Below are 288,358 nucleotides of genomic sequence, written 5' to 3' on the forward strand. Positions count from 1 at the left end.
AAAAACTCACTCCCATAGGTGATCTAACACTAACCTTGGCTCAAGTTGAGCTGCTCTCTGTTGCCTCTGCACAGTCACTGTGTCAGCCTACGCAGTACTACGTCCCACAACTCGAAACTGCTGCCCTCTCGCTATCTAATCAGCTGTTGTATGGAAGATGGATCCTCCTGGCCTCCGGACTCTCTCTCCGGCTTCTGGCACTGAATCACTGCTTCTCCCGAGCAAAATATGGAATCCCCTCTGAAGCACTACACTACCTTTGCGTGGCACTGCACTACCTTTGCGTGGCTCTGCACTGCCTCTTTGTGGTACTCACTGCCTCTCTACAATGCACTCATCAGAACTGGAAAATCTATCTCCATCCTTACTGTCCCTACCCCTCTCTCACTGCTTCGAGCTCACTAGCTCTCTATTCGACAACTCAGCGTTGCTACTCAGGAAATCGATCTGCGAGTGAAATCGAACTATTGGTGTGTGTGTTCTCCAAACCCCATCGAGTTTCTTCTTATAATCTCTCCTTGAGACATCAAAAACCACGATTAAAACTTAATCGATGGCTAAGATTAACTAAAACTCGATCAAAGTCTTCTTCTAGAAGATTCTCACCGTGACTTAATTAATACCCTTTAAGTAATCATATTTCCTAAGTTTAGGCTTAGGAAACATTAAAAAATGATTAATTATTTTAATTAAGTCATCTCTAGGTGGAATTTCCAGATACAATTTATGGGTTTTGGAGATCTCATGTATTCTAGCCTCTCCACAAAATTTCAAGGCTAGAACACATCCAAAGCTACAAAAACTAACACTACCTCTTAGCGAGGAATGTGTTCTAATGCTGCAACCCACTGAAGCAATGCCCTGTCTCTGCACCATCTCTTGTCACGCTGCTGATGTCTGGCTACTCTACCCACCAACTACTGCACAACTCTGATATGCGCCGCATTTGTGTTGTTGCTAACCCTACTGAATTGTTGCCAACTAATGCAACTCCCTCTCATCTACTGCGGATGCAACTACAACATCTGCAGCTAAGAAATATCCAACACACTGAACCAACTGTGGTCAGTGTGATGCATCTATCACCCGAGTCGTTACTGTTGCTAGACTTTTTGCACTGCTGTTGACTTTGCATTATGCCAACTGCACTGCTACCAACTCTGCTCTACGCTGCTCAATCTTAGTCCGCTTCTAGCTATTACATCTGTCACTATGGCACCTAACTGCACCAACTACCACTAGTCCATCCTGCTACTGCGTACTATGGGATCTCGTAGCAAGGTATTGATTCATGAGGTGGACCTCCTCAAGAATCATGCCCATCTTGTAGCTCTTTGAGGCTACAAAACAAATAAACACAACTCACTCCTGGAGGTATATCGGTGATCATGGAAAACTCTTCCTCCAATCTGGAGGACAGACTGTCGATCTCCACGGATGTAGCCTACTGATCCTGCTTCTCCTCTTTGTCCTTCTTTCTGAGAGGACATTGAGCATTGTAGTGACCAAGTTCACCACATCTGAAGCATTTGACCTTGGAAAGGTCCTTCTTCTTGTGTTTCTCCTCCTGCCCCTTTGATGCGAGGGCCACATTTTCTTCTTCCTTCACATGCTTCGTCCCACTGCCGTTGTTGCTGCCACAATGGTGTTCTTCACCAAATCTTACCTCATCTCCTCCTGCTATATATCATCCCACTCTGCAAACTTGTCTCTGCCCAGAATATTTTGGACGAAAACTTGCCAGTCTTCGGAAACGCTATTCAAAGCTAATCGCACCAATTCTATAGGTTGGGGCGTTGACCCTACTGCGGACAGTTGGTCTCAAACATCCTGAAGCCTAGTGAGGAAGGGGTCTATGCGCTTCCCTTTCTGCATATTGGTACATCTCAACTTCTCCTCAAGATACATCTTTCGCTACTCGGAAGATCCCTGGTATAGCATAGCAAGAGTTTCCCACATCTCCTTGGCAGTATCTTTGCCAGCTATGTGAGACACCACGTGATCTCCAACCCCATCGAGAATCAGCCTCTTCGCTTTCGCCATCTCCTTCTTGTAGGTCTTCTGCTAATCGAGATCCTAGGGAATAGCAACCACATTATTAATGTAGGCCTTGAGATCGTATTCATCTAGAAGACAAGAAATTCTTGCCTTCTAGATCACGTAGTTGGAGGCTCCGTCCAACTAATCCTAATTTCTTAGCCTTGTTGATGCCATCTCTACAAAAAGTCAAATTCCTTCTCTTCTTCTCTGCGCAACTGTTGACTGGCTCTACGCACTCCCTATTGGAGTGGGCAAATCTGCTCACAACTACTGCTGCTTTGCAGTGAGAAATTGTACTTCTAGACTAAAAGTTCCCCGAGGAAAGAATTCCCTTAGTGTGTGCTCTTCCTTCCTCTTGACGCTATTTTGCACCAGCAAACCGCTGCAAAATAACTGCATCCGAGCTTAAGCTCTTCTTTGCAAGGAAAATACTGCTTCCCCCTCTGCCTATGGTAATCTTTGATCTGGAAAATTTATTCTCTGTCGACTCTCTCAGAAAAATAAACTTTTCCTCAAAAACTAACCCTTCTGGCCAAGGGACTGCGGTGCCTCTGAGGGTTTCGAACCGCTGCCTATGCAGAGCTTCGAAATTCATCTTCCCTTCTACAACTGAACTCTCTGGCTTCTACTTTCCCTCTGATACCATGTGAAAATTTGGCTAACCCCGAATCCTACTACAGCAACTGATTTAGTTTCTTCTATTTGTTAAATGAATTGAACAAATTATTTATTGTGTTCTACTGTAAATATCGAAACTAATGCCTTCACAAATAAAACACTGTGGAAAAAAAATAACGCCGGAAGAATAGATTCACACTCACACAAATACACAGATATTTTTGGACTAAGTCCCTGGAAAAACCCAATGCGGGAAACCGATGCAGCAACTGAGGGTTTTAATATTATGCAGTAGTAAATTTGAGTACAAGACTATGGATGCTCAAATCTAGCAATCCATACAGAGAAATGATTTATAATAAATATGGTGAGAAAAATCTCACTTCCACAAGCGATCCGACACTGACCTTGGCTCAAGTTGAGTTGCTCTCTGTTGCCTCTGCGCAGTGACTATGTCCCACAACTCGGAATTGCTTCCCTCTCGCTATCTGATCAGTTGTTGTTTAGAAGATGGATCCTCTTGGCCTCTGGACTCTCTCTCCAGCTTCTGGCACTAAATCACTGCTTCTCCCCAGCAAAATATGGAATCCCCACTGAAGCATTGTGTTGCCTCTCTGTGGCACTCACTGCCTCACTGCAATGCACTCACCAGAACTGGAAAATCTCCCTCTGGCCTTACTATCCCTGCCCCTCTCTGACTGCTTCAAGCTCACTAGCTCTCTCTCCGCCAACTCAGCGCTGCTACTCAGGAAATTGATCTGCCAGTGAAATCGAACCGTTGGTGTGTGTGTTCTCCAAGCCCCAACAAGTTTCTTCTTCTAATCTCTCATTGAGACATCAACGACCATGATTAAAACTTAATCGATGGCTAAGATTAACTAGAACTCGATCCAAGTCTTCTTCTAGAAGATTCTCACCATGAATTAATTAATCGTATTTCCTAAGTTTAGACTTAGGAAACATTAAAAAAATGATTAATTATTTTCATTAAGTTGTCTCTAGGTGGAATTTCCAAAAGCGATTTCTGGGTTTCGAAGATTCTCATGTATTCTAGCCTCTCCACAAAATGTCAAGGCTAGAACACATCTGATGCTACAAAAACTAACACATGCATGGAACTCTTAGCATGTGGCCCCTCTTGATATCTATTTCCCATATTTGTTGGTTATGAATTGGAACAAAGGGGATACATCACCTTTGTTGTTAGTTCTTGTTTTTGGTGGGTTTTCACTGCATAAAGGAGGGCACATTCCATGAAACCCTCAAATCTATTCATGCACCTACTTATCAGCAGTTATGGGTATAATTTTCAGAATTCAAAAGGGCACACTACTTTGCACAAGAAGACGTATTGGAATACTTCATGAGAGAATGAGGACGCATTTAGCTGTCAATGATTTCTTATTTGTTGTTTTTATCACATTGAAGTATGTGTTGTTACCCTATTGTTAGTCCCATTCATGTGTTGAGTTTACATCCTGTGTGAAGGCAAGTCAACTAGGGAGGTTGATCGTCATTTTAGCACCTAAAGGGAGGCACACTTTAGGCCTACAATCAAATTCATGTATACCCCTACTTTTCAGTAGTTGCATAAACATTTTCAATAGCTAGTAAGGATGCAACCATTGGAATAGTGGCACATCTATACTGGATGGCATGCATGGTACACTCACTTTTAGACCTAATCGCATGAGGGCACATCCTTCAAAAAGATCTATGATCTATTGTAATATCCCTTCCAATAAAAATCTACTAAGTGTCTTTCTCAATTTTTGCAAATTTTGGATGGAGAAAATTTTGGCTACAAACTTAGGAAAATTGGGTGAAAAATAATTAATTTAAATTTGTGTGGTAAGGGAGGCCCCAAGCATTAAACAAAGGGAAGATTAATCACATAGTGGGATGTGGGGACCACCTCATGAAAAAATACACACTCCTTGAGGAAATCGAATTGGAGAGAAGAGGGAATGGCTTAGGAGGGAGTTCGATTTACTTGGTGCAAGGGCCCACATGAAGTGAGAAAGCAACAACTATAAATTTGAGGAAGATAGCAGCATTTCAAGCTTTTGATCATTTGACGATCTCATTGTTGCTAGAGTTGCTTAGCTGAGTTACAAAGTGTCGTTGAGCACCAAAGTTTCCTAAGGAGAAAACTCACCCTTTCTTCGATGGACTTCGAGTGCCACCCTAGGAAGTCATTTTCTTTGTCTTGTGGAGGTTGGGAGAGGAGTAGCAGCAAGTGCGATGAATTCCCTTGATAAGCTTGGACGCAGAACAAGGATCCACATAGTCCCTTGGAGAGTGGGTTTCGGGAATTAGAAGCCTTACACATTGTTGGGCATTCCTTGTCTAATTTACAAGTGGATAGAAGGGAAATTTCAGGAGGAAAGGAAGTCTACATCAACAAATCAAATTTCTCTTGTAGGGCCTGCGCTGTATGATCACAGGACTGTGCATTCTTGGGTGTTGTAAGTGGGGGTGTCTTGAGCGGAGGATTTTGGAGTTGGGGTTGATTGGGATCTGATAGGAGGAGACTTAAGGAGAATTTCAGCATTTGGGGGGAGTTGCACACACTGTATTTCCTCAGAAGTTATCATTTCTGGTAGTGGAGGAGTGTGGGGGAAAATAGGGGTCATATTTGACCGTCAAAACTAGGGCAAACCTTTTTTGGGTTTTTCTAGGTTTTCCTGGGTTTTTTGGGGTTTTTGGCAAGGAGTTCAGAAATAATTTGGCAGAATTTTCTAGGCGGATTTGAGAGCTCAAACAAGAATTCCATTCAGCCAACAATGCACTTCTTCTAGGATCAACGCAGCCTTTTGGAGGGAAGACATTCTACATCACTTGAGCAGTTGATATTCATTCACTTAAGGATTGTATTCTTGCTTAAGCAAGCCCAAGTGCATTCCTTCCATTTCATATTGTACTCCTTTGTTATATAATGAAAATTGGCCCGTTTTGGCGTGTTTCTGGAGCATTTTTGGTTATCTGATTTTGTATGAAATTTATTATGTTGAATTTGCTGCATGTGCTTGTTTATCACTGATAATTTTCCACTATGAATATTACAGTGGTATCAGAGCATGATCTTGGCCAGTTGTGGGGAGGGGCTAGCAAGATCATGGAGGAGTTGATGAGGCAGAGCGCACAATTAGTGAGGCAGAACCAACGAATTCTAGAGGGGATGCAACGAATGATACATAACCAACACAGAAGCCAAGCACATACACGCACATCCTAGTAGTACAACACCCACACGTATGGTCAGTCTAACCGTCCTACCATTCCTCATTCCTTGGATGAACAAGAGAAGGAGAAATATATTTCAGGGGTCGGGTCATGTAGAGGTGGCAGTTAGAGGATGAGACCAAGAGGCATTTCTATTGATGGATACTAGGCTTTAGATGTCAGAAGCGCAAGGAGGTTGAGCAGGAGGACACACAGGATGGTGAGGGGCACATCAATATACCCAGTGTGGCACAGGAGTCACCATTGTTGGAGACCTCTTTGATAGCACCAGTTGACACCTTGATGGAAAGAGTGGAGCATACATCCATAGATCCATCTGATGATGTGGCGTCCATCATTGATTAAGTGTCGTTTGTTGTTGAGGTATCCATTGATGAGGTGTCCAAGATCGTGTCCGAATTTTCAAGCAATGGCAACCCACATCATATTAGGGAGGTTCCAGGAGACACATCCATTAGTGAGGTGTTGATGGGCAAAGAGACACCCAGAGTCGTGACGGATTTCTCAAACGACAGCTACCTACAACAGCATGGAGAGAACCTTGACGAGTGTGACCTACATGAGGATGTTATGCTTGAGGAGTTATATGTGGTGGGGAAGCTCAAGAATCTTGTTGAGATCATGATGGAGGAGGATGGGAAGTCATCTTTTGGGCCTACCATCGACGGGGAGCAGATAGATACGCAAACATCTAACAGAGTTGCAGTACTTCCATTTAGTAACTCTCTTCAGGATTACATAGAGGGGACCTGCAGTATTGTTAGGTTACCTCTGCACATTGGAGGGAGAGTGGCTGAGTTACCTAGACAGATCATATATGTTGACCAAGACAGTGAGACGAGGAAACATGAGTTGCACAGGGCACAATGCTTGCAGGGTGGAGTTGTTACGTATATTGGTGCTCTTGCATTTGATCCCTCTCATGGGGTTGGATGGTGAGAGGTATGGAGTTGGTACCCGACGGGTCGGGTTAGGTGTCGGAATGTATCCCTGGCAGGGGTCGTGGGTTACCAGAGGGGCTCGAGGGCTAAGCGTTTTTGGAATCCATGTGGGATTCCTCATCACATCATGGAGTCAATCGGCGATGGTAGTAGTTGTGCACTGGATCCGGGGATTGAGGGCACACACACCCACAATTTTCTATCAGAGTTTCGAGCAACACTAGTGGCTAGCTGGATCGATGAAAAAGTAGGTGGACTCTGTGAGTTGTCCTGGCATGTGGATCAGGCGTGGAGTCGCAGGATGATCAACATACTCTTGCAGGGGCTTATCGGAGGAGGTGGCATCGGCAGGCCACCAGACAGAGCATTGTACAGGGATGAGGCTTTCCTACGGATATGTGGGGTGCAGAGGACACCAGGCAACAACACCTTAGTGACACCGCCACTAGCACATAGGGAGGTTTTCCTGTTAGATCTCTCTGAGAGGATCAGGAGGGGAGGTCCACCCATTCGAGGTCATGGAGGTGTGGTAGTAGAGATTGCAACCCTGACAGGATGCAAGTTGTTGCACACTGACTCAGCCTCTGGACGTGGCATTATGTGGTGTATAGAGATCTGCAGCGATGAGCACCTCTTGACTATATCCGTAGGCACTTGCATACAGTCACAGGGGCGCTAGTGGTTGTCCCTTAATTCCCTCATCACGAGAGGTAGAGCGCAAGAGACTCGCCTGAGGCAGATGGATGTGACCCAAAGTATCATGGATAGAAGAGGAGTTTTCCTGTTGGGGCAGGCAGACTATGTGTGTGTTGGCACGTGGACGCGTAGGGATGACATGGTATCTTGTAGAGGTAGCATATGCTTGTAGAAATTTCTCATTTCCCACCCCGGTTTTCAAATTCTCCTTATTTCTCCCATATAGTTAAATGCCCTTTCCCATAACCATACATTTAACAAGCTGGAAAAAATAAATTTGCTGAAAACACAAATTCTGGAAATTTTACAGAATGCTGGAAATTTCAGAAATAAAAATCAACAGTAATAAACAGCCATTAAAACACATTTAAACACTGAGATTTTTGGTCAATGTGACCCTGGAAAAACCCCCTACAACTCTTGGGGAAAACCAGTTTGAGAGCTCTTCTTTATTTCTGGAAAATGCCTTTTTACAGTAAGAGAAATATTTAGCAAAAATCAGCAAGCAAGCTTTTACAACTTATCTCAGCCTTGCTGAAACTCAGCCTTGCTGAAACTCCGCCTTGCTGAAACTCCGCCCTGCTGAAACTCAGCCTTGCTAAAACTCCGCCCTGCTGAAACTCCGCTGTACAGACTTACTGAAACTCGGCCTTGCTGAAACTCCGCCCTGCTGAAACTCCGCGCTGCTGAAACTCCGTTGTTGAAACTCCGCTATGCTGAAACTCCGCTGCTGAAACTCCGCAGCTCACTGTCCAGAAATCTCCCTTGCTCTCTTGCTCTCCTTCTCTCAATCTGCTTATGAAAGAATTAATGACATTTTCCTCCTTTTCTCCCTTTTCTAATCCAAGTGACTTTTGGGTGATCCCTAAATCCAATCGCTGAAATAGATTGAGATCTAAGGCTAAGATTAAATGCTCATTTAAATTTCACTTTTTATTTTTTAATTCACCCCACTTTAATAAAGACCCACTTAGTCATTTATTTCCAAAGTCACTTTTCCTTTCTAATTTTTCATTGACTTTATAAAAGTCACTTTAAAATTAGACTTAGTAACTTTATCACTTAAAGTCACTTTTAAATTAGATTTAACTTTATAAAATTATAAAGTCACTTTAGGAGAAAAAATAAATTCTTTTGGACACTTTTCCCTAGGCCAAAGATAAAAACCTAAGGGAACCACCTGTCCTCCGGTACCAAATTTCAACACTCCCTCTTACCGAGGAAGGTGTTCCTCACCACACCCATCTTGTCTCTGAAGTACACATGCTTGCCCCGTGGTAAGGCTTTGGTAAGAATATCTGCAACCTACTCATCAGTGGAAATATACTCAAGCTTCACAGCTCCTTTCTGAACATAGTCTCTGATGAAATGATATCTGATCCCGATATTCTTTGACCTGTCATGAAATACTGGATTCTCCGTGAGTTTAATGCAACTCTGATTATCACAATAAATCACTGAAGGTCTCAACGGCTGACCAAATAAGCCAAACAACATCTTGCGAAGCCAGATAGCCTCACAACTAGCAAGATTGGCTGCCATATACTCTACTTCCGCTGAACTCAGTGCTACTGACTACTGCTTCCGGCTGAACCATGACACTACTGCTAAACCCAACCCAAAACAGCACCCTGAAGTGCTCTTCCTATCAGAAGCACAACCTGCCCAATCAGAATCAGTGTATCCTGCCAATCTCACTCCATCTCCCTGCCTGTAGTCTAGACCATAATCCACTGTCCCCTGCAAGTACCGCAAAATGTGTTTTGCAGCCACCCAGTGAACCTTCTTAGGCTCACACATAAACTGACTCATCGTGTTGACTGCAAAACAGATATTTGGTCTAGTGTTGACCAAATACATCAAGGAACCAATCAGCTGCCTGTACAATGTGGGATCCACTAACTCGGAATCCGAAGCATGAAGCTTCTTCCAGTTGGTGATCATCGGTGTCGACATGGGTCTACAATCCTCCATGTGGAATCTGCTAAGGATGTCCACAATATACTTCCCCTGCCCCAGGAAGAAATGCCCCTCCTCCTGCCACACCTCCAAGCCCAAAAAGTAATGCATCAAGCCGATGTCCTTCATCTCAAACTCCGTCGCAAGATCTCTCTTGCAGTGCTCTATGAGTCTCTCTGCACCTGTAATGACCAAGTCATCCACATACAGCACCAGAATGAGAGGCTCCTCACCAATCACAATAAAGTAAAGGTTCGGATCTGCCTCACTCTTTGTGAAACCCATCCCCTGCAAATATGTATCTATCCTGGAGTACCAAGCTCTGGGAGCTTGCTTCAGGCCATAAAGGGCCTTCTTCAGTCTGCACACATGGGACTCCTTCCCATGCACCTCAAAGCCCTGTGGCTGCTCAATGTACACCTCCTCCTGTATGAAGCCATTGAGAAATGCAGTCTTCACATCCATCTGGTGGATCTTCCAACCCATCTCTGCTGCTATCGATATAATGGAGCGGATCGAAGTATATCGAGCCACGGGAGAGAAGGTCTCCTCATAATCAACTCCCTCTACCTGGGAGAACCCTCTAGCCATAAACCTTTCTTTGAATTTCTCAATGCTGCCATCTGCAGCATGCTTTACCTTGTAAAGCCATCTGGAAGTAACCACGGATTTGCCCTCAGGCCTCGGCACCACCTCCCAAACATCATTCTTCATGATAGAAGAATACTCCTCTTGCATGGCCTCTCTCCAGACCTGCTGGCTAGCTGCCTCCTCATAGTTAGAAGGTTCAGAGTCAAGGATGCTGGTAACCATCGCCATATAGCTACAAAACCTCTCAGGTGGTCTACTCTCTCTGACCAGCCTCTTCGGCTCAGCAACAGATGAGGCATCTCTCAAGGTGTCCTGAAGCCACTTGGGCTTCCTCTTCCCTGAGCGCACTCCTCCCACCGGAGAATGAAACTCCTCCTCCTCATCATCATCAAGAGCCTGAACTCCTGACTGTTTGTCTGCTGTCCTCCTGCCTGCACCTGAACCTGTAGAAGCTGAGGTACCGTGTGAACTGTCCATCAATGGACTCCCTAGTGAACTGCTCTGTGAACTGCTTTGCATGCTGCTTGGAGCACCACCCCTCTGGCTCGATGAGCCACTGCTCACTGACGGACCTGACATCCTCATAGATGTACCTCGTGATCCTCTTGATCCTTGCCCACTGGACCCCTGCGACTGACTCAACTGCTGCTGAGGGTCTGGCTGATCCAGATACTCTAACTCTCGTGACCTCCTAAAGGCCCTGTCCTCCTCGAACTTCACATCCCGTTTGACAACAACTCTCCTCTGTGCAGGAATGTAAATCCGAAAGGCCTTTGAGGTCTCACTGTAGCCCACAAAGATACCCTTCTCTGCGGTGGGCTCTAGTTTGGTCCTCTTCTCCTTGGGTATATCGGAGTATGTAATGCATCCAAAGATATGAAGATGACCAATATCAGGCTTCTTCCTAGAGAAAGCCTCCTCCGGAGTCATGTGCCCCAAGGCACGATGCGGACTCCTGTTCTGCAAGTAAACAGCTATGTTGCAGGCCTCTTCCCACAAGAACAATGGCAACCCCTGATCATGTAACATGGCTTTGGCAGCCCCTATGATGGATCTGTTCTTCCTCTCTGCAACCCCGTTCTGCTGGGGGTTGTAAGGAACAGTGAACTCCCTCCTAATGTTTGCCTCCGCACAATAGTCAACAAACTCTCCAAGGGTGTACTCTCCTCCATTGTCCAACCTCAAGGACTTGATCTTTCGACCTGTCTGTGTCTCCACAAGAGCTCTGAACTCCTGAAACCGCTTGAAGACCTCACTCTTGTTCTTCAAAAAATAAATCCAGGTCCTCCTGGAGTGATCATCAATGAATAAAACATAGTACTCATATCCACTCAAGGAAACATGAGACATCCGACCGCTCACATCGGAATGAATCAAATCAAGTATCCCAGTCGCTCTGTTGTCACTGCTGGGAAAAGGGGATTTGGCAAACTTGCCCATCGCACAACCTCTGCAAGTATCAAAGTGATCAGTACTGAAATCAGGCACACCTGTAGTGATCTCCCGCGATGTCCTCAAGGCTCCATGATACATATGTCCCATCCTGCGATGCCAAATCTCACACAGCTCAGAACTGCTAGCTCTGCTGTCGGTACTACTGCTCAATGCCAAAAGGGGCTGGAATGCAAACTTGTACACCTTTGCATGGCGTACAGCTATCACTCTAGCTGAATCAGTTGGAGTGCCCCTGGGATACATCAACACCTGTCCTCCCCTTAACAGTAACTCATATCCTCTGTCCTCCAAAGCTGAGATGGATATGAGGTTCTTCCTCATCCCTGGCACATAAAGAACATCTGACACTTTCAAGGGAGGTTTGGACTCCCTCTGAAATGTCAGTGTCCCCACCCCGACTGCTCTAACAACTCTGTCATCACCGAGTAGTACCTCTATATCAGTGCCACTCTCTGAAAGCTCTGAGAAGTACTCACGGACTCCTGTCATGTGACGTGAAGCCCCACTGTCCACATACCAGATACCCGAAGATGCTCCGCTAATCGAGGGAAAAGCATGCTCCCTCTGAACCTGTGTGGAAGGTGATCCTGCACTAGAGGACTCACACGTAGTGAACGCAAACTCCCAGTCAAAACGACCTGCAAAGTCCTCAATTTCTGCTGAAGCTGTCACGTCCTGGTTCTTCCCCTTCTTCTTCTTCTTCTCCGGACACACAACTGCATAATGTCCCATCTTTTGACATTTCCAACACTTCACCTTGGAATAGTCCTTCTGTGTGTTCCCCTGTTTACCTTTACCTTTGCCTTTGCCCCCACCACTGCTTGTGGAAGCCTACTTCTTCCCTTTGCCTTTCATGCCTCCTGCCACCAGTGCTACATCCTCATCTTGCTCAACTGGCTTGGCTACCCCAAGCTAACCTTTCCTGATCTCTGTCTGAATGCAATCATCCCAAAACCTCTCCCATGTGGGAAGGGTCTCACGTGCACAAACCCCATCAGCAAAGTTCAACCATGAACGGGGGAGGCCATTCACTGCAATCCGCACCAACTCAGTGGGTGGAATGGCCTCTCCAATCGCTGCCAACTCATCTCTCACATTAGTAATCTTTGTGAGATATCCAGTTGCACTATCATTACCCATCTTAATGTTCTTCAGCTTCTCCTTCAGGACCATCTTCCGGTTCTCATTGGTACTCTGGTAGAGATTGGACAATGCTGTCCACATCTCATGGGCATTGCTCTTTCCTCTCACATGAGGAATGCAATGGTCTTTGATTCCGTCTAGAGTCAGCCTCTTACCTTTGTTGTTCTTTTTATTATAAGCTGTCAACTTAGTAGCATCAGTAAGCACAACAACAGGGTTCTGTGTGGTATGCACCATGATATCCCAGACTTCTGCCTCCTCAAAGATACTTTGCATTCTCTCCTTCCAAACGCTGTAATTTGTATGCCCATCCAGCCTATCCTCCACCCTCAATCCCAATGACATCCTGTTGTCCTAAAACTGAAAAATAGCATTATTGTAGTAAAGATAAAACTGTTGTTTATGAAAAAATCAGCTTGCTGGAATTTTCTAAGTGAAAAACAGCAGCTGTAAATTTTCCTTTTGCTGTCCCAAACTGTCCTTCAGCACTCAAGCTTTGATACCATGTAGAAATTTCTCATTTCCCACCCCGGTTTTCAGTTTCTCCTTATTTCTCCCATATAGTTAAATGCCCTTTCCCATAACCATACATTTAACAAGCTGGAAAAAATAAATTTGCTGAAAACACAAATTCTGGAAATTTTACAGAATGCTGGAAATTGCAGAAATAAAAATCAATAGTAATAAACAGTCATTAAAACACATTTAAACATTGAGATTTTTGGTCAATGTGACCCTGGAAAAACCCCCTACAACTCTTGGGGAAACCCAGTTTGAGAGTTCTTCTTTATTTCTAGAAAATGCTTTTTTACAGTAAGAAATATTCAGCAAAAATCAGCAAGCAAACTTTTACAACTTATCTCAGTCTTGCTGAAACTCCGCCTTGCTGAAACTCCACCCTGCTGAAACTCCGCTGTACAGACTTGCTGAAACTCCGCCCTGCTGAAACTCCGTTGTACAGACTTGTTGAAACTCAGCCTTGCTGAAACTCCGCGCTGCTGAAACTCCACTGTTGAAACTCCGCTCTGCTAAAACTCCGCTGCTGAAACTCCACTTCGCTGAAACTCCGCTGCTGAAACTCCGCAACTCACTGTCCAGAAATCTCCCTTGCTCTCTTGCTCTCCTTCTCTCAATCTGCTCATGAAAGAATTAATGACCTTTTCTTCATTTTCCTCCTTTAATCTAACCCCAAGTGACTTTTGGGTGATCCCTAAATCCAATGGCTGAAATAGATTGAGATCTAAGGCTGAGATTAAATGCTCATTTAAATCTCACTTTTTATTTTTTAATTCACCCCACTTTAATAAAGACCCACTTAGTCATTTATTTCCAAAGTCACTTTTCCTTTCTATTTTTTCATTGACTTTATAAAAGTCACTTTAAAATTAGACTTAGTAACTTTATCACTTAAAGTCACTTTTAAATTAGATTTAACTTTATAAAATTATAAAGTCACTTTAGGAGAAAAATTAAATTCTTTTGGACACTTTTCCCTAGGCCAAAGATCAAAGCCTAAGGGAACCACCTGTCCTCCGGTACCAAATTTCAACAATGCTTTGCCCCCGAGTCCCCGATTGAGGGTATGGTAATGGGGGATCTGTATGACACGCCTTCGGCAGGGCATTCTGAAGCATTGCAGGGGCATGTGGCACAGGGGATGATAGACCTATTCTATAGAAGGGCATGTAGGCTTTTGGCAATTTTTGGGTACACCATTTAGACACGAGATGCTAGAGTTCGTCATGTGACCAGGCAAGAGCAGGACCATGGGGTATACACCAGATTGTCCCTTGATATATGGAGTCTATACCCGCAGGGATCATAGGTAACGCGCGGATGGATCACAATAGTTGTAAGAATTAAGTCACCGCAAACTTGGGAGTCAAGCTTTCAGATGACGAGTGGATCACTCCACTTTGAGATGAGCAAGACCCTGACAAAGAGAAATCTAGCTCATTCTTGGGTCAACACATGAGAGATCACTGAGGTTTTCTCCACATGGCAAGGCAGGTATTCCCTATTGTTTCTTAGGATCAAGGCTAGCCATGAGGTGGGAGAATCGGGCATTGTTGAGTTGTCCCCGCATGTTGGGCATAGCTTTGGTCATTACCTATATGGTGGCCAAGAGATATAGGAGAGGAGGACCCAATATGAGGACAATCAGTTATGACTAGAGAGTCACAACATCAGAATGGCATTTTCCTTTTGCGATCAACACGAGATCTCGACTTCTCAAGGCTTGGAAGTTCAGCCACATTCAGGGATGTGCTAGTTTCTACAGGGGAAGATCATACAGGTCTTCCATTGGGTTTCAGTTGCACGGAGAGTAGTTCGCCCCCTAGAGATTCGCTGATGACTTGGGGCACTACGCTAGTATGGCAAGATGATTGGCACGTGTGGTCCTTGGCGATCATTCGCACTACTTAATGGCAAGCAGTAGGAATTGGGAGGGATGGGCCTCTAATCTGGTTGTGGGATCCAAGGATCCATTGGGTTAGCAGACTACCTTGTTTTGCGAGGATCATGGGGATGGTAGAGACAAGGTTGCATCCTCCTTCGGATGACAAGTCAGAGACCATCAGGATGATCACTACAGGTTGAGGAAGGCCCTTCTCTCTATTGTTTCGACAGGATATTGGGCGTGGATCGCTAGATGGTAAGCTTGGCAAGGTTCCTTGGCAGGATAGACTTGTGTGTAGTGGCATTGCCCCTTATTTGATTTGGTACCGAAGGTTTACCGGAGTGGATGACTTTGTAGGAGCACAGGACGATCGCAGTTATGACCAGACCGAGGCAACATCCACTTGGTGGACTCACTTTGAGATTAGTTTGGGACCCGGAAGCTACAGGTCTGAGTAGTTGGGTTACAGATTGGGGAGAGTGGGTTCTCACAGGGGAAGGTCACCCAACTCTACCATTGCAACTACGTTCAATAACAGGGAATTCACTTCCCAAAGACCAGTTTAGACATGATAGTGCCTCACTTGGGTGGCTATATGATTGGCAGGAGGTGGTCGTGATTGGCATGCCAAGATAAGGGATTTTTGTTTTATGGGACTTGGGTTGTATCTTCAGGAGTTCACTCTTCAAGTACCCGGCATCGATTTTCTGGCAGGACAACTTTCCATGGAGTTGACAAGGGTTTGGCAGCATCGAGGTGCTATGCTTACCGAAAGGAGTTGAGAGGACTCTCACACCCCTACACCTTGGGTCTACGCATGGAGCGAGGGGTGCTTCACATTAAGAAGGGTGACTTGGGTCCCTAGTATATGGGGACTCCTTTATGACAGGTTAGCGCATGGATTGAGAGTGGATCAGTGGCACAATTTGGACCCTGATATTACTTGCAATGGTAGTTGGGTCAGGAGGGAGAGAGCGCTTGTTCAAGAATTTCTTGAGGATAAGAAATTTTTGGCGGGGACGACTGTAATATCCCTTCCAATAGAAATTTTCCAAGTGCCTTTCTCAATTTTTGCAAATTTTGGATGGAGAAAATTTTGGGTGCAAACTTAGAAAAAGTGGGTGAAAATTAATTATTTTAATTTTGTGTGGTAGGGGAGGCCCCAAACATTAGACAAAGGGAAGATTAATCACATAGTGGGATTTGGGGACCACCCTATGAAGAAATATGCACTCATTCAGGAAATCGAATTAGAGGGAAGAGAGAATGGCTTAGGAGGGATTCAATTTACTTGATGAAGGGGTCCACATGAAGTGAGAAAGCAACAGTTATAAATATGAGGAAGATAGCAGCATTTGAGGCTTTTGGTCATTTGACTATCTCCTTGTTGCTCGAGCTGCTTAACTGAGTTACAAAGTGTTATTGAGTACCAGAGTTTCCCAAGGAAACTCACCCTTTATTCAGTGGACTTCAAGTGCCACCCTAGGAAGTCATTTTCATTGTCTTGTGGAGGCTAGGAGAGGAGTAGCAGCAGGTGCCACGAATTCCCTTGATCAGCTTGGACGCAGAACCAAGAGCTACGCAGTCCCTTGGAGAGTGGGTGTTGGGAATTAGAGGCCTTACACATTGTTGGGCATTCCTTGTCTAATTTACAGGTGGATAGAAGGGAAATTTCAAGAGGAAAGGAAGTCTACATCAACAGATCGAAATTCTCTTGCAAGGCCTAAGCTGTATGATCACAGACTACGCAATCTTGGGTGGAGCTGTAAGTGGCAGTGTCTTGAGCGAAGGCTTTTGGAGTTGGGGTTGATTGGGGTCTGACAGGAGGAGACTTAAGGAGAGTTCCAACATTTGGGGGGAGTTTCACACACTGTATTTCCTCACAAGTTATCATGTCTAGTAATGGAGGAGTGTGGGGGGAAATAGGGGTCATTTTGAAGCATCCAAACTAGGGAAAACCCTTTCTAGATTTTTCTGGGTTTTTGGCAAGGAGTTTATAAATAATTTGGCAAAATTTTCTGGCCGGGTTTGAGGGCTCAAACAAGGATTCCATTCAGCCAGTAATGCACTTCTTCTAGGGCCAATGCGCACTTTTGGAGGGAAGACATTCTACAGCACTTGGGCAATTGATATTCATTCACCTAGGGCTTTTATGTTTTCTTAAGCAAGCCCAGGTGCATTCCTTCCATTTCATATTGTACTCCTTTGTTATATAATGGAAATTGGCCCATTTTGGCGTGTTTCTAGAGCATTTCTGCTTATCTGATTTTGTGTGAAATTTATTGCGTTGAATTTGCTTCATGTGCTTGTTTATCACTGATAATTTTCCACTAGGAGTATTACATCTATTAAATGATGTAGAACTAACTATAATAGGGTTTGATAATATTCAATGAATTTTAATCTTTGCTTTTTACTTGTAATTGCCTATTGAGGCCTTGACAATGAATGATAATTGAATACTTTCTATTGGTTGATATTTTTGTGTTGATAATACAACACTCTCACTCAATCAAAGCAAATGACTTCAATGGGTTTTACTTCCTCAGATTAATGATGGTTTTGTGAACCAAAATGGTTTCTTTCAACCCCAAAGTTTCAGAGGGTAAGAAATTATTTCCCTTGGATTGATTAAGATATCAAGTCACAGAGATAGGTCCATGAGCAAATTTTTTTTTTGCTAGTATAGGAATTCTTTTAGCCCAATATCGACATAGGGATTAGGTCATTTTGCAACAATGAGATTCCTTCATAGCAAATACCTCACTTGATGTTTCCATCACCAAATGGATAATTGTTAAGTTTTCATTTGACTCCATAATCCAAATGGAAAACATTGGCTTTTCAAATCCATACTAACCTAGTAACAATGTGAAATTTGTCTGCTTATTGATCTAACTTACTTTGCTTGACCTAATCAATAGACGAGTGGTAGGATATAGGAATACCCTCCTAGTGTTGGCAGGAACTGACCAAAAGTGAGAAGAGATCATTACAAAGCATTTTTTCTTGAACAACTCAAACAAGGCTCAGTTTGGGTGGTAACAAGGCCATACTAAATCCATAAAACAAAAAGGATGAGTGAGGCCTCTATGTTGAGATGGAAAACTACATGAGAGGAATAAAGATAGAAGACAAAATCAAAGAAGAGTGCCCATAATGAAGAGAACGAGCTACCAAGATTAATTGAATGCTCAAAAGAAAGGAAAGGGAAACCTAAGCTAAAAGAAGCATGTAAATTTCATATAAAAAAAGCCAAGTAAATAATGTCAATGGACATAGTTGTGAGATTTGATGAAAAATGTTGTATTTCATCATATGTGACAACTAATGGGAAACAATCACAATTAACTGACTACCTTGTGTGGATCTAGCAATATTTTCTAGGAAAATGGAAGAAAATCTTACAAATCGGAAAAATAGTGCATAATAATTTGTGGGTTTGCAAACCAAAAAAAGAACGGTTGGAATTCCCAAATCAAGAAGGGCAAGCCAAGGGGAAAAGGATGAGGATTTGATCCCCAATATAACAAAATGGCATGTGTGCCCCAACAAGGAATAGGTTTGCTAACAAAGACCTTGGATAAGAAAGGGAAGGGACCCTTCACTAGACTAATTAGATTAGATGAATGTGGCCTCCATGTTAAGCTTGGTGGTCATTGTCAAACACCTATATTGGCCTTTCCTAGTGCAATCTAATGAAGGTCTCATGCGACAACATTAACAAATTGAACACTAGATTAGCATTATAAGTCAAAGTTGTTAAGGGACAACTATAAAAGTGGATCCCAATTAACTAGATTAAGTTGAGTATAGAAATGGAGATGGAAAAGAAAGGATGAATTACTACGGAAGGTTGGAGAACCTTTAAAAGGTCATCTCAGGGCTAAGTAACATTAAAGCATTTCGTGCTATATTTTTCCCTCATCACATGAACAATGGGGAGGAAGATATCTGAAGAGGAGTTTAAGCCTTGAAGTGAGGAAAATGAATCCTAAACTAAAATAAGTGCACAAAAATTAGAAATAAAGTGTACAAACTAGTGATTTGATGTGATTTAGAAGATAAAAACTTTATTATGTGGGTAACATGACAAGTACAACGTGAAGCGATCCCAACCAATTATATGTTCTACATGAACCTACCAAAACGTTGCAGAAAAATGAAAAGAAAACTCATGAATGGGGAAGATCACACATAAGAGTCCATAGGCTTGCAAAGATGAAAGTACACAAAAAGTGGGAATTTCCAATTTATAAAGGCTAGGGTATAAGTAAAAGGACAAGGGTTTGACTCCCAAAAGAAGGAAAAGGCACACAAGCCGAACTGAGAGGATTCATAGACAAAAATAAAAGCAAGAAAAATGCAAGGAGGCCAAGTGGCTAAAAGAGGAGGTCAATAGGTCAAAAAAGGGGGGAAGAAACCAAAAAGAGATTTCATGAGGTCAAAAAAATGCATTAGTGAGGTTTAAAGGGAGGCCAAGATACCACAATGGGAAGAGGCCAAAAGAAGAGGTGAGAGATTTAAATGGAGGTTGGGAGCTCAAATGAACGAGCAGGAGCACCAAGGCCCCAAGTTTTTCCAAGAAAACATTTTAGAAAAGAACCGATGGATTTGTTACTCAAAAAATCGAAAAGGAACAAACAACTTTTCCCCTAAGCATTGGAGGTACCTAAAAAAGTGTGAGAATAACTCAAGGCAATGGAGCTAAAGTAGGAAGGCTTACACTCAAGGCTTGGAGGGAAGAAGTGTCAAGAGAAACACATAAAAAAAAGAACAAAGGACTAATGTAATGTTTGGCACACATCGACCACAAACACACTTTTGACAATAAAGGAAAATCAATTACAAACAAGGCAAAGGCATCAAGCTATGATGGGAAATGCCACAAGTGCAATGGTTCACACTAAAAATGACATAAAAGCATGTCATTAGCAAGGCACACAATGGATTCAAGTCAAACGTTGGTTAGGTTGGGGAACACCATTTGGGATGTGCAAGTGGACAAGTTATCGCAAGAAAAGGAAAACCAAAGAGGGGAGAATGAGTGGATAGAGGAAGCTTGGAAAAGAAAGTTATACCACCTCCTAGGCTATTAATAATGACAAAATGATATATATCCTCCTATATAACCTTCATGAACAATCAATGGATCAATGGAAGCAATTTAGCAAATTAAATTTGTACAAAATTCCATGCTATTGACAATGATAGGAGGATGTATCTTTCTTATACAAAGAGAACTACTAAACTAACCCTTTTCCTAAAATACATGTAGAATAAGATAAAAATAAAAAGGGAGAAAAACAATGTAGTAGGGGGTTCCCTTACAAAAGTTGAAAACATACGAAGAGAGCAAAACAAGGAGAAAGAAAGAAAAATTAGATAAGTGAGATGAAGTGAGTATCAAAGATTGTGTGTTTTCGATTTGCATGGTAATGTTTGTGAATGTTCATTAGAAGGATTTTTGTAGAGAGACATCGAGCCCTCAAGCGATAATGGCGGGAGCAACCTAGGGTTTGCAGCTGCAACCTGTAACCTCAGCAACAGTTCTGGCAGCACAAAGGGACAGATTAGCAGATTTACTCCCCAGAGGTCGAGGACTGACCCGAAAAATGGTAAACGAGGGGTCCACTGGGACCCCAACCTTCAAGCAGGTCATCATGCAAAAGAAGAAAACGTTAGAAGGGTTTAAAATCAATGGCTCTGGAGACCGTAAGGATGGAAGCGGCAGCAGAGGAGAAAGGACACAGCTGCTGCAGAAAGAGACAAGAAAAAACCCCCCGATGAAGGGCAAAGCCAATAATGAACAGGAGACAGAGGGTAAAAGACCGGAAGCAGAACAAAGGAACACAGTACCAATAACAGCCCACAATGAAGGCGGGAAAGAAAATGGTAAAGAGCCACAAACACAAGCGGAAGAGGAGCAAGCAAAGACAGACAACCTCGGCTCCAAATAGCCAACTCAAGGGGCTTGCAAACCAAAGAAAAAGGAAACCCTTCGAGTAGTCTTCTCAGATCCAGATATTCAGGCCTATAGAGACCACATGATGGAGCACGCAGTTATCTGCAAATTTATGGGACTATGGCCAACAGAACGCGCTCTCTGCCAATGGATAAAACAGCACTGGAAGCCAAAAGGGGACGTTAAACTCCACCTTGGAGCCAAAGGCTTCTTCACGGTTGTCTTCACAAACCTAGAAGACAAGGACAGAATCTTCGACGACGGCCCTTACTTCTTTGCCTCCGCTGGACTCTATATGAGGCCATGGAAGGCAAACTTTGTACCTGAACAAGAGACATTCACACAAGTTCCAGTGTGGATCAGGGTATTTTCACTACCCATAGGCTATTGGGGACTGGCAACGCTCAAGCAGATTGGAGACCAGCTCGGAACCTTCATCAAGGCTTCTGAAGCCACAGTGCAACGAAGATATACCTCCTGTGCGCGCATTTGTGTTGAGATGGACGTCTCGGGGGCCCTGCATGAAGGTCTGTGGCTGGAATTCAGAGATGAAGACTACTATCAGGCCATCGACTACGAACAGATCCCCTTCCGTTGCAGAAAGTGCCATGAGCACGGACACCTAGTCAGAGAGTGCCCTCTCAACAAAACAGGGGAAGAACACAAACAAGAACAAGCAACAAAGAATAAAGAGGCTTTCACAAGGCCAAAACTACGACAGAGAGCCAACAGGAAACGAACACACAGAGCAGAGACAGGACATGGTATCATCACTAACACCTTCAGCATCCTGGAAACGGACACAGACTCAGAAGGCACTAACAGAGACACAAAACGCATTGAAGCACCAGACAACAAGATAGAACATACTATTCAGGATGGGGAGGAAAATACACTCAGAACAGAAGTGCAAATGCAAGAGCACGAAGAGGTACATGATGAAGACACTGATATGTTAACCAGCGATGGGGGAAGCGAGGATCTAGAGCTCAATGCAATCCTAGAAAAAGGAGTCAACCTACCAGCTCTGGAAAAAAGCTGGAAAACCCAAGGGCTAGACAACATACCTGAAGAAGAAATCAGGAAAATCAGTGATCTCTTCATAGAAAGACAAAAAGTGGAAATCGAAAGGCAAAACAGAAGATTAGGCATCACAAAAGGTACAAGTAAGCAATCAAAACTCATAGCTCTCAACCCTACAGGCCGAAAGCCAAATAAAAGAAGAGGCAGAAGAACCAGCGGAGAGGTATTGCATGACCTAGGGGTTCTAATGATTAATTCTGGGAAAATGAAGGCTCTTCATGCCTTCCAGACCTAACAATGAGTCTTTTAGTTACCAATGAAGGTCATCTCATGAATGCAAGAGGGCTAAACAGCCAAGCTAAGCAGAGACTACTCAAGAGAAAGTTCCAACAGGAAAAGCCAGATATCATGTTCATCCAGGAGACCAAATGCGCCACCAACCAAATAGAGATCATCAACAAGAGACTTGGTAAACCAACCAAATATATAGAGGTAGCCAGTCACGGATGGGAAGGAGGCATAGCTACATTTTGGGACACCCGAGCAATAAACATCATCTCAATGGAGGCTGCACGCTCGTTTATTGCCACTGAAGTTCAAATAACAGGTAACTCTGATACCTACCTATGCATTAATGTCTATGGCCCGCAAAGACTAGAGGACAAATTTTCTTTTCTTAATTCTCTTATGAATTTAAAGTTAAGATACCCCACCTCTAAGATCATCATGGGGGGAGACTTTAACATGATAACATCCCTGCTGGAGAAGAAGGGAGGTCTCAGAAAGCTCAACAAAGATTCAGAGCTATTTGTTGATTTTATAGAAGCTCCAAAGCTCGTAGACATCCTCCCCAAAAATGGTTCCTACACATGGAACAATAGAAGAGGAGGAGACAATAGGATCGCCTCCCGGCTGGATCGATTTCTGATTTCGGAAAGTATCCTACTCGGAGGAGCCACTGTGGATTCTGATATCCTCCCCAGTGGAGGATCGGATCACTGGCCCATAGCTTTGGAAGCAACCATCCTAGGCACCCCAGAAACAAGCCATTCCGATTTGAAAAGTTTTGGTTAACTCATCTCGACTTCCCAAATTTGCTGAAGGAATGGTGGCACGAACCATTGGATCTAACAGGTACCAAAATGTTCAAGTTTCAAAACAAGCTAAAACACATCAAACACAGAATCAAAGAATGGAACACTGAAAAGTTTGGAAACATCTTCCAGGAAAAGAACATTATTGAAGGAAAGTTAAATCAAATTCACACAGAATGGGCTTCCGGGACCTACAAAGAAGACTCAAAAGAATAGGAGAAGGTTTTGATGCAGCAATGGCAACTTCGCTGCCAACAGGAAGAAACTTTGTGGAAACAAAAATCAAGGATCCATTGGCTGAAGGAGGGAGAGCAAAATACAAAATTCTTCCACAGATCAACTATGGACTACAAGGGAGCAAACAAAATCCTTAGGCTCAAAAATGAAACAGGGGAAATCCTTCAAAACCACAAGGACATATCAACGCTGCTCACCAGGCACTTTCAGCACATAGCTAAGGAAACGCAAGAAGATAGATCCGAGGCCATAGAGGAACTAACTAAAGCAATACCACGCACCATAACCTCAGAGCAAAACTCTGCACTGCTCAGAAAAGTTTCAATGGAGGAAGTGGAGGAAGCGGTCAAAAGCATGCCAATGGATAAAGCACCGGGACCGGATGGCTTTACAATCAACTTCTACAAAGCTTGCTGGTCAACCATCAAAACAGAGGTTTGGGAAATTGTCGAAGACACGCTCAGGTTCTATACTCAAATCCCTGAACGCCACTTTCATAGCGCTTATCCCCAAGGAAGAAGAAGCCAATTCCCCTAACAAGTTTCGGCCTATAGCCCTCTGCAATGTGATATACAAAATCATTTCTAAAGTCATTGCAAATAGACTTAAGCCTGTTCTTCCTAACCTTATCTCAGAAGAACAATCAGGGTATGTGGAAGGCAGGCAGATTCTAGACAATATCCTCTTAGCTCAGGAGATGATTCATACCCTGCAGACAAGGAAACTTCCAGGTATGCTAATGCAACTATACCTCTCAAAAGCATTTGACAAAGTAAACTGGAATTACTTGGAGGCCATTCTAAAGGCCTTCGGCTTTCACTCGCAATGGATCAAATGGATCCTCGCTCTAATCAAGTCTTCCAACTTTTCCATCCTAGTAAACGGATCCCCCTCTGCTCCATTCTCCCCCTCCCGTGGTATTCGTCAAGGAGACCCTCTCTCCCCCTTCCTTTTTGTAATCCTCATGGAAGGGCTCAGTAGGCTCATTCACAAAGAAAGAAAGGAGAGAAAGCTTTCTGGCCTACGCCCTTTCCCCTCCATTCCTGCCACTACGCACCAGCAATTTGTTGACGACACAATGTTACATGGCTCTCCTACTGTCAAAGAGGCTACGACCTTCAAAAGTATCTTCCATCTCTTTAGTAAAGCTTCAGGTATGGAGATAAACCAGGCCAAATCGACTATATTCTTCTTCAACACTCATCCTACCATCCAGATCCATCTTTCCAATATCCTGGGGTTTCGAAAAATCTCTCTCCCTTCTAAGTATCTAGGAGCCCCTCTCACCACCAAGCCTTGGCAAAAAATTCACTGGGAAAACATCTTAGCAAAACTGGAGAAAAAATGCAAGCATTGGACTCACAGGGCTCTTAACCTAGCAGGGAGACTTGTCCTAACCAAAGCTGTTTTGCAGGCCATTCCATAGTATTTGCTTTCCATCATGCCGGCCCCCAGCGGCATCATGCAGAAGATTAGAAACATCCAACGATCCTTTCTATGGAGTGGTAATGCGGAAAAAAGAAAATGGGCACTAGTGGCCTAGAGCAAGCTCTGCACCTCGAAAGCAGCTAAAGGTTTAAACTTAATTGACCCCCATATCGTCAACAAGACATGTGGAGCCAAGTTATGGTGGCGTTGGCTGAAGGAAATCAACCTACCGTGGGACAGACACTGGAAGGAGAAATACACTCCCCACTACAACAATCAGGACCTAATCAGGATACAAGAAACTCCGGAGGGCTCTCCAATATGGAACTTAGCCAGAAGAAACCGCAACTTAATTCAGGACCATAGCTTTTAGGAGATCCGCAACGGAGAAACTGCCCTCTTTTGGGAAGATGCTTGGCAGCAGCTTCCAAAACTGGAACAACCAGAGCTAGAAGAGTTCAAAACAGATTGCCAGAACAGGGGAAAATTCACAGTCCACCACTACTGGAACCCTAACAGTTGCGACCAGGAATGGAGGGAATGGGCTGTCCAGGATGAGGAGAACCCAATTGAAGAAAATAACAGCACAAAAAACCTCCTGAAAGGCCTAAATAACCGCACTATCAGGAAGACCACAGAAAACGACATCCTGAGATGGGGTATGAAAGGCAGCGGGAACTTCACTCTCAAAGAAGCCAGAGAGCAACTTGAACTCTCGGAGCAACTGGAGGCGACTCAGTGGAGCAGCAAGGTTTGGGACGCCACATTTTGGCCTAAAATAAAAACCTTCTTATGGCTCCTCATGAGCAGGAAAACCCTCACGTGGGAGAACTTGCGCAGAAAAGGTTTCGAAGGCCCCTCCATTTGCCCCATGTGCAAACAGGCAGAAGAAACCATGAACCACCTTTTCAACTCCTGCAACTGGGCCGATCAATTATGGCAAAGAATGGAAACTACATTGAAGCAAACAAACAGAGACAGGGAATCCATACACAATACCATCATGCACTGGCCTACCAATTACTCCAACAACACAAGAATCAACAACATATGGAAAATTCTACCAGGCTTCATCACTTGGACCCTCTGGAAAGAAAGAAATCGCAGAATTTTTCAGGATGAGCATAGAAGCATAGAATACCTGCATAGCATCTTAATCCAAAACATGTGCCAACTAATCCTAGTGAAATGCAAGGCAGATCCTGACAATCATCCTTCGGCCGAGGACCAACGAATACTGGAAGCCTTTAACCTGCTCAATGCTCCTCAACCGGGTTCATCCGGACAACAGCAACACTTCAACACAGAACCAAAGAGCTGGAGGCCACCACCGGAAGGGTTTTTAAAACTAAACTTTGACGGTGCCTCGAGAGGCAATCCCGGCCAAGCAGGGATTGGAGGAGTCATCAGAAATCATGAAGGAGACATACTCTACATTTACAGCAAAGCTCTGGGGGAAGGCACCAATAATGAAATGGAGTTTGCAGCGCTGGAAAAAGGGTTGAGGATCCTCCAAACTAATCAAACAGGCAAGGCAGTAATTGAAGGAGACTCAGAGGTGGCCATTAATGTAGCCAGGAGAATCCAGGGAGGAACGCCGGCTAGCAAAGTAACCAAACATTGGCGACTGTCCAAAGTCACAGACAACATTGCCAAAATGATCGGGGCAATGAAAGGACTCATCTTTCATGCAGTAAGGCGTAATGCCAATGCGGTCGCTGACCACTTGGCTAATCATGGGATTGAACACCCCAACGAAATATGGGACAGCTGTTGGCAGCAGGTCGACAACCCGCAGTTAAAGAGCAAGTGCATCCAACTCTCACAATTGGATATGGTGACGACAGTGGAGCCCGTCCGGAGGGTCGAACAGACCTTCTCCATAATGGCATGAACAGGCTGACTAGGCGTATACCATTTATTCCACGCAGCATGCGAAGGACATACAGGATGAGGGCAACCATGAAAGCAGCAGGTGACAAAGATTTGGGCAGGGCCATAATCTGGGGTGATATGAGCCGCCAAATCATTACAACGAACAGGGACACATGGCACATTTTGGGGCATGCAGGGCGCAGCGACCGTAGGAGGGCTCAATTATCCCAAATCCCAAACAAAAATCTTTCACATCGCAATAATGGTGATCAGACGTGCAAGTTGCACAAATTTATCCGATCACTCGCCGGAAACCTCCCCGATTTTGATTATATAAGCACTCTCAATTACCCAACGACAGACATTGTTTCTGTGGATAGCATTCTCGTCCCTCCTCTTTCTACAATTAACGATCGAGATTCTGCTAGGCAAGAAAGCAGCACTATGGCTGGGGAGACTAGCCGCAATCAATCTGCCAACAAAGATTTGCAGCAGGCCAGAGAGATGTTCGAGAGGCGAACCTCGCAGCGAAACAAGCGCAGAATTATTGATTTAGAGGCCACGGTCAAGGATGAGGAAATCAAACTCTCTGATCAGCAAATCGAAAACGAGGTCGACTGGATCCAGCACCCGGGAACTCCCAGCACCCGGGCCACTCAGTTCGTAAGAACTCAGGCAGAAGCTTGGCGAATGAAGACCCTCCTTGCCAAAGCCATGGACGTCCAGGGGGAGCACGCGGATCAGCTGCGTAAACTCAAGCAGTTTGCTGAAACTATTGCGCATGATCACATGGCAGTGGTGGAAAGCAGCGAGTTCGAACTGAGTGCAATCCAACAACAAGTCGACACCATGACAAAGAAACTCACTGTGCTGATCAAGATTCTGCAACAATTCATTGGGAAAGACAACAAGCCAGCCGACGAGCAGAAGACTGAACCTTCAGGTGACCAGCAGGGTGCCTCTTCTAGGCCTGGGCAAAGCTACATGGCAAAACCCAACCCGGCTCTGGAAATGTTCAAACGCTTCTGATTCGGCAGTCCTTCTGGCCTCCCCTGGTCTTCTCTTCTCGGCGGGTTCTATGTCTTCGTTCCAGGTTTCTTTTGTTTTTGTCTACTGTCCACTCGTGCTTACTGCCGCCCTGCGTGGTGTACATGCTCTCAATCTTCAGTTATATAGTTTTTTCCAGTCCTCTGTCATTCTAGACTCTTCTGATATCATGGGGCAAGGCCTGCAGTTCAGCGGCCAGTAATCTGCTTCTGCAGAATTTTGTACTATATTTTTGTTAATATAAAGCTTACTTACACAAAAAAAGAGTATCAAAGATTGTAGAAAAAATTGTCTAATAAATCAAGAGAAAGGAAAAGAGACCCCACCAAGATGGTCGGGACTAGGCATGCCAATTGCTTAGGTAACAACAATGCTAATGAAAAGAGAGGAAAGGCATAAGAAATAGGATGCACCTCAGGGTGGTGGAGAGAAAGAAGGTCGCCAATTGAGAAGGAACAAGAAGGCCTCTTACTCAAGAGAATCCAATGTGGACCTGAGACAGGAACCACTTAAATAAGGAACTGTCTCAAGATTTTAATGTGGGGTGACAGTGGAGTAACAAAAAATGTAACAAATAGTTCAATGCTCAAAATATTTGTCATAGTATAAAAGAAGGGAATGGCTCGAGAAATAGCTTGAGCTAGGTAAGGTCTAGGGATAATATTGGGAAGAGGCAATGATAAACCAAAAAAGGAAGATTTTAATAATCTAGGTTGTACTTGTTTCAATGTATTTCACAACATGCTTTACATGTTTTGCATATGTCTTAGTAAATTAAAATAAATGCTTCAATTATCTCACTCCTTTCACGTTTGCCTATTTAGTATGTTTAGGCTAGATAGCAAAAGTACAAAAGCAACAAAACAAAATTTAATTATTTCCTTATGCTAGTATCTTTGGGTACTGCATATGGCATCTAGTTCTCCTTTGTGCACCAAATAACCCAAACTCTCACACAAAGTAGCACTAACTAATATCATCCCAATCATGACCGCAAACCCACACTATTTTGTGACCTAAGGAGGGAATACAGGCTGCTAAGGAATCAAGGACATCCAGAAGTCTTTGTGGGAAGCATCCCAAAAATGAAGGAACAAAATGAAATTTTACATGCACAGAAATGACATCAATACACTCATATAGTTGGCCAATAATCATATAACTTCCACATAACCTTACTTGTAGTGTCATCTAGTTCTTTTAATGAAATTTTGGTGAACAGATTTCTAGTTAATAATTTTCAACACCAGATAAATTAAAAAACTGGCAAAAAGGAGAATAACCATATAACTCATGGCATTAGTTATATAACAACTGAAAAAATGTGTATCTACCTGATTTAGACTTGTATTCTGGTGGCATTCTTCATCATCATCGCACCTTCCTGGACGTGTGATCTCATCTCTACAATGACTGCCAACAAATATTGAAAAGGAATTAGTTTATGGAGCAATTCTGATTATATATAAATGATATAATCAACTCAAACAAACAAATCAGGCGCCTCTTAGTTTGAAACGAAAACATCCACCCCAAATGGCCAACTCTTGTAACCTATTGCAAAATCAGAGCTCAATTCAAACCATCAATCAAGCCAAAACATATAACCAAACACTCTCAAAGAAATTAAAAGCAAACAAGTGTCATTCTAAAATCAAAATAATTAATAAAAGTTTAACGTATCACTTAAATAATCAATAAAAACAATTAAGCAACACTTACAAGACTCTTACGGCTCTCCCAACAGGCCGCTTCACCTTTTCCTTCCGTCCGCTTTATCACCCATCCTGACCGCATTCATATTCTGTCCGTATCGTATCACATCGATTACTGATCTACTTACGTTATACTGATAGATATTCCTGGTAAAGGATGGTATAGGCAAGAGGCGGTATAATAGTCAGGATTATGTCACTGTGCTCCAGCAGCTCCTCCACTCCAATGGGTCTCTTCTTTACCCATTTTTCTTTTATTCTACTCATAAAATCTCCAAAGCAACAAATGCAAACACACAAGTAACAGAATTAAACTGATGATCTATAGGACTGGGGACTAACCTTATTTAAGAATCATCTTTATGAAAGTTGGCAAAACAGATTTCTATATGGTTATTTCACTACTGTTTAGCAAGACTTTCTCATTGGGTTAACCCCATCTTGGCCAGGGTTAGCAGCTGACATAAATAGAAAGTAAGAAAAAGGCTATAATAGCGACCATTCAGTGATATGGCACATACCTATGCCAACTTCACACAAAAAGAGCAGGAAACCTCATGGAGACCACCAAAATGCTGTGATTTCATTCCCACCCCTCAATTTCATGGACAAAATAAGTACTAAAGGCCCTCGTGCCTCTTTTTCTTCCAAGCAACCAAAGTAAGTATTCTCCGCCCTTTCTCCTGCAACCTAGCAAGCATTTTTCGTCCTTTTTCCTGCAATTCAAGCGCAAATGATTTTGCGAGAGAGAGACAAATATACAATCATGGCTCAAATAAACTAAAACAAACCTAAACTCTGTCATGTTCAATTCCTTGTAGCGAGCCCCACTCTTCACTGCTTTATCTGTTACAAATAATTAAGCAATAAGCAAACAACTGCCAAAATATATAAAAAGCTGCAGATAATCTATATCAATAAGTCGGAAATCCCTTAAGAGTGTGAAATAATAAATTAAAACAGTTAACCTCTAATACCGTATCAAGAATACAATTAAACAACTAATCTGGTTTCATACAACATCGTCCAGGTGGTCATATGTTTACATGTGGCATCCTTATCAATTATAGGTTCATCAGATAACTCAATTGTAAGTAAACAGATAAATGATCGAATGCTTGCCTGCAGACTGACCGAATTTGTACCTGCAGAGAGAATGGCCAAATGATTTTTGAGAAAGAATCGGTACTTACCTAGCTTAATAGAATGACCAAGGCAAAAAGGTGTCTGAACGTCCTTTGGCACGCTCGAATTCTTGTCTTGCGTGTCGTCGCCCCAAATTCACTGCAAAACTTTTAAGCACTGCTTTCGAAATATTTAAAAGTATTGAGACGGATAAACAGATATAAAAAATATAAAACAAATTCAGAAACCGTATCTTCTCGTCTCATATTCTCCCTCCATGGGGAACCTATCTTCCCCTTTACAAAATTATTATGCGGGTCAAAACCATTAAGCAAGAACTGACAAATAACCTGAAAGTACAATCATTACAGTGAAAGCCCTTGAGATTTGCCCAGGCTTCACTGTGAAATGGAAATAATGAATAAAAGTTGTTAAACAGTTGCGCTTCTATACATAGCGATTATCTCCCAGGAGGCTTTTCACTGTACAAACTAATTAGTGAAAACTATATGTATATATTTAAAACAAACGCATACTTGCTCCTCCACTTCAATGGATAACAAGGGTTTCATCTCTGGCGATTCTTCTCCTCTACATAAAAACAACAGAATAACACCAATTACAATCAAACCAACGAAAAATAAAACATTGTAAAACCAAAAACGCATAGCCATGCAATGGAAGAAACAAACATAAACAGAAAAGTTAAAAACAAGACAAACCAGTGCAATGCAGAGTAAAAAAAAAAAAAAAAAGGAGATGAGACGAGAACGTTGCTCCTCTTTGTTAGAGATTGTCCTCTATTCTCACTTTCAAGCGGTCACAATCACTCTGAACTGACTGCTTTTTAGGACGGGAGCGGACACGCCATCAACGTCCCTGTTTCCATGCAAAATTTGAATTCTCTGCTTCTGTATATACTTAGTAAAGATTGTTTTTATTTCTTTCAACCTTCCTCAGACATTCTTTTAATTTGAACATATTTTTCAAGATTAGAAACCCATTCTATAAATAGAAAAAAGAAAAAACATTTTATAAATAGAAGCTGAAAAACATTTATAAATAGAAGCTGAAACAAAAAAGTAAAAAAACAAAAACATTCTTAGACGCTGAAGAAGTAAAAAAGCAAAAACATGCCATAAATAGAGGCTTAAAAAAAAAAAAGCAAAAACATGCTATTTTATGGGCCGAAAAAGAAAAGAGTAAAAACATGATATAAATAGACGTTAATGGTGGAATATTTCACCCGTGACTCAGCCGGGAATGGAGCTTTGCAAAAACACTCTATAAATAGAGGCTGAAAAATCAAAGAGTAAAAATATGCTATAAATAGAGGCTAAGGGTGGAAGTTAATGAAGGGAATAGAGCTATACTCGATTTGCAGGTGGTTGGTTATGTTTTTGGTGTTATAGTGGCAGCTATGAGGTTTGATCCTAGGTCTCCCCTAGACTAGGCCTGGCAGTTACCGATTCACCATGTGGTTAAAAATAAAAAAAATGAAGGGAATAGAGCTTTGTTTATGTTGCCTTTTTTTTGGTTTTTTATTTAATTGCCAAATTTAATATCCGTAATTATTGATTAAGGTATTTTAATGGGTAAATTGAGTTTTAAATTTTTTATGTTATATATTTTAAATATAAATTAAAAAATTATTATTATTATTGTTTTTTTTTTAATAGAAACGGATAGAGAGATGTATTACTTTCTGGCCAAAATGCCATAATTCTGATTACAATATGCAGAGCAAAGTCCAGAAAGCTCTTTGTCCAGGACCGAGGTCTCTTTTTCTATGCTACACCAGAGATTTTTACAAGTTATTTTCCGGGCAACCGCCTCTATTTTTCCCAAATTAAAAATGCAAACGAACTGCTTCAATAAAAGACAATAAAACATAATCACCAGGAGGTTAAGGAATGGGATCCCAACCTTCTTCTCCATCTCTGAGAATGACTCCGAGGGGGAGAAGAGCTGCTTTATTAGCTTCAGCGTCAGCCTCTTTGTTGTTATCTCTCTTGACATGATAGAATTTCAAACTCTGAAAGGAGTTTGATAGGATTCTTGTTCTGGTAATCAATCTGGACAGTCTTAGATCTGTTGGGGCAGAGTTGTCTATGAAAGTTTTTATGATAGTCTGAGAGTCTCCCATCACTATTGCATCATTAATTCCGAGGGATTTAAGTTGTTTCAGTCCTTGGAAAAGGGCCAGAGCTTCAGCTTGCATACTGGTGTTGAAGCCCACTCCCCAGGCAAATCTAAGAGCAGTTCTGCCATCCGCTCTCTTAACAACTCCACCAGCACCGGATCTGCCCGGGTTGCCTTTGGCAGCCCCATCGAAGAAGAGGATAATATGATCCTGCTTTGAACAAAGAGCCAAGAAATCTGAGGCGTTAAGGCGAATTTGCCAGTCTTTAGGGAGAACGGGAGGCCTGACAATTTCATTGAAGCGGAGGTCCAGGGAGTCACTCCAAGCTGCATCGAGGTCACTCAGTCCTGCCCCATCAAGTTGTTCACCGACACATTCCTTTAGCTGAGTTTTTATTTTAACCCAGACAATATTATGATCTCTCTTCTTATCTCTGAAAATCCTCTGATTTCTTTCCAGCCAGGTGAACCAACAGATTAATTTGGGAAGAATACACCAGGCGGCTTTGAGGTGAACATTTTGGGGAGAGCCTCCAGGATACGACGTCTTCCAGTTCGAGAACAGCTCTGGAATATTATTGGGGAGGATGATATCCGCCCTCCAAGAGCCTAAGGCCGCATTCCAGAGATTGGCCACGAAATTACAGTTCAGCATCAGATGCGCAGCAGTTTCTGAATGTTCACCGCACAAGGAACAGCGAGAGGGGCCATGGTAACCTCTTTTGTGAAGTCTATCATCCGTCAAAATACGCTGGTGACAGAGAAGCCAACAAAAATAGTCGATTTTTGGAAGCGAACTTTGGAACCAGACTCCTTTCCATGGTTTCGGGTCTGAGGGAACATGAGGATGCGCTAAGAGCTGCCTGTATCCCTGAGAGACGGAGTAGCGCCCAGGCGACGAGCCCCAACCACGAGTGTCTGGCTTTCTGCTGCTCAAAGGAGCCTTACCATTTAGGAAGTCTGAGAAGATTGCCAGTTCTTTGGATAGGGACTGGGGAACCTCAAAATTTATCCAGCTGAGCCAGTGTCCATTCTCCCATTTAGATATATCCCACAGTGTAATGAACCCCGATCTATGCATCCAATCTTTCAGCGCTGACAGGGATCTATCATCAGACAGAGGGTCGCAACCCATTATACGATCCTCCCAAATTCTGATTTGCTTGCCATTACCAGGGATCCAATGAGCGTGATCGTTGATTAGGGAGGAGGATTTTGCACAGAGCTTTTGAATAGGCGAGCCAGTGTTTGCTCTGGGATGATCAAGACACCTTTTCCTCTGCCCACGAAAGAACTTTTTCCACAAGGCGATCTGAGCCCACCCCAGCTTTGGGGCAATAATCCTCCAGATCAGTTTTGCACCCAACGCCATGTTTTGCATGCAGATGTTCTTAAAGTTCAGTCCGCCTTCCAATCTGGGCATGGAGATTTTAGTCCAGCTTAATAGAGGAATTTTCTTTTCGTTGGCTTTCCCGCCTTTCCAAAAGAATTTTCTGATATGGTCCTCCATTTTCTTCATAATTCCAACAGGGGCCAGCATCACTGCAAATTGATATATGGGGAGGCTGTTAAGGACAGCTTTTATTAGAACTGACTTACCTGCCAGATTAAGCCAGTTAAAACCCCAGGAATGGATCTTAGACTCGAACTTTTCCAGCAGGGGCAACCAATCTCTGTTGACAGCGCGGTGTAAAAAGATAGGGAGACCCAGATACTTGAAGGAGGACCAAGACGAGGAAGCCGCGAAACCGAAGCAACTGGAGATGGCCTGCAATGTGGAGGCAGGGGTATTCCAGCAGTAGATATGGCATTTGCCTTTATTCAGCTTACTTCCTGAGTCTTCATAGTATTCTTCAACCACTTCTTTGAAACTTTTAGCTGAGGACACAGAGGCAGCGCCCAGCAAGAGGGAATCATCCGCAAATAACGCGTGGTTTATGTTGTTAACACCTCTCGCAATGTTCAGACCCATTAGTTCTTGATCCTGTTGCTTTTTGTTCAAAAGGAAGCTGAGGACGGAAGCTTGAAGGACAAAGAGCAAGGGGGATAAAGGACACCCTTGCCTCAAACCACGAGAGGCTTTGAAGAAGTCTGAGGCCCTCCCATTCACCAGAGGGGCTATCCAAGGCTCGCTGATACAGGCCTTAATCCAGTTGACAAATTTGGATCCAAACCCGAATTTGCGCAGGACCTCGAATAGAAAGTTGTGTCTCACTCTGTCAAAGGCGCTTTCAAGATCTAGCTTGACAGCCATACCTTTCTCTTTGCAGACCAAACTAGAGTGGATCGCCTCTTGGACCAGGACAAAGTTGTCCACGATCTGTCTTCCCTGAATAAATCCTCCCTGGTTCGCAGGGATGATGTTCGGAAGGATGGTTTTTAATCTGTTGGCAATAACTTTCGTGATCAGCTTATAACCTATATTACATAGAGATATAGGGCGAAACCGACTGAAGGAATTGGCTCCTTTCTCCTTGGGAATGAGGGCCAGGAAGGCCGAATTGGTGCTTCCCCCAATTTTCTGGCACTCTTTGGATTTCCTTATCATTCTGCATAGGTCTTTCTCCACTATCTGCCAACAGGTCTGAATGAATCCGACAGTGAAACCGTCAGGGCCCGGGGCCTTGTCCGGTTCCATAGCGAAGAGAGAGGCTTTTATTTCATGATTAGTGATCTCAGCATCCAGGAATTGATTATTTCTTTCGGTTATCAGGAAGGGCACCTCATTCACGATGGAAGAAGCATGATCGGTGGCCTCTTCTTCACTGTAGAGATTTTTGAAGTGAGTGAAGGCAGCGTTCTTTATGCATCTGATATCTCTATGAATGGTGGTCTCAACTTTAATTTCAGAGATGGAGTTGAAACATTTTCGGGCCTGAGCTTGCTTATGGAAGAAAGAAGAGTTTCTATCTCCCACCTTGAGCCAAAGACTGCGGGATTTTTGTCTCCAATACTCTTCCTCTGCCAAGCTAGCCTTAAGGAGCATGCGCTGAAGGTTAGCCTCCTTGTCAAGTAGTTCTTTAGTGATCTCAGCGTTTTCTGAAGCCAAGTGATGCGATTCAAGACGCTCCTGGATCATTTTCCTTTCCACAACAGGATTTGGTAAGGATTTTACCCAGGACTTTAGAGCAACTTTGACTCTCCTAAGTTTCTCCTCCCAAACAAAGAATGTAGAGCCTTTGACAGGGAGCTTCCAGGTTTCTTTTATCAGAGGCAAGAAGGACGGCTCCTTGGCCCAGTGAGAGTTGAATTTGAAAGGAATGGGACCTTGATCCGAATGAGCCAGCAGCTCGAGTTTAATGGGGCGATGATCGGAAACACTGCAAGGAAGGATATGCATTCTAGATTCTAGACCAAGAAGAAGAAAAGAGCTTTGGACGAGAAATCTATCTAACCTTGCAGCGATGTGGCCAGGACCGATTCTTTTGTTAGTCCATGTGTACTTCCCAGTCGAAGGCTTGATGTCGATCATATCCCAGTCGAGAAGCAAGTCCTCAACCCATTCCCGCGCCGGGTCCCTGACGATGCTTCCTCCGCGTTTTTCAGACACTGATAATGTTAGGTTAAGATCCCCTGCTATGATAATATTAGCTAAGTCTTCAGTATCTGCCAGATTCCTAATGGAATCCCAACAATGCTTTTTCTCTGCTGAGCTGACGGGAGCATACACATTGAAGAGGGAGAGTGTCGTATCTGTTTCTATGTGATGGATTTTTGAGAACAGCCAATGGGTGTTTTTAACTTCTCTGATCTTTATAAATTTGTTTGCATTCCAGATAGAACCCAGTCCACCGGAAGCACCTCGAGCTGAGACTGCTTGTCCTTCGCTTTGCTTCCACAACTTCTTGCCGATCTGGAGGAAGGCATAGTCCTCCATTTTAGTCTCCTGGATGAGGAGTAGATCGGGAGATTCTGTTCTTATCAGGCTTCTTATAGCTTCTTCTTTTATTCTGCTCCCCATACCCCTGCAGTTCTAGGAGACGATCTTCATCACTTGCATTTTGAGGGATGAGCTCCCCTAGAGCTCTGGGGCTGATTTCTGTTCTTCTTCGGAGTATTTGCCAAAAGCTTCTCAAGGGTTGGTTGACTTCCCTGGAGCTTGTCTTTGTAGGTCTCTTGTTCTCTTTTTTCCCGCGCAGATTTTCGACCTCTCAGTGATCTTCTGGCCGAGGTTTGCGAAGCTCCTATTTCACCTTCTTCTTCTGATTCCTCCGAACTTTGCACCTCCTCTGTCTCTACAATGGGAGTCTCTTTTGGTCTGTCTTCATTACTTTCCACCTGTATTGGTTCCATGGGGGACTCTTTGGGGATCGATCCTTCTTTCTGCATCTCTGGTTCTAGGGAACCTTCCGTAGCTAGGCTTAACAGAATATATTTGTTTCCTTGTTCTTCCATGGCAGGGGTTTGGTTACTAGGGGCAACCTGTGAACCATTGCCTTTTGTATTGCCTGGTCGATTGGCTTTGTGGGCATTTTTGGATCTTTTAACCTGGGTCCAGCCTTCATCCTTGCCTTTCTCCATTTCAATATTCTTTGGACAGTTCCGAGCGAAGTGACCATAAACCTGGCATTTCCTACACTTGAACGGGAGCTGCTCATAGTCCAGCTTCTGGACATGAGACCAGCTTCCAACCCTGATCTTTACTGCCTTGGGCAAACCAACTTCCAGATCAACTTCAATGCAGATTCTTGCACAGTCGAATTGATCTTTGTTATTTGCTCGATCGATGAATTTGCCCAAGGTGTTACCAATGTGCTTTAGGGATTCCCAGTTCCAACAATGCACAGGCAGATTGGGCAGCCTAACCCACACAGGAACGGTTGTGGGAACGTCAACTGAATGGTCAAAATCAGGCGTCCACTTATTGAGGTATAATCCTTGAGGGCCCATGAAATAGGGGCCATTCCGGAATATCAGATCCTTATTTTCTCTATCAGTAAATTCAAACATGAAGAATCCCTTCCCTAGAAAATGCGAGGTGACACCATTCTTAATCAAAGGAGCCCAGTTTCTGGCAATCCAATTCTTCGTGGATTTGGGAGAGGGCTAGAGGCCCATGAACTGACCTACCAGAGCTCTCTCAGCCAACGAAAGGGCGACCTTAATCAGACCCTCAGGGGGAAGCGAGATCTCTAGAATGTCATCCAAACGTTTAACGAACTTCGCAGCCTCTGAAGCTTTCTTCTTCGGCAGGGATTCCAGGAGCTTAAGAAAGGCTTCAGCATCGGAAGGGGGAGGCAGAGGGGGCGGATCCATTGAAGCAGCAACCACAATAGCGGCCTTGATCAAACCCCACAAGCCATCTCAGGAACAACGATCAAGCTCCAGCAAAACTACAGTGCGCAAGGAGTCCACCGCGTAGGGGAGCGCCTCGCAGGGGGAAACCAAGCAGCCCGAGGGCCGAGCCAAAGGCGAGGGCGCAGAAGAGCGGCGACTAGGTCTCGACCGGGATCTCAGCGAGCTTAGTCCCAAGGATATGTGCTTATTATTATTGTTATTATGTTTAAAATATAAATTTTTTAATAATTAACAAGTTTGATAATTTATATTTTTTTATTATCATAACGATGAATATAAATTTAGAAATTTAAATTAATTATACCAAAATCTTATATTTAAAAGAATGCTCTTGCCCAAAATGTTGTACCTGCACTGCTTGTTCTACGTTTTTTCGTGTGGACGCACGGCTCACGCCAAACTGTTTACAGTTATGTGTAACTACTCTTTGCCTGACGCGGTGCCACTCAAGGGGTTTTGCTTGCGTTGTGAAAGAAATAGCCGGCTGAGGGTGTTTCACTTATTTGGTTTGAAAACAATACTAATCAATTATAGTTTAGTCTGATAATTAAATTGCTTGTTGCAACAAGAGTTTTCTTACGCTGCAGTTATGACATTCCATGAATATATGATGATTAGTCTTATGTGCTTCACGGCATGGCGTCTGACAGAGTAAGTGAAGTGAGGCTAGTCTCCTTTGGTGTTATTTACAATTATGAAGCTTAGGTAAAGTTTAACATCAAGAATTTATTTAATTTTTTTTTTTGTTATTTTTTTTTATATAAAAAAATTATGCAATAGAGATGATTTTTATATGTAATTATGTGTAAATTTTTAGTTAAATGAGTGGATTTTACTTGGAGATAATGGGTTCATGTTGAGTTTAGAAGCAACTTGGGATTTTGTTGAGAAAATATCTCAATCTCCATACTCATATTTTGAATTGGTTAGATTTAAGATTAGCTATATAATTGTGATGTAATTGAATTGTGTAATCAAGAATATTTTTTGTGTCTATTTCTGAGTACTATGTCTTCAATGCCAATTTCTTTATTGGTATCAGACCCTATATGGGCTTGACTCCCTCCAGGGAAACCCCAGGGAGATGGAAGAAATCAAAGAATTAAATCTCTATTTTGTATATAGGTTAGTTAGTGTGTAAGAGTTGATTTTTGTTTTGAATTTTTCTTCCCCTATGTAGATATGTTTTCTTGTGTGCATGCAACAAATAGCAAGCGTCCATGCTTGTTTGAATTTTCTTTGGAGTTGTCAGATCTTGTATTTTGAGGCAAATAATGGGGGCAGTTCTTGCTTTGACCTGCGACCAAGTGATCCTTATGGAGAGGTTTGTGTAAAGTGAAAACCTTATTTGATGGTGGTTTCAAGCTAGTAAGGCATCCAAACAAAAGTGATAGTAATATGCAAATGTAATTCCCTACATAGATGCAAAAAATTCAAGATTTGACAAAATCATGATGAAGGTATTTGTTGTTCGAGTGATCCTACTGCAATGTGCTTGTGTTCACAACAAACAGAGATCTAATTCACAGGAGGCTATGCTCATTCGATGCTAAACCGTTATCTCAGGTCAGATTGTCATGCCCCCAAGCTGGCGGTAGTCTTTCAGCCACTCTTAGTGAGGTGCGGCACCACCGAACACTTTCTTTTCACCAATACTTATGTTTGTGGACTACGCCTAATCACTTACTCCTACTTAGTTTGTGTTTCGCAACCAAGTACTATTATGTTTCCTTTATACCAATGAACACCCATACACATTCATTATCAACAATAATTATAAATGAGAACACAATTGCACAGTATAAAGGGAGGGGCAACTCCCTGAACAATGAGTCTGCCCGATAATATATTATACAATCTTTTACAAGTTACAAGCTTTACAAGTATACTTGGAAAACCCAAGTTTCATACTTAGCCAAATTTACAATCTTCTACAAACTTGGTTTCCTAGCTCGTCGGTGCCTCCGCACGGTCGCCTCACGACTCACCAACTCTTCGTTCACCTCGTCGCACGATCGTGTTGTTTGCCCAACTTGGGCGTGCCTCCAAGTCGCCACACACGGACGCCTCTCCCTAAGACACACCTCCTTTCACAATCTCAACACTTCACCAAGTCACCGTGCACACTTTCACGATGGGCGGGCGCTCACCCGAGTCGCCAAGACACCTGTGCCAAGTCGTCGCACAAACCGGGCACTCCTCCGTTTCACCGTTGGGCACCTTCGTACAAATTGGGCGCCACACACCCATGCACACCCTCAACCAACCGCCAGGCGCTCCTACTCGCACCCTTCACCCACAACCGAGTTAAGCGTTCCTTCACCGTGCAACCAAGCCCAAGAATGGGCGCATCCAAATCTGCACCTTCCTCTCCTTAGTTCTACGCACTAGAACTGCACCTTAACTCCTTGAGCGAAGATGTTGAGCGAGTGATCGATGTCCAAATGAGAGCCAACGCTCTTCCATATATACGCGTTGTAGGGGGAGGTCGTGGCTTGCCCAGCCGACCTCTCCACGCCTTCACTTCATCGCAAAACTCCTTAACTTCAAGTCGGCCCCTTCATTCATGTTGGTCGGCCTCCATATGTTTACCACCATGCCACTACGCATATATACACTCGCTCGCCCTCCACATATGCGCATAACACCATCGCATACTCAAGAGAGAGCTCGCACTTCGTCCAACCGCAGCTCGTTCAAGCCTCAACCGCGCTCATTCAAGCCTCACCCGCGGTCGCACTTCAACCGGTAGAACGCAGGTCGTTACATCCTCCTCCACCTGAAATCGTTGTCGTCCTCAACAACATACCATCCTGGTAGCCATCCACCAAGATCATCATCAATGTCTGTCTCATCCTCGGTCCATGATGTCAACTCCTCCACATACTGCAAACATCCCTGCAACATATGTAGAACTCCCATCTCCATCATGTGTCGTCCTCATCCTGTGAACTGTCATCCTTCCTGCCTGATTCCAACATCTCTCTGTGCACTTCCGGACCCCATGTCTGAACTAGTTGGGTAGCTAATCCAACTGTCACGCTCAAGCCATGAGAGTGAACATCCTTATGCCTTCACCAGTCTATCTCGGATTCTGCCACATCTCGGACTCACCAAGAATCTCACCCATGCTCAGGTCCATGGAAACTCCATCCCATCTGCAACATGTCATGATGCTTGATGCCAAGTCATCCCTGCGCCATCTACCATACCTGCTCAACCTGTTTTAAATGACTCACTGCCATGAGCAGCGAACAATGAGCCCCATCTTCTTGTCATCTAAGAAGATGTGGAGGGGGTAGAGCGTGAAGGCTCGCGCTCACTAATCATCTCAATCCATCTGTTAGGATTTTCTATCTCCATCCTCTATATATAAGTGACCCGATCCTCCTCCCAGACATTCAGCCTCACATATGCCTCATCATCATCATCATCATCCTCAACCACTTCTAGCCTTCTTGACAAATCCAAGATACTATCTGAAAGTGTCCTGATGACCAATGACTGCTCGGTAAGCTTTGTCTCAACCATGGACAACCGCTTACTCATGTCTTCCATCCGCTTCTCGTCCTCCATTTGCATCATTGCCAACTTACAATCAAGCCTTGTCACTCCAATGGTTGGTACACCAATGGGTACATCTTCCCTTCCATCGTAAATGTACAGCTTCCTCAAATGTGGAACAATCATAGCATCGAATTGTTTCATGAATTCCATTCCCAGCACAGCTTCATAGTCATCAATCCGCACTATAGTGAAGTCGACCTTCCCTGTCCACTCACCAAGTGTCGTGTCCACCTTTTCAGCTACACCAAGAACATTATCAGGAGGAGAATTGATTGTCTTCATCTGTGCCTTCACCGGTACAAATTTCAGCCCAATTCTTCTCACAGTATCTTCACCCATGAAGTTGTGAGAGGCCCCACTATCCACCATAGTGAGTATATCAGCACCTCCAACCTTCATCCGAACATACTCCAACTTGTTCCTCTTAGGATCCCTCTGAGAGACCACCTCTGTAGTAGCAGCAGCACCAAGTATCTGCATCATCCCCACAGAAGCTTCTTCATTCTTCGCATTAGATTGTGCAATCGCAGCCACTTTCAGTCTAGAAGGACAATTCTTCACCGTATGTGGTCCAGCACATATCCAACACTTCAAGGCTTTCTTCGTCTTCGAATTATCATCCGATTTCGAAGCATCATCCTTCTTCTTATCTTTCGGCTTATCGGACTTCTTCTTCCTATCATCAGAAGTCTCATCATAATGCTCCACCAACTTGTCCACAGCAGAAAAAGCTTCCTCAAGTGTTCTAATCCTCTGCCTCTTCACTTCATTGTGTGCCCAAGGCTTCAATCCAATAATGAAATTGAACACCTTGTCCCTCTCCACCATGTCAGGAAGTTCCAGAACCGCACTTGCAAACTCCCGCTGATATGTCTGAAGGTTCCCGGTCTGCTTTATGAACTTAATTTTCATCCTTGCTTCCCACGTTTCATCCTGAGGATTGAAATGGGTCTTCAAAGCTTTCTTCATGTCATCCCACGAAGTAATGTCACTAGCACTGCCATTGGCAATCTGATCCATTCTCCTTCGCCACCACATCTTAACATCCTTTGTCAAGAACTGAGCAGCTACCTTGACCTTCGTCTCATCATCAGATAGACCCAATCGTTCCAAGTACTGCTCCATGTCCCATAGAAAGTTGCCAAGAGTCTTTGCACTCCTTGTACCATCATAAGATTCTGGTTCCTTAACTTTCACATGAGGCACTCCTCCACCTGAGTTATGCCTCACGGCCTTCTTCAACACCGCGATCTCATCTTTGGCTTCGTCAAGAGATTTTCGCAAGCCCACAATCTCTACAAGACCTTGGTCTCTTGCCTCTTCAACCTCCTTGACCCTTACTTCAAATTGTGTACACATAAGATCAGTGTACTCGTGTTGAGTTCGGAGTTCATCGAGCTCTTCCCTCATCTTCGAATTGGCCTCTTGATCCCTATCGATCAAGTCCATCTTCTTAGTCCAGAAAGCTTCCAAGTCCTCCATCCTTTCCAACACTTTTTCCATAAGTGCCATAGTAGCATCCTGCACACCGTGACTAGACCCAGCCTGAGATTCAGCTGCCATTGCTAACAACTTCCTTCTTCTTTGCGATCTAGTTTTGACCATCCAACAGCTTCACCAAGATGCCTGCAACCTGAACCAGCTCTTGTTCCACTTGTATGTGAAACAACTTCCTTCACCTGCAAGTACCTGCTTCACTGTCACCAATTGTCAAGCTTCTTCAACCCTGAATCAGCTTCAATCACCAGCTCCAACCGAGCTCTGATACCAACTGTCACGATAGTGCAGTGGGATCAGCACTTCATCGTCAACTCGGTCATCAGCCAGCTCTGATACCACCTGTCACGCCCCCAAGCCGACGATAGTCTTTCAACCGCTCTTAGCGAGGTGCGGCACCACCGAGCACTTTCTTTTCACCAATACTTATGTTCATGGACTACGCCTAACCACTTACTCCTACTTAGTTTGTGTTTCGCAACCAAGTACTATTATGTTTCCTTTATACCAATGAACACCCATACACATTCATTATCAACAGCGATTATAAACGAGAACACAATTGCACAGTATAAAGGGAGGGGCAACTCCCTAAACAATGAGTCTGCCCGATAATATATTATACAATCTTTTACAAGTTACAAGCTTTACAAGTATACTTGGAAAACCCAAGTTTCATACTTAGCCAAATTTACAATCTTCGGCAAACTCGGTTGCCCAGCTCGTTGGCGCCTCTGCACGGTCGTCGCACGACTCACCAACCCTTTGTTCACCTCGTCACACGATCGTGTTATTTGCCCAACTTGGGCGCGCCTCCAAGTCGCCACACATGGCCACCTCTCCCCGAGACACACCTCCGTTCACAATCTCAACACTTCACCAAGTCACCATGCACACTTGCACGACCGGCGGGCGCTCACCCGAGTCGCCAAGACACCCGTGCCAAGTCGTCGCACAAACCGGGCGCTCCTCCGTTTCACCGTTGGGCACCTTCGTACAAATCGGGCGCCACACACCCGTGCACGCCCTCAACCAACTGCCGAGTGCTCCTGCTCGCACCCTTCACCCACAACCAAGTTAAGCGTTCCTTCACCGTGCAACCAAGCCCAAGAATGGGCACATCCAAATCTACGCCTTCCTCTCCTTAGTTATGCGCACTAGAACTACGCCTTAACTCCTTGAGCGAAGATGTTGAGCGAGTGATCGATGTCCAAATGAAAGCCAACGCTCTTCCATATATACGCATTGTAGGGGGAGGTCGTGGCTTGCCCAGCCAACCTCTCCACGCCTTCACTTCATCGCAAAACTCTTTAACTTCAAGTCGGCCCCTTCATTCATGTAGGTCGGCCTCCATACGTTTACCGCCATGCCACTACGCATATATACACTCGCTCGCCCTCCACATATGCGCATAACACCATCGCATACTCAAGAGAGAGCTCGCACTTCGTCCAACCGCAGCTCGTTCAAGCCTCAACCGCACTCGTTCAAGCCTCACCCACGGTCGCACTTCAACCGATAGAACGCAGGTCGTTACATAGATGCTTGAGATGTTGAAAGTGAGACCTGGTGGTATAAGCATGATTCCTATGAGCATCGTAATATGTGATCCCCTGTTTCATTTTGATGGAAGTTAAGAGATCTGTTTGATGATCGATAATGAAGAAAAGGTTTTACACATTGCCTTTCTATCAAGCCCACATGGATATCTATCAAATTGTTGTCATGGCAGTGTAAGATTGTTGTTGCTCGCAGGTGCACTTTGTGGATACATTGTCGCCAATGAAACTTTCATAACTGATTTGATTTGGATCTACACAAATCGATTAGAGGGCACTGATTGTGATATAATAGAATACATCAATCCAAATTTGATTACAGAGCTCAGATTTGTTTCTTTTCCAATACAATAAGTTTAGTTGCACCAGGAAATTAGAAAGTCGATGTTTCTCATTTTAAATATGAATTCATAAAATTATGTGGTTCTCTCCTACTTCAAATTCACCCTCTCTCCTAGTTATCATATTTCTTAATTCAATGGTGGCTCCTCTTTGAATGAGTTCACTTCTCCAAAATAAATTGGGATGAAAAATCTATGATATGACAGCTTCAAATGACAATGTATGGAAATAATGATTGTTTCTATTACAAGCCATGGATTACAGTGACATGGTTGTTCTACTAAGTTTGGTGGGTTTTTAGCATTATGGATGCAAACCATGATGTTTTGCAACATTTCATTGTTGATATTATATGCAGTTTATTGTATGGTGTGTATGTGGTGAAAGGAGCGATAACCAATTATTAGTAATTAGTTGTATATGATTTATTTTTTTTAACTCAAACGGGTATGATTTTATTTATTTGGTGAGAAACTTGGAATTACACCATGGCAGCCAATACTGCAATTCTTCTGTTTCTGGTTCTAACACTTTCTTTTGAGCTATTACAAAATACCATTTCCTCAAGGATTGCAGGGATGAAATGAGCTTTCATCGTTTGTGAGAAGTTGGCCTTTCCCGAGGGTACACCCTTTATTCGCCATCAGATCTGCTTCTTTGTTTAGATTTCTGAGAAGAAAATTTTGGTCGAGTTGTGAATCGAACCGACGACCTCTGCTCTAACAACCAAGTGTTTTAACCAATGGACCATACGACAGTTCGTATGCAATAAGTGAACAGAATAGTTGTATATGATTTTGATTCACTGCAAATATGTTATATTTATTGTAAATTTTATAATGAAGAACCAATCATTTAATAGAATAACATAGTTTAAATTAGTGGTTCTTAATGTTCTTTAGTGTCGAGAGAACATATCGCTAATTTGATTATGCGAGTCTGTTATATGCCGATGGGTCTTGTTGTTCTTCAGTTCTTCAAGAGCATCAATTACAGATTATTTTTGTGAGTATGTAAGGAAGAAAGGTCAGTTACATAATCGGTTGTTGAATAAACTCAGTACCAAGACTACTTACCTATATAACTGTCAGAATTGTGGTTCACTGCATTTTCATAGATGGTAGTTAGTCCATAGAATGGTTCAATATTGAGGTTGTCCTTCAAGAGGTCAAGAAGAGTCAATTCTACAAAGTTTGTCAACGATGGTCAAAGACAATTATGTTTTAAATGGATGTCAAGTGGCAGCTCAAAGTTGTCGTGGTAAAGAAAGAGCAGTGTCTACAATGTATAATGAAAATTAATTTTTGTGTGCATTTTTTAGTATTATGTCTTCAATGTCAATTTCTTTGTACTATCCTTTTTCAATTTGGTTTAAAATATTTCTATATATTAATATGAGATTCTTGGATGTAATTGAGGGTATCGTATATATATGGTGTGTATGTATACTTAATTGTAATTGTATAACCGACGATTTTCCAAAAAATGGCAGTGGGTTTCGATGTTGGATCCAGGGTTTCTTAATGATTATTTAACAGATCAGTGTCCAAGCAAGGGGTCTCCATGGGGAGAATCCCATAGCTTCAGTGCTCACATGGGGTCTCATGAGGGAGATGAGAGGAGTTTTATAGTTTGACCCTGAATTTAGCCTGGCGGTTGTTCTTCCCTTTTCGGGTTTTGGCTTTGGTTGGGGTTGGTGCGACCCTCATAAACTTTCTTGGGGTCTCTGTGGTTTCCATGCCAGTTTTGGTCGGTTTACCAGAGGCGGCGCAGTTTTTTTTCTCAAGTTTCATGAGGGTTTAGTTTTGGATAGAGTTTGACCCGGATTTTTTGGAACCTCCAAAGGCACTAAACGTCGTTTACTATTTAGTTTGCTTTGTTTATGGAGGAGGAATTAATTGATTATTCCTTGGATAGCTTGAACACTTCGGACATCTGGATGGAAGATAGACCCATGTCGAGTGTTGGGCACAAACTGGAGGCACCTCCTTTACCGGAAGCATAGATTGATGTTCTTGAGTCAGTAATGGATGACATGGAGGTGACTTTGCAGGGTCTAGGTCTTTCTCAACCGACTGAGGTGGTGTCATAGGGGTTGTTACACCTGGGAGAGGGCTCGAGCTCATCGTTCCTTTCTATTTTGTTGCCTTCATACTTTCAAACTTGGAAAAACCACCATCAGAGCGCAGAGGAGTTATTGGGAAGTACATGGGTTTTGATTGAAGGGTCAATTGGAATGGTTCAGGGCCTAAAAGACTAAGTGAACATTCCCTTTAGAGGTCCAGAGGCTTACCCAGAAAGTTTCCCAAACTTGGTTTCAGCAGGAAATCCTAATCCCTTGGGGTTTTTCGATGGCATTGCAAGTAGGGAGTCAGAGCTGGAAGAGATAAGGGTGTTTGTCTCAAGCGAGAACCCACTGGGGGAAGGTCCATAGCAAAGTGCAGCGCAAAATTCTGGCCATAGGGTGCGCAAGAAGTCAAAAAATTCGAAGACAATGGAACGTGGTAGACTGTTGGTTTTTGGGGCAAGGATAGGTATGGAGCAAGCTGCCCTGACAGAGAGTATGGTGTTGGTGGGCAAGGTCCGTGGTAGGAACTACTCCCCATGGCGGTTGAAAAAATGGACAATGGAGGTTTGGGGTAATGTAATGGAGCAACTTCCAGTTGTTTTAACCATGTTTAGGGGTTGTTCTCCCTTATTTTTCCTGTGTCGAAGCTGGTGGACTAGGTGTTAACGCAATATTTTCATATAGGAATGACTTACGCTCTTCTAAAGCGTTGGTTGCCTCTTTTTTATCCGGAAAAGGAAAATTTTAGGGCTAGGACGATTTGGGTTTGCCTCCATGGGCTTCCGCTTCAGTTCTGGGTAGAGGACATATTCAGACGCATTGGGGACGACTTGGGAGTTTACCTGGACCATGATAGATTGTACCACGATGCCCACTGCCTGGCAATGGCCAAAATTCTTGTCCATTTGGATACCCATGAAGGATTAGTGGAGAGCTACCATTTTCAAATGGGTGAGATTATCAGATGGCAAGAGTTGGACTATGAAGGTATCCCCTTCAGATGTAGGTATTCTCATGAGGTTGGCCACCTGTACAAAACTTGCCCATTGATAATTGATCGGCAGCCGAGTCCCCCGAAATCCTTTGCTTCGGCGGGCACCCAAACTGTAGAGATGGAGGCTTCCTTACAAGCAGCCCTTCCAACTGTGGTTGTTCAGGAACAGGGTGTTGCTAGGGAGGCGCTGCCTGGGATGGACTCCTGGACCTCTGCAGCACCGGTCACCAAAGCTCGCTCCAGAGAATCGACCTTGTTTTCGAGTACTATTCCCCCCCCCTACTTTTGTGTGTTTGTCGGGTCTGTGTTCTAAGGTTGGCAAGTTGAGTCCCTTAATCTATCATGTGGCTTATGTCCTTCTCCCTCCATATGTACCCCTATAGCATGTGATCAGGATGTTCACTCTTTGGACTCCAAGGATAGCTCGGCCTCTAGTGCTTCTCGCCAGTATAACTTGCATTCTTTACCCCCCTCCTTGCACTCTTCTTTCGGTCTGGATGAGGACCCTCATCCATACTTACCCCCGAAGCCCCCCAGGGGTAGACAATCTCGTCTATCAAAAGCTATAAAGAGGGCTAGCACTGAAGTAGCTTTGGGTATTTAGACTCCCATCGATCAGGTCCTTAGAGCAATGGGGAAAACTGCGAAGGTTGCCCCATGAAGTGCCTATCTTTTAACTATAGGGGTCTGGGCAGACCAGATAAAAAATTGGCGCTTCAGAGATTGTGCATGTCAGAGAGATTGGATGTTCTATTTTTGCAAGAAACCCTAGGTGATGGGAACCTTATTAATCAATTCTTCAAGGATATTCTTCTAGATTGCGATTTCTTTTTTCTGGATGTGAGAGAGAGATTGAGTGGTTGTGAAATGGGTTTTAACAAGAGATCGATATGAGTGGAAAATGCTTGGGGTGGCGAAGGTTTTTTGGGGGTGGATATTTCCTCTTCTGTCATTGACATCCCTTTGCACATCATAAATATCTATGGGCCCTGCCATAACAGGAATTTTATTGGGAAACTCTACTCTAAGCCAATTTTATGCAAGTTGAGAATCTAATTATTGGAGGAGATCTTAATTTCTCTCTTGGGCTAGCAGAATCTTGGGGTCACAAAGCCCAAACAGACAGTTTAACGAGTTTCTTTCAAGGATTTTTGTACGATCATAACATGCTTAACATTGGCATGGCACGAATCATGCCAACATGGAGGAAGCACAGGATGGGGGTGGATGATTTGGCTAGAAGGTTGGATCTCTTCCTAATCAGAGCTCCCCTGCTGACCCAGTTGGACCGCATTCGGCAATGGGTGGGATCGGGGGGTTATTCTGATCATTCCCCAATTTTCTTGGAGATTGAGGATTCTAATGTCAAACCCCACTCGCCCTTAAAATTCAATGCGACATGGCTGGAGGAGGTCGACTTCCATGATATTGTCAAGGAAAATTGGAATCACTATAGCCTGGACCTTGATCCCTCGCCGGTTGTGGTTATAGCAAATAACCTAGTCCGTTTAAAGTCAAAAACAATCAGTTGGGCTAAGATAGAACAGAAAAAAAGATGGGGAGGAGTTAAAAAGGATTGAAGGGGTTCTCAAACAGTTAGAAGATTCCAGATTGTCTAGTTGGGCATCTTTGGATGTAAAGGACCAATTAATTCAATTGGAAAGAGAAAAGATCAGGTTGTTGCGATAGAAAGAGGAGACATGGCGTATGAAAAGTAAAGCGACTTTGTTAAAGGCGGGAGAGGAGAACACAAAAATTTTCCAGCAATATGCCAGAGGAAGGAAAACTATTAATACCATCTGGGAGCTGAGGGATCATACGAGCAGGGAGGCTAGCTCTTTCAATCAGCTTGTTGACATGGGTATGCGACATTTCTCAAACATTCACAAGGATCCGAGGGGGACCTCCATCACTAAGATTCTCCGTATAGCTGAGGTCATTCCTAGATTTGTTGCGGAGGATGAAGTGGAGGTTTTAAACATTATGGTTTCAATGGGGGAATTGGAAGTAGTTCTGAAATGTTTCAACAAGGATAAGAGACCAGGGCCGGATGGTTGGCCCATGGAATTCTACATTTTCTTTTTTGACCTCATAGGGCAGGATCTTTTGTTGGCCATTGAGGAATGCAGAATTTCTGGCAGGATGTTTGAAGGTTTCAACTCAACTTTCCTGGCCCTCATCCTGAAGGTTGGCAAGCCTCTCCCCTTTGATAATTTTTGGCCCATCTCCCTCTGCAATTGAATTTACAAGATCATTTCAAAAATTATAGCTCTTATTATTAAGCCTATCCTATCCAAGATTATTTCTAAGGAGCAGTTTGCCTTCCTCCGTCACCGTCAGATCCATGAAGCCATTGGAATAGCTCAAAAAGGCCTTCACTCGATCAAATCTCTTTCCAAAAAGGCTATTATCCTCAAGATTGACCTGTCCAAAGCATATGACCGTGCGAGTTAGTCCTACCTTCAGCTTATTCTTACTCATATTGGTTTCCCCCATTCTTTCATCAACAGGATAATGTGTTGTTTCACCTAAACTTCTTTTAGTGTTCTCATAAATGGGGTTGCATTTGGTTTCTTCCATGCAGAACATGGGCTAAGACAGGGTTGCCCTCTTCCCCCTTTGTTTTTTCTTTTGATCATGGAAGGCTTAAGTAGGTTGTTAAAAAACACTCGCTCATCTGGAGATCTGGGAGGGGTCTCGATTTTAGACAGAAATGCCCTCTCACATATTTTGTTTGTAGATGATGTTCTTATTTTTTTAAATGGCTCATACCGTGATTCCTCTTGTTTCAAGATCATTCTATCATTGTTTTGTAAAGAAACATGTATGGATTCGAACTATGATAAATCTACCATCATATTCAATTCATGTTTGCAAAATGAGCAAATATTTGCTTCTCAACATTTCACTTTTGTCAGGCATGAACTGGATTCTGGACTCAAATATTTAGGATTTAGGCTGAAGCCGAATGGTTACCATATTGCAGACTGGTTGTGGCTATTAGAAAAAATTGAAAGTTGCATTAACATTTGGCAAAAAACATGGCTCTCTAGAGTGGGTAGGATCACTCTGATTAAATCAGTGCTGGAGGTCATTCTAGTATATTGGATGTCCCTTGCCTAGATCCCAAAAGGAATACTTTGTAGGATTCAATAGATTTTTTGTCACTTCCTTTGGTAGGGTCAAAACACAGGGCATACCTTTGCTTGGGTCTACTGGGACTAGATTGCAAAACCAAAAAAGTGGGGTGGGTGGGGGCTAAAGGAACCCCATGTATTTACTAAATCCTTAGGGGATAAGATAGGTTGGAAAATTATCATCTATGACTGTCTCTGGAAGGAGGTGATTTATAATAAGTACATCTACCCCCTATCTGTTATAGATTGGATCAGAAGCCCCTGTCAAAATATTTCGGGTGCTTCGATCATATGGAAAGCCATCGCTCATTCCCTTAGCATTATCAAGGATGGTTTGGCCTGGGGGATTAGAGATGGGGAGAAGGTTAGAATTGGCACGGATGTTGGGCTGGAAGTGGAAATGCGCATATTCTACCACAAGAAATGTGTCTTTTCTTGTCGGCGGCTGGTTTCACTCAGTTAGCACACATTTCGATAATGGGGCGCCCTGGCTGGCCGAGGCTACAATGGTTGGATTTCGAGAACTTGGGTTCAGAGGAAAGATGGCACAGGGTCTGGTATAGGTTTGTGGGGGCCTTGGAGGAAGCCAACATCAGAATATCTAATAGGGAAAATGATCTCAAAGGGGAAAAGGCCCCAACAGGCAGGTATACCCCAAAAGAAGGATTTGCAACGATCATGGAGGCTCGGGCTTTGGGGGTGTTGGAGAGGTAAATCCCCTTTGCGGACAAAGGCGATCCCACTAGCCCAAAATGGGTCTAGCAAAAATCAAACAATGCTATCACGCAAGTTCCTAATTGCAAATTAAAAGTGGATTATGAGAACCTACTTGGATTCCAACGCTAGTGTTGTAGAAGAGTTGACACTCCCGTTCCTTTGCTCCGGCCGGTCACGATCCTCACGATCTCCGTGAATGGACACCTGCACATGCAAAGAACGACACGAATACAAGCATAAAATCTAGCAGATGCAATTATATATCGGTCAAAAAAGATATAATCCAAACATTATCATAATGAACAGCAAGAATGGAACCATAATGATAGTCATCTATTATTGATAATCAACAAAGGAGTATACAACCATAGTTCTGACGTCAAATCCTTTTTTGGCTGGGTGATCAGCTACATATGTCTTGCAAAGCTTGCCGGGATTGGTAACAAGCCTCTCTCTCTTTGATTATGAATACAAAGAAGACTCTTACAGCAATCTCTCAGACTTCTGACAGTATAATTCTTCCTATGCTAAAAAACTAGCTTGTCAAATGCACCAGAACAAGCTTTTATAGATGGAGGAGGAGCAAGAGATACAATGAATCCAGACATCCATGGGATAAGCATTATCCTCGAAAAGCTATTATGGATAGAGATACGATGAATCTCGACATCCATGAGATTGGCATTATCCTTGAAAAGCCTCTTGAGTCGAAAGGAAAAAACTTTCGGGCGTGCGTTTGTTAAAAAACTTTTCCAAACTTGGTTGGCGCGGGTAAGATTCTGAGACAGAGCGCCAACGGGCGCGCCCTCTTTGGAGAATTTCCCCCATTGGCGCGGGTGATACACTGTGGATCCGCGCTAATGGAAAAAGGGGACTTTTTAAGGATAATCTGCAGGAGATGTCTTCAAGGCATATGAAGTCCATACTTAGGGGAACATAATGCAAGTGTTTTCAAGTTATGTCACTTCTCACAGGTCCTGGAATGAGTCCTCCAAAGTGCGGGAAAGGGGTAATAGGGACGGTGACCAATGGTGACAAATTACTGTGTAACAAGGGGAGGGATGTTGGTGGTGGCGTCATTTATGGAAATTAAAATCCCCACACAAGTACTGGATCTTCGTGTTATACATCCTCTCAAATAAAGTCCCTAGAGAAGCAAATTTAAGTGAGTGTATGGTGCAGGGTCCCTCCAGATTTTGTCTTTGTAAAGCGGAAGCAGAAGATACAAACCACCTATTTCTTCATTGCCTGGTTTCGGCCGATGTTTGGTCTTTCATTACAACAGCTCTCAACTTAGATAAAAAATGGGAAGACCAAAACATTGGTGATGCCTGGCATCGTTGGTGGACAACTGCTGCCTCCCAGAAAGTCAGAAATCTAACTCTAATTATTTGTTGGGGTATATGGTTGTTTAGGAACCACCTGATTTTTCTTCAGACTTCGATTCACTGTGTTGTCACTTGTAACCACATGCTGGCTATTTACAACCTGATTCTTGAGGATTTGGTTCGACACACTATTAAGGTCATTAGTTCTAAAGTTATAGGCAAAATTTTCCCTGAGCTTATTTTGATGGCTCGGCGCAAGCGAAAGGCTGTGGGGGAGGGACAATTTTTCATGTTAATGATTCTGTTTGTTTCAAAACTAAAGTGGGTTTAGGGAGAGGCACAAACAATTTTGCGAAGTTAAACAACCTAAGACACCTCCTCCTTTTTGCTCTGGAACAAAATTGCCACAGGATTCAGATTTTTGGGGACTCACAGCTTATCATAAATTGGATGAATGGTGTTTATCACTGTCACTTGCACACACTCAGGGACTTACTGGAGGATGCCTTATCTTTAAAATCATAGTTTGATTTTATTGTCTGCTCTCATATATACAGGGAAATGAATGAAGTCGTTGATTTTATATCCAAAGAGGTCATGCAATTGAACATAGGTCATTAGTTGATTCAGGAATTTAGGGATGGGGCTTTCTCCGAGTTCTTTCATTGCCCTTTCATTGAAGGGGAGGAAAACCTCTCGGAATGATCTTGAGGATCATACTTTTTTTTTCTTTTTGCAGTTTTTAGTTTATGATATGGACTCGTAATGAGCTATATGGTTTTTACAGTTTAAGGTTGGTATCTGTAAATAGTGTATACGAACGTGGAATGTTCTGTTTGTAAGTGAATGCATCTCATACATGTCAGATATTAAACATGTAATTTTCTTAATTTATTTAATAAAAATTACGCTTTTTTCTTCGAAATAAATAAATAAATAAATAAAATAAAAATTGTAATTATATAAGATTTTTATAGGCCATGGAGTGTATTGTATGTATAATTTTTATATTTAATTGAAATTACATTTTTATTTAATGTTGATGTGGATCTATTTTTAAATATTTTAATGTATGAATTTTTTTTTAACATTAAAAAGAATTATTAATTTTAATTAATGTTTTTTTATTTTTTCCAATATTAATTTCGTTGAAAAATCTATTATATTGGATAATTTTAGAGTTTTATATTATTTAAATAATTTTGGTGAAAATTCTTATGTTGGATAATTTTAGAGTTTTATGTTTTATATATATAAAACATAAAACTCTAAAATTATCCAACATAATAGACTTAGTAAGTATATATATGAATGAAAAGGTTATAATTAATTATAAATTATTATTATTATTATTATTTTTTAAATTTTGGGTGAGATTTTGATTTTTTATTATTTAAAATGTATTTTAATGTATAAATGGATTATGTGCTTTAAATATTTCTAGGGAAATCAAATTCTATAGAATACGTAACTCAAACAATTTAAGTTTTAAAAAATATGTAGGATAGAAACTCTCGTCTCATAAAAAAAATTGATCGGAAAAGTTCAAGACAAGAAAGAAAAAAAAAAGTCTAGTAATTAAATTAAAATATCTCAAAATTATTAATATTCCATTTTGTTAGTTAAATTTAAAATATTTTTTTTTTTTTCATATAATAATAGTGGAAAATATTTCCCCTATGGGATGACTCTCGAGACTCTAGGTGGTGGCGTTATCGCCATCCCACCTGTATGATCAATCGGGGGATGTAACAACACGACCTCAAGAAGTTTAATGCACCTTAAGGTCTGGAAGACCAAACCATTAATTTGAAATAATATGACAATGTTGGTTACAAGTGAGAGGAGGTGGTGGTTGCATCGTGCAATTTTCGAGTATGATACGCGTGTGACAGGAGTTATCAAGGCCTTCTTCATGGTGCATCCCTTGAACAACATTCATGCATTTGGCTTGACGGTAATATGCCTGCAAAGCCTAGTGAGGAAAACAAACGAAGGTACAATTATGATATGGTGGTATTGCGATTTTGCTTGTGTTGGGTCTGTGTTCAATGAGGAAGCACCAGTCCAATCGGTTTTTAATAGGGCTTGACTGTTGTTTCCTTCCATTCTTTGCAAAAGCATTGGACTTTGCAAAATATACTTACGCTTCCCATACTAGCTTTTGGTATTTTATATTTCTTTACCTACAAGTTCATCAATGTTGGTAGTGTTTTAGGGAGGAAAACTATGTTGTTTCTTAGCTTCGTCCAGGGTGGGTGGGGAACTAATATCTTGCCATCCATCATGTGTTTAACAATGGAAGTTCAGGCCCCCGATGTCAATGGTATAATTGTGACCGTTACCCTCAATTGTATCCTATATGTGTTATTTTAAATCTCTTGCTTGTCACCTTGGTAGCACACTTTCTATTCTCTCCAAGGAGTTATAGGTTCACCTCATGCACGTTAATTATTTAAGGCCCTAACCTCCTAGGGATTTAGGTATGGCTAAAGTGGACTAAGTAATTAGGGAAAACCTTTCGAATCGACTTTACCAGACCAAAGAAAACATAAAATAAGTTTTCTAGTTTTATTAAGAATTACCTTCAAAACCAATGCAATGGATATCCAATATATGAGAACACTTTCCAACACTGCTTTAACTAGCACCAGATGTCCTCTCCTAGAGAGAAGGAAGTTGTGTTAATTTCCCATTCTTTGTTGTTGTTACAATTACTTTATCCCAATTCTTAACTTCAATTAACAATCAAATCAATCACCCAATAGTAAATAACAATTGTAGACAGAACAATAAATGCAATATACAGTAAAAGACGATCAAGAACAATAACAAGAGACACAAGGATTTGGTCAAAGACCAGGGAAAAACCTCGACAAGGGGGAAAACCCTTTCAAATTAATATTCTTATTAGATTGTCATGAAGTGCTCACTAAAGAGAGTACAATGATCCAATTCACCAATCAAGAGTCAAGGTCAATCCTTTGACTATCCAACAAAACCAATCAAACAATATCCAAGAGATGAGCCCAAAACACAAATCAGATCAAAGTCGAAGTCTCCAAAACTGATTCAAGTTTGTAGTCAATGGTCAAATTTTGTGTTCAATGGTCAACAATACTTTAGGTCATAGCTGCAGGGACCCAGTGGCCATTAGTGTGATTGTAGCCCTCCAGCGATAGGGAGAACCCTATCAAGAGAACATTTGTAGCTGATATTTCCTCATTCCAACCTTGCAGCTCCAAAACAAATTCTTCTTTTCACACGCATGAGCTCGAAACCTGCAATTTCAGACCTATACGAACCAATTTCATACTTGTAAAAACCAAACTAAAGAATATGCTTGATTATCATGTCCAAATGAGGTTGACTTAACTTGTATTTATATGCTTCCAAGGGGTGCCCAATTTCTCTTTAAAGTCGACCTGAACTTTTGTGCACATGTGGGTTTTCACATTAAAAATACATTTTTCCTTAACCAAATTAAATTATTCCAAGGGCTAGGAGGGGTATTTCTTGATGAGGAAGGTTGTCCAAAGGAGGGAATTTTTCCCTGAGCTTCCAAATTAACACTCCCTCTTAGCTAAGGATAAATTACTGACTAAAACATATGATCCATCTCAAATATCTCGTCATTGTCAAGTCAAATGTTGTCTTTTCTCATGTCTACTCATATGTTGAACACTCTCGAATCTAAAAGAAGAAGAATTTGACATCATAGGGGAGCTAAATCTACCACCTTCTATCCAATGATCATCACAAGGGAGTTCCAACTCAAACCACATCATAGGGGATCCCAACACAACCCTCTATCAATAGGCAAGATTGACTTACCACAAGGGCAAGGATCACACTCTATCCTATTGACCTGGGACAATGGGCGAGATCTACTCTAAGACCACACTATGTCATATTTTCTACTGACAAGAGGCGAGATCGACTTGAGGATCACACTTTGTCCTATTGTTTGTTGATCCTCCATTGAGACCCTTGAGATTCAAGTGGTAGAAAACCTACATCCAAGACTTGAGTGATATCAACTTACCACATGGGTAAGGATACACATCCTATTTCGAGTCACCTCAACTCATTATCCAAATAGGGAGGTCCAATCCCAAAAATTCCAGCTTGTGGGTAGGATTCCAACTGGGGAATACTCTATCAAAGCAACAATAGGTGAGATCAACATACCACAGGGGTAAGGGTACACACCCTATCCTATTGTCCAAAGGTCCCTTTACCCTAGGAACCCTTACTACTGCATTCCCACCTTGAGATCTCAACAATGGGGAAGAGCACGCTCAGTGTTCTCGATCAGTCAGGACCCTTACCCAGGTTGGTCACATCCATCAATCCAAGTTTCTCTCTAAAGACCAAGAACTTCCATTTTGGTAAAGCCTTGGTGAGAGTATTCATTATCTGCTCATTAATCGAAATATGATGGAGCCTCATTGCTCCTCTTTGCACCATGTCTCATATATAATGATATTTTATCTCAATATGCTTGGACATATCATGAAATACAAGATTATTTTCCAATTGGATCCCACTCTTGTTGTCGCAATATATGACTATTGTATCTAGATCCTGCTCAAATAGATATCCAAAGAGTTTTCTCAACCAAATTGCCTCACAGCTAGCCATGCTAGCAACAATGTACTCTTCCTCAGATGTGGTTAAAGCTACAAGCTTTTGTTTCTTTCTCATCCAAGATATCATCACAGATCCCAAGCTAAAGCATCACCCTAATGTGCTCTTCTTGTCAATAACATTTCTAGCCCAATCAACATCAATGTAACCATGAAATCATACATCTTCGACAATATATCTTATACCAAGGTTAATCATTCCATGCAAATATCTCAATACGTGCTTGGCAGTGACCCAATGTGTATGAAATGGCTTAGTCATGAATTAACTCATAGTGTTTACTGAAAAGCTTATGTCTGAATAGGTGTTCACAAGGAACATCAATGCCCCAATCATTTGTCGATACTCAAAAGGATTTTCCAAATCAAGTCTAGCAACATCTTTGCATAACTTTTTGAAGTTCATCTCCATCGGTGTGGCTAGGAACTTGCATTCTACCATTCCAAGTCTTTCTAATAGCTTCACAACATATTTTCTTTGAGAAATGAAAATATCTCAGAGTATTTTCCACACCTCTAGTCCCAGAAAGCAATACATTATACTAAGATCCTTCATTTCGAATTTAGAGGCCAACTCCCTCTTACACTCGAGCATTAGGGGCTCACAAATTGTCAATAATATATCGTCAACATATAAAACCAAAATTAAAGGCATAACTTATTCCACTTTGAAGTAAAAGTTTGGATTGACACTTCTTCTTGTGAATCCAAGCTTCACCAAGTTACTGTCAATACATGCATACCAGGCTCTGGGAGCTTGCTTCAAACCATATAATGCTTTCTTCAACCTATAAACGTATGTCTTCCCACCCTTCACTTCAAAACACTGAGACTGCTCAACATATACTTCTTCATGTAATATGCCATGAAGAAATTTTGTTTTTACATCCATCTCGTGAAGATTCCAGCCATAACTAATAGCAAGGGAAACAATTGATCTAATGGTAGTGTAGTGAGAAATGGGAACAAATATATCATCATGTTCTTATCCCTCTTTCTGGGAGAAACCTCAGGCCACAAAACTTGCTTATACTTCTTAGTGCTACCATCAGTTCCATGCTTGATCTTGTATAACCATTTTGAATTTATGATAGAATTTCTGTTAGGTATCAAAACAACATCACATACATCATTATTCATAGTTGATTCATACTCTTCAACCATGGCACCCTTCCAAACCATCTCTTTCACTGCTTCTTCAAAAGAAGGAGGTTTAACCTATATGATGGGACTCATTGCTACAATGTATCCATGGTACTCACATGGATTCTTTCTTTCTCTGAAGAACCTTTTTGCATAAACATATCTTTCAACATCATGTAATATATCATGAAGCCATAATGGTCTCTTCCTGGTACGGGGATCACTTGGAGGAGGATCTAAGGGGTCCATAGGCTCCATAGGATCATCATCAACCTTGTTTTTAGCTCGTGCATAGAGGGACCTTCTAGTAGGTCCATATCATTATATTTCTTCTCAAGAGGAGATGAAGGAATCTCTCTAGATTTTCCAAGGGCAACATCTTCATCAAAAGTTACATCCTTGCTAAACTTGATCTTCCTTTGGCAAGATATACATATTCTAAATGCTTTAGAGTTTTCACAATATCCAATAAATGTACCTTTCTTTACGGTGTCTTCTAGATTGTTCCTCTTTTCCTTCGACACAGGGAAATATACTAGGCAACCAAATATCCTAAGATGTCCAAATTCGGGCTTCACTCCTGTGAAAACTTCTTCAAGAGTCTTGTTATCCAAAGCTTGATGAGGAACCCTGTTTTGTGCATAGACCATTGTATTTGTAGCTTCTCCCCAAAGGAACTTCGACAACTTTTGATCATATAACATAGCTTAGGCAACTTCCATGATTTACCTATTATTTGTTTTAGCCACTCTATTCTGCTTGAGGTTGTAAGGTATGATAGTTTCCTTCTTGATTCTCTCCTGGTTGCAAAAGTCAACGAACTCATTTGACGTATACTCTCTACCATTTTCAGACCTGGAGACCTTGATCTTCTACCCAATTTGATTCTTTATTAGTGACTTGAAGTCCTTGAACATTTCGAAAGCCTCATCCTTATGCTTAAAGTAGTATATCTGTGTCTTCCTAGAGAAGTCACCAATAAATATTATGTAGTAGATATGTCCACCATTAGAGTGCATTGGCATAGGTACGCATAGGTCAGAGTGGATGAGTTGAGGAATACCATCATTCTTGTTCTTGCTAGAGGGGAATGGTCCCCTTATCTTCTTTTCACTGGCAAGTCCCAAACATAATCCATCATGTATAGCTTGAACATCAGGCATCCTCGAGACTAACTTCTTAAATTTCAATAAGGCTTCATAATATAGATGTGCGAACCTTCAATGCCATATCTCACTTTGATTATTGGTGTTGTGGACCATTCCCAGCAAATCTCTTCCATTGACTTTATAGAGTCCTTCAATTCTAGATCCCAAGATAATTGTAGAATTATGATGTAGATTTGCAACTGCTCATGAAAGTTTAATCAAAATCACAAGACATAAACCTACTTTACTGCTCTGCAGAATTCAATTCACAATTTAGAACATCAATCACAAACATGCAATGAGAAATAACACACATGCACAATATTTTTCCAGAGGAAAGAAATATGCTAAAAACCCCTTACGCCTGCCTGGATTAACCTAATGAATAGAGATGTATTACAATTTCTAGCTCAATATGAGCTCAACCTGTAAGTGAATAACCTATCTCTCTACTCACTGAGAAGCTTTGACCCATACTTAGTCAAATTATGCCTCTTCTTGAGCCCCTATTTCCTTGCACAATTCTTGAGAAATTAGGCCCCTATTATTTAGGAAATTCCTCCAAAATGATTGCACAATTCCCAAGGTTGATCATATGACTACATGCAACACCTATACACTTAAGATTAGTCTACAACTGATGTTACATTGCCTTGGAATCTCCACCACAACTAGGGAACTCAAATTATCTACATGCACTAGCTATTTTGGGTTGATTGATCAATTAACTAGATGATCACTGAGATAAACAACTGCTCAACCTGTAAGTGAATAACCTATCTCTCTACTCACTGAGAATCTTTGACCCATACTTAGTCAAATTGTGCCTCTTCTTGAGCCCCTATTTCCTTGCACAATTCTTGAGAAATTATGCCCTTATTATTTAGGAAATTACTCCAAAATGATTGCACAATTCCCAAGGTTGATGATATGACTACATGCAACACCTATACACTTAAGACTAGTCTACAACTGATGTTACATTGCCTTGGAATCTCCACCACAACTAGGGAACTCAAATTATCTACATGCATTAGCTATTTTGGGTTGATTGATCAATTAACTAGATGATCACTAAGATAAACAATTGTCCCACTGCACAACTGACCTTCCACTAGTTCTTACAACAGTTATAACTAGTTTAACAGAAAACAACTTATAATTACTGAGCTTGATTGCTACAAATTAGAAATCACACATGCTTAACTGAAATCTAACTCCTCTAACTTGAATTTACTGAGCTAAATGGGTGACAAGAGCCATGCCACACAAGTTAATTGCATCCAAGTTGTCTCCTGATGTGGAAATTTGAATTTTCTTAATTTGACCAAGGCAAAATCAAATTAAGACTTTCTTGCTGCATTTTTCAACACTCTCTCTGAGAAAGAAAGGGATTATCAACCACCCCTATCCTGCACTTTTGGAACTCGAACTTCCCTCTTAACAAAGCCTTTGTCAAAATGTCAACATATTTTTCGTCTACCGGAATGTATTGTAGTAACATTATCTGCCTCTGCGCACAATCCTGTAAATGGTGATACTAGATATCTATATGCTTGGATCGATCGTGAAAAACCAAATTCTTAGAGAGCTTGATGCAACTCTGATTATCACAATTGGATCCATCATCTGACCAAACAATCCCACAAGTATCTTTCTCATCCAGATCGCCTCACATGTTGCTTGACTTGCAGCCATGTATTCTGCTTTTGTCGGGTTCGGCGTCATAGATATTTTCTTCCTATTGTACCAGGAAACAACTGTGTGCCAAACACTAAAATTTCCACTTGATATACTCTTTCGATTAGATGGACCCACTGCTCAATTTGCATCTGTGAAGCCATACAACTTCACTCCCTTTGTCTGTCTGTACCATAATCCAAACTAGGTAGTGTGTTTGAGGTACTGTAAGACATGCTTAGCTGCCTTCTAATACAATGGTCAACCTAACCATAGCTTGGCTCAAACTGTTTGACTACATAGAACATATTTGGTCGTGAGTTCACAAGATAAATTAGTGAACCCACTAGCTACTGGTAAATGGTGGGATCCACCTCTTCATCTAAAGTGGAAATATCATTCCTATAGTTGGTCGCTAGAAGTGTCTCCATGGGTTTACAATTATCCATGCAGAATTTGTGTAGTATCTCGTTTGGATACTTGCCTTGAGACACAAACAATTCCCCTTCGCCTTGCCATACTTCCAACCCAAGGAAGTAGTGCATGAAACCTATGCCCTTCATTTCAAATCCCCTTGCAAGGTCCTCTTTACAAGATTTTATCAGATTCTCATCACCAGTTAAAATTAAATCATCAACATATAAGACAATAATAAATTATTTACCTTCTACCAAGATATGATAAAGGTTTGCATCCGCTTCACTTTTGGTGAAGCCCAAACCAGTGAGATAGTTTTCGATCCTGGTGTACCAAGCACGGGGTGCTTGTTTGAGATCGTACAATGCTAGCTTAAGTCTGCACACCTGAGACTCTCAATCAAATGTCCAAAATCCTTATGGTAAAAATAAGTTTGAGTAATTAAAATTCAAAAATAAAATAAAACTAAGATGTAGAAAAATAAAAATTATAGAAAATATTATTATGGATTACTTAATGTTCATGGGGACAATTTAATTGACCATTGTCATGCTATAAAGTAATGTAAACCATGAGATTATATATATATATATATATATATATATATATATATATATATAAGCCCCAAGGGTTAGCTCAACCGGTCAAATCAGTGCCTCGCCGATCGGGAGGTCACAGGGTCAATTCTCCCTGAAGCCCTTGGGGTTAGGCCTAGCTATTGGCCGCGGGGCTTGATTCCCTTCGGGGTTGATCAACCCAGATATTTCCATGGATGTAACGGCCACCCAGTGACCGTGGGTGTCCGTGAACCACACTGAATATATATATATATATATATATATATATATATATATATATATATATATATATATATATATATATATAGTCAAACCATCCAATATATATAGAGGTGTCTATAAATGAATGTAAACATTTAGATGTTGGTTCAATTAATAATAAAAAAAATTTAGCCATACATATTTATGACCATTTTACCATGTATATTATTAACTTGTAAATATGCTTTGTTACAATACCATGAGCTAATATCGCATGGCCAAAAAACATAACTCATTTCACACTCAAAATATTTTATACATGTTTTATTTTAATTTGATTTAATAACATTTTTTAAATTAAATCTAAAAGCAAAAAATTATAATTACCTTTAACATATATTTTTTTATTTATATATTTATTTTTAATTGTAATAGATGCCACATAAAATATATATACTTTTTATTTATGTTAATAAAGACGACATTAAAAATGTTGCCAAACTTAGATTACATTACACAAATTAACCATTTCATTTTAAAAATAAAAATTTAATTATTTCTACTTTAAGTTCTCATCTACCTAGTGTATTTTTCAAAATTGTTTCTCAATCTTTGAACGTGGGATCGAAACCCTCCGGAAAAGACATCAAAGGAATGTCAACCTCCAACACATAACTGCATTAAATTACAAACATATAACGGATTGCAAGGGTGTTAATGACATTCTATAAACCTTATAACCAACCCTAAATACATTTTTTAAGCATAGATACCAAGAAAGTGACATCGAAAATTTGGTCATATGGTCATTAACATATGAATCATATTAAATAAAGAAATAATATTTCAATCAAAGAAAATCCATTTATAAATATAATTCATTAAATTGATAAACTGGAGAATGAATACTTAAATCCACGTCTTTTTTTCTAGAGAAGAGATTCATATTTTTCATTAAGAAAGAGAAGTACAATTACAAATATATATAATCTAAAATACATCATAAACATAAACAACACTATTAACTAAAGCAACCATCACAAAATTGTGTGGCAGAAACAAAAAAATGAGCATGACAGATATAGTTATATGTTAAAAATAACATAATCAATATTACTACAAAAAGTATACATAACCAAAGAGATTGAACCACTAATCTCTTGATGAAAAATTAACCAATTTATAGTCAATTAAATTTATTCATGAGCTTACTCAAAAGAACAGAATATTTTGACATATCAAAAGTTTGGAGCCAACTGAAGGTCACTCGAGAGTTGAATTGATCCCCTCCTCAATAATTGTAGGCCCCTTTGTTCTTCAAAGAAGATGAGCCCTTTCTCCACCTATAGAGATTTCTTAGACAGTTAATCAACTTATTGGTTCTAATCCCTTAATATGTGTTGAAAGGATAGATTGTGGAAGAGATCCTTAAGAAATTGAATTCAATTAATCCAGTGATGGAGGGAAAGAACCTTTAGATGCCCTCTCCCCACAAGCCAGTCAAACACACACTTTGAATCTCCATAAATCTGAAGAGAGACAATGTTCATGGAGGCAACAATATATAAGAGGTTCCAACCAGTTGTAACCTTTGCTTTGGTGTTTGACCTTGAACCGTAATTAAGCCAAATTTGAAAGGACACATTATTAGGGTGAAAAATGATGGCACCCCTCCACAAATGTCATCCTGATATGCACCATCGAAGAAGCCTGCATTAACAGATAGTGTGCTAGGAGGAAAGCATAAAGAACTACTCCAAAAACGCTTCAAAGGCCTGATATAATCAGTGAAGAAACCCATAATATGAGATAGGATACCTGAAATCTCAATGCGTCGACCTTCAAAAATATGTTTATTCCATACTTTCCAAATGCCCCATGCAATGAAGATGGGCAGAGCTTTAAAGATGCCCATATTATGCTACCACCAAAGAAGACATTGATCAAGAGGAGACATAAGACCAAGGTCCAAAATATTAAATAAACTGAGGGTTGCATCCCATAGAGCCCTAGAAAAATCACAAAGAAAAAATAAGTGATTGACATATTCAAAGTCCTTTAAGCAAAGGATACATATATTTGGCCTAGAAAATCCTTTGTGCAAAAAAGGTCCCATGTGTGTGTCCACTTCTCTAAAGCCATCCAAATAAAATATTTTATTTTTGGGGCAATGGGCCAACACTAGATCTTCTTATACCACCAATTTGCCCTGAGCTAGGAAGAACAGGTTGTTATGACATTATAGGGTTGGCTACCAGTAATTTGACTAGATGAGGTGTTCCAAACCTAGGTGATTGAATCTTCCTCAACTTGTAATATTAGACCATTAAGAATTATATTATTGAAAAAAATGTCCCATTCATTTACTAGAGGACCTTGAATGCCCAATTTAGGAGTAGATTTCAACCTACCAATGAAATAATGTTACAAGGATGGAAAAAAAACATGGCAGAGTCTGGAAACACCCCAAACATTGAACAATGAGATGATATTTGGAGATATTAATAGATAGAAGGCAGATCCCCCAATAAAAGGGCCAATCCCCATCTTGACCTTCTTCCCATTACCGACCATCCACATAAACCACTTGGTGATCCAAGGAATAGTGACCACCAGACCCCTCCAAATATTCGAACCACCGATGTATTTGAAAGGTTTCAAAAATACCAAAGACATTTTGAAACAAGTTTTTTATGTAGATATTTATCCAAAATAATGTTGCTCCAAATATTATTCCCGGTGATGGACCATCAGATACTTTTGATGGCCAATGCAAGTCCAAACCATTGGAGATTCTTGAACCCCTGGCCACCCTGACATTTGGGTTGGGCTAGGATATCCCACTTGACCAAGTGATGATATGTGCAAGTGCTTTTACCATTCCAAAGTAAATTACTCAAAGAGTCATTTCTTGTGGAGGGTATATTTGGAAATATTTGTGAGGGAGAGCAAATACACAAGGATACATTCTAATACCGACTTGATCAAAATCATTCTACCACCAATAAAAAGAATCCTATAGCAATGATTATTTATCCTTCCCTCAACCCACTTAAGTAACTAGTTCCATTCCTCCACATAATAATAATTTAGATTTAGGTAATAACCCAAATAGAAAATCCCTTGATCCAAAGAGGTTTTGGAAGAAAAGATTCAATATATGAAATAATTTTCTGCGGAACATTGTTATGGAAAAAAGTAGACTTTTGTTGACTAATCAACATTCCAAAGGTAGAACAAAATATAGAAAAAAATATTTCTATAAGTGTTCCATTCAGATTCGTAACCATCACCCTGGATAAGGGCATTATCAATGAACAAGAGAAGTCTGATATAAATATATTTTGTCACCATAACACCTTTTAAGTGTTGTTCTCTCTTAGCCGTGATAATCATCCTACTCAATCCTTCAATGACTAATAGGAATAAAAGGGTGACATGAGACATCCTTGTTTTAATCCCTTGGATGCCGAGAAAAAAAACAGAAGGAGAACCATTCATGAGCACAACAAAATTGGTAGATATAATGCACCCCATAATCCATTTTGTTGATAATGGGTTTAGACGAATATGGACAAGAAGTAAATGAAGGAAACTCCAATTCACCAAATTGTATGCCTTAACAAGATCCATCTTGAGGATGAGAGCACAATGTTTCCTAGTTTTGATTGAGTGAATAGCCTCTTGGTTTGAGCCAATGGCATCATGTATTAATCGTCCTAAGAGGAAGCCAAATTTCTCCTTGGTTAAAGTTGAAGAAATAACATCTTTAATCTTGGAGGAAAGCACCTTTGCAATCACCTTGTAAATAAGATTATAGAGAGATATGGGTCAATAATCATTGAAAGATTTAGGCTTGGAGGATTTATGAATCAAATCTAAGAAAGTATAATTGATAACCCTAGGCACCTTCCTAGTCACTCTCACCTCCTCCACCACACACATGATGTCACCCCAACCAATTCAAAGAAATCTAGATAAAAATTTGCAATTTAGCCATCAGGCCTAAGACTTTTATCCTTTGAAAATGAGTCCAAAACATCCTTTATCTCTTTCAATGTGATAGACCAACCTAGTCTAGTAATGTCCTCCTTAGAAAAGATCCTAGGAAAATGTTGAATAACATGTAGTTGATTCTATATAAGGAAGTCACTAGGATCTCTGAAAAGATAAAAAAAGTGCTCCCTAGAAAACTTCTCTAGATCATGTTGAGAACAAAAGGACTTAACCTCTTCATCCAAAATGTCCAAAATATAATTTTTATTCTTCCTATAAGAGGAAAACTTGTGGAAGAATTTAGTATTAATGTTGCCCTCCTTAATCCAAATCGCCTTGATCTTACATCTCCAACGTTCCTCCTCTACTCTAAGCATGCATGATTTCCTCTTATCTAAGGAGCATATCTTGCTTTCAAGAGCTTCTAGAAACCCTGTATATTTGAAAGCATTTTAACATGAATTAATTTTAGATTCAATGGCTTCTAGCTCACAATGTTGTTCATGGATAAGGTTCTGAGCCCATGATTTTACATGGACTTTTAAATTTTCATTTTGATAACCCATGAATCCATAGTCAATAAGGAGGGATCAACCTAACAAGTCTTCTAGCAATCACGAACTAGGGAAATATTAAATGGCTCATATTTAAGCCAAGATCTATTGAGTTTAAAAGGGAAGTTTGAATGAGCCACATTAAACTTAGCTACAGGAAAATCGAAAATAGTCTGATATGACCTCTTGAAAAATCCAGGAATTATATTTTCCAAATTTATAAAGAAAAGGGTTTGCAATAAGGAATCTATCTAGCCATTTTTCCACCGCATCAATCCCTAATCTTCCATTTTTCCACATGGGACCAATAGGAGTTGGGAAAATATCAATAAGGTTTGACTCATAGATAATCTGAGAAATAACCTAAGAAAAAGAATCGAGACAAGAACTCTTCCCCTAGATCTCACTAACATAATAAGTAAAATTCAAGTCACCAACAAGGATAAAAGAGTGTTCTAGGAGTAAACCACTATTGAACATATGATTCCAAAAAGATTCCCTTTCCAGATAGGGACCATAAAAATTAACAAGTATTATTGGTTCATCCAGGCCCTTGAGACGACCTTCTAGAATGATGTTAGCTAAGGAAGAGTAAGGTTTGAGAGTAACATCCCTTGGGTTCCAAAGGACAACAAGGTCCCAGATCGACCCTCTGCATCCATCAAACATATGCACCAATCTGGACGAATTTGGTGGAGGACTTCCCTAGATTTTTCAGCAGAGACCATGGTTTCTTGAAAGAAGATGATCGAGGGATGATGGAGAGACACTAATCTACGGAGGGCATATATTTTGGGAGGACCCCCAACTCCCCTAATATTTAGGGACATGATTTTCATTGAGAAGTATAGGAGGAGGGCTGCATCACTCCAAAGGCCCTAGTAGAATAAAATATATTCCAAGACTCCACAAAATGATCACCATAAGTAACAGATTCACCAGAAACATCATTTTTGTTAGGCTTCTTCTTCCGAACATTGACATTATTGAAGGAGGATAACGTGTTATCTTTCAATGGTATGTTATATAGTGGGAAAGGGTAGGATGGAATGGTAGAAGGGTTTAATAATGAAAAATAAGAAGGTTTGAGAGGCAATTAGTTGCATGTGAAACCCCCTCCTCTATAGCAGTTGGATTCTTCATGGGAGGAGGCCAAGCATTAACATGAGGGCCTGTGATTAATACCTGACTATTTCAAAGGTCGGATGCAAAGAGAGAGGATTTGGGGATACCAAACAGTATAGAATGGGATGTGTATAGAAAGAGGGTGGTGGTTTGGAGATAGGGATGGTGAGAATGACAAGAGGAGGGGGAATGTTACCGAAAGAATCTAGAGAAGGTAAACTAAAAGAGGCCAGTACATAAATATCAAAGGGACTTGAAGAAAAAATTGCAAGATTATCCAACAATAAAATATCATTTTTCAAGAGAGTTTAAGAATCTTACCTGAGATAACGTCCAATAGAGTCGGTGAAACCCCAATTATGGAAAGAGGAAATCCAAAGCCTCCACTTGGACTTGAGGAGGAACCTCTACCAACTAAAAACTCGTTCTCTTTAGTCGTTGATACAAGATGATATGGGACAACTTCCACCACACCAAAAAATTCCATAGAAGGAGAAACCTCGTTGAAAGGCCCATTTCCAAGAGATTCTAGAAAAGACCCAACAACGTCCTGAGGCAAATCTGACACCCTTGATTTTGGACAAGAGGGATTCCAACCAAAAAATGACTACTTCAAAGGACCCTTACCACCACCTTGAAGGTATTCCTAAGAAACACCAAGGTTATTATAGGTTGTGCAAGAAACCCTAAGACCATGGCTAGGGTTTTGAGAACCCTTTGACCCCAGAAAAATGCACACTGCCTTCAGGTGGCCCATTTGATGGAAGACCAAGCACCGAAATGGGACTTTCTAGTAGTCCAAATGTTGAATGAACGATATATCACCTAAAATAATCTCCATTTCCTATGGTAAACCCTTTTCAAGGTTTATATCCACCAACACCCATAATATTCGCTTATCAAATGTGATGAGGGACATATCCTCAAAAAATATAAACTTTTGGGTACTAATTACCACCTTTATGAATACTTGCCTCATTAATAGCTCTAAAGGAAACCCTACCAACTTAAAACACAAGTAGTGTGGCTTAGGTTTTGCGGTGAGTGCGTTAAACCCTATATGCGATCATTGTAGCCATAAATGTTGGAAATATGTTTTCATTGATGACAAAGCATGGGAAAGGTTAGTCACAAGAAGATAACACATGGTAGCAGTAATAGTGCAGACACTTTGTAGTCTGGGGTCCTGGTGTAAGATGCTTGTGTTTGTTGAATATTTACATGTTTAACTGTAGGTTAACATGTGTATGGAGTGATAACTTTTGTAGGAAGTTGTTTCTTTGAAGGAGAAACTAGCCATTCCATTTCAGCAGCTTATGTACTCTTATTTTCTTGATATTGATCATAATGAGAAGGGGTCATGCCTTTAGAGCTAATCCAAAGAGATGTAGCCCAAGAGGGGGGAACTCCTTTATCAATGGTTGGTGTATTACTATTTGATGCATGCTTCCATTCAGTATTTTGGTTTCATCTTTTAAGTTTTCTTCATGAAACTAACTTAAGTAAAAACACATAAAATTCATGCTTTTACTTGCTATTTTGGAGTCAAACCTTAAGAACATTTTTATATTATGATGAGGGGAATTAGCACAACATTACTAATATGTCCCAATTTAGATTAGTGAGAAGTTGCAGTGAGCAATATTTATTTGATCGTGACATAAGTGGCGTATTGTTTCTAGTTTGGAAGTGGATGAAAGATGGATCAAAAAGATTGGCGAGTGGTACCTTGCAGATAAGGGGTAGTAGATCCTTCTAGTGGGTGCTAGTAAATGTTCAGGGGTAGCAGTCCCTTTCAGTAGAGCCTCATAAACAAGCTTGGGCAACATTCCCTTTCAGTAGAGACTGATAAACGAGCAGGGGCAGCAATCCCTTTGTGTGGTAGCTTATAAACTAGTAGGTATAGAAGTTCCTTTAAGTAGCAGCTGATAAACCTACAAGTAGTAGCTTGTGGGGCGATGATGTAATCAATTTGAAGCTTGTAATGAAAAGAAGATTGGTGTCTTGTGTATATATTGCTCATGTGCTTGATGTTTATGATGTTATGTTTTACATGATTGTGTTGTGTTGTTGATCCACGAATAATTGTTGTAGTGACTTAAAAGTGTAATTTTTGAAGAATTGTATAATTTGGCCACACTACTTATTCACCCCCCCATCTCAATAGTGTCCTAGTTTCCATTGTTTCTAACAATAAAAACCCTCGACCTATGACCCAAGAACAATGTAGAATAGTGAGTAGGTTGCCTTTGTAAAAAATGAAAGTGAATCAAATTTTTCATCAGAACACTAAAAGAAGGACAATAACCTGGCATCAGCTTCAAGAGGATGGAGACACATGTTGGAATCTAAGCCTTCAAGGGAGAAATATAAGGGAATTTCCCCATCAAGGCGTAAGTATAGAGACTCAAAAGCTGGCTAATTTGATATCACTACTAAGAGAAATTAGGGGCTTCTTAGAACCTGGAGATAGAGCCTTTTAGGAACGTGAAAGAGTGTGACGGGAAACCCCATCACGATAAAAATGAGTAGGAGGAGATCTTGAGACCAGGTCACCCACAGACCCAACTATCAACTCGATACCACCATCTGGCCCATCCAAAATAACATCTGAAGAAACCAGTGGCAAGCTATGAGGAAATGACAAATTGAAAGAATAATCCTAGAGTTAGAAAGAATAGAAACCAATAAAATATCACTAGACATGCAGGGGGAAAGAGAGGCGTAAAAACCCCTAAAAAACTTGACCGCACTGACCCTTGGTCACTTTCTAATGAGTAATGAAACATCTGGTCAAGAACATCTCTATCCAACATAAACCCATGGCGACGTTAGCAGGAGTGAAGTCCGTGGAGAGTGGGAAAAGACTCCACAGGGAATTCAAAAGCGGCCACCAGCACGTAAACCCACATCTATTAAAAAGAACATAGAACATAGCCAAATTTTGCATAGCTCTGAACTTAGATCATACCCATATTACATAACTCTTTTAATATGAAAGACATATCAAAGTGCCTCTTAAAAAATTTAGGGCAAGTATTTGGAAGGACTAAATCCCAATGCAAGAAACCAAAGCCAAAGTCCAATACCCACGTGCTATGATTAAGGATTAGGGTTACTTAAAAGACGACTTGTGTCAACAAAATGAGAAAAGGTTAGTGTTAAACTCAAATAATGATGTCATGATGTAGAGAAAATGTGATAAAAGGTTAGTGTTATACTTAAATAATGATGCCATGATGTAGATATTATGTAATTTTGTGTGGTAAGAATACAAAATAAAAATGTTATGAAGTTGGAATAAGTTGGAATTATTAATTATGTTTATAGTTGTGTCTTTTTGAATAAGGTTTCAAAAATTTTAATTTAATTATCAATAATTATTAAGTGGATGGTAGGCCTTTTTTTTCTTAAGCTTGGTAGGCCCTTCCTTTTTCATTAATATATAAAATTCAAGTTACATCCACATACAGATCGTTAGGTGGCCTCAAATTTCCCATAGGGAAACCAAGTCTATCAGCCACCTAACAGCGTGATATGCCATCCAATAACAAAAAATAACAAGTCTTTCTAACCAAGATAAATAAGTTTGATTGTCTTTGCAATGCCCGAATTATATATACCTAAAAACGTAACAATCAACATACTTTGTCTTTGAGGTTTCTGCGAGTTTCTTGATGCTTCCCACATACAGAAAAGAAAAGAAAAGAAAAATGAGAGACCAACTATCAAACTACTCTGCACCATCAACAGACGCAGACTCCACCAAGGTCGGGTCCTTAGCATTGGATCCCGGGAGCTTTGTCTGTGGGAGAATACAAGGAAGATGTTCTTTAATACACCGAAGTCGATCATCCTACTTTTGCATATGAAACTGGAGCTTCTGAAATTCTTGTTTGTAGTTAGGAAAACCCTATACTGCTGTTGCCATACCCACAAAAATCTATTCCAAATCTTTTGTCAGGATACTCTTCATAGACCAATACAAGAACAAAGTTTGTTTAAATTGAGTGACGCGACCTCGGGTGTGCCTTGGGTCTGACACCATAGCTCGCCAGTCTTCCAGATCTATTTCCATCATTTCTGTGTGCTTGTTCAGATCTGCTTCCCATTCTTCCATTAACTCCCGAATTTCTTCTAGCGTGCCTTCATGATAGGTTGTAGCCGCATCATTTATGATGTTGGAGACTGGCTTTTGGCCCCATGTTCTGCCCCCATAGGGGATGGGATGCCTTGCAGCCAAGGCCCCCTGGTTCTTCTACCGCGACCCCTCAAGGATGGGCTTATTTCCTTTGTTGTTGCCAACCAAACCATTGCCTTACACATACACTTTGATGTGGAGGTCGTGACTAGTCTAGTTACTTGCATAGGTGGTAGCTTGAGCCTAAAATCTCCCTACTTTCAGGAGACACTACCGCCTCGCACACCTGCCATAGAATAAACATGAACCAATAATTTATAGTATAGAACCCGAGGAATTGCCCGCTTCCTCTTCCATTGCAGACATCCCTTACTAATCGACCCAAATAGAGATGCGACCCCCATTTCCAAGAGATAGCTAACATAATAATCGAAAATTGGTATGGAGAAACACATAAGCTTAATCCACAGAAACAAACCTTGTTCCCAAACCAGAGATGAGGCACAAACATACGCCAGAGACAGCGCCCACAGGGGCAGAGACCATAGAGCCCACAAAGACGAAACCCACAGAGATTAACTCTGCTCCAGTACATCCAGAGGAAAATCCTCGATCTTACACAAGGAAATTCTAAAGACATAACCCAGAAACGAAGCTGAGACCTACCATTCCCCAAGCCCTTTTGATGTTGGGTCGAGACAGGAGGTAATCCTAGAGACGAACCCCAAAGACAAGCTCCCAATATAACCCCATCCTGGACAAAAAAATCCCAAAAACAATAGACACAAAAACAATACCAGGCGATTGGACCTACTTCAGATGCCATACAAATGCATGTAGATGCATGGAGCCCCTCTTCCTTTGAAACCCTGACAGTTCAAAACCATACAATCCCAATTCCATCAAACAGTTCAACCGATGCATGGAGGAGAGAAAAATATGGCAGACCACATACTCGTTAACCAACGCGGGGAGAAGCCAAGACTGCCACCTCGCCTGCTCCTGTGTCGATCCACAGAGCCCAGCACCACCACCCTTCAACAATCCTTTACCATACACTACACGATTACCGACTTCCCTCACAGAGCAACTTACCAATTGCCAAAATGCAATGGTGTTGTCACCTTCAACGAGAACCTTAATACCTCGCATGCTTGTAGCCACCACACCATATGCCTCGAGCATGTGAAGGGTGGTGGGTTTGTACCTCGAGGAGACCCTCATTAATTCACCATGATGGCATTTCCCTCCAACTCGCACCTCGATAGGGGAGAATGGTAGGCATTTAATCTCCACATAATATTTTAAATATTTATAGTAGTATTCACAAATGAAAGGTTGAGATTTATCTCAAATTTAGTTATGCCATTTTACCTTTTTAACTAAATTAATTAATTAAAAAAATGTTATATGAACAAGCCTCATATGAAGTGACTTATGATTTTTTGGGCATATGGTATTGACAAGCCATGGTATTCTAACAAAGCCTACTCACAAATTAAAAGTATCCATAGTAATATTGGGGGTAAATCTCCATAACTAATATTCTTGTTCCACATTTTATTAAAGGTATGCATGTTTGATCTATATATTATTTATTTATGATTTATTATTATAATAATAATTTAAAATAAAGCTATAATTTAGTTTGTTTTTATGATTTTTTTAACTTTAACAATGTGATGTGTATATAGAATAAATGTTTTGATGTTTTTTATGGATCGATGGTTATCTATGTCATTTTATTTATATAATTGTGCTAGCTATATTTTGAAAGAAAGAAAAAACAATATTATATATATATATATATATATGGGGTTAATTTATATTTTTTTTTGCAATTAATCATATACAAATAAATTATAAAGTAATATATATTTTCTATAATAAGTATTTCAAAATTAAATTTATAGTTGTTTTAAAATCATTTTTAACTAATATAAATTAAATTCATTTTGACTAATAAGGATTAGGGTTTATTAAAAGGCAACTAGATTTAGATAGATGAGATGAGCAAAATGAAACTAGGTTGATGTTAAACTCTAATAATGGTGCCATAATGTAGATATAATGAAATCTTATGAAGTAGGAATACAAAACTAGAACATTAATAAGTTGAAAGCATTAATTATATTTTGAAAGAGTGAATTGAACATTGTGAAGTAGGAATGCAAAAGAAGAACATTAAAAAATTAAAAGCATTAATTATATTTTGAGAAAGAGAAAAAAATATGGTAAGTTGTATATTTTTAAAATCAATTATATATAATTGAAACAGTATATAATATTTACAATAATATATAAGTTTAATTAAGTATATATAATATATAGTTGGAAAGTTTATTTTAAGAAATAAAATCATTTTCTCAATGTATCAAAAGTTTTAAAGGTAATGGATCTATTAGCGTGAAAAGGTTGAGAATATTTTGGCCAATATAGTATTCTTATGAACTCCTAAAATAATATGATTAAAAGAGGGGGGTGATGTTGAGTATATGTTTATGTATATATGATGTTATGTACTTTGTGTTTATGTGCGTATTTGTAAAAGTAGTGATTTAGATAGAAGAAGAGGGTCTTCCTTTCCATGATTGATAACATGAATTGACATGAAAAAAAGACCTCCCCATAATTATTAATACATATGCATCCTAAAGTATTGTGATGCAAATCCTCGTCTACTATCAAAACTCCAAATGATTGATTCATTTTTTTGCAAGCGTTGTTTTTAGTTTAAAAAATTAGTAGCGATTTTTTTTCAAAAAATACGTGATAAAAATAGTCATAAAAACACAATGAAAGTGCTTGAAACAAATTAAACTCTTCTCTAGAAATTCGAGGCTCCTCTTCCTTGTCACTATCCTCATCGTCAACCCTTCAAGATGTTTCAAGGTCTACAATAGGTTTAGCATTAGAGAAGAATCATAAAAATTATTGAAATTGATACTTTTCATTCATGACAAGAGGGTGCTTTATCTTATTTGATGCTTTGAAATATGCTTTCTTCTATGACATACTTTCTTTTCTATCCACTCGACTAAGGATGTCTCCAAATGGTGCATTGAACTCGACAATGCATCCTATCATGATTATGTTTCCTTGGTACGATCTTGCATGAATGAGAGTTTTTTTACTCCAAAAAACAACATTTAACACCTCAAAATGATGGACACGAAATTAAAAAAATCTACAACATCCCATTCACAAATATATGAAGTAAATAAATGCTATATCATTAAAATCAAACTTAAATACCTAAACTATACTTCCTATCCAAACATTATTAAAATTTTCTCAACCATTCCATTGCATTTTTAAAGCACTTTAATATATATTTTATATGCACTTTATTTATATACCATAAATATTTCAAAATTAAATTTAAAATTATTTTTAAATCGTTTTCAACTCTTATAAATTAAATTTGTTTTGATTAATATACCAGTTAGATATATGATTATAAGAATTTATATATTTTCACAGTGACAAAGAATAATAACTCATAAAAATATACATATTCTATTATTAATTTAAATATGAGAAATTTTGATTTGATTAATATATAATATATAAATTAGATATATTTTGATTATAAAAAATTATATATTTTCACAATGACAAATAATAATAACTCATAAAAATATATGTATTTTATTATTAATTTAAATATGAGAAGTTTAAAATTAAATTTTATTCGCAAGATATTTTCAATATAATACTAAGATGAGATGATAGGGGTGAGAAATGTAAGGGGATTTCATTAATAGCAAAGTAAAATTTGAAATGTTTTACGCATGGGAATAAGGAATGCTATTCAATAATTAAGCATAATGTCTTATGTTTAGAAATAGAGAATGTTAAGCATAATGTTTTATGTTTAGAAATAGAGAATATTATTCAATAATTATGCTAGTTAGATATAAGATTAAAAGAAAAATCAACATATAATTATATAGAGGGCTCTAATATTGTTATTTAGTTGATACACAAAAAAATATGTCAAATTGATGACAAATTTACCTCTAGTTCAAATAAACTCATTTTTCCCTGTCTTAAACAATCATATTTAAGACATAATTATTGAGTTGATTCCCTAGCTAACAAAGCGTCAAAACTTAAAATTTGTGAGATCTAGATTAATGGAAAATTTACCATACTAATTTGAATCTCTATTTAAATTTAGTGTTGAATTCACATTAATGGTTGATCCCTTCTCTACTCTATATGTCTTCTTTTTTTTTTTTTTTGGGTTAAATTGGACTACCTTTAAATTTAATATTGACTTTCAAATTTGGTTTTATCGCCACTTTATATACTCTTTTTTTGCTAAGTTTAGATAGTAAAGCACTAGTCTTTCTTCTTTAGTTGTGGGCAACATTATGGCTATTATCTATTTTTTTATTTGATGGATTCAATAATTTTTTTTATAGGTGGTGGGCATTAATACAATACATATTTTATGTTATTGGGAATGTGAATTTGTTTTTGAGTATTTGTGAGTAGGGGTAAGGAGCGTAATAATTATTTTTTATTCTACTTGTATCATCATGATTTACAATATTTCATTACAACAATATATTTAATTTTAGCATTATTTGGATCCATAAATGTATTATTAAGGCACTTCTTGTGTCACCTCTTCAAATCACTTAACTAACCTTACAAAAATAATTATAAACTTAATGTATTACTTGTAAAAATTGTATTTAAATAAAAAACTAAACCAATCAACATAATTCCAATTGAATATTAATATTATTATGTAAAAAAAAATTATAAAATATTTAATGACAATAAATTATAAATGGAAAAATTAACAGATAATACATTCAAAATAACTTACATCAAAAGCAATTAAAAATACAAAATATTCAACAAAAGGAATTACAATATATAGTCATAGATATAATATTTTTTTAAGGGATAATTCGATAGATAAAACTAGCTTTTAAAATTAAATCAAATAAATTATTAATATAAAAAAATAGTATACAAATAAATTATAAAATATTATAATAATTGAAATAGATTTAATTAAATTTATATAAAAATATTAATAAAATTTTAAAGGTTGATAGGTTTTAATTTTAGATGGGTCTCAATTATGTTTTAAAATTGCTTTTGTTTGGCTAAGAGCTCATTTTTCTTGGATGTAAGGAAATAGGTTAACAACTCAAGATCCAAAGGCATCTAGGAAGAGTGAAAGTTACCCCCCTTACAAGCCACTAGTAAGTAATTCTATGTGGCATGGTTTTCCTAAAGCTTGCCCTCTTACAGGCCACCAATGGGTAATTCTAGGTGGCATGGCTTTCCTTAAATAACAATGATGAGTCAACCTGCATTTGCGAATAACAACCAACAGTGGTTGTCCCATCGCTAGTTTGACAATTAATTTATGATAGATTTTCTCATTATTCAAATAAATAAATAAAAGTTTTGATCTTAGAGGTATCGACTTTTTATCGACTAGAGAATTCATTGGAGTATATTTATGGACTCAAGGGTTGAGAATATCTCTTAACTATATGAAGTATTGGAAAATCTAGTTTGATAATTAATTTGATAATTGATTTATGATAGATTTTTCTATTTTATTTATTTTTAAATTGACCTTAGAGGTATCAACTCTTTATCGACCAAAGAATTCATTGGAGTATATTTATGGTCTTAAAGATTGAGAATATTTGTTGACTATATGAAGTATTGAAAAATCATTTTTATAATTTTAATGTAAATATGGGTAATAGGTGTAATAGTTATGTTGAATCAGTGATTATTTAATATTTATTATTATTAGATTTTGGTTCAACATATGTAAATATTAGACATAATTAAATGGATAGATTATGAATAACTAATATGTATTATGACTTTTTGGGATTTATTTTTATAGTCATAAAGAGATTTTCTACATGCAACATCATCATAATGTATCTCGAGCATCTGCAAGTGTAAGTAGAAATTTTCAAAATGGTCTTCTGCTTTAACTGCTTTGTCAGGGTTGTACTTCATTAACATCTTTTCCAAGTGCTTCGACGTCTTGTGTAAAACACCCAATAGAGCAAGTGGGTCCTATTGTAATTTGGTACCTTTATTGATTTCTTTCAGTTGTACCCAATCAAAAGGCCCTTGATCGAGGTAATGTCCTATTGTTTTGTATTTGTTTTACTTAAATTAGTTGGCAATTTTGATTTGGGTTTTATATTGTAGCATTTAGATCATCTTATTGTAGCACTTGATTTTATATTGTAGTTATATAGTTAGGTAAATTAAAGCATTGTTTTTTCTTTCATATATTTAACCATTTATTTATAGTCTTCATGTTGGTTTTTTTTTTTAAGCTGTGGTTCACGGTCACTGAGTGGCCGCTACATCCACGGTAAATATCGGGGCAGTTCCACCCGAAGGGATCTGCCCGTCAGCCAATCTTAATAGGCCTAACCCCGAGGGCGTCGAGGAGATTTGACCCCGTGACCTCCCAACTGGGAAAGTGCTTAGCAACGGGAACTCGACCATTTGAGCTATCCCTTGGGGCTAGTCTTCATGTTGGTTTGATATGTTGTCTCTTGCATTTTATTTTGTGCTACTATAATTTAATGCAGTTCAGAATTATTACAATCATCTTTTAAGAAATGAATAAATCACTTTCTACATGTACAAGAAAAATCAAGGTGAAATAATGTACTTCAAATCCCTTTGTGAGGTTAGGTCCAAAGACATTGGCAATCGATTTTATTATGGCCTTTATACTTTGCGTACATGATACCTTATTTCACATTTCAGTCATATGTTGTTGGTTCCCTATAATACTAGTGATTACCCCGTTACTATTGTAGTTGTATCCCTTATTAATATTGTTGTGCCCCTATTGTCCCCATATTGTTATTATTGTGCCCCATAGAATCCCTCTATTGTTATTTTTGTGGCTTTATATTATTATTGTTAGGTCGGCTGGGTTATATTGTGACTCCTTAGACTCCTACATATAGAAAGGAGGTTTTGTCATTTGAATCATCCAATAATTGTTCATTTATGTAATGTAAAGGAGGTTGCCCCCTCGAAGAGGCTGAATTCTAAGGCGTTGATCTATCTTTTCTATCTTTTTGTGAGCTGGTTTCATAACATTTGGTATCAGAGCTTTGGATTCTAGGGTTTCGCTGCTCCAAATAGGTCATTGTGGCATTTTCACTATAACTTTTTTCTGTGACCTTTCACAAGCTAAAAAAAAACCCATTTGAGACGAAATCGCACTAAACCTCAGGTCTGAATTTCAGAGCTTTTCGCACTATATTTGCAGAGATATGATCTGAGGAAGTTGGTCTTTTTTGCAGACTTCTGAATTACATTCCAAACAGGTGACCTGGGGAAAATCATCATAACTTTCTCTCTGAGCATCGGATTGAAATTTCGTAAGAAGGTACAGAAAGAGGATGGACTATAGTTTCTTGTATATATTTTTCAGAGCCAAAGGTCGAAACAGTGACTCGTGGCACTTCGTACAAGTTTGCTGTACTGAACTAGTCTATAATCAAGTCAGTGTGGAAGATTTGGCATAACTCTTCTCTGGAGTCAATTAGGATCAGACTGTTGGCATTTGGAAAGAGGATGCAGAGGGCTACTGCAGGTCACAATTTCAGAACTAGATGATCCGAAATTACAGAGATACATCAGATTCAATATCAAGCTCCTACAAAGTGAAAAAAGGTGTGTAGTTTTTTTAAATTTTTGCATAAGCTTGGTTTGAAAAATTAGTTTGAAGGGATTCAAAGGGCATAATAAAGCATTATTATCAGTAATTGATGCCCCGAGGAAAGAAAATGCAAACACCTAGTAAGAAACCTGAAAGCTCTAGCATGACTCATGAAGAAGAGGAAGAAATGCAACATGATATATCAAAATTACGAGACCAAGTGCAACAAGTGTCACTTGCACAAAAAGTAACAGACTCTAAGATGGATGGTTTGAAGAAAGATGTAGAAGCTAAGATGGATGGTTTAAAGAAAGGCATATAAGCTAAGATGGATTGTTTAAAGAAAGGTGTAGAAGCTAAGATGAATGACGTGGAAGCTAAGATGGACGATTTGAAGACATGCATGGAAGATCTGAAGACAGGTTTGAAGACAGATTTGACAAAGTTTCTACAAGAAATTCTTACTAACGGTGAAAGGGTAGTAAAGGAAACTCATGATGAGAACAAAAGAAATGTTAATCATGATTTCATAGTTTTTAATGTTGGATCGAATACCCACCATATTCCAAAAATCGATATGAGGAAGTTTGATGGCAAGGATTCCGCAACATGGATATTACAGATGGATCAATTTTTTGATCTCAATAATGTGCAAAACACACAAAAAGTATGAATTGCAACTTTATATTTGGAACTAAATCAGTTTGTATGGTATCAATGACTTTTCTCTCGTAAAAAAATTATCACTTGGGCAATTTTTACGGAAGAATTGACATCACATTATGAGGATACAAAAAGCAACACTTTTTTTAGCCAATTGATAAGTCTCAAACAAAAGGGTTCAATAATGGAGCACATTGAGGAGTTCCAAAAATTGAACATAAGGGTAAAAAATATTCCAAAGGAGCCTAGGATTGATGTGTTCATAGGGACCTTAAAGGATAATATCCAACATGATGTTCGCCTTTGGGAACCTGATTCATTAGAGAAGGCATTCAGGTTAGCAAGAAAAATGGAAAGCAAAATTATGGCAACTAGGAAGCATACCACTCACAACTATAAAGATGGAAGTGTTGTTGCCCCTAGTCTTCCACAACCTATAAGGTTGACACCACAACAATTGGAAGAAAAAAGAGAAAAAGGGCTTTGTTATAGTTGTGATAACAAATGCACTAAAGGTCATAAGTGTGCTGAGAAAAAATTATTCTACATAGATTGTGAAGAGGAAGAAAAGGAGCAAGGAAGGTCAAAAGAAGAGGATATACTCTAGGAACAAAGCCTAAATAAAGAATAAATGAATCCGACCATATCTTCTAATGCATTGGCTGGAATTACCACTCCTCAAACCATCAAGATAGAAGGACAAATCAAGAAGAAAAAGGTAATAGTGTTGATTGATTCAGGAAGTACCCACGATTTTATTCATTGTAAGATAGCAAAAGAATTGAATTGCTTCCTATATCCAGCACCAGAGTCTCAAGTGATGGTTGCAAATGGATGAACGATAAATTGCTCTGGAAAGTGCCATAATATCAAGCTATCCATGGGATAATATGTATTGACTAGCCCAATGCTTTCCATTCCAATGGGAGGTGCTGATGTTGTACTAGGAGTCCAATGGCTACAATCCTTGGGTACAATAGCTTTTAATTTTTAAGAACTTTTCATGAAATTTTCTGCGGAAGGAAAGGAAGTTGAATTAAGGGGTATTACAGGGAAACCGAGAAAGATAATAAGCTCTAATGGTATGACAAAGCTTCTAAAAAGGGAACAAAGTGGTGTAATTGCACAATTATGTTCGCTAGATGTTTCCACATCGAAATCATCTATTTCTCCAGACCTCCAAAAAGTCTTGGACAATCATTCCAAGGTATTTGAGACTCCCAAAGGTCTCCCATCTATTCGTGATTATAATCATGTTATTCATCTAATTCCAGGAAGTGTTCCTCCAAACATCAGGTCGTACAGATATCCCATCACATCATATTTAAGAGAAAATTCTAAGGTTCAAGTAGTGGAACATCACATCGAACATCAACAACAAGTCCTACAACTCTTAAAGGATAACCTCGTGTTGGCACAGAATAGAATGAAACAACAGGTAGATCAACATTGCAACGAAAGAAGTTTTGATGTAGGTGATTGGGTATTCCTACGGCTACAACCATATAAACAGATGTCCCTCAAGCAAGCTAAGAAGGATAATAAATTATCACCAAAGTATTATGGTCCGTACAAGGTGTTGCAAAAGATTGGTACTATGGCATACAAATTGGAGCTTCCTGCAGCTTCTCGAGTGCCCCTAGTTTTCCATGTTTCATGTTTAAAGAAGGTTATAGGTGACAAGCTTCTAGTTCAAACAATATTGCCAGAACTTGACGAGGAAGGAAAAATTATATTGGAACCAGAAGCAGCCACAGAAACAAGAACTCTACAGCTACGAAATCGATCAATTTCTGAGTATCTCATCAAGTGGAAGAAGTTATCCGCTGAAGATTCCACATGGGAGGATGATAATTTTATACAGAAGCATCCAGAACTACTCAAGCGTTGAGGACAACACTTTTTTGAAGGAGAGGGGCATATTAGGTCCCTATAATACTAGTGATTACCCCATTACTATTGTAGTTGTATCCCTTATTAATATTGTTGGGCCCCTATTGTCCCCATATTGTTATTATTGTGCCCCATAGAATCCCTCTATTGTTATTTTTGTGGCTTTATATTATTATTGTTAGGTTGACTGGGTTATATTGTGACTCCTTAGACTCCTATATATAGAAAGGAGGTTTTGTCATTTGAATCATCCAAGAATTGTTCATTTATGTAATGTAAAGGACGTTGCCCCCTCGAAGAGGCAGACTTCTAAGGCGTTGATCTATCTTTTTTATCTTTTGGTGAGTTGGTTTCATAACATTTGGTATCAGAGCTTTGGATTCTAGGGTTTTGCTGCTCCAAATAGGTCATCATGGAATTTTCACTATAACTTTTTTTCTGTGACGTTTCAGAAGCTAAAAAAAAACCCATTTGAGACGAAATTGCACTAAACCTCGGGTCTGAATTTCAGAGCTTTTCACACCATATTTGTAGAGATATGATCTGAGGAAGTTTGTCTTTTTGCAGACTGCTGAATACATTCCAAACAAGTGACCTGGGGAAATCGTCATAACTCTCTCTGAGCATCGGATTGAAATTTCGTAAGAAGGTATAGAAAGAGGACGGACTGTAGTTTCTTGTATATATTTTTCAGAGCCAAAGGTCGAAACAATGACTCGTGGCATGCCGTACAAGTTCGCTCTACTAAACTAGTCTATAATCAGGTCACTGTGGGAGATTTGGCATAACTCTTCCCTGGAGAATCCAATTTGGAGCAAATTGGTGGCATTGGAAAGAGGACGCAGAGGGCTACTGCAGGCCGCAATTTGTTAAGTAGAAATTTTCAAAATGGTCTTCCACTTTAACTGCTTTGTCTGGGTTGTACTTCATTAACATCTTTTCCAAGTGCCTCAGCGCCTTCTGTAAATCACCCAATAGAGCAAGTGGGTCCTATTGTAATTTGGTACCTTTAATGATTTCTTTCAGTTGTACCAATCAAAAGGCCCCTCGATCGAGGTAATGTCCTATTGTTTTGTATTTTTTTACTTAAATTAGTTTCCAATTTTGATTTGGGTTTTATATTGTAGCATTTAGATCATCTTATTGTAGCACTTGATTTTATCTTTGTAGCTATACAGTTAGGTAAATTAAAGCATTTTATTTTTCCTTTCTTTTTCATATATTTAACCATTTATTTATAGTCTTCATGTTGGTTTGATATGTTGTCTCTTGCATTTTCTTTTGTGCTACTATAATTTAATGCAATTCAAAATTATTATAATCATATTTTGATAAATGAATAATCACTTTCTACATGTACAAGAAAAATCAAGGTGAAAAATTGTACTTCAAATCCCTTTGGGAGGTTAGGTGTAAAGAAATTAGCAATCAATTTTATTACGGCCTTTATACTTTTCCTAAACGATACCTTATTTCACATTTCAGTGATATGTTTCAGTTGATTGTGAACAATAGCTATAATTATCTAATGCTCAAATCTAACCTCATTTTTATAGCAAGAACACTTAAGCTGTTAAGTGAAAGACTACTTCCTATGCCTCATAAGGAGGTCTAGAACAAAGAACTAGTCACCGACTTTTGAATCTAGTTTGTTCATCAAAGATTTAATTTCCTTTGGACACAAATGGTTTATAAATTCACTAAATGGCATAGAACACAAGATCATACTATAGTCATATTCATGCATATATAAGCAATCTAGACATGATATTTAGAGCAATTGAATTCTGGTCACACTTAGTATCAGTTATGTGAACAAAATGAGATTGTCTGAGGTTTCCTTCATGAATCGGTTTCTTGATATTTGATTATATTACAGAATGATTCCTTTGCTTTACAAGTAGAATGATTCATGAGCTTTGATTCTGCACAAACTGTGCATGCATCTTCCAAGCTTACGAGCCCCGGGTTGGCATTTAAATGCAATGGGAATCTATGGTAGTGAGATTGTTTTTTAAATAGAGTATTCCATGCAAGAAAGCTTGTTTTACTATCTTCTATAAATAGTCTTTCAACGCTTAATTGAGTGGTTAGACTTAGTGAGGTCCTGAGAGATGAGCTTGATGAATTTCTAGATAGTGTGTCCCTCTAAAATCTACTATGTGTATATTTCTTATGAGCAATAGAAAATAATTCATTCTTTGCAACTTGGAGTTCCCCTATGAATGTGACTGAAACTTTTGTTTATGTTTGGTGTAATTATTCAAGAACCACTAATGATAAAATTCAGCTCTGTTAAAAGGGACTGAAAGAAAAGTTTGGAGCAATGAATTAAGGTATTTTCTTTTCGAATGGTCTTATCTCCTATCCATTGGACGTAACTCTTAATTTTAAGTTAGTCTCTACATTCTATTTATTGAGGGCAGACATATAACTAAGGTACGAAATAAATATGAGTTGTGCGTGAAGCAGAGCGAAGCAAAGGCAAGGTCAGAGAAAAGAGAATGACCTAATTTGCTTGTGCCTGGAGCAATTTATTTTCATATCTCATTATTGTCCGAACACTTAGTTTACATAAATTCTTATGTTTCACTTCTGCGTTGAATGATCATCTTTTCGTACCCTTGTTGGCCAAACTTGGTTTAAGACAACTTTGTGGTTTCTTCTTTTAAGGTGTTGAGTTCGATAATAAGGAAATCTACCGTGAAGTAGACCCAAGAAGATGTTTTATATTTCCATATTGATCACCAAGCAATGGAAACACTCTCGCGAGAATAATACCAAATTGTAATTGGAAGATTGATTTGGAGTTTCGTGAAAATGAGTTTGGAAATTGATGATTGATGGGAAACCCATTCTGATGAAGATTGTTTAATTTGGTAGGCCAATATTCAAAGGTCGGTTCTGACCCCATTTTAGTCCACAAGATCTAAGAGTGAGACCCAGACTTCGATCTCGAGTGTAGATTCCACCAGTGGTGACAATCAGGTGGTTGGCGTATTTGCTGGCAAGTAAAGGTGTAACCAAATCCCGAACTATAGTCGGGAGTAGCGTCATATCAGAGTCTAGCACAAGCCAATCTTGAGTTGCAAGGAAGGTCCCAAGTAGTTCCAATGAGTGGCCCACAATACACTGTGGTAGAAATTAGTACAATGATTTATAAATAGTTTTATGATTTACAAGTAGTTTTATTTTACACATTGGGTCTTTGTAGGTGAAATAGGAAGTGATCCCTTGTATATTATTTGAGTGGGTTTTGGATTTTGAATCAAGGAAGTTTATACAAAAAGAATGCTGAGGCCAATGTGGGGTTCTATTAAGGGAATTCTAAGTTTCCTTGAAGTTGTGTATGACATAGGAATCCACTTGAATTAAGTGTGGAGAGTTGTTATTCACCATAAGGGATGGCATTTGATGGGAAAAAACCCAGTCATAGGTATTTTCATTACCATAGGCCTTTATTACTTGGTAAGTCAATCTAATGTAACAAAGCTTATTTATGTTTTTTGGCATGTGGTATTAGCAAGTCAATCTAATGTAACAAAGCTTATTTACATGCTAAGAATCTCTATAGTAAAGTGAGGGTACATCTCCATACACACACAACTTAACTATTAGACAAAATTTCCCTTTTTAGAGCATTCTTCTAGATAATTTTGTTCAAAATATGGTACATGTTTTTAAAATTCATAAATTCAAGTTATTTAATTTACAAAGATATATTGTGTTGTGGTTTTTCACAGTGTTGAAACCATTTATGCATTCAAAAATTTATTTAAAAAAATCATTTCATTTATTGGTTAAACTGCTTATATATATATATATATATATATATATATATATATAACACTCATATTGATTATTATTTTTATAATATTAAAGAGACTAAAGTTAAAATTTAATTAATTTTTATAATTTTTTTCTCGGCCAATGTGACATGCATCATAAAATAAATAAATATACTATTCATTTAATTTACATGGTTGCCCTAATATTTATGATTTTGACAATATATTAGCTAGTCTAGCTAAATGTGGATAGGCACACCGTCCTCTTTCTTTGGTCAAGTCTGATCTCCAAGGCTGACATCCTCCCTCATTTCTCTCATGACTCCCCCCTTCCCCATCCAATTTGTCAATCCCTCTCTTCCCTCTCCCCTATTTATTCTCTCTCCTCCTCGACTCTTCCCTCAGTCTTCTCGATAACTATCCTTCTTCTTGCATCGTAGCATCTATGTTTTATCACTTGGCTCTCTTCGACCGAGACTCCTATGGCATCAATCTATCTGTCTTCCTTTGTTTGACTCCCCATGCCTCGATTTCCTGTGGTCTCCCCCCTGATTGATCCACATTAAAGCTCGCTCCCCTGTTGCTTCTATGTTGTCCCTCTCTGTCTTCTCCTTTCTCACATCGTAGCTCCTTATCTGTAATCGTTGTTGCCCTCTCCCATCCTTGTTTCTCAACTCCTCTACATATCCATCATATTTCGCTACCTCCCTCGTTAAGGAGCTATTTTCCTATGAGCACATAGGACATCTTTAACAACCGAGGCCACTTTCAACAACAAAGGCCATCCTTAGCAACAAAAGCCATCTTCAACAACAAAGTGACTATGTATCCTCTGGAAACAACCTCTAAGAATGACAAGTGCGTCTACTACATAGCAAATAAGTTCATGATTGACTAGCTTTGAGAAACTATCAAAGACATCTGGTTCCAGGGAAAGAAAAAATATTTCCTCGTGAACAAACTCGCCAACCATAATTCAAAAATCGAAGCACTCAAAAATCGATGCATTCACATGGAGGAATCGATTGACTACCTGAAAGGAATTCTCCTCAATCAGACTGGAGAGAACTCTGGGCATCAAAGCAGTAGAAACAAGCCAAAGCATGAACCTTCTTTTAATAAAAAATAGGGACTTTCAATAGTTCTATTTACGATTTGCCTTGCATCAATAGTTTTTATGAATGGTAAATGTCAAGTTTTCTTGTTTCAGTATGTAAGAATTTACAAACAATTTATAGTTGGCAAATTAGGAACATATGAACTCACTCAAATTAAGAACATATGAACTCACTCTCCATGTAGATTGGGATTGCGCTCTCCTAGCCTTCCCTCTTAACTTAGCTAGTTGCAAAATCTATTTGAAGAGACCGAAATAAGTTTGTAATTTGTAAATTACTTTTAATAAATATTAATGTTTAAAAAAAATAATTATAAATTATAAGTTTGTAATTTTTAAATTACTTTATTTATGCTTTACATGTCATTTATTTAAAACTTAAAACATAATAGGTAAAAAAGACAGTAAATAAACCATTTAACATAACTTATTAAATATTTATATAATATCAAATCAAATAAAATATATTTATATAATAGTGATTAATAAAACATTAAATTAATATAATTTATTTATTTATTTTTCATAGTAAAAGACTAATTTTTTGTTTTCCTAGTAAAAGCCTTACCCTGGTATAAATACATAAATCAAAGGAACTAACCTTACATCGTAATATAAAATGATAATGGTTTTGTGTTAATTGAACGTTGTAGGTTTTCATGAACTTGGAATCAAGAGCACATCTTTAACATCTCATGGATGTACTTTACATTAACTTAATATTAACAACACATTGATTCCGTATGTTTTATGTTACGTTCTATGTTTTTTCAATGGTCATGCATCAATGTTTAGCTTCGTTTGTTTTCTATTTTGCAGCGTAGGCGTGAGTACTCCCGTTAGATTTTATTAAAAATCAAAGAGAAACGCCCGAGTATTGCGATTCGTTTTTTTGGCGTCGAGAAACAATCCCAGTTCGATACATGTCGGTGGAACTTTGAAAAAAAAGCAATCCGAGCCGTTGATATATGTCGGTGAGGCTAAAAAGCAAGCTAGAGTAGAGCTTTCATTTTAAAGAACAGACTGAGCATTTAATGATTTCGTCTCCTCATGCGTGCGACGGAGCAGTGGTCGATGCATTTTCCATAGAGGCGTGGGGCGTGGCGTGTTAAAAGCATCATCGCTCGTCTGATATAACCTGTGAGTTGTACACTTGGCCGCGGCTTCATTTCGATTTTTGTGGCCTGTGGACCTTTGTTTCTGTCCTCACGAGGACGCTCAAATCCGGGTGTTGCGTCGTCCGGAAGGTGCCCAGTGATAAAGATGAAGAATAATTGTGCAGTGTTGTGATCAACGGGCGAGCCATGGTGCCTTTTGTTTGTATATTTTGTAAATTAAATGCTCTTTGTGCATCAAAGAGGAAAATATCCATTCCAGAATATCTTGTAGATTAAACGCTCTTTGTGCATTAAAGGGGAAAAGATCCATTCCAGAATCCAAGAGCGAGCTGAGCTCGTCAGCTCTTGCGTGTGGAGGACGAGCAGAGACAAGAGACTGCAAGACAGAGCAGAGTTCCCGTCCTCAAGCCATCAGCTCTAGGCAAACAGGTACACGTTATTCCATTTTCTTAGCTTTTAAGAGTTAAAAGCAACATTAGTGTTGAATAAAGACAAATTAACTGAATTCCTTAGCTCCATGGACATTGGCTAATGGGAAAATGGATATGCTTCATTCCCTTCTCTCATCTTTCAACGGTCTAAAAAATATTAATACTATAGAAATTGTTTTATAATAAATCTTTCTGAGGAAGTATTGGCATGGTTTGGTTTGCAGTTTATTGAAACAATATTGAGTAGATTTGAGGCGATTTTGGGTTGATTTGATTATGCTTTAATAGAAACTAAGAAACTCACCTGACAACCATTAATATCATAATGATATTACAGCATGATAGTACAACTTAGGAGTACCTAATTTTAATATTACAATGGCCGAGGATGCTTTTACATTAACTTATACCTAGGTTTGAACTTGGAATTTGTTTGCCAGTATGCGAGTATGATCATGCTTCCAATATTGCACGCTCCAAATTGAACATTATCCACTCCAAGAGCGAGCTGAGTCGGTCAGCCTAGTACTGAACAAAGACACACTGAGTTCCTTTCCATAACCAGTGGCTATGGGAAAACAGATGCGCATTATTCCTTTCTCTAAACTTTCAAGGGTTTAAACATTATTAATACTAAAGAAATTGTTTCATATTAAATCGTTCCGAGTTGGCTTGGTTTGTTTTGCAGTTTACCGAGGCAATGTAGGGTAGCTTTGACGCTATGTTGTTTTGCTAATTTCAATCTCCAAAGGAATCATTAATGTCACAATTATATTACATCATGATACTTTTTAGGTTTTGTAATTAGGAGCACAAATGAAGAGCTTAGGGATGTTTTCTACGTTACTTAATATTAATATTATAATAGCCGAGGATGCTTTTACGTTAACCTGGAATGATGGTTTTAAACTTCGAATTTGTTTGCGAGTATCAGAGTATGATGCTGCTTCCGACGGTTTTAAAGCTATTCAGGATTTCTATCTGTTTAAATTTGTTCGTGCTTTCTCTATGGAGGGTTGATGTTCCCATTTTGATTTTATAAATAAAAATGCCATTGAGAGCCGTTTGGTATATGTCGGTGGGGTAAAGAATCAAGATGGATCTAAGGCGGACACAGCTTTTCTTCCCAAGGGTATGTAGAGTATTTAAATGTCTATTCTTTGGACGCGTGACATTTTGTTTTACACGAAGCCGTCTAATCTGACTTGTTCATTGCACTTTTGGTTGCGGCTTCATTTTAGCTTTTGTGGCAGATCCTTCAATTGTTTCTCATTATTAATTTCTGACCTATGATTTCCATTCCACAAGGACACCCGAATACAGGCGTTGTTTTGTCTAGTGAGTTGAGAAGTGCCCAGTCTCTACTAATGACCATGGAAAATAATTACAAGTGCTATGTTCACTGGGCAAACACTAATGCCCTTATATATAAGGGCCAGGTGAGGGGCATTCTTTCAAGGTGCAACACTGAAAATAGTTTTCCATGGAGCTTTTGGGTGGCCTCCCTACTTCCGTTTTTGTATCATGCTTATTCATTACAGATGAAGCCCAATCATACTATATCACAAGACTAGTGGCATTATATTTGAAAAAAAGCTGTGATTCCATCAGGGTTTTTTTTGTTGTATGGTATCATGGCTGATAATTTGTCTGTTGAATTTTATGATCATCCTCAAATTTTATATTTCTCACAATATTTATATTGATATATGATATTCCTTTTAATTTTGACTTCTTTATCTTAGGGGCTAGATAAGGTATTTTTCTCCATCCATAGGGTCAAGATCACTTCAATACCAATACAATTGCTCCTTCTGCTAGTGGTGCTACCTTTGTTATTGTTGTGTCTTTTGGATCCTCAACCTCCATTAGTCTCCACCCATTCCTATGCTGATGACAGTGCATATATTACAACTGGAGGATCTGGAAGTGTAGGGTATGCCGCGGGTTTGAAAGCCTTGTTGATAGCTTCAGGCCACTTTTCCTTCATGGATGTGGTCATTGCAAATGTTCTTTTCAACTAATTTTATTAATGGCTTGATATGAATTGTTTAGGTGGTCTGTCCATGCAAAATATCTGATGGAGCTGCATTGGGGTGGGATGGGAAGTGTAGGGTATGCCGCGGGGTCGAAAACCTTGCTGATAGCTTCGGGAGACTTTTCCTTAATGGATGTGGTCACTGCAAATGTTCTTTTCGCCTAATTTTATTTATGGCTTGATATGAATTGTTTAGGTGGTTTGTTCATGCAAAATATATGATGCAGTTGCATTGGGATGGGATGGGATAAATTGAAGCTATTAGAAACTTTTGGGGGTAAATACTGTATATGGGATGGGAGAAATTGAATCTATTAGAAACTTTTGGGGTAAATATTGTATATCTCGTAGAAATTGTTGAAGGTATTATAAATTTCAGTGGAGAGAGGGGTAGTTCTCTTTGATAATGAAAGGAGGAAGAGATTTGAGAGAGAAAGAAGACGAAAAGGGAACTATCTTGTGAGATGCTAAAACAAGTGGACGTTGGATAATACATATATAGAAAGAAGTATGTACAATTTGTTTTTCTCCATTTGTAAATATAATTATGTTGTAGTGTAAAAAAAACCATTTTCCAAATTGTCAAATTTTATTCAAATTTCATTTCTATCTTTTATCGTTTCTTCAAAAATTAGTAACTGAGAGAATGTTGGGTCGCTGGGCAACCAACCACCCACAATTATAAATGTATGGGGGTCTGTTTGGGATACTGGGAAAATGTTAGCCAACGGTAGAGAAAGTACCCAACTTGATTTCCAAGATTGATCTATGAATTTCCTTGCCACAAGCAAGAAAATCCTAAACCTTCTTGGGGAAGAGGAGGGGATGCACCTCAGGGTCAAGGGGATCATTTTTCCATGTGTGGGGAGTGTGTAGAACCTATAGGAGGGTAATTGTTAGGAATAAAAATAAAACGAGACAAAAATCATTAACCAATAACATGAAAACAACCACAGAGATGAGTTGTGGCTTATGTCAACTTTATTGCGATATCATTGTCCACTTCATTTGAGCTCGACCATTTGAGGCAACTTATAATAGAGTTAGGAAGCCTTTATATAGGCTTCATTATAACAAATACTATTCTTTACTTAAACCATGGTTTCATAGCAAAATGTCGTAGCCTATTTTTTGGTAGTTCTTTTTCTTGAATCTCACACAGATTTGTTGGACTCACAAATTTGAGTTATGAACTCTACACAATCTGAGGTGCTCTTCCAATCTAGATCATTGCTTTCCCCGTCTGAATCCGAGTACCCTTGCATTCTCAATTTGAGTACCCTACAACCTCACACAATCTCCACCAAGATATTGCAATACATATCCTAATGTTCCTTGAAAATATCTGAGCACATGCTTTGCTGCAATCCAATGAACCTCCCTTGGTTCCACTATGAACTGGCTCAGGGTGTTAACAACAAAGTTGATGTCTGGTCGAGTGTTGACTAGATACATCAATGAGCAAGTCAACTTCTTGTACTATCTAGAGCTAGCCAACTCTAAAATTGAAGAATCAATATTCTTCAGATTGGTCACCATTAGAGTGGCCATTGGTATGCTATCCTCCATCTTGAATCTCTTTAGCATCTCTAGAGTGTACTTCCCTTGTCCAAGGAGGATCTCGCTTGGTTGCTACCAAACCTCAAGTCCTAGAAAGTAATGCATCGACCCAATATCCTTCATCTCAAATTCTGATGCTAGATCTGACTTGCAACCTGCATTAGTCTCTCTACACCTCTTAGAATGAGATCATCCACATACAACACCAAAATGAGGGTCTCAGATCCAACCAATAAGAAGTATAGGTTGGGATTTGCCTCACTCTTGGTCAAGCCTTTTCCCTACAAATAGCTGTCAATCCTAGCATACTAGGCCCGGAGCACTTGTTTGAGTCCATACAGGGCTTTACAACAGACTAGGATGATGATTGACTTGGTAGAGAGGGTTTTGAGCCTTGCTAAGAGACCTCAGATGGTTGATGCTAAGACATCATCACCTAAATTTGATGAGTTTGTTGACATTTATGATGAGGAGGGAGATTTGATTGAGGATTACCTTGATGATGATGGAGCCAGGAGGATTTCATCTGCAGTATGGGATGAGGTTCAAAATGATGAGCCTTGGTATAGATGAGCCAATAGGGAGATTGAGGAGTCTAGGGAGACAATAGAGTTAGTTCTATGGCTTGAGGATCCAGAGTTGGAGAGATTAATTAAGGACAACAAGGGTAGGATAGGTTCCTATCCCCCATTATTGAGATACATTGCAAACAAATATGGAGGGGTCATTCCAAGAGCTAGAGGATTGTTTCTAGCATTAGATAGAGCATATTCAAGAGAGTAGGGTACATCTTTAGGAGGTGGAGTTGGATATGGAGTGTGGAGAGGTAGTCCTCAAGACTACCCGACTTCATCTTCTTTGTGAGCTCTTGGAGATGGGCTCATCATCAATTGCTCAGGGTGGCGAGTATAGAGATATGTGGAGTGCCTAGCAGAGGTACTTCTTGATGAGAAGATTTGAGATGATGGATTTTATGTGTAGAGATGTTTGGGATGACATTGGGATGTGACGTGTTTGCACTTGTTTGGATGGCATGAGTTCTTGTGGAGTTGGCGCTATGATCAGATTAGCTACCTGATTAGCTAATGACACAAGGGGATCCAACACATGGCATTCTTATGAGAGCATTCGCAAGTTCACATGATTGATGCAGTGTTAGGAAATGATCATTCATCACATGATTCATGTAGTTTGATAGGAGGTTGTTTGATGGCATGAGATGTTAGTTTGATGGACAGTCTTCTTGAGGATGCAACACCTTGGTGATGGATGGATTGCCAGGGGTGTTCATTGTTGAGGACGACAACATCTTTGAATTGGGGTAGGATGTTAGGCCCTTAGGGTTGAGCACCCACAAGCACCATAAGTATGGCTAGTCGAGTTGCAAGACAAGATAGGCATCACATGATTTGCAATGATTGTGTGACATTTTGGGGTTTCTTAATCAAGTGAGTTGAGACGAGTGTGCCCATGATCAAGTGAGACAATTGAGACGAGTGCGCCCGAGTGCAATGAGTTGAGTGGGGATGAGTTGGCTCAAGTGTTGAGCGCTCGCCCAAATTTGAGGTTTCTTGTATGATGGACTGAGTTGGCCAAGTCATGCCAACCGAGCCCACACATCGCCACATTAGAGATTTCACCATGCATGGGTCAGCTTCATGAGAAAGGAAGTCAGCATGAATATTTGTAGTGTTGGCTAGTGAGATGTGAAGGGTCAGCTAACCGAAGAGACGCGTCGATTGGGTGAGACACTTCACATGCCCATATGACGCATATATATTGAGAGTCGTGTAACTGAGTTGGAAGGCAAGAAGCAAGACTTGGGAGGCAAGTTCGCAGGGCAAGGCAAGACGAACAATACACAACTCAGAACTGTGTCACAAGTCCAAGCCATGAAGGAGAGCATAATCGAATTTGAGGTTCGCTCTACCCTCACGGATAAAGAAGAGAACCAAACCGAATCGACAAAAGTTGGAGAGGAGGTTTTGTGCATGAGTTGGACGAGAATAGTAGTTGAGGGATTGGAATTGTGATTGTAGTAGTAGACCTAGATGTTTAGTCCTCAATATTCTTTAGATTGGTCAGCATTAGAGTGGCCATCGTTCTTCTATGCTCCATCCTGAATCACTTTAGGATATCTATAGTGGACTTCCCTCCTCCTCCGAGGATCTCACTTGGTTGTTGCTAAACCTCAAGTCCCAGAAAGTAATGCGTCGACCCAATATCCTTCATCTCAAATTCTGACACTAGATTTGAATTCCAACCTGCATTAGTCTCTCTACACTTGTCAGAATGAGATTGTCCACATACAACACCAAAATGAGGGTCTCAAATCCAACCAAGGAGAAGTATAGGTTGGGATCTACCTCACTCTTGGTGAAGCTTATACCTTGCAAATAGTTGTCAATCCTAGCATACTAGGCCCTGGGTGCCTATTTGAGTCCATATAGGGCTTTCTTAAGCTTGCATACATGTGTCTCTCTGTCATGGACCTCAAACCCCTGTGGTTGCTCGATGTAGAATTCTTCCTCAATGATGTGATTAAGGAAGGCAATCTTCACATCCATTTGATGGATGCTCCATCCCATCTTAGAAGCTATTGAAAGAACTACTTGAATAGAGTAGTATCTAGCTTCAGGAGCAAGCATCTCCTCGTAGTCTACTCCCTTTTTGTGAGAGAACCCAAGAGCCACAAATCTGGCCTTATATTTCTCCACATTGCCATTTGCTGCATGCTTTACCTTGTAAAGCCACTTGGAAGTCACAATTGTCTTCTCCTTTGGTCTTGGCACAATCTCCTAGACATCATTCTTCATGATGGAGTTGTGCTCCTCCACCATGGCATCTCTCCACACCTGCTAGTTGGCTACTTCCGCAAAGATGGAAGGCTTTGAGTCTATGATGTTGGTTACCAAAGCCATGTACATTAGAAACTTTTGCAAAGGTTTTCTTTCCTTGAAAGTGGTCTTGGGAGGCTCAACATGCTAGTTATCTTTGCTATTGGAAGTCCTTGGCTCCTCCTTTGGTTCCTCCTCTTGAGGCCCCTCTGCAACTATTGGTAGGTCTTGAGATTTCCTAGATGCCAAGTTCTCCTCGAACTTGACACCTTTGCTCAACATTGTCTTTCGTCGATCTATCAAGAAGATTCTATAAGCCTTCGAATCCTTGTAGTATCCCACCATGATGCCCCTCTCACCTGAGGGTTGCAACTTTGTCCTCTTTTCTAGAGGTATGTGGATATAGATTGGAAAACCAAATATCTAAAGATGTCCTATCTTAGGCTTCTTGCCTGTGAATGCTTCCTCCAGTGTCTTATCCTCTAGAATCCGATGTGGGCTCCTATTGTGAAAATACACAACTTTGTTGCATGCCTCTATGCTCAAAAACATCAACTTTTTTTTATCGTGGATCATGGTCTTCACCACACTAATGATACACTGGTTGTTCCTCTCTGCAACCCCATTCTGTTGCAGGTTGTAGGCCACTGTATTCTCCCTCTTGATCCCTACCTCCTTGCAAAAATCAGTGAACTCATTAAAGGTGTATTCACCTTTGTTGTTTGTCCTCAACAACTTCATTGTGGTCAAATTTTCCCAGAATCTCGTAGGGATTTGTTGGAATCATAAATTCCACCTCCTGTACTCCAAAGAAACATTTTTTCTCCTCCAATACTTTGAGCACCCTGTCAACATGTTGAACATGATCCTTCCAAGACTTGCGATAGATTAGTATATCATCAAAAAAATACCAACACAAATTTTCTAAGGAAGGGTTTGAAAATGGAATTCATCAACCCTTGAAATGTGGAAGGTGCATTAGTAAGGCCAAAAGACATGACCAAAAATTCATAATGACCCTCATGATTTCTAAATTTTGTTATTAGAATGTCTTCAGTCTTCATTCTAATTTGAACTCCTGAATGTTGTTTTCGAAATGTCTTTAATTTTCCCTCTAATTTGATAATATCCTGAACGAAGATCCAACTCAGTGAACTAAATTTCTCTATCCAACAATTCATCAATGACATGAATGGGAAATTTGTCTTTAATAATGAGCTTGTTGAGCTCCCTATAATCTCGACAGATACGCCATGATCCATCCTTCTTGTGCACCAATACTACTGGAGCAGAGAAAGAAATTTGACTAGGTTGAATTATGCCAGCCTCTATCATTTCTGCAACCATATGTTTATTTCACTCTTTTGGGCATAAGGATATTTGTAAGGCCTAATATTTGGAGGAACACTTCCTGGAATCAAGTGAATCACATGATCATGATCACGAATAGGTGGGAGGCTTGTGGGAGTCTCAAACACCTTGGAATGATTGTCCAAGACAGTTTGGAGATATGGAGAAACAAATGATTTTGATGTTTGAACCTGTAGCGAGTATTATTGTGCAATGACACCCTGTTTTTATTTCTTTAAAAGCTTTTTAATGCCATTAGAGCTGATTATATTTCCCGGTTTCCCTACGATACCCCTTAATTCAACTTCCTTTGCTTCCCAAAAAAATTTCAAGAAATGTTCTTGAAAATTGAAAGGTATCATCCCCAAAGATCGTAACCATTGGACTCCTAGTGCAACATCAACACCACCCATAGGAATGGAAAACATTGGACTGTTCAATACATATTCCGCCATGGTTAGCTTGATATTATGGCGCTTTCCATAGGAATTTATAGTTCCTCTATTTGCAACCATAACTTGACACTTTAGTGTTGGATATATGAAGCAATTCAATTCCTTGGCTATCTTACAATGAATAAAATTGTGGGTACTGACTGAATCAATCAACACTATTACCTTTTTCTTCTTGATATATCCTTCTATATTTAGAGTTTGAGGAGCGTTAATTCCAGCCAATGCATTACAAGATATGGTTGATTCATTTCTTCTTTCTCTGGGGTTGGTTCCTGGTGTATATCCTCCTCTTTTGATGTTTCAAGTTCCTTTTCTTCCTTCTCTTTCCAATCTATGTAGAATAATTTCTTTTCTGCACACTTATGAAGTTTAGTGTATTTGCTATCACAACTGTAATAAATTCCTTTTTCTCTTTTTTCCTCAAATTGTTGTGGTGTCAACCTTGTAGGTTGTGGAAGACTAACACTTCCATCTTTATAGTTGTGAGTGGTAAACTTCCTTATTGGCATAATTTCGCTTTCGACTTTTCTTTCCACCTTGAATGCCTTCTCCAATGAATTAGGTTCCCAAAGGCAAACCTCGTGTTGGATGTTATCTTTTAAAGCCCCTATGAAGATATCAATCCTATGCTCCTTTGGAATATCGATTACCCTAATATTCAATTTTTGGAAGTCTTCAATGTGCTCTGCCATTGAACCCTTTTGTTTGAGATTTATTAATTGGCTAAAGAAGGTGTCACTCTTTGTATCTTCATAATGTGCTATCACTTCCTCCGTAAAAATTGACTAGGGGACAAGTGGTTTACGATAACAAAGCCATATGTACCATACAAATTGATTAGGTTCTAAATATCAAGATGCAATACGTACCTTTTGTGAGGGTTGCACATCCTGCAGATCAAAATATTGCTCCATCAGTGGTATCCATGTTACTGGATCTTTTCCATCAAACTTTCTCGTATCTATCTTTGGAATGTGGTGGTTCTTAAACCCCACATTGGAGTTTCTAAATTTGTAATTCATATTCCTTTTGCCCTAATCATTATTTTCATGGATTACCTTGTCACCACTGGGAAGCCTTTCTTGCAACAACTTCGTCAAACCTTCTTTTAAAAGCATTCATGTCACCTTTTAAACCATCCATGTCACCTTTTATTTCACCTTTCATTGCTCTTTGTGAGAGTGAAATTTGTTGCCCTAGGTCCCGTAATTTTGATATATCATGTTGCAATTCTTCCTCTTCATGCGTCATACTAGAGCTTTCTGAGGGCTTAATGGGTGTAGAATTATTTTTCTTAGGAGGCATTTTAGAACCCAATACCGATGTCTATGCTTCAATATGCCCTTGAAATCGCTTCAAACTGATTTCTCGAACCAAAGCTATGCATTTTTTTTTAAAACAATTCACCTTTTTCTTGCTTTTAGGAGCTCAATCTTGAAACGATTGTATCTCTATAATTTCGGATCTCCAAGTTCTAAAATTGCTTTTTGTGGTAGCTCTTTGACTCTTCTTTCGAATCCCACAAGTTAAATCATGATTGGATTCTTCAAGAAAGAGTTATGCCAAATCTCCCACGATGACCTGTTTATGGATTGGTTCAGTAGAATGAAGTTGTACGAGATGCCATGTGTCACTGTTTCAACCTTCGGCCCTGACATTGATACACGAAAAGCTACACTCCATGCAATTTTAGCCATGTTATACAAAATTCAAATGCGATTCCTGAAATGAAGGTTATGATGATTTTCTTAAGGTCACCTGTTTGAGACCGAATTCTGGAGACTGCAAAAACCCTAACTTCCTTCCATCATATCTCTTAATCTATAATGAAACAAGATCGTAAATTTTTACACAAAGTTCACCAAAATTTTGGCTCCATGTGGTAAATGTTTTAGCTTCTGAAGCCTCGTAGAAAAAAAGTTATTGCGAAAATGCCAAGATGACCTCTTTGAAGAAGCGAAATGCTAGAATCCAAAGCTTTGATACCAAATGTTATGCAACCAACTCACAAAAGATAGATCAACTTAAAAATTATCCTCTTCGAGGGGGAATCCTCCTTTACATTACATAAATGAACGATTCTTGGATGATACAAATGGAAAAACCTTCTTTATATATATAGGAGTCTAAGAGGTCACAATAGAATCAGAGCCTACATAACAATAATAATGTAAGGGCACAAAAATAACGATAAGAGGGATATTATAGGGACCTAACAAAAGACAAGCTTTTACAGCACCTTCATGATCTCAGCAACACCTGCAAAACACAATAGTTGCAACTTTCTTCTAAGATCTGGACAATCTGCAACCAACAACAATATATTCCTCCTACACAAAAATAGTAGACAAAAAAATTCTCCATCTTACAACTTTCACAATCTCTCTCTCAAAGCAACCTGTGCTTTGACATTGGTTGTTAGGAATAAAAATGATGTGAAATGGAAATAAGTAACCAATAACCAAAAAACAACTACATGGATGAGATAATAATAATTTCATAAGCACATTTGAAATTATGAAAGAAATAAAGGGTGAAGAAGAGAAAGGCTTCCTGTGCAGACAAGTAAAGCAAGAATTTCGTTTGGGTACTGAGCAGGCTCATTTGTAGAGAACAATGCTTGTGTTCCTGTAGTGACTCTGTCAGGGTACTGAACATGCCTGTTGGCAGCGAAGCAACACCGAAGATGAAAATTAAGACTTTGATTATCTTTAACCCACCATTACTATGTTACTCTCTCTTGGATCGAACCAATTATGATCTGGAAAGTTTCGTAATGTGTTTAACCGAGTAAGGGAATAGAGTAAACTACATCTTAATAAGGTTGAATGGGAGAGTCAAGACACCTCTGAGTGAATCAATACTTCTTGAAGGAATGAGACTACATGTGTAAAGGTAAGACCTAAACATAGAAGCTGGAGTTCTTCCAATGTGTCTCCAAGTGTTGTTGTTGCGACAAGGACCCTCCAAAAAAATTTCCTTAGTCAATTTTGGAGCCTACATGAACTGTCATTTCAAGATATATTGTGTCGTCTTGTTCTTTGTTCATGTTTTTCTAAGTGTTGACCATCCTTGCAACATTCCTAAGTGTTGCTTTTCCTCCTAGGTCAAAGTTTACTAAGTGTCATCTTCTTATCTTTGGAAGTACTTGTGTCATCTTTCTTAAGATAGGAAAAGCACTAAATTTATTTGACTTAGTGATTAGATTTCTTCACTTGACATGCATATCACAAAAGCATGAAAGTGCATCTTTTCTACTAGAGAAAGCACACTTTATAAACTTAGTGTTTACACAAGCCCTGTTGGAGGAAACTGCGCCCTCCTAAGCATGAGTGCACTTCTAACTCTCAGTGGAGTGCATTTCTTGTCCACAAGGAGAGCACACTCCTTGTGAACAATAATTGTGCCCTCTTTGTCTTTAACTCCAGCACACTCCTTGTCCTCAGAGAATGTGCCATCCTGTCTTCCACACACGTGCTCTTCCTTATTTGCATGTTGAGCGCACTCCTAGAAAATAAGAGGCCGCTTCACTTGGTTTAACTAACTCTCTCATCAGTCGATAAGTGGCGAGCATGCATGAACTTGATTTGCATGTGAATTATTTTATAAGTTTCCCAACTCATTATTCATTCTCATTATCACTATTCACTCTAGGCTGAGCGCATTTTCTCACCATAAGGAGATTTTTCTTCAATCTTGATCACCAGTGCATGGATTCTCGGTAAGTTTTTCAACGTGTTGCTTTTTCTTGTTTTTTCGTTTTTAGTGGCGCTTTTGTTTTCCTTAGTGGTGTTTCAATCTATTTTCACATATGAAGTGTCATTTTCATTCATACTTCCTCTTACAGATATCATCCTTCTGTCACAAGTGGCATTTCTAATGACTCTTCGCATTCCATGACCTTTCACCTTTCGGCATGATTACGACGAAACCCATAAACACTTGCAACCCTTATCTTTCATTGTTAATGTGTTCTTGACATGAAGCTAACCTTCACTTAACATTCTTGAGCTTGATTTTAGCTAGAGCACACTCCTATAAATGATACACCTTTCCTTCACCAAAACTACGCCCAACAAAAAGTAGCCCCTTCAAGAATGCACAATGCACTTTCAAGCAACAGTTGAGCATCCTTATCGATTGTCACTGTGCCTTATGGCCTTGAGGCTCACTGGCTCTCCTTGGAAAACTACACACTCTAAAGCATTAGTGTGCCCCTCCTTGTTCATTGTGACTGCACCCTACGTCCAAGAAATCTCCCTCTCTCTCTCTTCAAGAGCGCATAGTGCATCTTTAAGTCTCAGCCAAGTCTTGTCTTTCCATTATTTTCATAACATGCACCCTCTTCCTTGTCTTGGCGCAATGCTCACTCCTAATGGGCAGACAATCCATCCTGGCTTGCTTTGGATAGGCTTGTGCTTCCAGCTTGCCCAGTTATTCCCTTAATCATTGTCTTTAAATAGTTTTCATGTGATAGTTAGGGGATTTATTGAAACTAATTGTTGTTTTCCATGAGTGAATTTCTACTTGCAAGTGCTATAGATACAAAATACATCACTCTCTCATCATCTTCTGAGACAATTCCTCCTACCACTTGTCAAGCCACTTGAAAGGAAATTTTAGAAGCTAGTACATAGGAGGAAGTGGAAATTACTAAGCCAACTATCCCTATTCTTTCAGACACACAGTGCTTCATTGATAAATCTTTGAAGGTCTCATGGAAGGACATCAAATATGATTTCATGCAAAATAAATTCCCAGAAAACTTGGAAGACAGGGAAGTGTACATAAATATCAAGAGGTTTAGGATACATAGAGTTGCATGCAGATTCCCAGTGATGCCTTATGCAGAAGCTATTGAATGGATCTTGTTACACATGGATAGAAATAATATGGTACTTAACAGTGAAAGCGAGAATGAGATTTCCACTTACCATCCACATGAAATACATTCTTACTACAACATGGTAACTCCCAAGTAGTATGCTAACACACAATTTTATATAACTTGAGAACATATCAATATCAAGGAAGTTATCAAATCTTGGTGCTAAGAGCCTACAAAATTCTTCCAGAGACCAAGTTCAGTTTACCAAACCAAATCTTTGAGAAAGGTTTACCAAAATCTCATGGAGGTGTGTTGTAGATTACATGGATGGAAGAATGCATAATACTTTGAGGAAAATTGGATTTACTTGCTCAACCTGGTTCTCTTAGGAGGAAAAGTCTTCAACTGGGATGATATCCTCTCCCACGAGTTGTAGCTTCACATACAATAGGCCAAGACAACATTACAAGCCAAACAAGCACTAGAGTTCTACATGTCTGCCTATTTGGTGGATAGTATTTGTGCTCGTTATGAGTTCGCTAGTATGAAATGGATTTGGACCCCTTAGGAGGAGTTACCTGTCTACTTTCATTACATACAGTTATCAAAAGCTATTTTTCGAGGAGTTTATGATAAGTTGGCTGAGTATTTCTTAGCAGTTGTATACAAGATTATCTTTGAGATAAAACCTCCCTACATGACAAATTAGGTGAAGGAAGCACTTTATGAGATTGCAAGTTGGTTTTCTTCACCACATGGCACATACATCAAATGTTTTGAGTTTCAGACAACCCCTCACTTTATGCCTAGGTATGTGACCAATAAGGTGGTCTTGCAGGAGGTAACCTATCAATTGAACAATGGATTGTATACAGGAATCCAAAGGAGGAAGAAGGCTCCTTGGCCCTCTTTTCCTTTATGGGTTGGACTTTATGAGCTCAAGATCCTCAAGGAGGATGATGGTGAAATTGAAGAGCTTAACCACCTGTTGTGGCCACCAACAACCCCCCTCTTTATTTAGTATTAGCAATAACACTAGGTAAGTGGGGACCCTTAGTTAAAAAATTCAAAAAAATCAATTAGTGCTCATACATGTTACTCCTTAAGAAACATCACATCGCGCAAAGAATGATAGGGTATTTTTTTATGAGTCAAAATGGTAAAATGTGAGATCGCAACGCGAACTCCATCGCATCGCATGCATTAAGAAAAGCTCACATTGGAAAACCTTAAAAAATCACCGATATGCGATATCGCATATCGCATATCGCAAAATTGCATGAAAAACACATAATGATTTAACGATTACAACGATCTGCGATTTTGCGATACTGCATTCCGCGATCTTGCGATACTGCGATCTGCGATCTTGCGATATTGCGATAGCACAACACGACGAAATTGTGATAATGCGACCCTGCGAAATGCGATACTGCGATGCAAATTGCAGAAACATTCCATTGCAGATTTTCCTGGCTCAATTTTCAAGAAATGTTTTCCATAAACCAAGAACTGGATACGCGCTTTAATGATAAAATGAATTATATGCCAGTTGTTAATAAAATATGGTTTTGTGTTTTTCGAAGAGCCAGTTTACGTCAGGTGGCATGTTTTTTGCATATCCGTAGCATTTAAAGCTTTCCTGTCGATTTTTATTATCATTACTCTCTCCTCACTTGTGAACTGCAGGAACGAAAAACAAAAGTTACACAAAGCAATGTGCAGGAAGCTATGAGGAAAAAGGGTAAAATTCCAATGTTCAAAGTCAGAGAAAAGACGCCCGCATACAACAGAGCCGCAGATTCACAGAACGTTGTTGAGCCATCCATTACAGATATTTCATTTACAACCATGGTTGAATGAGTATTGAATGATGTTGATATCAATAGGTAGTTTAATGCTCAAGGTCAAGAGCTCACGAAAGCATTATTTTTACAAATTTTGAAGCTTTATATCCGGTGAAGAAAAAGGCACAAAAGGAGAAAAACGCATCAGAGAAGCGCGGATCAAAGAACGGAGGCAATTTTTGATGCGCGATTAGCGCTAGGCGCTAATCGCGCATCGCTGAGAAAATTGCTCAAAAAGCAAAGCCTCTAACTGCTCAGTCACCTGTAAGCCCGAAAAATGCAAGAAAGCAATGGTAAAGAACAAACTGGAAAAAGAAAGCTAAAGAAAAGTTAGAAGCGATTCAAGGGTTAACCAAGTTGAACTTGGATTATTACTGGGCATATGCGGTGAAGCCATATAGTCAGGAGATGACTCTCAAGTATATCATCGATTTTGCTGAAAATATGGTGCCAGCTCTTACCATTTCTGTTTGCTTAGCTCAATCAAAAGCGGAAGACAGTTAGCCGACTCTACCCAGGCAAATACTGAATGCTTGCAACATTAAGGAGCAAATGTAGAAATAGTTAGATATTAGATTTAATTTTTAGAAATAGTTTTGTTTTATTTTTGCTTAGAAAAAGGGCGGTCATTTAAAACGTATCCTGAATCTGTGTAATTAAGTTATTTAGTTAGTAGTATTTAAACCCTTCTCATGCATTTAGAGAAGGGTCCAGAAATTTATCAAAAACTTGTCCTCAGAACATGCACTTTTGCACCCTCAGAGGAGGTTTTAGTGAATGAATGGATCAAGATTTGTTGATGTTTGCATTCGATATCTGCTACTAATGTTTCACTTCTGTACTCTTAGTGGATGTTAAAGCAAGGAGAGATAAATCATTGTCGCTTGAAGCTTATGAGTAGGACTAGTCATAAATGGTACTTTTATCTCTTGACCATTTCTGCTTATATGTTAAAGTGATATATAGTTTTTAGTTGTTTATGTATTATTTCATGAATTCCCGAGTTATCATTTGGCACTTTTGTACAGTGATAGCTATTTATTTATGCTTAATGTATGAATAGCTCATTATGCAATATGTTTTGCACAACTATTTCATCTAAATTTTTATGCGAAGTGGTTCATCTTTATTGATTTCCTTTCTTATAATCGTTGAATGATCTTTATTACCAATTGTTATTTGAAATATCTTTAGATCGCATAATAGAAGAATTACATCCCAGGTTAGTATAGACTTAGATGTGCTGTTTATTGGAATACAATAGCATAGAATTAGATTAAAGTTAGAATTAGAATATCTTAAATAGGAACTGTTAGATCAGCAACATCAAATTCTACACACACACACTCATAGATTGGGAAAGTGGTCCCATTATCCCCAGTCAGACCCGCTATACCAAACGGATAAGGAGCTACCAACCAAGGTCCGGACCGGGCAGGTATCCCCCTTGTTGTCGACCCGATTTTCGGGGCCTCAACATATTTGGCGCTAAAAGGAGGGCCTGAACTATGAATGGCAAGTAAATCTAAATCTGAATACCATTCTGAGAGTAAATCGCCCTCACCATCTCCCCCGACTTCCCCATTACACTTAAATCCAGAGTTAGAAGTCGTATGAGTATCAACCGCTGCTACAAACCTTGACATTTCAGAACAATCTACAGTTGAACTTCCTGAAGTCGAATCTCTAATTCACAAACTTCAGCGATATTCCATTTCTCCTCAAAGGTCTGATAAATCTCAAGGCAGCGTGACTTCGCAATATAACCCTACTCATCCCCTGACCAGGCTAAAGAGTGAAAAGTTTGGCGTTCAGCCAACCGAATTACCTTTTCCCACCAGGAAAAGAGCAAGGAAATCACGTAAAGAGTCTGACAGTGAGACTCTTTCGTCAACATCATCCATCTCAACTTCTTCACCGCAAAGTCAACCATCCACTTCGCCACTTCAGATCATCATCCATTCATCCACTGGAAACCCCACAACTCCTCTTCAATCATCTACAATCATAGTATCCTCATCTTCCCAGCCACAGGGATCATCTTCTGCACTTTCCACTGTTAGTAGCACAGCAATGGCCCAGTCTCCATGGAATAACCCTGGGGCAATCTTAATTCCTGCACCCTTGAGTCAAATACCGGCCCATCCTGAGAAATGGTTGCCTAAATTTAATCCCGAGGCAGGCATGCTAGCAGAAGAGCACATAAACAACTTCATGCTATCCATCAATCTCAATGGGGTTACTAATGAAAATGCTGTTGTTCGGCTTTTTCCTTATACTTTGCAAGGAACAGCCGGATCATGGTATTTTTCATTACCCTCCGGATCCATCACTAGTTGGGACATCTTCCAGGAGCAATACCTGACCAATTTTGGTGATGACAGGTCCACGGCAACGTTAATCAACAACCTATCCAACCTTAGGGCCGAATCTAGAGAGCCTATCAAAAATTTCAATGTACGTTTCAATAAAATCTTCAACAAAATTCCTACTGCTTCCCAGCCTAGTGAAGAAGTACGATGTGAGTGGTATATCACCGCTCTTCCATCAAACATAACAATCTTCGTGGATAGGGCCAATAAAACAACCTTAGCCAATAACATGAAAGAAGCAATAGCAGTAGAGAAACGAATAATAGCCCTGGAAAAGAAATCTGTGATAGAGGAATGTAAATCCAAGAAAGTCACCTTCAAGGAAGACTCCAAGAAGAAATAAGCAAAAGATCCATTGGATTTGGAAGGATTGCAGAAATTTCTAAAGACCATGTCCAATGAAATGGTCGACATCAAAAAGAAAGTAGCAAAAACTTTATCAAAAAAGCCCTACAGAGCTTTTAAAAGAGGCCCTTCAATGGATTCAAAGCCACCCAATGCTATTTCAAATGCTGAATCCGAAGAAGAGGAAGAGGAAATTGCCACTGAAGGGCAGACTGATGAAGAAGAAGTTGTGGAATTACAAGGAATGTGGGATTTCATCCTCCCATAAGAAGAAGATCAAGAAGTATTCCGAGTTAGCACACGAAGCAAAAATCAGCTTGATCCTCCCCAAACTATCCCTAAGCTAAAGAGCGCAAGCTCTGCAATAAAGGATAAAGTCGCAACAAAGAAAACGACATCTAAAGCGACTCAAACCAGCCCAGTCCAAACATATGAAACAACTCCATCTAAAACACTGATCATGTCGGATGAAATGGAGTACAATATTATAGAAGACATGAAAAAGACTAGGGCCAACATCACTCTTTATGAACTGAGCAAGTTAAAGCATCAACAGAAGATAATGATGAAAGAATTACATGCCGTGCCAGTTGCACCTTTGCTTGCCACTGTACTTTCTTAAGCTTCCCATAACATGGGAAGACCTCCAACTAACGTGATCAATAAGATTGATCCAAATGACATCGCTCTAATTGGAGGAAGATCAAGATCTCATACTCCCCCGTTTCTCCTTACTTATGAAATCTTCAATAAAAATGTGCACAATTGTTTGGTAGATTCTGGTGCTTCATCCAATATTTTACCAAAATCCATATGTGCCAAGTTAAACGTTCAGCCACAAAAATCCGCTGTGCGCATAGTTCAGCTAGATCAATCTCAAGTCGAAGTGATTGGCGAACTAAATCAAGTAACCATAAGGCTGTCATCCAACCCAAAGGTATGTCAAGTTATTGACATTCTAGTTGCTGATATTCCAGAATTCTATGGCTTAATTCTTAGCAGGGATTGGTCAGAAAAACTTCATGGATACTTCGCAACCGACTGGTCGCACATGTGGCTACCCTACAACGGTAAACTGAATCAAATAAAAGTTGAACGAGAGCTACATCAGAAGTACATAGTAACAGAGCTAGAGGGGGAACATGAACCAGTAGCGTATAACAACAACATTATTGGCAATTACTCGGTAGATTCTTTCCTCGGAAATTTCAATGCTCATGCGTCACCCTATTTAGAACACTTTGTTTTGTCCCAAGTCGAGAATTTTTCTCGAACTGATAGTTCGAAATGTATCAATTTTTTAGATAAACCTGTAAATAAATCTTTGTTTTGGAAATTATTTTTTGATGGTTCTAGATCTAACGAAGGAGCAGGAACAGGATGCATTTTGATTAGTCCAGAAGGAGATAAAATCATGCTCACATGCATACTCGAATTCGATTGCACCATTAATACAACAGAATATGAGGCTTTGGTCCAAGGGTTGTATAAAGCAATCGGGTTAGACGTCAAGTATCTTCAAGTTTTCGAAGACTCTGAGATTGTGGTTAAACAGGTACATAACACTATACATTGCTTATCAGGTCATTTAAAACATTATCAATCCTTAGTTCAAGATCTGACCAAGCATTTTATAGCATTTAATATTTCTTCAATCCCAAGACTCCAAAACGCAAGTGCAGACCTTTTGGCTAACGTAGCTTCTAAGCTTATTCCTTTAGAAGATTTTAGTCCAGATAGATTCTCAATAGAATTAATCTTTAGACCATCCATCCCTGATAACATCACAAATTGGAGAGTATTCAATAACGATCCTGATATTGTAAATTTCCTCACATCTGAAGGATCCTACTCCAATCAAATAATTGACGAAGACCAACATGATCGACAATTGCAACAAGATAGCACTAATAATGCTATACCTAAGTCGGTAGTCAAGTTATAAGACTTGTACGATTTGAAAGATCGGTTTAAAAGGTCTACCAATTCGAAACTCCAAAGTTCAACCTTGAACTACGAATTAGTAAACCTAGGAACCGATGCTAAACCACAAAACATTAATCTAGGTCTCGGCCTAGCCCTTGAAGAAAAACTAGCATATATTCGTCTTTTGAGACAATATAAAAATGTTTTTGCCTGGAATTATGATGAAATGAAAACATACGACACTTCCATCATCCAACATACTATTCCCATGATCGATAATGAAAAACCTGTCCAACAAAAGCTGAGAAAGATCCATCCCAAATTAGAAAATCAGATAAAAACTGAACTCAATAAGTTACTGAAAGCCAGAATAATATTTCCCGTTAGACATTCCAAATGGGTCTCCAATATGGTACCTGTTAGAAAGAAAAACTGAGATATTAGGATCTGCATTGACTTTCGAAACCTTAACAAGGCCTGTCAAAAAGATAATTTTCCTTTACCACCTATGGAACAGATATTGCAGGTAGTGGCGGGCTCAGAATTAATGTCTTTCTTGGACGGATTTTCAGGATACAATCAAGTGTTGGTACATCCTGATGATCAATTGAAAACCACGTTCAGAACTAAATGGGGCACATACGCATATCGAAAGATGCCATTTAGTTTGATTAATGCTGGTGTCACATTTCAGAGAGCCATGGACATCGCATTTAAAGGTTTAGTCAATAAATCTGTAGTAATTTATTTGGATGATATAACAGTGTATTCGAAGAAGTGAAGTGACAATCTTAAAGACTTGAAACAAATCTTTCAACGGTGTTTAAGGTAGGGAATTTCACTTAACCCAAAGAAATCTTTTTTCGCACTAAGTGAAGGGAAACTTCTAGGATTCATAGTGTCAAAATCCGGTATTCACATTGATCCCGACAGAATCAAAGAAATTTATGAAATATCCTTACCTCATAACAAAAAAGCCATGCAATCTTTTCTTGGTCAGATCAACTTTGTAAAGAGATTCGTTCCAGATTTTTCACGAATCGTATCTCCTTTGCAAACCATGATTAAAAAGAACTCAAATTTTAAATGGGGCCAAGATGAACATGAAGCATTCAACCTGATCAAACAAGTTATTATTAATGCTCCATCTTTAGCAACTCCGAATTTTTTAGCGCCTTTTATTTTATACACATTTGCCTCAGATAGGTCATATGCTACGATACTCACTAAAGCAAATTAAGAAAAAGTGGAAGCCCCAATTGTGTTTTTCAGTTCAAATTTACAGGGTGCTGAATTAAATTATTCAGACGTGGAGAAACAGGCTGATGCTGTTTTCAAAGCGGTCAAATACTTCAGACCTTTCTTACTCAAAACCCATACTAAGAGTATAGTACCGTTTCCAGCGGTAAGGAATCTTCTAGTACAAAAGGATGTGGGTGAGAAAAGGGCCAATTGGGTGACTGCCTTACAGGAATATGACATTGAAATTAAACCAGCAAACATTGTAAGAGGTCAAGGCTTCTGCAAAATGCTGGTTGGAGCATCGCAAATTTCTGAAATTCCATCTGCAGAGGTACAAATGTGCTAGGTAAGCCTAAACGAAGCAGAGTCATTATACGCTGATATCATTTATTATCTTAAGAACGGGTATGCTCCTTCACACCTCGATCATACTAAGAAAAGAGCTCTAAGGTTGAAATCCAAACAATATCAGCTCATAAATGATATTCTTTTTAGAATAAATTATGATTCTGTTCTTCTTAGGTGTCTTGAGAAATCTAAAGCTGAAAAAGTTTTGCAGGAACTCCACGATGGGCCGGCAGGCGGACACTATGCTGGAGATGCTACTGCACATAAAATCTTGCGCGTAGGATATTGCTGGCCCACGTTATTTAAAGACTCGCACAGTTATGTTAGGAAATGTCAAGTCTGCCAAACTACTGCTGGAAGACAAAAGAAGCCATCCCTGCCACTACAGCCGATAAACATTGAGCAACCTTTCAGTCAGTGGGGATTGGACATAATAGGTGAGATCATTCCTCACTCTTCTAAGCAACATAGATACATCCTCACAGCAACAGATTATTTTACTAAGTGGGTAGAAGCAGTTCCACTCAAGACGGCTAATGCTGAAAATATCATTGAGTTCATAGATCAATTTATAATCACCAGGTTTGTATTGCCTTCCACTTTAATGTTTGATAATGCATCATACTTTTCTGGAAATGCAATGACTGAATTTGCACTTAAAAGAGGATTCAAACTTAAATATTCGGCCAATTATTACCCACAAGGCAATGGGTTAGCTGAGTCCACAAATAAAAACCTCATTAGGATTATCAAAAGAACAATTGACCAAAATCATAAAAATTGGCATAAGGCTTTGATATATGCTTTATGGGCAGACCGAATAATGCAAAAAGCTTCTATCGACACTTCTCCCTTTAATTTAGTTTATGGGAAAGAAGTGGTTCTTCCAACTCATTTATCAATTCCCTCTTTGTCTCTAGTTCAATACATTGATGAAGTACCCACTTCCTCCTTACAGCTAAGACAAATGGAAATAATCAAATTAGAAGAACAACGAGAACAGGCTAGGAAAACGCATGCTCATCATCAAGCACTAGTAAAATCCTCTTTTGATTCAAACATAATGACCAGAAAAGATTTTCAGATGGGAGATTTAGTTTTAAAGTGGGACAAGGCTCATGAAGAGAAAGGCAAACATACAAAATTTCAAAGAATGTGGCTTGGTCCTTTTCAAATTGTAGAAGTCATAGGTCCATCAACGTTTGTGTTACAGGATTTAGCAGGTAAGAGGGATCCTTTGCCTGTTAATGGACAAATTCAAATTTTTTTCATAGAAGATTATTCTTCTATTTTTGTAGAATAGTTGTTTTTATTTTTCATAATAAAACCAGTTGTGAGTGGTTACATTAGGCATTTATGAAAAAGACACCTATTCTTTTTCAGATTTTGAACTTTTCGCTTGTATAAATAGCAAATCTTTTGGAAAATTGATCTTTATTATTGATAGATACAGTTAAAAACTCTAGCCTAGATACGATACTAGTTTCAACTTTATAAAGTTCGATGAAAACAACCTTTAGTGAAGAAATTGTTTTATCTCAGTACAATGAAAGGCATCAATAACAAAATAAAGATTCTCTGTAGAACAGTTGTTTCCAAAAACTCTATTATTGTTGTCCAGAGCAATCTTAAGGAAACAATGACTTCCTCCCTGCTAAGGAAATCACAACTTTCAGAGAAACAACCCAAGGATACACTTTATCTTGAAGAATAAGAGGTCTCATCACGAGCCGGCTTATCATAATCACATATATTATAACTTGCTGACTTTGCCAATACTATACACCACAACAGGGCAATGACTCAAGATTGTTGCAATCAAAAAACAAGGGGTCTCATCACGAGCCAGCTTGTTCAACAAAGTTATAAATCAAGTGAATGACTGTGTCATAATTTGGCTACCAAACCAAGACATTGTTCTTTAAGAATAAAAAAGAAAATCAAAGCAATAATTGTGGATATGGATTTTTCTTTGAAAGTTGTAGGCTGCCTTAAGTAGGATATAGGATCATTGTTGGGTAACAGGTAACCCTGTCGAGGCTATAAACATCTGCTGGCAGCAGAGGCTCTACCTACGACAAATGAGCATATTTAAAACTGGTTTACAGAGGAGACTTTGTTTATCTTTACAAGACCAAGTAATGATTGATGTAAATACAAGGACTAGCCTGAGGAAGCAAATAATCAAAGTGGAAAATGGTTGAAACAAAACATCATTGACAGTTTAGAGCATAATGTACTTTATCTTTCCATAATAAAGTTTAATTTTCTGAAAAATTTTCTGTTTTGGAAGCTTAGAAAATTCAAATAGAATAACAGAGATCACTGGTTCTTCCAAGTGAATCACCAATTGTTGTGGCCACCAACAACCCCCCTCTTTATTTAGTATTAGCAATAACACTAGGTAAGTGGGGACCCTTAGTTAAAAAATTCAAAAAAATCAATTAGTTCTCATACATGTTACTCCTTAAGGAACATCACATCGCGCAAAGAATGATAGGGTATTTTCTTATGAGTCAAAATGGTAAAATGCAAGATCGCGATGTGAACTCCATCGCATCACATGCATTAAGAAAAGCTCACATTGGAAAACCTTAAAAAATCGCCGATATGCGATATCGCATATCGCATATCGCAAAATTACATGAAAAACACATAACGATTTAACGATTACAGCGATCTGCGATTTTGCGATACTGTGATACTGCGTTCCGCGATCTTGCGATACTGCGATCCGCGATCTTGCGATAGCGCGATCAAGCAATCTTGCGATAGCACAGCACGACGAAATTGTGATAATGCGACCCTGCGAAATGCGATACTGCGATGCAAATCGCAGAAACATTCCATCGCAGATTTTCCTGGCTCAATATTCAAGAAAAGTTTTCCATAAACCAAGAACTGGATACGCGCTTTAATGATAATTAATGAATTATATGCCAGTTGTTAATAAAATATGGTTTTGTGTTGTTCGAAGAGCCAGTTTACGTCAGGTGGCATGTTTTTGCATATCCGTAGCATTTAAAGCTTTCTTGTCGATTTTTATTATCATTACTCTCTCCTCACTTGTGAACTGCAGGAACGAAAAACAAAAGTTACACAAAGCAATGTGCAGGAAGCTATGAGGAAAAAGGGTAAAACTCCAATGTTCAAAGACAGAGAAAAGACGCCCGCATGCAACAGAGCTGCAGATTCACAGAATGTTGCTGAGCCATCCATTACAGATCTTTCATTTACAGCCATGGTTGAATGAGTATTGAACGATGCTGATATCAATAGGCAGTTTAATGCTCAAGGTCAAGAGCTCACAAAAGCATTATTTTTACAAATTTTGAAGCTTTATACCCGGTGAAGAAAAAGGTGCAAATGGAGAAAAACGCATCAGAGAAGCCTAGATCAAAATCACGCATCGCTGAGAAAATTGCTCAAAAAGCAAAGCCTCTAACTGCTCAGTCACCTGTAAGCCCGAAAAATGCAAGAAAGCAATGGTAAAGAACAAACTGGAAACAGAAAGCTAAAGAAAAGGCTTAAGCGATTCAAGGGTTAACCAAGTAGAACTTGGATTATTACTGGGCATACGCGGTGAAGCCACATAGTCAGAAGATGACTCTCAAGTATATCATCGATTTTGCTGAAAATATGGTGCCAGCTCTTACCATTTCTGTTTGCTTAGCTCAATCAAAAGCGGAAGACAGTCAGCTGACTCTACCCAGGCAAATACTGAATGCTTGCAACATTAAGGAGCAAATGCAGAAATAGTTAGATATTAGATTTAATTTTTAGAAATAGTTTTGTTTTATTTTTGCTTAGAAAAAGGGCGGTCATTTAAACCGTATCCTGAATCTGTGTAATTAAGTTATTTAGTTAGTAGTATTTAAACCCTTCTCATGCATTTAGAGAAGGGTTCAGAAATTTATCAAAAAATTATCCTCAGAACATGCACTTTTGCACCCTCAGAGGAGGTTTTGGTGAATGAATGGATCAAGATTTGTTGATGTTTGCATTCGATATCTGCTACTGATGTTGCACTTCTGTACTCTTAGTGGATGTTAAAGCAAGGAGAGATAAATCATTGTCGCTTGAAGCTTATGAGTAGGACTAGTCATAAATGGTACTTTTATCTCTTGACCATTTCTGCTTATATGTTAAAGTGATATACAATTTTTAGTTGTTTATGTATTATTGCATGAATGCCTGAGTTATCATTTGTCACTTTTGTATGGTGATAGCTATTTATTTATGCTTAATGTATGAATAGCTCATTATGCGATATGTTTTTCACAACTGTTTCCTCTAACTTTTTATGTGAAGTGGTTCATCTTTATTGATTTCCTTTCTTATAACCGTTGAATGATCTTTATTATCAGTTGTTATTTGAAATCTCTTTAGATTGCATAATAGAAGAATTACATCCCGGGTTAGTATAGACTTAAATGTGCTGTTTATTAGAATACAATAGCATAGAATTAGATTAAAGTTAGAATTAGAATATCTTAAATAGACAATGTTAGATCAGTAACATCAAATTCTACACACACACACTCATAGATTGGGAAACTGGTCCCATTATCCCCAGTCGGACCCGCTATACCAAACGGATAAGGAGCTTCCAACCAAGGTCCGGACTAGGCGGGTATCCCCCTTGTTGTCGACCCGATTTTGGAGGCCTCAACACCACCTTCATTTTGGAATAATGATTTTTCGTAGATATGATCCTAGAAAAACTTGTTGATAACATTGTGACAAAATACAATACAACTGGTCGTATGGAACTATAATCATTCCAGAAGATGAGAAAATTAAGAATTGGTACAATGCATTGAGAAATAATTGACCAAGAGACGAGGCAGGTCCATCCCAGGTTCGATAGCTACCAAATATACAGATGGAGGATGTTTGACAGAAAGAAACTGCCCAAGAGGACACTACAACACCTAGAAAGAGACTAAAGAATAATCTAATGGCAAAGAGCAGTAGAAAGTTCAAATTTGATAAGATGTGCAAAGGTGAAATTGAGGTAGAGCAGTCAAGGAAACAAAAGGAGGAGGAGAAGAGAAAGTTAAAAATATAAAAGTGGCTAGAAGAGCACAAAAGAGAGGAGGAGTGCTTACAAAAAGAGGAAGAAGAAAAGAAGCAACAAGATGAATTGTTTTAGCAGAAACAAAAAGAGGAGGAGAAGAGAAATTTAAAAATAGAAAAGTAGCTAGAAGAGAACTAAAGAGAGGATGAGTGCTTACAGAAAGAAGAGGAATAAAATAAGAAGCAAGATTACTTGTTACAAGATAAAGCATAAGGGGAAAGGAAAATAATGGAGGAAGAGGAGAAACAGAAGTAGTTACAGGTAAAATAAATGAGGAAAAAAAAGGAGGAAGAAGTCACACAGATAATGGAGGAAGAAAAAATGGCCCATGAAATGGAAGCAAAGTTGGAGGAGGACAATGCCATTGAACCAATTGCATATGAACCCAGCCCTCAGTGAAAAATTCCTCCATCGGTAGCTACCTCCCATTCAATGAAATAGGAATTGTTCCTCCACCTGATGATAGGGTTATGGATGTGTCCAATTTTACCTTCCACTAGTTAAAGAACAAGTTTTTACAAGAAAGGCGAAGGTACTTTCCAAATGATTTTTTTCATATAGTCTCCATATCCATAGAGAAGGTGATAACATCTAATACCAAGAGAAATCACAGAGTAGTCATGGTGACGAATGTGGTTTTTGCAACAACAACACAAGATAATACAAAGTACCTTATGAGTGATAATGCATGATTTCAAAAAGAGATAATTGCCACAAAACAACAAGTTGATCATCTTTTTGCAGAATCAATGGTTTTATTCTACTAGTATCAGCACAATGGAGCTATGGTCAACCATATTGAAGAACTGAAATTGATGGAAGACACCATGAAGCAACTATACAATGAGATGATTCTCTTGCATGAGGTGGTGGCACCCCTGGTCCAAATTTAGAAGAAATCTCAAGAGATCCTGAAGCTTCTAAAGGTTACAAGTAGAGTTGTAGATTTGATACAGGATTGGGGCATCAAGTATCCTAATGTTCCTGAGCAGGTGGTCAGGAAAGACAAGATAGCAGTCAAGGTGGACATAGCACAATTAATACTTCATACTCAAAACTACACCCATCTTGGTGAATAGGCGACCAACACCATAACTGCTTATGTTTGATTGCATAGTGGTTTAGAGTCCCTCAAACATAAACATAAATTACCTTCTATGGGTTCACTTGGAGAAATAAAAGGCAAGGTTGTCATAGTGCAGGAGATAAAAGATTTCATTGAGAAAATCAAGCAAGAAACATATCAATAAGGCTTGGATATCACCATGAACGCTATTTTACAATATGAAATTGGGCCAACTAAAGTTCACATGAAATTATCTTGGCTGTGGAATAACATACAGTCAAGATCCAAATCTATATTATCAGATGCTTTGGAGGCGATTATGTGATATGTTACAAAGATCCCAGTTATAGTTAAAGTTTTCACAACAAAGTTCTGAGCATGGCATTCCTACATCACAAATGAACTCCATGCTCAAGCTACTAATTTTTCAGTTTCTCCTACATGAGAATTTTTTTTTCTTATTATAGTTTTTTCTTATATAGCCACCATTTTGATGTAATTGGTCTCTTATGAATAATAATTCCAATGTAAAATAAATCCAAGAGACATGTGTGTAATGTGAAGAGTCATATAGAAGTCCATAAGTTGTGGAAATCAAAGAGTCACGAGGAAGCTCGAAGGTCATTAACATATGTTATAAATAATCACTCATAACTTAAGAAAAGGGCTTGGACTTTAAGAGATCTAGCCTTGGCTTCTTTTGCGGTGCATTAGGGAGAATATCATTCTTTTGGAGAAGCAAGTTGTAGCTTCATGTTCCATTACTGGAGCTAGTGTCCCATCAAAAGTAACAATGTACTTGGATCTTTCATTAACTATCTAAAGCTCTTAGAGCTGACACTCTTTCATGCATCTAGCGTAAATGTTGTAAGACTATTCTTTAGATGTTTGTGGTATATGTTTATGTTTTCCATACTAAAGATAATGAACTATTTTGTTTCTTTAGCTATGAATCTTGTTAAATGAGTGTTGTTATGTGTTTATATGATCATTGTTATCTTGTGAACTAATTTGCAGGTTAATCAACGAACATTCTCAATTGCTCTCATGTTTCTCTCCTAGGATAATACTAATACTTTTCTACTAGAGGCTCGTCTCTTATCTCTCTTGAGTGGAAGCACCTTTTACACCTTACACTTGATGCCTCACAAAGCTTACACACTTTCTACTCCAAACTTATGTGCATGATCTCTTGTGCATGTTTTGCAGCCAAGGATTTCTTTTAAAATCACTTGCAATGGTGGCCAAACCTTATATCCAGATGGGGCTCCTACACCAAATGGTGTGAGGTCTAGTTGGGACTTCACATCAAGGATACCCCATGTATGTTGGCAGAATCCAACACCATCAACACAACCTTAAGTTACAACTACTATTCCCTTACTCAAATAAAAGAATTCTCATATTAAGGTTATTGTCGTGTATCTATGCATCAACTTCAATATTAACAAGGACTTGTCAAGTATAATGATATCTTAATATATATATAATCCTTTTTATTCTAAGTCACATATGTTGCATCCCCAAGTCACAACTCCTGCAACCTCAAGCCACAATTATTGCAACTTTAATGCACAATTATTGTAACTAGATACAAGCAACTATTTTATGGAACTACTATTGCAACCTTAGGTTACAACTGTTGTTCCATTACTTAAATAAAATAATTCTCATATAAAGGTTTTTATTGTGTATCTATGCCTCAACTTCAATATTGACAAGGACTTGTTAGGTATAATGATCTCTTAATTCCCCATTATTTTCAAAGTGACTATGATTGATTGTAAAGCCCACCCTTTTCCTCTCACCATACATTCCACTATCTTAAAAATTAGTTTGGGAGAGGGGATTATGTCACTCTTTGAATTTCCAACTTTTATGGGGTAAATTTTTCGATCATAAATCATCTCGTTCTAGTTACTCCCTTAAAATACCTTTTTCAAGCAATCTATGTAAGTCCTTCTAAAAAAAGAATTAGTGACATAAATTTTTTGTGGAGGACTATCCTTATAAGTATTTTTGTAATGTTTCAAACTTAAATAAACCATTATATGCAAAAGGAAAAATGATTTATACACAGAAAAAATTAAACAATCAGCAAATGCTTAATACACTCTAGAAATGAGAACTAGCTAAGCCATTTTATTAATGAAATGGAGCAAGTACAATAGTATGGATAAATGCACCTGGGCTTGCCTCAAGGGAAATCTTGACAGAACCCAGGTGATAAACAATAATCTCAAAGCAAGAAAACAATTTCTCCTCTAATGCTATGTGTTGTCCCCTAGAAACTACATTGCTTGTTGAAAGGAACTGCAAGAAACCTCGTCTATGGTGCTCAGAAAATGCTGAAACTTTATATCTAGGATCCTTGTCAAAAACTAGTAAAACCCATAAATGGTTTGGCCAGATTTTGACCTCCCAAATTCGGCCTCGAATAGGCCCTACGCCCTCCAAACTACTCAAGGAATACAACTTGCAAGGAACACTAAAGAAATCCTCCTCCAAGCTCCAAAAATACAAAAATAACCTCTCCAAATATTTCCCTTAACCTCCAAGGTAAAGTTCATCCTCAAAGACTGATACTCTACCTTCCATGTGAGCAGCCAGTGCTACCTTTGCGCTGGCCCAAGAAGTACGAAAGTCACCCTGCAAGGTAGCACACTCCTCCAGCTCAAAAACTCCCAAATGCAAATAATCCTCCTATTCCCCCTCTCTGGAAAATCTCTCACCCACTCTCCATTGCAAGGCACCACAAGCAAACCCAACCTCCTCTTCACTACATCCTCCAGTAATACGCACCACCTAGAGATGAATGAAATCGCTGGAAATCACAATGAGATCGTCATCCTGAAGAAATGAAGAAAAACCTTCCTAGGGTGGCACACGAAGTCCCCCAAAGAAAGGGTGAGCTCTTTGCTTGAAGAACTCGTATTGAACAGCGAGTGACTCGGCTAAGAAAATTGAGCAACCAAAGAAAAATTGATATGACAGGAAGATGAATGAGATGAGGAGAGCTACCTTGCTTAGATATATTTTTTGGAGAACTTTTCCCTCCAATTATTCCTCCATCGTGGGCGCTCACTCAACCATCTCCATGCAAAACTTAACCACAACCAAAATAACTTTTCCTAAGTCTAATATCCTAATAAAATAGGATGGGACCCACTGACTCCAAAATTGGCCCCATAATATAAAAAATAATCTTGTTCCAAAACAATTTATGAAGGGACATGACAGTCCTCCCCTCCCAAATTTTGCTTGTCTCCAAGCAACTTCAATGTTGGATGCTCAAGTATGTGTTCCCCTTCCCAAGTGGCATCCTCATCTGTTAAATTCTTCAAACACACCAAATACTCTGTGATGACCCTAGTTCTGAGCTTCCTCTCCTTCTTCTCCAAGATAGCTTCTGGTTCTAAGATCAGATTCCCCTCATCATCAAGTGGAGGCAACTCCGCCACTGCTGTAACTTTCTGCCCCAACACCCTCTTGAGGCATGACACATGAAAAATATTATGGATCCTTCTCCCTGGTGGTAGATCCAACTCGTCAGCCACCTCTCCAACCCTCCTGCTCACTCTGTAAGGCCCAAAGAATCTCTACTGCATCTTTTTGGCCCCCTTCTACTTCAGTGTGGACTAACGGTAAGGATGAAATCGAAGGTAGACCGAGTACCCCTCCTCAAAATGCCTCTCTACTCGATGTCAATCAACATACATCTTCTATTGGTTATGTGTTGTCTGTAAGTTATAATTAAGAGCCTTGAGGATATATTGGCTCTCTAGGATCCAATCCTAGACCTTTGGGGCCCTGCTGTCTCCAAAAACAATGTTAGCAGAAGACAAAGCAACATAGCCATATAAAGCAGGAAAATGAGTCATACCAATGGACATGTGATGGGTGGTGTTGTAACAAAACTCTCCCAGATGCAACCATCGAATTTGAGTCCTCTGTTGCCATGTCACATAGTTCTTTAGATAACCCTCTAACCATTGTTTCACCCTCTTTGTCTGGCCATCAGTCTATGGATGATAGCTGGTGCTCGGGGTGAGATTGGTGTTGACTAGCCTAAAGAGCTCCTGCCAAAATCCTCCCATGAATCGGCTATCTCGGTCACTGACTATAGTCTTAGGGAGTATGTGTAGACGAAAGACCTTCCTGAAGAGCAAATTTGCTACCTGTGATTTTGAATATCATGTTGGTATGGAAAATAAGTGTGAAAAACTGGTTAGTCAATCGACCACCACAAAAATACAATCCTTCCCTTGCACTAAGGGAAGTCTGGTGATGAAATCCATAGAGATGCTCTCCCATTTCCCCTCAGGGATGGGAAGAGGTTGCAAAAATCCTGCTCGATGGGTCAACTCTCCTTTGTTCCTTTGGCATGCTTCACACTCCTGCGCATGCCTCAATACATCTCCTTTGAGGCCCTTCCAAGTGAATCACTCTCTCACTGCCATATAAGTCTTCCTAAACCCCTGGTGCCCAGACAAAGGAGAATCATGAGCTGCTCGAAAGATTCACTCTCTCAACTGGGATTCCAGAACCAAAAATATGCATCCCTTATAACAAATAACCTCATCCATCACCCTATAGTGCTCATCTGTGTATCTTCCCTTCAAGATCTCACATGCCCGATGATCCTTGCAGTACTCCACCAATAACTGAGCCTTCCAATCATGACAAATTCTCATGAGTGAAAGCCCGACTGGTCTCCTGGACAGTGCATTTGCCACCATGTTTTGATTCCCCCGCACATACTCAATATCAAAATCGTACGCCTGCACCTTGCTGACCCACCTCTATTGTTTGTCATTGAGGCCTTACTGCCCCATGAAACGGTGAAGACTATCGTGATCTGTCTTCACCCGAAATCGGTTCCCCACTAAGTATTGTCTAAACTTGGCCAAGACATGCATTATGGCCAACATCTCCTTATCATAAATGGAATATGACATCTCACGAGGTAGAAGCTTTTGGCTCTCGAACGCAGTGGGGTTCCCTCCTTGGGACAAGACTACCCAGATCCCCACACTTGACGCATCACACTCCAAAGTGAATTGCTAAGAAAAATAAGGAAGTGCCAACACCACGAAACAACTCATCACCTCCTTGAGGTGATCCAAGGATGCCTAAGCTCCCTCTGTCCACAAAAAATCCCCCCTCTTAGTCAGATCAGTAAGGGGTGCCCCCAAATGTGAGAATCCCTTCATGAACTTCTGGTAATAGGTACAGATGCCCAAAAATCCTCTCAACGTTTTCACATCTCGAGGCTCTGTCCAATCTTGAATGGCCCAAATCTTCTCGTCATGCACCTTGACCCCATCTGCGTTAATGATATGTCCCAAGTAAAGAATCTATGTTAGCCCAAACTCGCACTTGGACGTCTTGGCATAGAACTGTTTCTCCTCCAATATACACAAGACTATCTCTAAGTGCTGCAGGTGCTCCTCCCATATCCTGCTATAGATCAATATGTCATCATAGAATACTAGTAAAAACCTCCTCAGCTAGCTTTCTAAACACATGGTTCATGCATGACTGAAAAATAGTCAGTCCATTGGTCGACCCAAAAGGCATGACCAGGAACTCAAAATGCCCATAATGACATCTGAAAGTTGCATTTGGGATGTCTTGCTCTCTCACCCGAATCAAATGATACCTTGATCGCAAATCTATCTTATAGAAGTACTTGGCTCCTATAATCTCATCCATAAACTCATCAATGCGCAGAATGGGATACATGTTCTTCAACATCTTCTTGTTGAGGGCCTTCTAGTTAAGACACATGCTGAGACTCCCATCCTTCTTCTTCACTGGCAAAATCGAAGAAGAAAATGGACTGGAACTTGGTCTGATGTGACCTAATGCCAATAACTCCATGTTGGCCCTCTCGATCCCGTCCTTATAGGTCTTGGAATGCCTATAGGGTGTAGTAATTATTGTCTGCACACCCATCTCCAACTCTATAGTGTGCTTGAACCCCTTGTCAGGTGGTTGTCCCGATGGTATATCTCCAAAGATTACTAGATACCTATCCAGTACTGCCTGTATGTCTAGATGTGGTGGCATGGAATTCCCCCCAACCTCTGAAATCCTTAGCTCTTCTGCCCATGCTATGTCTCCATGCCTCAAATCGGCCTCCATCATGTGGGGTGAAACTATCTGAGGGGGGTACGAGTGCATGCCACGAATAACCACCAGCTTGCCATCTGATCCAAAAAACTCCATCACAAGATGCTTCCAATCGGTGGTAACCCAACCAAGGGAATACAACCATGGGACACCCAACACCAAATTGGTGTCTGATACATCCACCACAAAAAAGTGGTCTGTCATCGAATAGTTCCACATACTCACTATTAGAGCGGGAACATATTTAGTGCACTGCATAGTCTCGTCTCCTGGTATTAGGACTGAAACCCCTCAAACTCTGTAGTGGTGATGCCCCTCCTTTGGACAAACAAAGCATCAATAAAATTGTGGGTGGCCCCACTGTCTACGAAAATTGAGGCACACTGCCCCTGCACCGTACCTCCGATCCTCATGGTAAAAAATTTGGGAATCCCACACAAAGAAGCTATGACTCCCTCGGCTGGTGTGAAAGATGTTCCTCCCTGTGGTGGTGGTGGTGGACCCCTCCCTATTGGATCCTCTCTGTCTCCTTCACCAATATTCAACTCCCCATCATCCTCATAGTCACTATATGAGAAGATCTCAATGTAATGGGCCTTTCTCATTGTGCATCGATGACCTGGTGCCCAAGGCTCTCGGCATGTAAAACACAACTTCCTCCTCCTGAGGTCTCTCCTGGTCTCGTCATCCAATTGACCTTGCCCTTGGGCTGCTCTCTACGCTGTGGGCGCTCTAGTGTCACTTCCCTTCTAAGGGTAGGGAGTGCATGAAGGAAATGGAGCTCAGGTCTTGGGAATAGCCCCCTGCAAATCTTGAGTGCAAGATACCGCCTCCAGAAGAGTAGATGGTTTGCGTGACTTCACCAGTCCCCGCAATGGCTCTGTCAACCCCTCCATAAATGTGTATACTCTCCTCGCATCTGAAAAATCAAGTACCATGACTAAGACCCTAAAAAACTCCAAGATATAATGCTCCGGATGCCTTGTCTGTCTGAGCTGGGTCAACTCCCTAAAGTGAGCCTCTGGATCCCTTCGATCAAAGCGCTCCACTACTCTCTGCATGAAGTCCTCATAGGAGGTCACGCTGGCATGCCCCAGAGTGGACAAACCATGAAACCACCAATCATGTGCCTCCTCCTCCACATGCAATGTGGTCGTCTTAATGGCCTCTATCTCTGTCATCCGGATCAGCTGGAAGTATGTGTCCAAATTATCTACCCATGCAAGTGTTGTGCACTTGGTAGTGCCATCATAGGTAGGAAAATACATTTTCCCAATAGAACGATGTAACTCATAGTTCTGTGTTCCATAGCCCTTCCCCTTTTCATTATGTTTGATCTTGCAAAAGTCTTTGAAGGTTAGAGCCTCTCTGAAGTCTGCCCCCATGGATTGCCACTCCCAGAAATGCTCCCCCATCAATGATGGATCCTCTCCTCCACCAGTTTCACCCTGCATCAAAGGTATAAAAGAGGGTAAAGTAGCTCGAGTTGGCTCACTTGAGGATGACCGTTGTGCAGTAGGTGAAAGGTGATCAAACTATTGGGAGGCCCCTAAAGTCTCTTTAAATATAAACTCTTGTTGAGTGCTTTGCTCCCGGTTCTGCATCTTGATCTCATCCAACATCTCCTTCTGCCCTTTTTTTAAATCGCTCAAGACCTTCAAGAGACTGTCAAATGCCATTTATTCCCTACTCTTGTGCTCACCCATATCTTATGCTACCATAGTCTTCCCATGATCCTCTGTGTCTGGAGTGATCTCCAACTCCCTTCCCCTGCTTTGGTACCTCTACCCCTAGCAAGTAATATTTTGTTAGTCCTCCTCACTCATAGAAAAGTTCTCCCACGACTGAGCCATAATCTAAGCTTTAATACCAATGTAATGTTCCGACCTTAAACAAACAGTGATATGAAAAAACAAAAATGATTTATACACAAAATTTAAACAATCAGCAAATGCTCAATACACTCCAGAAATGAGAACCAGCTGAGCCATTTTATTAATGAAATGGAGCAAGTACAATAGTATGGAGAAATGCACCTAGGCTTGCCTCAAGGGAAAGCTTGACAGAACCCAGGTGATAAACAATAATCTCAAAGCTGGAAAATAATTGTTTCTCTAATGCTTTGCGTTGTCCCCTAGAAACTACATTATCGGCTAAAAAGGGACTGCAAGAAACCTCGCCTCTGGTGCTTGGGTAATGTTGAAACTTTGTATCTGGGATCCTTTTCAAAAATCGAGAAAAACCAAGAAATGGTTTGGCTGGATTTTGACCTCCCAAATTTGGCCTCCAATAGGCCCTATGACCTCCAAACTGCTCAAGGAATACACCTGCAAGGAACACCAACGAATTCCTCCTCCAAGCTCTAAAAATTTAGTTATCACCTCTCCAAATATTTCCCTTAACCTCCATGGTAAAGTTTAGCCACAAAGACTAATACTCTACCCTGCACGTGAGCACCCACTGTTGCTTCTGTGCTAGCCCAGGAAGTGTGAAGGTCACCCTGCAAGGTAGCACACTCCTACAACTCCAAAACTCTCCCAAATTCCAACAATCCTTCTATGCCTACTCTCCGAAAATTATCTCACCCACTCCCCACTGCAAGGCACCACAAGAAAACCCGACCTCCTCTTCACTGCGTCCTCTAGTAATATGCACCACCTAGAGATGAATGCAATCGCTGGAAATCATAATGAGATCCTCTTCTTGAATAAATGAAGGAAAACCTTCCTAGGGTGGCACTTGAAGTCCCCCGAAGAAAGGGTGAGCTCTTCACTTGAGGAACTCGTGCTGAACAGTGAGTGACTCAGCGAAGAAGCTCGAGCAACCAAAGAAAAATCGATATGCCAAAAAGATGAATGAGATGAGGAGGGTTTCCTTCCTTATATAGATTTTTTGGAGCAATTTTCCCTCCAATTCTTCCTCCATCGTGGGCCCTCACTTAACCATCTCCATGCAAAACTTAACCACGACCAAAATAACATTTCCTAAGTCTGATATCCTGATAAAATCGGATGGGACCGACGAACTCCAAAATTGGCCCCATAATATAAAAATTAATCTTGTTCCAAAACAATTTAGGAAGGGACATGACAATTTCCATAAACTTTAACATCAACATTTGCATTAATGGCTATATAGGAACTTTGCTTGATTCTCTAAATCTCTCCGTTCCTGTAACACCCTCCTCCAACACTTACCCAGGCTGACTGGTCCACCGAGGTAAATATGTGACAAAGAGTTACTAAGATATGATTCAACTCCCCAAGTATAGTTAAGGAAGTGGAATCGACAAACCAAAACCAAATTGACTTTCCTCAAGAGCTACAGGACCCCCAGGGGCTAACTAACCACTCCAAGTGCCTAACCCTGAGTTAACTTAGCTTTTCACATACCTAAACCCCTAGTCACTCCCATGACAAGGTCTCCATGCGACTGAAACCCTCCAGTATCTCCCATAAGGTTGCTTCCCAACGACTACAGTATTTTTTAGACAGCTTTGTGGCAGCGTCTACGAGATCTAAGCCACTTTTTCAGGGCTAGGATCCAGACCTCTGCCCAGAAATTCATGAAACACTCAATAATGATAAAAATCACAAAGAAAAATCCTTTAACTCAAAACTTCATTAAGGACTTAACCTAACCCATCCTAACCATGAAAGTCATTTCGTCAAACACATCATGAACATGTAATCTACAAGTCATAATTAGACATCTGAAGATAGGGGTCTCATACTTATCTGAGAATCGAAAAGAAGGACTGATGCCCTCTCATAATATCTACAAAGACATATATTAGGTCATGCATTCATTGAAATTTCATCTACTATCAAAAACATGATGAGAGCCATAACTCAAGATTGTCATAAAACCATACTTGTAACTAGCATATAACTAGATAAACAAAAATAATAGAACAACCATCATAGCCACATAATAAAAATTACATTTACACATAGAACATGAGAGGAAAAGATCTCTTATTAACATATGCAAATCCAACCAAGTCAGGGACTTCCATGTACCACTTGACCATAGATTGGGTTGAACTAAATCTTTCTTTTAGCCAATCACCCCTGCGCCATATTCCAAGTATGAATGTGGGATCTCATGGAATAAACCAGTCAAAACCAAACCATGGCTTCTAGAGGAAAAAACACCTCAACCCTCAACTAGTGATTCCACCTCATGGTCGGACATCACTAATCATCACCAGATCAGTCTCTATCCAAGTTGTCCAGGGCTCTAGAGATTTTGTTCCAACCCGGCTTCCAAGACTAGTAACTCAACCCACAACTGCCCCCAGGATCCTGAGTGTTTGTCTAACTAAGGCTTCCAATACTAGTAACTCAACCCACCAAGGGCTCGAGAGTGTTTTCTCAACCAAGGCTTCTAGGACTAGTAACTCAACCAAAGCTGTTAAAGGGCTTCAAGAGCGTTTGTCCAACTAAGGCCCTAGGAACTAATAACTCAACCCACAACCATAAGGAACATGGAACTAACCAGAAAACAAAAGGGTAAAACCACAACACCATGGCTATCCAAGAAATGTCAAGGCTCGGGAAAACCACTGTCAATCTAGGAAATGTCAAGGCTAGGGAAAACCACTGCCAATCCAGGAAATCCTCCATGCCATTGACAGATCATAACCAAATAACCACATGCATACACCATGCATGCCAAAAATATCAAGGAAATCATACATGAAAATTGATATCTGCAAATAAAACCTGTTGTAGTTGTTAATACCATTGTCCTCTTGCGCTTTCCTACTCTTCCTTCGCCTTCTTGCTCCAAATCCAAAGAAATTCACAGCCCATACAAGAGCGCTCCAAGAAAAACTAAGTGTGAAAAAGTATGAGAGAGAGAATATAATAGAGAGCTCCAAGCTAAAACGATTACAAAAGGTTGTGAAATGATCCTCAAAATCCTTTTTATCATTGAGGCCTCTATTTTCTTCAATTTACATTATTTTTCTTCAATTTCTTCCTCACATGCAACCTGTGACCTTTCACCTTCCTTTTCTCCTATTTTCCATTATTTTCATAAATAAAATGTCAATTAATGCCTCTTTCCTTTTCAAATCATTTTCCATTTCCTTTGTCAATTTCCCCTTAGCCATAATAAACCAAATGAACAACCACTAGGATGGTTTTCCCAATGTTAAGTTTGGAATACGTGTCCCATGACCTTAGTCTTATTTTTCCTTTATTAATTTTATTACATGAACTTTTAACCCGAGTCTGTTACAGACCCCTCCCCCTTAGGGGGACACCATCCTCGGCGTTGAATGACATCTACAACCAGTAAGGCCACTGAAAACCAAACATATTGCCCATGGAGCTTCATAAATTAGCTCATTGCATTATTTACAATGAACAACCTGTTAAAAAGAAAACCAACATGAAAACCATACCGCTTATTGGAGCTTTATAAAAAAACTTGTTGCAGTATTTACAATGACAAGCATATATAAATATGTACATATAGCAAAACTCATTTGCCTCCATCGACAAACAATGAAGGATACATACCCTGCATCTGATCAACCATCTCCCATGTAGATTCATTGGGCCCAAAGTACTTCTACTGCACTTTAACTTGCTTGATTTTGGAGCGTGAGCATCTTTCACTGGAATATGCACTGAGGTTCTAGTTGGAATTCTCCTTCCAGTTCCACCTGCAATACAGACCAATCAATAACATGATCAACATCTTTTTCATTTCTTTTATACAATGAAACATGGAAAACATCATGGACTTTCACTGTTGGAGGCAATGCAAGTTTGTAGGCCACTGGTCCAATCCTCTCAAGGATCTTGAAAGGCTCGCAACAACGAGGTGCTAGCTTCACACATGACCCAATCCTCAAGGAGATATTCTTGAGCTTGATGCTCTTGAGCTTCACATGTTCCCTTACCTGAAACTCCTTAAATTCCTTGTGCTGGTGTACATACTCTTCTGTCTATCCTATGCTACCTTTAGATTTTTCTTGATAACCTACACTTCATGTTCCATTTTTGCCAACATGTTTGGTCCTATCAACACCCTGTTCACTGGATCACTCCAACTGATGGGAGTATTAAAACTCCACCCATAGAGTCCCTCAAACAAACTCATCCTCAGTGACTCCTAATACCCATTGTTGTAAGCAAACTCAACCAGTGGAAGATACTCTTCCCACTTTCGCTGTTGATGCATAACATGCATTCTCAACATGTCCTCCAAAATCCTGTTGGCCCTCTCCGTTTGTCAATCTGAATGTAGATGATAAGCTATGCTGATGGCAAACTCTATACCCAAAAATGAAAATAACTCCTTCCAAAATCTAGAGGTGAACTTGGCATCCCTATCTGACACAATCTTCTTCGGAACACCATGCAACCTCACTATCTCCTTGATGAATACATGTGCTACATCATTATCTGAATAAGTAGAATTCACTGGAATGAAGTGTGCTACCTTGGTCAACCTGTCAACCACAACAATAATAGAATCATGTTGTCTAGATGTCCTCGGTAAACCTGTAATGAAATCCATAGAAATGACCTCCCATTTCCACACTGGAATTAGAATTGGTTGTAATAAACCACCTATATGCTTACACTCTGCTTTTACTTGTTGACAATCCAAGCATCAAGCCATAAACTCTACCACTACTCTTTAAATTTGACCAATAATAGAACTTATTCACTGTTGTCAATGTCTTATGATATCCTGGGTGACCTGAATATGACTTAGAATGAAATTCCCTCAAGATAAGCTTCTTGAGCTCACTGTCTTATGACACATAGATCTTGTCCCTAAATCTGACCAATCCATCCATTGTGAGACGATAGTCCATATCCTGTTGTAACTTGTGCCTAAGTTGCTCGTACCTGTCATCCTACTGACCTGCCTATAAGATCCAATATTGTTAATACATCTCGTATGTACTCATAACTGCAATGTGTTTTACCTGTACTCTTCTGCTAAGAGAATTTGCAACCTTGTTCTCTTTCCCTCTAATATACCTGATCTCAAAGTCAAACTCATTGATCGTGGCTAACCATCTAGCTTGCCTAGCATTCAGATTTAGTTGGCCAAACAATTATTTCAATCCACTGTGATCACTCATGAATACAAACCTCCTGCCAAGAAGATAGTGCATCCACATCTTCAATGCATGAATGATCGCTTCTAACTCAAGATCATGTGTCACATAATTATGCTCCTGCTCATTCAATTTCCTTGCTTCATAGTACAATACATATCCTTCTTGCATTAGAACCCCACCAAGTCCTTTCTTGCAAGCATCTGTACCCACAAACTCTTTGTTTGGATTTGCGATCTTTATAACTAGAGCATTTGTAAGCAACTGCTTCAACTGCTTGAAACTTGCTACACATTCCTATGTCCATTCAAATTTATTACCTTTTCACTGCAAGGATGTAATATGATAAGAAATTTGTGAGAATTTCCTAATGAACCTCCTATAATAACATGATAGATAACCCCATGAATTATCTAACCTCATCCCCATTCCCAGGAGCTTCCCATTACATGATATCTTTTATCTTTACTAGATCCACTGCTATGCCTTTCTTGGAGGCAACATGCCCCAAGTAATGTAACTCTATATGAAAGAATCTACATTTACTCTTCCTCATTATTAGAATATATCAATATATCATCAATGAATACAATCACAAACTTATCCAAATCAGGACACAATACATTATTCATTAAGCACATAAAAGTAGTTGGAGCATTAGTCAAATAGAAAGGAACTACAACAAACTCATAATGCCCATACCTGGTCCAAAAAGTAGTCTGGTAGATGTCCTCCTCTTTAATGCATACCTGATAATATCCCGATCTCAAATCAATCTTTGAGAATACTGTTGCCCCCTTCAACTGATCAAACAAGTCATCAATCCTTGGTAACGAATACTTATTATTGATGGTGACCTTGTTCAACTACCTATAATTGATGCACAACCTGAGAGTACCATCCTTCTTCTTCACAAACAATATCGGTGCACCCCACAATGATAGACTTGGCCTAATGTATCCTTTTTCAAGCATTTCCTTTAGCTGCAACTTCAATTCCAGTAAATCTAGTGTGTTCATCCTATATGGTGCCTTTGATGCTGATGTTTCTCCTGGTACCAACTCAATAGAAAGGTCCACTTCCCTGTGAGGCTGTAACTCTGAAATCTCTACTGGGAATACATCCTGAAACTACTACAATCAGGTACCTCCTCAAGACTTCTGCATCCTCAACATCCTTACCTTTATCACTGGAAATATGCACTGCAAATAACACACAACCTTTCCTATGAGTGCGCTTTGCCTAAATAGCTATAACCATTCTAACTAATGTTTCCTTTTTCTTACCCTGCAAGATTCTCTATTCTCCATTCTCATCCAAGCACTCAATAGCCTTGTCATTAACAATCTACCTTGGTCCTGTGAAGATGCATCCAATCCATACCCAACAACATACTGTATGATCCCATTGAAATACATTCAGATGCGATGATGTAGGCATACCATTCAACTCAAATGTACAAGCTATTACCTAGTGATGAACTCTCTTATTAGTACATGTAGCCAATTGCACTAACCAAGATCTGCATGCACTTCTTTATTCAAATCACATGTATCCACCAAGTCATGGTTAACATAACTATAGTTAGATCCAGGGTCAATCAAAACATAAATAACTTGATCACAAAGCTTATAGTCCATCTCAACAATAAATGCTTGGTGATCTGCCTGCCTGTTATCCAACGTTGCATAAATCCGAGGAATACTATGTCCAACATCCCCCATTGTCTCTGCCTTTTGAGCACTATAGATCTACAGACTACTACCCTGATGTTGTGGACAATCTCTCTTACGATTCTCTCCTCCACAAATCCAACACTGCAAGGGCTTCCTGCCATCATCCATGTTCTGGTCCTCAGGCTGAAATCCTTGCCCTCTATCAGATGCATTAAACTTCTTAGGCAGTGTTGCATTCTCTTTGTTACCTATGTCCTGAGGTCTTGTTCGCTTCTTATCCCATTTTCCTTTATTATTCTCATTACCTTTCCAATCTTTCTTAGTCTTAGATTTGCATTTTGATTGCTCATAATAATGCTTTAGCTTTCTGATGACTTCCTCCAATGATCTAGGCTCATCAAACTCAATCTTGTCTTTGAATGCTACTAGAAACCACTGATGAATATAGGAATATTCACTTTCTCCTCCTTTAGATACAACACATACCTCAATAACTCCAAGAATATGCTAGTGTACTCCTCATCAGTCATGGATCCCATATTCAGCTCATAGAATTATTTTTCCCTATCATCATAGTATCTCTTCAATATATACTTCTTCCTGAAAAGTCTCTCGAACTCACTCCAAGTCAACTCCTCTTCCTGAATGCCCCTGACATTCTTTACATCTTCCCACCAAATGTATTCTTTATCTTTAAGACTGAGTTTAGCTATTTTGGCCCTCACGTTCTTTGAGTAATCATGCAATCTAAAGAAATTATTCATCCCAAGCAACCACGCTTTTGTATCTTGTGACTTATTCATTTCTCCATAAAATGTAGGTGGCTTGGATTTCTTGAACTCATCTAGAAAATATCCCTTGTTAGCTCTCCTGTAAGGATGATAGCGATGATGACCATGGTACCTGTCTGAACCAAAACTAGAGTAAAGTGCATGTCCACTACCTCGTCTATCAAGTGTATCAAAGAACATTCCATCTTTAATGGTATCATCTCTATCCAACCTGTGCCCACCATTAGATCTGATACTATATGCCCCATTAGTCCTGTCCTCTGGCCCATAATTGATCTGTGGTTGTCCCTTTCTCTGCAAGTCTGACAAGCTCTAAAGGATGACTGCATTGACCTATGCTTGTTTCTCCTCTTCCCTGGCAGGTCTCTCTTGTAACTGAATGATTTGGTCATTATATGCTTTACAACTTCTTATTTATACCTTCAAACTTCTTTAAGTGTCCGATATGTTAGGAGAGTACCCATCACCATGTTGCTCATATGATATATAGGGAGAGGCTTGTGAACTGTAGTCTACCATTTTTTTAGTCATCTTCAATATTCTACCTGTAATTATATCATTTTAGATAAGCCAAACATAAACATACCAACATGCCTCACTGTAGTTCAGGGGAAGATAACTTGTCTAAAAGATCAATTCAGATTAGCAAAATAGATGTATAATCATAATCATAACAATATGTTGACATCATTTCAATTGTCATCCCAGTTACCATGCATGATGCCACAACTATAACACCAGCTAAACACAATGCATGTATAACAACATATAGACACTGACATGCATCACAAATGCATATACAATCGACATGCATTCACGACAAACATATCCCAACAACAACATCAGAAACTTCTACATGACAACACAACTGCAACAAAGACCATCACCATGCATACACATCAAGCACATATATAACCTACATGCATGTATGACAACCACATTCCACCCATCCAGTCCAAGGGTTGAACCTTGCTTTGATACCACTCTGTAACACCCTCCTCCCACACTTACCCAAGCTAACCAGTCCACTAGGGTAAATATGTGACGAAGAGTTGCTATGATATGATTCAACTCCCCAAGTACAATTAGGGAAGTGGAATTGACAAACCAAAACCAATCTGACCTTCATCGGGAGATATAGAACCCCAGAGGCTAACCAACCACTCCAGGTGCCTAACTCCTGAGTTAACTTAGCTTTTCACTAACCTAAACCCCTAGTCGCGCCCATGATAAGGCCTTCATGCTGCTGAAATCCTCCAGCCACTCGCATAAGCCTGCTTCCCAATGAATGCAACTTCTTCCATATAGTTCTGTGCCAACATCTGCGAGACCTAAGCTACTTTTTTAGGGCTAGGATCTAGACCTTTGCCCAGAACTTCATGAAACACTCAGGAATGATAAACAACATAGAGACAAATCCTTTAACTCAAAACTTCATTAAGGACTTAACCTTACCCATTCTAACCATGACAATCATTTCGTCAAACACATCATGAACATGTAATCTACAAGTCATAATTACACATATAAACATAGGGGTCTCATACTTATTTGAGAATCGACAAGAAGGACTGATGCCCTCTCATAATAGCTGCAAAAACATCTATTAGGTCATGCATTCATTAACATTTTATCTACTAACCAAAACATGATGAGAGCCATAACCCAATATTGTCATAAAACCATACTTGTAACTAGCATATAACCAAATAAACAACAATAATAAAACAACCATCATAGCCACATGATAACAAGTACATTTACACATAGAACACAAGAGGAAAAAAGCTCTTATTAACATATGCAAATCCAACCAAGTCAGGGACTTCCACGTACCACCCGACCATAGATTGGGTTGAACCAAATCTTTATTTCAACCAATCACCCCCACGCCATATTCCAATCATGAATGTGGGATCTCATGGAATAAACCGATCAAAATCAAACTAGGGTTTCCAGAGGCCAAACCACCTCAATCCTCAACCAACGATTCCACCTCACGATCAGACATCACTAAGCATCGCCAGATCGGTCTCTATCCAAATTGTCCAGGGCTCCAGATCATTTGTTCTAACCCGACATTTAGGACTAGTAACTTAACCCACAACTATTGTTAGGCTCCTGAGCGTTTTTCCAACCAAGACTTTCAAGACTAGTAACTCAACCCAAGCAGTCACAGGGCTTCTAGAACATTTGTCCAACCAAGGCTCCAGGAAATAATAACTCAACCCACAGCCATAAGGAACATGAGCACCAACCAAAAAAGAAAAGGGTAAAACCCACAACACCATGACTATCTAGGAAATGGCAAGGCTAGAAAAAACCTCCTTCAATATAAGAAATCCTTCATGCCAATGAAATATCATAACCAAATAACCACATGCATACACCATGCATGCCAAAACTATCAAGGATATCATACATTCAACTCAGTACCTGCAAAGCAAACCCATTGTAGTTGTTGATCCCACTGTCCTCTTGCTTTTTCCTACTCTTCCTTTGCCTTATTGCTCCAAATCCAAAGTAAGTCACACTCCTACAAGAGTGCTCCAAGAAAAACTCTAAGTGTGCAAGAGTATGAAAGAGAGAATAGAATAGAGAGCTCCAAGCTAAAGCTAACAATTGTTGTGAACTGATCCTCAAAAGCATTTTATCATTGAGGCCTCTATTTTTGTCAATTTCAGTTATTTTCTTTCAATTTCCTCCTCACATGCAACTTGTGACCTTTCACCTTCTTTTTCTCATATTTTCTATTATTTTCATAAATAAAATGCCAATTAATGCTTCTTGCATTTTCAAAGCCTTTTCCATTGCCTTTGCCAATTTCCCCTTAGCCATAATAAACCAAATGAACACCCACTAGGATGTTTTGCCCAAAATTCAACTTGGAATATGTGTCCCATGACCTTGGTCTTATTTTTCCTTTATTAATTTTATTACATGAACTTTTAACTCGAGGTTGTTAAAATTCCACTACACAATAAGTGATGCTTTTGAACTAGATTTAGTCTTATATGTGCCTAAGTTAACGAAGAGTTTTCTTCGAGGACTCCAAATGTCTAAATGGAAGCTCGATCAATTTTATTGTTTTTTTAAATTTCCAACAACATAGATTCCGTCTAAATGTTTCCGGTCTTATGGTGCACGAATGTCAGTCTCCCAACACATATTCTGACAACACAAAACGTCGCAACTATGACAAGTTCATCACAATATCTTTTAAAAAATTCATGATGGCATCAATCTTCCGACCACTGTTCTGATGGCAGAAACATTGGAACTATGTTGGGTTCTTCGTAATATCTTTTTGAAAAATTTACGACATTGTCGGTCTTCCGAAACACTTTTCGTTGACACAAACGTCACAACGATGGAAAATTTATTGGAAAATATTTTTGTAAAATTTTCGTCGATGTCGGTCTTTCGATGTCATTTATGATGGAACAACATGTCGCCAGAATGGGAAAATTATCAGAAGAAGCTGACTTTCAGTCGATCAACTGACATGGTTTGTGATGAATTTGTAGTAGAGTTTGTCGAACTTGGGATGCAATGTCAATGAGTATATCCGACAAACAGATGTCAGAGATTCAATGACTATTGTCGTTGGAATTGTAACGAAAAAGAAAATTTCAAAATTACAACTGCACCAGAAATGACATTTTGTTAAATCTCCTTTTGTCATTAATAGTGATAAAACATTGTCGCAAGAACGATAAATAGCCGTAAAAAATTGGGTCCATATTTAGTAGTGACCGTAGAAATCATGCTCATGTATTGACAAAGAATAAAGACCTCTAACAAAATATCCTAAGCCACCCTTCGATGATAATTTTATCCACATTGATAAGTACTTCTAATGTCTCTTCTTACAATGGTATATTCCTCAAATGTTTAAACATGGTTTTCCCAAGGCCTAGCTCCCTAGGAAATCCCACCACCTTCAGATCAGACTATTTTTGGTGTCCTTCCAAGCGGTCATTTGAGTAATCCAAAAAGTTCTTAGCGAGTTCTCCCAACTCATTTAATTGATTTTGTAAGCCAAACGAGTAGGGTTTTCCTCTTAAAAACATAGGACTATCAACTCTAACTTTCACATTTATGTGTAATTAATATAAATATATAATTCAAGAATATGTTTGTAATGAAATGTAACATTTTTAATATAATCAATGTCAATATATGTTAATATCAACATTATTGGTTCATATTAATGTGTAGTAAGACAATCATTATATTTAATTAATTAACACATTGCTAGATAATTGTAACCACCTTAAATATGAGACATGAAAATAAAAACTCCACAATATTTATGGAATAATTTTATTCATTTATTCATTAAATTAAGAGTCAAAATTTAATAAGATTAAAGTTAGAATCCTTATGCTTATTAAGAAATTCAAATAACAAAATGATTTTCAATTTGTTCGCTTTGTTAATTTTTCTTCAAATCTAAAAAGAATTATAAATTATATTTAAAAAACATCATAATATTAAGAAATTCAAATAACAAAATGATTTTGAATTTGTTCGCTTTGTTAATTTTTTTCCAAATCTAAAAAAATTATAAATTATATTTAAAAAACATCATAATATCTTCTTTATAAGCACAGAGTACATACCTTTTGCATGGCTATAATTTTTTCAAACAATTAGTTTTTCCAAAATATCATAATCTCTCAAAAGTTATTGCTACTTTACTTAACTCCACATCCAAAGTCTATCATTAAACAATTAGTTTTTCCAAAATATCATAATCTCTCAAAAGTTATTGCTACTTTACTTAACTCCACATCCAAAGTCTATCATTAAACTAAAAAATTACAGAGATTCATAAAATATAGAATAAAAAACAAAATAAATCCTAAACAATACACATCGATAATCATGTATATGGATGCAATATTGTAGAAAAGAGTAATAAGAGGATCTATTGAGTATCCTATTAAATGATTTTCCCAACCACAAAGCATCTAAATTATCTTGTATCCCTTGCTGTGCTTGTATCCGCATTAGTGTTTAGCTTTGTAAAATGTAAGTAACCAATGTACACTTTAATGTTTATTTCCCTATAAACATGAGTACAAGTAACCAACTCAAATTGTAAAAAATTATCTTTATAGTTTTGAAAATAAATCCTAAAACTCATAATATATATTAATTATCCATAATTATCCACTTAATTAAATCAAATCTAGGTTAAATCTATATCTAATAATATTTATACGGAAGGTGTTTTGAAAATAAATCCTAAAAACTCATAATATATATTAATTATCCATAATTTATCCACTTAATTAAATCAAATCTTTACATATGTTAAATCTATATCTAATAATATTTATACTGAAGGTGTTTTGATGTTGGGTTCACATCATTTACGACATTTCTATTTGTCATTGTCGACCTCCCGTATCACTTTTTCCATGCCACTCATGACATCTAGAATCTAATGTCTGATGGCAGCCACCCGGTAAATTAAATTGAAATGATAGTTGACGTGACCTCCATTGCTAAACTATATTCACGTCTACGTAGTCTTGCCCATAGGAATTGGTCTGGTACTTGATAACGAAAATAGGAGCTGTTTTTAGTGTGATTTTTTGGAGATTCCGGTGATGGAATTTGGCGGAAAAAATTGAGGTTAAATCTTGATTTGTATTATTTAAAATGGTTTTTTAACTGCATATTTGGCTTCAGCACCCTGAAAAACCCCAAGGATGCTCTGATTGTGCAGAAATTAGCTATCAGACTTGCGATTTCAATAAATTGCTGCCGGATTTTAGAGAAATTTGACTGGAAAAACCCACCAGAAAAGCTTCCAAAAAGTCTCACTAAAGACAACTCCACGAAAATATCTAAACAATCTTATATTTAAATAGTGTTATTTTTTAAACATTTGTATCAAAGAGATAGATACATCTCAAATATGATATTAATGGCTTGGAAAAAAATGTAAATAGTGTTTATCGAAAGCACATGAAATATAATTTGGGTATGATTACAGCATGTGAGGAAGGAGGCATGAAAATGATATGGGAGGAGGACCTCACTTCAGGTATTCAATGAAGGCCAAGGCAACGCAATGAGGCCAATCATCGCAAAATGCCTATTCCACATCTCTGTACCAGAAGACATTATTACTTGTGATTTTATTTCTATGGAAACTCCCTTGAACATGGGTATCACTAAAGCCAGAGTTAGGAGAACTGCACTTCCAACAAAAAATGGATCTCCTCCAATGGCTAGGTAAGAGAAGAGGTCCTTCCCACTAGCAATCTCCACCCCTACAGCTGAGACAACTCTGAGCATGAGGAGTCTCCCATTTATGGTCTCTGGTGTAGTTCCAATGAAAGTAAAAATGTTCCCAAACTCAGTGCTAACTTGCATTAATACAACAATTTATTTCAGTGCATGATCATAAGAATACTAATTCACTTATTGCATGTAACTAGCATACTCTAGAAGTATGGGAATGAAACATCGAAGAGAAAGAGGTTAAATTTTGATTATATGTAAATGTATTGAATGTAAAATTAGAAATTCATTTAAAACAAATGTTGCAGGGCAATTTAGTGCCTGCCACTCAAGTCAGAAATTATGCTCTAGAAAAAAATTACATAAAACATTATAACTTGCATTGAGCAATGCTAAATTAACAATGGTTAATAGGAAAATAACATTCTTGGCATACAATAGTCCGTGATTATCATAGTCACCTGAAAGTCTTAAATCAATGATAGTGTGTTGGACTATATGAGATAGAAGAACCAGTTTATTCAACAATTTTATCACTGGATACTGCATGATATTACGATTCTCGCCATCTATTCAACATTTCTTTCTATGTATACTGCATGATATTACGATTCTAACGAACATTAATGTATCCAGATAAATCAATTAATAAAATTATAGTGTTCAACTACTTACTTTTACAATATTATGATTTTTTCCTAATCCAAAAAAACTCTAAATCCCTTCCTCCACTATCTACCGTGGTTACTTCATATACATACATAATAAGCTTTGAAATCACTATCACTAAAACTCCTAGAAATATGGTCCCATATTTCTTAAAATGTTGGATCGAGGAGAGATAAGGAAGACAGAGAGTAGGAACAGGTCAGATCTTGTGTTGTCTTCCGATGCTTGTCTGCTTGGTGCTTTGGTGCCACTTCTGCACCTTATAGTTGGGTTTCCCTTGTTGCCTTTCGGGGCTATATTTGAGATCTGTTTAAGCAGATTTATATGTGGCTCGGTCCACGTTTCTGCATATGCTTGCTTCTTGCATTTACATTATGTAATCTTTTCTATATAAATATATTATACTTTTTCTTCCGAAAAAAGAGAGAGTAAGAATTGACTCCGAATTCTGAAAAGGGTGCCCCAAGAATTCATCTCTATTTCAAGCAGAAATAAAGGTCGTGACACTCTTTGATCAAAGATATGCGTATATCAAAGAAATATATTTAAAATACCCTCGTTCAACACCTGACCACAAACAATAATTTTTAATACAAAAACCTAATAACAAAGAAGAGAAAATTGAATTTTACATTGCATTCACGGACAACTATAACGGAATTCACATTCACATGTAATAAAAAGAAATTAAAAATTAAAAGTTAAATTTAGGAAGGTCAAGAAGCGTTCATTCCGATAGCATGTAGGACTAATATTTATTATTATTAGTCCCCGTTCTGGGTAGTGCGGGGATTATGGCAACGCCTAACCAGCCATATATAGGGTATTTAATGTTTGGAGATATGCACGTAGCTTAGCCCGATAACACGCGAAAACCCAAAAATTATTTAATGCCAAAACTCCCCACTCCCGTGTTATCGCGTTAACCTGCATACATATCCCCGGGCATTAAATACCCTATGTATGGCTGGTTAGGCATTGCCCGGGGATTATAGCGATCGTTCGGTGTTGGCCGAATATTAAATGAGTTTGACTAAAGAATGTATGCACCTTTTAACCAATGTTTGAATATAATTTTATCTAAAATTTTAGTTTAGATCTCTTATGGCTGGAAAATTCAATGATTTTATTAAAATTTAAGATAATGGTTTCAGTTTTCACTTCAATGACGGTTTAATGTTGGTTTAATGCTAAGTACAACTTAGCATTAATTGAAAACATTTAAAGTTTTACATTTTCCACTGCAGTAGATATCATATCTAATTCAATACCTATGCAAAGCCACGGCATTCAGTCCAGAGCTTCGTGGCAAGCTGCATGCCGCTCGTTCTAGGTTGTACTTATCATTAATTGAAAACGTTTAAAGTTTTGCATTCTCCGCTGCAATAGATATCATATCTAATTCAATGCCTATGCAAAGCCACCGCATTCAGTCCAGAGATTCTGCATGCCGCTAGAGGTAAGTGAAATTGCTTGCAACACGTTTTGGCATGCACTCTGCTTTGGTTATATGTAACATACAGTTCTCTAGCTCGCCAGACCTATGTCTGTCCGGCATCATCCGTTCCACCATGAGTATAGCCATGGCGACTATTGTAGCAGCTCTTGGCTCTGGATGTTCTTCATTGAATGTCCGTAGCATAGGATGTTCCTTCCACCAATGTACAGAGCAAAGCATTCCCTCCGCTTTGAAGGTAGTATAAGAAGTTGTTTCACCTATCTATGAGGATCTGATGTCCCTTGCATGCTTGTGTCAATGGCTATGGATGTGAGTCTAGTGGTTGTGATCAATCCACTGGGAGGATTGACTTGCATGCATGTGTGTCAATGGCTATGGATGTGAGTGTAGTGGCTGCGATCAATCCACTGTGAGGATTGGCTTGCATGCGTGTGTCAATGGCTATGGAATGTGAGTGTAGTGGTTGCGATCAATCCACCGGGAGGATGGGCTTGCATGTGTGTGTGGTAGGAAAGCTGGATCTCATGGCTTTCAACGTGGATTGGATACCGTGGAATAACTTTCTGACATCAATTATCTTTTCATTCAGGCAATGTTGAACAAATTAGACTTAATTAACATATTCTATATAATAACCCATTTTTGAGTTTTTAGTTTTTAGGTAGCATCTGCATCAAATGAAGATTTTTCATAGCATTCATCTTCCAATTCGTACTTCTGTTTACATAATGTTAATTTTGTTTTTGTTCTGAATCTGCGTCAAATGAAGTTTTTTTATATGAAGTTTTTCTATATCATTTATCTTCCCATTCATAATTTTGTTTTTCATCTTCATCAATAAAGTTGAAGTTTTTTCATGGCAACTTCTGTCTATATTATGTTACTATCTAAAGTTTAGTTCAGAGCTTACAATAGGTATGTCTGTAGTTTTGAATCTCAGTTTACCGCACCTGAGCTTGTCAATTGGATTTCTTCCTACTTCTCTCTTGCATCTTGGATTTCTAAGCATAACGATGTTGATGATGTTATAGTTTTGGGACTTAAAATCAAGTAATCATCTTGTTGCTCGAATTGGAATGGGCGTGAGGTCCTCAACACAACATGGTAATCAAATAATGAAAGCACATAATTCAAGTTGGGTACAGTAGCAGGTAGCAGGTAGACATAGGTAGGGGAAGGGATCATCGAATGACGAATCACATATCTCATTATTGCTGAATGAGTTGATCGTGCTATGGTTGGCTTTGGAATTGCTGAAAAGTGTAGACTTGAGAAATTTCCTTCCCCCGACCCCTAACTAAACTGACTTGCATTTAATGAATGAATGCAGATGTTTCAGAGTTCGCTTTTGAATCAATCAATGGCTCTATAAACATTATCACTCTTAGGCCTTGCTCTTTTTCCACCACCATCTTTAGGCCGTGTGCTCTCTGGCATACTTGCTTTATTCCCAGGTACTAGGCTTGGTCTCAATACAAACCCGACTATCAAATTACTCAATATTTCAAAGATGCTTTGGGATGCCATAGAACCCGACTATCAAATTACTCAATATTTCAAAGATTCTTTGGGATGCTATAGAAAACAATTCCTGGGAACTATAAATGTAAATTAACAACAAATGTGCAATAACGTTTTGAACCAGCATGGCACTTTCCCTATGGTTGGATACAGAGGTAATGGGAGTGCCATCCTGACATAGCAAAAAGGATCAGCACAAAATTCAAAACACATGAATAACATCATTCTTCTTCATTCAAAAAAAGACATATGCATGGGAAACATGCTCCATGTGAATGATATAAAATCTATAAAAACTTGTGTAAATGACCAAGAATTTTGCAATTTCAAAAATGAGCAATCCATCATATAAAACATTAGCCTATTCAAAAAATGGAAATCAATACAGTGACATGCTGGTCTCGAACATTGTTCTAAAAAACTTGTGTAAATGACCAAGAATTCTGCAATTTCAAAAATGAGCAATCCATCATATAAAACATTAGCTTATTCAAAGAATGGAAATCAATACAGTGACATACTGGTCTCGAACATTGTTCTAAGGATTGCAGATAGATGAAATAAAAGAAGGATTGCAGATAGATGAAATAAAAGAACTGCAGAGAAATGGAAGCTTTTTTATCTTGATTTATTGTCATTCCAATAAAGAAAAAAATTTGCAGTTATAGAGGGATCCTTTATTCTATTACATTTTTCATCATTTTATAGTGTATGTCATCATCTACCTTCCGGAGAGAGGAGCTTCACTCTAAGTTCTTCAATGTCAGTCCTGGAGCTTCACTCTTAAGTTCTGCAATGTCAGTCTCATTCCAGAGTGGTACTCTGGATTCCAGACTCCCGTGGTGGGATCCTCCATCTATAAACTTTTATTTATCCATTCCATATGATATTTCTCACCTACTACTTTAGACGGCCATCACCGCTACCACTGACCAACAAACTCCACTGGGATTGCATAACTCAGAGCCTTCTTCGGAAGGGAAAACTCGCTCTCCAAGCCAACAATAATGCACAATAGCATTTCAAGATAGGTTGTCGTTATTCAGGCTGGCTTGCTCACATTTCAAGCTTACACAATGATTACTTTAGTAATCTCCTCTCCGTTGCTGAAGGTTGAGACACCTGGGGTTGCATGCACTGCCCCACATGCTTCTGAAATAAGGTTTTTCATTTATTATGTTTTTATTTTTTTATTATTATTATTAATATGCTATTCCAAATTTCAATGAGTAGTGTTGCATTAATTATGAATTCATTTATTTAATTGAATAATCGTTAATCCTTAAAAAATAAAAATGGTCTGCAAGATGCATGTTTTACACTTGTCTATTTCATTGTTTGTCCAGATGCAACTATTCCACCTTGAACCTTGCTTCTGTTTCAGTGTTACACTCTGGGCTAGTTGTTGCCTCTACACACCAGGTGAGGTAGTTGTTGCCTCGCACCAGGTGGAACCTTGCTCTTGTTTTAGTGTTACACACTAGATGAGGTAATTGTTGCCTCGCACCAAGTAGAACCTTACTCTTGTATCAATGTTACACTCTAGGCTAGTCATTTCCTCTGCACACCAGGTTACACAAAAATGGAGCAGCAGCTCTTGCAGCAAACATGTATGCAGCAAGTATATTTTCCAAGCCCTTTCAACTTGCGTTCACTTGCAATTGATAAAAAGTTCTCCAAAATTATTACAAATTTGACTTGACCACTGTTTTTAAAACACAAGCATTTTCATTTGGTATTCAAGCCATAATAGCTAACTAGGATCGACATTGAATAACTAATTGGAATCTTCTCAATCTGTAGGACAAAGATTGATTGAATAAATAATTGGAATCTTCTGAATCTGTAGGACAAAGATTGATTGACTAGTATCGGAGAAAACATATAATACAAAAGTACATATAATACAAAAGTTGATGAAGAAGAAGCCAAAGAAAGAAGCAAAAAATGCAAGCCAATAACACAAAAGGAAAATTTCTTTAGTTCACCACAAGTATTAGTCCTTTAGTTCACCACAAGTATTAGTGCCAGATTCCAGATTCCACCTAAACTATTTAGGACTTCAAACTAGCCTCCCTCTTTGCGGTTATTTTTTTTTTCTCACTCACTATATCATATATCCAGTTTCATTTTTATCGTATGGAAGGATTATATTACTCGATGTCCATACAGGATTTGTGGAATGGAATTTCAAAATGTCAATGATATAACCTCGCTGCTTACTGAACTAGCTTTTGCTCAGAGTCCCGTGGAAAATAGTTATTCAAGCACCCATTCATAATGAATACCATTAAAATTAGATAAAGATTGTCAGGCCAGGAGTAACTCCAGTTTGGTAGAAAATACAGAAAACTGATTCGATTTATTACATTAGGTAGCTATTGTTATATACAAGAATGTGACTGCTCAGTTCATCTTCTGATGACTGTTCACATTCCAGGTTCACCCAACCGCAGAGGATTAGGTGTCAACATTCCCCCCCTTAATCTGAAGGGATGTTGGTGAGTCCAAGCATCATTCTGAATCTTTCAAGCTTTTCTCTTCCAAGCGCTTTGGTGAAGATGTCTGCAATTTGCTCATTTGTGGAACAATGACGGAGATGGATTGTTTTGGCCTCAACATGATGTCGGATAAGATGATATTTAGTATTGATGTGCTTTGTACGATCATGGAACTTTGGATTCTTGGCCAACTTTATTGCAGAGGTGTTGTCAATCATGAGTGGAGTTGATTATATTTGTTTTACCTGCAAATCTTCAAGAATTTTCCTGAGCCACACAATTTCTTTCGTTGCTTCAGCGGCTGCCACGTATTCTGCTTCTGTTGTGGAATCTGTTGGAACTGATTGTTTGCGTGATCTCCAAGAGACAGCTCCTGATCCAAGACTCATAGCATATCCTGAAGTAGATACCCCAGTTTCTTTGTCTCCATCGAAGTCTGAATCAGAGTATCCAATCAAGTTGAAGTCGTCCACCTGTGTATACTTGATTCCAAGGTCTTGAGTTCCCTTCAAGTACCTTAGAACTCTTTTTGCAGCAGGCCAATGTCCCTCACAAGGCTTTTGCATAAACCTGGAGAGGATTCCAATAGCAAATGAAATGTCTGGTCTGGTAGTAGTGAGGTAGATGAGACTTCCTACAAGCTGTCTATACTTTGTTGCATCCTCAAATTCCTTTCCTTCAATAGATGTGAGCTTTAAGTTTTGTTCCATCGGAGTAGAAAGAGGATTTCACTCTGTCATGCCAAATCTGTTTAACAAATCTCCAATGTATTTCTTTTGAGAAAGAAATATGGATTTTGGATGTTGGGTTACTTCAATGCCAAGATAGTAATGAACATAGCCCAAATCAGTCATTTCAAAACTTTTCCCCAATTCCTTCTTTATGGATGCAATGTAGCTTTCATTGTTCCCTGTCATTAAAAGATCATCTACATATACCACAAGATATACAACTGTTTTGCCAACTTTCTTGACAAATAAAATTGCATCATCAAGATCAAAATGATTGAAGTTGAGTTTCAGAAGATGCTCAGTTAGTTTTTCATACCAGGCTCGCGGTGCTTGTTTGAGGCCATACAAGGACTTCACAAGTTTGCAGACTTTTTGTTCATGTTCTTTCACAGCAAATCCTTCAGGCTGGGACATAAAAACATTCTCTTTTAGGTCTCCATTCAAGAATGCATTTTTTACATCCATTTGATGGACTTTCCAACCGTTCTGAGCTGCTAGTGCAAAGAGTGTCCGGATGGTGGCCCATTTTGCTGTGGGGGCAAACGTTTCCTCATAATCGACCCCTTCCTTCTATGCAAAACCTTTTGCCACAAGCCTAGCTTTGTGCTTATCAAGTGAGCCATCAGCTTTGTATTTGTTCTTGTAAACCCACTTGCAGCCAATTGGTTTGGTTCCAAATGGAGGATCAACCAGCTTCTAAGTGCCATTCTTTATGAGGGCATCATACTCCTTTTGCATCGCTTCTTTCCATTCATCATGAGAAGCTGCTTCTTTGAAGGAAGTTGGTTCAAAATCTGTAGACAAGTTCAATTCACAATCATAAGAAACATCCATATCAACAGGTGAATTAGAGTCATCTACATCACCTCCATTTTGTCGGTTTGAATTTCTGGTTCCTGTTTTTCCAATTTCATTAGGATGAACACTTTCAAGTGTCTTTGTCAGCCACTTTGGGGGGCCTTTTTGAGATGGTCCAGGCTGCTCTGTTGATTGAGTTGGGACTGAATCAAGATTGAGTCTCCCAATTCTATCAATTACATCACTTAAAGCATCATCCGTTGTTGGAGTTTCATGCAGAGGAGATTGTTCTTCAGAAGAAGATTCCACATGTTGTTCTAGTATAGGAATCCCCCCTTCAAGATGTGGAATCTAATTATCAAATTCTTGAAATGATTTCTTTTTTGCGAATCTATCCAAGCGATCAAGTTGCCGCTCAACAACATTGCCAGATTTGGATGATTCAAGAAAAATGACATCTCTAGATACAACAAACTTTTTATTTGCTTCATCATAGAGGCGGTATGCTTTGGAGGTGTTTGAATACCCCAGGAAGATACACTTACGACTTCTAGCACCAAGTTTGTTTCTATGTACCTTTGGTATCAAAGCATAACAGGTGGAACCAAAGATCCTGAGATGTTTTACCGAAGGAACATGTCCATACCACAATTCATAAGGAGTCTTGTTTCTTATAGCATTAGATGGACATCTATTCTTTATATATGCAGCACATAGAACAACATCAACCCAAAACATTATCTTTACATTTTTGAAGAAAAGCATGGATCGTACCATATTCAAGATTGTTCTATTCATTCTTTCAGCTACACCATTCTGTTGGGGATTATAAGGCACATTTGTTTGATTTTTGATCCCATGTTGGCGAAGATAGTTTTCAAATTCATTTGATGTATATTCTTTTCCATTATCAGTGCGAATAGACCCAATATGAGATTGTGCATCATTTTCAATCCATTTATGAAAATTCTTGAATGTTTGAAAAGCATCAGATTTGTTCTTCAATAAATAAACCCAACACATTCTGGTGTAATCATCAATAAATGTCATGATATATTTATTTCCATTTGCAGAAGGAACAGGCATTGGACCACATAAATCTGAATGAATGAGTTCAAGCTCCCTATGTCCTCTTGAATGTGAATCATGAAAAGACTGTTTGCTATGCTTTCCTAGAATGCAAGCATCACATTGCTTATGTTTCGTAGGAATTGTAGGCAAACCAGCAACACCATTTTTCTTCAATAAGCGGAGACTGTCATAGTTTAAATGTCCAAATCTAGCATGCCACAATAAACTTGATGGAAGTGTACCTTCTTCATGATGAGAAATATATGAGAAATGTTGTGCATGAGCAAAGATTCCTTGCAGTTTGAGAAGCCTTTCTTCTTCTATTCCCCTCATGACAAGTGAGTGGTCAGATGCTTTTCTTACCTCAAGCTTGCCATCAAAAATATGAATGGAGTGACCTTGCTGGCGGATGTGGACCAAGGATAGCAAGTTTCTCTTGAGCTGTGGGAGATATAGAACATGATCCAGAAGAAAGTCTGGAAGACCAGGCAGTTTAAGCCTGATTGTGCCAAGCCCTGATGGCTTGATTTTTGACTGATCTGCAAAGTATACTGCTCCATCAACATTGTCAGTGAAATCTTCAAAAAAACTTTTCTATGAGTCATATGACAGGTTGCTCCTGAATCAAGCACCAATTATTTTTCGAAGAAGCAAGTGAAGCATTAAACAAATCTTCATTTACTCCAATGTTACATTGTGCCTCAATATAGTGAGCGGATTCAGGTGCTTTACCTTTGTCTGTATCATCAGTTTTACCTTTCTGCTGGTTTCTTTTCTGCTCAATTTTGTCCCATGGTAGCTTGCATGTAGAAGCATCATGTGATCCATTTCGTTTGCAGCGAATGCAATGTAAGTCTGCCTTTTCTCCTTGAGAATGTCTGCCCCCCCCTGCCTCTGAAGTATTTTCCTCTTCCTCTTCGTCCACCTCTTCCTCTGGTAGAATCTTGAGCAGGATGCTTTTCTTTGTGAGCAAGGCACACAGTCTCTTCAGAAGATTCAGGAGCTGTCTTCTTTCCAAAGGCTTTCTCTCTTTCAGCAAACTTTTTCACAAGAGAGTCAAAGGTTATATCTTTAAGATTTCCATTTGCTTGTAAAGACTCAAGATAATTGGAGTAGGTAGGATAGAGTGCCTTGAGAAAAGCAATAAGAGGGATATCCAGCTCAACCTTAGTGGATTTAATATCATGCATTATAGACTTTACTTCAGATGCAAGAGCAAGAGGATCATTATTTTTCAGTTCAAGAGTGAAGAGTTTAATCATGAGCTGAACAACTTCAAGTGCAGAATGTGAGTCATAGAGTTCTTTCAGCGTTTGTAACGCTTCAAAGGCAGTTGAATATGATGAAATATGGCGACTCACCTCTTCATTTACAGATGCTGCGATTAATGCATAGGCTTTGCTGTTCTTGTTTTCCCAAATGACGAGCTCTTTGTCTGATGTAGGCTGCACTGGGTCATTGTCTCCTTCTCCGACACACACTCCCTTCCACAACTCATTGAAGATGAGGGTGTGTTTTATCATCCGGGACCATTCAGGATAGTTCTCCTTGCCAGTGAGAACTATTCCTACCATAGAGATGATTGAATGCATTCTGTAAAAAATACTTCTGCTGATATACAGTGAAATTGTACTCAAAAGGGCAAAAAAAAAATTTCAAACACTTTTATGTACTGTTTCTTCAAATCCCTCCAAGGATCCTCATATAATATATCCACCATATTCCATATCTACAAACTATTCAAACAACGTCCAAAAATTTATTCAAGCAAGATGGTCAATATATATATATATATATGCTGGTCAATCATCAGGCGTCCAAAACTCAAACGCTGGTCAACATCATTCAAGCCACAGTTCAATGGGACAGTGCATTCAAAACATATATAAACCACGCATTAATTCAGCACCGCTTTAATATAAGCCACATCAACAGGCATTAATTCAGCACCGCTATCTCAAATAAAAAGAACACCGCATACAGCTATTCAGGTCTTTGTCAGCACCATTATCTCAAAAAAAGGAGCACTGCACGATAGCCTCGTTTTGAAACACCGCATTGAGAAAATTCATGTTAAAAATGATCTCCCGCCAGCTTTAAGCATATTGCTTAACCAATCCAATCCTTCAAACAAGCCTTCACCCTTTATTGCTGAAGTCTTGAATATAGCCCATTGTCGACTTTTGATCTTGTGCAGTTCGAGAGCCTCAGTTACTGCAGCATCGTCGACAGAGACCACCACGCTTCGAACCAGGGCGCAAAGAACCACGGGTATGCAGGAGCAGATGACTACAGAAATGGATGAGGCAACCCCTGAAGCAATAGCATTAATGCCGCTTAGAATTGAACAAATTCCTCAATCGCTGTTCGGCGTTCAAGACGCAGCGACGGCAGCCAAAATTGATGACAATGCCAATGGAATCGAACAATGCAGCAGGTCCGATGTCTTTTCGTCTCCCCTCGAAGCCCTTCAGCCTTGCTCACCTAATAGTTCGCATTCATCTTCAAGATCTCCCGTTGCTTGCAATAGTTCGCCTACGAGGATAGCGAGAACAGACAGAGGGAGTATTCAGGTCTGCCCATCCGATCATCCAAACACCGCAACACCTCAACACAATGTCTCAACAAATGTCTCAACACAGAATACGACCCCTTCAGCACAACATGCAGTGACGCGCTTCAACGGATGTATTCAGGAATGAACGAGATTTGCAGAGTTTCGACAGAGATTTTAGCATAGAAGCGAAATGAGCTCGGACAGGCCATCATCAGGACAGAAGGGAATATGGCAGTGGCAAATCATTTCAGGACAGAGGCAGAGGAGCGCTCAGTGGACAGAATGACAGAGGCGTTTGAGGACAGAGCTCAGGCCAGCGTACAGCCCACAATAGCAAAACTGAAGGGAGTTACAACTATTTTTAGAACTGGCTCTGATACCATGTCAGGCCAGGAGTAACTCCAGTTTGGTAGAAAACTCAGAAAACTGATTCGATTTATTACATTAGGTAGCTATTGTTATATACAAGAATGTGACTGCTCAGTTCATCTTCTGATGACTGTTCACATTCCAGGTTCACCCAACCGCAAAGGATTAGGTGTCAACAAAGATTCACATTCTTGCTACCCATGAGTTGCAGAATTTGTATGTGGCATCCACCTCAGTTAGCTTGAGTTTGCAGATGATTAACCTGTAGCAATTTAGCAAGCTCTTAAATCAAGATATTGAAGCTTAACTAAATTCTCGAAGGAATTTGGAAGCTTTTCCAAGTTGCGTGAGAATGACAGATTAATGTGTTCGAGGTTCATCAAATCGCGGAAGGAATCCGACACTGACATCATTTTCCACGCATTTATTAACTCAAAACTCGTCAAAGACATCAGCTAACAAAATTCCTCTGGAAATGATCAAACATCATTCTCCTCTGGTAAACCTATGTAAATCTGTTCTAGGTGCTTCAGCTCCTCCCGATCCCCCAACGCTTCTCTGGGAGTATACAATGACAACTCCTAGACGCTCAACGATTTGCCTTATCGTGAGACTGCCTGTTTTGCCTAATCTTGAGACTTCCTATTGAACGTCTGATGGCACATTGCTCCGACACGATATTTCGCCTAATCTCCGCCGGATGTGCTTGATGGTCTCCCATAATACACCTTGAAATGGCAGTATTGCCTAGTCTCACTATCAGAGGTGCTAGAGGTCTCTGTCTCTGTTCTATTTAAGACAACTTTACCACAACTCTCCGCTGCTTCTAACTTGAATACATCTATATTGTTTACACTACCAGGTGCAGTTCTAAGCGCTGAGGAACAAATTCTGCTGCATTTGGATTTAAACAGGACTGATTAGTAGTTGACCCTCATTTTATGGATGATTTCATCTTTTGTTGTAAGATAGAGACCGTTTTAACCTCAAAATTCTCATTAGCCTGGTCGATGACATCTTTATTCCCCAGGGAGAAAACTGAAAATAGTACCGTGAAACAAGAGCTTGTGATAGCAAACCAAGCGACACAAGAAAAAAGAGCATGGTGGGCGAGAACAAAGAGCATGGTGGGCGAGATAAAAGGGCGAAAAACAACGCACAATTACATGAAATCGCTGAATTACCTATGACGTAACCGTATATGGATACATTTAACACTTAGTCAAACAGAACTCTGGATCATCTGATTTCCTGGGCATATATTTGAAGTTTCAGTTCGAGACCACTGAAGTTAATTCGACTAGCCTGCAAAAACCAGGACCGAACTCTACTCTGCTAAGGTTGGTCCTCCTACCTATTATGTCCGAACTTCATTCAGACCCCGAACGACCCGGACCAAGTAGCACTAATGGAATTTGTTTTCAGCCTTTGCGGGCACATTATTGCACTTTTTTCAGGACGAAAAAGCTGAATATTATTATATGAGAGATATAAAAGTTCAAATATTACATCTGAAAAAACCCCATTTGAAACTAGTCAAAATGGAATCAGCATGGGAGTATTCCAGCTATCAGATAAGATAAAACAAGCTGTGACAAAATGTTCTGGGGGATCTCCAATGAAAAAAAACCAGTGATCATAGAGAAACAGGAATCATAAGCATGATCAGTAGCATCATATACACCACCCATATACACAAGATAAACAAAAGCAGCCGCATAAAGATCAATACGCGTCAATGGAAACATGTGAAGAAACAAAAAAGACCCTAGAAATCCAGCATATTAAATTCTTGGATATGATAGCTTTCTCCCTGACTCTGCAAATACCATAACCCTGTAGCAGCATGAAGACCCGTTTTAGACAGTGAATCTGCCAGAAAATTTTTGTCCCTGCGAATATGGTGTATAGAACCTCTGACCATAGAATCCCAAAAGAACTTGATCCTCCCCATCCAACCAATTAAGTGTGGCACTGTAATATGGTTCTTTCTTGAGATGTAGTCAACCATAACCTTCAAATCTCCAAAAATCGAAACATGCTCAAGATCAAGGAAGAGGCACTTATTTATGTCATTAGGGGAATTTGATTTTTACTTCCCTAGGCTTATTTTAATCATTGTTTATTCAATCAATTGAATTAGTGTTTTGCATCTCATAGAAAAGCGCTGGAAAAAGAAAGTTCTTGGCAAACGATGCTCTTTGATGGATAATCTGTATTGCATGTTCCAACGTTGAAATGGGTCCGAGTATGCAATTCCTTTTCGGCAGGGACTTCGGCCATTACAATGACTCTTGATTAGAAAGTTCTTTGTTTATAACAATGTAGAAGATTTGATTGTTATTTAATACTTATTACTTATCTAATATAAAAATTTTATGTTATGAATTAACTAAAATTATTTATGACAATTAAGAAAATAAAAAAACCTATGTACTCAATTTATAATATTTATAATAATTGGCCCATAACAAACACTAACAACCATTTGTTGTCTCTAATATTTAGATTCTAAAATTTTAAAAGCACATGAAATGTTAAGTATTTCTTCTCTTGGGCACATTGCCGCACATAATTTGGCTTAGTTGTTAGCTCTAATAGCTTTGGTTTTACACACGCTAGATTAATTAATATGGTGGTTGAGTAATTTTCCTTTTTTCTCGCAATGCCACATATAGTTTGGCTTAGTTGTTACCTTTAACGACTTTGCTTTTAACACATGTTGGATTAATAAATATGAAGTTCTCTATGACATGACTTCTCATTTATATTACGGAAAGGCTCTATGGAAAATTTTAGGGGCTAATGTTCGCCCAGTGGGCTAATTTTCCATGATTTTTCCACAAAAAAGATTCGCCAATTTCCAATTTTATAAAAGACCATTCGCCCAAATTTTAGAATATAAAATTATTTTACCTTAAAAATCGCCAACATTATAGAGAGACTATATATAAAATAATTATAAATTTGATTAATTTTACAAAAATATCAATAAACATTTATAATTTGCATATTAGGGATTAGTGAGATTCGCCAATGTTTTAAACTTCAAGAAAATTTTCCATCCTTAAAATTTTCCTTGACTGCCTTATTTACTATGCTATTATTCATAAATGCCTTATTATCATGCTATCGATCCATAAATGCGTGGGGCAGTATATGCCTATGGCTCGATAGCATGGTAAATAAGGCTTTGCCACATTATCCAGTGGTGGACATATATTGCCCCATGCATTTATGGCTCGATAGCATGGTAAATAAGGCTTTCCCTCGGTTACTACCTAGAACAAATTGACTATATATATATATATATATATATATGGTGAGTAGCTTTCTATGGTAAATAAAGCTTTCCCTCGGTTACTACCTAGAACAAATTGACTAAAAAAGATACCTAGAACAAATTGACTAAAAAAGATATATGGTGAGTAGCTTTCTATATTTCAAAGGGAAAAAAGTTGAAAAGTTAAAAAATATTACAAGTGATTCATCTCCACTTAGATCTTTTGCACCTAGATAGTAATTGCAAAGAATTATTTACACATTCAAAGAGATCTCAAAAAATATGCACACATTTTTTTTTGCTAAAAATAATTTTTGCATTTATTCTATAGAAAGGAATGCAAAAGGAGGAAGAAGGAGGCGGTTAGACTAAGGCTTTAAATGAAATGCAGTGATATCTAAAGAGAGACACTTTCCATGATATGGTTGAGGCATACGAAGGCAGTTAGAGAAAGGATCTAAAACAAAAGGTATCTATGGATATGGCTTCTTTCCAATATCGAGAAAAATATGTTCCCTAAAACTATGGCTCAAAATCAATCTATTCCTATGGAAAATTGGATACAAAAAATTATTAACATGGGATAGACTCCAAGCATGACAGTTTCAAGGTTCCTCATATTGCCATATATTTATCCCAGCAACATAATAAATAGATCACCTCCTCGAATCATGTTCTTTTGTCTCAACCTTTATCATTTTCAAACAATTTGACAAAGCGAGTCACATATTGGAAACTCTTACCAATTGGAGAGATTGAACTTTTAAGCAAAAAATTATTGATAGAATTAGAGAGATTGAAGTTTGAACTTTTAAGAAAAAAATCATCGATAGAACCTAGCAATTGCTACGAGGCACTATTCTATGGGAAACATGGAAAGAGAGGAACCCAATAATTTTCAAAAACAATGAACTCCCTTTAAGTCAAGTATCACAAAAGAATCTTCTAAATATACAATAAGTGTTCCTATCAATAATTTTCAAAAACAATGAACTCCCTCTAAATCAAGTATCAAAAAAAATCTTCTAAATATACAGTAAGTGTTCCTATTTTTTAGTTGGTTTATATATGATTGGAAAACACAGGGCTAAGATGGGGAAATGTTGAGCCAACTAGGCATTATCCAAGTAGGAATTCCATTGCTATCTCATCCCCTTCAATCTAGAAGTGAAATCATGGAGACATGGAATCGGAGTCCCTTATGAAATATTTTTAAATTAAACTTTGATGAAGCCTCCAAAAGAAACCCATGCCCAACTAATTATGGAGGTGTATTTTGAGATCATCAGAGCTATTATCCATATTTATGTTAGTTTCACAGGCCAGGACAACAACAACTAAGTCAAAATCTTTGCCTTGGAGTAAGGACTTCTGATCGCTTTAAGGAAAGGCTTCAATTGTTTAATTGTGGAATGGGACTCCTTGATTTTCATTAATTCAATTTGAAAAGTCATAAATGGAACCCTTTATTCAAAAGCAACAAATGGTTGGATATTGGAAGGAGGACTGGTAAGAGTGCAATCTCGGCTTCAACAAATTTTAATAGTTTCCACTTCACATATGAGAAGGAAAGGAAACTGGCTAGCAGGTAGGAATGAAGCGTCTCTTTGGTAGACAAACATTTGGACTCTTCATGGACAAAATTTCACGAGGAACCACTTAGGTATTGCTATTTGGAATTAGCTTAGAAAGATGTTCACATGAACATGACGTGTGTTTTATCAAGGTCATTATGATGGGGAGCTCTTGGCGATTGGAGGAGGTTGGAACGGATGATGCCTCACCTGGCATCAGTTTGGAATGACAAACAATTAGTTTGTAAAGAAATAAGTTCAATGCAAAATGGGTGCAATTTAATCCACAACTTTAGACATTCAAAGTGATTGCAGGGAGGATTCACCAAGGCCATGTCATGGGCAGATAATGAGCTTAATAATAGCGACACAAGACCGGTTTATGATGTCGGAAACTGTAGGTGGAGGAAGGATAATTTTACATTCTAATAATAGTACAACAGAGCTTAGAATTCATGCCAAGCCATGAGAAACACAATCTTTCCCATTCATATGACACTCAGTTAGGTTGCAGGTTTATAACTCATGATAGGTCTTCAATTCAATGGTTTCTTCCAAATAACTAGGTTGCTTCCAAATACTTAGGATCCTGTTTTAGCAAGTTTTTTGCTTAGTTTACAACTCGGCTTGAGAATTCTCTTGCGGCCTTATTCTTTGCATGTCCTGGCAGTGTAGGAGGTATGTTTGGTGTTTTTTCTTTGGAATCTAATCTAGCTCTCGAGGTAGGTATATAATATAGCAACGCGATGCTTTCAATTTCTTTTCACTAGCTTGTATTTTTTCTATGTGTTGGCTATGTTAGTTCTACTTTCTGGGTCTGTCTTTTAGCCTTTAGTTCATAGTGGGAAGAAGGACTTAATGTCCTTTGGTTTTGGGCAAAACCTCTTTGAGGCCACCACCTAGTTGTAGGATTTGGCATATCTTTTCAAATTGGGACTTCAAATTCTAATGGTTGTAGGATTTGGCATATCATTTCAAATTGGGACTTCAAATTCTATTGGTTATTGTTTTCTTTGGCTGTGAGCCTTCCATAATTGATGTTGGCAATCTGAATTCATAGCTATCAACTTAGTCATTGCCAACATCAACTATGGAAGGCTTCCTGCCAAAGAGAACAATAACCATTAGAATTTGAAGCCTCATATTAATCATTGAATTGTTTATTGCCTCATGTTTATTCATAGCTATCGACTTAGTCATTTTGTTTGGTGAATTTGATTTTTCAAGTTCGAAATTCACCAAAATTGAATCCATTTTGAATGACCTCATTCAGTTTCACCATTAAATTCACATGTAATGTTAAAGCTTGATTTTTCAAAGGTTAAAATTTAAAAGATAAACCCTATTTTTCATTCTTTCCTATCCAACATTGCATTTCCCCATCACATTGTGTTATTCCTTTTTCGTGCTCTTGTGAATTGGATGAAAATCATTTGTCCCATGGAAATGATGCCAACCCCTTTCGATTCCCCTCTCTCAAGCCATGATGTTGAGTTATGGCATATAGAATTTAGGGTTAGACTCTAGTGTGCATGGGTGAAAGTCATCACTTCAACAATGACAATGACATGAATGAATAGATGGAGTTGTGCAGGCTACATACTTGACACTATGGCTACACAGGTGACCAGATAAAGGCAGAGACGATAGGGTTTAAACCATTTGAATTACAAACTTCATTTATAACTAAATTTTTCAAAATGTAAACCATTTTAGAAACTTGTGTGTGGGCTAGACTTACTTTCCTCTTCATTATGAGGATTGCAATACAATGGTCCCACCTACTAATTTTTATTCAACATTTATCTATTTGAAACTATTTAAAATTCACAATTTGATTTTTTTTATTTAAATTAAAATTTCAAGATATGTGTTGAATATATAAAAAGTCCATATATTCAAAATATAACATAATACAAAATTTTAGATTTTTTGTTTTGGTAAGCTAAACTGTGTTACCTTACATAAACCAAAAATCCAATACATAGTTCATCCATTCACTGTCATTAAGATTTACGGCATATGGTATCAACCTGCCCAGTGGAAAACAAAGTATTTTTTACCATCTGTAGATAGATTAGCAACTCTGGAATTGTAGAAAATGCATAATTTGCAACATAACTAGAGAATCTATAAGGACATCATACCATAAAATACTACCAAAAAACATCTATCAACTATGAATAAGAAGAAGTCACAGGTGTTAGGTCTCTTGTACTAGATCTTGAGCGAGCTAGCGAGGTGGCTATGCATGGGATGTGGCACTCAATTTGAGCTAGACAAGTGTCCATCCTCTCCATGTGGAACCTCATGTTGCCTTGCCCTCTTTTCACATTCGCAAAGTGACCAAAGATATTGTATTGATCAACTTGTCTTTCCATCATAATCTTGCCAATCAAAGTTTTCATCTTCCAATATAAAAATAATTCCTAAAGATACTGCATTCTTCGGCCTCTGGTATGTCCAAGGTCTGAAATCAATTGCCCAGAATCCTCTAGTAACTCTGAGTTAGACATAGGATCTTTGGCCGCTATGTTTTCAAGGGTCTAAATCTCACTACGAATATCATTAGGAATGGTTGAGTGGAAAGCCTTAGTAACCTCCTATGCTTGTTGATGGTCATGATTATGGCCCTGAGGGCCTCGACTACCCCCCTCCTATCTGGATCCTCATGCGTTGTTGCTGCATGGTGTCTGGCTGTTAGGGGTTTATCTAGGTTAAATCAAAACAAAATACACAATTGAAGAGACACTAGAAAACATTCCCCAACAAAGAACAAAGTACATAAGCCCTAGGTAAACCATCCCAACTAAAGCCACGAGTGAAACAAGATCTCATAACTAATAAATTAATATGAAATCATCTAGGATCTAGCTAATACAAGCAGTAGTCCTCCCCCATACCCAATACTAGATGCTAATTGAGCACAATTGCCACATCTAATACAATTCACCCAATAAATAAGCCATTTTACACTGTCATTGCTGGAGATTACAATCCATCTAACAAAATAGACCCTAAGACAAAAAGTGACTACAGTGCAAAAGAATATGAAAGAGTTCAGATTTACCCAGTGGGAGATGTGCTTTAATTTATACATGGAAGGTGTGGTGGTTGTCCACAAAGTTGTAGGCATGATGGTCATCAAAAGACCCATGCCGTTCTCTACTAGTTTATGCTCCAGATTTCCATCCCATTCCCTTGATGCAGAGTCTCTAAGATTCACAAAGAGGCTGCATGAATTCCCTTTGGTGTGGAAATATACATTAGAATTATGGTGTGTTGAACGCTCTTTGGATTTTTGGAATCCTCCCCAGTTACTAAACCAACTATGACTTGCCTCCTTGTTTAGCACATCAATGTTATGAGTTACAGAGCTAGACCTTATAACTATGGTGAAGGGCCAATGCTCCACAGAGCGATAGTTCAACCAATATCTCTGCAACCGCTATGGTTTACACTAGTGATCCTATAACCACTACAAGAAAAAAGGTCATTGGTGAGGGTCATGCTTGTGACGGACCTTTAAGGTCCGTCACCAATCTCGCATATGGTGACGGTATTTAAAAAAGAGTTGTTGTAAGTGTATATAGTGATGGTCCTTTAAGGTTTGTTACCAAAACCATTTTCAATGACACTTTTGGTGAGGGTCGTTAAAGGCCAGTCACTAATTCTCTCTTTGGTGACACTTTTAATGAGGGTCGTTAAGGACCCTTCACTAATTCTCTCTTTGGTGACACTTCTAGTGACGATCTTTTATTGACCGTCACCAATGATCTTTTTGGTTAATTTTGGTGACGATTAATAAATGTTTGTCATTATTAATCATTCCAATGAGTTTTTTATGATGCTTCATGCCTATAACAGACCTTTAAGGTCCGTCACCAATGTCGCATATGGTGACAGTCTTTAAAAAATCGTTGTTGTAAGTGTATATAGTGATGGTCCTTTAAGGTTTGTCACCAAAGCCATTTTTAATGACACTTTTGGTGAGGGTCGTTAAAGGCCCATCACGAATTCTCTCTTTGGTGACACTTTTGGTGAGGGTCGTTAAAGGCCCATCGCTAATTCTCTCTTTGGTGACACTTCTAGTGACGATATTTTATTGAACCTCATCAATGCTCTTTTTGGTTACTTTTGGTGACGGTCAAAAAATGTTCGTCATCATTGATCATTCCAATGAGTTTTTGATGACGCTATGTACCTGTTACTATATTTTTTTTTCAAAAGATAATGATTTAAAACCATTGTTGTGGAGTATTTTTCATTATGTGTCCATGTTCATAATGGTTATAATAGTCAGTCAATTTGTTAAGAAGTAATTAGTGTGTATCATTTCCCTCAAATCATAAGAATATAGTTTTCCTATGAGTCAACACATGATTCATCTCTATTAGGTTTATTATCTAGCAAATTTCCTTTAAATAAAGTTCCACTAGTGTGTGTAGGAACTATATTATTTAATACATAATCAAGCTCTGTCAATTCTATTAATGAGAGAGACCTAGCACTCCTCAACAGTCGTGGCACACCTTAACATGCTTTAGAACAATACACTAACATTCCTTGGCACCTCGCATGTCTTGGAACATATTTGTACCTGGAACATATTTGTACCTAGAACATATTTCCATGAGTAGGATGCCCAAGCACATGTTGGCATGCCCTAGCATAGCATAACACTTCCCTATCATGTGTTGGCAAGCCCTGTAGTCCCTAGCATTCCCTCGAACACCATGGCATAATATTACATTGACAAACATTATCACTTGGCACACATTAGCACTTGGCATGTATTGGAACATATTATTGTTGTGCCTAGCATGCCCCTTTTGAAAAAGATAGAGTCTCGAATTACTATCCCTCTTATGTGTTCATTTCCTTGCATTTTAGCTTGGTCATTCCTTTTGTTTCCTTGAAACTCCTTGACGTACATTGGCATACTCTGGCACCCTGCACATCCTAGCATGTCTTAGCACTTGGCATGCCTTGGCACTATTTCACACATGTTAGCACACCTCGGAACTACCTAGCACACTCTAGCACTTCTTGAAATTCCCTGATATTCCTTGGCATGCATTACCCATGCTTAGCATACCTTGTCACTCCCTCCTTGGCATGACAGCCATAACTCATTGACACTCCTCGACACACCCTCATATCCATTCACTTCCATGCATTTTGACCTAGTGCTCCCTTGTGTTGTCCTAGTACTCCCTAGCACTCAGCATGCATTAGCACTCTCTAGCACACCTTAACACTCTTCGATATGCTCTGCCACTTCATAGCATGCATCACACTCCTTGACGCACATTGGCACTTGGCATGTGTTGGCACTTGGAAAGTCTTAACATGTTTGGAATGCGTTTGAATTAGTATGATTTGGCATGGTTTAATATTAAATTTATTTGAGATCAATTATTGGAAACTAGATGAGAAGAAATGAAGGAAATTATGGCACTTAGAATGCATTAACACTTGGCACTTGGCACCTAGTGTTGGTGCCAATACCCATTTTACACACCCTGGCACCTGGCACATCTTGGACGCATGCCTCCCTGACACTCTAGCATGACTTAGCACTGCCTATCATACCATGTCACTCCCTCCTTAACACACCTGGAACTCGCTGACACTCCCTTTCACACACTCTTATTCATTCATTTCCATGCATTTTTACCTAGTGCTCCCTTGTGTTTCCCTGGTACTCCCTAACACTCCTTAGCACACATTGGCACACCTTGACACTTGAAACATCTTGGTATGCTTACCTAGCATTCTAGCATGCCTTGGAACTACCTATCATACCTTGTCACTCCCTCCTTATCACACTTGGAACTCACTGACACTTCATTTCCATGCATTTGAAACTGGTGCTCCCTTTTGTTTCCCTAGCACTTCGTCCTCACACTCCCTAGCACGCATTCACGCCACACCCTGGCACCTGACACATCTTGGCATGCCTATAATATGTTGGAACCGTCTAACATGTGTGAGTACTTCCTGACATTCCCCAAAACACCTTCATACTCCCTAACTTTCATTCCCTCGTAGATAGCCTTAATTTTTTTTACGACTTGGGAAACCAACCAAGTCATTGGGAAAATAGATGTTGTGCCCAACCCAAAGTCTCCCTTTGTCTGAAACTGCTTTTTCCAACCCCTTATTATAACCATAGGATTTCCTCCTACAAGTATTATTCTAACCTTCTCCTAACACACTTTATCCTTGAGACACTTGGAATCAATTGACACTCATTGGCACACGCTCTTATTCGTCCATTTCCATGCATTTTGACCTAGTTCTCCATTATGATGTTTTGGCACTTCCTAACACTCCTAAACATGCATTGAAACTGTCTAGCATGTGTTAGCATGCCTTTTCATTCCTTGGCATGCCCCGAAACTCCTTAATTATCATGCCCTCACAAATACCCTTACTTTTTTTTAGACTTGGGAACCCAACCAAGTCTTGCCTCGACTACAACAACTTGACAAAGTTATGGTTACTACAACTAGAGTGTGCCTTGTTCACCTAAGAACTGAATATAACTCATCTTAGGCTACTGATGTCCAATTTCAACTTATCCCACTTAACAAGTTACAAGTTACCAAGTCAAGGCTCACATCTAACCATGGCCATAAAACAACTAAGCAACATAGTTTACATCTTGACATGCCATAACACCTGCCACGTCTAATAATCCCTTGGAAACATAGTTTACATCTTCTTGACTTGGGAGTTCTTCTTTTGTAAATGTGACCCTTGACTATGCCATGAAAACCCTCCAAAACATTCTTAAATGATGGGAACTCCTCTTCATGTGTGAAGCCAGTGAAATATTTGATTTGTGCCTTAGGGAATGTAAAAGATACCCTTAATAGAAAACATGCATACAAATTTGTAGCCAAGTGCCCTAAATGTGAGATGTTTCCACTTGTGAAATTGTGCTTCCAAATATGTGAACTCAACAACAAAACATGCCTTAAAATACATAATGTCTCTCAACATGTGAAAGAAAAAGTAACCCTTACCCTAGTCTTCCTCTGTTGGCAATTTGGGCCTTTTGTCACAAGGTATCTTCTCTTCTTTGGAAAGAGGACATAAACAAGATTTTAGATGTTTCTAAATGGAGTACTCTTCACCTATGTCCTTCTCCTTTACGCCACGTGATACAAATGCCAATTTTCATATTCTTGACTATGGCGTTCTTCTTTTATACATGTGACCCTTGACTATGCCATGAAATTCTCCAAAATATTCTTAAAGGATGGGAGCACCTCTTCATGCATGAAGCTAGTGGAATGCGACAAGTCATCCAAAATTCCTCCAAATATGTAATTTGTGCCTTAGGAAATGTTAAAGGTACCCTCAATGGAAAAACACATAAAGATTTGTGGCCAAGTGCCCTAAATGTGAGATGTTGCCACTTGTGCAATTGTGCCTCCTTTTGATGCTCAAATTGGCACCCTAATTGTGTAAGACTCACAAGGTGTCACTTTGGGTCAACTCATGGTTGTTGGCATTGTCACCTTATCAACGAATCCTCTCACTTTGGATTACTTATTGAATCTTGGGGGTATCCCAAATCACAAATTTATGGGGCCTTTTATGTGACTAGATCACTAGCACTGGAAACCATCTTTACATTGGATGGCTCAACATCTTGATGATCCCTATCCTATTGACCACAACTTCTTTATTCATTATTGCTTTAATTGCAACCCCTCCAATAGATATTGATGGTGTTCATGAGCCTATTTCTGGTTCTCTTCTTTATGGAAACAATATTATCTCCAACACCATTATTCGATGAATGGCTACAAAACAGGGACCCTATGAGCCAATCGTTCATGTTTTCGATGTAGTGCCCACACGACACAAACATTCAATGGTCTATCATAGCCAAACACACTATGATGGGTTTCAAAGATACCCAACCTATGACAACAAGCTACATTCTATTGCCAAAGCCTGTAAGCAGTGGAAGAATTATATTCTACCAAAGGAAATGACCATCCACACCAATTGTAGGCCTTTGCCTACTCTAGATAATCCTTGGGAGTTAGTGCCCCTAGATTTTATGTCATGTTTTCCCTCAACCAAGCATGGTAACAAATGTGTTTTTGTTGTTGTTGATTGCTTCCTTAGGATGGGATTTTTGGCACCTTGTAAGAAGATTGTCGCAACAAAATCCACTCATAAGTTCTTCTTCGAGCATATTTTGGTTCACTTTGGGTTTCCAAATACCATATTTCTTGATAGGTATAATAGGTTCCTTAGTATTTTTTGGTTTAACCTTTGGTCCATGATGGACATCAAGCTTGACCAAATCCACTACCTTCCATCCCTAGATTGATAAATAGAAAGTAGTAGTCAATAGGATTATTATAGATGTCTTTAGAGTATACAATTCTGAGCATCCACATACACGTGTTGAAAGCCTTCCATATTTTCAACATAAATTCGACATAACTCTTCATATTTCTATTGCCACAAGCCTTTTCAGGTGTGCTTGGGGTCCCAACAATTGGCACAAATTGATGTAGCTATATTCATGGTATAACACATGAAGATAACTCCTATACTTGGAACAAGATAAGTAAAGAAACCAATTTTGAGGAACGTATCCGACAAATTCAACAATGAATTCATGATATTTTGTAGAAAGTTGCCAACTCCAAGTACAAGTAGATACACAATCCATTGGGTTCGACATAAGTTTCAGGTTGGTGACGAGTTATGGTTGGACTTGCATAAAGGGAAATTGACAAACTCCTATAAGAAGCTCATACCACTTTGACACAAGCCTTACACTATCACTAAGGCTATGGGTGATAATTCTTTTGAGGATAGCCATAGGATGATTTATATTACTTCAAAAGTAGGTATATGTTAAAATGATTTATGCTTGATGGGGTGTAGGTCTAGAAAAAGTTCCTTTAAAAAAATAAAAGAAATGATCACACCATTACCGACATAAATTATTGTGATATTCTACTTGACAATAGATAACTACACAAGAGATTTTAAAAATTGACATTTTAAAAATTTATTTTATATCAAAGCATATGGATCATTATGACTAAAATTTTTAAATATTACACCGCTCTAATATTATTTCTCTTATGACTAAATTTTTTAAATATTATCACTCTAATATTATTTCTCCTATGACTAATTTTTTTTAAATATTATCACTCTAATATTATTTTTCTTACCCATAAGTGGATAGAATAGATTTTTGGTTGTTGCAGTGCATCCCAGTAGCATGACAGAATAAGTAGAATGCAGCAGCAAAAGCTGTAGAATCCCCAAGGGATCCATTCAGAAAATAAGAATGTCATCGACAAATAAGAGATGGGTGAGAATATAGTTGTTTGTGATCTTGATGCCCTTCTGTCTACCCTACAATGCACCCACGCCGTGATGATTCGGCTCATTCCTTCCATGATCAATAGGAAGAGTAGGGGGGAGAGTGGAAATCCTTGTCTCAATCCTCGTTCTGCATTAAAGAAAGAGGATGCAGATCCATTGATCAAAATGATATAAGATACATTGTTAATGCAACACATAATCCATTGAATGAATAGTAGAGGAAAGCCAAGATGCGTAAGAAGCATTCAAATGTATATCCAAAAAGTGTGATCAAATGCTTTTGCCAAATCAATTTTAAGTATCATCCCTTTGAGGTTCTTTAATTTGATAGAATGAAGTTCTTCTTGTGCAGTTCCCACTGCTTCTTGAATTTGTCGATGGTCAAGGAATGCAAATTGCTCCGAGGATATATGCTCAGATAGGATGGGTTTGAGCCGATTTGCAATGATCATGTATATACAATTACACAAGGATATGGGTCTATAATCATCAAACTCTGTGGGCCATCCAACTTGGAAATGAGAGCGATAAATGTTGAATTGAAGGCATCATACATTCACCCAGTAGTTCGACATTCTTCAATGACCTGTAATAACACGTCCAATTATATCAAAGAATCCAATATAAAATTCAATTGACCAACCATCTGGTCCAATACTTCTATCATTCTTAAACCACTTAATAGTAGCATCTACCTCCCCCATGGTTACAGGATTAAGTAGATCTTCACGACATCCTGATCTACATATCTGGGGAATAGTCCAACTACCCTGATAATATCAACAAGGTTTGCATCAGGGGGAGATCTAAATAAACGTCCAAAGTGAGACATACCAAGGTTGGCTAATTCGTGAAAGGACATTTTCTTGTGTGCCATGCTCATCCTTGAGATGTCGAATGGTGTTGATGACATTGCGCCCATTTGCAACATGATGATAAAACTTTGTATTCTCATCTCCCTCCTTTAACCAGATGGCCCTACTTCTGAGTCACCAGGTTTCCACCCTGTCTTTCAGGATCTGATTTCGCTTGATCTCAAGCCGGATCAAATGCTCTTTAGCATCAACACATGTGAATCCACGACTCTCAGGTCCATTCAATTGTTCAATCTCCAGTTCAGTGTCTCTCAGTATCATCACATCTTTGATCCTTTTATCCTTTGCCCATTTAATAGATTTATGTTTTATGATTGCCATTTTGTTTGCAAAAATCTCGGAGACACTTAAACCCTGCTGAGCATCTATGGATTTCCAGGTCTGAGTAATCAACTATATATAGCTCTCATCATTTAGCCAGGTTGAGTTGAACTTGAAGGGTGCATTAGGTTTTCTAACACCGCCAACAATCTCCAGATATATGGGATGATGATCTGATAACCCCCTGGATCCCACCCATTGTCGATAAAGGGGTAATTGTTCCAAAAGTGCTTCCTTTACCAGAAACCGATCCAGTCTTCTAGCTAATGCTGCATCCCCGGTCCTTTGTTTTCTCCAGGTGGGCTTTAAGTTGGGCGAGGGGATATCAATCAGCAGGTGATTCTCCATAAGTCTGATAGAGAGTGCAGTTGAGTATTCATGCCCCAAGACTCAGCATGTCCCAAAGAAAAATTAAGATCCTCGCCAATAATAATGTTCTCAGCATGGAATTGTTCCATGTCTAGAATCTTCTGCCAGAAATTGAGCCTGTTGTTGCAGGGTTCGCAGACATTGAAAATCCGCAGCTCTCTACCAAGCTCTGCTGAGTAAATATCTGCTCTGATGAAACCCACCCCCCCAGGAGTTTAATAGTCTAATGGATCTAAGGTCAATCCCCAACAATAAACCCCCAGATTACCCACGAGCATCCAGTGCAGTGAAGTGCCATCCAAGTAGCATAGCCTCAAGGGTGGGAAAAATTTTCATACCAGTTGCAAGGGTCTCCTGTAAGAATATAATATCCACTAGTTCCAATTCCATCAAATGATAGAAGGCTAATTTCTTTGCAGGGCTAGCCAACCCCCTACAGTTGTAAGAGAGCCACTTCATGGGGAACTGGGGGGGGGGGTGAGGTCAGTGCTCTAAGGACCTGATCAATGGGGAGTTGTCTCCCAGATGCCACTTCCAGACTAGCCTAAAGAATGGCTTTGGAGATGTTAGATTGTCGACCTCAGGCCAACTTGGAAGAAGGAAGATGAGGTGTAATGCTAAGGCCACTACCATCCCCCGAAGGTATACGAGATATAGACCGAAGGAAATAACCATGTCCCAAAATATATTCATTAGATGGCATAGGAGGGGAGGGGGAGTCCACAATCCCAAAGATGGTAGGGGGAGTGGGGGAGTAAATAGTTGCAATTGTAATCAGAGTGAAAATAATAGGGGGACAATGCACAAATCCATCATTACAAACAGATAAACTAGGAGAAGAAATAGACAATATCATATGGAAAGGAGGAGGGTTAGAGATAATACCTGCATCAGAGGCAGTCACCGCCACATCCGCACGTGATCTGGTGATACGTGGGGATGGGGGATGAAACTGCTCCTTGGAGTGTCTATGCCACGAGAAGCCTAAATGTCCAAATATTGATCAACCATCTGATCTGCAGGTGTCTTCCCTCGTCGATAAGTATCTGGATTTGTAGGAGCATGTTCAGATCGAGCGACCGAAGTTGAGCTGGATGCAAGAAGGGGACAATCCTTATAGAGGTGTCCAATTTTTTGACATCTCCTGCATCAGTAAGGGACTCCCTCATAGTCCAATATATGAATCCTGCAAGTGTCCTGCCAATGCAGCTACATGCTTTCCTCCATACCTTCTTTGGTATCAAGGAAGACCAGAATGCATGCCATGGACATGTTGCCTATCAGCATGTAGGATTTATCGAAGTCCATATACCTGCCAAGAGCATTCCCTATCTGTTTGAAAATGTCTTCTGACCAAAAATGTAGAGGGAGTCTAGGTAATCTGACCCAGATGGGTCCAACCCCAAGGTGTTCACGCTCAGGATTAAATAGGGGGCTCTAACGCTTAAGGAGGACTGGGGCCAATTCAATGTTCCAGTGTTTTGATAACACCCATGGGATAAAATGAGGCCTCTCAAAGTGCAATTCGAACCATCCTCGAGAGAGAGTTACCACTGACGATAATTCTGTGAGGATCTGACCCCAAATCTCCAACACCCACTGCTTCAAACGTGCTGCCAAGTATGCCCGTCCCCGAACATGACCAACCAGAACTCGGTTGGACATATCCATAACTTCTCCCATCTGTATATCAACCCCAAAAGTGAGGGATATCTATTTATTTCCCGCTTTAACCCCATTGAAGCGCTTTGTAGGGTGCCCCATGGGCTGGGGTGTTCTCACTTGCTGGGATAGTGGCGGGTTCATTGCAGCCTCCAAGCTAGGATTCCGAGACAAACCGATTTGGGGGGGAGATAAATCAGCAAAACATTCGGATGTGGGAGGGTCGTGGGAGGGAGGAGGGGGGAATGGGACTATAGGTTCAAGTGGCTGGGCTAATAAGGCTTGAGATGCCGGAGGTGGTGGGATATGGGAGAGGGCAAGTGAGGAGGATGATGGTAGATGCGATGGATACGGGGGATGAGGCGGGTCAAGGTAGGCATAAATGAACTGAAGAGAGGCCAGGGATAACAAAGGGAGGTCGGTTCCAGGTGGGAAATCCACCACATCCGACAGCCAGAAAACGACAAGGTAGAGGAGGACGACCCAGAATGGTGAGTCTATAGAGCCGGAGAAGTGAAAGCAGGATATTCCGAGACATAGTAAACCCTAGAAGACCTAGCTAGGGTAGAGGGAATGTTAAGCGAAAGATTCAAGGAAATAATCGACAAATGCGAGGGGAAGATAAGCCAGTGGGGGTCTAGTGGAGAGGGGTCCTCAGAGTAATCAACGACGTCGTCCTCCATGATAATCGACAATAGATGTATAACCATCCCAAGACCACAACTGACAAATGCCAAGTCAAGAGGGAATGTAGTGCAGGTTGCCGCGAAAAAAAATAAAGAACAGACCGGATGGACCGAAACGGAGGTGGTCACCCGGTTAGCGAGCAAGTGATAGTCTAAATAGTGCAGGGAACGGGTAAGTGAAGTCAGTCCAGGTCGATGAGCAGGCCGCCATCGCCAGAAACTGATGATAACCTAGACCATGGTTCGAGTTTGTTGTCTGCCACCAAATCCTCATTTTCACCACGCCCCACTACCTACACCTATTTCCATGCCTCTACATCAATATCTATTAGTTTTTTGATAGCTTTTAGCTTAGGGAGATTTTCGAATATTTGGTTAAATTTTCCTAGCAACATAGAAAGTAAAGAGTTCAATAAAGATCAATAAAAAACCATAAAAATATAAAAAAAGAAAAGAAAAAAACACTACAAAAATAAATAAATAAAAGAAAGACTATTTAAAAGTAATCTAATGTGTGATCTCTTCCATTCAAAGCAAAAAATTACAAATAAATAAATAAAATATTTCCTTAAAATTTGTGTTGCTCTCTTCAAAGCAAAAAATTAGAAAAATTAAAATTAAAATTAAAATATTTATATGACTAAAGAATTTTTATTTACCCAAAAATCATATAATGTGTTATATTTTCCTAATTATAGCGTACTTCATTTTTTTATTACCCATTTTTCATCAAGGCGCCCTCTTTGTTTCCCTCCTTGCGTTTTTAGTGATCACAACTTTGAGTTTTTAAATTTCCCTCTGAGCATTTAGTAATTTGGTGGGAGCTTCAAATCGGAGTTTCAAAGTTTGTTTAAGTTGTTATAGTGGCATCTAAGAAAAATTAGCTATTTGAGCATTTAGTAATTTGGTGGGAGCTTCAAAATCAGAGTTTCAAAATTTGTTTAGGCTGTTACAGTGGCATCTAAGAAAAATTAGCTATCGAAGACGGTTACAGTTGCATCTAAGAACAATTAGCTATCGAAGATTCAAAGTTTGTTTGAATTGTTGTCGATGGAGAACCAGTAGCCATCGAGACTTTTCCCTTTCTTCCTGGCCCTAAGGTGAAGCTTATCGGCCCAAAGGTTGGCTGCATTTATTAGATTTCGATTTAGGGTCTTTATTTTGTATGTGGTGGCAATATGCATTTAGTTATCTTGTTGTTATGATAAATTTTGCGTGAGGTTCACGAATGATTTTATGTAATGTTGAGTGAATTTCTCGGAAATGTTTGGAATGCCATTGTTAGGATATGATGAATGTTTAAATACCCAAATTTTATTATATCCAGGACTGGTTTTTATTTGCATAGAATAACCTAAAGCCTAAAGCCTATGATAGATTCAATCTGTTGTTGTAATGGTTGTAGATTGTTTACTATATAATTGGATTTTTGAAATAAGTTTGTAACCATGGGCATGTTTTTTCATTTTGGCGAAGCAGGGTTGTGAAGTGGAGAAATATGGAAAACTAGGAATGTCGAGAGTGGAATGGGTCCAATTACGACATGACAGAACCTCATGTCACTCAATCTTTTCAGTCTCAGATAGTGAATGATTGAAGGGATAATGAACACTCACAAACTCCATTCCCTTCAAATTCTGATGGACCAATGAGTCATCATGTATGCCCTTATGTTGGAGAACAATCATTTTGAGGGCCTTGTTCCTAGTTTTAATCAGTCTGGCATGAAAATATTCAATGTTTTTAATAACCAACTCTATGGAAGAATGCCAGCTACTACAATTATGGCCATGTTCAATGCTTCTTCATTTGCAGGAAATCCTGGGCTCTATGGGAGCCCATTGCCCAGGCCCTGCGTGCTTAACACAGTAGTGACCCCTTCTCCATGCCCTATTATTACAAGCTTGCCAATGGAGCAATATTTTAGGCCATTTTTTAAGAGGCATGAAAGGCTAGGCGATTTTTTAAGAGGAATGAAAGGCTAAATACAGGAAAGATAGCAGGAATTATTGCGGGATCCGTTGTTGGGGTGATTTCCATGGTGTTCCTTATTAGCTTTTATGGCAAGAGGTACAGACAACAGAAGCCTGGGGATGAGGCTGAAAATGCTGTAGGTGATAAGATTTCGATTGAGGAGACTGGTTATGATATGTATTATGTTAATACAGATGCTAAGAGCCTTCAGTATGAGTAGAAAAGGAGTCAGGTTCTTATGTTCTGTCGTGGGGAAGCTCAGATGTACACTTCGGAGGATCTGCTTTGTGCATCTGCTAAAATTATGGAGAGAGGCGCTAGAGACTACTTATAAGGCTTTGATGGAGAACAAAACGATTGTAACCGTGAAGATATTGAAGAATTCTAACAAGATGACTAGGGATGAATTTGAGAGGCATATGGAGATGGTGGGTAAGCTTTGACACCAGAATATAGTTTGTCTGAGATCTTATTTCTAGGCCAAGATGAAGCTTCTTGTCTATTATAACCATCCCAGTGGAAGCCTCTTTTCTCTCATCCACAGTATGTGCATGATTACTTCTAAAGCCCTTCTCTTTAAGCTGTAAAAATAGAAGTAGATAATTTTTATTCCTTACAAAGTTTGTGTTTCTCATCCTGGCAGCCACTCATGTCTTCCACGGGGTTTGAACATTGCTCTCATCTATTTGAATCCAAGATCTTTATTATTTCTTGTAACCCATGTTGACAAGCTGCAATTGTGTTGAATATACAAGCTCAACATTGAATAGACCAACCTACAAATAGAGTCTTGATAAAAATAAATACAGTCTCCCTCTATGCTCAACCCCTAGATAATAACAAACTCAAGGTCACAATACACATCAGAGATTTACCATATTATTTGTCCTCGGGAGCTAGGTTTTGGACCTCTTTGTTCTCCATCCCCTTAACCATTTGGAAATCTCTATGGCTCTCTTTGTAGGTTTCATTAAGACTTGAAGGGTTCTCTACGACTTTCTTTCTGGGCATCATTTGGGCTTGCTTTTCTTTTCCCTTTGAAGTCTACCAGAGATATTCTAGTCCCATTAACTTAGTTTGGTTACTAGGGGACTAGGGGACACTGATATCAAAACTCCAATTGCTTGTACATCGGCATCATCAATGGACTTTGGTTTTCAAAACATCAGTTGTCTTTGGATATTTCTATGTAGTCCTCCCAAATATTGACTTAAAAAATTATTGTTATTGGGAGATATAATCAATTGAATGGCCCATTTTTGAAAGTCAATGGTGGACTCTTGCATGGTTTGTCCTTGTCTCTGTTGAAAGAGATTCCATTATATTTTCTTTCTTACTCATATCCAATGGGATAGAACTGCCACATAATGAGATTCTTTAATGTTTCCCATTGATTTACTAGTGGTTCCTACTCAATTATTCGAGTGGTAACATAACTTTCCCACTAGGTTAATGCATGGCATTCTAAATTCAACCAAGTGAAAGAGATTATTTTCTCTTCACTAATTTCATGCACACTTAAATAAACATCGAGATGTTGTAACCATTGATTGAATTTAAGGGTGAAAATCTCAACTACATAAGGCTTGAAGTCAATCTTCGTTTTCTCTCTAATGGGTGTTTGGACTTTCATAGTGTTCCCCATTTCCCACTTTTGCTTATCTTCTCATTCAGATTCTTCTTCTTTAGAACTCAAACTTCATCCATGAGGTTATGTTATTGTTTGACCTTTCCATCCTTATGGTCTGTTGGAACATGTTTAGAGACATATGGATCATTTGAGTCTTTAGATTAATAAGTTTGGTTTCCAATTCACTACCTTCTTAATTGTCTCCCATATCAAAATATTGAGATTGTTTCTTTCTTCTTGCTCCAATCTTAGCTTTATGAGGAGTACTTCCTTTAAACTAGGATTGTTTACTTTGTCAATAGGGTGCGTATAACACATGTCCTCCTCTCCTTGTAGTGCTCCTCAAGAATGTCCAAATATAGCAATTGAAATCCTCAATTTGTGTGGAGTGCTTCTCAAGGTTGACTATCATTCTTCCTTAAGATCATACATTGTTGCCATGTGTGTTCCTTTGAGCTAGGGCACTCAAACCAAGCATTTAACCTTTGACCATGTCTTCTTTGTCTTGCAATGGGTGTTGGGACCATTAAGACAATTCTCCTACTTACTTGAAGTAGTATTACCAACTTTTACTTTTTTATTAGATTGTTTTCTCTCCCATTCCAGTTCTTTCTTGTTTGTACCTAGCACTATATCTAGAACTATACTTGGTACCATTCCAAATAAAGATTAGATTAGAATGCATATAATGCATATAGAGTGAGATATATAGTACCTGTTAGCTCCGCTGACAAAGGGATAAAAAATGGATCCAAAACACTCCCAAAGTTTGTAAATATGATTAAAAAACATGCCAAGGGATCCATTCATGCTCTTGAGATCTTCATTTTTTGTCAATGGTCATCCACCGATTGAAATAGTCGCAGCTGGAAAGCCCTTGGAAGGGCAGCAACACACTATCGGGAGGCTTAAACACTTCAAAAGCTACAAAAAAGCCTTTCCGTAGGCATAAACCCAACAATGTACAGCCACCGTCTGATCTGGCCGATCAATGGCCCAGATCTAATCGGCGGATCACAGATCGGGAAGACCAAGGGGTAGGGCCTTTACATATAGCGATATGCGATTGCGATCAAATCACATCACTGTATCGCATTGGTGGAGGTAAGCTGGCGGGGTAAACGTGGACCAAGTGGGACTGCGATTTGCAATCAGCGATGAAGGATTGCTATGGAAGGTAATTGGCGCCATACCAAGGGTCGGAGGGCCCACTTTGAATTGCAGGATCGCGAATCGGTGTATCGCAATGGCGCTTCTCCAAGGGTTGAGGCTTTTCGCACATACGTATTTGCAATGCGATAACCAGAACCGATGGTTATATAACACTCTATTGCATATTATTTGAGGTTCGCGCTAAGGCATTTTCAGTGGTTTTTGGTGTATTTTCAAGTGGGTTTGTGATATGCAATAAGACATGGACCCGAAAGGGTCCGGGAAGCAATATTTTATGAAGATTGAGGTCTGCAAGGGCCGCTTTTTCCCATTTTTAATGTTTTTCCCACATGGCGAAATCCACGGAAAATACACAGGAGTGGGCTTTGTGTGACTGGCGATGGCAGCAAGGGCAGACCTGAGAAAAGAATGAACCATTTTTCTAAGACCTTTGAGGCCCGAAAGGGACAGTGATGGGTGGGATTTAGCAGTATTGCATCGTTTTCGCTGTTTATGACCCGAACAACCACAACAACAGAAAAACATTCATGGCTATCATCTAAAAGGGACCGGTGCAGGGATTGCATAGGCACGATAGCCACTCCATTGCAGGTTCAGGTGGCCAGCCATCCTTAGAGGAGTCTTGCAGTCATGTTACATACCAGAAGAAGGATTTGGCAGAGAGACAACGGCCAGCAAACAGAGCCCGGAAAGGGAAGGAGAAGGGCCACTGCATGCCGCAACCCAAATCAAACGAAATCATGGGGCATTAATAGTCCTGCCAGTGCAACAACTATCCTAACACACATGATGGAGCATCTCTGGCACGAGAGAGCTCCCAAGCATCACAGCAAGCTGCCCAAAATATCTAAATATGTTTATTCCTCTGTCAAAAGAGGAAAACCTTCGAGCCATGCTTGCCTATTGAGGGAATAAAATATTTAAGGGACAGATCAAACAAGGTTAAGACTTCGAGCCTTCTAGAGAGCTCAGGAGCATTGTAAAGTGCCTATAAAAGGCAGAAAACTAGATGTAACAAGGGTTCAACTTTTGGAGACTATTCCTCCTCTATTCCTTCAAGCTTCTCATTTGCATCCTTTAGTAATACATGCTTCTTTTGTTTTTATATGTTCAATATCCATTTCTCTTCTGTTCTACGCTTGCACTTGAACAGTCTGTTCATGTTCTCTGTGTATCTGAGGCTAGATAACTGCCATCTTATCTCTGCTTTGATATATTAGATTTGCAAGCTTCTTTGCTACCTGTAGCTAGCCATTTACATGTGTTGTCATATATGTAATATGTTGATATAGTTAAGCATTCTCCATTTATCCATTAAATCTGCAAACTATTGAGCATTAGTGGCCTAAAGCCTTGTGTTGTTGAGAGTGTTCATGCATGTCTTGAGTGGAAATAAAGCTGAAATGGTCATCTGACTTTTTCCAAACCATCATCCATTCAAATAGTTCTGAGAACAATATTGAAGATTATATGTTACCAGGCATATCCGAGCTGTAACCTAGGAGAGTTTCCTGGAGTGATAACATAATTGGCGCCATTGCCGGGGAGAGGAAATTGAAGCTCATCTTCCCTGGGAAACGACACAGACCCAGCTTTGATGATAGACAAATTCTGGGCACATTTTTGGTTGTAATCTTCTATCTGGCGACTCTACTGGAGGCTGAACCTCTTGGAAACTCCACTTCATAATTCTGGCTCAGTTTTGTGAGGCAAACTCGAAGAAATCCTTAGAAATCCCAAGCTGACCCAGTACCTAACCCTGAAAAGACCATCAAAGAGAAGAAAGTATTGTATAAAGAAGCATCAGGTTCAGGTAAACCTAAACAATATTCTATATCTCTTCAAGAAAATCCTACAATAGAACAAACACATGTTGAGAGTATAGATTCTAATATTAGCAGTGAAGAAAAACTCTCAGAAATTCATAAAGCTCCTTATTCTTTATTTTCTCCTTTTGTTGTCAGCACAAAGGGAACCTCACCTCCTATCCATCATACCCCTTTGGTATCATCAGTCACTTCTCAGGTTTCTGTCATTCAGACTTCTAGTACTCTTTTAGTCACCACAGCTATGGTAGGTCCACAAGCACCCACCAAAATGGAAAGAATCATAGCTGCTAGGTATGGACCTCTAATACTGTCCACTCCTTTGAATGCTATGCCTGCTGGAGAATACCATAAGTATATGCCTAAGTTCACAAGGACTAAAGGTGTTACTGCTGAAGAACATCTTGAGTAATTTTATAGCTATGCTAATAATCTGGACATTAGTGAAGATGATGTGTGGATGAGAGATTTTGTCCAAAGCCTGGATGGGGACGCTAGAAAATGGTTCAGAGAACTAGCCCCAAGATCTATAGCAGATATTGAAGCCTTAGATGATGCATTCCTAAAACATTGGGGGGATAAGAAGGATCTCCTCTACTACCACACTGAGTTTGGAAACTTGAAGAGGGAAAATGGGGAGCTGTTGTCCGATTTTAATAAGAGATTTAACCGCATGTACAACAAGATACCAGCGGAAGTAAAACCTACCACTACCTCTGCTAAACTTACCTATGCTAATGCTTTTGACTCTGACTTCTACCTACTGTTGAGAGAGAGGCAATGTGCTACTTTGGCTGACATGCAGGATGCAGCCTTGGAAGTAGAATCAAATATCATGGCTGCAGAAAATCTCAAGGGGAATGTTGATAGAAGAAGACAAAGGGGTGAGTCTTCATCACCCTCTGACCCTAAAATAGATAAAATGACCAAAATGATCGAGTCATTAGCCTCTAAAATATCCAAATTAAAGGTTGAGCAAAAACCAGGGAAATGAAGAATGCCTAATACCTTTGCCCATAAAAATCCAAACCCAAATCCATATAGAAGAAATAATGAGTAGTTGCAGATTTTGCAACGAAACAAAGATGCAAATGAAGACCAAAGGGTGAAGGCTCCTTTTCAAAATGCAGTCATGGAAGAAGAGCAGTTTGAAGAAGATGATGAGATCCATTGTTTGGAAGACAAGGGCAATGCCTCCTTTCTGACCTTAGCTGCCTATGAAAAGTCATTATGTAATGACCAAATCAGCCAAGAATGGGTTGAGGAAGCTATCCTACAAACTGAAGATTAGGGTAGATATAATCTGCAGTCAAAGATGAATAATGCCAAGGAAACTCCTGTTCAAAAAACTGTTGCCCCTGCAATACAACAAGCTAATAAGTAGAAACAGTCGGCAGTTGATCCCATCACCCTCAAAGCTCTAGGTCATGAGGTAAGAGGCCTTGACAAGTCTCCTTCGCTTTCAATTTTCAATCAGAAATTTAGAAGCTAAGAATACCTATGCCTTTGATTGAATTAGTGAAAAATGAGTCCTTCAAAATATCCATCCTCTAGGCTCTTGAGCCTAAAGCCATCCAAGCCTCCAATGATTGTGTAAATCTGCAAGATGACAAGCCAGCTATTATTCTCAGCCCAATGATTGAAAATGGTGAGGACAACTCCCCATCATTCTATGTCTCTCTGACTATTCATGATAAAATCCTTCACAACTGCCTTTTGGACACTAGAGCCAGCCATAACCTAATGCCCAAGGCTGTTATGGATGAGTTGGGTCTAGACATTACCAAGCCTTACCATGACCTGTTCTCTTTTGACTCTAGAAAAGTGAAATGTCTAGGATTAATCAAGGACCTAGCTATCACTTTGTCTCAGCTTCCCATGAAAAGAATGATGATGGATATTGTGGTAGCAGATGTACCACCCAAGTTTGGCATGTTACTTTCCAGAGGTTGGATAAAGAGACTAGGTGGATCATTACAAAATGATTTGTCCTATGCTACTGTCCCAGCTTTCAGAGGTGAAAGCAAGAAATTATACAGAGAGGCGCAATTGGCTTATATCATCAGCGATGAGAAAAACCCTAAGAATCATCCCATCTATGCTATGGACATTGGTTTTGGAGCATGTATTCTTCATATTGAAGAATCCCAGTTGGCCTCCACGCAGCTCAAGAAACTAGTTTTCCAGATCGCAGAGGATGGAAACCCACAGATTTGGGATATGTTCTTTGATGGGGCTTGCTCTAAAGAAGTTGCAGGGGCAGGTGTAGTCCTTGTGTCCCCAACACAGGAATACATTAGTTTGTCTTTCAAATTACCCTTTCAGGTCACAAACAACATAGCAGAGTATGAAGCTTTGAATCTGGGCTTAAGCATTGCTAAAGAAATGGGTATCAAAGGCCTGCAAGTGTTTGGAGATGCAGACCTCATCATTTAGCAGGTAAAACATTCCAAGCAAAGCATCCAAGGTTGAAAGCATACAAGGATGAGGTATGGAGGCTCAAATATTCTTTCAAATATTTCCACATTTATTATATTCCAAGAATGAAGAACCAACTTGCCGACTCCCTTGTTGTCTCTGCTAGCACATTTGTTCCTCCTTTGCCTCCTAAATTGACATATGAAGTTCATGTAAAATACAGACCGTCCCTACTAGAAAATGTCAAATATTGGAGAGTTTTTGAAGACGATGAGGAAATTAATAGGTTTTTACAGGTCGTTGAGGAATTTGCTGAAATGAATATCGACCAAGAAAATGAAAACATGGAAGAATTTGGCCAGTCCAAGCTAAAAAGTGAAATCGGTCGAGAAAGCATCGTCCGACTGCCCAGTAATCACATACCAAAGGGATCGGTGCCTCTAGAGAAGTTTTTTGATCATAATGATGTGCCCTACAAGCCGACCAAAACAGAGAATGAGTCTGTTGTTTGTAAACATAATATAGGGAGCCCAACCCATCCGAAATTCATCAATCTGTCTACTCATTTGTCTTCTGTCTAGAATTCTGAGTATTACATCATCATGAAGAAATTCATTGATATTTTTTCCTGGGAATACAACGATCTTAAAACCTATGACCTAGACATTATTCAGCATAGGATCCCACTGGAAAGAACACCACCCCTTTCAAGCAGAAATTAAGACCTGTCAGCGCTCTCTTACTGCCTTTGATTGAGAAATAAATCAAGAAGTTGTTGGATGCCAAAATCATAATTCCCTTAAGGTATTCAAAGTGGATAGCTAACCTTGTGGTGGTAAGGAAGAAAAATGGAAAAATCAAGCTTTGCATCAACTTCAGAAATCTAAACAAGTGCTCTAAAAAAGATAACTATCCCTTGCCCAAGATGGAACACTTGCTGCAAAAAGTTTCAGGGGCTAGAGTCATGTCTTTCTTAGATGGATTTTCAGGTTACAATCAGATTGTTGTACATCTTGAAGATCAGGAAAAGACCGCCTTCACTACTCCTTGGGGTACTTTCATGTACTCCAAGATGCCTTTTGGACTAATGAATGCTGGGGCTACGTTTCAGAGGGCCATGGACATAGCCTTCGTGGGAGAGAAGGAAAAGTTTGTCCTTATTTATCTTGATGACATAACAGTCTTCTCCAACAGCCACAAAGACCATTTACAACATTTGAAGAAGGTCTTCCTAAAGTGCAGACAGTTCAGAATCTCAGTAAACCCAAAGAAGTCACAGTTTGCTCTAGAAGAAGGCAAACTTCTGGGACATATTGTTTCTGCTGAAGGTGTGAAGATTGATCCAGCAAGGGTTCAAGCCATTCAGACACTGTCCATCCCAAGGTCGAAAAGGGGCATCCAATCCTTCCTGGGTAAGATCAACTTTGTAAGGAGGTTCATTCCAAACTTTGCAGAGTTAGTAAAGCACATCACTTCCATGCTGAAGAAAGGATCGGAGATAAAATGGACAGCTGCTTCAAGAAGCTCTTTTGAAGCCATCAAGAAAGCTATCATGGAAGCTCCCACTCTAATCAGCCCAGATTACACTAAGGAGTTTTGTATCTTCTCTTTTGCCTCTTATGATACACTGGCAGTAGTTTTGTTGCAGAAAAATGATGAAGGCATAGAGCACCCTGTGGCCTTTTTCAACAAAACTCTAAGGGATGTTGAACTAAGGTATGACCTTATTGAGAAGCAAGCTTATGCTCTCATAAAATATTTGAAAGCATTCAGGATTTATATTCTGCATTCCAAAGTAATTGCATATGTGCCCTCAGCCTCAGTGAAAGATGTCTTAACTCAGCCAGATATTGATGGAAAGAGGGCAAAATGGATTGCAAAATTCATAGAATTTGACATAGAGGTGAAGCCCACTAAGCTTGTCAAAGGCTAGGGCTTAGCTAAGCTCATGGCTAAAGAAAATTGCAACTTGTTAGACATAAATTGCATGGGTCTAAATGCAGATGATGAGCAAACAAAGGGAGCATCAGAAGAGCAAAAGAAGAATCAGTCCTTGGCTGAAAATCTAGCCACATGCGAATGGTATTCCAGCATAGTTCATTTCTTGCAGAAGCTGGAAGTTCCTCTAGGGCTTAGCTCAAGTCAAGCTCGTACCATTAAACTCAGATCAGCCAAATTCTACATTGACAAAAATCTGCTTTATTGGAAAGACCCATCAGGAATCCTCTTGAGGTGTCTAGATAAAGAACAATCTATAGAGGTCATGCACCAGTTCCATTCTAGCATCTGTGGTGGGCATCATTATTGGAAAACCACAGCTCACAAAATCTTGAGGGTTGGGTATTATTGGCCTACGTTGTTCTCTGATGTGTTTTCTTTTGTAAAAACTTGTGACAAGTGCTAGAGTTTCGCAGGAAGACAACAGCTAAAATCTTTGCCTTTGAAGCCAATACATGTCAATGGTCCCTTCCAACAGTGGGGCTTGGATTTTATAGGTGAGATTAACCCACATTCTAGTGGCCAACACAAATGGATCTTAGTAGCCACTGATTATTTCACCAAGTGGATTGAGGCTATACCCACTAAGAACACCAATCATCAAGGTGTCATCAGGTTCTTGAATGTTTTCACTAGATTTGGTTGCCCAACCAAACTAGTCACTGATAATGCAGCAGCTTTTAAGGCAAAAGAATTGATGGACATGACTGAATCCATGGGCATTCAAGTGGTGCATTCTACCTCATATTATCCTCAAGGCAATGGCCTGGTAGAATCATTTAACAAGATTCTGGTAAGGATAATCAAAAAACTGTTAGAAGACAACAAAAAGAGCTGGGACTCCAAATTGAAGTTTGCGCTATGGGCTGACAGAGTTACCATCAAAAAGTCCATAGGGAATTCTCCATTCAAACTGGTTTATGGCATTGATGCAGTTTTCCCCATCCAGCTGATTCTCCCTGTGGCTAAATTCTTACAAGAAGAACAAGATGAAGAGAATGACATGGTAAGAAGAATGAACAACCTGGTGGAACTATAGCAGATTAGAGAGTAGTTGGTTGAGAGGTCCAAGGCTTATCAGAAGAAAATCAAAGAAACCTTTGACAGGAAGGAAAAAGTGGACAATTTCCAAGTTGGTGATTGGGTGCTCAAATGGGATGCATTGAAGGAAAAGAAAGGTAACCATGGCAAGTTTGACTCCTTATGGACAGGTCCGTTTGTCATCGCTCAAATTCAGAAAAACAATACCTTCATCCTGCACAATCTGGAAGGAAGAGATACTTTTGGTAGCCCAATAAATGGGCGGTTCTTGAAACTTTATTTCGTTTGAGGCTTTAAAGCCTTATCATTGTAATTATGGTTTTCCATTTTTTATTTTTCTTTTGCAAAATAGACTCCATGCCCAATGGAACACTAGGGCGAAGATTTGATTTTGTTTTCATAGGAAAGGCATTGATCTGTGATTCTTGAAACCTCACAGGGAGGCTTTCATCCCCAGAAGGAGCCAGTGTTAGCTCCGCTGACAAAGGGATAAAAAATGGATTCAAAACACTCCCAAAGTCTGCAAATTTGCTTAAAAAACACGCCAAGGGATCCATTCATGCTCTTGAGATCTTCATTTTTTGTCAAAGGTCATCCACCGATCGAAATAGTCGCAGCTGGAAAGCCCTTGGAAGGGCGGCAACACACTATCGAGAGGCTTAAACACTTCAAAAGCTACAAAAAAGCCTTTCCGCAGGCGTAAACCCAACAATGTGTAGCCACCGTCCGATTTGGATGATCAATGGCCCAGATCTAATCGGCGGATCACAGATCGGGAAGACCAAGGGGCAGGGCCTTTACATATAGCAATATGTAATTGCGATCAAATCGCATCACTGTATCACATCGATAGAGCTATGCTAGCGGGGTAAACGTGGACCAAGTGGGACTGCGATTTGCGATCAGTGATGAAGGATCGCTATCGGAGGTAATCGGCGCCATACCAAGGGTCGGAGGGCCCACTTCGCATCACAGGATTGCAAATTGGTGTATCGCAGTGACGCTTCACCAAGGGTCAGGGATTTTTGCACATACGTATTTGTGATGCGATAACCAGACCCGACGATTATATAACACCCTATTGCATATTATTTCAGGTCCGCGCTAAGGCATTTTTAGTGGTTTTTGGTGTATTTTCGTTGCATGAGCAAAATACAAAGGGAAGTTGGGTTTGCAATATGCAATAAGACACAGACCTGAAAGGGTTCGGGAAGCAATATTTTATGAAGATTGAGGTCCGCAAGGGCCGCTTTTTCCCGTTTTTAATGTTGTTCCCACATGGAGAAATCCATGGAAAATACACAGGAGTGGGCTCTATGTGACTGGCGATGGCATCAAGGGCAGACCCGAGAAAATAATGAACCATTTTTCTAAAACCTTTGAGGCCCGAAACGGATAGTGATGGGCGGGATTTAGTAGTATTGCATCGTTTTCGTTGTTTATGACCCAAATAGCCACAACAACAAAAAAACATTCATGGCTATCATCTGAAAAGGACCGGTGCAGGGATTGCATAGGCATGATAGCCACTCCATTGCAGGTTCAGGCGGCTAGCCATCCTTAGAGGAGTCTTGCAGTCATGTTACATACTAGAAGAAGGATTCGACAGAGACAAGGCGGTTGGCAAACAAAGCCCAGAAAGGGAAGGAGAAGGGCCACTGCATGCCGCAACCCAAATCAAACGAAATCATGGGGCATTAACAGTCCTGCCAGTGCAACAACCATCCTAACAAACATGATGGGGCATCTCTGGCATGAGAGAGCTCCCAAGCATCACAGCAGGCTGCCCAAAATATCTAAATATGGTTATTCCTCTGTCAGAATAGGAAAACCTCTGAGCCATGCCTGCCTATTGAGGGAATCAAACGGTTAAGGGACAGATCAGACAAGGTTAAGACTCCGAGCCTTCTAGAGAGCTCAGGAGCATTGTAAAGGGCCTATAAAAGGCATAAAACTAGATGTAAAAAGGGTTCAACTTTTGGAGACTATTCCTCCTCTGTTCCTTCAAGCTTCTCATTTGCATCCTTTAGTAATACATGCTTCTTTTGTTGTTATATGTTCAATATCCATTTCTCTTCTATTCTACGCTTGCACTTGAACAGTCCATTCATGTTCTCTGTGTATCTGAGGCCAGATAACTGCCATCTTATCTCTACTTTGATATATTAGATTTGCAAGCTTCTTTGCTGCCTGTAGCTAGCCATTTACATGTGTTGTCATATATGTAATCTGCTGGTATAGTTAAGCATTCTCCATCTATCCATTAAATCTGCAAACTATTGAGCATTAGTGGCCTAAAGCCTTGTGTTGTTGAGAGTGTTCATGCATGTCTTGAGTGGAAATAGAGCTGAAATGGTCATCTGACTTGTTCCAAACCATCATCCATTCCAATAGTTCTGAGAACAATATTGAAGATTATATGTTACCAGGCATCTCTGAGCTACAACCTAGGAGAGTTTCCTGGAGTGATAACAGTACCTGGTACTTAGTACCATCCCCTCCCTTCCAATTCCAAAACTTCTAATTCAAACCTTGTGCTCTATATGGTGCCTCCCTTCGGTTAGAAATTAGAGAGAAACCTTTCCTCTTTATCTATGAGTATATTCTTTTATTTCTTTACTGGAATCTATTCTTTCTTCTTGAATCTATGCATGCATTCTCATCTTATCTGTCTGTACTACATTCTATAGTGAAACCACACACTATGGCTTTATGAAGGCTAGTGAGTTGGTTCCAATCTCTCTGGTTCTATTCCATCCTTATGGCTACTGAATGAGTTCAACCTTTCTAAGCTTCTAAGAAGGCTAGTGTGATTGAGTTCCACTTCTTCCTTTGCATGCAATCTGTCTTGATTCATCCCATCGTCAGTGATTGAGTTCAACTTCCCACTTATTTCTTTGCAATCTAAAGTGAGTAGTTCCACTTCCCTCTCTATGGTTCCATCTTAAGAGGACGAGTTCCCATTTAGCTAATCTAAGAAGTAGTGTATTAGTTCCCACTCTATGGCTCTAAGAAGTAGTGCAAGTCTCATAGGGTTCCAACTTTGGGCAACTCAGGGATCTTGCCACTGTCACCTCAGCAAGATGCCCTCTAACTTTGGACTGGGAGATAAATCTTTTGGGGTATTCTAAGGAATCACTTTGGATATAAGTGTTCTTTTAATGATTTCCAACTACAAGAGAGATTACACTCAATGTGAAGGTGAAATATGTTAAGTCAAGGGAGTCATAGTAGTTATGTTGTAGAAGACTAGTATCACATAGAAAAGAGACTGCTTCTATTTAGAGTGATTACTTGTGTCAGACAATAAGCATGTACACATTTAGATTATGTCACAATGTATTTAACCAAACAGATGTGCAACAATATGTAATTGTATAATCCCTTGGTAATAATATTATTCCCTTAACAAGTGTTGTTATACATCATAAACAAAATAGTATCTATCATAATCACACCAACACTTATATCATGTCATACCAACATTTTGTTTTCAGTCAACCAGCATATATATATATATATATATATATATATATATATATATATAGTCAATTACACTAGCTATATATCAACAAATTAATCAATTATATCAGCAACAGATTGAAACTAGTGTTGGAGCTAGTTCTCCTAGGTAAGTGGGTACTTTTTTGAGTTCAAACCAAAAGAAATAAGAGGCAAATGTACAATTGTACTTTTGCAGCAGTAAGAGTGAATCATTAAGGCTTGAATCAGTGGATTAGGAACAACAACAAGTTCCTACCATCAAATTAAGGAAATCAACCATCAAAATGAGTCCTAGATACAAGGAGAAGACTTAGGGAGAAAAAGATTTGTTCCAACAGTTGAAACTTTCTCAAACTCAGTCAAACCTTGATAGTAAGGCTGATACAACCCTATAAAAATAGTAAATGTCTTTATCCTACTAGCTAGGGAAAAACAAGGAGGTAAGGTGCCTATGTCAAGTAGGTCTAGATTTGAGTATTTTAGGGTTTTATAGTATTTAAAGGTTTTTCTATGGCTTAGGGTAAAACCCTAGATAAATCATTACCTAGGATGAGACTTTGGGTTTTGCGAAAAGGATCAAATTTATGGTAAGACTAGTGCCTCACTCTAATCTAGGGTTAGGGAAAATGGAGTCAAAGCAACCCTAGGGCTAGGGTTTGAGGTTACTCAAGGAAGGAGAGTGAAGTCTAGCAAGCACAACTCCAAGCACAATAAAATCATTATCATAGATTAGGGTTTTATAAGGATGAGGTATCAAACTAGGGAATTAATCAACTAAGGCTTCCAAACTATATTTTCGCCTTAATAGACTATGAGGACACCTAACCAATACAAGAGAGAGGAACCATCAAAGTAAATAAATATTCAACAACTAGGATGATCACAAGAGTAATTACTTGAGAAATCAACCATGAAAGCACATAGCGCCTCACTAACCATGAACCAAGTAACCATGAACATCAACCTCAATCACTGGGAGAGAACTGCCACATAATGAGATTCTTTAATGTTTCCCATTGATTTACTAGTGGTTGCTGCTCAATTATTCGAGTGGTAACATACCTTTTCCACTAGGTTAATGCACAACCTTCTAAATTCAACCAACTGAAAGAGATTATTTTCTCTTCACTAGCTGCATGCACACTTAAATAAACATCAATTTGTTGTAACCATTGATTGAATTTAAGGGTGAAAATCTCAACTACATAAGGCTTGAAGTCACTCTTCGCTTTCTCTTTGATGGGTGTTTGGACTTTTATAGTGTTCCCCTTTTCCCACTTTTTCTTCTCTTCTCATTCAGATTCTTATTATTTAGAACTCAAGTCTCAAACTTCATCCATGAGGTTATGTTATTGTTTGACCTTTCCATGCTTATGGTCTGCTACAACATGTTTAGAGACATATTGATCATTTGATTCTTTAGATTAATAAGTTTGGTTTCCAACTCACTTCCTTCTTGATTGTCTCCTATATCAAAATATTGAGATTGTTTCTTTCTTCTTCTCATTCCAATCTTAGATTTATGAGGCTTGATCCCTTTAAACCAGGATTGTTTACTTTGTCAATAGGGTGCACATAACACATGTACTCCTCTCCTTGTAGTTCTCCTCAAGAATGTCCAAATATAGCAATTGAAAACCTCAATTTGGGTGGAGCGCTTCTCAAGGTTGAATATCGTTCTTCCTTAAGATCATACACTATTTCCATGTGTGCTCCTTTGAGCTAGGGTGCTCAAACCAAGAATTTAACCTTTGACCACATCTTCTTCGTCTTGCAATGGGTGTTGGTACCATTAAGACCATTCTCATACTTGCTTGAAGTATACCAACTTTTACTTCGTTATTAGATAATTTGATCTCTTCCCTTCCAATTCTTTCTTGTCTGTGCTTGGCACTATACCTGGTACCATTCAAAATAAAGATTAGATTAGAATGCATATAATTCATATAGAGTGATATATAGTACCATATAGTACCTGGTACCTAGTACCATCCCTTCCCTTCCAATTCCAAACCTTCTAATTCAAACCTTCTGCTCTATATGGTGCCTCCCTTTGATCGGGGATTAGACAGAAAACTTTCCTCTTTATCTATGAGTCTATGCTTTTCTTTCTTTACCAAAATCTATGCATGCATTCTCGTCTTATCTGTCTGTACTACATTCTATAGTGAAACCACACACTATGGCTCTATGAAGGCTTGTGAACTGGTTCCAATCTCTATGGTTCTGTTCCATCCTTATGGCTACTGAATGAGTTCAACCTTTCTAAGCTTCTAAGAAGGCTAGTGTGATTCATGCAATCTATCTTGATTCATCCCATCCTTAGTGATTGAGTTCAACTTCCCACTTCTTTATTTGAAATATGAAGTGAGTAGTTCCACTTCCCTCTATATGATTCCATCTGAAGAGGATGAGTTCCCACTTAGCTGCTCTAAGAAGTAGTGTATTAGTTCCCACTCTATGGCTCTAAGAAGTAGTGCAAGGCTCACAGGGTGCCAACTTTGGGCAAATCAGGGATCTTGCCACTGTCACCTCAACAAGATGCCCTCTAACTTTGGACTGGGAGATCAGTCTTTGGGGGTATCCCAAGGAATCACCTTGGATATAAGTGTTATTTTAATGATGTCCAAGTACAAGAGAGATTACACTCAATCTGAAGGTGAAATAAGTTAAGTCATGGGAGTCATAGTAGTTATGTTGTAGAAGACTAGTATCACATAGAAAAGAGACTGCTTCTATTTAGAGTGAGTAATTGCGTTAGACAATAAGCATGTACACGTTTAGAGTATGTCACAATGTATTTAACCAACCAAATATGCAACAATATGTAAGGTTACTTTTTCACATGGTAACATCCCCTCTTAGCTGAGGGGAATTGAATCATTTTCAGCAAGAACTGGCTTTGCTTGTTAAAGCCAAATTCAGTTTATTCTATAATGATTTTGAATCCAAATTCAGTTTTTACCGTAAATATTTTACTCTTTGTTAGTTGTGGTAGTATTTGATGCAATTCTTAATGAAAATGCAGGACTATGTCAAATTTCAAATAACTTAGGCTTAAAACAAACACTGAAATAGTGGAGTTTAAATTGCTATATTCAATACCAAACTTATCTTAATTTATTGAGCAATGGGTCGAGTGGTTAAACCAAAGCACACATGCCCATCTACTAAGACTTTTTGGGCTTGGTTTCAAGATGAGTTTAACAATTTATAACCTCCCAATTGCTTAGAAAGATCCTATCCTTCAGCACACATGGACAATTAGGGACAGATGAAAATAGTTATGACACAGAGTCTAGCTCCCCAAGTCTCCGCTATTAGATTTCTATGGAAATATCCAGTGTTACACAGGGACATACTCCCAAGGTTGGGGACATGCTCCTTGCATCCTCAGGACCACAGGCCTCAGGGCCATCTAGCAAAACATTTCGTTGCGTCCTCTCTTTTGCAAAAAATACATGAAATGCACAGTGCAATGTTTTGCTGGTGTGCAAGGACACTTCCCAAAAAGTTGGGCTTGTGGGTGCCCCCTCCCGAAAAGGGGGACATCTGGACATCCCACATGTGTTTTTTTTAAACATAAAAGGGTGAGAAAAAAGGCTTAAAAATCCTAAATCTGCATCAATCGAATAGAGATGCCAAACTTTTAAGCCTTGCATGAAATCAACAATAAGGTATGAAGGTAACATGAGTTAAAGTTGGGAAGATTCAATCATTGATTTTATTTTATGATATGTTTTTTCATAAAGTTGCTGACAACTATCCTTTGGCTGAGAAATGACACTATGAGGGGAAATTCTGTGTGGTCAAAATAATCCAGGACTTACACCTGGTCTCATCTACACCCACTTAAAGGGTTTTGAATCCACGTATCATCATTAATACAAGTATGATCACCTTGCAACTTGTTGCTAGCTTTTCAAAATATTGTTTTGCAATTCCAAAATATCATTCCAAAGAGCAGCCATGTACCTCCTTTTTTTGAGCTACAAGAAGACCTTCAAGTTCTTCTATATGTTGCTTGGAAGCATGCATCTCTTCATCCCTCTTTGTATTCATCTGTTGGGCTAAACTCAACCGAATACATTTGAATGGTGACCCTGAACCTCTAGACTTAGCAACAGTCTTTTCCCCTGTCTTGTTCGTAGATGAAGCCATATCATTGGAGTTTGTTTGTTCATCCTTAACTTGATTTTCCTCTCTACCAATACCCCTTCTAGTGTTTTTTGTCTGTGGACAATGCATCATTTTAGCATGTGACCAATAAAAAAAAATTCAGAAATCTTCTAGAACAAGATGTGGGTATACAAGTGGAGTTGGGTGATAATACTACATATCCTATGATTAAAATTGGAACCATCTCTTTTAGGATGCCATCAGGGGATAATCTTGATTGGAAATATGTTTTTTATGTACTAGAATTAATGAAGAACCTTCTTTCTATCTCACCTATCACAGAAGCATATAGTTGAGCTCAATGATCAGAAGTGCATTATTAGATATTTCAACCATGAATTTCCTTGGTTCTTAGCTAAAGGTGTGTTGGAAGGAGGCCTTTACAAGCTTCTTGTCAATACTACAAAGGATGATACTCTAGTTCATGATAGTGGAAATCTATGCAAATTGTGGTACAAGCACTTTGGTCACTTGAACCATGGAGCTCTTCCACTCTTGACGGATATGGTGTATGGATTGCCAAACTTCAAGGTAGAGAAGATTGAAGAGTGTATAGGGTGTGCACTCAATGAGCATTCAAAGATTTCTTTTCCATCTAGTGAGGAAAAATCAAGAAATATTCTCAAGTTAATGCAATCAGATGTTTGTGGGCCTATGCCTTCCTCTTCATTCATAGATAAGCTATATTATGTTTCTTTTATTGATGATTCCTCTCACAAAACCAATATTTATTTTATGAACACTAAATATGAAGCATCTGGTAAGTTTAAAGAGTTCAAAGCATTGGTTGAAAATCAAATGGGGAAAATATCAAAATGATTTAATTTTAGGGGAGAGAACACCTCCAAGGATTTTGATACCTTTTGCAAGGAAACAAGAATCAAGAAGGTGCTAAGAATGGGGTTGTAGAGTAACAAATACATCATTGAGATAGATAAAACCATGATCCATGATGTGGATTTACCCATCTGTCTTTAAGAAAAAGCTTACAACATAGTTGTCTATATCTTGAACCAATGTCCTCACAGGATCTTGAAGGACAAAACACCAAAGAAACATTTTACTAGTGAGAAGCCACAAGTATTACATTTCTATATCTTTTTGTTTGTCCAATTTATATTCATATTCATGATAAGAAAATGACTAAACTTTGAACCCTTGAATATAAAGGGGATATTTGTTGGATAGAGTAATACATCTAAGGCTTACTGAATCTAAATTCAAGTTCAAATGAACATATTGGTGAGCAAGGATATGAAGTTTGATGAGGATGAATGGTCCTCAAAATCATAGAAACATCTTATAGTGATTAATGAACACAAAAAGCTTGTTGTTCCAGATTCTGTTCTAAAATTGAAAAAGAAATCAAAGTCAGATCAACAAGATTCTAGTAAAAAAACAGAGACCTCATTACATTCTAGTGTATCCAGGAAGTCAAGATGGCTTATTCAAGCATTATAGGGTGTGCAGGAACAAGTGGGAGCATCTATGTCCACGTCTCAGGTGAGTCATCAAACTACGAAATTTCCTACTTATGTTGCACTATTGTCCTCTATTCTTCAGACATAGCCCTCCCTTTTTTAGGGGTAGCTGCTAAGAAGGTATGAAAGGATGTCGTAACCGAGTAGTATAACTCCTTTCTTGAGAATTATCTCTTGGATATGTTCCAAGACCTACTAGGGAATCAATGATTGATTTTAGACGGTTTGACAAGATCAAGCATGTAGTTGATGGGAGCTTTGAAAAGTGTAATGTTCCTTTCCGGAAAAGCCTTAAATTTTCAATAGGTTTCTGAGTGTGTGTGAGGTTTAGTGATGTGTTCTAGCAACAATTTAGCCACGTGTAGCTGTAGTTCTGGCTTTACAAGTTTCACCTAGTTAAATGTGCATAAAAAACTAACGTGCATACCAAAATAAAGTACTCCAAGCACTCAAATAGATTTATGAAAGTTCAGAAATTTACATATGTATATAGCTAGTACATCACAGATAAATAAAATAGAGGAGATTCTTTCACATTAACCAACTAAATACACAAAGACATAAGAAAATCAAGGAACCTGTGACCTCTGTCTCACGGTGTGCTTCCAGAGTGGTAGTTGAAGAAGGAATGTGACCAACAATACATCATAAAATTCAACAAGGAAATATTATGTGTTCTTCCCTCAGGGTACTACGATTTCAGTGGTCCACAGTTAACAGATTTGTAATCCAGCAGATGGGAAGCTCATGGCCCTTCCTTTGAGGCTGATATGACATATAAATTCCCCCCACAAACTGTCCAAGTGCACCCAGAATTCTTAACACTGCTTCAGTACTCTCTCTCCAGCTCCAAATGACCCAAAATTGATAAATTCGTGGAACTAGTGTCTATATAATACTCAACAATATGGGTCTTCCTAAAATTAGTTACAACAGAGAGGGATGTTGGCTTTATGCCCAAAATGTGTCCATTTTCAAGAGAAAATTAACACAACCTTGGTATTGGAAAGGGATTTAGTTTGATCACCCTTAGGAATCCTCCAACAAGTAATAATAACCCACGACCTATATCAAAGAAAGGAATATAGCCCCCTTCATTCCTAATCTCTGCCTCTATAGAACTCAGGGAAGTCAACCCACAAATTTGACTGATTTCTGGCTTGGGAAATAGTGAAACTCGTGCTTCTTTGAGGAAGGAATATCAGACCTGCAAAATCAGATTATGATGCCAATAATCTCTGTGCCAAAATTCTCATCATATCTTTAGAAATAAGCACAAAAATAAAATCCCACTAGGATGGCAAGAATGTTCACCGAAGAAGGGAAAACTAGCTAGGGTAGCAATTAAATCTAACAAAGTTGGGTTAAGGATCTCCCTTGAGACACTCTGGTTGAACTCTCTGTTGGAAATAATACTGAGAGGGGGGGGGGGGTGACTCAGTATTATCAAGTAAATTAAATTCTTTTTCACACCCAGATCATATACGTTACTTCAGTTAGAGAAAACCGCGTATATACGCAACTACAGTAAAGGAAACCTGCGTATAACTTACAGAATTGTAATTTAATTAATCTTCAGATGTTGATTTTAAGTTTGTGTGTCAGAACCATAGAAACAATAACCAGGAACAGGAAAAATGCAAACAGTCACACACAAGAACACAAGATATAAGGTGGAAACCCAATGTGGGTGAAAACCACCTGCTGCAATATGTCTCTATCTTTTTCAATTAGAAACTTCTTTTTACAATGATTCTGTACTGGTGCAGTCCTTTACCAGTACACAGGCTGCAACCTGTAGAGAGCTACAACCCTTTCTCGTTCTCCAGCTTCTCCTGGAAGGGAGCTACAACCCCCTTAGCTCTTGTACTAACTGAGATACTAGTACGTAGGTGCTGACCTACTGAAGGCTACAACCTTCTCTTTCTTCCGGGGACCACGTTTCATAAATTTTCAGACTGGATCCATGAACATCAATCAATCATCAAGAATTTCCGCACCAAACAATATCCTTTTCACCAATTAGAACTGAATCAAGTAGACACTTCTCTGACAGCTGTACCCAGAACATAGTAACAGGAACCACACACCAAATTCTGAACCCAGAACACTGCAGCAATAAATAGAATAAGCTAGAACACAATTCAAGAGACGTACGCTACTTCAGTAACCAGAAACCTGCGTGCATACGCTTCTGTATTTGGACCAACCTGTGTATACGCTGTCTTTATTCACAGAAACAATGTGTATACGCGCCTTTGCTTCATTGAACCTGCATATAGATCTATAAAGGATAATTCACTCTTTCAAATATTTAGACATTGATTAACCCAGATTACCAGATTTATAGATCAAGCATGCACCACATATAACGGGTCAAAATCATACAAAGATACTGTTATTCAAGCCTTAAGATTATGACCCATCAATAGAACTTATCCTTCTCCTTGCGCTCAGGTTCCTCCTTCCTTCAAATCCAGATCTACACCATAACCCAATCACCAGTATTCCAGATTTAGCACTTTATCAGATATTCAATAATTCAGATCATACTTTGCCAAATGATCTCCTTCCTCTTTTATAGTCTTAGGCCTTTCACAATACCACGGTCCAAAACCATAACAAAATAATACCATGGACCCAATACTTGGGATCAACACTTCTGACGAGATACCATGGCCCAAAACCATAGGTTCAATTACCAAGGACTAAATACCACGGACCAAAAGTAAGTTCTCCAACATGTACGTGCTTTTCCTTGCATGAAAGTGCGTGTATACGCATACGCGCCTTTGGAACATCTAACCCACGTGTATACGCATCTTCGTCTAGGTGAACCTGCGTATATATCTTTTCCTTCATTCTGAGAGCCTGAACTGAGATCTGTCACCAGAGTGAGTTGCCATCAAGGACAACACCTGTGCCACACCAGTGCCATAGCGCCAACCTGTGTCATAATGCCAACAATCTCCCCCTTTGGACTTGATGGCAACCCCAAGATCCTCAAAGTCATTCTCCCCCTTTGTCATCAAGGAAAAGGGTTATGCTCCCCCTGAGTACATGCTGAAATCTCTGCTTTGCTGTGCTGGCCATGCTCCCCCTAACTCTAGGCAAGATTTGCAAAAAGATGTTCTTCACGAAGAACAATGATTTATACATCATAAAAGACCTTCCTATCACCAAAAGACTCTATACAACATCCATCACCCAACCAAGTGGGGATCATCCACCCAAACAAGTGGGGATACATAAGAAGATTACATATGACAACCAAAAACATTACAACATTCAATCCCAGGCATAGCGGGGAAACCAACATAGGCCGTTACATGACCTTGATAATAATATTAAAAGATAGAGACGAATTATCTAGAGCAAGACTATGAAAGTCACTAATAACTAATATTAGCAACACTATGCAAATCAGCAACCATGTTCTCCTTCTGTTCTCCTTCTGCAGCTGATCCACCTGAACCCAAAACATCTTGTGTATTCGAACCAAGAGCTTCTAATGTAATGCCAACAATGCATTATTAGAAGATTATTTGCTCCCCCTGAACTTGTGCTGGATGGTCTTTTGACATACCCATATCAGACTCTCTTCAACCACCACCATATACGTGACTGTATCTACATAAATTGGTGTATGTACGTGGATCCCCCTCATTAAACTCGCGTACAACCATATTTCTCTGAAACAGACAGGTTTCAACAGCAAGATGATGCATCAACTACCCCCAGCTTCTGTCTGAGGTATTCAAATGTCTCCCTGGGCAGTGGTTTGGTAAGAATATCAGCAACTTGTTCCTTAGAAGGAACATACTCCAACTTGACCTTTTTTTCAAGCACTTGTTCTTGAAGAAAATGGTATTTGATAGGTATGTGCTTGGTCTTTGAATGCATGACAGGATTATTTGAGATGCTGATTGCACTTGTATTATCACAAAAAATGGAAATAGGTGGAATATAAGTGATTTGAAGATCCTGCAATGTTTGCATCATCCAAAGGAGTTGTGTGAAGCAAGATGTAGCAGCTACATACTCTGCTTCAGTTGTAGATAATGCAATGGAACTTTGTTTCTTGCTGAACCATGATACTAATCTAGGACCCATGAAGAATGCACCACCACTAGTGCTTTTCCTATCATCCATGGTACCTGTCCAATCTGCATCTGTATATGCATGAAGTGTGATATCTGTATCTCTAGGATACCATAAACCATAGTTCTGAGTCCCTTGAAGGTATCTGAAAATTCTCTTGACTGCCTAAAGATGAGTTTCCTTTGGATTTGCCTGAAACCTTCCAACTATCCCTACTGCATGCATAATGTCTGGTCGGGTACCTGTTAGATAGAGTAAACTACCAACCATGGATCTATAGGTAGGTTGATGTACAACGGCTGATTCATCATTTGTACTGAGACTGCATCCTGTAACCATAGGAGTACATACTAGTTTCAAATCCTCCATCCCATATTTCTTCAAGATCTGCTTAATATACTTGGTTTGTGATAGAAAAATTCCGTCTTTGTTTTGTTGGACTTGTAAACCAAGAAAATATGTGAGCTCACCAAGCATGGACATTTCAAACTCCTCTTGCATTACCAAGGCAAAATTTTGATGCATGTCTTCTTCATTGCTGCAAAAAATGATATCATCAACATATACAACAAGTATTAGCAAATTTTCATTGTCAATTTTTATATATAGATTGCTGTCTGTTGATCCTTTTGCAAAACCTTGTTGATGAAGGTACTCATCCAACCGAAAAGACCAAGCCCTTGGAGCTTGTTTAAGACCATAGAGAGCCTTTGTGAGTCTGCATACAAGATTTGGATCATTTCCAAGGATGAACCCATCTGGTTGTTCAATGTACACTTCTTCATTCAAGTCTCCATTTAGAAAGGCAAATTTTACATCCATCTGAAATACTTTGAATTTTTGAAAGCTAGAGAGAGCAAGGAACATTCTTATAGCCTCAAGTCTAGCCACTGGTGCAAAGGTTTCCTCAAAGTCTATGCCTTCTTGTTGCGCATATCCTTTACACACAAGTCTTGCCTTGTTTCTAACTACATCTCCATTTTCATTCAACTTGTTTTTGAAAATCCACTTTGACCCTATGACATTCTTATCTTTTGGTCTAGGAACCAACTCCCAAGTGTTATTCCTTTCAATTTGCTCAAGTTCTTCATTCATTGCCTTGACCCAGCATTAATTTTTGCATGCTTCTCATACATTTTGTGGTTCGATGGAGGAGAGCAATGCTAGATAGCTTGAAGCTTTTGAAATGGTTCTCCTTGTTTTTACACCTGCCTCTTTCTGCCCAAAAATTTGAGATTCTGGATGATTCTTCTGAACATATTTGGATGGAGTCTTTTCTTCTATTCTTATTTGTTCTACTGGTGCCTCATGGGTTTCTTCATCATGAATCTGATTTGCGTTGAGGGATAGTCCTCATCATCTTCGAAAGCTTCAGATCTTTCCTGCCTAGGGGTATTTCCTCCTTCATCAATCACTACATCAATACTTTCAATAATTTTTCCAAGCCTTTTATTGTAACACTTATATGCTTTGTTATGGGGAGAGTAACCAAGGAGAATGCCCTCATCTGCTCTAGATTCAAACTTGCCAGATTTTCATCAGTGCTTTTAATGTAGCACTTGCTTCCAAAAATTTTGAAATATTTCACCGTGGGAGTCTTACCATACCAAAGTTCATGAGGAGTCTGAGTGCCGTTTACTCGGACATTTGTCTTGTTAAGAATAGTTACTGCAGCAAATTCGGCTTCACCCCAGAAGATTGCGGGAGTTCCAGATTCATTGAGCACAGCACGAGCCATTTGTTGAACCGTTCTGTTCATCCTTTCCACTACCCCATTTTGTTGAGGTGTTCTTGCAGCAGAAAATTCCCTTCTTATGCCATGTTCTTCACAAAAATCGAAAAATTCATCTGAGGTAAATTCTCCTCCTCGATCAGATCTTAGACATTTGATTTGTCAATCTGATTCGTTTTCAACCAAGGCTTTGAATGATTTGAACTTTTTGAAAGCTTCATCTTTATACTTCATGAGTCCTAACCAACACATCCTTGAAAAGTCATCAATAAACAATATGAAGTACTCTTCACCTCGAGGTGACTTTTTCCTAGTTGGACCACATATATCTGTATGGACAAGTTCAAGTGGCCTGCTAGTTGATCCTTCCTTCTCAGGGAAATTCGTTCTGGTTTTCTTACCAAACTGACATGATTTGCATATTGTATTGTCTGGAATTCTGATGTCAGGAAGATCACGAACCGCCTGATATTTGCATGCTTTCCTTATTTGAGAGAAGCTAAGATGCCCCAATCTTCTATGGCATAGCCAGTGTTCATCATTCTTGCTTAGGTAGCATTGAGGTTGTCCTTCTTTGAATATGTATAAATTATTTGGAGTTCTTATGCCTTTGATCACTGTTTTTCCTGTATCAAGATCATGAACACTACATCCATTTGATCAAAATATTACCTCAGTTCCTTGGTCGCACATCTGACTGACACTCAATAGATTGTGCTTTAAGCCATCAACATAAATAACATTTCCATCTTTGACCTTTTCTTTCAACTGAACAGAACCTTTACCTTTTATGAACGCAGGGGTGTCATTTCCAAATGAGACCTTCTTTGCCTTTTCTAAGGCACTATATGATTGAAGCTTTTCTTTATCACCTATCATATGTTTCGAACATCCACTGTCAATATACCATTGATTTTCTTATCCATCTGCATATTAAGCTATCCCACATCTTTCCGGTTGCGGTTCTTTCATTCTCCATGTTTTGACACTTGAGACTTGTTCCTCCTGAGTTGTCTGCCGAAACCTGCTCCTGCATTCAGAATCTTCATGATCGAAGTTGTTACAAATAGAACATTCTATTTCATTTTCAAGAGCAGAAAAGTTATTGTAGGTCCTTTTCATGATCCTAGTCATACTTCTTTTTTTTTGAGCTTCTCTAGTCATGATTGTCTTATAGGCAACACATTGAGCTGCTTTGTGACCAAAGTTATGACAAGAGAAACACTGGCCATTGAAGAAACTCCTGCGATTATCAAATCTACCAACCGAATGATTGTAGTTTCTATTGACATCCATTCTTGAGGCAAATTGAGAATGTTTTACCTGTGGCTGATTGTAGTTTCTGTTCATCCTTAAGGTAGATTTCCCCCGATTTACCTGGTAGTCTCTGTTCATTCTTGAGGTAAATTGTCCCTGATTTACCTGGTGATCTCCATTGAGCCTTTGCTGTCGATTGTCAATTTGTTCACTCCTCCTTGCTGCATCAAGATAACTTTTGGAGGTGGATGCTTGAGATGCTTCTTCATTATATCCCAGACCTGTCTTGATTAGTGGAGAACGCTGCACTTTGATAATCTCATCTAAAGTTTCAGATCCTTTAGCAAATCTGAGATTAAGGGCTTTTGTTTTCTCAATTTCTTTTCTAAGCCCCACAATTTCACATTCTAGCTTATCATTATATTTATCTTTTTCGGCAAGTTGGCACGTTAGAGTATCTATAATCATATTCTTTTCCTCTAAACAAACTTTAAGTCTAGAAATTTCTTCATAAAGCCCTTCTTCATTTACAACATCCAAGAAATCATCATCTTCAAAAGCCATCAAAAGTCTATCATCATTACCTCGTTCATCTTCATCACTATTAGACAATCCATCACTGTCTTCATGCGTGTAATAGCTCTTCTTATTCTGCTTTCTGTTCCATCTGACAGGTTCCTTACCTTTGTCTAGTTTATCTTTATGAGGGCATTTTGCAGCATAATGACCGACTCTTCCACAAGCAAAGCATTTGAAAGGCAACTTACCTCTGAATCTTCCAGCACCCCGTTGAAGGTTCTTGAAAAAATTTGATTCTTCCTCTTCTTCTGACATATGTCCTGACTCATAGTAATCTCCTTTGCCTGAAGCCTTGAATGCAGCTTCTCTCCTGTCTGATGGTCCTCCTTTCCTCATTTCGTAAGCAGTTAGAATTCCGTGCAGCTGTGACATGGTAAGGTTCTGTAGATTCTGTTTTTCTTCTATTGCAGAAACTTTTGATTCAAATTTAGAGGACAAAGATCTTAGAACCTTTTCAACCACCACAACCTCTTTTATTTCTTCACCCAAGTTTTTCATACAATTAACAATCTCATCTATACATAGGAAATAGTTAGCCACACTTTCATCATTGTGAATTCTGAGATTTTCATACTGAATTCTGAGAGTTTAAAATTTTGCTCGTTTTACCTGTTCATCTCCTTCATAGCTCAGAACAATCTTGTCCCATATTTCTTTTGCAGTTTTATACTACATAACCTTGACGAATTCTGTTTGAGATAGACTCCCTAATAGAGTATTGACAGCCTTTGCATTTGTTTCATACTGCTTCTTCTTAACCAGATCTGTAGGAGTAGCTGAAGGAAATGTGTACCCTGTATCTATGATATCCTAGACTTCTGTACCAAGAGATTGAAGATAGGCTGTAATTATTACCTTCCAATAGACAAATTTGGTCCCATAAAAAATTGGTGGCTTGATCGATGCTTCTCTCTCGTAGTTGCTCATGATGATAGATATTCCTTCAAGCGATCAAGTTTCTTCTGAAGGACCTGCTCTGATACCAATTGTTGGAAATAATACTGAGAGGGGGGTGAATCAGTATTATCAAGTCAATTAAATTCTTTTTCACACCCAGATCATATACGCTACTTCAGCTAGAGAAAACCGCGTATATACGCAACTACAGTAAAGGAAACCCGCGTATAACTTACAGACTTGTAATTTAACTAATCTTCAGATGTTGATTTTAAATCTGTGTATCAGAACCATAGAAACAATAACCAGGAATAGGAAAAATGCAGACAGTCACACACAAGAACACAAGATATAAGGTGGAAACCCAATGTGAGTGAAAACCACCTGCTGCAATATGTCCCTATCTTTTTCAATTAGAAACTTCTTTTTACAATGATTCTGTACTGGTGCAGTCCTTTACCAGTACACAGGCTACAACCTGCGGAGAGCTACAACCCTCTCTCATTCTCCAGCTTCTCCTGGAAGGGAGCTACAACCCCCTTAGCTCTTGTACTAGCTGAGATACGAGTACGTAGGTGCTGACATACTGAAGGCTACAACCTTCTTTTTCTTCCAGGGACCACGTTTCATAAATTTTCAGACTGGATCCATGAACATCAATCAATCATCAAGAATTTCTGCATCAAACAATCTCCTTTTAACCAATTAGAACTGAATCAAGTAGACACTTCTCTGACAGTTGTACCCAGAACAAAGTAACAGGAACCACACGCCAAATTCTGAACCCAGAACACTGCAGAAATAAACAGAAGCAGCTAGAACACAATTCAAGAGACGTACGCTACTTCAGTAACCAGAAACCTACATGCATATGCTTCTGTATTTGGACCAACCTTCGTATACGCTATTTTTATTCACAGAAATAGCGTGTATACGCGCCTTCGCTTCAATGAACCTGCGTACAGATCTATAAAGGATAATTCACTCTTTCAAATATTCAGACATTAATTAACCCAGATTACCAGATTTATAGATCAAGAATGCGCCACATATAATGGATCAAAATCATACAAAGATACTGTTATTCAAGCCTTAAGATTATGACCCATCAATAGAACTTATCCTTCTCCTTGCGCTCAGGTTCCTCCTTCCTTCAGATCCAGATCTGCACCATAACCCAATCACCAGTATTCCAGATTTAGCACTTTATCAGATATTCAATAATTCATATCATACTTTTCCAAATGATCTCCTTCCTCTTTTATAGTCTTAGGCCTTTCACAATACCATGGTCCAAAACCATAACAAAACAATACCATGGACCCAATACTTGGGATCAACACTTCTGATGAGATACCATGGCCCAAAACCATAGGTTCAATTACCAAGGACTAAATAACACAGACCAAAAGTAAGTTCTCCAACATGTACGCGCTTTTCCTTGCGTGAAAGTGCGTGTATACGCATACGCGCCTTTGGAACATCTAACCCGTGTGTATACGCATCTTCGTCTAGGTGAACCTGCATATATATCTTTTCCTTCATTCTGAGAGCCTGAACTAAGATCTGTCACCAGAGTGAGTTGCCATCAAGGACAACACCTGTGCCACACCAGTGCCATAGCACCAACCTCTGTCATAATGCCAACACTCTCTTGATCTCACCTTCAACTGAAAGTAGAATGGTGAGTTAGAATGATCCCCAAATGAGCTCCTTCCCCTCGTTATAATTTCTCTTTGAGCAACCTATAGAATTTCTTTTAAATATTATTTTATTAGTGAGGGCCACTTTCCACTAAATAGTTTTTTGCCACCTTTTTAATAAAATATTCATTTTCCGCCATTCTCCAATAAAATAGTCATTTTCCGCCATTATCCAATAAAACAATATTTCCTCCTTTGCGAAAATAACCAAAAATGCCAACAAAGTACAAAATATGCTCGTTGTTCAAATGATAGGGACATTATAGTCTTCCCTGCCTAATATTTCTTGTCCCAAGCAATCTACCTGTATGTTTGGCTCCCATACTTTAATAAAAAACCCTAGATACAAGAGCCATAATTCAAACTAATGATGTTTGTGGCATGTGCCATTGTTGAGACCAAAAGGTATTTTGATAATCTTGCATATACTTGTAAAGTTTCCCATCTGTTTTGAACCTGCAACTTTATATTGTTCTAGTACCATGGAGTCCGTAGTAGAATGGTTTTCTAGATCCCAATAGGCACAAAGCCATTTCACCAAGGATTCAGAAGTAGCTACTGCATTAGCACCATTAGGCCCAAAAGCCCCTAGCATGGCATCTCTATTCAAGGATTCACAAGTTTCCTCTAGTAGGTATGCAACAAATATTCCATGTATAGTTGCAAACTTAAAGTGAACGCCCATTAAGGCAGAGCAATGTGTGTCCATCAATAATGAATTGCAGACTTTAACATTGTAGTTCTGGCTAGAGTCTTAAATGCCCTCCAAACTAACACAACCATATTCCATGGAATATGCAGCAAAATCAACATGCTTTCCTTCACCAATTAAATTTTTACCTTCCATATGTTTTATTTCTATTGCGAGCTTCATTCCTTTGATAAAGTAAGAAGAATCGTCACCATCTGGAATATGTGGCCAAGAATCAGGTAGAAGAATGAACTTGAAATCTTCTTGAAGTGCGGGTATCTCTAAGGCTTTCTTGCAGTCTTTCTATTCCTCTAAAATAACATTTGGAATAGGATCACAACACGAATCATTGACTTCTTTCATAAGATCGTCATGAGCATTCTCATAAGCAACATTAAAATTATGAACATAAAATTTTGTTTCGTTTTATGGAAGTAGTTTTTGAAAAGACAAGGCTGCATGATATGTTTTTTATGTACACAAAGGTCTCCAGCAGAGAAGACTTATCAGTGTATCAAGAATCTGGCACATTGGCATGCTCTCACTAGATCCTAGTTCCTTACTAGGGTCACCTTGTGAGTTCTTATGTTGCACTCTTTGAGGAAGAATACCTAGTACATCCAACAATGAATTATCCAACTCTTCACTCTGTAATTGGACAGCCAGCAAGCTCGGAGATGCCAACACCAATTTGTTGTTCCCACAAAAAACAAAGGATAGCAATCCACTTGAACTTGTCTTTTTATTTGTATCCAGAAGTGTAATATTCATAAATTGTGTTTCCAAAGGTCCAACAACATTGCCCTAACTTTGCTGCTCTTCAGTTCGAATACTAGTGTTGACCATAGATATTCCAGATCCTGCAGCTACCTTTGTGCTCTCATTTAGCAAGTCTCCAACAAATAAATGACCATTGCACTCAAGGTTGAAGGTTGTAGTGGCCAATGTTTGTGGGCATAGAAAAGCAGTAGCAATACTATTCACCAACTCTTTGTTATTGACCACTTGTAAAAGACAAGACATTATATACAACGATGTAAGAGTGCTCATCTTGGGAAGAGATAAATTAAGGGATGGTAGAAAATCTTGCAAAACCAATAAATGAAGAAAATTATGTGTCATCGGTTTGCTCAAATAAAAAATACTGGCACAAATTATGTCACTGCAGTAATAAAGGTCATCTCTGATTTCTTCAACTATAGAAAATAATGTTGTTGTAATCTCATAAACATCATCAACCTGTACTACACAAACAACAAGAACATCTAATTTTAAGCTTTTCTCCTTGAGGAATTTCACCAAATCTGAGTATGATAACATTGTGTGGCTTGTGATAAACTTGTTGACACTTTCATTGCCTCTATATATAGCAAGTGTCAAAGCACATACAACTGCGTCGACCACGATGTCTCTATAATAAGAGAATTCAACAACCTCACTATACAATGGGAAGGAAAATACAACATTCTGAGATTCCATATTGAAAGAGAAATGCCTTTTAATTATAAGTTCCAATCGATTGAGTATTGTATTAGCCTTACTTATATTTTTCACCCTTGAAGCTTCCCACAACAAGCGCAATTTCAAAGGTCCTTCAATCTCATCTTGTAGCCTTTTGATAACTTTGTAAATTTGATGAAATTTCTTGTTCCCCATCAAGGGTACCAGATGATTATTTGATGAGCCCAAAATCCCTTAACATCAATTTCTGGACAAGCCAACAGTTCTTCTATAGCATTAATTTCTCCATTACTTCTCAAAGGGTGGTGAGCCCAATGCCTCAAAAGGTGTTCTACAAATAGAGCCTTGCAAATTTTGTAGGGAGAAATAATTCTATAGTAAGAAACATCATCATCTGGCTTCATTCTATGAAAATGTGCAACTAAATCTCCAAGGGTATAGATTGTAGGTTATTATTGAATGACTCCATCGAGTGGGGCAAACCCTGAAGAGATTGAATGCAACCTATCCACAAAAGCTGATACATATAGATTATGTAACAAGAATTTAGCTCCGCTGGAATTTGATTCTTTGACCTTTCCAATAGCGCCAATAATCTTCTTCAGTGTAAATGTCATATCAGAAATTAGTGCACATTTAGGAAGGAAATCTAAAATAAATGCACCTAGCTGTATTACTGAAGTCATCACACCTAATTCCTTCATGGTTTTTCGAGGTGTTCATTTCAAAATCTGCAAAGCCTCAAAAGGAGACAGACTGTTGGTTGACTGATAATCATATTCATTTAAGAAGGGCCAAAAGGTACTAGGCACACCTTCCTTTAATGATGTTTCTAGATTTAAAGTCTTAATACCCTCTGGCCTACAAATTTCCTTAACAAAGAGTGGAGGATATGGTTCTGCAGCTTCTTCATTGAAAGTATGCCAATGGCCCATTTTCTCAATTAGGCCATTCCCGAAGGAACTGCACCATTTCTAGTGTATTCTCCCTTTACCTTGATCAAAAAATATAATTATGTTGTTGGGTAACTGAGTGTAGGTCTTTTTGTTGCTATCTTAACGATGATACATATCCACCAATTCAATACCTTCCATTTTACAAGAGTCTCCTTCATAATTTGATCATTGTTTGAACTTTTGGAAAATTTCATGTTTCTTCCTTGTAATCACACATGGCAATAAACCCAAGGTCCTGCTACTCTGCGTGGGATCAGTAATATTTTCATTATGAGTACTAGGGATGGCTAGATTATCCCTCTCAAATATCTTCCTTTTAGGTCCAATGTGTTCTAACAAGACTCCAAGTCGTTTGATGGACAACTCAACTTGTTGTTCCTTGATAGTGGTAGAATAATTTTTCTTGATACTGCCACCAACATTATTTATAGAATGACCAGTGTCACCATAATCTTCTTGGCTAGGTTTGGACTTCTCCAATCCTCTATTACCTATCAAATAATCATTTTCATCGATGCCCTGAGGATGCTTTCTGGAAAAATGATCTTCATATCCTTCTCCATATCCTTTGATTCATCACTTTTGTTCTAGCTCCCTTCAGATGTAATTTCCAAAGCTCCTTGATCTTTGGTAGTCTTCAAGTCTTCCTCTATTCTTGCCTTGGTATACACCACTGAGTCTTTAGTTCTACTTATATCCTCATCTTCAGACTTGTCTTTACTTTCCATTTTTCTTTTCCATCTTGATGATACCCATGCCTCCATGAGCTCTGTCACCCTCAAGAAATTTGTAGATAATTTCTCAAACAATTCATGCATTGTCCTTTGTTGCCTTGGTATTGCTTTAGCAACAACTACTAGCCCCCTTTTTCCTACACAAACTGTAGATGGAATTAATACAATATGATTTCTGCAATCAATAGAAGATCATTCTTGATCTTAGAGATCCTTAAGAAGTAGGATTGAATATCCTCGTCTTTACCCTTCTTAATATCCTTTAGCTTATTTTTGAGAAATAAAATTTGATTTTCATCACTAACCTCAAACATGCTTACCGATCTGTCATAGATATCCTTGGAGGTGTTTAGATCAGAGATGTAGGCCACCAAACGCTTGTCAATGGAATCTCTGATAATATTCTTCGCTTTGACTTCACCCTTGGTGTACTTGTTCTTTGTAGCAGCTGGTGCATTTGATGAAGGCTCAAGGATTTTACCCTTCACGTAATCCAACACTTTTTGATCTTCCAATGTTAGATCAAGAGACATCTTCCATCCGTGATAGTCAGACTTTTCAAGGAGCTTGTCTTTAGACGAGAAGTGGGATGAGGAACCCATTGAGCCTTTTTCCCTTTCCAACTGTCTTCGGTGATTTCTCTTCCACTCTTGCTTGGGATTTGTCTTCACCTCAACTCTGATACCATGTTAAATTTAGGTATGTTCTATGCTTAGATCAATTTACTTCAATTTTTCATATTAGCCCAATGTCAATATCCAGATTAGCAATCACATTAGAATGATCATAAAGTGTAGATAGAACATAAACATAAACATTAGAAGACAAGCCAAGAAAAGAGGACATAAGATGTGGCACCAGCCAGGGACAAGCCCCAATGTGGGGAAACCATTGATCAATTCTTCTTATATTATTCAATAGTTTAGCAGAGAGAAGGAGATAGAGTACAATGATTTGAAGTCAATACTTGACTTGCCAAATAGGAGATCAAAGATCTTCTTCATGACAATGATGCAATGAGGTTGCAATTCTGATACCAAGGATTGAAGATATGCAACAGATGATAGTCCTAGAACAACTCAACCAATTACCTAGAATATTGAGGCTTTCCTTCAATAAGACTCTCCTTCCTTTGTTTCTTCACTGATCATGATAAGGCTGCTAATATGGAACTTTTCATATGCTGCAAGGACTTGTGCATTTCATGGAAAACTTGGTCACTGGTTAGGGCACAAGTGTTGAGTGCCAAAACACCTTAAACACACCCCACAGTCCACCTATTGACTGCGGCTAGCCTTCATACAATCCCTCCAACCATACACTGCCTTATAGGGTTGCTTACCTTCTGAATACAACTCCTAAAAGGGTCTCCAACTGCTGGCTATGGCCTGCAACCTAGCCCAACAATGGACTGTAACTTTGATCCCTTCAAACAATGACCCAATCAACCCTTAAAAAATAGTTTCTTGCTCCTCCTTTAAGCGGATTCTACTGCCCTGCAAATTGAGTTCAAGACCAACCTTATCATGCCTAAACAACCTTGAATGAGACCACATTGTCACCTACAACAATGTGGTATTAACAGAAAAACTTCACACTACTGCAGTACTCCTTTTGCTTCGACTAGGTCCACACTTCTAGCTGTGTCTAAGGGTCCCTTTCAAGCTGTGATAAGGGCTCCTCTAACTATGGATTTATGCCTTCATATGTTTCTAATTAGGGTCTCATAAATTGCGGCTACGAGAGCTGTGTATAAGTCCTTTTCATGAAAGTAAATAGGAGCCTCCCAAGACTGTGTATGGGTCTCTCTTGACAGTGGATTAGGGCTGCTGATTAGGTCTCCTGTTGCTGCGTAATAAGGCTTGTTGTTAGGGAATTAGGGCACCTCTAAGACAATGACCATACATCCTTAGGGCATGGCTAGATCTCCCTTTTGAATAGTGGCTAGGCTTCCTCCATCAACTGCGTATAGAACCCTTCCTCCACTGCATCTAGGACTTCTCCCTCTTGATCTCTCTAGCCACCAAACCCAAACGAGTGGAGAGAGATCTTAGGAGAAGTGTGTGTGAAAAATGACTTGAAGACCTCTTCTATTTATAATGAAACGTTGACGATAAGTTGGGGTAATTTGGTTGCTGGCCGACCTTGACAAATTGTCAAGTAACACAAATAAATTCATATCTCCATGAATACATGTCGAAATTGGATGATATTTAGATCAAAACTACACCTCTCGATGAGAGGAATCCAAGAAAAATATCAGCTACCATAAATAAGAAGACCCACATGGAGTTTGGCCCTAGTTTCCAATTTTAACAGTTAAGCCATCCACCAATGTTTATGGCCAACCCCACCTGTATCATGATTTTCAAAGGAGTCAATATTGGTGCAAGTGTAATGTCCCTCTTTGAATGATCACACCAAGGGAAAAAAAAAAGATATAAAAAAGACACCAGTGGAATTTTGATGATAAAAGAGAGATGAAGCTCACTCTTTTTGATGATAAAAGAGAGATGAAGCTCACTCTTTGGGCATGCACAATCATTTTCTCATAACAATTTGGAGAGCTCTTGTGGCTTTTGAGTGCTAAGGGTGAAACCCTTGAATGAATTAATTTCGGTGGTGAAACAAATCCACCCTAGTTGATCAGAAAAAAAAAGACCACTCAGATATTTCACTGGTATTTATTGCTAAAGATTCATCTCATTGCCAGGTCATGGGTACCACCAGAGACTGTGGGATTTTTGGAGGTCATATTTTCCATCTGCAGTTCGTGTAGGAAAAAGGGGACTAATTCACTCATTGCCAGACTTTGGGATCACTTGAGGAGGTCGTACCAGTTATTATCAGTAAGTTGAAGGTATTTTTTGTGGGTAGTTTCACCCAGATTTTCACTAACCTATCCAACGCCAATTTTTTCTTAGAAGTTCAAGCCATCATTTTCCAAGCCGTGGCATCAAAAGGGAGGGTCAAACTAGCCATCAAATATGCTCTACTATAGTAATTTAGAACATGTTCTTTGCTTAGGTTAGATACTTCATTCAACCATATTCCCATAAATCCATTTACCAATCACATTAGACATTATATAACAGTCACTGACAAAATAACATAAATGATAGATGCAGAAGACAAGCCAAGACAAAAAGACACAAGAATATGGCTCAAGCCAGGGAAAAACCCCAAGATGGGGAAAACCCTTGATCAAATTTTCTGATTGTTATCATCAAATGTTCAACAGAGAAAGAGAGAGAGAGTACAATGATATAAAATAACTTGCCAATATGAAGATCAGGCATCACTACTCTTAGATCCATTCAATCTTGTAATCTGGGCAGTTTGGTCATAGAGGACAAATCATATTGTTGTAGAAGATCGGTCTGGTTAGGGCAACAACAGTCCACTACTTTCTAAGTTGTCTAATCCAAAAATCCTCCTTTCTATTACGACCATCTTTATTTCACATGATGCTCCCTTTCACTAGCTTAAGGAGCTAGTTTATGACCACATTAAGGTCACCATTGATATTATCTGTGTGGTTTTAGATTAGGGTTTTTGAAGCATGTTGCTCCAACCCTTGAATATCTACAAACAATGCAACCTTTTTCTTCTTACAAGGACTCTATTATTTGTAGTAGTCCTAACATGTTTTTAAGTTTCCATGTCATCCTTAATAAGCACTCGAATACCCAAGCTATGAGAGTATCTTCTAGCTATGGCCAAACTATAGGAAGAAGTCCCATACGAAACAAGTCACAACCCATATATAAGATCCTTCTTAACCATAGTGAAGCACTGCTTCCAAACTCAGACCTGTTATGACAAAACCCTAACAAAAACAGTGCCAACCATAACCAGAATTTATCCTCCTTAATCTTCGCTGCCAGCGAGATATATTTTTCTTTTGATTGATGTGTCCCAAATGAGAGAGAATGCTTCTCTATATAGACAATTCAGTGGAGTTGAGTGGGCGTGACTTTTGATATTCTTAAGTCAACATATAGTTGAGGCCGACCTAAATAATTTACATGCGAAACATAAATTCAAAATTCCACTTTTACTTATCCAAATTTGACAATCTTTAGATCAATTTTGGTCCTCTCAAAAAGAAGAATTCAATGCCACAATTGTCTTCCCCAAAGGAGCCGTTCAAAGTGGAATTTGGCCCTAGTTTTCAATGTTAACAAAAATAAGCATCAATATTTTTTCTAGCATTTTGGGCTAAATTCACAATAGTATGCTAAAAAGTGTCATTTCAATGTCTGGAATTTAGGATATATAAATGTGAGATATATACTCTACATCTTTGGGTTATCTCCTTTTCAAATCTAAGTTTTTTTAGGCTACATGTTAATTGTTTGAGCTTTGAACTTTGAAGAAATTCTTGAATGGACTTCATAAGGAAGTGGTACCATAAAGTGTGTTATTTCAAAGATTTGACTTCCATATTTTCACAAAATACAATGTCCTCAATAAATACTTATATGTATAAATCCTTATGTTTAGGATTATATGTGTTGGAGCGGTACATATATGTTTTACTATAATCCTGATGTTGACAAGCTTTAGATGACTTTTTTCATCAATTGCTCATATAATATGCAAAAATAAATGATTCTCAAAATGTGGCAAAAATTACATTTCTCATGATTTCTTTTTTATTGCTCATGACAAGATAATCATGTTGTAGGAACGAGTTATCCTACAGTCTGTTTCAATTTGTGGATTTTTTTCCTCCCATTTTTTTACAAGGATGTAGATTTCATTTTCATGTTGATGGTTTTTGCATGTTATCTAGCCCCAAATGCTGGTAATGGAGTGGATCTTGAGAAGTAGTTGTGGACACAGACTTTATCAGAGGTTAATGTTACAATACCACTTCCACATGGCATCAGAAAGTTTAATGATTTGTGACATAAAGAAGAGTTATTTAACGACAAGGTTGAAAGGGAAACCTCATGTCTTAGTTGTAAGTCATTTATTTGCATTTCTTAGTTGTAAGTTATATGTTTGATTTTGAGCTTTATCAGATCAATTATTTCAATAATCCAATATGTGTGGCTTGTATTTCTCACCCAATGTTAGTTACTTGACATGGTTGATATAACATTCAATTCTAGGCCATTTTTATTTTAAGTCAGAGATTTTATTGATTAAAAGGATGTTCATATTTTGATTGGTTTACTTGGAGCTTGATTTAAAAAAGTTTTGTAAATTCCACGTGGATGTTATTTTTTCAAGGTGAGCTCTTTGCACCAGTAAGGTCATATGAGTCCTAGAACATAGGTATACAACAAGCGCATCTTTGGCCTTTGTTGTGTATTTGTTATTCTTTATATAATTGATGGATGGTTATTGATTGATGTAAAACAGAGGATGGGAAGGTCCGACCAATTCTCTTTAACAAAACAAAATCAAATGGAGTGGTAGAATTGTGTTTTAAAGGGTGAGCCAAAAATCAGTACTTGAAAGGTAGAACTTGAGAATAACAAGCTATCTAATATGGATCTAGAGACACAACAGACCGTGGAAAAAAAATGATGGTATTGACAAGTCTTCCCTGCAAATAAGCTCTAACTGTTAGACCACTACCCAAATTTCAGTTATCTGCAATGGAAATAATGACTCTAGCTTTATTTGTATGAATAACGACTTTGGCCATTGTCCTGTTCGTTTATAGTTTGTTGTTAAACTAATTGAAGTTTTGATGACAAACATATAGTTTTCAAAGTTTTTTTCTAAATCTATTTTCTTGAGAAAATTTGTCTTTTTACTTTAGGTATTGTAGATTGCTACTGTGTGACATATGCTATGATATAATTGCCTGGATAAATAGACAGAAGTGTTGTACAACGTAGTCTTTTTTAAATATAAATAAACAAAATTTCCAAATACAAAGTTTATTAATTAAGAACATCTTTTAGACTTCTTAGCTAAGTTATGATTATATTTCGGTAGGGGATTTTGTGTACACTGATATTGTGTTGTCTCTTTGGTTTTTGTCAGGTAACAATGGTTAATAAGGAATGTGTTCTTGAGTAGCAGACACACATCTTATTCTACTATCAACATGGATCTCCATGGTTTTCAGGCATGGCAACAAAAACGTAGATGTCAGTGGGATCTCCAAAGTTTGTGTTGGATGAATTTAATACTAGTGATGATTTTGATTCCTTGATAGATAAAGAATATAGATCTTTATGATCCAGATCATAAGTATAAAATAGGTTATGAGATCTTTTATATTACAACAATATAGGGTGGATCTATTGTATTACAACAATACAGGGTAGGGATTGCTTTTAATTTTTTTTGAAAAGAAAAAAAAGTAGTACGGAGGAAAAGAATATCTAACCTTTTCTTTTGTACTACTTCTTCTTTTACACCCATATATGGATAAATATATCTTTATGGTACTTATCCATATATGGTAAATGTAGGATGAAGGACCTCGTACCATAAAATAGCAGAGCTGATCACATCACCTTCTTCCTGCTCCTGGAAAAATAGACCCAATGCAGACAGACTTAATTCTGAATGTACTTGCGGATTCTTTAGGATCAAAGTTGAACATCTTTTAAGTCAAATTCAAATAAACAGAAGTAGTTCAAGAATGAAGGTGAAGCTATTGCTTTCTGTCCAAGTCAATTTTTTTTATTTGTTGGTTGCTGTCATGTTTTGAGTGCAGACTTGTGAAATTCCAAATTTCATGTTGGTTTATGTGAAGGGGAAATATATATATATATATATATATATATATATATATATATATATATATATGATCACATGTCGTTCATGGTCTCCGAAGATCCGTGTTACATTTGCACAAAAGTTTAGATATCATTCAGATATCTAAACATTAAACCACAACAACATTGAGATTTTTCCTTCACTCAACCTATAACATATTGCATCTGTCTTCATCAATGCTCTTCTTCCATATGCAATATTTGGTGCATTTTCTATTTATAGGTCATTTATAGGTTATAAATGTCTTCATAGTTTCACTTCTAATTGAGTATTCAACTGAACATATTGATTCACTTATATATAATTGCTTTTCCCTTCACCCACTTTTCATAACTTCGATAGCCATTAGGTAGGGACCTGCAGCTTCGATGTTGCTTTGCTTGTTTAGTAAAATATTGTTGAGACTTTAATTTATTGAAAGGTGTAGAATTTACAATTTATGAAGTTTCAAAGTCTAATTCTTTAAAGGGTGCTAGCTCAATGGAAGAGCACCTGCTTTACAAGTAGGAGGTTGGTGGTTCGATTCCATCATGCCCTGACATCCATATGGAATGATGATGATCAATTTTTGGTGATGGAGGCTATTTTGACCATCACCAATGAGCATTGGTGAAATTTTTTGACCCTCACCAAAATATGAAATGGTGAGGGTCAACGAACATCACCATATATACACATCAATAGTGACGACCTTCAAAGGTCCGTAACCATAAATCGTTGTTGTTGCTATGAAATGGTGATGGTCGTTGTCCACCATTATAGTCATTATTCGTGACGGACCTTGAATGTCACCACAACACCTGTATTTCTGGCAATGCGGCTTTTGGTGACAGTCAACAAACATTACCACATATATGCACCAATAGTGACAGCCATGAAAGATCCATCACAATAAATCATTGTTGTTCATATGAAATGGTGATGGTCACTATTCGTCATTATAATCAATATTCATGACAGACCTTGAATGTCACCATAACACCTATACTTTTGGCGACACTACCTTTGGTGATGTTTAGTTTTTAGTGACCGAGGCTATGGTTCGTCACCATTGCTCATATGAAATGGTGACGGTCGCTATCCGTCATTATAAATCATTATTGGTGACGGACTTTGAATGTCACTACAACACCTATACTTTTGGCCATGCCACCTTTGGTGTGACGTTCAGTTTTTGATGACAGAGGTTATGGTCCGTCACCATTGCTCATATGAAATGGTGACGGTCTCTATCTGTCATTATAAATCATTATTGGTGACGGACTTTGAATGTCACCATAACACCTATACTTTTGGTGATGCCACCTTTGGTGACATTCAATTTTTAGTGATGAAGACTCTTTTCACCATCACCAATGAGCTTATGGTGACATTTTTCGCCCTCACCAATGTCTTTTTTTCTTGTAGTGACACTCCATATTAATTGTACCTCGCATGTGATTTCATGCATGGGGGAAGCCATGTCACCCCCATCCCTTAATGCTCCTCTTTTAATCAATCAATAGGGTGATGGACGTGATTACCCACACCACCGACAATCTTGTGTTGTACCACGATCACAGAAATTTGATACCCATTCTCCATCTCACTTCAAAGACTAGAATTGTTTGCTTCCAAGATATTGAATAGATAGTTGAGACCATTTGTTTTAGGGCCTAGGGGCTAGCCACTCTCTAAGATTCTTCACTGATGTATGCAACCCAGATCGGCTAAGAAATTGGCTACACAGTTCCTAGTTCTCCATGTGTGAGACAATATAACATAGTAGAAATACTGAAGAAATATATGTATTCTATGAGTTAGATTAATAAACCTCCACTCCTAGACAATTTTTCAAATGGAGCTCCTTGGATTAACTTATGGGCTATTCTTATGGCTAAGTGAGAATCCCCATCAATATGGATCTTCACATATCTTGTTGAGAGATCTAGTTTAAAACCTATTTATAATGCATAGAATTCAACATCATTGTTACTGACTATCCCACAATCTACTACAAATATCTTAAGGACATGATGTCTCCAATTCCTTATAATTCCTCCAAGTTTTTCTAGACTAGGATTTCCTTTGGAAGCTCCGTGGAAATTTAGTTTTACAAAGCCCTTGGTAGGAGGTGAATATATAGAGAGAACATATGTCTGAGGAAGAGAGTGTTTCCATGAAGTAGGGGTGATCATACTTGGGGATAAGTCAACCTTAAACAATATGAGTGCTTCTTGAGGCTGAGATTTCTAGTCATTTGGGTTCCAAGTTTCCACTAGGATGGTTTCTGTAATATGTTGCTTGACCATGAGCCATGTTCTATCCACTGACTCTTGTTTGTCTTTGAATATGTGCCTATTCCTCTCATTCCAAATGGCCCACACCACAAATCCAACAACCATAATCCATGCTCTATTGATAACCAGGCAAGGGAATACATATTTCCTCCATTGTCCCAACATCTCAATCATGTTATTATGAGGTTGATCTAAATAACGAAATAGATCTTGAATTCACTGCCATTTTGAGTTAGATAATTAACAGTTATTAAGGAGGTGTTCCATTGTTTCTTCTCATTGTGCACACATAATATAGTAAGACAGACCCTGTACTCCTCGATGTTGGATATAATCCCATGTTAGTATCCCTCTTGCATCCCATCAGCCATAGAAACCATGCTACCTTTGGCCATAAGCAAGATGTCGCATTTTTTCTACATAGAGGTTCATGATCTAATATATGATTTTTATATAATAGTGAATAGGCTTCCTTTAAGGAAAAAATCCCTCTCATTTGGTATCCCCATCTCAATATATATGGTTTCTTGTCCAATGGTATTTTCTTGGTCTAAAGCTCTTGGTCCAACACATCCCATTGCGCCACATTAGGAGGGTTCAACCAATCCTCTCTCTTCTTTCAAGTTCGCTCATGTGGCTCCAGATTTTAAATTTTGAATACATGTATAATTTGTTTTTATTATAAGTGAATTATTTATTATATTAAAATTTGTTGTATATATTTTTAATTTTGAAATTTTATAGTTTCTCAATTTTAATGTCAAATTTTATGATCAAAATTTTCATAGTTGAATTTTATTATTAAATTTTTCATGGTTGAATTTTATTGAATTTCAAGGTCATCAAATTTGAACATGAAGTTGAAGTAGGTGATTGAGGCTATTAAGAGTCCATTAGTATTTGTGGCTCATCCCTATTGCCATTATTATTCAATGATGAGGGAGGCAAGAGGGGGGCGTTGGTGTAGAGGAAGATGTGATGAGTCTGGGTACTCGATGTCCAGAGTGCAACAAGTGGCTGGGCCTTTGAATTACAAGTATTTACCATAACAAAACTCCCTTGGTGTGCAACAAATGATTGGGAAGGCTGAAGAAGAAGCCAAGATTGAACATAGTTTCATTTCCAATGAAGAAGTTATTGCACATTGTGGGGAAATGGATAATGGATATGAGAACTACAAGGACCATAAATACAAAGTATACATAGGGTAAGGAAAATTGATATTGGATAAATAAACTACAAGGACCATAAATATGAAGTATATGAAGGTTGTGGATATTTACAGGCATATCAAAACTATCACGGGGTGGAAAGATCGGAGGTGCAACATGAGATTCTTCTTTATTTCAAGGACACTCAATGCCAAACAAAGAAGTTAAAAATCAAAGAGATGAAGTGGGCCCAAGTGGTGATGAATTTAGAGTTTACAGATCCATAGGATGAAAACAATCCAACTATACCAATTTAGGTGGAATGCACCCTCGAATAATTAGTCATACTGTAAGCTTCCTTCTAGGTTAGCCTAAGGAAACAAAATTCTCATTAACCTTTTGGGCATGTCTATAGATATTAAAAGTTTTAAATTTGGCAAGGTCTGTCATAATTGTATTAGAATACCATGTAGCATCTTATATTACAGTAATAAACATTTTAAGAAGACTGAGTCGATTTTGTACTATAACAGGTGTTGTTTCCTTAATGGCAATTCAATGACACAAAAATTCACATGGTTGTGTTTTTTACTATAATATTTAATCTACCTTCTTTAACAAAGTTACTGATCAAACGAGAACTATTACCTCAAAACAATAACTCTAACAAAAACGTAAAAAAAAATGAAAAAACAGGTTGAAAATGAAAAGTGTTGATGCTGGAATAACAAATTTTTTTTCGGGGTAAAATTTCAGCGTTTTTAAAAAATGACAGTATTTTTTTGTGCAAAAGACATCCTAAAAACAAAAAGTGTTTATGTTGGAATAAGGGTTTTATTTATTTATTTTAAGTTTTTTCAGGGTAAATTTCAACATTTTTTAATAATGACATCAAAGATAAAATATCATATCTCCGAAAAACTTTAAAGTTCCAACTATTTTCAAGTATGAAATTAAAGATAAAATATCACGTCTTTGAAAAATCTTAATATTCCAACGAGTTTTACGCATGACATTAAATATAAAATATCACGTCTTTGGAAAACCTTAAAATTCCAACAATTTTCAATCATGGTGCTAAAGAAAAAATACTTATCACTGTTTTCAACCATATCATTAAAGATAAAATATCATGACTTAGAAAAACATTAAAATCTTGACAATTTTTCAACCATGGAATTAAAACCAAAGATTATGGCTACAAAAAACCCTTAGGTTTTCAAAATATTTCAAACATGACATTATGGAAAAAAATTATGACTAAAAAAACTTTAAAATTGAATGCTTGGATGAAAGAGTTATTATACGAAGAACAATTTATTTTTTAAATGCTAAATGTATAGAAATTTTAAAATCTTAGCTTGAGACAAAATTGATACATTACAACAAAAATTTAAAAATCAACCATCAAATTGACACGTAATGTAGGTGAACTCGACCCATTATAATGAAAACTTAAAGACCAACCATGAAATTGACACATTGTGAGGACAGACTCGGTTCATTATAACAAAATTTTTAAAATCAACTATCAAATTGCACATTATGGGATCGGGTTTTTAGGTAAGCATCGATAAGAACCATGCAAAAAAAAAAAAATAGAAAAAGAAAGAAAGAAAGAAAATTATTTTAATGTCCATGAGGCTAAAAATAGCCTATGGGACAATAAAAATAAATAAAAATGAAAAATGCAAAAGAAAAAAAAAATCAAATGTAAAAAAAAAACAAAATTAACTTAAACATATATATATATATTAAAAAAAAACCTTTTTTTTGCCCCGAGTGGCCTAGGTCGACTCCCAGAATCGAATTGGTCGCTAGGCTCGATTCTGGGAATTGACCAAGGCCACCCTTGACCACGACCGTGGGGCGTCGAGCCTGGGAGGGGCGGCGCGTCGCTGGACCGACCTTCCCTGCCCAGGGCTGCAGGGCAGCGCCGCACCAACATTCCCAGCCTAGGGCCGCGGGCCCTCGAGCCTAGGAGGGGAGGGGCTGCACAACCCTGCCTCGCCCAAGCCCAAGGCCTTGTGGCCCTAGGCAACAAATGTCGAGCTTGACCTTCGCCGCCTAGGCCCAAGGCCCCGCAACCCTAGGCAGTAAAGGCCGAAATCAACCTTCGCCGCCCAGGACCGCCCGCCTAGGCTCGAGGCCCTAAAACTGCCTAGGTCGATTCCCAAAATTGACCAAACACCCCGGAACGTCGTCCTGGGCAATTTTTTTTTTTGCATTTATTTATTTTTGAATTTGTTTATTTTTTAATTTTGTTTCATTTTTTATTTTTATTTTTATTTATTTTTAATTAATTATGCGTTGTTTTTCTTTACTGTAAAAAAATGTTTTTGATGTTTATTTTGGTTAATTTTTTATTTTTTCCTTAAATTATGTGAATTTTAAAAATATTTTCCCCATTTATTTATTTATTTTTTGTTTAATTATTATTATTATTATTATTTTTAATATGATTTCTTTTGGTCATGTTTTTTTTTACCAACATGAAAATCACTAACGTTTAAAAAAACTTATCCACACTTAATACATTAGAAAATTTAATGTGTAAAAAATAAGCCCTCTAAATAAAAAGGGTTGATGTTGCATTAACGCTTTTCAAAATCAGCGTGAAAATCACTAACATTTAAAAAAATGTTTATATTTGATATATAAAAAAAATTAAAGTGTCAAAATAAGCTCTCTAAACAAATGGGTTGATGCTGCATAAACACTTTTCAAAATTAGCATGAAAATCACTAACATCTAAAAAAAATGTTACATAAGAAAATTTAAAGTGTCGAAAATATGCTATAAAAAAAAAGTGTATTTTAAATAGCCACTTTTCAAAATCGGGTGATTTTTTTGCTACCTTAAAAAAAAAGTAATCGGTAATTTTCTCGTTTGATTGGTAACTATGTTCTTTACAAACAAAAAAAATAAAATCACTATTATATATATAATTAATTTAAAACTTAATATTCAAGTATAATAGGTTAATTTTTTTTAAATAAGAAAATAACTAGTAAAATACTTATAAAACAATAATTTCATTAAAATTAAAATCACAGACAAGAAGTAATTCTGACTAATACATTGTTTTGGGTTACAATATGATAATCATTGCCACTAATTCGTGTATCAAAATGGTCATATTTTATATAAAAGTTATAATTCAAACTTTAAGCATAAAAAATATAAATAAAATATTTCTAGATTGGAATAGGAAGTTATATGTATATATATATATATATATATATTACTCAATTGACTTACGAAATAGGGAACATGAATGACTAGTTAGCGACTTTCACTTTGGTTAAAATTAAAATTATACCATTATAGTGAGCACACATGTTTTTGACATTGGTAAGTTGTAACATGCACACAAAACAATAACAAAAAAAAACTTTATATATTTATAGATATCTATTATATGGCATTTCCCTTGAAGTAACCCAACAATATTTTACTATTCATTTTAAGACCATGTGATGTATTATTTGCTGACTAATAGTGAAGGGTGGAGTCTGTTAACATTATACCTTATATATAATCGTGCATGCTCTAAAGCTTTGGAACACCTTGGTATAAGTGGGTATAGGGTTGGGACTATTATATTATACTTGATTAATACTCGGTTCACTTGCACTATATTATAAACTTGTTGATTCTTCTTGAACTAGTTCAATGATTGTTTTCATAAATAATATAAACTGGTTTATTCTTCTTGAACTAGTTCAATGATTGTTTTCATAAATAATCAAACACTTGGATTGATCACGGTCGTCAGCTTCACACCGACATATCGAACGATCCAAGTTATTTGGGCGTAGTTAGGGTAACTATCCTTTCCCTAGCCTTGGCTCCAACCGGTCATTCTATCATGTGTTTGCTAGGGAGTTGGCATGCAACCCTCTCGAAGAACCAGAGTTTTCCTACCGATATGTACCTCCACTTCCATTCTTTATCTCTGGTTTTATTTAGGTGTTTTCACTAGAGGAAGAATTCTTCTAAGAATCGATCTTCAGTGTCTGCAAGTTTAACGTGTCGAGGGTTTGGTCATAGCGGTTGTGCTATGGAGGATCCCAATCTCTGCAGGCCACAATGTCCCGACTTTAGGTATAAAATCTAAGTAAAGTTCTTGTAATCTACAAAACTATAACTTCTCAATGCTAACACTTCCAACTATGGTTTTGCAGGAGGGTTCTACTTAGCTTCGAGTTCAACTACTCTTCTCAGGTGAGATGAGTCAAACTACCCTCGTCTGGGGTTGTCATTACGGATTGGGTTTTGTTTTTTTGAAAAATATTAACCCTCCCTAATATTTTTGCAGGTATGACCTGAAACCTTTCTACATGGCTATCCGTCCTCAAAACTTTCTGGTTCGGTTGAGGATAATTGTGCTCTCACACTGGTTTTCACATTTGCAATTTTCCTTCTTTCCTAGCTCTGCACGAAGGGTTATTATGATGTTTTTCTCTTACTGTGTTAAATTTTTATATACGGTGCTTCTCGTCTCCTAAGAGGATACTATAGCCATCATGCGAGTCCTTGCAAGTTATTGTCCTTAGCTAGGTTTTAGGGTTTAGTATAACCTGTGTCCTTTTGGCACAAGACCTTTTGTTGGAAATATTCTTATACCACACATGGTCCATGGTTTCTGTGCTTGGTTCTGCGTATACTAAATTATTTTATAAATGTGTTTATGGGTCTAATTTTCTTAGAGTGGATCTCAGACTGTTTTATAAAGCATGTAATTCTTTATTTGTGCCTTACCATGGGGAAATAGTTATCACCAAGTGCATCGTTCAGTTATCACATATGGATTAATTAGTTCGGTTGCAAAATTTGGTTTATTGCTTCTATATATATTGAATATATATAAATATATGATGATGATGGCACAACTAAGTTTTTGAGTTCATGAGTTTTTTTACTTCTTTTTGTTCCTTTTGGTTTAGTTCTCTGGTGCCTGACAAAGGCTAGGGTCCTTGGCTATGGGGAACCTAACTCTGTGCCCATGGGGTAACTACCTGAAACCATTTTTTTCACAACACCATGGACTGTTCCATGCCGAAACCCCAAGGTTGTTGGCTAGAACTTAACTCGGTGCTATTTCTAATTGTTTTTTAGCCAGTTAAATGGATATTTCTATGCCACAGAGTCAAGGGTTGTTCGTTGTTTTCTAAGCGAATTAGTTCATGTTATCTGATTGTTCCTCTAGTAACCAATATGGATTCTCTAACTAGATGTCACATTCTTTTCTATGTAACCCAAACCCGAGCAACAAATATTTGATTATATATATTCTTGACAATTACAGAATGAAATAAATATAACACTATTCCTAGCCTTCTTCTTCTATTTATTATTCCTTTATATTTAGAATATCACTTGCTAGTTACATCAAAATTTTACTGGCCATATTTTTCCACATATATAACAAAATGATTACACAAACTACTTATCTATACCCAGCTTGACTTGTCTAGAAACTCAGACAAAAAATACCACTCCTCCCTTCCAACGAGAATGACAATTACGTCTAGTTCTCCCCCCGATCTATAGACTTATCAGATAGGTTAGTTTAGAAGTGATCCCTAGTTGGATAAGCCTATAGGCATTAGGGTTTACCCAACCTAAGACCCACAAACCTCTGTCTATGTCAGCGTTTTCCACTAGCTCCAGACCAACTCAAGAAATATTCTTCAAGAAACGTCCTGCCATACCTATGCAACGTCTTATTCAGGTGTATTTTCCTTTTTTCCTCTCTTGGTGTTTTCTCCTTCTTCTTGGTGAAACCAAAAAAATAAAAGAACCCCTTCCCCTTCCTTCTAAGATATTTTATCTTTAAGGAAGAAAGAGAGAAATTCACTACCATAACTGTCTAGAAGTTATTTAGAATTTGTTAGGGTTTTTCCAGGAGTTTCAACACTTGTCTTTTTTTGTTTTATTTTTCTATTAATCAAAATAATAAAATCTACTTATCATTTTGATGAGCCTTGGTATTGCAACAAGAATGTTGTAATTCCCAGGGCTACCATCTTTACTTATCAACCCGAGGTTCGTACAAACTTGGAGGTGATAGTGTTATATGCACAAGTAAAAGTGAAGGTCCTACCTGTTGTCACTGCTCATCTGGCAAGAGACCTTAGGGGTTCCAAGCCAGACTTCTATAGGGTCAAAAGAAGCTTAATTCTTTGATGGAAGAAGAGCAAATCTATTCTAAGAGAGAGCTACTCTACTGCAGTAATGAAGAAAACAACATGTAATGCTAAACCACACCATAACCTAACTAACCATCTAAACAACTATGCTAAACAAAATTGCTAAATCAACACTAACCTAATGCTGCTATCTAAGTTGCAGAGGTAAAGAGCATTAAACTATACTAAGGTGTAAGCAAAGGAACTACACTAAATCTATTTTCAAGCGGAAGAGCAGTCGGAGATCGAAATTGGTGAAAGGAGGACATAAGGATGCAGTAGTGCATAGGGACCATTGGATCGATCAACGACCAGAAGATGGACGGTGGAGATCTTATCGCGGGGGCTTAAGCGAATAGATGGATGAATAGGGTTAACGAATAGGATGAATGACGGAGATCTTATCGCGAGGAATTAAGTGAATAGATGGAACAATATAAACTTTGAAACGGGAACTATAAACTCAAAACGAGAACTCTAGCCAAAAAACCCAGAAAAAACATCAAAAACAGTGCTAAAAACGAAAAATGTGTATACTGGAATGATGGTTTTTTTTTTAAGGGTCAATTTTGAACATGTTTTAAAAATGGCAGTGAAAACGAAATTTTTGTGCAAAAAACACCTTGAAAACGAAAAAGTGATGATACTGGAATGATGATTTATTTTTAGGGTCAATTTTCAACATTTTTAAAAAAGGCTAGTAAAACCAAATTTTTATGTGCCAAAAAAAGTTTTTTATGAGGAAAAAAACACACTAATGTTTTTGGTAGAATAACATTTTTCTTTCCTAAGTATAAATTCAACATGTTTTCAACCATAACATGCTAGATACAAAAGAATTGGAATCTTTTCAACCATAAAATTAAAAAACCATGACATTATGAACAAATTACATGACTAAATGAATTCAAATATCATTATTTGTATATTGAATGAAACATACATTATATCTCTAATTTAATGTTGCATTGTAGATATTCTAAACAATAAAAATTATCATAATTAAGACATATAATCCAACAACATAAAAATGACTCATAACATCTCATTTAACACCATATGGAAATCAAAAATTTTATTTCAAGATACGATGCAAACATCAGTTATATAAACTGTCTTAAACAATTATTCAAAATCACTCATATTTTCTTGCACACCATCAGAATTCACATCTTCAGATGAGTGACTGGATGCTGAGGAAGATGTTCCATATTCTTCTCTTTCATAAACTAGTGCCCGATCTGAGTCCACATGCATGCCCACCATTTCAGGTTTCAAAATTATTCTAGATCTACGACTGGTTTCAGCACACTCCCATCTCAACACTGTTCCTTCTAGTAACAACCTTTTCAGAATCTCTATCGTCTTGAAGTGAGGAGTTCCTCTCTTTGTTAAATTGAAGTCATAAACAAGTATGTTAACATCCTCCAATTTTAATATGTCTGTGTAGCGGCGATTTATATTTGTACCCTTTATTTTTCTCTTTCCGCCATTTTTATTTGTCAACTACCATCTTTGGCTTATACGCACCATTGAATGGGTGTGTATTTGTGGCATACCAATGTACTTCAACAGTTGTAACATCCTCATTTTCTGTAAAGACCTTTATAACTTTAGCAACCTAGAATGGATAGCCATTGGGATCTCCATCTGCTAGCACTGCGATCATGCAACCCTCCTTAATATCCTGTATTGAACCCTTGTAAAAGTCTTCCATGGCTTCACGTTGTGCACGAGATCTTCTGGAACCAATATACATCTCTCTTTCCTCTTCTTGTGAAGAATTAATAATACATTGAGATTGTTGTTGTTTAACAATGTTTATTTCCTCATGTTCATTCGACACATTTTGTGGGAAAATATATGGATTTTTCAAAGGTATATCTTCATTTGTTGTTGTTGAAATGATATCACTTTGATTATTGAAAAATGACTCCCACCAAACTGAATCAGTAATGTCAAAGTACTCATATGTATATCTAATATATATTTTAAATTCTTCTAGGCAATCAGAATAATTTATATCTCTATTCTGTCTGCGCGCATTATGAACTTCCCTAACTGATTGTAATAACAATATTTTTTATGCAAATATTGGATGATTTGGAATGAACTTCAAAAATTTCAAACCTGATGATGGTGGCCATTATGCAGTAGCTGAATACTTCTTGCCCCATATTAGTGTTTTCCTATCAATTGTTTTGATACGAAATTGATGTTGGAAGCTAATGTCATTAAGTTGTTCAATGCATTTCCTCTCACCATGCGATCCCAGAATAAACCTTCGCATGTCAACAGTTTTTTCCAACACATCAAAAGTAGGCTTTGGCATGTATGATTTCTTAATACATTCAATTAATGATGGCAAGCTCCCAACTTCCTTTCTCCTTAATGTGACTGAAAAACCACTGAACATCTTATCAATATGGTCATGAGTGTGTCCAAAAAAAAGGAAACCAAACTTTACGTTTTGAAAAATTCTCAATTCACCAAGCATGTTTAGATATCCAAAAACAACCTAAATTTTGTTTTTGTGGCAAGTGTTGTCCAATTGTAGATACAAAACTTTAGGAAGATTACCAGATTAATGAGAAAGGACATCATGAATTATGGTTATGGTCAGATTTGCATCATTATGAATATTTGGAGCTGTGAAGTACACTCTTGGCAACATTTTCCCATTGAAGACCATACAACCGACCAAGTGATACTGAATAAAATTTTCCTCCTGTAAATTTTTGGGTGTGAAACAAAATGCGGTAAAAGTGTTTTCTTTTGGTCCATACCATCAAGTATCAAACACAAATATTTATTCGGATTATCATGACACTTCTTTCGATGCTTGTACAACTTTTTCCTTTCACTTGTTTGTTGTTCGCGATGCTCCTGAAGTTCTTTGACAATTGAATCTACACAACATAAAAGAAAGCCATTAAGAAATATGTTTTCATAGTTGATGACTATACAATTTTAAAAGTTAAAGTTATGAATGATTACCTCTTTCTGACCCTTCACATTTTTCCCTTTTTTATTTAAGAGAAGCACATGTACTACAAATCCCCATCCTTGTCTTCTTAGGAATACGGACATTGTTGAATTCTTTCTTCCATACCTTCACAAAATATTGATATGTAATAAACCGGCCATGTCCCTCAGCACCTTCTGCATATTCTTTGTATAAGTTGTAGATTTCTCGTCTTGAAAAATTATCTGGAATATGTATTGTCTGTCTATTTGGCATACACTCTCCATGCTTTGAAAAGAAATATTTCATCCATGACATTGCAGTATTTGATAATGCCCCAAACTGTCTTTTATGACGTACTTCTGAATAAAATGTGGGATCATTTTCCAAATTTTCTTGAATTCTCGAGAGACGAAAATTCCCAATCGAATGAAACATTTTGAAAGCCTTTCTACAGATAAATAAACACCCAATATGATAATCGTAACTTGACAATGTAGGTTGCATGCACCCAACTAAATATGAATTTTGCATGATTTTATTCATTGACAAATATCTCTTCTTGCTCTCTAATGCAAATTTGAAATCCATATGTTTCAGGAAATCTTTTTGACAACATTCACTTGAAATGAGAGCACTGATATAACTTCTTCTCGTCAAATATTCTGCTCTACCCCTTATATAACTAGAACATCTTACATTGATATGAAAAGGTTTGCTCCTACTCCTCGATACAATATTTCTTGGCAACATCTCCATCATTGGATCATCATTTGTATAAGGATTTTCATCATCATTAAGAGGAATGCTATCTACACTATGATCAGTTGTGCTTTTCAAATAATGACTTGGAGGATATTCTTCATCCCCCCCTTCTTTAGTGTTATTGTCATAGTCCTTAGAATTCAGACTGAATGGAAAATTTGACTCGATGTTTATTGGATATTCTTCCTCATGTGCATTGCCAGTGCTGCTCTCATAGTCCATAGAATTAGGACTACGTCGAAAATGTGACTGTTTACTTATTGAAAATGCTACATCCTGTCCTTTGTCACTTCTACCTTTATAGGCATTAGAATTAGGACTAAGTGCATCATCCTATCCTTCATCACTGCTGCTCTCATAGTCCTTAGAATTAGGACTAAGAGAACACTGTGACACTCCATTCTTTTGAAATTCATCATCACTCTCTTCATCACTGCTGGTCTCATAGTCCTTAGAATTAGGACTAAGAGGACACCGTGACACTCCATTCTTTTGAAATTCGTCATCACGCTCTTCATCACTGCTGCTCTCATAGTCCTTAGAATTAAGACTAAGTGGACACCATGGCACTCCATTCTTTTGAAATTTTTCATCACGCTCTTCATCATTGCTGCTCTCATAGTCTTTAGAATTAGGACTAAGAGGACACCGTGACACTCCATTCTTTTTAACTTCATCATCACGTTCTTCATCATTGCTACTCTCATAGTACTTAGAATTAGGACTAAGTGGACACCGTGACACTCCATTCTTTTGAAATTCGTCATCACGCTCTTCATCACTGCTGCTCTCATAGTCCTTAGAATTAGGACTAAGTGGACACCGTGACACTCCATTCTTTTGAAATTCGTCATCACGCTCTTCATCATTGCTGCTCTCATAGTCCTTAGAATTAGGACTAAGTGGACACCGTGACACTCCATTCTTTTGAAATTCGTCATCACACTCTTCAGCACTGCTACTCTCATAGTCCTTAGAATTAGGACTAAGTGGACACCGTGACACTCCATTCTTTTGAACTTCATCATCATGCTCTTCATCATTGCTGCTCTCATAGTCCTTAGAATTAGGACTAAGTGGACACCATGACACTCCATTCTTTTGAAATTCATCATCATGATTTTCATCATTGCTGCTCTCATAGTCCATAGGATTAGGACTAAGTGGACATCGTGACACTCCATTATTTTGAAATTCGTCATCATGCTCTTCATCACTGTTGCTCTCATATTCCTTAGAATTAAGACTAAGTGGAATCCGTGACTCTTTATTTATTTGAAATTCTCCATCCTTTCTTTCATCAGTGCTGCTCTCGTAGTCCTTAGGATTAGGACTAAGTGGAAGAATTGACTTTCTATTCATAGTGGAATAATTCCCGTTATATTCATCAATATGAATAGAGTTGTTACGCGATGAAGATGTTGATGTTGTACAAAGCGAAACTTCACTATCAGGAGAATCCATCCCTTTCAAATAGAAGAGGTTGAATGATACAAATGCAGAGTCTCCTAAAGATATTATATAGCTTAGAGAATGAAATTTTCCCTCCAAAACGTTTCGCCAAAATATTTCCCTCCAAAACTTTTGTTAGATTTATTTCTCTTCATTATTTTATTTTACAATTTATTGAAAAATGTAAACTAAATTTTTTTATGAAATAAATCTTTAAAGTTAAAATTGTAAACTACAACTTTTACCTAAATTATTTTAATAGTTAAAGTATATAATATTTACCAAACAATTGAATGTTTTTTTAAATTTTTATAATACATTCTAAAACAAATTAATCTCACATTCATCCACTGTAAAACAATTCCATAAAATTTGCTTTACCATAGTTTCCTTTATCGCCATAAAAAAATTAACATGTTAAACTTTTTTAAAACAAATTAATCCCACATTAACCGTATAGAAAAACATCTCCGTAATTTCACCTATATAATAAATTCCATTATCACTATTACTCACATCACATCAAGGTTTTTTGAGGTTCGTTGAAAGACTTGGAGCGAATTTGTGGAGCAGCTACATTGCTATCAATAACATATTCAACGGAGAATTCTCGCAATTGAAAGGTTAGTTAATTTTTTTTCCTTGCAAATTTTAATATTAAATAAGTTTAATGAAGTAGAATTTTTTTTTTTTTAAATTAAAACTTTTTGCAGGCCAAATTTACCCACTACGTTCGTTGTGAGCATGGTGGGCCCAGTAAAGCTCATGACGGCCAAACAGGCCTGGTAATGCTCACGATGGCCAAACAGGCCCGGTAATGCTCACAGTGGCCGAACGGGCCTGTGGGTTAGGGGCGATGAGTATGGTTGGCTCGCCCGCCCGCAAGGTGGTAGGGCGATTCTCAGAATCACCCCACCACCCCGCAGGCAGGCGGGCCGCTGGAGTGGTGCGAGGGAGGATACAGCAGCCTCCCCATGTGCCATCCCCGTGGCCTGCCACTCCGCGGGGGGGCGGCCCGCGGGGGGGGCTGTCGCAACCTCCCCTCGCTCCACCTCGGCGGCCCGCCCGCCTGCGGGGGTAATCGCCCTGCCACCTCGCGGGCGGACGGGCTGCCGGGGTGGCATGGGAGGTGTTGGGCGAAGGGCAGTGGTTGGGCCGCTATGGTGGGCTAGGGGGCCGAACCTAATGGCTGGCTCGATTGGCCAGCCGATTTTCAGGGTGCTGCGGTAGGGCGATGTATTTTTTTATTTTATTTTTTTCGAAATTGTTATGATTTATAAAATTAATTATTATTTATCATTTTCATTAATTAATATGTTTTTGTCATTTACTGATTTATGTGTTTCTTTTTTCAGGAAAATGGCATCAAAGAAGATTTCTGTGAATCTTTCTGGACCAAAGACTCTTAAAGGTGGATCTTCAAAAAACATTGGTGAACAAACTCCACTTGAGCTGATGGCTACAAATCTTTCAAGTGCCTCAAATGGTAAGAAGATGATTTCATACTGGAAGAAATCGAAAGAAGTGAAACTTCCATCAAGAATCTGGTATGTGAAAGAAAGAGAGCCAAAATGTGAATATATATCTCTATATTGATATACCGAATGATAATGGAATTTATGATGTGATGGGAAAATTCATAGACATGTGTTCAGTACTAGACAGTGAATTCGTTTACATACTTACAAAACCGCCCAAGTCACATGAAAGGATTAAATAACAATTATTTCATTGTATGACACGAGAGAGGTATCTAAAAAGTTGTGTAAACAAATCGTAAATGAGATGAAACAAAATATTGTAAGTATTGTTATTTATATTTGTGTTTTGCGTTCTTGTAACCGTCTCACTATATTTTTTTAACTTTGTTTTCATTGACATATGATATTTTGTTTGGCAGAATTTTGTTGAAAGTTGTTCAATTAGGTTGGGAGGCATTCATTTCATAGAGCATGATATTATGAAAGTTGTCAGCAGTTTCTACTCAGTGTTAGAAGAAAATATGGCAAACAAAAAAAATGTAGTAATTGATGATGCTACAAAACTACATCCAAGGGATCATAAAAAAAGGCCTCCAGTGGATAAATCTAGCAAGGGTAGACAAGTTACTTTTGAAGACGATGAAGTTGAAACTGACAGTGAAGAATATGTTGTCATTACTGAAGATGACATTGGAACTGAGAAGAGTTGTAAAAGACCAAAAGTAACAATGCCCAAGAATAAATATGCTACAGTTAATGATGCGAATGTTATGAATAAGAAACGTAAAGTTGAACATTTTGAAGTAGTCATTACCAACAGTCAAGAACCTACTGAAACTTCAAAAGAAAGCAGAGAAATCATTACACCAAGCGCTGATTTAGAGGATGGCATTATCAAAACAAAACAAACTTCCATTCGATAGAATTTGACAAAGAGAAACTTAATTGAGGGTGGTTGTACATTTCAGCTTAATGTCAGACAAATATATAAGGCAAGTGAAGGACAATGTCAATATCAAGTCAGAAAGCCACATCATTTGTATGTTCACAACTTGAGGACATTGATGAGGTAAAATCCATATGCTCATGTGGTTAGTTATGTGCTTTTTGTTGATCCAGTTCAAGTTCCCAATAAAGAAGCATTTGATAAGTCAAAAGGTTTTGAATACAATCATTATGTGTTTGGGGTGAACCATTCTGTACAAGCTCAAAGACAATTGATGGAGGAATGTCCCAATAACCCACATTTTGAAACAATGAAATGTATCATTTATGTTGGTTTATCAGATACAAAATCAAAGTTAGTGGCATGGGATCATAATTCAAATAATGAATATAGGATGTTTATGACTTTCATCCAAAGGGTTAGATTTATTCATAGTGAATTTCAAGAAAAATTTGGTGGGGATAGAATAAATGTTACTGTAGATTTCCGAAAGGAATGTTGTATGGAAATAGGCTATCCAATTGAAGAGAAAATCAATTCAAAAGGTGGCAAAGACGACAAATTTAGTGATTTATTCAGAGGTGTTGATAACATTTTCCAGTTGGCATTTAGAACTGGAGAGATATGTGAGTTGATTAATGAGATTTTTAGCATGTGGGAAAACATTGGCATTAAAAACCAGAAGGTCAAAAAGTCTAAGCCATTGATATGTAGCAATAGTAAATCAGGTCCTGAAATGAAGTAGCTTCCAGAAGATATGACTATCACACCTTGGAGAGCATTGCAAGGAGTGAAGGATGAAAAAATTGTCAAAGAAATATTATCTTGTGTGAGGTCAAGGGAATTATCATTGGAGGAAATGTATGAGGAATTTCAAAAGTAAGTTTGTTGAATTATTTTTATTTATTTCTAGATTATGATTTTCTTTTAAATATAACATATTGTTCTTGGTAGTGTTTGTTATACATATCATTATATTAACTTTTTTTACTTTATCTATGCAGTCACAAAGTTTACATGAAAATTCAAGAACAAATGGTTAAATTGTTGAATGAAGATAGTTGGGATGATGTTGTACGCAACTATCCATATTCAAGTTCTACATCAACATTAAAAGTTTTTTATCTTGCATTAAAAAAGGTATGTTGATTTATACATTCATTTTTATTCATCTGTGTACTATTTTTAATTTATAACTTACACATATATTTATTTATTTTATAAAAGATGAAGACGGATGATAATGGAGCACCAAATAGTTTCAAAACCTTTATTGAAAAAACAAAGATCGAAAGACTGAAGAAGCAATGTATTAAGAATGTTGAACTTGATCCAACTCTTATTCATTTCATTTGGAATCGGTTAGACACTATTCAATATCAAGTAATACAAGGCGACTGTGAAGACATTGCTAAACCGATGCCTAAAAGAGATTATGCCCTAGTTATTGCAGATATTCCCCATGGTTTCAATATTCCAAACATTAACTATGATAGTGACCCTTATACTTATCAAGCTCTTAGTAAAGTGGTTGTGGGATTTCTAGAAGTCACGTCATTACCATTATGGAGATTTATGACATTTCATTCAGACACACAATTGGCAATGTTATTTTCAAGCTTCAAGGGGAAAACAAATTCAATGATGCAGTTTACATGGTAAGACATTTAAAATGTATATTTGATTAATGTTGAAAAATTCATTTATGTACAAGTTAATTGAACTTTTACTATTTCATGTTACAGGCAAAAGTCAAATCTTTTTAACCACGAAGATCAACTATTTATAAATGATTATGAGTTCATCCATATTGATAGTTGGGCAAAAGATAATAGCTACATGTCTATGATTTTTAATCGGGTAGATGGCAAGAGCCATAGCCAAATACTGACTTATGATACTATTGTGAGAAAACTAACATATGAAGACAAAACCAAAAGAAGAGATAATTAACATTTATCAAAAACCACAGTTATTGATTAACTATCTTATAGACATATGTTCAAATGAAGGAGATTGGGTTCTGGATTTATTTTCTGGCTTAGGTAAGTTTTATTATATGGAATTGAATTTCAATATGTTATTTCTTAATTAATATGTCATTGTACTAATTTACTTCATTGTTTCTTTTGTGCTTGATAATTAGGTACAACACTAGCATGTTGCCTTCAAAAAGGAAGAAATTGCATTGCAATTGAAAAAGATCGAATACATGCAATTTCATTCAGCAAAGAATTAATGCTCTTCAAGTTCTTTCAGATGCAATGCAAGAAATTGGGTTGAAGAAAGGGGATTTTAGTGAATCACGTGTGGCAAAAAAGGCAAAGCAACCCCAACCACCATTACATGGAATTATTAGAATGGCATACATTGGGAGATTTGCAGACATCAAAGATCCATTAGAAGAGGAAAATGAGCAAAATGAAGCAAAAAATGTTGTGGAAGAAGACAATGATGAAACTCTAGAGGATAAATAGTTTGGATTACGTGACATTGTTGATTAAATTTAAGTTATGCTTGGAAATCAAGCTTATTTTTTGTAACTATTAATTAGTTATACTTGTAATGTTTTGACTTTGACATTTTATGAGAAGAATATACACTCAATTAAGGTTGTTATGCGTTCAATATTTGTATTATGTGATTTTCGCATTATTTTTTAAGTTAATCATTTAAAAAAAAAAAAAATGATTATTATTATTTTTTTGACATGAAATTCATAAAAAAATTATTATTTAACCATTTTTAGTTAAAAATTTCATATAAAAATTGTGATTTTGACATGTCATTTCTAGCAAAAAATTATCAAATTGTGTAGTTTTTTAGTTATATTTATGTTAAAAATGGTTATCTTTATGTCAATTGTTAAAAAATATTGTTTTCTAGAGACAATTATTTCATGTGGATTGAAAAATTAATTAACGATGTATATATATGTAGAATATCGAAAATTCAAAATATCGACTTTCTTCTTTAAATATGCAAAACAATAAAAACCTCACTACAATATATATATATATATATATGAAGAAGAACACCACTTCAAAAATTATTAAATTTACAAAATAATTATTTACATTTCATACATTAAAAAATTAAAAGTAAAAAAAAAAGCCTTTTAAAAAAAGAGCATGGTGTAGAATTACCACTTTTTTAAATCAACATCAAAATCACTATCATTTTAAAACGCAATGTACATAAAAAAATTTATAATGCCAAAAATTATGCTCTAAAAAAAACATGTGTGTTCTGCATCACCCCTTCCCAAAATTGGGTCACTTTTTTGCTATCTCTACAAAACGGGTAACAGTATTAGTTCCCGTTTCAAAGTTTACATTGTTATGGACGAACAGGGTAACAAAACAAATGAACGATGGAGATCTTATCTAGAGATCCTATAATTCCTCTCCCTTGTCCCATTCGAGTTTTGACCAAGGTCTTTGCCACAGTTCCTTGCTTTTATTCTTTATTCCTGCATTACATGCACATTAGACCACAAAGCAAAATATCCAACTCTAACTCATCTCATAAACAAAATATAATCAAAAGTATGCAATAAGTTGTGAGAATAGTTGGTTTGACTAAGCTAGGAGGTGAATTAAGGCCCATATAATTACCCAATGATGAGGCTCATCATCACCCCCTATTGAAAGTGTTGCTCATCCTCTGATCAACTTAGTCAATGTCAATGTCCTTCATGACTTTGGTAGCCTCTCTGACATCCCATGCTTCTGTTGTGGTCTCTTCTTCTTGTTTATAGAAGCCTGTTTTCCTTTCTATTTCTTCCCACTGCCCCTTTTCCTCTTCTTTTTTTCTCCCTTCTAGCATCCCTAGGAGTAGTGATGGACTGATTTTTAGGCCTATCCAATTGACCTTCAACCTTTGCATTGATTGCTTATACATAGGTGTCTTTTTTAATGTCTCTCTCAACCTTTGAGGGGAGTGATATTCTCTGATCTTCAAGCTGCGTGGCAGTGTTTTCCATCTCCTTTAGCAGGCATGTATATTATCATCTCTTAACAGCCTAAACATATCCTCAAAATATGAAATTGCTTGCTCTTGGGCAGCAAGATATCTAGGTGCCAGCTGAGGATCATTTGCAATTAGATTATGGGTGTTGATTAGGGCCATGGGATTTGATTGTTTAGCTCTGATGAAAAGAGGTTCATTTTGCTCCTTGGTCAATATTCTTTTCATCTCTGCAGCCCTTGACTTATCATGGTTCATCGATGATGCCAAAGCCATTAATTGTAGATCTCCTAGCTCTGCATTAGGATCCCAAATATTCATGTCTATGAGAGCCATGTTGTGAAAGTAAAACTCAACAATTTTGGCCCTATCCTCTAGTGCACTTTGATCATGAAGATCAACAAACTGCCTACAGTCCTGAAATGGCATGGTGCCCCTTTGTGCTAGTGTTTTAATATGAAATTGCAGCCATTGTTCTCTGAGGTAAAGAGCATAGGATTTAGTTGGCATCCTACACTGGATGGTCTCCAAGGAGAGGTTGGCCATACATGCTAGTTGGTTTTCCTTTTCCTGCAACTATCCTCTCAGGGGCCTCTGGAGACACCCTTGGTGACTCCTCCTTGTGTTCTTCCCCTTTTATTTCAATGCCTTCTTCCTCTCTGACAAAAGGACTAACATCATAGATGAGGGTTTTTATGTCATCCTCTGCTGGTAAGTCTTTGAAGATTGACCATTTTATAAGGACCTTGACGTTTTGGAGGGCATCCTCAATGAGGATTCTGATTAAACCATGGTGAGCCAACTGTTGGGAATTCCCTTCCTTTACTTTGTTGCTGGAGTCTATGAGTGATTGCATCAAGAAATAGGGTATGTTGAGTCTTTGGTGAACTGGTGTTTCTACCCCAAATCTTAGTTCTTCAAGCATCATAAAATGGTAGCCATAAACAACATTGTATCTACCCTCATATGAGATATATTTGATGAGTTGGTAGCCTACCTCACTCCATGGGTATGGCAGACTATCCCTCCTTACTCCATTTTTATCCTCTGTGGGTTCTTCACCTTCTAAAAAGAATTTCCTTTTTGCCACCTGACTGTCTGCTTTGTCTTCTTTTCTCCATGCAATTCCTAGGGGAAGTGTGGTGACCCTACTGATGAACTGTAGGGTGAGATCTATAGTGAGCCCTCTAACTATAATAGTGGAATGGATTTTCTGTGTGGAGTGAGGGAATGAGAAAATTCTTGAGAAAACAGAGTTTCCTATGTATGTAATCCACTAGATTTTTAGAGGACTTCTAGTTCATTTGCTTGTAAATGGGGATGGATTTTTAGATCCTACCTCTTTAAAATGGTGGCAGTGGACAATTCTCTTGATATTCCCTCTTGAACCCCTCTCTGCCTATTCTATAGACTACCTCCGTGTATCCTGTAGACTATTCCTATAGATTGTTCTTGTAGGAATTCTCTTGCAGAACAATGTATCTTGCTTCTAATGGGTGGCCAGAGTTATGAGAGCTACTTGAGTGAGGGAGTTTCAAGGAGGTGGAATGCATGAAGGCATGCAAACAATTTTTTGTTTCCCTTTATACCATCTCATCATTCCCACTCCTTGTGATCAGCTCCCACAGTTGTTAAATCCATAGTTAACCACTTCTTGTGTTACTCCTCCTCTGTTATTTGAGTTGATTGTAGCCATGTGTGAGAGGACACCCTACTTTGTATGTGATGACTGAACGAAGATGGCCAAGTTAACTGGCCACCTTTTCACTTACAAACCAACTACCTCGTAACCTTTACAACTTTTGATCAAATGATGCATATGAGTGAGTGAGTGGGATACTTACCTGTGGTCTCGATGCCATGTTGCAGTTTGTCGAGGATTAGAGGTGTTGCATTGTTCATTTGCTACATGGTCATTCTTCTTCTTCCTCTGGTGCTTGCTGATGGTTTATTTTCTTTTGCAGATGTCTGTGACTAAAGATCTGATGATGCTGTTGTTGTGGAGCTCTTAGATCATCCTAGTGAAGACTTTGTAGATGATGATTGATATTCTGAATTGAAGCAATGAAGTGAAAAACAATGGAATTGATGGAGGGATGCATGGTAAGGAGTGGAGGAGATGAATATATGTGAGGTAGGGTTCCCTTTGGATCTTCTCTTTGCTCCTTGATTGTCTTTCTCACCCACCTGCAAATAACAATTATGTATTTTTTTTTTTATTATTATATTTTTTTTTAACAACACCTAGGCTGCCTTAGAGAGGTTTTCACCCCAGATATCTGCCCTGGGCACCTCAAGGAAGGTTTTCACCGAGGGATCTTCTTACTCTTTTTCATTTTTTCTCATCCTTAGTCTGCCTCACGAGGTTTTCAACCCAAAGATGGGACTCATGCGCCTCATGGAGGTTTTCACCTGAATCCTTACTCTTTTTTTCTCCTTTTCAATGCCCTGATGAGGGAGGAGTTGGAACTTGCTCCACCATCATCATTGTCTTATTGATATTGTCAATGAACTCTTGTTTTGATAAAGGCCTCTTGTACATTTTCAATTGGTGTCCATTAACAAGCAATGGAATGGCTTTTTCATCTATAGTTCTAATTTGCACTGAACCATTATCATGGCATTTTTCCACCACATATGGTCCGAGCCATCTTGTCCTTAGCTTGCCCTTGAAGTCTTTATACCTAAAATCATATAACAATGTTAGGTCCTTATAATGCTAGTGATTCCCCCATTAATATTTTCATTGTATCCTTTATTGTTATATTGTGCCCCATAGAATCCCACTATTGTTATTTTTGTGCCTTTATATTATTATTGTTAGGTTGGCTCGGTTATATTGTGACCCCTTAGACTCCTATATATAGAAAGAAGGTTTTGTCATTTGTATCATCCAAGAAATTTTCATTTGTGTAATGTAAAGGAGGTCGCCCCCTCGAAGAGACTGAATTCTAAGGTGTTGATCTATCTGTTCTATCTTTTTGTGAGCTAGTTTCATAACATTTGGTATCAGAGCTTCGGATTCTAGGGTTTCACTGCTCTAAACAGGTCATCGTGGCATTTTCTCTATAACTTTTTTTCTGCAACATTTCAGAAGCGAAAAAAAAGCATTTGAGATGAAATCTTGATGAAACTCGGGTCTACATTTCATATCTTGTCTCGCTATATTTTTGGAGATATGATCCAAGGAAGTTAGGGTTTTTGCAAACTCCAGAATTTCATCTAAAATAGGTCATCGTGGAATGTTCGCTAGAATGCTTTCTCTATGACATTTCAGACGATACAAAAAAAAAACCATTTGAGAAGAAATTGGTTTGAACCTTGGCTCCGAATTTTAGATTCTTTCTCGCTATATTTTCGGAGATATAATCTGAGGAAGTTAGGGTTTTTGCAGACCCCCGAATTACATTCCAAACAGGTCACCTTGGGAAAAACGTCATAAATTTCTCTCTGAGAATCAGATTGAATTTTCGTAAGTAGTTATAGAAAGAGGACGGACTGTAGTTTTTTGGCTACCATTTGCATAACCTAAGGTTGAAACAGTGACCCACGGCACATCGTACAATTACGCTCTACTGAACAAGTCTATACTCAGGTCATCGTGGGAGATTTGGAATAACTCTTCATTGGAGAATCCAATTTTGATCAGACTTGTGGGGTTAGAAAGATTACTCAGAGGGTTACCGCAGGAAGAAATTTCAGACCTAGGAGATCCAAAATTACAGAGATACATCAGATTCAATATCAAGCTCCTACAAAGTGAAAAAAAGGTGTGTAGTTTTTTTAAATTTTTGCATAAGCTTAGTTTGGAAAATTAGTTTCAAGGAATTCAAAGGGCATAGTGAAGCATTATTATCGGTAATTCATGCCACGAAGAAAGAAAATGGAAACACCTAGTAAGAAATCTCTAGCATGACTCATGAAGAAGAGGAAGAAATGCAACATGATATATTAAAATTACGAGACCAAGTGCAACAAAATTCACTCGCACAAAAAGTAATAGAAAATAAGATGGATGTTTTAAATAAAGATGTAGAAGCTAAGATGGATGGTTTAAAGAAAGGTGTGGAAGCTACGATGGATGGTTCAAAGAAAGGCGTAGAAGCTAAGATGAATGACGTGGAAGCTAAGATGGACGGCGTGGAAGCTAAGATGGACGACGTGCAAGCTAATATTGACAATTTGAAGACAGATTTGAAGATAGATTTGAAGATAAGCATGGAAGATTTGAAGACAGATTTGAAGACAAATTTGACAAAGTTTCTACAAGAAATGCTTAATAATGGCGAAATGGTAGTAAAGAAAACTCATGATGAGAACAAAATAAATGCTAATCATGATTTCATAGACTCTAACCTTGGATCGAAGAACCACCGTGTTCCAAAGATCGATATGAGGAAGTTTGATGGCAAGGATCCTGGAACATGGATACTATAGATGGAGCAATTTTTCAATCTCCATAATGTGAAAAACACAAAAAAGGTATGCATTGCAACTTTATATTTGGAACCAAATAAGTTTGTATGGCATCGATGGCTTTGCTCTCGTAAACAAATTGTCACTTGGGCTATTTTTATGGATGAAATGATAGCACATTATGAGGATACAAAAAGCAACACTTTTTTTAGCCAATTGATAAATCTCAAACAAAAAGGTTCAATGATGGAGCACATTGAGGACTTCAAAAAATTGAATATAAGGGTAAAAGATATTCCAGAGGAGCATTGGATTGATGTGTTCATAGGGAATTTAAAAGATAATATCCAACATGGGGTTCATCTTTGGGAACCAGATTCATTTGAGAAGGCATTCAGGTTGGAAATAAAAATGGAAAGCAAAATTATGGCAACAAAGAAGTCTACCACTTACAATCATAAAGATGGAAGTGTTGCTGCCCCTAGCCATCCACAACCTACAAGGTTGACACCACAACAATTGGAAGAAAAAAGAGCAAAAGGGCTTTGTTACATTTGTGATAGAAAATACACTAAAGGTCATAAGTGTGCTGAGAAGAAATTATTTTACATAGATTGTGAAGAGGAGGAAGAAAAGGAACAAGAAATGTCAAAAGAAGAGGATATACACCAGGAACAAACCCTAGAAAAAGAAGAAATAAATTCGACCATATCTTGTAATGCATTGGCTGGAATTACCACTCCTCAAGCTATCTTTTTTTTGCTTAAGTAAGAGCCCATCCTTCAATTTCATTAATTCAAAAGAAAATTACATAATGTACAAAACTATGTCCCCAAGCAAGAAATCCGGAAAAATATCCCCTTACCAAGAGTAAAAACCTCCTCCAAACACCCTACAAAACCCAACCCGCGGTAAACAAACACAAAGGACTACATCGGACCGTCCCTACAACACGAATCGCACCAAAGAGCGGGCAAACCCACTGGGCCCCACAAAACTACCAGACTCATCCAAACCGTCGATTCGAGCAGCTGGATCAAACGGCCAAGAACCAAATCGCATCAACCAACACGCCCGGACTTTAATGTGCGATGGAGGGTGGTATCAAAAACTTCCCTCTGCCACGTGTTGAAGGCTCAATGGCATCACTTCCAAAAAAGAAAAACCACTTACCATTCCAACGTCGTGCGATCACCAGGAAACCGGCCATGGTGAGGTTATCTAGCCCGAAAATGGTAAGGGAGTGAAATCCAACATCTGGAACACTAAACCTCCCACCCAACATCAAATTTTGATGGACCCTGAATCTAAGACTGCGATGATGAGGAGAATGGCTCAACATGATGCCGTCCGTAAACCTGGGGACTCCTGTTGACTTACTCCGGGGAGAAAAGCGGCCGATCTTTTCTTGCCCTCCTTCCAAGTAAATTATGAAAGGCAATGGAAGTTCTAGCTAGGAAAAATCAATTCGTGCTTGTCCTCCTTCCTCGATATCAAGCAACTTCTCTGTCCTCTGTAGCTTGCTCATTGTAAAGAGCTTTTATACAGCTCTATGGCATCTCCTGCCACTTTTTTTCTATCCCGCAATCCGCATTATTTACACCTTGGTTGGCCAGAATGTCCGTTAGCTTATTGGACTTTCGACGAACATGGTTGAAACTAATAGTACGGAACCCCTGGAGGTGATCTTAAATTATTTGGTAAACCTGAATTAGTCTCCAGTGATTTGAGACTTTCTCCGGTCTAGAACCATAGCTGATTCTTTTCACAGAGTTAATGGTTATTTCTGAGTCCGCTTCTATAATGACATTAGAGCTATGATTCTGAATTAGAATCTCTAGACATTGCTCCAGAGCCATTAATTCCACCATATTATTGGTGGCTTTACCTAAATGGCTGTGAAAGATTAGGATAATGTAGCCCTCTTCATCTCTTAAAAATCCTCTAAAACCAGTTGTTCCCGGGTTGCCTTTTGAGGCACCATCAATGTTGAATTTCAGATAGCTTTTCGGTGGAGGTTGCTAGAAATCTTTTTTTGTATCCATGGCTATTTCCTTTCTTTTTAGTCCTTGGGGAATAATCTCTTGTATTCCTATAAGCTTGAGAGTTCTCCTCTCAATTTCTTAGGGAGGATTCGTAGGGCTATTGCGAACTGTGGTGCTGACTGTCTCTCTGATCTATTTCAAGATCAAATCATATAGCCGCTGAGGGTTGGACTTTTCATTTTTGAAAATTCTTTTGTTCCTTTCTTTCCACACATTCCAGATAATGAAGCATGGCATGAAGGCCCAGGCCAAATTAAGGAATTCATTCTCTGAAAAGTTCCTTCTCCACTTGTTTAGTGTATTTGTGATACTTCCTCTATCCCTATTTGTCTGTTGGAAAATAGTGGAGAAAGAATCCCACAACCAAGTGGTGTAAGAGCAACTGTTGAGAATGTGCTCCATAGTCTCCTCCTGCTTTTCACAAAGCTGGCATTTGGAAGGTCCCAAAACACCCCTTTTTCTAATATTGTCCCAAGTTAAAATTTTCTTGTGATGCACTAACCACATGAAAAGCTTGATTTTCATCCACCCTTGGTTTTTCTAGAGGTGCTGCCAGGTCTTGTCTGGAACACTAGAATCTAGCCCAAGGAGAAAACCTTTTGCTTCCTTTAGATTAAAGGTGCCTTTATTAATTACCCCATCTCAATTGATCCTGCCCCTTTGTGACCAAGATCATCCTTTGTTTTAGTAAGCTTCTCAGTTCCTCTGCTTTTATTTTTATGGGGCTATCATCTCTACAGTCAATGTTTCTCCAGCTTCTCCACTTTCCCAGGATTTGAGAAAGATCCCATAAACCCTGAACTTTGTTTAACCCTTTGGAATCTATTTCCTGCTTAAGGCTTAAAAATCCTCTTTTAACAGCGTCAGTTTTTGTTGCCATTTGTGCTCCCAAAATAGTGTTAGATCTCCTGATCCGATTTCCAAGAAACTGTTTTTTTGCACTATGCTTCTGTTATCCCAGGCTCTGTTCTAGATGTAAGAGTCCTTTATGTTTCTAGACATTCTTATGAGATATTTAGTGTGCCAAGAGCTGGCATATTTTTCTTTCCAGATTCTTACCCAATGGGCTTTTGGCTCTTGAACCCAACACCACCAAAGCTTGGCTCCTAGCACTTTGCTAAGAATCTCCTGGTCATCTAAGCCTAGACCCCCATGGTTCTTGGGTTTATAGATTTTATCTCAGGAAACTAGGGCCCATTTCTTCCTTGTTTCCTCCTTGCCCCATAGGAAATCTCTTTGAGTATTCCTGAATTGCTCTAAGACACCTTTGGGAGCTGGGAGGGTTGATAACATGAAAACCGGGATAGATTGCAGAATAGTCTTTGTTAAAACCAACCTGCCAGCCAGGTTCAAGGCTCTGATGGTCCATTTTTTGACTTTATCTTGCAACTTATTAAGCACCGGTTCCCATATACTCTTGAGCATTGGTTTGGCTGTGAGAGGAACTCCCAAATACTTTGAGGGGAGGGAATCCCTTTGGAAGCCAAGGAATCTTGAGATATTTCTCTGAATAGCAATGCTACTGTTTAAGAATAAAATTTTTGATTTAGAAAGATTGACTTCCATACCTGTAGCCATGGTAAATGCATTAAGTATTTGCTTATAGGCTAAAGCTTATTTGACTGTGGGGATTCCTTGCAGCATAGTATCATCTACAAATTGTTGGTGCGTCAGTGCCTGTCCATTCTCAGATAATTGCAGAGCCTTGATTTTGCCCATGGCATTGGCCTCCTTAATAGACCGACCAAGTCCTTCCATCATGAGGATAAAGAGAAAGGGAGACAGCAGGTCTCCCTGCCTAAGGCCTCTTGAAGGAGTGAAAATATCTGAGGGAGATCCATTGACCAAAATTGAAAAGCTGGAAGTAGTCACCAGAGCCATTACCCACCTGACCCAATTGTGATCAAACCCAAACGCAGTGAGCAGCTTCTTGATGTAAATCCAATTGACCTTGTCATAAGCTTTGGCAATATCCAATTGCATGATAATCCCCACCTACTTTTCGTTAGAGAGAGAGTGAACCACCTCATGGGCTTGAATAATGTTGTTTAAAATTTGTCTGCCCTCCACATAACCTGATTGTTCCTCAGACACTAAGGAAGGAAGGAGAGGTTTGAATCTGTTAGCCACTACCTTGGATATAATCTTGTAGACCACATTACATAAAGCTATGGGTCTGAATTTGTCTGCCATTTGAGCTGAGTCCTATTTGGGAATCAGGGAGATGAAGGAGGTGTTGAGGGCTTTCAGGATAGTTTTGCTAACCCTGGAATCCTCTACAACATTCAAAATATCATGTTTGACTATATCCCAACAAGATTTGAAGAAATCCACATTAAAACCATCCGGGCCTGGTGCTTTGCCATTCTGCATGTCTTTGAGGACCTCGCTAACCTCCTCTTCGGTTACTGGTTTGTTTAGGTTAATATTTTCCTCTCTGGACACCAGCTTTGGGATATGCCTTGTAATTTCCTTTATGGATTGATCTATGTCTGGATTGTTTTCTCGGGTGATGTTTCGGAAATGCTGCACAAGCACCTCTTCAATGTCCTTATGTGTGATCTGAAGCTCCCCATTCTCATCCTTTATCGCTGAAATTCTGTTGAATGCTCTATTAGCCATAGTGGATCTATGGAAAAATCTTGTATTTCACTCTCCTTCTTTGAGCCATTGAACTCTTGACTTTTGCCTCCAAAATATTTCCTCTTGTTTGCATAGGTTCTCCCATTCATGATGAAGTTTATCAGCCTGCTCACTTTTGTCTTTGTCAAAGCCATCTTTGATCAGTGCCTGGTTGAGTTCCTGAATTTTAATTTCCACTGATTTTTTGTCCACAAAAATGTTACCAAAGTCCTTCTTATTCCATTCTTTAAGTCTAAACTTGATGTGCTTTAGTCTTTTATGAAGGAGATACATTTTTGATCCCTGGAATTGCAAGTCTTCATACCACCATTTTCTGATGTTACTAATGAAATCCGGGTGGGAGAGCCAGATATTCTCGAATCTGAAGGGTCTATTCCTGGGAGAGTCCAAACCCTTGATTTCCAATTGTATCGGCCAGTGATCTGAGCCTCCAAAGGGAAGAAATTTTGTTGTAATTTCGTTATCTATAAGCATAAGCTCCTCTGATATCATGAACTTGTCTAGCTTGGAGGCCACTTGTGCTTCCCCTCCTCTCTTGTTGTTCCACGTAAAAAGGTCGTTGCTCGAATCAGGGTCAACCAATTTCATATTATCTGTGAACGATTGGAACACTAATGAATCTTTGTTTAGCGCTCTGGTACCTCCTTTCTTTTCTGAGAGAGATTTGATCATATTAAAGTCCCCTCCCATGATCCAAGGAATGCAAGCCTGTCTATTCCTGAGGTCAATGAGAGATTCTATCAACTTGAGTTTATCATCTATTCTTTGAGGACCGTAAACATTAGTGACCAGGAAGGTTTTCGAAACCCCCACTGGTTGAATAACTACTGATAAGTAGTTTCTAGATGCCTTTGCATCTATTACACTGATTTTTTGGGGGTTCCAAAGAGTGAGAATGCCCCCAGCTGTGTTCTCTGCTTTAACTTCTAGAAACTCAAATCTATTGAGCCATTTGCTATGGATTAGTTTTATTTTCTAGATGGAACACTTCGTTTCCTGGATGAAGATCATATCTGGCATATCTTGTTTCATTCTAAAACTAAGCATTCGTTGCTTTCTTTTACTACCTAAACCTCTTATATTCCAAGATGTAAACTTCATAGTTAAAGATTTGTAAAGGAGTAACTGGTTAGGTCTTTCATCTTACCTGAATCTATCATCAGATTTCCACACTCCATCAAGAGCTCCTTCTACTTTTTTCTTCCCCTCTTCTTTCCTGCATTTTTGGTAGCTAATCCTGGAGTTGATTTCATTGTTTTCACACCTTTGCACTCCTGCTTGTCGATGGTTTTTCCTTTATCTGACCCCCTTTCCTGAGTTTTCCATAAAAACAACTATTGTATTCTATTACATTCATCTTGAGGTAATGAATCTATCCCCATCATGATTCCCTGCTTCAAAAACCCTTCCAGATCTAGGTGTTTTTTATCTAGAATTTCATTTAGTTCATGATCTTCCAGATCTGTTTCACTCTGGGTCATTTCCTGATCTATCTCTTGTTCTGTTCCATTCATCATGGTTTCTTCCTTATTATTAGTGTTTTGTGCTAGGTTGTAGTTTTCCTCCTTCTCCTTTTCGTTTGGGCCTTCTTCCATGGATTGGTCTTCATTTGGCATTTCCTTGATCTCTTCCAGTGCTTGGAACTTATTCTTACTGACCTTTAGCTCCTCAGTGTGTTGTTGCTTTGGTCCTTTTTTGGCTCCTTTTCCTCTACTTGCCACTTTCTGAAAACTTTCGCTATCCTTCATCGTATTCAGTTTGCTTTTGTTTTTTGCGTTGCTGAGAGGGTAGTCTCTGATCAAATGTCCATGTTCATGACATTTACGGCATCTAAACAGAATATGCTCATAGTCCACATTTTGTACCCATTGCTCATCAAAAACTTCTAGTATAACTTTGTCCAGAAGAGCTCCTGATAGATCCATTTCCACGCAAATCCTTGCATAGGAAGTATATCTACCCCTTCTGGCGGCTTCCGAAGCTTTGACAAAACGACCAATTTTATTGCCTATGGCGGCAAGTGAATCATTTTGCCAGTAATCCAGAGGTAGAGAATAGAGCCTTACCCATACAGGAACTGAAGTGAAAGTCTCCCGCTCTGGAACAAAGTTCATCACCCAAGGCCGCATATAGAGGCCAGCTGCAGCAAAAAAGTAGGGTCCTCCTTCAAATATTCTATCTTTGTCTTCGATGTTTGTAAACACCACGGTGAAGAAACCCTTTGACCCAAGATGAAGATCAATACTACCTTTGGGTTTCCAATGATACTTTATCCATGTCTATAAAGCCTTTTCATAGGGCCATAATCCCATGAATTTACATATTATGCCGTAAGTCTCCATATGTTCCCTGTGCTCCTACAATGCAGGATTATTTAACACTACTCTAGGAGTGATTTCCGTTTTGGGTCTGCAAGGTCCCTTTTGTTTTTTTCCTTTGTTCCTTGATTTTTGTCTTCTTCCTCCTTGTCCTTTGTGCTGCTATTTTCCTTGGACTTGGCCCCATCTATCTGCTTTTCATTATTTCTATTTTCCTCCTCCATAGAACCTCGAACATTGCTCATATTTGACTTGCCCCTATTTGCCATGACATCTTTGAAGGAGGGAGTGGAGCTCCCTCCTCTGCCACTCTCCATTAGGGACAGATTTCGAGACCCTCAGAGACCCTGCACGAAGTCCACCCTTCGTTGCTTCCGCCGTTGTCGTTTCTTCCGCTCCTGTTCACTGAGCTGCCGAAAAGAATCGACCAATGCTCAGTTAGTTTTTCATACCAGACTTGCGGTGCTTGTTTCAATGTAACATTATTTCTCCTCCACCCCTCAAACTATCAACATAGAAGGGCATGTCAAGAAGAATAAGGTAATAGTTTTGAGTGATTCAGTAAGTACCCATAATTTTATTCATTGTAAGATAGCCAAGGAATTGAATTGCTTCCTATATCTAGCACCAGAGCGTCAAGTGATAGTTGCAAGTGGAGGAACCATAAATTTCTCAGGAAAGTGCCATAATATAACGCTATCCATGGGAGAATATGTATTGAATAGTCAAATGCTTTCCATTCCAATGGGTGGTGCCAATGTTGTACTAGGAGTCTAATGGCTACAATCCTTGGGTACAATAGCTTTTAATTTTCAAGAACTTTTCATGAAATTCTCTGCAGAAGGAAAGGAAGTTGAATTAAGGGGTATTGTAGGGAAACTGGGAAAGATAATCAACTCTAACAGAATGACAAAGCTTCTAAAGAAATAACAATGAGGCATAATTGCACAATTATGTTCACTAGAGGTTCCCACATCGAAATCATCCATTTCTCCAGATCTCCAAAAAGTCTTGGAAAATCATTCCAAGGTATTTGAGACTCCCAAAGGCCTCCCACCTATTCGTGATCATGATCATGCTATCAATTTGATTCCAGGAAGTGTTCCTCCAAACATCAAGCCTTACAAATATCCCTATGTCTAAAAGAGTGAAATTGAACGTATGGTTGAAGAAATGCTAGAGGTGGGTATAATTCAACCTAGTCAAAGTTCCTTCTCTACTCTAGTAGTATTGGTTCACAAGAAGGATGGATCATGGTGCATGTGTCCAGATTATAGGAGCTCAACAAGCTCACTATTAAAGATAAATTTCCCATTCCTGTCATTGATGAATTATTGGATGAATTGCATGGATCAATTTACTTCACCAAGTTGGATCTTCATTTAGGATATCATCAAATCAGAATGAAGACTGAAGAAATTCCCTCATTGGAACCTGAAGCAATCAAAGAAACAAGAACTCGACAACTACGAAATCGATCAATTTCAGAGTATCTCGTCAAGTGGAAGAACTTACCCCTTGAAGATTCCACATGGGAGGATGAGAATTTTATACAGAAGCATCCAGAACTACTCAGGCGTTGAGGACAACACTTTTTTTGAAGGAGAGGGGCACGTTAGGTCCCTATAATACTAGTGATTCCCCCATTACTATTGTCATTGTATCCCTTATTGTTATTATTGTACCCCATAGAATCCCACTATTGTTATTTTTGTGTCTTTATATTATTATTGTTAGGTCGGCTTGGTTATATTCTGACCCCTTAGACTCCTATATCTAGAAAGGAGGTTTTGTCATTTTTATCATCCAAGAAATTTTCATTTGTGTAATTTAAAGGAGGTTGCCCCCTTGAAGAGGCTGAATTCTAAGGCGTTGATCTATCTTTTCTACCTTTTTGTGAGATGGTTTCATAACAAACAATGCCCAGTCTCCCTCTTGAAATTGCTTCTCCTTAATATGTTTGTCATGCTAGATCTTCCTCTGAAGCTGAACTATCTATGTATGTAGGAGGGCCTGCATTCTGAATTCATCCAAGCCATTCGAATGAAACAATATTTCTTTCTGTGCATGACTGAGATCCAAATCTAGTTGGGTTGCCATCCTCAATGTGTTATATTCAAACTCAATCGACAGCAAAGCCTTTTTCCCATAGACCAGCTCATAGGGTGTAAATCCACTGGTGGTCTTCATGTATTATAGGCCCAGGTGGCCTCAACTAGTTTCTCTGCCCAATCTTTCCTACTGCTACTACTACCCATTAGCTTGTGGATGATAAGGAGTGGAGGTCATATGCTTGATTTTGTGACGACTGAGCAGTTCTTCAATTATGTTGGAGGTAAACTAGTTGCCTTGGTCTGTGACTAGCTCTCTAGGGTACCCAAATTTGTAGAATATATTCTCCCTTAGGAACTTAGCCACCTTCTCTTCTTTTGCTATATTAATTGCCTTGGTTTCAGCCCACTTAGTCAAATAATCAGTGCACACAATGATGTACTGTTTTTTCTTTGAAGGAGGGTTGATAGGTCCAATGAAGTCCATGCCCCACTTGTCAAATGGCTCGAAAGTCACTTGAGGTTGTAGGGGAATTTCATCTCTTGGAGTAGGCTTTTGCATCCTCTGGCACTAATCACACTGGCTAATGTACTTTTCACATCTTGATGAAGAGTAGGCCAATAATAGCCTGCTTGCAACACTTTGAATGTTGTCCTCTTTGCTGCAAAGTGACCTCCACAAGGCCCATCATGACAGGTTAGAAGGATGTCAAAAACTTCCTCTTCCCTTACACACCTTCTCAAGATTTGATCTGGGCCAAGTTTGAATAGATTTCACCCAATCCAGGTGAAGGGGGCATTTTTTCTTACTATCTTGCTCGTTTCTTTGGAGGGAAAGTTTGGTGGGAACTGTGCTGATACCAAATAGTTTGTTATATCAGCAAACCATGGGGAGAGAATTGAAATAGAAAACAAATGCTCATCTGGTAACTGGTCATCCACCATTCCTTCTTCACCTGTAGGCAGATTCATCCTAGATATAAAGTTTGCAACAACATTTTCCTTAATAGGCTTATCAACAATAGTTAGATCATACTGCTGTAATAAAAGCAACCATCTTATAATTCTAGCATTCACACCTGGTTTGTTCATTAAATATTTGATTGCAACATGATCAGTATGCACAAATGTTTGATAGCCTGTAATGTAATGCCTAAATTTGTTTAATTAATGCACAACAGCCAAGAGTTCCTTTTCGGTCATAGTATAATTTAGCTCGGCCTTTGACAGGTTCTTACTGATAAAATAGATGGCATAGGGCAATTTCTCCTCTTCCTAACCTAAGGCTGCTCCTATGGCTTTGTGTGAGGCATCAACATGAATATGAAAAGGAAGGGCCCAGTTTGGGCCTCTGAGAATTGGTGTAGTGGTTAACTTACCCTTTAGAATGTCTAAGGCCTCTTGACAACTTTTTGACCATATAAACTCAGAATCTTTGGCCAACAACCCAAACAAAGGAGAGGCCAACTTGATGAAGTCCTTTATTAACCTTCGATAGTATCCAGCTAACACTAAGAAACTCCTGACATCTCTCGGCTTTTGTGGAGGTGGGACCCTTTGGATGATTTCTATTTTGTTTGGGTCCACCTACAGTCCTTGCTGAGATATTGAATGACCTAGCACAGTCCCTTCAGTCATTAAGAATTCACATTTTTCTAGGCTGAGACAGATTCATTTCAATGCATTTGTGTAATACCTTGCTTAGGTTAGTCAAGGGTTCTTGGAAATCACAACCTTAAGGTGTCAAATCATCCATATAAATTTCCACTGCATCATGTACTAATTCAACAAAAATACTCAAGACTGCTCTTTGGAAAGTGGCAGGATCATTGCATAGGCCAAAAGGAATGACCCTATAGGAAAAATTACCCCAAGGATAGGTGAATGTGGTCTTATCCTGGTCTTCTAGGCAGATTTGGATTTGGTTGTACCCACTGAATCCATCTAGGAAAGAAAATAACTTCTTCCCTGCCAGGCCATCTAGCACTTGGTCAATGAAGCGTAGGAGAAAATGATCCTTCTTTGTGGCTTTGTTCAACTCCCTGTAATCTACACAAATCCTCCACTTGCCATTTTTCTTGGGAATTAACACTAAAGGAGAGATCCACTCAGTGTATGAGATAGGGTAAATGAATCCTGCATCTAGCAGTTTTTGCAGTTCTTCTTTGACTATGTCTTTAAGATCTGGATTCATCCTCCTTTGTGGTTGCATGACTAGCTTGCAACCTTCTTTGATGTATATGTGGTGAGTACACACTGAGGGGTGTACTCCCTTCATTTCCTTATAACTCCAAGCGAAGGGTTCTAGGTTTTCTCTCAACATGTTGCATAGCTTTTCCTATTCTAAAGCATAAAGAGATGGATTAATTTTCAAAGTTTTCTCTGAGCCAAATTATATGGTTTTGACACAGAGTGGGTTGGAATTGGCCAATCATAAGTCAATTGGATGATTATTCCGGGTTTCTCTTACTTCTTGTTTTAATGGTAGTGAACTAGGAGTTGGACTTTGGAGCAGATGTTCAATTATGTCATCCTTGTCTTGCTTTCCTCCTCCTATGGTTGCTTCCAAAGCATAAAGTTGGGTAGAATAAACCTCATCTTCTTCCTCCTCCTCCAACCATAAAGGTAAATCATGCTTTAGGGTAGGTTGAGCAGGAGGGTATAGGACTAACTATTTTGACATATTTCCATTCTTGATGGTCATATTCCCAGCTCTGCAGCTAATGTAAGCATCATCTGTTGCCAACCATGGCCTCCCAAGGATGAAAGGGTAACCAATAAGCTTAGCCTTAGGCTAGAGAACTAGGAAATCTACAGGTTACTCCCAGGAGTCAATGGAGGCCATCACATCCTCCACAATTCCCTTAGGGGTGACTGTGGAACGGTCTGCAAGTTGCAAAACTATTGTGGTCTTTCTCAATGACCCTTGGAGGTTGAGCTCGAGCATGGTGTCCTTGGTCATCACATTAATGTCAGCCCCAAGATCAATCAGAGTGTGTGAGACAATGGTGCCATTGATGTGCACATCTACTACAGGGATTCCAGGGTCCAAATATTTTGGACATATTACCTGCCCCAACATTAAGTCAAACAACTGCCCAATGACATTAATGGTAGGGGCATCCCTTTTTCTTCTTCCTAGATGCTTGAAGCACTTCTCCTTAATCAACTTATTGTAAGTGGGAATGTCTTTGATTGCCTTGAGAAGGTGGATCTTTACACATAGATTTTCAATTCTCCCAGAGTTCAGTTTCTTCTGGGGTAGGCTGGAGTGGTTGGGCTAATCTCTCAGGAAAGGGTGGATTTACTTTAAGGTTGTTTTCCTCTCTTTCTTCCTCAACTTCCCTATGTGGAGAGGGAGGTTAGTTATCAGGGAGAATTCTCCCAGATCTTAGGTTGATATCCTAGATTTCTATAGCATAAGTTGGGTATGATGTATCTCCATTGTATACTTGTTAAGCCTGGCTATTGTTTGGGTTCAGATTTGGTTGGGCAGGCATCTAGGGTTTCTTGGGTGGCGCAGAGTGCAGGAGTTGTGGTTGGGTAGGTGGTGGAGGAAATAAGGCTGGAACATTGTTGAATTGGGGCCTCCACCCCTGCAGTGGGGTATTCCACTGATGTTGTGGCTGAACATAAGGTTGAAATGACTGGTTGGCTGGCCGGGAATGATACTGAGATGCATAGGACCAAGAAGGGGCATAGACCAGGAAGGATGAGCAGGGGGTCCCCAAGAAGGTATAGTTGTGGTTTGGTTGGGGTTATAATATGCATGGGATGACCCTTTCATACCTTGCTGGTATGGTCTAGGTCTAGGAGGTCTCCTTTGGTTGTTGTAGCAAAGCTACTCAGTGACCCATTTAGCTTCTTGATATACACCTTTGAGTCTAGGTAAATAAGGGCATTTGTCTGTGGAGTGGATTTCTTCACAAACTGAGCAAATCTTAATACAGTTCAATGGACATTCGTTCCTAAGATGCCTCCTGGTGCATCTAGGACAAAAGATGGCCAGGGCTCTTTCTGCTTCCTCTTGCTAACTTTTGATGTTCATGGTGTCCAATTTCAAGGCAAGGGTTTGCAACATATCACTTTTTAAATCTTCCAACATATTTCTGATTTCACCCTTGATGGATGAGTTGGAGGATGATGTACTAGTCATAGGTTGACTACCCCTACCCTTTTTCCTGGTTTCCCTAGAATGGTTTCTAAAGACAGTCTTAATATCCTCATAGGGTAATTGGTAGATATCTCCTCTTGCTATCATATGTAAGGTATCCAGAAGATCCTCCCTTACTCCTCTAAGCAGGACTAGCTTTAGTGACTCAGGGTCAAGTGTGCACTTGGCCCTTTTGTAACTGAGCTAGAATCTTTCTTCATAGTCTTCTAAGGATTCATCCTGGCCTATAGTCATCTTGAAAATCTCTTCTTTAGTGTTCTTTGACCTACAGTAGTCCTTATATTTTTTGTTAAAAGCTTGTTGCATGTGAGCCCAATTTGTGATGCTATCTCCAAGTAAACCTATGAACCAGCACAATGCTACATCCTTGAGGGTAGATGGAAACAATTTTAACTTTTTCTCATCATCTGTATAGTCATAGGTTTGGCATATAACAACAAAATCAAATAGGAAAGTGTTAGGGTCCTCTGTGGTCAGGCCATGGAAATGAGGTAGAGCAGAGGGGCTTATATTATTCATCTTAGTGTCCCCATTGGTCTCCTTGATGGGGAAGACACCCTCAATTCTCTCTCTATTTCCTCTGTCATTTCGGTTTTTAGCCATTGGTTTAGTAGGAATGGGTTCTTCCTCTTCTTCTTCCCCTGTAGGTTCCTCAAATATGTAAGGTTTCTCACCTAAAGGGTCTTCCAATTCACCATCACTGAAGAAGAGAGAAGGTTGACTGTTGGATGCAGTGGGGGTATTTGACAAGAATTTTCCTAAATTGTCCCTATTCCTACAAGGCATGAAAGGAAATGTTTTTGGGTTGGTTTTTGTAAGATTTTTTTTTTTTTTTAAAGCTCGAAAGTACTCTGCAGAAAGGAAATTGTTGATTGAATGAAAAAACATTAACAAGAAAAAATACTTGCTGAATTGATTGAAGGAAGACTACTGATAGAAAAAGACTACTTGCTGAATGAAAAGGAAAGCAAATAATGACAACTGAAAGAAAGGAAGAAACTAGATTACTTTTGCAGAAATAAACTAATGGAAGAAAATTGGAGACTAGAAATAGAAGAAAGCAATAATCACATTCTACTTAGACACCTCCCTGGCAACGGCGCCAAAAAGTGATGAGCCTAGGTATTGCAACAAGAATGTTGCAACTCCCAGGGCTACCAGCTTTACTTATCAACCTGGGGTTCATACAAACTTGGAGGTGACAGTGTTATATGCACAAGTAAAAGTGAAGGTCCTGCCTGTTGTCACTACTCATCTGGCAAGAGACCCCAGGGGTTCCAAGCCAGACTTCTATAGGGTCAGAAGAAGCTTAATTCTTTGATGGAAGAAGAGCAAATCTATTCTAAGAGAGAGCTACTCTACTGCAGTAATGAAGAAAACAACATGTAATGTTAAACCACACCATAACCTAACTAACCACCTAAACAACTATGCTAAACAAAATTGCTAAATAAACACTAACCTAATGCTCCTATCTAAGTTGCAGAGGTAAAGAGCATTAAAATATTCTAAGATGTAAGCAAAGGAACTACACTAAATCTATTTTCAAGCGGAAGAGTAGTCAGAGATCGAAATTGGTGAAAGGAGGACATAAGGATGCAGTAGTGCATAGGGACCATTGGATCAATCAACGACCAGAATATGGACGGTGGAGATCTTATCACGGGGGCAAAAGAGAATAGATGGATGAACATGGTTAATGAACAGGATGAACGGCGAAGATCTTATCATGAGGAATTAAGTGAATGGATGGATGAACAGGGTAATGAAGTAGATGAACAGTGGAGATCTTATTGTGGGAAGAAAACATGTGGAAATGATGGAGTGGGTTTCGAAGGTGGTAAGTAGTTTCTCCCGTGCCCTTAAAGTTGTAAGCTGTATTTTGAAATTTCACACGATTAGCCTAACTATGTGACACGTAGCATGAGAAAACCACTTTTCTCGTGTGCTCTTGGGTGGATAATGGTCGTGCAAAAATCCATGCGATATTGTGTGATAGTTGTTGGATCAGGCGGGGCTTATCAACTGTGGAGATCAGCTAAGCTAGTTGGCGATCGGGTGACGTGATAGCCATCGAATCAGGCGAGGAAAATCAACGGTGGGGATTTAAAGCGCATGAAGTGTTGAGGTGACGCAATAGTCGTCGGATCAGGCGAGGCAGATCGACGATGGGGATTTAAAGTGCATAAAGTAGGTGGAAGACTTCACGCAAGGTGGAAGTTGGATAAACTAATGAATTGGATGGTGATTGGGTAGGTTTGTTGTGGATCAGACGGTAAGGGGATTATGCATGAAGAACATGCTAAAGGAGGTTTCAAATGAAAATGACATAAAAAACCAGTGAGGGTGAGGGTGGACGGAGAGTAATGGAAAAATACAACAGTGAAGCAAAACAAGTAACTACATCAAACAACAAACTCCAAAGCTCATGCGAGAACTAGAAACCTGTGTTTTTGGGGTTGTTGAAGGGTCTCTTCCTCAAGTCATGGTCCCAGAGGGAGGAGGTGAGGCCAAGACACCTGCGGACAACCTTATGGTGATCTTTTCCTCCTAGCTAACATGCTAACTAAAAGAAGGCACAAATAGAAGTAAACTAAAGCACAACCGATCTACTCTACGCTACTGTACTGGAAATGCAGCTACTTAAGCAAATGAACAGTTAAACCATAAATCTATGCTATACTGTTGTAATGAAAATGCAACTACTTAAGCAAATGAATAGAACCAGGAAGCTACTTAAGAAAATGAACAAAACCAAAAATCTATGCTATCATATAAAGAGGAGCTTTGGCTGCTCGGGTTGGGCCCTAACCCAAGAGCTTCAACCCTCTGAGTTAACTCAGTGCTGGCTCAAAACATAACTCATCTTTATTATAAAAACCATGGATTACATAACAAAATTGTCACAAGTCTTGCAACTCATAAATAAAGTAGAGTTTTACAATAAAAATCCGAATCCTACTGAGGTCCTAAGCCTCTCTACTTATACATTTGAAGTCTCCAACGAATTCCTTCCCATTAGGGAGACTTGGCTCCCCACTCAATATAAACTGGTTTCTGTCACTTTCACTTTCTCGACTGTCTTTTAGTCCTCATGATTTGGTTGTTTTCACTATGAGCCGATGGAGGAATATTCTAATGGAGGGGTAGTAAATGAGGAGGATTTGCCTCCTATAATTCCTCTCCCTTGTCCCATTCGAGTTTTGACCAAGCTCTTTTCCACAGTTCCTTTATTTTATCCTTTATTCCTACATTACATGCACATTAGACGACAAAGCAAAATATCCAACTCTAACTCATCTCATAAACAAAATATAATCAAACGTATGCAATAAGTTGTGAGAATAGTTGGTTTCACTAAGCTAGGAGGTGAATTAAGGCCCATATAATTACCCAATGATGAGGCTCATCACATTTCATATTCACTCAACTTGTCACCAATTTCTAATTACCAAAGTCTCAGTCTATAAAAAAAAATAACCGACAATAATAATAATATTTATAATACTGGGGGATGTTACATCTATCTCCCCTTGTGCGTAACACCATCCCCGGTGTTCTTCCTTTCCCTATGGAACAAGTCACGGTATGCTTGTTGCATGAAATATTAATCTTCCCAGGTGGCCTCCTCTGGGCTAAATTGTCTCCACTGCACTTTAACTTGGGTGATAGCTTGCCTCTGTAGCATTATTTCTCCTTGATCGAGAATACGTAGGGGCTCTACAAGGAATTCTCCATCCGATTTGACCTGTCACACAGTCACAATTTTTTTGTTAGTGCTTTTATAACTGATTTAATATACATAATCACAAAATATTCACTTTACACCTTTTTTTTAATCTCACCTATACATCTTTCCAATTAATCACATGCCTAGAATCATAGACATATTTCTTTAATAAGGAAACATGAAACACATTGTGAACTCGTATATGACTTGGTAATGCAAGTTGATACACTACCGATCCCACTTTTTCCAATATTTGGAAAGGTCCAAAATATCAAGGTGCCAATTTGGCACAACCACCCCACCTTAAAGTGGCTTCTCTTTGGTTTTATTCATACATAGACACGCCACCCTACCTGAAATTCTTTATAAGTCCTTTTCTTATCTACATATGTTTTTTTTCCATCTTGAGCAACTTTTAAATTTTGTCAAACTCTTCTTACTATTTTCTCCATTTCAGTTAACAAGTCAGACCCTAGGATTAATTTATCCTTTGGGATGCTCCAATTTGTAGGTGTTGTACACCTTTTTCCATACAAAAATTCATAAGGACTCATTTTCAAGGATTCATGATAATTGTTATTATAGGCGAATTCTACTAGGTGAATGTACTAGTCCCAGTTGGTTGGTTGTTGCATTACATACATTCTTAGCATGTCTTCTAGGACCTAGTTTACTCGTTCGGTTTACCTGTCCGTTTGCAGATGATATGGAGTGCCAAACTGAATTTGTGTACCTAACCTAATGAAGAGGGCTTTCCAAAATGTAGAGGTGAATTTGACATCCCTATCAAATATTACCACCCTCGTGATCCCATGCAACCAGAAGATCTCTTCCATAAATATGTTTGTAATTTCCACAGCTTTATAAGTGGATCTAACAGGAATGAAATGAGCTATTTTACTTAATTTTTCCACCATTACCATAATGGAATCATTTTGTTTTCTAGTCTTAAGCAAGCTCGTGATAAAGTCTAAAGTAATTACTTCCCATTTCCACTCAGGAATAGAATGCGGGCAGGGGAGACCAACAGGGTGTTGGTGCTCAACCTTAACCTGTTGACACTCTAAACATTTGGTGAGGTATTCAACAATGTAGTTCCTCATACCTGACCATAAATAGTCTTTCTTGATTATAGAAAATAATTTCCAATATCTAGGATGGGTAGTGTAAGGATTCCGGTGAAACTCATCCAATAAAAATTGTTTAAATTCTAACTGATTAAGGATATATATCCTTCCTCTAAAAGTCAGCAGATTATTATGGCTTATGCCATACTCAGAGGATTTTCCATAATCTTGTGCTTGTTTAGCTTGCTGCCACATGAATTCATATTATGCATCCTTGAGAGAAATTTCTTTAATCTGATCAGAAAGATTAATTTCTATTTGATTGTAGAAATTTCATATATATAATGCACTTTTCGGCTTAATGCATTAGCCACCCGATTTTCTTTTCCCTTTAAGTGTCTAATTTTGAAGTCAAATTCACTTAAGAATCATGTCCACTTGGCTTGGCAGGAATTTAAATTAGGTTGTTTAAAGAAACTATTTAAACTATTGTGATCTATCAACTAGAGAAATATTTTTCCCAGCAAATAATGCTGCCACATTTTCAATGCATGAACAACTACTGTCAGTTCCAAATCATAGGAAAAATATTTCTGCTCATGCTCCTTTAACATGTGAGATTCGTATGTTATCAGTCTATCCTCTTGCATTAAAACTCCCCAACACCCTCTTTACAAGCATTTGTGCAGACCATAAATTCCTTTTCTGGATATGTTATTTTCAGCGTAAGGGTTGTTGTTAGTAATTGTTTCAGGCACTCAAAACTGTGTTGGCATTCTGCTGTCCACTTAAACACCTTTCCCTTTTTTTGTAATGAGGTTATGGGGTAGGAAATTCTTGAGAATGCTTCTATAAAACGACGATAATACCCGACCAATCCCATAAAGGATCGAATGTCTGCCACATTTTTGGGGACAAACCATTCTAGGAGGGTTTTGATTTTCTCTTGGTTTATCGATATACCTTCAAATGAGATTACATATCCCAAGTATTGAATTTACTCTTGGTAAAAATCATACTTGCTAAATTTAGCGTAGAGCTGATTTTCTCTTAAGGTTGTAATACTACCTGAAGATGTTATTTATGTTCCTCTAATTTCTTTGAATATATAAGAATATCATCATTAAAAATCAGAAGAAATTTGTCCAAATAAGGATGAAAAATACTATTCATTAGACTCATAAAATTTGATGGGGCATTATTGTGCCTGAATGGAAACACTACAAACCCATAATGACCATAATGTGTCATGAACACTATCTTGCAAATGTATTTCTCTTTTATTCTAGTCTGGTCATAGCCTGACCTTAAGTTGATTTTAGAAAATATCGTAGCTCCCTTAACCTAATTAAAGAAATCATCGATTCTTGGTAACAGTACTTATTTTTAATAGTCAGTTTATTCAATTTCCTATAATCGATTGTTAGGTCCCTATACTACTATTGTAACCCCTTATTGTTATTAGTGAAACCCCCTTATTATATTTTTGTGCCCATGTAGTCCCCATATTGTTATTATTTTTCCGCGTAGAAACCCACTATTGTTATTGTTGTGTCCTTACATTATTATTGTTATGTCGGCTCTGATTACATTATGACCCCTTAGACTCCTATATATAGAAAGGAGGTCTTGTCATTTGTATCATCCAAGAATTGTTCATTTGTGTAATGTAAAGGAGGTTTCCTCCTCAAAGAGGCTTATTTCTAAGGCGTTGATCTATCTTTTCTATCTTTTTGTGAGTTGGTTTCATAACATTTGGTATTAGAGCTTTTGATTCTAGGGTTTCGCTGCTCCAAACAGGCCTTCATGGGATTTTCGCTATAAATTGTTTTCTACGACATTTCAGAAGATAAAAAAAAACCTTTTGAGACGAAATTGTTCTGAACCTCAGGTTCGAATTTCAGATCTTGTCTCGCTATCTTTTCGGAGATATGATTTGAGGAAGTTAGGGTTTTTGCAAGCTCCAGAATTCCATCTCAAACAGGTCATCGTGGAATTTTTTCTATAATTTGTTGTCTACGAAGTTTTAGATTCTTAAATTAAAACCCATTTGAGTCGAAATATTTGTGAATTTCAGATTTTTCTTCACTATATTTTCAGAGATACGGTCCAAGACATTTAGGATTTTTGCAAGCCCCATAATTACATCCCAAATAGGTGACCTTGGGAAAATCATCATAACTCTCTCTCGGAGCATCTGATTAAAATTTCGTAAAAAGTGACAGAAAGAAGACAGCCTGTAGTTTTTTGGGTACCAGTTTCAAAACCTAAGGTTGAAATAGTGACATGTGGCATGTCGTACATGTTTTTATCTACTGAACAAGTCTATAATTAGGTCATCGCGGGAGATTGAGCAGAACTCTTTCTTCGGGAATCTAATTGCGATCAAACTTGCGGGTTTAGAAAGGTGATTTAGAGGGATATCACAAAACAATAGTTCAGAACTTAAACATCAATAATTACAGAGTTATAGTTGTTTCGAGATTGAGCTCCTAAAATCAAGAAAAAGCGATATGAGGAAATTTGATGATAAAGATCTGGTAAATTGGATACTACAGATGGAGAAATATTTTGATCTACATGAGGTGCAACTATTACAAAAGGTATGTATTGCATTTTTATATGTAGAACCGAATCAATTTTTATGGTATAAAGGGCTTTGTTCTCGTAAACCACTTTTCACGTCGTCAATTTTCACAGAGGAAATGATAGCACATTATGAGGATACAAAGAACAACACCTTCTTTAGTGAATTGATAAATCTCAAACAAAAGGGTTCAATAGAAGAGCACATTAAGGACTTTCAAAAATTGAATATAAGGGTAAATGATATTCCACAGAAGCAGAGGATTGATGTCTTCATAGGGACTTTAAAAGATAACATCCAACATGAGGTTCGCCTTTGGGAACCTGATTCATTGGATAAGGCATACAAGTTGGCAAGAAAAGTGGAAAGCAAAATTATGGCAACAAGGAAGTATACCCCTCACAATTATAAATATGGAAGTGTTGTTTCCCCTAGCATTCCACAACCTACAAGGTTGAAACCATAACAATTGGAAGAAAAAAGAGCAAAATGGCTTTGTTACAATTGTGATAGCAAATACATTAAAGGTCATAAGTGTGTTGAGAAGAAATAATTTTACATACATTATGAAGAGGAGGAAGAAAAAGATCAAGAAATGTCAAAAGAAGAGGATATACGCCGGGAACCAACAATGGAGAAAGAACAAATGAATCCTACCATATTTTGTACTGCATTTGCATGAATTACCACTCCTCAAACTCTCAAGATAGAAGGACATATCAAGAAGACGAAGGTTCAAACAGTGAAATATCAGGAAGAAAATGATCAAGAAATGTCAAAATAAAAGGACACTCACCAAGAACCAACCACAAAGAAAGAAGAAATGAACCCGACCATATCTTGTAATGCATTGGTCGGAATTACCACTCCTCAAACTATAAAGATAGAAGGACATATCAAGAAGAAAAAGGTAATAGTGTTAATTGATTCAGGTAGTACCCATAATTTTATTCATTGTAAGATAGCCAATGAATTGAATTTGTTCCTATATCCAGCACCAGAGTGTCAAGTGACGGTTGCAAGTGGAGGAACCATAAATTGCTCTGGAAAGTGCCATAATATCAAACTATCCATGGGAGAATATGTTTTGAATAGTCCAATGCTTTCCATTCCAATGGGTGGTGTTGATGTTGTACTAGGAGTCCAATGGCTACAATCTTTGGGGAAATCAGGAAAGATAATCAGCTCTAACGGCATGACAAAGCTTCTAAAGGAAGAACAACGTAGCCTAATTGCACAATTATGTTAGATAGAGGTTTCCATGTTAAAATCATCTATTTCTCCAGATCTCAAAAAAGTCTTGGACAATCATTCCAAGGTATTTGAGACTCCCAAAGGCCTCCCACCTATTTGTGATCATGATCATGCTATTCATTTTCCAAGAAGTGTTACTCCAAACATCACGCCTTATAGATATCCCTTTGCACAAAAGAGTGAAATTGAATGTATGGTTGCAAAAATGCTAGAGGCTGGTATAATTCAACCTAGTCAAAGTTATTTATTTGCTCCAGTAGTATTAGTGCACAAGAAGGATGGATCATGGCGAATGTGTCTGGATTATAGAGAGATCAACAAGCTCACTATTAAAGATAAATTTCCCATTCCTCTCATTGATGAATTATTGGATGAATTGCATGGAGAAATTTACTTCAGCAAGTTGGACTTCCATGTAGAACATCATCAAATCATAATGAAGACTGAAGACATTTTGAAAACAACATTTAGAACTCGTGAGAGTCATTATGAATTTTTGGTCATGCCTTTTGGCCTCACCAATGCACCTTCTACATTCCAAAGTTTGATGAATTCCATTTTCAAACCCCTAGAAAATTTGTGTTAGTATTTTTTGATGATATACTAATCTACAGCAAGTCTTCGAAGGATCATGTTCAACATGTTCATAGAGTGCTCAGACTATTGAATGAGAAACAATTATATGCAAAAACCTCCAAATGTTTCTTTGGAGTACAAGAGGTGGAATACTTGGGTCATATTGTATCTCATGAAGGTGTTAAGCTAGACCCTCAACAACAACAATTTTTCGAACTCTTAAAGGATAACCTCACTTTGGCACATAATCGAATGAACAACAGGTAGATCAACATCGCAACAAAAGAAGTTTTCATATAGACAACTGGGTATTTTTACGAATACAAACATACAAACAAATGTCCCTCAAGCAAGCTAAGAAGGATAATAAATTATCACCAAAGTACTATGGTCTTTACAAGGCGCTGCAAAAGATTGATACTATGGCATACAAATTGGAGCTTCCTGCATCTGTCTGAGTGCCCCCAATTTTCCATGTTTCATGCTTAAAGAATTTTAAAAGTGACAAGCTCCCAGTGCAAACAATATTGTTGGAACTTGACGAGGAAGGAAAAACCATATTGGAACTTGAAGCAGTCACGAAAATAAGAAACCGACAGCTATGAAATCGATCAATTTCAGAGTATCTCATCAAGTGGAAGAACTTATCTGCTAAATATTCCACATGGGAGGACGAGACTTTTATACATAAGCATCCATAACTACTCAAGCGTTGAGGACAACACTTCTTGAAGGAGAGGGGCATGTTAGGTCCCTATACACTAGTGTAACCCCTTATTGTTATTAGTGAAACCCCCTTATTATATGGTTGTGCCCATGTAGTCCCCATATTGTTCTTATTGTGTCGCATAATAGCCCACTATTGTTATTGTTGTGCCATTACATTATTATTATTATGTCTGCTCTAATTACATAATGACCCCTTAGACTCATATATATAGAAAAGAGGTCTTGTCATTTGTATCATCTAAGAATTGTTCATTTGTGTAATATAAAGGAGGTTGCCCCCTCGAAGAGGCTTATTTCTAAGGCGTTGATCTATATTTTCTATCTTTTTGTGAGATGGTTTCATAACATCGATGCACAATCGTAGGGTATCGTCTTTTTTTTTTTATAAACGAAATGGGGATCCCCAAGGTGACACACTGGGGTGAATGTATCCCTTGTTTAGCAGTTCTTGGAGCTGAATTTTACACTCGATTAGCTCTTTTATACTCATTCGGTAAGGGGTTTTCGATACTGGGGCTGCCCCGAGATTAGCTCTATGGTAAAGTGAATTTCTCTTTTCGGTGGTAGTCCTGAATTGTATTTTGGGAAGACATCCATAAATTCTTGAAAAACTAATATCTTCTCCAAGGTGGCCATATTATCTTTAGAATTGGTAAATCCAACTTGCACAACATAAATTTGACAGAATTTCCGTATGCATTTAATTAGATGATTTGAAGTAATACATGGCAGTTAATTGACCATCCTAATACCTTGAACCTCCCGTCTTATACCTTCATCAGTGAGGAAACTAATGATCGTGTCCTTACAGTTCACTAAGGACCAATGTCCTTCTAACTATGAGTACATCATAGGATCTGAAAGGCAATATATTTAAGTCTACCTTAATATTTTGTCCTCCTATCTCAATAGGGCAATCTTCCACCTTGGAAATCACTTTCCTTTTTTCTCTAGCCGTGAATTTTTAAACTTAACAATTAATAAATGGCATAGTCCAATTATCTTTGGATTGACATAACTTAGACTCGCACCTGGGTATATTAAAATAGAGACAAAATGGTTAGCCAAAGCACCATCAAATTCTACCATTGCAGGTTGATATTCGCTCTGATGGTCCTCCAAGGCAGCATTAGTCCTCGACATGCTCCTTGCTACCTCCCCTACCATAGATGCTTCTTAAACATTGGCAGTTGGCTCTGTTCTAGCACGTTGGGGGAAATTTTTATAATAGTGGGGCTCCCCACAACCCCCAACATTGAAATAGTGGCTTTTGGGTCTGGCCAACATCTAGTTTACTTGACACTTCGGCTTGTCGGGTCTCATTTGGTGCTTTGGGCTTTGCTTGTTTTTGTCCCATAGATCCATTCGATGGTTTCCTATGCACAACCTTGACTCATGAAGGTCTAACATTTCTATTACTTTGGAGGTTCCTCTACCCCTTTTTAGTTGACCATCCCTTGCCTCCTTCCCCTTTCTGTTTCATCTGTTGATAGCAAATTTGGGCCTTTCGAATGACCTCGTCCATTGTTTTTGGATTGTTAAGCTCCAATCTCTCCTTTATGAAAGCTGGTAGACTATTGATAAATCATTGCACTTTGGATTTTTCCTCTCGAATATAAGGAACATACCTTAAAAGGGATGTAAATTTGGTTATAAACTCATCTATCGACTATTGCCCCAATATTAAATCATGGAATTCCTTAACCTTCTCATCATAAAAATGTTATGTTAAATATTTATCTTCGAAGTGTTTCTAAAAACTTTCCCAGGTTACATCCTGTTCGTTGATGCCTCATTAGGGGAATTTTGAAGTCTAAAATGGACCTCCTAAAGAAATTATAAAATAATAATGGAAATAATAAAACAAGATTAGATTACATCATCTAATTTTAAAGCGAAAAAAGGAAAAACTATTTTTTCAACTCGTATTTTCAACTTATCTCACTATGGGTTTACTCACATTTTGAGCAGAAACACTTGTTGGATGCAAAATTTGATTCATCATCCAAGGAGTACCCATGTTGCATACTTTCGATGGACCCTCCTACGTGAAAAAGAAGAAATACATGAAAACATTATTGCAATCATGTTTTTTAATGTATTTCTCATTTTTTGTGTAGTAGGGTCCATCGAAAGTATGAAACATGGGTAATCCTTGGATGAGGAATTAAATTTTGCATCAAACGAGTACTCCTAATCTAAATTTGAGTAAAACCTTAGAGAGATAAGTTGAAAATTTTATTATTTTTTAATCTTTTTACTTTTTTACTCCAAAAATGGTGAATCATCCCCGATGGTTGAAGTCATCATGTTGAATATTATTGGTTCTTATAAAGTTTATTTTGGTTGTACATTTTTCTTATGAGGCTCATTTTAGACCTTAAAATTCCCTCAATGTGTATTGTTTTAATTGCCTCCCACCACAAGGTGGCTTTGCCCTATAATTGATAGATTATTAATCTGAACTTCACGTTATCATCATATTCATAGATCTGTAAATATTTGTTCACGTTAATTAACCATGCTTCGACAACCTCCTCCACTCCCCCATCAAACGTTGGAGGTTTAATTTTCTTAAATTCCCCCTGCAACACAACTTTTTGCCTTTTAGTTCCTCTTCCATGTGAGGCATTTTCATATTCCTCCTCATTGTCAATTCTTCCTCCTTCAATCTCTAGGTTGCCTTCTCGCAGTCGCTGGGTCTCAAATCTGTTTTCACCTTCTAGAATCGGGTTTGGGTTTCTTTGATTTTGTCTATCACAAATACTTTTCATAATCCTCTCCTGTTCCAACCTCAACCTTTCATTATCAGTTCGTAAATTTATCATCTATACTCGTAGTTATTGTACAATTTCTAGTAATAATGCATTTGTGTTGTGAGTTTCAATTCGCAACTAAACCCATATCTCTAGATTAGCCTTAGTGTAATAGGGCCTCCCAGATGGAGTGCTTCCAGATCCTCTCCTCATATTTCTTCTGCTCTTTTCTTTGTGCAACATAAATAGTTTATTATTACGTAGTCACGTAAACAAGCCACAATGTTGTAACTATGGCTCTGATACCACTTGTAACACACAAACCAATGAAAAAACCTTTATATTTTTATAGATATTTACTATGGCATTCCCATGAATTAACCCAACATTACTTTACTATTTGTTTTAAGGCCATGAGATGTATTATTTACTGACTAACAGACAAGGGTGGAGTCCATTAACATTATAGCTTATATAAAAGCGTGCATCCTCTAAATCTTTGTAAGACCTTGGTATAAGTGGGTATAGGGTTGGGACTATTATATTATACCCGATCAATACTTGGTTCGCTGGCACTATATTGTAAACCTGTCGATTCTTCTGGAACTAGTCCATTAATTGTTTTCATAAATAATCTAACACCTGGATTGATCTCGGCTGTCGGCTTCACACCGAAAAATCCAACGATGAAAGTTTTTTGGGCATAGTTAGGGTAACTACCCTTTCCCTTGCCTTGGCTTTGACCGATCATTCTATCATGTGTTCACCAGGGAGTCGGTCTGCAACCCTCTCAAAGAACTAGAATTTTTCTATCGACAAGCACCTCCACTTTCGTTTTTTTCTTTTGTTTGATTCAAACATTATCTCTAGAGGAAGAATAATTCTAAGAATCGACCTTCAGTGTCTACAGGTTTAACTCATCGAGGGTTTGGTCATAGTAGTGGTGCCATGGAGGATCCCTATCTCTGTAGGCCGCAATGTCCTGATTTCGGGTATAAAATCTCAGTAGAGTGCTTGCAAGCTACGTAACTACAACTTCTCGGTGCTAACACTTCTATATATGGTTTTGCAGGAGGGTTTTACTTAGCTTCGGGTTCAACTACTCTTCTTAGGTGAGATGAGTCGAACCACCCTCGTCTGGGGTTGTCATGTAAAATATAGCTACTAACAGCCCAAAGATCATCAATACCGAATATTTCACAAACAGAACTTAATATGATCTATTGTTTAAGATGACATACCTTGATTAACAGCGGAAGATGTAATGGCTGCCATCTACTTTGATCTGACTCCTGACTGTTCCTCTTCTTCAGAATTCGGTTTCTCTTTCTAGCCCTGTTTCTTCATGCGCTTCTTGATGGAGAAGAATGCAACTATTGCCAGGGAGAGAGAGGACCCAATCCTTTATATATCATTTAACTCTAATCTGGTACGTCCATCATATACCAATTCAACGCTTAAGATTAATGCTTTAATGCTTTAATGCTTTTAACGCTTTTAATGCTTTTAACGCTTTAATGCTTTAATCGGGTCACATTAAGATTTAGAAACTGCAGATTTCTAACATTCTCCCACTTGACCCGACTATTCATAATATTAAGTGTTGAACATCATACTATGATAAATTGCTGAGAGTTATGGCGGTTGTGCACTATTAATTCAATGCATTTCCTTCCATATACTACAATACCAGCAATCCATCAATTCATACTCATAATTTATATAAAACAGCATAATGGTCCACATAATGTCTTATATCATAATGATTAAACATAATATCTTTATAAGACTTTTTCTTGTTTAAAATTACATAATATACGTACTACTATATTAAAACAAGAGACACATAATTGTATATCAGAAACACATAAAAGAGCTCAAAATGTCACACATCAATTATTATTAATACAACCAAGACCCATTCTTTGAACATGTTCCTTAAATTGTCTTGGTTGTAACCCTTTCGTCAAAGGGTCTGCAATCATAAGTTCTGTCTTGATGTGCATGATTGACACTCTTTGTTTCTGAACCTCATCTTTCACAACAAGATACTTCAGATCTATGTGTTTGGCACCTTTAGAGTACTTGTCGTTCTTTGAGAAAAATACTGCTGCAGAGTTATCACAATAAATTTTCAGCGGCTTGCTAATGGTGTCGACAACCGCAAGTCCTGAAATAAAGTTCCGCAACCATAATGCATGAATTGTGGCTTCAAAACATGCCACAAATTCTGCCTCCATAGTGGATGAAGCAACGATAGTCTGTTTCGCAATTTTCCATGATATGGCGCCTTGAGCAAACATAAACAGGTAACCAAAAGTCGATTTTCTAGTATCGATGCATTCAGCAAAATCTGAATCGCTATATCCAATCACCTCTGATTCATTGGATCTTCTATACATGAGCATGTAATCTTTCGTGCCTTGTAAGTACCTCAAAACTTTCTTTGCAGCTTGCCAATGTTCCCTTCTTGGATTACTTTGATACCTCCCTAACATACCGACCGCAAAGCTGATATCTGGTCTAGTACAGGTTTGAGCATACATTAGGCTACCAACAACAGATGCATATGGAATTGATTCCATTTCCTTTCGTTCAACATCATTCTTAGGACATTGCATGAGATTGAATTTATCACCTTTCTGTACAGGAACTATTCCAGGTGAACACTTACTCATTCCAAATCTCTCTAGAATCCTTTCGACATATCCTTTCTGAGACAATCCCAATATTCCTTGTGATCGATCACGGAATATTTCTATTCCAATCACATAGGATGCCTCTCCCATATCTTTCATTTCAAAGTTCGTTGAGAGAAATTCCTTAGTCTCATGCAATATACTTAAATTATTTGCAGCAAGCAAAATGTCATCAACATAAAGGACCAGAAAAATAAACTTGCTCCCACTGATCTTTTGGTATATACAATGATCAACCGTATTTTCCTTAAAACCAAAAGATGTAATAATGGTATTGAACTTAATATACCATTGCCGGGATGCTTGTTTAAGCCCATATATTGACTTCTTAAGTTTACACACCAATTGTTCTTTACCTTCTACAGAAAAACCCTCAGGTTGATCCATATAAACATCCTCATCAAGATCTCCATTCAGAAAGGCTGTTTTCACATCCATTTGATGTAACTCCAAATCATAATGAGCTACTAATGCCATTATTATTCTTAGTGAGTCCTTTTTCGAAACGGGAGAAAATGTCTCCTTGTAATCAACACCATCTTTCTGAGTGTAACCCTTAGCAACAAGTCTAGCTTTATACCTTCGATATTACCACTAGAGTCGTGTTTGGTTTTAAAACCCATTTGCATCCGACTCTTTTACATCCATGTGGTAACTCAACGAGATCCCAAACTTCATTGTGTTGCATGGATTTCATTTCTTCTTTCATGGCATTAATCCATTCCTTTGACTCTTTACTTTCTACAGCATGTGAAAACGAAACTGGATCCTTATTGATTCCAATATCATAATCTGATTCTTGCATATAAACCACATAATCATCAGAAATAGCTGACCTTCGATTTCTTTGAGGTCTTCTTAATGCTACTTGTTGTGGTTCATGCATATCAATATTATGTAAGTTATTTCCTTCAGGAAGTACTTCTTCATTTATATGTTGTTCATTATCATCATGCTGTTCTACAACAGCTGGAACAACATTTGGAGTAATAGTAGATGGAGGAACTATTCTAGGCAATGTAACATTTACCCTTGTTTCCTTTATTTCTACTATTTCTCTTCTAGTACTCCCACTGACTTCACCATTCTCAATGAATCTTGCATTACCAGTTTCTACAATTCTTGGACTATGATTAGGACAGTAAAACACATACCCTTTAGATTTCTTAGGGTAACCTAAAAAATACCCACTGATCGTTCGAGAATCTAATTTCTTTTCATGTGGATTATAAATTCTCGCTTCTGCTGGACAACCCCAAACATGCAGGTGTCTTAAACTCGGTTTCCTGTTAGTCCATAACTCAAAAGGAGTCTTTTGAACAGCTTTACTAGGAACCCTATTCAATAAATAGTTAGCAGTTTTGAGAGCATACGACCACAAATTCTTAGGTAGTGTAGAATCTGACATCATACTCCTAATCATATCCATTAACGTCCTATTGCGCCTTTCTGCTACACCATTTTGCTGTGGTGTACCTGGCATTGTGTATTGCGCACATATGCCATGACTTTCGAGGAATTTTGCAAATGGACCTGGACACTGGCCTGACTCATTATATTTACCATAATATTCACCACCTCTATCAGACCTTATGATTTTCACCTTTTTATCTAATTGCCTCTCAACTTCCTTTACAAACGTCTCAAGGACATTCACAGATTGAGATTTTTCATGAAGCAAATAGACATAACCATAACGGGAAAAATCGTCAATGAAAGTGATGAAATACTTTTCTCCATTAAAGGCTGGAGTGTCCATAGGTCTGCAAATATCAGTGTGTATTATTTCAAGAAGCTGGCTGCTTCTAGTGGCTCCTTTCTTATTATGTTTGGTTTGTTTACCTTTAATACAATCCACACATAATTCTAGATCACTAAAGTCCAAATTTGACAAAATTTCATTACTTACTAATCTCATCATTCTTTCTTTGGATATATGACCTAGTCGTTTATGCCACAAGAAAGCAGAATTTTCATTCAACCTGCTACGTTTACATCCAACATTATTTACTACATTCAACAAGGAATTCGCATAAGTTTCATTCAGTTTCAATTTATATAAACCATCAATTAGAATACCAGAACCAACATTATCAGTATTCTTATATAAATCAAAACAGCCAGATCCAAACATACATCTAAAACCAGAATTATCCAACTTACTTACGGAAATAAGGTTTCTAGATAATGAAGGTACATAAAGGGTACTGTATAAGTCTAATACATATCCACTTTCTAGAATTAGACGATAAGTCCCAATGCCTTCAATTGAAGATTTCATTCCGTTTCCCATAAAGAGAAAACGATCTTCATTTGGATTTATGGTTCGGATCGTAAGAAATCCCGGCATATTGTTGGAAACATGAGTTGTAGCACCAGTATCAAGCCACCATGTATTAATATGAACTTCAACTAAATTTGATTCAAAACATACGAAAGATAGATAACCTGCAAATCAAAAATGAAATAACTATAAGCTCATAACTATCGCGATTCAGATGTAGACATAATAGTATAATATAGCACTCATTTGGGTAGATACTATCTTATACTTAACATAATTAAATACCAAAACATAAGTAGGTAATAAATATATTCAATTAAATAGAACTGACATCTTTGGATGATCAATATTTATTTAATCAAAATATCTATCAAACCTCATCATGTCAACTAGTTATAGAACAAGACTTTCCTTTGGGTAAGTTCTCAGGTTCTATCATTAGTGACGCCAGTTCTTAATTGGTATTATTATAACTGGCAATTTCTATCAATAATCATTATGTCACTTATGCACTAAATGATTATTCTGATTTTGACCACTTTGGTGATTAACAAAATCATAAATCTCATGTGCATAAATAATTTATAACACATACCTTATGCAAAACAACATTCTGATTTTGACCACTTTGGTGATTAACAAAATCATAAATCTCATGTGCATAAATAATTTATAACACATACCTTATGCAAAACAATCAGTCATAGAGCAATTACTTTTATGCCTAAAATTTCAAACAATTATTTTGGATTTCCATTACTGGAAAGGCATACGAATGCGTCATTCAAACAACAGATTGGACTTTCATTACCGGATCGGGATTCTTTATGCCGGAAACACATGAACGGTTCATTCAAACAACAGATTGGACATGCATTTCCGAAAAGGCATTCTTTATTTCACTGCAAGTGTAACACTGTCAATTACAGCATTTCAACTGTTGAAATTCGTCCATCTTCAACTACGAAACCTTTTAGGACAGATAAAGGCAAATTTTATGCAGCCTTTTGTTTCATTTAAACACTAGCACACTTACAACCTTTTTTACAGAATAAATTTGAATCATTACGCCTTAGACACATACAACACGAACCAAAAAGACGATGCTTAAGGCTAAACATTCCGAAAAGTGTAAATATTTCGCGAGAACGAGACAATACTCAGAAAACTAAACTCTTAAAAACCGAATCCGAATAGCGGCCATAGAGCTGTGCAAATTACGGAAAAAAAACAAACATGAGAACAAATTGATCACGAATCTTAACCCACGAGGATGAAACACAATATTTTCCATCTTATAACGACTGCGCTCCTTCCGTTTGTGGCAATTCCACTATCCGAAGTCCCTTCGGAAGATGTGGCCGAGTATATGTTGATTGCGTAGACAATCACACGGTTAACTTTTACGATATAGATGGTGGAGACGGTCCCAGAGTGATGGGAGACTTCCTTGGCACAGTAATGGGAGATATGACGGAATCCTCTTACTCCACACAAACCGTGCAAATCGCACAACATATAGGGCATTCCCCACAACCGATTTTTCTAACAGAAATCACGGAAAACGGTTATTTGTTCAGTCTTTCGAATGCATACACAGAGGGATCACTTTATAAGTGCACACAACGACCTAGGGAAATCAATGAAAACATGACGTGGCTAGACTGGGGAGAAACCCATACCCACTACTTATTTCACCGTGGTTCAGGGAACATAAATGAGTCAAGCATTAATTCAAGCTGCATCTGGTATTGTTATCTTGATTAATCCATTTGGATGAAAGCGCTTGAATCAAAAGGCCGACACGCAAATATGGGGTTTATGTGTCACCATAGAGGACAGCGTATTTTCGTCAAGCCATGAACAGATCAATTGCATAGGAAATATTCAGTTATTGATTGGTGGCTCCGATACCAAATGTAAAATATAGCTACTAACAGCCCAAAGATCATCAATACCGAATATTTCACAAACAGAACTTAATATGATCTATTGTTTAAGATGACATACCTTGATTAACAGCGGAAGATGTAATGGCTGCCATCTACTTTGATCTGACTCCTGACTGTTCCTCTTCTTCAGAATTCGGTTTCTCTTTCTAGCCCTGTTTCTTCATGCGCTTCTTGATGGAGAAGAATGCAACTATTGCCAGGGAGAGAGAGGACCCAATCCTTTATATATCATTTAACTCTAATCTGGTACGTCCATCATATACCAATTCAACGCTTAAGATTAATGCTTTAATGCTTTTAACGCTTTTAATGCTTTTAACGCTTTAATGCTTTAATCGGGTCACATTAAGATTTAGAAACTGCAGATTTCTAACATGTCATTCCGAATTAGGCTTTGTTTTGCTTTTTGTTTTTTTTGAAAAAGATTAAACCTTCCCAATATTTTTGCAAGGTATGACCTGAAACCTTTCTACATGGCTATCTGTCCTCAAAAATTTCTGGTTCAGTTGAGGATAACTGTGCTCTCACACTGTTTTTCACATTTACATGTTTTCTTCTTTCCTAGTTCTGCTCTCACACTAGTTTTCACATTTACATGCTTCCTTCTTTCCTATCTCTGCCGGAAGGGTTATTATGATGTTTTTCTCTTACTGTGTTAAATTTGTATATACGGTGCTTCTCGTCTCGTAAGAGGCTACTATAGCCATCATGTGAGGCCCTGCAAGTTATTGTCCTCAGCTAGGTTTTAGGGTTTAATATAACCGGTCTCCTTTTGGCATGGGCTCTACTATTGAAAATATTCTTATACCGCACGTGGTCCATGGCTTCCTTACAGGACCCTAAGGACTATGTGTATACTTGCTATATCATATTGAGAGATGTCGGCTTTGTTTTGGTTTCTGTACTTGGTTCTACGTATACTACATTCTTTTATAAATGTGTTTTATGGGTCTAATTTTCTTAGAGTGTCTCTTAGACTATTTTACAAAGCATGTAATTCTTTATTCATGCCTTACCATGAGGAAATATTTGTCACTGCGTGCATCGTTCAGTTGTCACATATGGATTGATTACTCTGGTTTCAAAGTTTGGTTTATTGCTTCTCTATATGCTAAATATATATAAATATATGATGATGATGGCACAACTATGTTTCTGAGTTCATGGGTTTATTTACTTTGTTATGTTCCTTTTGGTTTAGTTCTCTAGTGCCCGATAGAGGGTAGGGTTCTTGGTTATGGGGAACCTAACTCTCTGCCCATGGGATAACTATTCGTAACTTAACCCAATTCTATTTATAATTTTTCTTGAGCCAGTTAAATGGACATTTCTATGCCACAAAGTTGAGGGATGTTCGTTTTTTTTTACACAAGGCATATGTGTTAAAAGCAAGAAATACAAAGCTGTAAAATAACATCGGGAAGCTCTCCGCTTTAATGAGGGAAACTGGTTCTAGTGACGAGAATTTATTCTTGTGAGTTTTTCTTCCATTCCACTTAACATGGTTGGACATTATAGTTTGATGTTGGAAATTTCAATTCTAGCAATGCAACGTCCCGTTTCAGGAATTCTATGTTACGTTATACTTCCCCTGTATCAAACTCGACTAAGCATATGATACGAGCCATCATATCACATCGTCTCCCTAAACTCTCTTTCTTGGCTAGATATCCCTAAATTCATTTGATGGCTAGGTTCATTGTTTTGAGTTGTTTATTTTTCTTTCATTAAATATAATATTCTAATATTGTTAGAGAATGTAATTATAAAAAGTAAATGTTATTATTACAGCTATATATTCAAAAAATTCATGGTTGTGATGATGATTTTTTCAAATGATCTGATCTCTTCATCTCTTTAGCGGGAAAAGAAAGAAAATGAAGTGAAAGTGAAGTGAAATTATTTTCTTTGGTTTACTCTTTATGCAAAGAAGTGATGCATGCAACCGGTAGTCCCTGCCTATATAACCGAAAAATTAGCAAGTTGCCGATGCCAATGCTGTTGCAAGTGTGTGACAATTGTTGCCGTTAGTAAGCACTAATTGAAACGAATTGTCCAAAACAAAATTACTGGCCGATGCCAATTCCCCATTTCATTTCTTCCCTTACCAGACAAGGGCATATGGCTGGCTTGAGCAGAGTCCAGCTCTGTTTAGAAATTCTAGTAATTCATGCTCATAAGTTCACTCTATTACTGATCATATTAAGAGATTCAGAATTTTGACAACCTATCATTAAAAATGTGAGTTGTAACTCAAATATACTCCATAATCATTGCGCAATACCCATCCAGTTACTGAGACTTATCCACAGCCAAATAACTCGACTGCAAATTTTATCCACAATATCAAAATGGACTCGAGCAATAAGCAAAGTAGAACATAAATCCTTTAGAAACAGTTTAAAATATTAAAGTTCAACTCAATGATGTGGGAACAAAAAGATGATCCTTCTAAAGTATTCAATTCAGACTTACTCGTGCTCCAAAATAGTTTCAGGTGAATCCTCTCCAGCAAATCTACAAACCCGTGGAAAGCGAGTCTTTTTTATGATTTCCATGACATCAGAATTCCTCCGGAGCTCATCGCCATCTTTCTGGCCAGAAGTCAAATTGCTACAAATAAAGCAAAAGCTTGTCTGATGGAGAGTCATGCTAACTGATATTGAGCCCTGCAAAAGTATGATTGAATCAATATGTTTAATTGGAGAAATTGATCTAAACCCCTGTTAACTCAGAGACGTCATGTGCATTCAGTAATGACTAAGGTAAAAATCAAACATTCTTAGGGGTGCAAAACAGAAAACGTCATTGTCCATGTTTGGAACAGCAAATGCAACATCATAAAACATGAGAATCACTTTTTGACAGAAATGTGCCACACCTTGTTGCCAAGGTAACCCATCAGGCTCCTTCCAACACATGACACTTTGAGATTGCGTATATAATGCCTCAAATCGCTTCTCACCCAAACTGAGAGGAATATGCCAACCATTTTCTTGCTGGCAGCTAAACAGTAATTCATCTGGCCATAACTAGATCTATCTTCCACTGCAGGGCTATCTGGCACCGAAGAGAAAAACATAGTAGAAGCTGAAGGCGAATCTACTGCACATGCAACATATTCATCATCTGAGTGCAAAGATTTGATAGTATTATCAGAATCTGTCCTTCCTATAGATCTGCCCATCAACACTTGATCAGAAACACTGAAATTCCTCTGCAATTTTGGCTGCCTATTGGCAAAATCGTCATCCATTTTGGAACCCCAGCCTAGGACCTGAAATGATCTCCTATGGTAGAAAGGGTCGTTCTTCTGTGACCTTGAACCCTCAAAATCAGAATCCAAACTTATAATTGTGTCTACCATGTCTGTGGACTTTGCACAACCTGGTGATAAAGAGCTTCTAAAATTGGTACTGCCTTCACGCTGTGACTTATTGAGTGTTTTCCGAATAAGGCTAAGCCATTTGGCAGCAGGACCATTATTCTCTGCCCCCAGCACATTCCCTGCATTTAAAGGAACAATTTCCTGAAACCTGTAAAAAAGGCTTCTCCTGGTTACTGGTTGAAATATGGTTATATGACTATCAAAATCAAGAACGTGAATTGAAAAATTCCTTGAACATAACTTGCCCATCAAAAATCGGAAATTTTATATCTATATAGGCTTTCCAAAAACTCCTTAAATGTCAAACAACAGTATCATTTGTCCATACCCCAAGACATAGATATCCGTTGGAGGTGAGTTATTCAACCATTCTTCCAGATTCAAGCCATTTGAAGGAGCTTTGCCTCCCACATTCCATGTTGCCACAAATAACCTATTTGCCCATTGAATTTTAACGACATTGGCAATCGGAACACAAATTCATTGACAAGCTGAACAAATGCAACAGACTTCAAAATTTACATACCGAAAGTCTTGGACATCGGTGACTTGGGACATTTCAGGTTCCATTCTTCCGCGTTTAATTCTGTCCGGGTTCTTTTTCAACCACCTATCTACAAGTAGAGTTAAAAAACAGAGAAAATTAAAATAAATAGAAAATATAGGTTTGATTTTGACATGAGGAAGCTCAGCGCTCAAATTTAAATCCATGCTTTTTATGCGTCCATGTTCTGCCTTTGGCTTAGGAGGTCCGCAACAGGCCAAACAAGAAGATAACCAACAAGCAGCAGATAACATGTAATCTCAATCTAAGGGTCTAGATTCTAGTACCTGCCCGACTTTTCCTAAAGACGTAGGAATCCTTATCAGAGCAAGTTCGGCGCCTTTCAACGAACATTTCCTCATTATCTGTATAGCACGCAGATTAGAAGGAAGAAAAGCACTTAGATATGGTCGTCCATTAGGGAAACCTAAAAGAAGGCAGGGAAGAGATAAAGAAAAAAGAAAAAACTAGCATTAAACATAAGGGTAAGAATCACCTTTACGAGCGTAACCTTCTCCAATTTCATCTGCATGGAATTCGTGAGCTTTACTCTTAATATTGAACCATTTCTTAACTAACGTCTTTGGCCAAGAGAACTGCGCAAAAGGAAACATGAATTCAGCAATTCCTTCCACTGGATCCCTAAAAGCCTGCAATTTCTTGTCCCATGCAGTCAATCTAAAAGACATAAGCAAGGGCCTCAAACTGATTTGTCCACAATGAAATTACCTTGCTTTTCTTCTCACAGGCAACTTTCATCGTTGCCTAGTGAACACTTAATACAGATCCCGATTAGCATCTAGATGTCAAAACCTATGCAAAACAGAATAGCAAATCAGGCATTGAACTATGAAAAAACTAGTTAATGTAGTTCAAGCATTTCATAAAATACAAAGCCTAAAACTCCGTGTTCCATTTTTATTTTATAGCAAAACCTAAATCGCCAAATAAAGCGGTGGATAAGCATGTTATTCATTAAATAAAATATTACAGAATTTTATATAAAAATCCTTGCATCTGCACTTGAAAGCTTCCATCACCAATGCATGATATTAAACGCTTCTCTGGCATTCCTTGAGCATATCCTAGTGTTGCTCCTACAGACCAGCCTATCGATCCATACTGCATTTGGAACTCATACCTACCAAACATACATTTAGCTCAACGAGCAAACAGCTGCAAATATAGAGACAAATATACTTGCGAACAGAGCACCATGAGAGTGACAAATAGAGCAGCATAATAGTAGGTCCCTCTCATCAGAGAACAAACATTTCTCTTTCATCACTCATTGCTGCCACTCCTGCCATTGCAGACTTCGGCTCTGAAGCCTATCCAACAACAGTCTCACCGGAAACCTTCCTCCGCAGATGGTAAAGACTAATTTCATATGGTGTTTGGTGGCAAGAATTTGAAAGGCGGTGGTAGCCAGCTACCTGAGAGGTGGCCAACGATGGCAGACGGTGGTAGCTAGCTACCTGAGAGGTGAGAGGTGGCAGCTATATAATAAACTTTGCATGCACCTAAGTTTCATGTTTGTCACCACAATTTTCTAGACTTTGGATAAAATATAACTTGTCACCACATTTTTACATTGGTATAAGCGAAGCCTGCAATAAGAGGTCCTTTCTTGCCCAGCCAAAAATCTTCGTTAAAATTTTAATAGATGAAAATTGTCATTCTAAAACATTGGTTAAACGATGATAACGCCAAAAAAACATGGTCAACGAATGAATTAATGCGCGGTCAACGATCTATCGATCGCTATAGTCCCAGGCAAGGACTAAGGATAGATTTTGTAATTTTTCCTACTTTTGAATATTAAGAGCTTTGAATTTATTTTGTAATTTTTCCTACTTTTGAATATTAAGAGCTTTTAATTTCAAAGTTGATTGCATACTTTGATCATTATTTTAAGATTGGTTTGTAGTTTAACCAGATAATATGGAGAAGAAAAGAATATACTAAAAGTACTTTTATCATTACTTTGAGCTTTTAATTACTTTAATTCTTTCCTTTGGATTGCTCTTTATGCAAATAGGGACACATTTTGTAATTTTCACAGGCTTTTGAATTTTAAGAGCTTTTAATTTCAAGGCTTGATTGCATATTTTGCTCATTACTTTAAGATTGGTTTGCAACTTAACTATATAATATGGAGAGGAAATAATAGACTTCTTATATGAGGTTGTTAGAGAAACTTCCTCCATGCAAATAGGTAAACACATTCTATGATGCATATTTTCCTTTCAAGATTGTGAAAGATATATCAGTCTTTGATTTTCCTGAAGAAAGGACATCTTACATCAAAATTAAGTAAACTAATCACTTTGAACACGTTAAAAACATTGTTTTTTTGTAAATTTGTAATAGAGTGGTGAATTTCCTTTCCAAATTTCATCATCCCACTCAATTAACAAACGATATGAGAGGGCAATTATTTTGCTTCCCTATCAATTACTAGATTTATATATAAAATTTATGTATCTTCTAGTTATTAATAATTTGAAACATTGTAAAATTATTTATATATATATATATACACACTCTTTTGCATGTTTTGGTTAATTCATTCAACTTATATTTTCCTTCAAACCCCTTTACTAACTACCACACACACTCTTTAAAGAGTTTTAGTAAAGGAATCTTTAGTATCTTCCCTTTTCTAAGGTTCTTCTTAGTTTTAGTGCCAATGGTTTACTCTTCATTAATAAAGGTTGTATAGGAGGATATATATTCATATCATTCTTAATGTCCTAAGAACTTGTAAAAAAAAAAAAAATGATCCACTCATTCTTAACACTTTTTGGTTGTCTATTGGTTTTTCTTTTCTTGCAATTGGATGATCAACTTGCATACCCTTGGTAGTGCACTCTACCCCAAATATCCTTTCCACACAATTATTCTGTGCCCTACTTCCTGGTCCTTTTGCATTCTTAAGCCTAGTTGGACATCACTTTTGTAATAATTGTTGTATATTTTCTAGCACCCTTTATTATTCTAGCTTATGTAAACTAATTTCTCTTAGTATTTTCTTCAAAACTTCCTAACTTTGGTGTCTCGAAGGTAGGGCTCTCTAGTTTATAGCATCCTTGTCTTGAGTGATCCTCTATTTCCCTATGGGTGATCCTGTATTTCCTCTCCTTTTATACTTTTTCAATCACAAACCCATTGCCCCTTTCATGATTTTGGACTTGCCCTTGTGCACATTGATGGTGAAGGATTTTCCATCCTAGATGTGGTGGTACTGGTTGGTTATTAACATAAATATTGCATATCACATGTACATATAGGGACTTTAAAACACAACTTTATATACTTCAAGGGGAACTACATCTAGTTCTACTTCATCAATAAAATCATTACTAATAGTGAATCTAATTTTTCATTGTTTGGTTGTCTTTATGTCTACATCCTTATTAACCCATCCAAATGGATATGGGCTTGGATGATCATGAAATTCCAATACTAATTTGTTGATAATCTCTAGTGCAATGAAATTTTCCTATGATCCTATGTTAAACATAACATCAAATTTTGCCTTCATGACCTATATCTTTACATGGAAAAGTCTAGTCTTTTTGTTCTCTTCCTATTGATGAAGCCTACTCAAATTCACCTCCTTCTGCACTGGTGTACCCTCAGGGGAATTTTGATGTCTAAAATAAGCCTCTTAAGGAAAATAATAAAATAATAGAATAAGAGTTATGGATTTTTGAAAGAAAAGAGAGAAAACTACCTTTTTTTATTGTATTTTTTACTTAACTTCTTATAGTTCTACTCAAATTTCAAGTGTGGGCACTCATTGGATACAAAATTCAATTATTCTTCCAACGAGTACCCACTCGACATGCTTTTAAGTAGACCCACACTGAGAAAATTTGAAAAAACATGTTAAAATGTATTTTCAAATTTTATCGATGTGGGTCTACTCAAAAGTATGCAGGAGGGTATGCATTGTATACGAAATCAAATTTTGCATCCAACGAGTGCCCACACCTTAAATTTGAGTAAGCCTATAAGGATATAAGTTAAAAATATAGCTAAAAAATAATTTTATGTGGGTCTACTCAAAAGTATGCAGGTGGGTACTCGTTGGATGAAAAATTAAAATTTTCATCCAACGACTGTCCACACCTGAAATTTGAGTAAGTCTATAAGGATATAAGTTAAACATACGTTTTAAAAAAATATATTTATTTTCCTTCCAAAATATTTACCTTAGTAATGACATCATTATTCTGAATCCTATTGGTTCTCTTAAATTTGATTTTGTTCATACATTTTTAAATTTTAGGCCCATTTTTTACCTTCCCTTAATGATACAATCTTCTCATCCATGTGTGAGTTGATTTTAACCTGGTTGCTCAGATAAATTGCCATGAGGTTCTTCTTCTTCACATATTTCCTTTTGTTCTTCAAATTAACCTCTGAATGTAACTTCCAACACTTTTCCTCTGTATAACCATCATTGTTATTGATCCAAGAGGATCCTGAAAATGCTAAAAATTCAAGAGTCCTAGATGATCATGACACTAGTTCCAAGTCGAAGAGCTCTTCGAGTTAATTCCGGTGGTATGTTTAGTTTTCAAAATGGCCTTCGTATGGAGAAGTTAAGGCATTCTGAAGTTTTGTGGAAACAAGCAAAAAAGGGCTGCATAGTCAGCATTTTGAGACCCACAGATGTTGACGTGGCAAAAATGTGGCTATGCAATGGCCACATGGCAGGACTAGAGTAGGACACATGGCAGCGCCAGAGCAGGACAAGTGGTAGTTCTAGAGCAAGACAAGTGACAATGCCAGAGCAAGATAAGTTGACAAAACAGAGCAGGACTCGTGGCAGCATAGGGGGCCAATCCTGTACTGACATGTGGAGGTAGGGTGGCGCACCCCATGGTTTAAACCACCATCAAGAATTTCGTGGGTCGAACCCGAGACCTCTGGGTTGCGAGCCCAAAATCTTACTAACAAACCACGAGTTGATTTTATAATACAAGGGTGCCAATTATATTTGTATGTTTGTTAATTTGTTGTGGTAATAAAGGATTGGCAGGCCTACCAAACCTGGTGAATGTTCTATCAGAGTTCCAAACTTATCGCACGGGGTAACCATGTAATACATTATTCAACCATATGATACCACATATGGCCATACACCCAAACGATGTGTGCCAACATCCAAACTATATACCATATAATATATATGACTTGTCATATATTGCCAACAAAATCATGGGAGGCCCACGAGTTTGACCTCGGGACTGCCCACCAACTCTATAAAATATTTAACCAGTGCGCCATCGACTAGGGAGTTGGAATATGTGGATTTTGAATATGTGTTAAGTTGCCTGTAGATGCCTTTTGAGGCATAACTTGGCCAATGTTGGGCCTTTTTGTAATCTGAAAGTTGTGTTGGAAAGTTGAGGTGGAGACATTTCAGCTGACTATAGCCATTATAGTCTGTCAGTAGATTCCAAAATGGAGGAATTTGATGTAAAGAGACTTTATGAGCATTTTTAATATATCAGACGCCCATTGGAAGCAGACCCGAAGATGTAGTCCAGGAGGGACGAACTCCGTCATCAAATTTTTTGTGTTTTCTTCTTATTTATGTTGTTCATGGTTGTTTTCAGATTTCATGTTTTCAAGTTAAAGGCACATAAATATTAAATTCTCTTATTAATTCACTTGAAAATCAATCTTAGTTAATATTTGATTAAATTGTGAAAATAGCCAATTCTGTTATTTTTGGATCATATTTTGGTATCACAGCAAGGTTGATCATGTATAAGCAGGATATTTGCCAATATGAATGTTGACTAGATCCAGGTTACGACGTGGAGAAGGGAAACTTGAGAAGATAAATCCAGAGATTGGAAAGAGGAAAGTCTCTCAAAAATTGAAGATGAGCGATGCAAATGAAAGAGAAGCTCTTGAAATAAAGGTCATTGAAGAGGAGCAATTTCAGCAAATGTTTCTTAATATGCAAAGGATGATTGCAAATCTTTATGAAGATAAGAAGAAGATAGATGCAACTTCATATTCTAAAGGTACTAAAGATAAAAAGGGCAAGGAAAAGCTGATGTTAAATAACCTCCTTCACCTTGCATCTCCATCTTCTTCTTCTTTGTTCTCTTATCATTCAAGTTCAGATTCAGACTCACAAAAGAAACCAAAGAAATCTCCTTTTTTGAAGCTTGATGTTAATTTTGAGTTGCCAATATATGATGGTGAAATGAATCCTGAAAAGTTAGATAACTGGATAAAGAAACTTGAGGTGTATTGTAGAATTCAAAATGTTGTTGATGAATCTGCAAAAATTCAGTTAGCTACACTTAGAATGGGAGAAACAACTTTGATTTGGTGGGAAAGTAAAACTCAATCAGATTTGAAGTAAAAAGGTAAAATTATCTCCTCATGGTCTAAGTTTGTCAAAGCTCTTAGAAAGCAATTCTATCCTTTAGGATATATGCAACATGCTATAATGGATTGGAAACATTCAAGGCAAGCTAAAGGACAGAGTGTGCAAGAGTTTACACACGAATTTAGGAAAAATGCATTAGCACTTAATGTTCGATTAAACACACGGGTAACTTTGTTAAAGTATATTAGAAGTTTGCATTCCTATTTGCGACATACATTGCTTATGTTTAATCCAAATGACTTTGCTGAAGTGTGTGTACAAGGAATTCATATTGAATTAGGTGGAAGACCTTTTCCGTTAAACTTTTCGAAGAAATCATTCAAACATTCAGAGGACAAAGATTCAAAAAAAGGAAAGGAAAAGAGTAAATTGAAGCGGAAGAAAGTGACAACAACCAAGAAGGAAGGAGAAAGACCTACTTGTACTCATTGTCTGAGAATTGGACATGAAGACTCCAAATGTTGGAATCTTCATCCTAAATTTAAACCAAAGAAGTTCATTAAGAAGAAGGGTGAATTGAAAGCTAATGTTGCAGTCCAACAAGACTTGGGATCTGACTCCGGTGATGAAAATAAGATTACTACTATGGGTGTGACAAGTATTCCTTCTGAAACTAGCTCTAGTTCTACTTGTTGTTCATCTTCTTCAAAAACTAATAATGTGATTGAAGAAAATAAGAGAGTTGAATTGTTTCACATAAGGATAATATCCAAGCACACTAAGATAGACACACTATTCAATAGTAGATCACAAGTGGATTTAATTTCTGAGGAACTAGTAAAGAAATTGGGATTGGAAACCAAAAACCATCCAAAATCGTACCCTTTAGGATGGTTGAAATAAAATACTCAAATGCATGTAACAAAACAATGTCGATTAAGGTTCACAATTACAATTAACTTTGTTGATGAAGTTGACCTAGATGTGATCCCTTTGGATATATGTGAAGTTGTGTTGGGTAGTCCATATATTTATGAGACATGGCATATTTCATAGAAAGGAGAATAAGTATAATCTTCTTCATAATGGAATTGAATATATTGTCAAGGCACACATAATTAAGACAAACTTGGATTTAATCAATTCCAGTCAATTGAAAAGGTTAATAACTTCAAGTAAAAGGTATATTATCATGATTGTTAAAGAACAAACTAAAGATAACTATGTTGCTTTTCAAGGGTTTGATTCTCAGTTTAAGGACAATTTGGTTGAAATAGTAGATTCTTATGAAGAATTGTTTAAAGAACCAAAAAGTTTACCTCCAAAATGAGAAATACGACATGAGATTTAACTACAGCCTGATGCTCCTCTTCTGAACATTAGCATGTATCGTATGTCAATCATAGAAAATGAAGAGATTAAGAAACAAATTCAAGAATTGGTTGATAAAGGCTTTATTTGACCTAGTTCTTCTCCATGTGGATCACTGATCATATTAGTCCCAAAGAAAGACGAAACTTAGAGAATGTGTGTTGATTTTAGAGCCTTAAATAAAATCACCATTAAGAACAGGTACCCTCTTCCTAGAATCAATGATTTTCTTGATCAGTTAAAGAATGTTGTTTACTTTACAAAACTGGATTTAAGAAGTTGTTATCATCAGATTCGTATTGCAAAGAATGATATATGGAAAACTGCATTTAAGACTAGATAGGGACTTTTTGAATGGTTGGTTATGCCATTTGGGTTATCCAATGCTCCAACAACTTTTATGAGAGTGATGAATGGTATTTTTCATCCTTTTATTGATAAGTTTGTCATAGTCTATTTGGATGATATCCTTATTTTCAGTTCAAGTTGGGAAGGACACGTAAAACATGTTAAACAAGTTTTTGATGTGTTGCAAAAAGAGAAACTGTATCTCAAACTCTCTAAATGTGAATTTGGAAAAACTTCCTTAGTATATCTTGGTTACATAGTTGGAGGTGGTCAGCTAAAAATAGATCCAACTAAAATTTATGTAATTGTTAAGTGGCCAAGACCTCAAAATGTGATGGAAGTTAGAAGTTTCTTGGGTGCAGTTTAGTATTGGAGGAAGTTTATTTCTCATTTGTCTTTTTTTGCATCACCACTTCATGTTTTAACAAGTTTTAAAGCCTCCTTTTAGTGGGGAGGAAAACAACAAAAATTGTTTTATACTTTAAAGCAGAAAATTGTTACAACTCCAATCTTGGTTTTGCCAGACCTTCAATAGCCATTTGAAATAGAAACCAATGCTAGTGGGTGCAGTAACATTACAAAAAGGAAAACCTATTTGTTTCCATTCAGAAACATTTTCTAAAGAAGTTGCTAACTATCCAACCTATGATAAAGAATTATATGCGTTAGTGGAAAGTGTTAAAAAATGAAAACAGTATTTAATGGGAAAAGAAATAGTGATTCAGACAAATCTTCAGCCACTTCAATACCTTCAATCAAAAACTAAGTTGCAACAGTATTGACATTATAGATGGATGGGGTTTTTGCAACAATTCCATTTGGAAATAAAATATAAGAAAGGTACTGCCAATAAAGTAGTTGATATGTTATCAAGACCTTCTTTGAATGCTTTATTTATTTTGCAAAACAGTGATTTAGCACATGAAATTTATATAGAACAATATGCTGAAGATACTGATTTTAAGTATGTTTATGAGTCACTAACTCATGGTGCTCAGGTGGAAGAACTGAATTATCATATTGATGACATGTTATTGTACCATATTAGAAAATTGTGCATACCATAGGGAGAAAGAGTGCATGTAATCAGGGAAGCACATTCTTCTCATGTTTCAGGGCATTTTGGTGTAGGTAAGACAGTGGCACAATTACAAAGGTTTTTCTATTGGCCTCGGATGAATGAAACAATTACTAAATACATCAAAGGTTGTGTCATGTGTTCAACAAGCAAACCAAACAACAGAAAGTTAGGTTTGTATATGCCACTTCTAGTTCCTTCTCAACCATGGGAAAGTATATCTATGGATATTGTAGGAGGACTTCCAATGTCTAGCAAAGGGCATGATTATTTGTAGGTTGTGGTCGATAGGTTTAGCAAAATCTGTATTCTTGTTCCATGTAAAAAGCAAGTTACTATTGAACAGACTGCACAGATCTTCTTTCAAAATGTGTGGGTTCATTTTGGGTTGCCTATTTCTAAAATTTCAGATTGGGGCTCTCGTTTTCTAGGGGAGTTTTGGTCCACTTTGTGGGGACTCATGGACACTAAGTTGAAAAAGAGAAAATCGTTTCATCCACAAACCGATGGGAAAACATAGGCGGTGAACATAATAGTGGTACATCTTTTCATAGGTTATTGTAGTAAACATCCTAAGTTGTGGGATAAATCCTTACATTATGTCCAACATGCTTACAACTGAGCCTTACACTCTACTACTAGTAGATCTCCTTTTGAAACATGTTATGGGTACTTGCCAAAATCACCAATGGAATTTATGTTTGGTGAAGAAGCTAAGGAGGATGGACATGGAGATGCCGCCAAAGCAATCAAGTTCATTCAAATAATTCAAAAGATTCATGAAGCAGAGCAGAATCATTGGAGAAAAGTAAGGCCAAGTGCAAAATGCGTCATGACAAGTATCATATGGATCATCACTTCCAGGTTGGTGATTAAGTATGGCTATACATAAAAAAAGAAAGGATGAAAGGTGAAGGTAAAAAGTTGAAACCTATAAGGTATGGTCCTTTTAAAATTGTTGAAAAGATTGGGCACAATGCATTCCGGTTAAATTTTCCTCCATACATGCACATATATTTAGTTGTAAATGTTGATAAATTGAAGTTGTATGAACCTCTAATGATCATGGATCAAGAGGAAAATGCTCAAATTCCAACAATAGATGATTTTTCACCTGAATGTATGACTGAGTTATAGGAAGATACCATCTTGGATAGGAAGGTTTGCACTTCCAGGCGAGGAGATGTAGAGTATCTTTGAGTGGGACTCAAAGGCATGAATCCAAGCAAAGAAAGGTGGATGGAGATCAGAAGGGTGAGGGAACAATACCCTCACCTCATATCTACTTAAAACCAAACTTTTGGTGGTCCAAAAGCTTCTAGTGGAGAGGAATGATCCAGGAGGATGCTCAAAATGCTCAAAATTCAACAATCTCATATGATCGTGAAACTAGCACCAAGTCGCAGAGCTTGTCGCGCTAATTATTGTGGTATGTTCGGTTTTCAAAATGGCCTTCGTATGGAGAAGTTAAGGAGTTATGAATTTTTATGGAAACAAGCAAAAAAGCATTGCACATTAGTAGTATGGGACCCATAGATGCTAACGTGGAAAAAGTGTGGCTACACAATGGCCACGTGACAACACTAGAGTAGGACACGTGGCAACGCCAGAGCATGACAAGTGGCAACGCTAAAGCAGGACAAGTCACAACGCTAGAGCAGGACAAGTGGACAACACAAAGAAAGACACGGGTTAGCACAAGGGGGCCAATCCCGTGCTGACACATGGAGGGAGGGTGGTGCACCCCACGGTTTAAACCACCATCGAGAATTTTGTGGGTTGAACTTGAGACTTTCGGGTTTCCAGCCCAAAATCTTACCAACAAACCACGAGTTGATTTTATAATACAACAATGCCAAGTTATATTTGTATGTTTGTTAATTTGTTGTGGTAATAAAGGATTGACAGGCCCACCAAACCTGGTGAATGTTCTATCAGAGTTCCAAACTTAGCACATGGGGTAACCATGTAATACATTATTCAACCATACGATACCACATATGGCCATACACCCAAATGGTGCGCACCAACATCCAAACTATATACCATATAATATATACGACTTGCCATATATTGCCAAGAAAATTACGGGAGGCAAGCGGGTTTAACCCCGGGACCACCCACCAACTTCATAAAATATTTAACCAGTGCACCATCGGCCAAGGATTTGGAAGGTGTGGATTTTGAATATCTATTAAGTTGCATGTAGGTTCCTTTTGAGGCATAAGTTGGCCAATATTGGGCCTTTTTGTAATCTGAAAGTTGTGTTGGAAAGCAGAGGTTGAGACCTTTCAGTTGACTGTAGACATTGTACCCTATGAGAAGATTTGATAATGGAGGATTTTGAAGCAAAGAGACTTTATGAGCATTTTCAATACATCGGACAACCACTAGAAGTGGACCCAGAGATGTAGTCCAGGAGGGACGAACTCTGTCATCAAATTTTCTGTGTTTTCTTCTTATTTCTTATGTTCGTGGTTGTTTTTAGATTTCAAGTTTTCAAGTTAAAGGAGCATAAATATCAATTTATCTTATTAATTCACTTAAAAAATAATCTTAGTTAATATTTGATTAAATTGTGCAAATAGTCAATTCTGATCTTTTTGGATCAGTTATGGTGGTTGAAATGCTTTCTTGAATCCATGAACTGATGTTCTGTGGTTGTTGTCTTTTTATTCTCCCCCCCCCACCTGCCCTTATCACTTCATATTCACCTCCTTAGAAGCATCTCGGTGCTCCTTCTACTTCAAACCACTTTATTTCCCTTTCTTTGGGCCTTTGTTCTCTAGGTATTTTGCCTATATGTGACCTCATCCAATGATCTAGTTTTGAAAAACATCACTTGGTTCCATAGATGGCTATGTAGCCCCACCCCTAAATACTCGAGGAGTACTTTTGGGGATTTTGGGGAGATACCCAACATTATGACCATCTTTCTAAATTTTGTAGTATACTCCTCCACAATTTGCCTTTACTTTTTCCTGAAGTAATGCCATCAGATTCGTTGGTCCTCTACATACCCAATAAGGTAAAAATGTGACTTTATGAGGGATTTTAATGATAGTTCTAGATTTCATGAGAATGGGGAGGTTAGTAGAGGAATTATAACATTTAGTGAAAGGTGCATCCTTGATTGAGAAACCCAAAGCTACATCCTTTCCCAACCACAAGATTATAGGATGCCTTCAAAATTCTTTACCTATATAGGTGTTATATGTAGAAGGACTAAAATGTTTCTAGGTATCCTTGAAAGTTTGATCAAAATTATTTGAAGTTTTTTCTATTTTTATTTTTCTTGTTTATGTTAAATGTAATTAAATATTATTATCTTAGTTCTTTTAATTTTTAACTTTTTATTATCTTTGATCTTTAGTCTTAAACCCTTGTCAATTGCTAGGTCATTGGTGGCAAAAAATTGATAGTGTTATGTTAGATCTTAACAAATTTGTCATAAGAATATTAAATCAAACCTACAATGCTTCAAGTTGTGAGCACAATTGGAGCATGTTTGATAAAATGCATTCCAATAGGTGCAACTAATTAAGAAAAAAAGAAGTTAATTGACATTGTATTTATTTGTTACAATCTTTGACTTTGTAACAAGAAATTACTTGGTGAGGCACTAAGAAACACAACACTTAGCTCAATTTATCTAAGGCATAATCATTTGTATTTTAAAAATTGATTTAAATTTTAAAATTTTAATTCATATTTCAATGTATAATAATGATGATAGGTTTGGATTGTTTAGTTATTTCGCTTCACATGGAATATGTAAAGATAGAAGTAGATTGGGATCCTACATCTACTTGGCTTTAATTGAAGGAGGCTCCTCTTTTTAGTCTTAAGAAATTGTATAACCTTTAGTAGGGTCAAGCAACCAAAAACATAGGATAATCTGCTTATTTTAGTTAGTGTCAAACTTTAGTAGAGACCTTCAAAGAGTTGTCAACATTCGTGCCTCTGTAGATTTAAGTCAAAGAGGAGTACTAACTCCTTTTAATAAATCTACAACAAATAATATTTGTTGTTGAAACAAGAATAAATAACATTGTATCCAAGGTTTGAAACCTTATAAATACCTTAAAAGGAAGGTATTTGTCTAAAACTTTAGAACAACTGTAATAAATTTGACATATTGGTTTGGGAGTAATGGAACAAGATTGATTCCACTAACAAAAAGTCTTGAAAATTGTTTGAAATAAAGCATCCAATAAACTCTCAAGTTGGATGCCCTTTTCTATCCAATAACACAACGAAAAAATAGTTCCAAAAGGTCCTTAAGTTAGGCACTCCTCCACATGCAATGTTTGATCACAAAGAATATCAACACAAACATTGGAGAAGAAAAACTCTAGCTAGTAATGAAATGAGTAAGGAAGGTTCACTCCCACTCTAACACCATGTTGAGATTTATAAGAGAGTGAAGGGATCTAAGAGAAGGAAAACAAACACCAAAGAAACATAAGATAAAACCATAATAAGTGAACCTAAATTTGATGTGAAGTGTACAAGAGAGAGAACCCATAAGTATGCTAGAAAGAAGATGCAAACCAAGAACAAGAGATCTTTGGGTGCTTGTAGGCTTATTCATATGTATTAAGGAGACTAAGAATAACACATGATTGAAAATTACAAGTGAGACTTGGGTGCGTATTTATACACAATTCAAGAGGTAGGCTACCCTCCGCAAGAGGAATTGTGGGACTACATAATGATTAGGTGGGTCATAACCATATAGGATTATAATAAATGAGTGTTGATGATTTAAGCCAAACACTAGAAACACACTAAAACACAATAATGATGATTACAAAATGAGGTTGGCCATGGAATTACATGAAGATTACATCATCATTTTAATAGTGAAAAATAGACATGGCTATAAAAATAAATTTCTAAGTATAGTGACATGCCAAAAAACATGAACATGGTCCTGTGAATCTGCTTAAGACCATAAATGGTGAAAGTGGTGCATGTGTTGAAAACCTTCATGAAATGGTTTATCATGATCCTTGTGACTATATCACCTAGCTCATAGGAGATATTGTACAAAGTACTCATCAAATTATAACATTGACTCCAAATAGAGGACAAGATTCCCTTGTGCAATGCTAAGAACCCTAGATCTACAAGAATGAAAATTGTGATCGAGGAATAATAACCTTTGAGTAGGAATTTTATATTTTAATATTTCAAGAAGCACTACAGAAAATTTTAGCCCAAATGTGGCCTCCTAAGGAAAAATAATAAAATAAGAGTTGAATTTTGGAGGGAAAAGAAGAAAAATATTTGTTTTAACTATATTTTTGGCTTATCTCCTTACATATTTATTCAAATTTCAAGTGTATATAGTCGTTGGAAGTGGAATTAAATTCCACATCCAATGAGTACCCATTATGCATACGTTTGAGAAGACCCACATTGATAAAAATTGAAGATACATTAAAAAAATCATGTTCAACATGTTTCTTTTTAATGTATATGTCAGGTTAGGAGGTAACTCCTCAAATGAATTGTGTTTATTCATTAAGATTACTCATCGTTATATACATGAGGGAGTGAATCTTGGGCTTCACCTGCCGATGACCCTTTATTTTCCATTATTTACTATTTACATTATTTACAAGTGTTCACCCAAGCCCAACGATAAGGTGTCAACGTTCACCCCCTTAATCCGAAGGGATGTTGGTGAGTCCAAGCATCGTTCTGAATCTTTCAAAATTTTCTCTTCCAAGCGCTTTGGTGAAGATGTTTGCATTCTTCTCAATAGTGGAACAATGGTGTAGATGGATTGTCTTGGCCTCAACATTATGTCGAATAAAATGGTTCTTTGTATTGATATGCTTCATTCGATCATGGAACTTTGGGTTCTTGGCAAACTTTATTGCAGAGGTGTTGTCAATCATGAGTGGAGTTGAATGTACTTGTTTTACCTGCAAATCTTCCAGAATTTTCTTGAGCCACACAATTTCTTTTGTTGCCTCAATTGTTGCCACATATTCTGCCTCTATTATGGAATATGCTAGAACTGATTATTTGCATG

At 38.3% G+C, this 288,358-nt stretch overlaps 1 protein-coding gene and 1 long non-coding RNA gene across 2 annotated transcripts; one reads left to right on the forward strand and one right to left on the reverse strand.

Moving 5' to 3' along the window:
- The first annotated feature begins 89,282 nt into the window (after positions 1-89,282).
- LOC149216705 (uncharacterized) lies at positions 89,283-210,106 on the forward strand. Its single transcript, XR_016250587.1, has 3 exons — positions 89,283-89,338; positions 89,446-89,578; positions 209,993-210,106. It is a non-coding gene; the product is annotated as an uncharacterized LOC149216705 (long non-coding RNA).
- Positions 210,107-271,489: 61,383 nt separating this feature from the next.
- On the reverse strand, positions 271,490-273,910 carry LOC149216706 (type I inositol polyphosphate 5-phosphatase 4-like). The gene is made up of 8 exons (XM_089390047.1): positions 273,881-273,910; positions 273,648-273,747; positions 273,439-273,516; positions 273,134-273,221; positions 272,936-273,040; positions 272,101-272,755; positions 271,695-271,888; positions 271,490-271,544 (listed from the first exon to the last, which is right to left on the reverse strand). Exons 1-8 carry the CDS (start codon positions 273,908-273,910, stop codon positions 271,490-271,492), a joined length of 1,305 nt encoding a protein of 434 aa, XP_089246173.1.
- Between the last annotated feature and the right edge of the window lie 14,448 nt (positions 273,911-288,358).

This window comes from Pinus tabuliformis, chromosome 1_1 (genome assembly GCF_031772625.1).
Source record: "Pinus tabuliformis cultivar Carrire ecotype Pingquan chromosome 1_1, CPIR1, whole genome shotgun sequence".
Classification (NCBI taxonomy): Eukaryota; Viridiplantae; Streptophyta; class Pinopsida; order Pinales; family Pinaceae; genus Pinus; species Pinus tabuliformis.

What these genes read in the sequence shown, in the direction of transcription:
- LOC149216706 (XM_089390047.1), bottom strand. Translation starts at nt 273,910, where the DNA reads ATGAAAGTTGCCTGTGAGAAGAAAAGCAAG. An exon ending in CCTGTGAGAAGAAAAGCAAG is followed by an intron (nt 273,748 to 273,880) that starts GTAATTTCATTG and finishes CCTTTTGCGCAG; the next exon opens with TTCTCTTGGCCAAAGACGTT. An exon ending in CTTTAGGAAAAGTCGGGCAG is followed by an intron (nt 273,222 to 273,438) that starts GTACTAGAATCT and finishes CTCTACTTGTAG; the next exon opens with ATAGGTGGTTGAAAAAGAAC.